The 228,703-nt window shown below is 41.4% G+C and overlaps 4 protein-coding genes and 1 pseudogene across 11 annotated transcripts; 2 read left to right on the plus strand and 3 right to left on the minus strand.

Annotated features, from left to right (window-relative positions):
• Nucleotides 1-35,575: 35,575 nt before the first annotated feature.
• AREL1 (apoptosis resistant E3 ubiquitin protein ligase 1) lies at nucleotides 35,576-79,534 on the minus strand. 5 transcript variants are annotated; one of them, XM_011219051.3, is made up of 20 exons: nucleotides 79,384-79,534; nucleotides 62,849-63,163; nucleotides 57,903-57,963; nucleotides 56,394-56,590; nucleotides 55,239-55,476; nucleotides 50,889-51,058; nucleotides 50,465-50,645; nucleotides 50,013-50,260; nucleotides 48,233-48,310; nucleotides 47,139-47,280; nucleotides 46,887-47,008; nucleotides 45,854-45,929; nucleotides 44,964-45,073; nucleotides 44,116-44,295; nucleotides 43,603-43,728; nucleotides 42,342-42,471; nucleotides 42,195-42,254; nucleotides 38,769-38,858; nucleotides 38,198-38,373; nucleotides 35,576-38,091 (listed from the first exon to the last, which is right to left on the minus strand). In XM_011219051.3, the coding sequence occupies exons 3-17, from the start codon at nucleotides 57,916-57,918 to the stop codon at nucleotides 42,196-42,198; spliced, it is 2,073 nt and encodes a 690-aa protein (XP_011217353.2). In that variant the 5' UTR covers nucleotides 57,919-57,963; nucleotides 62,849-63,163; nucleotides 79,384-79,534; the 3' UTR covers nucleotides 35,576-38,091; nucleotides 38,198-38,373; nucleotides 38,769-38,858; nucleotide 42,195. The 5 variants fall into 5 exon arrangements, with proteins under 5 accessions (XP_011217353.2, XP_011217352.2, XP_002914743.2 ...); XM_011219050.3 differs by having other exon boundaries at nucleotides 50,492-50,645; nucleotides 56,364-56,590; XM_002914697.4 differs by having other exon boundaries at nucleotides 56,364-56,590.
• FCF1 (FCF1 rRNA-processing protein) lies at nucleotides 79,515-94,677 on the plus strand. Its single transcript, XM_002914698.4, has 8 exons — nucleotides 79,515-79,639; nucleotides 79,952-80,019; nucleotides 81,984-82,055; nucleotides 82,658-82,806; nucleotides 88,024-88,096; nucleotides 92,358-92,445; nucleotides 93,592-93,686; nucleotides 94,401-94,677. The coding sequence occupies exons 1-8, from the start codon at nucleotides 79,637-79,639 to the stop codon at nucleotides 94,447-94,449; spliced, it is 597 nt and encodes a 198-aa protein (XP_002914744.1). The 5' UTR covers nucleotides 79,515-79,636; the 3' UTR covers nucleotides 94,450-94,677.
• A 19,407-nt stretch (nucleotides 94,678-114,084) lies between these two features.
• On the plus strand, nucleotides 114,085-188,727 carry YLPM1 (YLP motif containing 1). 3 transcript variants are annotated; one of them, XM_011219052.3, is made up of 21 exons: nucleotides 114,086-115,137; nucleotides 124,233-124,469; nucleotides 125,397-125,576; nucleotides 126,335-127,329; nucleotides 143,642-145,762; nucleotides 148,346-148,466; nucleotides 155,157-155,577; nucleotides 155,690-155,782; nucleotides 156,009-156,204; nucleotides 156,707-156,825; nucleotides 158,626-158,780; nucleotides 161,975-162,037; nucleotides 162,282-162,401; nucleotides 162,640-162,816; nucleotides 162,896-162,979; nucleotides 163,491-163,574; nucleotides 167,223-167,303; nucleotides 170,437-170,488; nucleotides 175,487-175,617; nucleotides 187,815-187,997; nucleotides 188,312-188,727. In XM_011219052.3, exons 1-20 carry the CDS (start codon nucleotides 114,265-114,267, stop codon nucleotides 187,959-187,961), a joined length of 6,450 nt encoding a protein of 2,149 aa, XP_011217354.2. In that variant the 5' UTR covers nucleotides 114,086-114,264; the 3' UTR covers nucleotides 187,962-187,997; nucleotides 188,312-188,727. The 3 variants fall into 3 exon arrangements, 2 of the variants coding, with proteins under 2 accessions (XP_011217354.2, XP_034499187.1); XM_034643296.1 differs by lacking the exon at nucleotides 143,642-145,762; XR_004620496.1 differs by lacking the exons at nucleotides 170,437-170,488; nucleotides 188,312-188,727 and having other exon boundaries at nucleotides 114,085-115,137; nucleotides 187,815-187,953.
• LOC105235583 lies at nucleotides 152,612-154,470 on the minus strand (annotated as a pseudogene).
• A 21,109-nt stretch (nucleotides 188,728-209,836) lies between the features above and the next one.
• Nucleotides 209,837-218,396, minus strand: PROX2 (prospero homeobox 2). Of its 2 annotated transcripts, XM_002914725.4 has the most exons (5): nucleotides 217,077-218,396; nucleotides 215,934-215,945; nucleotides 213,114-213,215; nucleotides 211,731-211,925; nucleotides 209,837-210,286 (listed from the first exon to the last, which is right to left on the minus strand). In XM_002914725.4, the coding sequence occupies exons 1-5, from the start codon at nucleotides 218,394-218,396 to the stop codon at nucleotides 210,101-210,103; spliced, it is 1,815 nt and encodes a 604-aa protein (XP_002914771.1). In that variant the 3' UTR covers nucleotides 209,837-210,100. The 2 variants fall into 2 exon arrangements, with proteins under 2 accessions (XP_002914771.1, XP_011217355.1); XM_011219053.3 differs by lacking the exons at nucleotides 213,114-213,215; nucleotides 215,934-215,945 and having other exon boundaries at nucleotides 217,641-218,396.
• Between the last annotated feature and the right edge of the window lie 10,307 nt (nucleotides 218,397-228,703).

Here is a 228,703-nt window from a genome sequence, read left to right on the forward strand (position 1 = left end):
AGAGGGGTGAAGACTCTTGCTCAAGGTCAGACAGCTAGGAGTCGAGCCAGAAGTCCACTAGAAAGTCTGGAACAGCTCCCAAGCCCATGCTGCTTCTGCTGCAACAGCCTACCCTTGCTCCAGGATGCCTTGCAATGATGTGAAGGTGCAGCTCTTCAAAACAGTAGGTTGTACTCCGTTTCTCTCCATTTCCAGTCTCTGATATATGAGTGGGCTGATTTGAAAGCTCTGTGCATTTAACTAAAGCTCAGACAATGTTTCCTACTTACCTGCATAAATTCCTCCAGGCTCTGGCTTAAGTGGACTCTTCTGGAACTCCTGGGGGGTGAAACTTAGCTTCTTTCTAAGCAGAGTCTCTGAAGACCTGAGCAGGAAAACAATGTGAGCAGCCTGGAAGGCCTCCTCCTTTTAGTTCCTTTTGGTAAGACCACAGGGGTTTGGAGTGCTCCACAGGGTGGGGGGTATTTGGATGGGGAGGAATCTCATACTGTATTACCCATTCAAAATCCTCAGGGAGACAGTCCTGTGGGCCAAAGGACTGTGCCAACCTATCCAGGATTCTGGAATGGCTGTGCTGGAATTTGAGGACAAGGCAAGTAGCAACATCTTCCCTTGGCTGTCATGGGGGTCTCCAGCCTGTCCCCACCTTTGGCTTCCTGCTGGGATGCAGTGGTCTCCCTCATACCCCAAAGGATAGGAGTTGAGGGAACAGAGAACAAAAGCTGCTGTAGGGTGTTTCCCAGAATAAGCTCTTCCCAGGGAGGCCCGTAAGCCGCCTTCTGTGCATTCTTCATCATCAAGACAAAGAAAGGGGGATAACCCCTTCTGCTATCATCTCTTGACCTCCACTGTCCCCTGGATCATATGCTGAGAATGGAGACACCCAATGAGGTTCTCCCTGGTGCTTCCAATACTCTCTCTAGGACCCCAAGCCCTTGGGGACAGGCTTGGACCCTCCAACTTTTCAAGACAGGGCACAGACACCAGGCTGGGGAGTGGGAGAGGAGGCGCAGCCAGATCCCAGTGGGCCCCAGCCTGCCTGCATGACTCATTCCTTGTTTCCGTCCACTCTGGTCTGAGTGCCTTGGCCCAGGGGCCTCCAGGAGGTTGTAACACAGGCTGGCCCCTCGCCCATCGGGGCTCAGCAGACAAAAATTAAAGATCTCACTGTTCAGGAACTCACACAGACAGCCGAGGCATGCTCTGTGTTCTGCCTCACCAGACCAGACTTCAGGCCGGAGGAGGCTGGTGGCCAAAGGAGGAAGGAAAGGCGTCTCCAGCTCCTCCCCCTCCTCTTTACCCCTCACATCCAGTCATGAAGCCCTGGCCACTGCCCACTCTCTTCTCACTCCTCAGTTCATCGCCTGAAGGTGGCGGTGCCACTGGCACTCCTCGGCTCCACTGCTCTCCTCCCCACCCCTGCCTGAAGATAACCATGCAGGAGAAGCAGACTTGTAAACAACTCCTCAGACATTTTCGGGCAGCAGAGTTCTAATCAGGCCTCTCACCTGCTCAGCAACCCTCAATGACTCCCCATGGCCTCACAAATCAAGCCCCAAACTTCTCACTAGGCCTGGCACACAAGCTTGTCTCATATACGTCCCCTCATGTATCTGGTATTCAGCACAGTCCTACTTGCTCAGAATCCCCCGTAGTTTCCTCTCGCATATCTCATCACCCAAATACTTTGGCTCACACCATTTCCTTCACCTGGAATATTTTTCCCGCCCCTGCTTGCCCGTCCTTTAGCTCCTATCTCAAAGGCCACTGCTTCTAAGAAGAAGACTTTCCAGAACCTGGTCTGGAAAGCTGGCTCCCTCTACTGAACCTCTGTAGCTCTCAGTGTACCCAACCCCACCCTGCATGACTAGGCCACAGCTGCCAGTCCTCAGCAGTGGGAAATACATGGGGCTTTGGAGTTCCACTCTGTACTGTCATTTACCAGCTTTGTGTTCTGGTTAAAGTGACTTAACCTCTTTGAGACATAGAAATTGTAATAGATGTCTTTCTAAGCATCGCTTCTAGGTAGGGCAAGTGTATTTACCAACCACACAACACTCCAGACACAATCGATTGGACCAGAGACAAGCGCCTGACCCAAGGGAGCCCTTTCATTGGTGGTCAGGGACCTAAGACTTCTGTGGGCTGACTTGACTGCAGACATCATTGGTTACTGGAAAAACAAGATTCTGTGTTAAACATTTGAACTAATAGACTTTTCTTTGAAAACCAAACCCTGGGATCAAAATAGAACAGGCGAGTCTCAGTTCTTGAGAGCTTGCAGTCCAAGGGGGTTCATATAACCCTAGACGTAAAGCCAGACAGGCGGTGTGACCTGTGCAGGGTCACACAACTAGTCAGAAACACAGAGAGGGCTAGGGCTCAGGGCTCTGGACCTGGGTTTGGTCCAGGGTGATTGGCCTCTGCTCCGGGGTCAAAGGGACGTGACCCTGAGCAGATTGCCTGAAGAAGAGCAAGGAGCCACCATGCCCCGAACCAACCTGTGCTGGCCCAGCTTTTGCACAAAGGGCTCCTTCCTTCAAGACAGCGGTTAAAAGACAAGGTCAGATCATGGCAGGGAGCGCAGACCCTGGTTCTAGTCCCCCATGTGTTCCCCGATCCCCCCACCCCGGGTCTGCCCCCTTCCTCTTCCAGATATCAATTTCCTCATCTCTAAAAAGAGAGGATTTTACTACATGAACTCAAATTCAATGTCAACACTAAGATTTTGATTTGAGGAGCAGACAGACAAGGGGTGGGTGTGGATCCAAGAAGTGTAGGATCCACAGAAGGTGAATGCTGGAGGGGACCTCTCTGAGAGATCAGCCAGCCCACTCCTTCAATTTATAGTTGAGGAAACTGAGGCCCAAAGGGGGGGAGAGGCTTGTTCGAGGTCACATGAGTGGTTATTGGCAGCCTCAGCTCTTGAACCACGGTCTCCTGACTCCCAGACCTCTCAACTCTTTCTCTTTCAAGTCCCTCAGGAAGCTGGGAGTCATCTGGCTGCCTCAGCCAGGAAAGCCCAGAGCGGCTGCGCGTGTCAGCAGCAGGGCCTCAGAGCCTGGGAACATCTCTGACAGGGTAGGTGCAAGTGCCAAAGCTGCTGGTGGGGAGGGATGGGGCTGGGGGCCAGGGAGGGCGTATTGGAGATAAGCTGTCAGCATCTCTCCTCTTCCAGTTGGCAAGAAGAAACAGAGAAGGGTCCATGATGATTGAAGGGAAACAGCCCCCCTTCTGATAGAGCCATTGCTCCATGGAGGGCTGGCATCTCCTTCTCTCTCTCCCTCTCTCCTCTCTCTCTCTCTTTCACACACACACACACACACACACACACACACACACACACACACACACTATCCTTTTGTGCCTAACTCCTGGAAACTGTCACTCCACATCCTTGGTCTCAAGATGTATATTGATATTCTCAGGGGCACTATTTGGTGGGACCTGGAGTTTCTTTCACTGCCAGAGATGTCTCCAAGAATCTGCCTACCTTTTAATGCTCAACCTGTCATGATGCCCTCACATTCTACAAACATTTTTGAGCATCAAATATGCAACCAGGTGCTGCGCTAGGCACTGGGGATGGGTAGGACATCCTCAATGCCAGTGTCATGATGAATGCTTCAATAGGGGAATTAACAGTCGCTTGGGTTCACTGAAGAACTACTTACCATGCAGGGTGGCGGTTGGCTAGGAAGAGTTTCTCAGAGTCTTGACTTTGACTTGAATCTTGAAGGCTAAAGGAGAGTTCGCCATGTAGGGGAGGGGAATGTGCCAAGGACAGGCCCTACACATGCAAAGGCAGGGGTGTAAGGTGAAGTCTGGGCTATTGGGGGGAATTTCAAGTAGCTCATGTGGCTGGAGTTTCAATGGGAACAGAAGTTACAGAAGGGGAGATGAGGCTGGAGGGGTAGGCTGGGATCAATTCATGGGGGGCTTAGGTCTAGTCCGCTCCTTTATTCCGAAACATGAACCTGCCCCACATGCAAGCCATCACCCTGGAGGGCACAGACTATTTATCTGGAATTCTGGAACTGCTGTCCTCTGGTCAATAGCAGGGAGCCATTGGTGTGGGGAGGAAGCAGTGTACTTGTAATCTCTGTCAACCCCCCAAAGCCACCCCAAGTAAACACCAATCAACATAAAGCCCATAAGCCTGCCATGAGGGCTTAAAACAATCCTCCAGCCCTGCTTCCAACCAGTCTATGCCCCCACATGCCTCCACTTTTATAGAAATTGTGGAACTGCCAATTCAGTAGGTTTGGCCTGGCCCCGGGCTCCTACTGCCATGGCCCACCAACCCTTTCCAAGCCTTTCCCCAAGTACTCCCCTGAATTCCCCACTCTCTCTGGACCCAGATTCTCCTGGAGACTCAGCCCCCTAGTTATTCTCCTGTCCCCAAGTCTCATTCTTGCTGGGCCTCAGATTCCTCTCCAGTCCCATAAATTCATGTTGTTGAAGTTATGTCATGCTGAAGTATCATAATTACATCTCCAAGCCCCACTCTGCAGCCTCCAGCTTAGCTTTGCCCCATGGATAGATAAGCCATATGTGCTTGACGTCAAACAGAGGGCTGGGGAGGGCCTGGTGTATTTCAGCCACCATTCATTAATCATCCCTTTGTCAGGCATCGGGGTTGCCAAGAAGAAGGCTTAGCCACTATCCTCAAGGAACGTCCAGTGTAGTGGGAAAGGCAGCACCACATAGCACGGTAAGTGCTATGATTGAGATGAGTTCAGGGTGCGATGTGAATATAAGGAAAGAGACCTCCAGGCTGGGAGTATGGAACAATCGGTCAGGGAAGGTCCTACCTACGATGCTGTCTGAGCAGAGTCTGGAAGGCAGGCCAGGTTTCAGCCTGGAGAAGAAGGAAAAGGATAGTGAGGCGTAGGCACAGCAATGAATACCAGAGCCAAGTTTGCAAAAAATTAAACCACACCGGAGTCTACCGCCTTTCCTTTTTCAACGGAGTTACTGATCAGAGAAATTTTTGCCAGAATTTTGAATGGTAGTCAAATGAAATTAAATGAGATTCAATGTGGATAGGCTAGGGCAATGAGGAGCCTATAGTAATGTGGCTAGATAGGTGTGTAGATGTTGGAATCATCATTCCCCACGTTGAGGGATAGGTGAAGATTGTGGAGATCTACAGTAGCCCATGAGCCAGGGCTGGCACCTTCACAAGACTTCTCACAATTTGGATGAAGTCAGAAAAAGCATTTTTATCAAATTTTCACATGACATAGGACTGGAGGAATAAATGATAAAAGCTGGATGACAGAAGCAAGATATAAACTGATCTAGATAAATTGAGATTTAATAGAGATAAGTGAAAACTCTTGCATCTTGGTCCAAAATAAGTAATAATTAAAGGATGAGGGATACTTGCTTTGATAGCAGTTCATGTGAAATGACTTTATTTGGGCAGAGTGTTGCGGGGAGGTACAGAGACTGTTGAAAAGGGAGATCCTGGTTAACTAACTACTGGTTTGAAATAAACTAACAATGCAAACTGCTAAAAGGCCTAGTGCCATCTTGGACGGAATCCAGGGCTTAGAACAGGAAGGGTAAGAGTGTACTCCCAGCTATGCAGATTGTTTAATGCTGCTGCCATGTTTTGGATGGCTTGTTACAACTTGGCAGCATGTCTAGGAGAAGGTGACCTGAAAGAGATAAATACAACCTGGGAGGAATACTTGAGATGCTGGAGAAAAGTCTGGCAATGTTCAACTGTTTGCAAGATTATTGGGTAACAGAGGGATACAGTTATTCTGTGTTTGCATTAGTCATAGCAGGTTAACTGCAGTAACAACCTCAAGACAGTAAGTAATTTTTCGTTCATGTCGAGCAGGACTCAAATTCACAAGGTCACGCAGGGCCCCAGGATCCTTCGATCATGGAGCTCTAGTATAGACATTCTTCCTCCTTCTCATTCAGCCAATAGATAGAAGAGGGGAAAACATGTGGAGTTTTGCACAGGGCTTTTCAGGGCGATGTCTGGAAGAGGGCAAGCACCATTCTGTCCACATTCCATTGATAAGAACTCAGTCACATGATCACACCTGACGACAAAGGAGGCTGGAAAATGTAATCTAATTGTATGTCCGGGAGAAAAAGGCTATGGGGATGTGCGCTTTAGAGTTGTGGACATGGAAGAGATTGCCTTAGGGTGACAAGAGTTCAGAGTTTAATGTATCCACACGAGGACTTGCACATAAAAAATGTAGACTTTGCAGCATTATTCATAAAAACCTAAGGTTAGCTAATGACTAAATGCCCATCAATGCCCAAATCTGGCATAGCTATATGATGAAATACTACTCGTCAGTAACAAGGAGCGGGCTACCGACACATGCTACTACACGGATGGACCTCAACAACATTACGCTCGGTGAAAGAAGCCAGTCACAGCACCGTATAGCATATGCTTCCCTTTATATGAAATAGTCAAAAAGGGCAAAACTACAGAGACAAAGAAGATCCCAGGGACATGGATGGGAGAAGGGGGAGGGAAGTTACCAGGAAGTGGGCACAAGAGATCTTATTGGGGTGATACAAACGTTCTAAAACTGAGTGATGGTGTTGGTTGTACAGCTTGGTAGATTTACTAAAAAATAATTGAATTCTTCATTTGAAAATGGTGAATTATATTATGTATTAATATGCCTCAATAATTTTTTTAAGAGTTAAGGGTTTAGTGCTTTGAGACTGAAGGAAGAAGAATAATCCTGCAAAGGAAACAAGAATATCCAAAGTGGGAAAAGGAAGTGGCACAGAATCCAAGAAAGGAGATTAATTTTTTTAAAGATATTATTTATTTGACACAGAGAGAGAATGAGAGCACAACCAGGGAAATCGGCAGAAGGAGAGGGAGAAGCAGACTCCCCACTGAACAGCGAGCCCGATGAGGGGTTCGATCCCAGGACCCTGGGATCATGACCTGAGCCGAAGGCAGATGCTTAATGGACGGAGCCACCCAGGCGCCCCAGGAAGGAGAAGATTTTAAAAAGGAATGCATGGCAACTCTAATCAAAGCTACTGAAATGTCACATAAAATGGAAAGTCAATAGTATTGTCTCTGTCACAGCAGAGTTCACAGTGTTGTTCCAGGTCCAGGATCAGGTACAAGAAAAAACACAGATTTCCACTGACAATAAGTGCAACTTTTGGAGTTGTCCAACAGCAAGGCAGACCCCACTGAGTAATGAAAGAGAGGCTGGATGTGCGTCGTAGAAAGGCTTTCTACGTGGGAGGAAGACCTCTAAGGGGGGGCTGAGTCTGTGAAGGGCCCAGGGTTTTTCAAAGATTTGATCACCTCCCTTTGCCCAAGTCTCCTCTCCACTCTTGGCCTTGGGGCTCTCATCTCAGGCACTGAGAGCTCCCTGTTGGGAAAGCAGAGTGGCTCTGCCTCCTGAAACCCTAGGCATCCTACAGCCACTGAGGGTTCCTTAGAGCCATGAGCTAGCTCAGGGGCCAATAGTCTGTACAATAGCAGGTTTCATCAATGTCAATGCAGAGAACTGAGTAATCCTGGGAGACCGGGGGAAAATAGTCTGAAGAGCCAGAGAGAGAAGACCCTAGAGGATTAGTGCTCATTTTAAAATCACACTTGTCCATCATCCCCCAGAGTTCAGACATGGGAGGGAGAGAATGTGAGATGAAGCTCATAGCAGCCATGTGGACGTTTCCTGAGATAAGAAGAGGAGGAGGAAACGAAACACAAATGTAAATGCACATCTTCTGAGGGGTAAAAGGGAGCTGGGGACCCACCATGTGAGTGGATTAGAAGAATTTAATGTAGCTTTCCTAATTGGAGCTTTGTTTGTTTGATGCCTTGTCTTCGTCACCTGCCCAAAATGGCCACCACGGCATAGAAATAAAAAACAACATCTAGAAGTTGGAAGAATCGTTTTTTCCCAAGGACTTGGAAAGCTGTGTGAAGCTTCTGGATGGCCCGAGTTGCCATAGTCGTGACTGAAGCTGCTGGCCTTGCTCCCGCCTGAACTCTGATTCCATGGGAAAGGGGAGAGAATCCTTCTTAGCTCCTAAGTGGACCTGAGAAGCTCTGGTACCACCTGGTCACCAAAACAGACACTCGACAGGCAACCCATTCATCCAGAAAACACTTGTTGGGCATCTTCAGTGTGTCAAGCCCCCTCACAGAGCTTGGAGTCTGTTCTCTCTGAGGTACAAGGAGGCCTGCCCCACAGTTCCGGGGAGTATGGCGCCACAGGTGGGTAATAGAGCTGGAGAAAAGCGAGCTAAGTGCGTGCTTCTGAGCCTGCCTCACGGAATCAAACCCAGAAGTCTTTCTCGTCTCTAGACAAGAACCACAGCTGAGAAGGAGGAGGAAGGAGGGGCCAGCACCAGGAGCACAGGTCAGCTGAGAGTGGTGGCTTTTAAATTTTGTAAGCACAGTTCGTGGTAAGAAGGACATCCTACAATATGGTTCACCACATAGGGGCAACCATCTACACCTGGAGCGACTTACCCTTGCTAACGTACAATGTGATTTCATTTTTTTCTCTTTTGGGATGCTGCTGTGACTCTCTACATTGATTTCACAACCCACAAATGTATTTCAGCGCTCACCTAGGCTAGAGGTACATATGGGCTCCACCATCGTGGTCCTGAAGAAGTCAGATAACTCGGCCAATCAAGAGGGAGAGTTGCTGAGCAGCGACTGGGATGGTCCATGGATTATGCCCCAGAAGAAAGGTCTTCAGCCCCTCAACCTGGAGAAAAAGGAGTCAAAGGAAGATTCTATCAGGCCTTCATATGTATTAAGATGTTTGTTTAATGTAGAGACGTGGTGAGGATTTATTCTTCGTGCTTGCTGAGGACAGTGTGAAGGGAAGCTCAGATGTCAGTTCAACACAGGATTTGTAGGTGAGTACATGTGGGGAGAAAGGGCAGCAAGAGATTTACACACTAAAAAAGGTTCATGTGACATTCCTCCTGTTAAAGGAAAGGGAAAGGCAGAGGTCCTTAAAGGCTGGTTAAATTCTTGTCAATCTGGAATGGCTTTAATGTTTTTTCCAGAAGAGGGGGAGGGGTTATGGCTTGAGGTGGTCTCTTCCAGCCCTTAGCTGTCATGACCCCTCAGTTCGTCCCAACCAAACCCATCTGTGGACTTTCATGCTGGCTCAGTGTTAGCTGAGGAAGGCTGGGCTAGATCTGTAGGACCCCCGGGCAGAAAAGCCTCCCTGTTTTCAGACCCTGGGAAGAGAGCCAGGCCAGGGCAAGTCAGAGAGAGAGGACCCGCGGGGGTGGGTGAGGGGAGAAGGGCTGCACGTTGCATGCCAAGCACTCTAGACCGGGTGAGAAGCCTGGGGCCCAGGGGCAGGGGCACGGGAAGGGGCCCCTAGCAGGCCGTGAGCTCAGCGGCGGGTGGGAGACAGGTCTGGCTCTTGTTGTACCTGCACTAATGAGCTGGAAGCAGGCGGAAACAGCCCAGCATGTGAAGGCCAGCAAAGGGAAGGCCCTCCCCATGCCAGCTGGACAGGAGAGGACTGAGCAGGGTGAGAACGAAACCCGTCCCCCTCTCTACACCCTGAATTCTCAAGCTGGAGGCTGGGACTTCCAGGAGAAGGGACTTGGGAGGTCAGGGCAAATCAGCTGAGGCAGGAATGAGGCCTCCTGGGGGAAAGGGGATTAGAAAGATGCCAAAGGTCGGTGGCATAGGGGGAGAGAGGGCCAAGGGGCTACAGAGGCACCCTGCCAACCCTGTGGAGGGTAAAGTCCTCAGGGGGTCGTCAGCTGTAGCCACAGACCCCAAGGAGAGAAACTGAATGGAGGCAAAGCCTGCAAGGTCGACTGGATTAATAAGGGCAGGCAGAATAGATGAGTCCGCCCAACCCGGCCGGGGTGGCAGAAATGGCCACAAGTATTCACAGACTGTAAACACCAAGAGGGACGGGGCTTGTCTGGGTCTGCAGGGACCTGGCTAGGCCTGGCAGGGGAGAGGCAGGGCTGAGGCGGAGGCCTGAGCCTGGCATTCTCTGCAGTGAACTGTCTAGAGGTCCTGGAGGAAGGATCACTCTGGAGCTCCACAGCCAGTTCACAAAGCCCCCCTCGAGCCAGGAGCGGGACATAGCCCCAGGTGGGTCACTCCTGCAGGGATCCAGGATCTACGAACTCAATCCTGGCGTCTCTGTTCGGACTCTAGGCATGGCGCTAGAGTGTGGGGGAGCCCACTCTGCCTCCTAGTATCAGGTGGGGCCAGGGTTGTTGGACAAATATTTATGTAGCATCCGCATGAACCTTTCCTATGATCCCTCCCAGTGGCTTCCTCACGCCTCCTCCATTCCTGGTATGGAAAAGTTCTACCAGAAGCAGAAGCCTGTGGTCCAGCCTGACCTGTGTGCTCCTTGCGCAGCACTGGCTGCACAGAACCGAGGCTGTGACCAGGGACAAGTCACCTCTTGTCTTGGGGCCCCAGTTTATCCACGTGTAACATGAGGAGACTGAGCGAGCTCTGTATGCAACAACTTTCATTGGTACAGTCTTTCCCACAGCCTGTGGCTCCAAACGAACAGCCCGCCCAAGTCAAAGGTGGACCGAGCACGCAGGAGGTCACCCATTAGCCTGTGACCAAGGCAGGCTTTGTTCATTTGTCTGCCAAGCAGCCCTCCTCTTGCTCATTCTGATAGCAGCATCTCTTTTTCTTTAGGGAATTGCCCTTCTATTTTCTAGATCATTCTAATGGGACAGTCAATTGCAATACCTGCCAGGGGGCACATGACTCCAACTGGCCACTCAGATTCTCTTTCATGATTTGTCCCTGAAGCAGAGACACACAGTTAGAACTGGCTCATCCAGTGGCAGCTTCCAAAAAAGACATACTCCAAGGGGTTCCTGGAGCTGAGCCCTGTCGCTGCCTAGATAGTTTCTAGATACCCACCCGTTTAATTCTTCTATTTTGTTTGCTCCTAAAATCTCTCTGGTAACTCCACTCTTTTTTTTTTTTTCTTATATACAAACTAGAGTCCTTGTTGTTGCTTGCAACCCAAGAACCCTAATTTATACACAAAGCAAGAGAGAGAGGCCCGGTGGATTAGATGCCGGGCCCCTCCTCCCTGCAGGCCTCCCTCATTTGTGACCCCAGGGCCATCAGCTCAGCTCTGCAATAGCACTGGGTTTGTGTAGGAGACATGGCGGGATAGCGTCTGTTTGCTCGACTGGACTCTGAACGTCAACAACCAAGGACATCTGTATTCCAGATACACCTCGTTCAGGGTCTTGCATGCTGCAGCTGCTCAGTATCATTGAATCAAGATCTAACAGCTCAAAGCAGGTAACTGCAGTGGGGACAAAACTCAACAAGTATCAGGGGATAATATGTGGAGGGCAGATCTAATCAGCTGCTGAACAGACCAGGGCCAGGACAAGGCAATTCCCAAGGCATGCACATGATTTGTGCTGGGAAGAAGTGTTCAGGGCTCATTTCAGGGTTTTGGGGAAGGCCCACACTGTCCCCCCCAAATATCTCTTCCACCTCTTCATGAATACTTCTCATTCCTGAAACAAGAGGCAAAGGCATTCAGTTAACACTTAAATATAGGGCCGGAAATACATCTGCCCTTGGGAGAGTGAAAATAATGTTTTCATTCCCTCTGAAGTGTAAATGATGGGTGTAGACCCTTCCTGGAGAGTAGACCCAGATGGGAGAAGAAGGGTTGGGAGCATAAAGGTTTTTAGGGTGTGGAAAGTGAGAACAAGTCTGCAGGTAGAGCCAGAGGACAGACAAAGCACTGGGAAAGAAGGGCCAGTACACTGTAGGGGATACACATCCGCTTTGGCGGCAAGTTCTGGAAGCTGACTCGGGCAGACTTAAGTGGGGAGAAAGAAAGCACCCTGTATCTTTTGCATAAAGGAGCCAGGCCTGGGAAGCCAGGGGCCAGTGCAGCTCTGGGAGTCTGGGGCACAGGAACCCACAGGATGGCTGGCTTGAGATGATTCTAAGCCAACTGTTTTCTGTGGTCAGTAGTGACTCCACCCCAGATTCAAGTTCCCCAGGAGAAAATTTGATGAGTGTACCTAGGGTCCTGTGCCCCACTTTGGGTGTAGAGAGGTGGGAGAGTCTCCATGGCTGACAACCCCATCAGGAATGGCTGGAATGGGCGCAGCGGAGTTCCCCAAAGGAAAATTGAGTTTCCTTTATCTGAGGAAGGGGAAGGAGTGGTGGGCATATGCACACAACAGATGTTCACTACACATGGCATGTCAATTTAGAGTGGAAGGAGATGAGTGGGGTGGGGTATGGGAATTGCCAGGACACTCCAGAATCTGCCATAGGAGCCAAAACTCTGACTCCAGCCCTGAATTCCATCTCCCTCTCCCCCTATAAAAGCAAGCTCAGGGAAAGAACACTGTTTCTGCTCTTGACAGCTCAATAGAATTGTCTCCTTAGCTTCCAGTCACGCTCGGCTCCTGCTAGAGTAATTACCACCCACCTGTTCTCCATGCAAGAATTCACAGCCAGTGGACACACATCTGGCCTGCAAAAGACATGCTTGGGAGTCTCCCAGGCTGCTTGGAACAGGCTGGGGACAGCACAGGGTCAGCCACCGATTCAAAGGCAAGGAAACAGCTGGCCTGAGAGCCTCGGTCACTGTGTCCCGAGAGGCTGCATACCCCTCCCCCTCCAGGCAGCTTGATGGATGTGGGTCACATGTGTCCTGGGACTAGCAAAACCCCTGGGATTCAATACTAGGCCCTGCCGTCTTCCTCCATCTTCCTCCATCGTGTGGCTGTCCTCCCCACCCCCACCCGCTTCTCCAGTGGTAAAGGAGGGGCTGTTACCTTGCTTTTCTTAGGATTCCTTTATTTTTCTTCCCATTCCTGACCACACTGCTCCCTTCTGAGCACCCCAAAAATTAGGGGAAGTCCAGGTAAGGTTTTAATGGGAGGGCCAGAAATATTTTGGTGGTGAAAGTAACTGCATCCACGTTTTAAATGTGTGAGTACAGAACTGAATGGGGCCCAATGGGGCCTCTAGGCCAGTGGTTTTCAAACTTAAAATAAAAAATTCGTAAAAGTCTTTGTGCAGTATTTCAGCATTCAACAAATATGTATTGGATACCTACTGTATGCCAGGAGCTGTGCAGGAGGTTACAGCCGTGGCAATATGGACACGATTCCTGCCCCAGCAAGCTCCCAGTCTAGCAGGGTGGGCAGACATTGAACAAATAATGAGGTCAATGGATTGATAATGAGTCACAATTGCAGCAGAGCAGTTTAAGAGTTGCATGAAGCTACGTGGCCTAATACAGACTTAGGGGCCGGTGTTGGGGAAGGCATCCCCAAAGAAGTGACATGTGAGCTGAGATCTGGCAGGTACATAGGAAAGAAGCAAAGAGATGGGGAGAAGAGGGGTCCAGGCAGGACATACTATGAGAAAAATTCCCGACGTAGGAAAGTACTCATGTTGGAGGAAATTGCTGAAGGTTGCCGTGGTGAAGCTGGGCAAGCCAGGTTGGGGGGCAAGAAGGCCAAGGGATGCAGGGACTGGAATGCCAAGGCTTCGTGGGCAGCTCAGAGACGAAAGCAAGGAACTGGGGGCTGCTGTAGCTGAGAAGGGGCCGACTTCTTTACTCCCTGCCAAACACATACACATATATCTGCTTGCCTTGTGGCCACTGAGGCTTCTCGGGGGAAACACACGGTTTATCAGAACACAGCTTGGAAACTACTAATCCGGCCCTAGTTGCCATTTTCAGATGAGAAGAGTGAGACTTGGCAGTCATCCACCCCCAGTGCCCTCTCTGTCAACTCTGGGCACCTCACCCAGCCTCCCTGGGGAGAGGCTGGCTGGATATGATCTGGGGACAAACACTGAGAACACTGCACAACTTAAGGTTGCAAGAAAGAGGGGGCAGTCTCAAGGGCCAGCCCAGGGTTTGGCATGGGGGACGGGGACCCAAGGATGAGATTTTGCCCCTTGCCTGCCCTGGGGCCCTGTTTCCCCCTATGCTGAGAGAGCCCCAGGCACCCAGGGCCCCTCCCCATTGCTCATCAAGAGGCACAGGAAGGCCGCCTGCCAGGATAGCAGATCCCACCCGAGCTCCCAGCTCCGAGCTCCGGCCTCAACATTCTTCTCCACCCGGGAGTCAAGGTCAAGTGTGGGGTATTTTCCCAAGCCCTGGGGAATGAAGGCGCCTCCTGACATCTACAGCAACTGCCCCCAGCTAAAAGGGCAGCTACTGAGAAGTCAGTCTATAGAGGAGAGCAGTCAGCCCACTCTCAAAGCAGAGCTACCAGGGACAGGGGGGCAGGGGAGGAAGGGACTGAAACATATCACTTTAGTCCGGGAAAGCAGAAATATGAAGCTGATGAGAGGAAAGGGGGGTGCATGGCAGGAGTCTGAGCCGAGGCTGGGATTCTCCTGACCCAACCCAGCTGGTCCTCATCTACTAAACCCCAGGGTCTGGCCTCTCTTGAGACCCTCACTGGCCCGTCTGCAGCTCCTGGGCAGAAGCCTGAAGACAGCAGCTGGACCAAGGCCCTCCTGCAAGGGCCAGGCAGGACAGGCATTACAGACCTCTTTGCAGCCCTGCAAGGGGACAAAGGCCAAGAAGGTCGGGCTGGTGGAAAGATTCTAACAACGAAGGAGGAGGCAGAGGCAGTCCCCTCTGGGCCAGATCAGGAGTAGCCCTGGAGAAAGACGTCTCTTGGGGTCCAGAAGGTGGTTTCCTCAGCCAAGGCTGGCCTGAGGCTAAATTGTGCCAAACAGCCTCCTTCCTTCCCGCCTGTCCCTCTGCCCCGTATCTGGACACACTGCTCTGTGAACATCGGCACCTGCCATGCTGTCCTCCTCCCCCAGAGGAAGACAAGCATAGAGGAACAAGGAAACAGATGTCAGAGGGCCTGAATTCAAGTCCTAGCTGCTTCCCATTGTTACCTGTGTGATCTTCAGCAGAGATGGCAACTTCTTTGAGACTCTACTCCCCTGTCTGTAAAAATGGGATGAATAAAACCTACAAGAGCACTGTAGAAATGACCGAATGAGAAAATGAAAGTAAAGATCTTTGTTAGCCCTTATTTAGTTAGCCACGGATACTCCTGACATGACAGGGAAAGAGGAGGGGAGGAGGGGGAAATGGGGAAGTACTGGGGGACGTGTGAATTTTCAAGATGGGGGTCCTCAATAAGTTGGGGAGCTTCCAAAAGTTTCACACCTCATTGCCAAGCTAGAGGCTGGTCTGGATCATGGGTGGGTAATCTCTGTTATAAAGAAAACGAAAAGAGGGAAGTCAGGTCTCACAACACGCGTCAGCCAAGAGCCTGGGCAGACAGCGTCTCCTGCAGAGGAAGGGCTGGTGTTCTCCGCTCCGTTGCCCTCTGGCAGCCACTTAGCTCCTGTTTTCCTCATTAAGGATGGCCGTAACCTGGTCCCCTTTACACTGCTGATACAAGGTCCAGAAAAAGTCAGAGTCCCCAGACAGACGGCATCAGCTACTTTCAACAGCGCCTCCTGGGTGGATCAACAAGGTGGGGCCAAAATTAGGGCAGCTTGCAAGGAGTCAGGACAGAGAGCAACAACTCCTGGGAGTGGAACCCAGGACCCAAAGACTTCGCCGTGTGCCCAGCAATGCTAAGCATCATGGACACCATAAAACATAAAAAACTACTATGTGTTGAGCACACACTATTGGCTCTGTGCTCAGCACTAAATCGTATTATCTCATTTAATCCCCATCATGACCCTATGAAATCGATACTATTATTATTTCTATTGCAGAGATAGAGAAACTGAGGCATAGAATAATTAAGTACCTCAACAAAGGGGCTTATATTCACTGGGGAGGCAAGACTATGGGTTAATACCCCCCCATGTGAGAAGGGGAAAAAATATGAACCGCTCCCCACCATCCCAGGTAGCCCACCTCTCAGGTTCTCTTCACCACCTACCTCAGTTTCCCCTGATTTCCGGCTGCCACTATGGTGGCTGGACTCACAGGGTAGCCGTCACTCCCTGTCTAGGGATGGTCATGCTTATTTTCCCAAGTTTAGCTAAGGCATGGTCAGATTTTTTTCAAAAGGAGCTTATCTAGAAAACTTAGAAGAAAATAGAACAAAATGAAAATATAAAAAGCCAAGGCTCTGGGAAGAGATGAATTTATAAAGTAGTTTCATGTCCTAAGATAAGGAAAGTAGTAAGAGCTGCTGGTTGTGCCAAGCATCAGACAGTGTATTATGCTCTTGACATATGTTATTTTGTTTAATCCTCAAGGGTATCCACTGAGATAAGTATTATACCTCATTTCACAAATAAGGAAGCAGATGCTCAGACAGGTTAAGCAATTATCCAGGTCACACAGTTCGTAAGGAATGGGGCGGGGGGTCAAATCCACCTTTGCTCTTAAGCACCTAAATAAAAGAGATGGGCGTGGTGGGAGCAACCGTCCCTGGGCCAGCCTGAGCCAGCCAGATCCTAAACTGAAGGGCTTCAGCTCTGCCCCACTGCTCCCGTGGATAAATATTCAGCTACAGCTCAGGAAAGAATTGGAATGCTTTTCCTCCTGGACAAAGCAGGAAAAACCTTGGCAAGTCTGTACCTTCCAGGTCTCTCTCTTCTCCCGCTTAGGCAGACCAAAACTAAACAAAACAATCAAAACAAACCAATAAATCAAAACCCTTGAATTTGGACTTGTCCTTCATTTCACATTACCCTATGACATAATTTCCACGATATTTCATTGGTTAATCATTGGCCAGAAGGTTCCTGAAGCAAGAGCTAATATGAATGAGCCCTTAACTGTGCCAAGGCCGGGCACATAACCAGTCCTTGGCATGTTGTTGTTGCAATGCCCACCAATGAGAGACCTCTTTCTGTGACCACATCAGCAAGTTAGCTGACTCCCTTGGCATAAAATAATATGAAATAATATGAAATTGATTACTAATTGCATAGTTGATACCAACAGTTATTGATAAGTAATATTTACTGAGCAGTTGCTACATGCCAGGTTTTAGACTGTGTAGCTTGCCTACATGGTCTCTTTTCATCTTCATAACAACACAGAAAGGTAGAAAGTATTTTTATTACTTCTCTTTTACAGACAATGAAACTGAGGACTGGAAATATTCTATAACTTGCCTGAGGTCACACATTTCCCAAATGGCACGTCTTGGGTTTGAACCTAGATAGCTAAGTCCAGAACATGCACGGCTAACCTCCATACTACACAGCCTCTGATGATGAGTCTGACAAGAAGATTACGGGGAGGGGGTCAAAGAACGAAAATGTTGTTTGTGCTGGGGCAGGGAGAGAAAGCATCCTAGAGCGGGTGGGCCCTACTTGAAGAAAGGACAAGATGGGTAAAGCAAAGGAGAGGTAAGTTTTAGGCTGGAAGATGATCCCTGAAGTCCCAGAGGACCCACAAGTGGAACATCAGGAGGTCCCCCATCCTTGGAACACGAGGAGTTGCTACCCCTCTAAAGCAGTGTCCTTTGGCTGTCCAACAAAGGACTCGGAGCTTGAACAGGAACCTACAGGGTCTCTGGCATCAGAATGGAGAGAGAGAATGGCCGTAGCTGTCCTGGGAGGCCCTGGGCATAGGTTGGCCAGAGTCAGATGGACCCCCTGTCATCTCCACATTGACCACAAGGTGTGCTTTGAGGAAGACGTTTTGCTTTGCTATGACTGTGGTAGGGTTGCCCCAGCGAGTATGGGCTCGGGCCCGCAAATCTGTAAGAGTTCACAGAAATCTCAGGGAGGAGCTTGAGTTTCACTTAAGCCATAAAAATGTTGGGGCTGGGGTAAGGGGGGGGGGATTTCACCCAATGGGTCGCATAAGTACTTCCTCTCCTAGGAGCTGGTCGGAAGGCTAGCCCCAGGGAGAGAAGAACCACTGCTGGCCAGGGGAGGTCTGGATGGGAACATGTGTGCAACCCCAGGCTCGGTCCTGGCTCTCACATGCACTGATGGAATTTCACTTAGCTCCAGCCTGGCCTGGCCCAGGAAGCCTGCAGCCAAAGGCAGCCTGGAAAGAAATGGCCAGCCCTTCTGAGAACCAGGCTGAGGCCAGAGGAGTGAAAATCCTGGAGGATTCTTCTCGGAGCAGGCACCTGTGTGAGAAGTCCCTGGCTTCTGTCACCTGTGTGTGTAGCCCTCACTGCATGCACAGTGCCCTTGCTGACTTCTGTTGTGGCCATGGGAGTGCCTGTTTTGTTCTCCTATTACACTTCAAGTCGCTGTCGCTCCAAGTGTGGCCCATAGACCAGTAGCAGCAGCATCACTTGAGAGCTCGTTAGAAATGTTGACTCTCATCACAGAATACTGGACCAGACGTTGGATACAGTAGTCCCCTCCTTATCTGCAAGGGAGACATCCCAAGACCCCCAGTGGGTACCTAAAACTGCAGGTAGCACTGAGCCCTATATATACAATTTTTCCCTATACATACATACCTATGATAAAGTGTAACTTACAAATTAGGCACAGTAAGGTTGAACAACAGTAACTAGTAATAAAATAGAACAACAGACTGTAATAGAAGTTATGTGAGTGTGGTCTCTCTCTCAAAATATCTTATTCTGTACTCACGCTTCTTCGTGTGATGAGGGGAGAGGATAAAATGTCTTGGAGATGAGATGAAGTGAGGGGAGTGACGCAGGCATTTTGACACAGCGTTAGTCTACTAGTAACCATCTGATGATATGGACAAAGGAGGCTCATCTGCTCCCGGACCTGATCGCGGTTGACCTTAGGTAATCGAAACCACAGAAAGCAAAACCGTGACTAAGGGGGCATTACAAGATCCCCAGTAATTTTGAATGCACATTACAGTTTGAAAAACACTACTACTTGGAAGCAAGCGTTGTCTGTGGCAAAGCTATCTTTGTACAAGTATACTTCCGTATCCCAGCTGCTTGGCAGTAAGTAGGTACTCAATAAATATGCTTTAACTTTTTATTTTGAAATAATTTTAGACTTACAGAAAGTCACAAAGAGTACTGGGGTCCCATATACCCTTCCCCCAGCTTCCTCTAATGTTAACAGCTCATAGCACCAAAATGCAATTACCAACTCAACATGGATAAAATGAACTAAACCAGAGTTCCTTTTCACATTTCATCATTTCTCCCCTAATGTCTTTTTCCTGTCCTGGGGCCCCTTGTGGCATTTAGTCGTGGAGTCTCCTTAGTCTCTTTTGATCCATGACAGTTCATTCTGTCCCTTTCTTGCTAATGAGTACTCTTCTAATGAGTACTCCTCAGTTATGTTTTAGTCTGTCAACCTGAGTATGTCTGAAGCTTTCTTGTGATTAGATTGAAGTTACACATTGTTGGCAAGAATACCACAGAAGTGATGCTGTACCATTAACTCCAGTGGACACGTCTTATTACTGGTGATGTTAACCTTGATCTCTTGGTTAAGCTCATGTTTGCTGGGTTTTGCCACTCTTTCTCTACTGTAAAATTACTACTATCCTTCCCTTTGTAATTAGTAAGTATCTGGGGCAGGGTGGGAGAGGGTTTTTTTTTTTGTGGTTTTTTTTTTTTTTTTGAGACTCTGCAAATATTCTGATTCTCCTCAGAGACTTCTTCCCAACTAATGTTAGCATCCATCACTGGTGAATCTTGCCTACAACAATTATTGCCGTTGTGCTGGCTTGATGGTGTATTCTGTATTTCCCTCATTCTATACTTATTCATTGGAATTCTTCTATAAAGAAGAGCTGTTGCTCCTTCTTCCCTATTTTTCTCAAAAAAAATTGTTTTTTACTCAGTAGGGACTCATGGTTGTTTATTTTATTCTATGGGTTATAATTCATTATTATTATCATTATTATCTTATTTTGTTTTTCAAATTGTTCCAACCACTGGGAGCTCCCACATGTTGGCACCTTGTCTTTTTGCCATGCCCCATCCTTTTCCAATCACTTCCTTATTTTCTGTCACCACAAGATATTCCAGACTCACTTGGTCCAGTACATTTTTTCGAATGACCAAATGGTAGAATGAAAAAGAAGGTGCATGTATAGAAACTCAGCCCCTCTCTGACTCCCCAACTAGGAGCTCTAACCAATTCAGTTTTCAGGTGGAAGGAAGAATGGGAGATGCTCCTATGACTCACAGAATCACTCACTTCCACTGCCCTATGAGGGTCAAGGAGAGCGGGAGAAACTTTTAACCTGAAGAAACAGTATCTGTGGAAATCGACAGCTGGGTAATTGGTCTGCCTGAAAGTCTAATGCATGGACTTAACATCTGTAAGCAGCGCAGGACGGTGCTTAAGAGCATACTTGCTGGAGCCAGATGCCTGGCTAGTGCTGCTACTTACTGTGAAAATACCCTGTGCCTCAATTTCCCCATCGGTAAAATACAGGTAATAAATAATAACAGCACTTGCCATGATGTTGTGTAATGACTGAATGAGTTTAAGTGTTTAAATTGCTTAGAACAGTCTGTGACACACGTAAACATTCAACAATCATTAGCTGGGGGGGGGGGGGTCTCACATTTGCAGCAGTTAACGCAGCCTGCTGAATTCATTCTGCAATTATTTATTGAACATTGTAGCATGCATTGTTGTGAGCGTGTTCCAAAAGTGAACAAAAGACAAAGTCACTGTTCTCCTGGAGCTTATGTTCTCCTAGAGTAAAGGGAGCCTAACTCTATAAGAAACTGCAATACTTTTTAAGACGTTAGTGGGGGGATGGGAACAGCTGTTTTCACCATCCACCAAAACCATTCCCCCTCCCCTGGTGAAAGTATTCATTTTCCTCTGGGGGAGCCACCCCGTGAAATGATGGGATTGACGTCTTAGCCAATCAAGACATTGTACTGCCCTAGCGACAGTGATTGGTTCAGGCAAAGACACACAGACCAATCAGAACCAGGGCGATTTTTGTGCTGGGGCTCCTATTGGTCAGAATCTCTGAACTAATAGCTGAGGCAGTTGGGGGAATGGCCTGAGAATAAGCCACCGCCACTCCGGGAGGAGCAGAGAGTGGAGGAAACTGAGTCCTAATGGCCACCTGAGTCAAGAATGGGCCTGAAGTTAGCCCTATTCTGCACTTTTCAGTTACACAACCCAATAAATTCCCTTTTACTATTACTGAAAGAGCCTGAGCTTACTTCAATCCCTCAGAAAGCTGACACCTCAGCAGGAAGCTGACCCTGTTCTGAGCCCCTTCTCTCCCTCTGAGCATTTAGTTTCCTGTCTTGACCCCAAGTGTAAACCATCACGCACTCACACCCACACGTCAGCGCTCCATCCCACTTCCTACCTCTGGCCCACTCCCCCCTGCTTCCGAGGGACAGTATCAGTCCACCCTCCCCCATTCTCCAGAGTTGGAGCCTTGCCCACCTGTTCAACCCCCACCTCCAACACACACACCTCTCAACCCTTATGCCCAAGCACCTCTTTCTGATGCAAGTCTGGCTGAATCCCCAGGCATCAGTCTTGCCTTTTGCGGCCCTGCCTCCTCCCCTCCAGCAGGACTGAGGGGCGCTGCCCAGTCCTTGATGGCCAGAGAGAGACCACCATGCAACCTCAGGAGACACACTGAAGCTCACAGCCTAGAAGACCCCCTTTTAATTACCTAATTTGTCTCCAGGGTCTTTCTTTTTCTTTTTTCTTTTTCTTTTTCTTTTTTTTTTTTTTAAAGATTTTATTTATTTATTTGACAGAGATAGAGACAGCCAGCGAGAGAGGGAACACAAGCAGGGGGAGTGGGAGAGGAAGAAGCAGGCTCATAGCTGAGGAGCCTGATGTGGGGCTCGATCCCATAACGCCGGGATCACGCCCTGAGCCGAAGGCAGACGCTTAACTGCTGTGCCACCCAGGCGCGCCTCCAGGGTCTTTCTTAAATCTAGGCCTGGGCAGCTGGCTCAAGGATGTTTGAGCTCTCCCACCTCCCTCTCTTGGTAGAAGCCATGTCCTAAGGGCAGACCAAAAGAACCCAAAGTGCTACTTCCTTTGAGAAGATTTCCATCTCCAAATTCTAGGGAATTCACTGTCTCCACCACTACACTAACATTTCTTGTACTGTCCTCTAACCCCTGGTGTGTTAGCTTTTACTCAGTATGATTTGCCTCTTTGACGGATTGCTGTCTTAGCTCAGGCTACCATAACAAAATGTCCTAGACTGGGTGGCTTAAACAACAGAAATTTACTTCTCACAGTCTAGAGGCTGGGAAGTTCAAGATCAAGGGGTCAGCAGATTCAATGTCTGGTGAGAGCCTTCCTGGTTTGCTGTGTTCTCACATGGCAGAGAGGGAGCAAGCTCTGGTCTCTTCCTCTTCTTATAAGGACACTAATCTCATCACAGGCCCCGACCTTCATTACCTTCTCTAAATCTAATTTGCTCTCAAACTCCACCTCTACGCACCATCACTCTGGGGATTAGGGCTTCAGCATGGCTTGATGGCTAAGGGCTTTGCTCTGGTGTATCCCTCCCCCAGATGGGGGCAGGACAAGCTGGTTGTATGGTCAGCACACCAGGTGCAGCATCTGGGGAAGGGCCTGGGAGGTCTGGTGGACTTGAGGTGCCTCCTGAGAGCCCTTTGGCGAGGACTCCAGTCCTCTCCAGGTCAGAGCCAAAGGACTGCTATCACTCCTCCAAAGGCTCCCCTTCTCTGCCTTCTGCCACCCACTCCCATCCCTGGTTCCACACTGGCATTGCCCGTGCCTGCGGGGCCCCACAGGACCCCGAAGAGTTGCAGATGTCTGTGCGGATTTGCAGCTATGCATGAAAAGCCAAGGTTTGTTTTGAATGGATTGTGGCTCTGGAGAGAAAGCCTGGGGATGCAAAACCGCCACGAGTGGGATGCAGATGGAAAGCAGATGTGGGATGTGGAAAGTCCCTGCTCTGGTGTCGAAGGCCCACTTTGGAGAACTCATCCTTTTCCCTGTGCTGGGACCAACCACGACAGTCCAGCTCCCAGCAGAGTCTACTCAGGTCTGGGCCCTGTCTCTCTCTGTTTGCATTTCTGTCTTGCATTCCTATAGGATATGCCTGTTTGCCTGCCTCTACTCTGTCTCCTTGAGCTTCTCTCCCTCTCCCTCTCTCTCCCAGTCTCTCTCTGTTTCTCTCACTCTGTCTCCGCCTTCATGTCACCACTGGTCTTACTCTCTCTTGCTCTCAGACGGTCTATGACTCCATATCTGTCCTCTGTCTCTGGCTCTCACTCCCTCCCTCTTCTTGGCTGCTTACCAAGGCCAGTGCCCCTACCCTCTATGCTTGGATAAATCTGCCAATCAGCTTGAGCCCCTGGGGTGAGGGACAGGAAGAACAGGCTAAGGGCAGACACCCCAGTTCCATGAAAGAAGGCGATTTTAAGCCAGAGAGGCCTGCACAGGCCAAGGCCAAGAATTTCTCACTTACCCGTAGGGCTGGATATTTAGTCTGAGTTGGGGAGGGCAGGTGGCAACCAGCCTGGAGCTCCGGAGCCTGCAAGAGCAGCTCTGCTGCAGCCCCTCTCCAGCGTGAAGTCCCCTTCAGTGTGCTGTCTCTGTCTGCCTCCTGGCCTGCACCCTGCCCTCTCCAGGCCCGGGGAGAGGCAGGACAGCTGAGCACCAGGGGCACTGTCTCCCCCAAGGACACAGGCCCAGGTGAAGAGCAGACAGGACCCAATGGACTGTGTTTTGTATCCCCCACGGCTCTCCGAAGAGCCGGGAGCCGCCCTTCCCTTTCAACCCCTGCGGGGCCTCAGACAGTCTCCAAAGGCAAATGTGCTTTCTCTTTGGCTTGGGTACAATCTAAATACTTCATCCAATTGATATCGGCTCCACATTCAGTTGTCTTATTTTCGCTTATGAATCTGTCCACGGCCCTCTGAGCTCTCAGGCAGGGCCTCAGGACCATTTGTGGCACATTCCCGAGGCCACGAGTGATCTCACACATTAAGTTTAAGTTCATGTACGGGCTATGAACACTAGACGACTTCTGGGGGGATCTTGAGGGACGCACAGAAAGCCATCCACAAGCAGGCTGCTGTCCTTCCCAGGAAACTGGAGTTGTTTAGAGGGCAGCTTCACAAATGCTTCTGCGGCTGTGAATGAGGATGCTGTCAGAATACAGCTGGGGCCTCTCTCCCTGGCACTCTCCAAGCCTCTGCTCAGGGCTGCCTTCTCCTCCCAGCAGGCATGTGTTCCAGCACCCAGGGGCACCCCATGGTCCCCAGCACTGGGGCAGCACTGAGTGGGCACCACCACAGCACTCCATCACAAGGTGCGGACTCCGGAGGCTTGCGGTGACTGAAGCCTCCATTGGAAACCTATGCATCAAGCACCTGTTACGTGCTGACGCTGGGCTAAGCAGTGCGTGCGAATGGTGAGCAAATCACGTGGGCTGACACCGCTCATGAAGGAAGCAGCTCCTTGTCCCACCTCCCCTACTTCCTGTAGAGCTACTCTGTGGTCAAGGTGGGTTCTTGCAAGTTCCTCAGGGATCAGCAACAGTAGGCACCTGTAGCTCTCAGCCCTCAACCCAAGAAACTGAGACACTGGTTTTGGGACTCTCTGTGTCTTCCCTCCACTACGCCTTCCCCCCCAAATACTACTGCTAGCAGTAGTACTCTTCCTATCACAGGCACTCCTTTCCCGACAGCTACTACTAACTTTACAGCTAGTACTCCTGTTCCTAATACCACTACGCCTTCCCCCCCAAATACTACCGCTAGCAGTAGTACTCTTCCTATCACAGGCATTCCTTTCCCGACAGCTACTACTAACTTTACAGGGACCCGCACAAGATGCCAAAAGATGGCATAAAATTCATATTTAATCATTATCGTCTTTCTCTATCTCTGGGAACCCCAAATGGTTATCCTGAAATTAATCCTTTATTGTTCCGCTTCCCACATCCCGTCAGAGGGGAGACGGCCGACCCACACAGGGCAGAGACACATAGCAGCCGACAGGGGCAGATCCAGATGCTGGTCTGGATTACTTTCCTAGACTTTGTGATGTTTGTGCTATTTGCTAGCTTAAAATTTTTTTGTGACTTTTTTCTTATTTCAAATAAATACCCTCCTTCATACCTAATTTTGTATTATTTTTCTTAACAAAGGATCCCAAAATTTTAGTAGCTTCAGATGACAGAAAACCTCAATATACTTTGATCACTTGATGAGTAAAAGAATTTTCACAGATTGGCTTCTGAATCAGTATATTGAAGCCCTCGTTTCTCCTCTCCTACCTGAGTACTTCTGGTCCTGGATGTCATAACCTTCAGGCCCTGCACCTGTCACTGCATCAGCGGAATCCCTGCAGTGGGCAATGGGAACATTCCAGAAAGCCACTTCTAATGACATCGACTAGTATTAATGACATAAATGTATTACAAATAACCCAACTGAATGTTTTCCCAACATAACTAAATGAATATCTGACAGTAAACCCAACTGAATGCATTCCCAACTCAAATTCCCTTAGTCATGCCCCCGAATGCCACAGTCACCTCCCCCTACTTGACACGAAGGATGTAACAGAGGAGAAATCATGGTGGAGACAGTAAAGAGTTTAAAAAGAGTTTTAAAAATCTTACGTTAGCAAATGTTATAAAATACATGATCTTGAAAAAAAAAATACGACCTTGGAAGGGGTTTGTGCAAGCCAAGTATACACCTTCCTAACTTCTCAGGACACCTGCCTCTGGGGGCTGGACCCACCGTGAGGCTCAGACACATCATATTTGAAGACCTGTAGGTTTTAGCCACATCCTGTGTGTGTGTGTGTGTGTGTGTGTGTGTGTGTGTGTGTGAGAGAGAGAGAGAGAGAGAGAGAGAGAGAGAGAAGGTGGCTCACTATTATTCTGGGCTCTCCTTTTCTTTGGTTCCCCTTAACCCCAACTCCACCAGGCAAAGCCAAGGAGGGACAGCAGGTGATGCTTGTGGTCATGGCTCAAAGTGAATTTGCTCCTCAAGCTTGGACTTCACAGCAGGAGACATCAGATTCATAAGCCCAACTGCTCTCCTTTTGTGTTTGCTTGGTTTAATTTACCCTTTAATTTTTATTTTTTATTTTATTTTATTTTATTTTATTTTAATTTCTTTATTTGACAGAGATAGAGACAGCCAGCGAGAGAGGGGACACAAGCAGGGGGAGTGGGAAAGGAAGAAGCAGGCTCATAGAGGAAGAGCCTGATGTGGGGCTCGATCCCATAACGCCGGGATCACGCCCTGAGCCGAAGGCAGACGCTTAACCGCTGTGCCACCCAGGCGCCCCTATTTTATTTTTTTTTTTAAATTTTATTTATTTGACAGGGAGAGAGAGGACAAGGAGGGGGAGCAGCAGAGGGAGAGGGAGAAGCAGTCCCTGCGGAGCAGGGAGCTCAATGAGGGGCTCGATCCTAGCATCCTGGGATCATGACCTGAGCAGAAGGCAGATGCTTAACTGACTGAGCCACCCAGGTGCCCTATGCCTTTAATTTTTAAACCAAAGTTTCTTCTGAAAAAAATTCCAGGCTTGTCTTTGCTGAATAAAGGGGCAAAGGGATTTAATGACAGCCAGGCCGGTGGCAGGGGTCAGATGCAGGCACAGTGGGGATAAGAGCTTCACCAATGCCAGAGCCCCATGTGAGTCAGAGGAAGTGGGAAAGGCAATGCCAACATTCATAGGAGGTTCTGTGATTTTACAAAACATCTTTTACAACCATTATTTTTGGGCTTCACACTCTGTGAGGTATGCTATGTAGGTGTTAGAATTAGTATTTTCTAGTTAAGAGACATTAAGCAATTTATCCAAGAGTATTCAACTAAGAAGGGGCAAGGTCAGAATTTGAACCCAGATCTTCCTAATTCAAATCTACAACAAAGCCAAAGATAGCTGTGCATATTGGTTTGCCGTTGTTAATAAGAATATGATACCCACTTTTCTTTTAGGCTTCATGTGTGTCAGACTGTGCAAGCACTTTTCATAAATTCTCTTATTTAATCCTCACCTGCTCTGACATGAGCTGGCTCTGAAGGGCAAGGCGGTTGGAGGGACCAAGACGGGCTGCAGTCCTCATAGAGTGCCCACTATAAGCAAAGGCTCAAAGGTGGGCATGACCAGGGCTTATTCATTTCATGCCTGCGACCCACTGTCCATGGGGCTCTGGCCCAGTCAGGCAAGGGCCCTGTGACCTCTCACCAGCTCTACTCTCCTGTGAAAAGAGGACATGAAGTGGGCTCTGGCGAAGCTCAGGTGGCAGCAGCCGGAAGCAGCCCTCAGCTTGTCGCTACCCATACAGAGGGTATGCAGACAGAGGCCTGCCAGGTTAAGGTATGTCACTGGGGCTCCCAACTTCCCAGCCAAGCGATGGGTTTGGTTCCCACCCCTCAGCTTTGAAGTTTAATGGTGCTCCTGGCAGCCCACAGGGCCTTGGCCAAGTCCTGCCCTGGAGAGGGGTGTGGAAAGTGTAAGCTCTGCCTTGGGAGGGCAGCAGAAGCCTCAAGAGGCCCAGAACAGTGGGACCGGATGGAGAAGTGCCTGCCAGACTGGCTCCCTGTGGCCCCAGGAGTCAGAGGACCACACAATCCGTCTTGGGGTTGGAAGATGAGCAGAACTAGCAACTCACTTCCCAGCATTCTCTGGATTTGACCCTCCTGCCCCCAAACTCCACCTCCTTCAACCTCGTGTGAAATAAAGTATCAGGACTAGCTTGATACCTGGACGCGTCACTGGACATGCAACCCTGGGGAAGTTACTTCTCTGTGCCTCAGTTTCTTCATCTGTAATATGGAAAGAGCAATTGTCTTTACCTTGTAGATTGACGTGAATATTAAATGAGTTAACACAGGCAGTTCCTTGAGCAGGGCATGGCACAGTATTAGATGCCGGCTATTACTATTCTAAGAGTTCTGAGATTATTCCCTAAGACTCCCCAGTATTTTCCCTGGGGGAATTTCTGTCACTTAAAATGGACTGGGGCACCTGGGTGGCACAGTCAGTTAAGCGTCTGATTCTTGGTTTGGGCTCAGGGTCTTGAGACTGGCCCCTGGTCAGGCTCTGCAGTCAGTGGGGAGTCTGCTTGGGATTCTCTCTCCCTCTGCCCCTCATCCATGCATGCTCTTTCTCTCCCTCTCTCTCTCTCTCTCTAATAAATAAATAAATCTTAGAAAAAAAATCAAATGGACTGACATTTCAGGGCAGGCGCTAGAGAACCTTTGCCTTGGTCGGGGTGAGATGTTCGAGGCCACTGTGACTGCTAGCTCTGGCTTGTTTCCTCTCCTGCCACCTCCAGTCCGGGGCCAGCCTCAGGGCTCTCCTTCAGCTGCCGAGCTGCAGAAGAATGCTTACTACCTCATTAGCACTTCCAGACTGCTCATTGTGGGCATTAATCACTTCGCTTTGCTCCCTCCCGAGTGACTCTGAGCTGCCTTTGAAAAGCAGGCCATGTGATGGCCCTAAGACGTCCCCAGCTGGTCCCAATTCCCTCCCTCCCTTGCTCCCTTTATCCAGAAAGCGAAACAACTTACTGGTTAGATTTTGGTGATATATACGCACATTAGAAAAAAAAAATAGGTCAGACCCTTCATCCTTCTGCAGCACCTGAAACAAAACCTTTAAAGGACTTTTCCCAGAGCCTTCCACCTCCTCTTCTTCCCCATCCCACACCTGCAGACCTGCCCCTCGCCCTCGCCCTCACCACCGTGGTTTGGTACAGGAATCAGGGAGAAGGCAAGGGCCCAAATCTGAAGCAGATGTTTGGGACGATGAGTGAGGTTGGGGTGGAGACAATAGGAAGGATGTGGACCTTGCTAGAACTGCTTGTTGCTCTGAGCTGCTGCCAAGGCTGAGAAAAATAGAGGGACTGTTCCTGGTTAAATACCCAGCTTTTACTCGTGCCAAACTTTCCTGGGCCTCAGTCCTCAGAGTCTCTGGCTCCGCTTCCAGAGTTCTCCATATCCTTGTGCCAACCACTATCTTGGCCCCTTTTTCCCACCACGCCAAGCCCCTGAGCCCAGCCTGCACCCCAAAAGCAGGACTGGAGTTGTGCTTTTTTTAAATCCCCGTATAGCTAATCCACAATGGCATTTTTGGAGCCAAAACTCCAGATACGGCCTGACAAAAGAGTTTTAAAGCGCTGCTTCCGGGTATGAGAGGCTGTCTGGAAGACATGGCTTGGATGCCAAAACAATACAATTTTCAAGGTGTATGGGGATCAAAAGTCAGAACTGTTGAAACCAGAACCACTGTGAAGTAGGCAGATGCACGCCCGGCTGCTGTTCCCACACCCACCTCCGGAGCCTGTCAGGATCCAACAACATGTCTACCTTGACTAGGATAGCAAGGGCCAGATCGAGAATACCCAAGTTTAATTCTGTTGCTTTGAGTATTTGAGGAGACACAGGCTGGCATCATCATAAACAAAGTAGCAGAGGAGAAATCACTCCAGGAAAAGAAGACTGAAGGTTTTCCTAAAGGCAATGGCCTGACCCAAGGGCCATCCAGCTGTGATCCCACTCAGAAGCTTGGGGGAATCAATGCTACAACTTGTCCAAACTCCAGAGAGGAATAGGCATCAGCTATAGCACACTGCAAAGAGATGAGGAAGGACTTCAATTTCCTGGGTGTGATTAACATCAAGGGAAATGGGAGTGAAGCTCAGTGTTTCCACCTATAATGGTCTCAGCCATTCATGAAAGTGATTTGCCTCTTCATGCCTCTGGACTCATTGGAAATGGAATTTCTTTCCTCTGCTACCTCTGTACGAACCCTTCTGATGGCTGCTAGTGTTGGAGATACCTCCCTCTCCCCAACCACTCATTTTAATTTCATTCACTGAGCTGCAGGCTATTGGCCAGTCTTCCCACTGCCAAAGTCAACACTTCAGGTCTGCTTTGTCTGGAAGAGGAGGTTAAGGGGAGAGTGGGTCCTGAGATCACAGTTCCCTTTCCCAGCCTTTCCTAGGACCTGCTCAGGTGATGGCCTAAATTTATGGGACAATGGGGGTCTCCTGGTTTGGAATCCATCTTTGCAAAGGTTCTTGCTTCTCTGAAAATCAACGGGGAACATAAATTCCCTCCCTTTCTATCTGTGCTAGGAGCTAGACAAATTTCACTTGCAGCTATTATTCCTGTGCTATGGAAAGTCTCCAAATGCATAAACAGAAATGCTCCCCCCACCCCCATTAAACAAGAATGAGAGAAACTGTGCGCATGGGTGGCGGTGGGTTTGGGTGCTCAAGCCTTGGGGCAGGAAATGAAGGAAACTGGATTTTTTACGTGTCTGTCTCCCCAGCAAGACTGTGAGCTGCTCAGAGGCAGGGATCACATTCCATCTTGTTTGTGCCTAGCTCGCAGCACAATGCCTGACTGACACACAGGAAAAGTCTGCTAACATGCGGACGTGCAAAGAACAAAAGGGAAAAGGCAGGCCACAAACCCAATGATGGAACAGAAACATCAGATTCTGGTGTCTGGTTTTTTTGGTGGTGGTTGTGGCAGGGGAGGTACATTTATAGGAAATGAAATGACAACTTGGAACAGGATTAGACCTAGAACTTATGAGATCTAGCACAAAATGATGACACGCACACAATCTTCCTCTTACACAATAACACAACATTTTGTTTTCAACAGAACATAAAAGCCATCAAAGCCTCTCTAGCTGGCTTGCAAATACTCTTGATATCCCTGACTCTGCTAATAGGCAAACAGAGGAATGTCCTGGCAATTCCTTCGAGTGGGAGTTCTGAGGAGAGAGGGAACATTGCTGGTCTGTAGGAGGATGGGAAGATTCTGAAAGATTCCTTCATGCGCAAAATCCATAATGCAGGTGAAGGGGGAGTTGGAGAAATGGTGACCTCGTCCCAGAGAGGTACAGGACCCCCACCCTGGGGAAGATGCTATGTTGATAGTTCCAACAGAATCAGTCTTGTGTGAGGCTAGGTCTCCCTTTAACTGGCATTCTTGAAAATGTCTGCTTCCTCAGTGAGATAACCACCAGGAATTTGGCCTTTACCAAATGGTGCTGTGTTTCATGTAAGGAAAGTTTAGAGACAAAAGATTTATTTAAATGAGCCTTTTTCTGCAGACTTAGTTACTAGAGATAAGCATCAGGGTATTGTGTGGCATGTCTGACTTCATTCTAATGATTTCATTTGCGTGTGACCTATGGTTTTTCTACCAAAGTAGGGATATTAAAATTTCAGGATTTTTTCCCCCCTCAGTTATATCCTCAAGAGTTTCTTGTATTCTTTATGCAGGTTCATTTAAACTTGGAAGTCACTTCACTCAAGCCATTAGTTGGTTGAACTGTGGAACTTTCTACATGCAAAAGATTTTAAAGCCGCTACCAAATAGTTACCTACCTTTCTTCCTTCCTTTCTTTTCTCTTTTCTCTCTCTCTCTTTTTTAAAGTGGGCAACCCCATGCTCTACCAATTGAGCCAACCAGGCACCCCCCAAGTTATATTTCTCAAAGTAGGGCCTTCTCCGTCCTCCTGTAAATCCCAGGTCCTCAAGTGACTGACAGGTATAAGACAGAGCTGTAAAACGTTCATCGGTCACACAGTTTCACCAAACAAATGCAAGGCAGAGTTGGCGAGCACTGGTGGCCCACTACCTGGGCCGTTCCTTGGTCTAGGCTAATCTGCCTGAGACAAACTAGCAATGTGAAAGAGTTTGGGTCTTGACGTGAAACAGACCCATGTTCAAATACAGCTCTGCCACTTACTAGCTAAGCAACCTCTGCAGTTACTTATCCTCTCTGAGTCTATTGTGTCTCGTGTGCAACGAAGAAAAAAAGACCTATATTGCAGGGTCATTGTCAGTATAAGACAATATTTATTAAAGCTCCTAGCATGAGGGAGGAATTAAAAAAAATAGCAGCTATTATCATGATTTGGTAATTAGATGAGCTAAGGGAAGTCAAGGGTATTAGGTTGCTTATCACTGGGTTGCCTACACCACAGGAAATTGGTTTGAAATACAGTCCCCTCAAAGATCTCCTTTGGCCTTTAGAGGGTCATATGAAGGAAGGAGAGGTCTCTTCTGACCTGGAGCCTTTTACACAGGAGTTTGGGCTAGATGTCTTGAATACCCATTCTCTCTGGCCTGCCTGACCATGGCAAGCAGGGACAAGCGCCACCATCCCATACCAGTCATCCACTCTATCATCTCCCACTGCCCCTAAATCCACATAGCCTCCTGCCACAGAAATTACCAGGGCCCTAAGCCATGGTCCATATGACAACACACATACTATATCTAGGAAAACCTTCCAAGAGCTCTAAGCTATTACTCAATTTTCTTATTTAGTTAATTACATCGTTTCACAGCTCAGGAAACTAATACTGAATGAAGATTGTCCTGACCAAAGTTGAACCATGGAGTTAAAAATAAAACAGAAACGTTCAGAATCATCAATTCACAGCTCTTTATCCTTTCAGGGCCCCGTTCTGTCCACTTGATGCAAACATATCTAAGAGCATCTTCTTTGAGAATAGGCCGAATGACAGACGCCTCTGCTGCAGGGGAGAGGCTACAGACCCAGGGGCTCTGGAGTCAGAGACACAGCAAACAAGTTTGGTTGGGCCATCTGGTCAAGCATGCAATGATGTTACCTTCTCACCTAGCTCATTCCTAGAGTACAAGACTTACTTCTTCCTAGAGTCATCGCTAAGAAGTGAAGTCCTAAGACATTGCTCACTCAGAAAGTTGCCTGATTTGCCAGCTGACCCTGGTCTAAAGGCATTCATGGTCATCAAAGATTATGAAGACCATGTTGGCCTAATTAGGTAGCAACCACACCCAAAGGCTTCATCCTGGATGCATTATCCATCTGCCATTTCCCTGAAGGAAGGCTACAAAGGGAACTAGAAGGGGAGCCCCATGATGTTCGTGTAAGGTGATGGCTATCACAGTTCTGTGATGTGTATGATCCCTGCTCCCAGACGTACTACTTTGTGTTGAAGAAGCGGCTGCGGCTGCCGGGCTCTACTGATAACCTGGACAACTTTGCTAAAGTTACTTCTGATGTTGTATCAAAAATCTAAGCTATCAGTCCTCTGCCATCTGGAAAAAGACTGTGTCCTCCACATCTTACCAGGAATCCATGGACCATCTTGTAAAGACCACACCTGAGCCAGGTCTCTGCTCTGGCTACCATAGCGTATTCTTGCAGGAGAATTAAAGTAACTGAATGCAGGGTAGGGGGCGGAGGGGAAGCATTCACAGCAAGGCACAGCTAGCTCTAGGCGGCACATCTCTATCGCACACAAACCCCAATCATCACAGTACCCCATGTGGATTTCTAAACCCACCCCCTGTACACTCCAAACCAAAACAACTAAGCTCTCGGGTAACTCTGGAATGGCATTCTGTTAGATGCTGTGCAGACTCAGCACTCTAAGTCAGAAATATTAGCCAATTTCACAACTTTTTGAGACAATTCAGTGTGGAGTCATTTTCAATACTACACTTACATGATACTTGAGAACCTGCCGCTGAGCACCAAAGAGAATCACAATCACGTTAGACCACCACCCAAAACCTGTTCAGGGTATAAAAGCAAAGGAGTATTCAATTTAGAAAATCTGAGGGAAAGTCCTTGCAGAGAGACCTTGTCGTCTTTGAATATGATTCATCAGATTCAGCATCAAGAATCTGACTAGATCCTCATGGCACAACAATGTGCTCAAAATTCTCTTTCAACTAATTGTGATGGGTAGTAATTACTATAGAGAAATTGTCCTTGGTTAGCATCTTATCAAGAGATCACACGGGTTCTTATTTTTCCCCTCCCCACTGTGACTTTTAGGACAGACTGTTTGAAAAGGGAATCGGTGCAAAAATGACCATAAAAGTCAGGGTAAGAGTTACCTCTGGCGGGGTGGGACCGGACTTGCTCTGCAGTGCTGTAATGTTTTACTTCTTGACTTGGATGGTGGTTCCATGTGTTTCCTTTATAATTATTAAATTGTGCATGCTTGTAGACCTTTTTTTTTTTTGATCTATGTTACATCTCAAAATAAAAGAAAGGAAATTCATTTTTAAGTAAAAGTATCACAGAGCACCTGGGGCTGTTCTATTACACTTGAGGGTCTATGTGAAGCACAAGCAGAGACAAGGAGCCTCTGGTTCAAGATACCTGCTAGAGAATCTCTGTTGTGCTCCTACGAGAGAAGTGTGGTTGGGCAGAGGTCTGACAGCTCTGTCTGCAGCGGGTCAGAGGTAACAACTCATGAGAGGCTAAAGCTAGTACTTACAATGTTAATTCAAGAACAATCCTACCACCATCTTCAGTCCTAAGAATAACTTTATGATAGGGGGCGCCTGGATGGCTCAGTTGGTTGAAGCGTCTGATTCTTGGTTCCAGCTCAGGTCATGATCTCAGGGTCCTGGGATTGAGCCCTGCATCGGTCTCCACGCTCAGCGTGGAGTTGGCTTGTCCCTCTCCCTCTGCTCCTCCCCCGGCTCTCTCTCTCAAATAAATAAAATCTTAAAAAAGAATAACTTTATGATAGGCTGAAATTAATCAATGATGTATGTTCACAGCCATTCAAAGCCATAAGAGGATCAAGTATAAAAGACGTAGGACTGTTAATCTAAAAATATGAAGTTAGAGGGACAGAATTTTGGTTTTTTAAGGACACATCACTGAGGAGCCTGAGGAGGTGGAAGTAGAGTGAACGCACTCTCAAAGAGTGGTGTTCAAACTAAGATTCCAATTCACTAGGTCTGGGAGGTGGGGCAAAATCAGCATTTTAAGAACAATTCCAGGGGCGCCTGGGTGGCACAGCGGTTAAGCGTCTGCCTTCAGCTCAGGGCGTGATCCTGGCATTATGGGATCGAGCCACATCAGGCTCCTCCGCTATGAGCCTGCTTCTTCCTCTCCCACTCCGCCTGCTTGTGTTCCCTCTCTCGCTGGCTGTCTCTATCTCTGTCGAATAAATAAATAAAATCTTAAAAAAAAAAAAAAAAAAGAACAATTCCAAAGGGTATTTTTTTTTATTTTCCAGATTGGGAATCAATGTGTAACAACACTGTGATTACTTTCCCAACAAAGCCAGGGTCCCTGCTACTTTTCCTTCTAGGCCCCAAAACAGAGGTCTGGTTTTCTCTCTCTGCCAAGCTTACCTTTGGTGGGAAAAGAATTGGTGCCGCCTGCCACCCACAAGGGTTTGAGAAGCAGTGTTCTTGTCTGCTACACCTAGCTCGCTTGGGAGGAGGTGTGGAAATAAATGTGACTGTAAGCAAACCAGAAGGCTATATACATCAGTTAACAGTGGTTACCTCTGAATGGCAGGTGAATTATTTCTCTTGGGCTCTTTTTATAGCCAAATTTTCTATGCTGAGTTTCTTACATCAAACAACAAATGAACATTTAAAAGACTCATGAAAACAGACATCCTCACCTCTTGCCAAACTGGTTTCTTCTTCAGAAGCTGAGCACAAGCCCGTGTCCTGCACCGTGGCCCTGCCTGGCATCAGGGACAGTGATGAGGAAAGGGTGAAAGAGCGAAAAGCCCGGGACAGGCCTGGGCTCTGCAGGTACATTCTACCCTGAGCTCATGGCTTTTGAAGGAATTACTTGGGAAAATGCAAACACGTTTCTAAATCTTTCTTTTCCTTCCCCGCCTCCAGTCCGAGCCCTGAATCACCACTTAAAGAAGCCACTTGCTCCTTAGTCCTTTTCAATATTGATTTATTTACTGTACAAAATATTTACACTATCGCTGCAATGGTCTGGCCCCTTTGCCTGGCCTGACAGATTTGCAGCAGCGCTTGGTCTCTAGAAATCATGCTGATGCTCTCCTTGGTGTTCACTCGATGCTTGCTTGGTCTCCTTCCAAGACACTACAAGGCCAGGTGTTTAGCCGGTCCTCCAAGTACCTGGGCCACAGGGGCATAAATAAAAGAACTGGCCAAAATAAGAACACGAAATTCACAATTGCCCAAGAAGTAACAGGTATTGTTCCTTCTCTCTGACATGTACCTTTCCCCCACACTGGCTAGTACCAAAGCAGGGTTAGAAAAAAAGGTAAAAGAAAAGGCCAAACAGAGCAAAGATACTTTGGAACAGACTTAGGAGACAGAGTACACTGGAAGAATAGAAAACCACAACAGTACCAAAGGGTTTTTGTTCAACAGAGACCCTGGGGCTGGAGGATCACCACAGGGCCGTGAGCTGCTGCAGCTGCCCTGCAGCGGCTCTGAGAAGTGCTCCGACTAGGGCTGAAAAGGACAGATCTCGCCAAGAAAAATCACATAGAGCTCCAGAATCGGTCTCTAGGGGGCCGCTGGAAGGGAGAATGCAGAATCCAGAACTGCCCGCATGAACCAGCCCCCGTGCCCCCGGCTGGCAACCCCTCTCTAGGCCCGAGGGGCAGCATCGTGTTTCCAGAGTGATCTTCGTCCCATGGGAAAACACTGGGGCAGCAGCACCTTGTCCTGGTCCCTGAGGACAGCAGTGACCGTGTGGCATGGAGGGCCCTGGCTGGGCTGTCGAGGCCCTGATGCTGGATCCTGGACCCCAAGAGTAAGTGAGGTCAGCACCCACGCCAAGAAGGACAAATGACAACTGCGAAGGAGTGAGGTCAGGCTGCAACAGGAGCAGCTCAGGAGGGCTGGTTCCTCATGATCCCTGGGAACAGGAGGGCTCAGACATGCTTCCAGGAGGCCGAGGCATGGCCACAAGTCCTGCCTCATCTCTGGACTCTGTGGACTTGCTGGTTTTGGCAGTAAAGATGGCTTGTAATATTCTGAGTTGAATGCCCCATTGAGAATGGTAGCTTGCAGCAAATCCTTCTTAGAAACAGAAATTTGGGAAGTTGATGAGATTTTGAGTCTTGAAAATGTCTGCATTCAAACTGTCATGAAAAAGGATGGTGTGACTTTCCAAGGGCCAGCTGCAGGTGTAACAGGGAACTTACTAGATCGTCCTCCCTCCGTAGGGGCTTTTGCTGGCAACTTAGAGAGGGAAGGAAGTCAGTGGGCAGCTGGGTGTTTTTGTTGTACAAAACTTCTCTATGCGTGTTCCCAGTCCCTGACCCTGCGGACCTGTGACGAGCACTTCAACCACTGGTCCCTTTTCCCTTGCCTCAGTGCTTCCAGAGAATGCCAAGCGAAGACAGAGTCAGGGACTGTTAGCATGCTATTCTTACTACCCCCAAACCCTTGCTACAGAATTTTCTTCCGTAGAAAGCTAAAGAATCCCCAGCTCTTAGCAGACTGCATAAGTTGGAGGTAAGCAGCCAGGCCCAGCCACACCTCAGTGTGCAGAACAGACTCAGGGACAAACATCAGTAGTCTTCAAGCCAGCCGTAGGCCTAGATATGCCCTAAAGGAAAATCATTTTCAGCACTGGAAGCTAAGGCCCAGCTATCTTTCACATTCTTGGGTCTGTTTTTCTCACTGGCTCAAATTCAAGGAAAAGCTTAGAGAGTTCTTTATGGATTAACGATCATTTCCAGAAATGCCTTCGGGGAAAATCTCTTTTTTTCCAGTTCTGACACCACAAGAAAAGATCCTTTTGTGCCATCAGTCCCCCTTAGAGGTAGTCCAGTGCCACAGCCTGAGCCTGCTATGGTGCAGAGGGACGAAAATGAAGACTGCTCATGTGCGCCACTTCCTCTCTGTGCTTCTCCCGGCTCCCGGTGAGAGGAGGCACTTGCCCCGTGCCCAGGAAGGACTAACGTCACCGCAGGGCAAGTAGTGAGGGCTGCAAAGGGACCTGTCAGGGGCATCGGCACAGGAGGCTGCGCAAGGCGGACCCCAGCCTTCTAAGGAAGCCGAGCCCTTTGCATACTCTCCCTCAGCTCCTGAAGCAGCTCCTGCTCCTGAGATCTTCTGAGAACCAAGTGAAGTTACAGCAGCATGGTCCTCTTCTCATGAGTGAGCAGCGCGGTTCCACGGCGTGCCCAAGTGGCCTGTGGGGGAGATGTGGAGGGGGCGGCAAGGGAGCGACCCAGCTCCAGACACTGGGGAGCATGCAGCAGCTTCTGGCCAACAGAGATGTGTTCGGGTCGGTGGCTATCACGGTGTTAGGGGCACCCAGGGGCTCCAGGACGCACGGGGGTCAGGGGGATGGCAGGAGGGTGGTCAGAGCATGCCGAAGCCCTCGCAGCCCTCACTGATGGCCAGCTGCAGCATCCTGTGCACCTCTTCATACGAGTCATACGTGGGGAGGCACAGCTGGTTAAAACTGGAAGGGCAAGGGGAGAGGCGATTAACTCACACCGCTGGAAACACTGGCCGGGGCTGGAAGACCCTCCCCGACCAGACTGTGCCCCAAGCACTCTGGGACCTACCACGTGTGTGCAGTCGGCAGCGTACTGTGGGTCGGAGCGGCAATAATCTGGAATGAGGGACAGAGGGCGGCAAAACCTCCGGGTGGCAGCTGAGAGGAGCCTGTGGTGAACTGTAGCAGCCGAGCCAGCTCCTCCTGGGTCAGACTGGACACCACGGTCCAGAACCACCTCATGACCTGGCAGGGAGAGCACAAGGTGGGGTCACACTCAGTGTGCAGCCCAGGACTGGACTCTGGGGAAAGAAGAGGATGCCCGGAGGGGGACACGGGTAGCAACAGTCAGAGTCGGCAACTTCTCCAGGAATTTACACGGTTAGACCGTCAGCAGGGCAGCGTCTGCCCAGCTGGTTCTATTCCTTTGCCTTTCTGACGTACTCCTCCTGTGGCAAATGGCACAACAGCCCTCAGGGACCAGGGCTCCCTTCTGCTTGGACAACCAGCTGTCTTACCCTTGTGTACCATCTCTTCCCTGGTTGACGTGTCTGCCTCTCTGACTCCTCGGCAATTTTCTTCCGAAAGTTTTTCCTTGCCACATGGCACAAATCCAGTGAAAAGAAGTCTGGCCCACTTACCTTTTCTCTGAAATGCCATGAGCCGCCAACAACCACTGCATGGGCTTTGAAGTCAGACACGCTAATGTCCCCAGTCCCACACATCAGCAGCTGGAGAAGACAGTCAGGTGTTACTAGGACAGGCAGAGGACAGACACCCAATATAAGCTCAAAATCGCCTATGCTAACGCGCTAAACATGGAATAAAGGAAACACCAGGAAAAAGACCATTAGGCGAGATCTGCTTTAGGAAAATTAATTAGAACAGGCCGACGGTTCCTAACCAGTGTGGTAAAAATCACACAGCTTTTAAAAACACATACAGATACCCATGGCCTTACCTTAGACCTACTGAATCAAAATCTCCAGGAATGGGCTAGGAACTCGTGTATTTTGAAAAAGTTTCCTGTTACTGAGGTGCACCGCTAATTAACAACTACTCCTGTGGTTGGGCGCCTGGGTGGCTCAGTTGGCTAAACGTCTGACTCTTGATTTTGGCTCAGGTCATGACCTCAGGGTCATGGGATCGAGCCCCGTGTCAGGCTCTGTGCTCAGCGGGAAGTCTGCTTCTCTCCCCACCTCTGTCTCCCTCCACTCACACAACTCTAAAATAAATAAATAAATCTTAAAACAAACAAACAAACACCAAAGAACTGTTGTAGATTATTGAACTGGAACAAAAGACAGGCTCCTCCCCTTTGATGAAAACCCCCAGCTCCATTTATGAATTTGTCAGATGACCTTTCCTGTTTCCCAGGATCCATCCTTCCTTTATGGATTTAACTTTTACCACCTTCCCTTCAGCCCTGCCTCTACTTGATCAGATAAATTTAAAAAGTATATCAAAAATGAGAAATTAATGACATTAGAGGCCTGAACCTCCTGCTGATGTCTGAATTTGGTTCCAGATCCAGCATGTGACTTAGCGGACTGTGAGTACTCATTCAACAGCTCTCAAGAATGATACGTCCTCGTCAAGAGACCAGAAAAGCCCAAATTAAGCCTGAGGAGCTTTGGCTCCTTCAAAAAGAACTTGCTAAGCTAATGAGTAAGAGTAAGGTGTGGAACAACTCTAAGAGACTGTGTCCTTCCTTCCTCCTCACTTTTACAAACTGTTACAAAGGTTATGCTTTATGATAAACCGATATACACCAATAGCTCTTCCTCGGCCCAAAAAAATAACAGCACTAGGTGACAGGTCTATTGGAAACTTGAGGCTGAGTGAGGGATGGGGCGGGGCATTCATTTTGTTTGAATTTCACGTCTGAAGGTACAAATGTGACGAAAATCGCACAAGACTTTGATTCTTGTTCTAGAGGCCAATTCAGTTAATAAGAATAAACACTGCACAAGACCACCTGAAACCACTTTTTTGTTTTCTCATCTTCGAAGACGAAATCTCCTCCTTATAGGAAATAGTTTGCAAAAACACGCTCCTCATAAAGGCTGTGGGAAGTTGGAACCAATAACTTGCTGTGTATGTATCATTTGTGAGCAAACAGATCAATGACCACCTGATTTCATTTTTTGCCCATGACGTCTATTTTGATAATTATAGAATGGTATTCACCATCTTAGGTCCATTTTTTGGTGGTTACAGGATCTGCGATAAGAATATATTAACTGTAGAGTATTGTAGCCCAAAACTTTGAAATATGTCACATTTGTTGGTTTGTCTCCTTCCCTGGAACATAGCTCCATGAGGGCAGGGACTCTGTCCTATTCATTGCTAGCTCCCCAGTGCTTCAAACATCCATGTCCTCAGGAGACACTTAATAAATAGTCCCTGAACAAATAAATTCTATTATTCCCTTAAATCAACTTTAAATGCCACAGGACTTACAAGGACTGTACACAATACCAATGTTCCTTACTATTCAACCAGTATCAATAATACTGGATCAATAAATGACTATTAATTACTACTCTTCAAAAATAATAGCTATTTGGTTCTAATGTTCACATTCTAATGTTTTGAAAGCTGGAGAAAGGGGCAATGCTTGGAAGAGTGACAAAAGTGAAACCAACTCTTGCATGAAGGACTTTCCCACCACATCTCACAACAGAAGGTGTAACCCGCTGGTTCCTGTGGGCACACTCACATACCCGGTCAAGAATCGGGGGGTGGATACACAAAAATAAACTCCAAATGGATGAAAGACCTCAATGTGAGACAGGAATCCATCAAAATTCTAGAGGAGAACATAGGCAACAACTTCTATGACATCGGCCAGAGCAACCTTTTTCACGACACATCTCCAAAGGCAAGAGAAATAAAAGATAAAATGAACTTATGGGACTTTATCAGGATAAAGAGCTTCTGCACAGCCAAGGAAACAGTCAAAAAAACTAAGAGACAGCCCACGGAATGGGAGAATATATTTGCAAAGGACACCACAGATAAAGGACTGGTATCCAAGATCTACAAAGAACTTCTCAAACTCAATACACGAGAAACAAATAAACAAATCATAAAATGGGCAGAAGATATGAACAGACACTTTTCCAATGAAGACATACAAATGGCTAACAGACACATGAAAAAATGTTCAAAATCATTAGCCATCAGGGAAATTCAAATCAAAACCACACTGAGATACCACCTTACGCCAGTTAGAATGGCAAAGATAGACAAGGCAAGAAACAACAATTGTTGGAGAGGATGTGGAGAAAGGGGATCCCTCCTACATTGTTGGTGGGAATGCAAGTTGGTACAGCCACTCTGGAAAACAGTGTGGAGGTCCCTTAAAAAGTTAAAAATTGAACTACCCTATGACCCAGCCATTGCACTACTGGGTGTTTACCCCAAAGATACAGACGTAGTAAAGAGAAGGGCCATATGCACCCCAATGTTCATAGCTGCATTGTCCACAATAGCCAAATCATGGAAGGAGCCGAGATGCCCTTCAACAGATGACTGGATTAAGAAGCTGTGGTCCATATATACAATGGAATATTACTCAGCTATCAGAAAGAACGAATTCTCAACATTTGCTGCAACATGGACGGCACTGGAGGAGATAATGCTAAGTGAAATAAGTCAAGCAGAGAAAGACAATTATCATATGATTTCTCTCATCTATGGAACATAAGAACTAGGAGGATCGGTAGGGGAAGAAAGGGATAAAGAAAAGGGGGGTAATCAGAAGGGGGAATGAAACATGAGAGACTATGGACTGTGAGAGGCAAACTGAGGACTTCAGAGGGGAGGGGGTGGGGGAATGGGATAGACTGGTGATGGGTAGTAAGGAGGGCACGTATTGCATGGTGCACTGGGTGTTATACGCAACTAATGAAGCATCAAACTTTACATCAGAATCAGGGGATGTACTGTATGGTGATTAACATAATATAATAAAATAAAATTAATAAAAAAAAAAAAAGACAAATTCAAAAAAAAAAAAAAAAAAGAATCGGGGGGTGGGGTCTGTAATTGTAAGCACTTACCTCAAAGCTCGTTTTCATCAAAAATAGCCAAAAGGTTCTCAGGGACCAATTCATTCAGGCCTGAAACAAAGTGGCCAAGTTAAAGCCAAACCCACACCATGGCTACAGGCGTTTTTATCTCAAGGCCAAGAGTAGACGGGCTCTCACCTTTTAGGAAGTGTTCCACCTCCTCTTTCACTTGACTGGCCAGTCGATATTGGGCCAATAAATTTAAATAGAAGATTTTATTTGCATTGGTGACTGGGGTTTGAGCTCCACCTGTCATGAGTTCTACAACCTGAAAGAAGACACAAAAAGACAGATGGGGGAGGCTGTGGATGGCAGCTGATCAGATGACACCTGCCTGGTACTTCCTGTAAACCCAGCTACAGTCATGAGTTTCTGCTACACATTCAACCTCTCAACACCTCTGGTGTTATATAGTTACTAAGCTTCAGTGGTCCTACCACTGGCTTCTAGGATATTGGAATGAGCCTTCTCTGACTAGGTCAAGCGGTGGTGATGCAACAGAAAGATGTCCTGGTTCTTTGTTAACAATATGCTGACATCTCTCTGATCCAAAATTAAACCCCTCATGACCTTTTCTTTCAAACCCCTGAGCCGACTTATCTGAGAATAAATAAGGCCACGTAAGTAGTGAAGACATCTTTTTAGATTTCAGAAATTCTAAGATGGGGACAACTGTTCCTTTACCTTAACAATGTGCTCACGAAGGCCATGTGATTATCAATACAATGGTATTAGTGGTCACAATTTTTTATTTGTAGCCATTTTACTTTCAATTGTATATTACTGCAACTTTACTGTCACAATTATCATCTGATATTATTTAACCCCACAACATAAACAGAACCAAATTTGCATCAGAAATGTTTTTGGCCAAAAAAAATTTTTTTTAATTAAAAAAAATTTTTAAATTAAACTAAATTAAAAAAGAACTGTTTTTGGCCAATAATTTTCTAGTAAAAAAGCCGAAAAATACACAGGCACAGTGTTAAAAGTGGAGTTATCTGTATCACGGCCACTGAAGTTGAGGAAGACACTGCTGTCCCTCCCAAAGCTGCTTGTGCAGTGACACTGGATTTTCACTCAGTTCTTTTCCTACTGCAAAGTAGGAATGGGTGGGATATACGGGTACATGTGTCTTTTGCTCCATCATATGGGCCAAGATCATCACGTGTGGGATGCAATGTCCTGATATGGTTGCCTCATGTGCTTATTTACATTTAATGAGAATAAAATAAAGTGAAAAATTCAGTTACTCGGTGAATAACCAGGCACATTTCGGGTGTTCAAACACAGCACAGACAGGCAACATTTCCATCATTGGAGAAAGCTCCATTAGGTAGTCCTGCTCTAGAGGAGACTGGGAATCATGGGACCCACAGGCTTTGGTTCTCTTTCTCACCTTATCCAGTTGACCTGATTTGTTATATTTCTCTTCTGCAAAGACCAGCTCCATCTCACTCATGTCATTGTTGAGGATGAAGCAAACTTTAGATTTGTAGAATTCTGGGTCATCTGTTTCAAAGTACTGAGAAGACAGAAGACAGAACACAACATGACTACTCTTACCCAGAAATGAAATTTGTTAACTGTTTGGAACCACTTACCCCTTCAACCTTAAAAACAATGGGCTCAGAGCGGAGGGATTCCAGAATTAATGGCCAGTGGCCTTGGTAAAGAATGTATACCTAGGGGCGCCTGGGTGGCACAGCGGTTAAGCGTCTGCCTTCGGCTCAGGGCGTGATCCCGGCGTTATGGGATCGAGCCCCACATCAGGCTCCTCCACTATGAGCCTGCTTCTTCCTCTCCCACTCCCCCTGCTTGTGTTCCCTCTCTCGCTGGCTATCTCTATCTCTGTCAAATAAATAAATCTTTAAAAAAAAAAAAAAAAAAGAATGTATACCTAAGACTTTACCTTGTAATGCATACGCAGTCCTATGATTTGGGCCAAGAAAGAGCGGGTGAAGCGCGCTCGGACCAACTGCTTGTAGGCTCCTCCTAGAGAGGACTCATAGAGACACTTGCCCACCAGCCGCCCTGCGAACTCATACATCTTCAAGCGCAGATGAGCAGGGCGATTAGGGTTGGGATGTACCTGTCAAAGAAAGGGATTAAAAGACTTTGGGTCATTTTTTTCAAGCTTAGTTCTGGAAGACCCTCCCTACCAACCCCATCCCAAGGGAACAAGAATTTCAATGTTAGAATCAAAGAGTCATCTAAATGGCATTAGTTGTTCGGTAGCTACCATGAATAATTTAGAGTGAATGGAAGATGGAGGGCAAAGAGGGACTTACAGTAAGTGGAAAAATATTACATTAAGTTTGTGGTCCCTGGCTGAGTATGGAAGTTAACCAGTGGATGATGTGATGCCTTTCCCCTAAACAAGAACTTCTTTCAAACAAAGTTTACTTCTCTACTCCTGATACCTCTGCCTAGTCAAAGATCTAGTATAGAATTCAATGGCTTTAGGTATGTTTTGAGAAAGTGGACTAATCATTATAACAATTAGTAGATAGCTATTGCACTATAATATATTTTAGTCAAATACTCATCTATCTGAATTTTCTCTTATTTTACAGACGAAATAATAAAGGCAAAGAGGAGGGAGGCAATCTAATTTGGGTTCATATTGTATCAAAATTAAGAACAAGACACAGGTTGTCAATTTCCCAGGACTGTTTCATGATCTCAAACCCTTCTTAGACCATCCATTATAACACAATTGACATTTTCCACCCACCCATGGGGAAGTCACAAACTCACTAATGCTTGGTTGTTGTCACTGAATCGAGTGAAGAGCTGATTGGTGGTATCAAATAATGCTTTGCAGATTAGCTCAAACCATTCTCGGCGAGGCCCTCCCCAGTCCAGAGCTGAAAAGTATAATAAAAATAAGTGGGGGCGCTTGGGTGGCTCAGTTGGTTAAGCATCCAAGTCTTGATTTCAGTTCAGATCATGATCTCAGGGTCATGAGACTGAGCCCTGGACTGGGCCCCGTGCTCAGCAGGGAGTCTGCTTGGGATTCTCTCCCTCTCTCTCCCTCCTCTCTCTGCCCTTCCCCCTGCTGGCACACATATGCTCTCTCTCTCTAAATAAATCAATCTTTAAAAAAAAAGAAAAGAAAAGAAAGCAACACCGACTTACCACCTCTTACTGCTGGTGTTCATCGATTCATCATTCGACACTCTCCACCTTCTTTCCATCCTACTCCACTAGTGTTTCCCCACTCCAACTCAACTAAACTGTGGCTTTTTTTTTTTTTTTTAATCCCACCCCTTTCTGTAGGATTACAGGACTCAAGTATTCTGCTCATTAGGTTAATACCCCCCAGTATGGAAACACAGGAGATCAGAGATCCCAGGAAATGGACATTTCTCTTCTTCTACAAAGGTTACTTTCCCTTCCGGTCCAGACTCTTAGAGCTTGCCCTCCCAGTCCCCGTGTCTGTGTTCTACAAACCCCACCAAGCCACCTGGTATGGAAACACCACCTTTTCTGTTTCAACTCATGACTTCTTTTCCCTTTGGAAAAATAAGCTTGAGCAGGGGCAGGGGGAGGGGGGATATTTTTGTTATTTGTGAAGGGACAGTAAGGAGGAAAGGAGGAGGGGGGAAGGGAGTTAAAGAAAATAAACATAAACTTTTAAAACTGACCTTCTTCATCTTGGAAAACCACTTCAAAGTTCTTGCTCCAATCTGAGATGGAGAAATTCCGAGTGGCTTTCAGAGACTGAAAAGCAGTGAAGGGAAGGAAACTGTCAGAAGACTGGTGGGCATCTCTTGTGTGTTGGAGACAAAAACACAAGAATACTGCCACTGTCCCTTTAACCATCAGTACTTGGAGGAGATGTAGTACTTATAAACTTGAATAATATCATTTCATATTTAAAATGCACATATCTCCAGAAGAAATTTAAGATTTTAAAAAACAATCTAATTCATCTTTATACCATTGCTTTGTTGGGAAGTTGAAGCTTTTTTTTTTTTTAATGCTCAATTTACTATGAGAAAACTCTTATGTAAAGAAATAAAAGGACTCAAATTAGGAAGCTGTCAGCAAGAGAAGCAAGGATTCCTGGTTTTCAGCAAAGTACAGCATCCACTGGAACTCTCTATCCACAAGGCTGTGTTCAGACAGGGAGCCATGCCACACAGAGAATGTGGCTGAGAAAAGGGGTTTCCAGACACACCTACCAGAGCCAAACATCACAAACACTTTCTGGACAGGGACCAAGCCTTCTCATTCTTGAGGAATGCAAGAACTATGCCAGTGTCTGTGCAGTGGAGACAGACACACATCAGGTGTTCCTTTTCCAGTAGACAACAGAAGGACAACAGAAATAATCTCCTTTTAACCCAACAAGAGCTCTTCTCTTCCAGGGATTCAAGACCAAGAATGCTCTTCTTTAACAACTACTTCTACCTTCCCCACATAGAAGTTCCATGACATAGTTCAGGAACTAGTTGAGTACAGATTATAAAGCCAATGTGTCAACTAGTCTCTCCCTTCAATAATACATCTTGAACAAATCTACCCCAAACTTTAATAGTCTTTAATAGATATGTTTAAAGAGAAGAGAAATTTGGGTTTCATAAAAAAGATGACCTGGAAGATATGACCAAACACCAAAGAGGTTTCTAGTTGCAAAACCCTGACAAATGACAATGGAAATGAAACTTTACGCACCGATTCCAACAAGGTGTGTCTGCTGACCTTTAGGGTGACTTTGGAATGTGGTCTTTTCATATGTACCTGCCGAAGCTCTCGCTGGAAAAAGTTCACCTTATCCTGAAAGGTCTCGGAGCCTCCTGCGGAGCAAAGGATCCATCACGATGACAGCCTCATTACAAGACATCTGTGTAGTCCAGCCCACACCTTCAGACACCCAGGGTGGTTGGAGTTGCTGCCTTTCCTGTCAGAAGCCCTGTCCAACCTTACCTATATTCTTATGGAGGGAGCGGATGAAAGTGGCTGCTAGAATGTTCCTCTCCTTACAGCTGAGCTCCACAGGTGGTTGAATGCCATCATCTACCACCAGTGTGAGGAGCTTATGAACAGGGTCGGGGCCAAGGTATGAAAACTAACAAAGAAAAAAAAAGAAGGCGTTAATCTATAAAATCCTGAAATCCAGCAAAAACTTTCCCTAACCTTCGGTACCAACCAATAAATAAATTAAGCCTATTTTCTCGAAGCCTATTATCTCCCAGGAGTATATCGCCTTGTTTTTCATCTCAGTGCTCTATAATCCAACTGTACTTTAAATCATTTGAGTCACAGAGACTAGATTTAGTGAGGATCATAGGCAACACTACGGCCCTCCTAACATAAAATATAAGGGTGAAGACAGTAAAGATATATAAGATACAGGGGCACCTGAGTCGGTTAAGCGTCTGCCTTGGCTCAGGTCATGATCCCAGGGACCTGGGATTGAGCCCCGGGTTGGGCTCCCTGAGCACTGGGGAGTCTGCTTCTCCCTCTGCCCCTCCCCCTGCTTGTGCTCTCTCTCTCTCTCATATGCTCTCTCTCTCTTTTTCAAATAAATAAATAAAATCCTAAAAAAAAAAAAAAAAGATCTACAAGAAACAAATGACTAGCTGACGAGGTTAGGCAGACTGGCTGGAGGAAAGCAATTCACCTTTAGATTCCAAAAGCTCAGAAAAGTTAAAACAAATGTTTTTAATATATGAGAATGCTCACTCTAAAAGAGTTAGCTTCAGCGCAATGGAAACCAAGCTTGGGCCAGAACTGCCAACACCCTCTCCATTAACTTAGTCTCAGGGGCAAAAGATAACTGTTGAAGAATTCTGACTTGCTACTAATTCCTGTGTCTGTAGGCTTGTGTCCTTCTAGAACTTCTATATTGTTCATGCCATGTTGTGAGGAGAAAACAACCCTTTCTTTCTGGCAATGACTCCTGTGTGCACAATAAGAATTTCCAGAAACACTGAAAGCCCTTCTAGGAAAAGAGAAAAGGCAGAAACATTCCAGGGTTCAGTCGACTCAGCATGAACCAGATGTAAGGTTCAACTTACTTTTGTTCCTGGGCACACTCGGAAGGTATAAAGGCGCCAGGGAATGATTTTCAGGTAGAACTCCTTCACTGAGAATTGCTGAAGGACCAAAATACAGAAAAGGAAGGGAATGATGAAGAGAAAAGGTTTATTTGGGTATTGTAATTATATTTTCTTTTCTTTAAATTATGTTATATATTGTAATTAAGAAATCAGAGTCCATACCTCCATTCCTCGTAAACTCTTCCCTCAAAAATTTCTTAGTCCTAACATCAAATCAGTAACATCCAATTCTATCTTAAAATAGGCAAATCGAAAATATTACTCTGACAATGCAATTTCACACAGAGACACTGCATAACCTTAACACTCAAGTCTCACTACCATTTCTACATATCTGAGATCACGTTTTCACTTTATGAGTAAACATTTCACCTAGAAATGGGCAAAATCTCCCTCTGTTCAGCTGGGTGCTGCTCAGACTTGGACAGGGGATACCAGTGGCCTACACGCACTGCTTTCTCTCTATTAGAATGGTACCAAGGATCTGCCACGGGAGGGCAAGTGGGGGGTGGGGGTGTGTGTGAAGGTGGTGGTGTGGTTTCAAACAAAAAAGTTCATAAGTTCATTCTTAACGTAAGAATAAAGAAGGGTCTCTTTATAGTGATATAAAAAAAGGAAAAAACAAAGCAATAACCTTTAATCTAAAAAAAAAACTGTTACCTAAATGTACAGATCAGACTTTTACTTGATTTAAAAACTCTTCATGAAGAAAATTTCAAACACATACTGAAGAAGAGAAAACGGTACAACGAACCCACCACCAGGCTTAACAGTTACCACTTCATAGTCAATCTTGTTTCATCTATACCTCACCCTGGCCCTCATTTCCATTCCCCTAGTCCAAAGTAGGGCTAGATTTTTAAATGATAAAAGACACGTAGTGAAGTCTGAAGTAGAACAAAATTAGAACTCTGTTTTGGTTATGAGATTAAAGGGATGTAATAAGATGTTTCAAGAGCTCTTTCTTCTGAGATCTGAATGACTAAGCAAAATACAAATATTAAAAAGAAAATTCCTAACACACAGTGCCTCTTAGCTCAGGGGCCTTGGGAAGCTCACCTCCTTGCCTCTGCCAAAATTTCTCTATTCCAATCTTGTTGCCTGATAGTGACATGCGTTTATTGTGGTTTCGCAAAGCACAGAATGAAAGACCAAATTGTTTCAAAACAGCGTAAGGGGCCAACGGTAACTTTTATACCAGCGAAAAACTTTTAATGGTCGAAAGTAGCTTTCTTTAAAATTCTAGGAGCCATGCCTTGAAAAATTTTCCCAGGAGCAAAGGGCAGAATGCCTCTGGTGCTCTAAAGCACCAAGATACATAGAATCTCGAGACAGAGTTTTCATCTAGTCCAATCCAAACAGGTGCAACAGAAGAGGGGGCACCATCTTCGGCTCAACCTTAAGTAGCCTCTCTTAGTAGCCCAGAAATCAGTACCCTGATTCTCACGCTAATACTTTGTGGTTTTATTACAATGGCCAATTATTTGCAGGTTCACACAGGGGGATTTTGAGACAAGAATGGGAGGTCCAGGGGTGCCTGGGTGGCTCAGTTGGTTAAGCAGCTGCCTTTGTCGGAGGTCATGATCCCGGGGTCCTGGAATTGAGCCCTGCATCGGGCTCTCTGCTCAGTGGGGAGCTTGCCTCTCCCTCTCCTTCCACCTGCCCCAACTCATGCCTTCTCTCTCAAATAAATAAATACACTCTTAAAAAAAAGAAAAAAAAGAATGGGAGGTCTGACCTTTGGTGACACATAGCAGTACACCTTCTTCGGTTTCTTCACCTTCTCAGGGGTCTGGCACTCAGAGGGTGAATCTTCATCTTCCTCCTCCAGAGCTGTGGAAGGCCGGCGCTGGGTGGAGCTCATGTGCATGGGTGGAAGGTGCCAGGGTGTGCTGGTACAGTTGGTAGCATTATAAAGATAAGCCTCAAAGTAAATGCTCACTCCTGAGGTGGACACATTGCGTTCAACAATGTTCTTCTCATTCTCTGAAGTATAACAAGGAATAAGGTTTTAAAGTAGGAGATGGGGGAGAAAAGAAATGACCTGTCACTAGACCTTTAGTCCATAGGACTCTAAGCCAAGTTTGGCTCAAATACCAAATGTGTGTGAGGCTGGGCAGAAGAATGCAGACACACAAAGAACACGTGGTCTGGGAACGGGACTAAATCACAGCTTTTCTTTCAACTCACCACTTAGGACAATAATGTCAAATTCACCATTATTGATTGGCTGATTTTGGTATGAAATGCAGGCATGGAAGCAGCCGCGAGAATGCAGGGTGAGTCGCAAGAACACCTGGCAGGTCTGCCTGTTGGATGTCACTGACTTCTCAAATGAGACACCAGTGCTCTCTTCTTCTTGAGGACCGAGCTATAGGAGGAAAACAGAGCATCACTGAACGCATAGAATTTTCCCTACTGCATGGCAATTTACTCTTTACAAAGAACTCTCCTATCTACAAGCTGATCTAAGTCTCCTAATTCCTCATAAGATAGGCACTGTCAGACGAAGGAAGGACAGCACAGAAGTCAGGGTGGAGACGAGAGGAAGTGAAGGAGAAAGGGTGAGAATGACAGAGAAGGAGCCCACAGAAGAGGAAGGGAAGCTGCTTACCTCATGAATGGACACACTGTAATTGTGCTCATCTCTCAAGGATGCGGAATTGTTGGTCGGATTGTCATACTCATCTCGGGGCACTATTTGAAGGGTGTGTGGCTGTCCACAGGTCAACACAAGAGTAGAAAAGTGGCACACTATTTTGGTCTTGGAAGGAACCACCATTCCTGGAACAGACAATGGAATCTAATCCTTACAGGAGGTCTTTTCAGAGCACAAAGATCTCTTCAATCAGTGAGCCCCAGAGAGCTGGGCCCCACCCAATTCCTAGGGATAAACACCACCATTAAGAGGATGAGAAAAAGAAAGAAAAAGAGATTCATTCAAATGAACTGGGGGACTCATTTTCATAAATTTCCAACCATTGCTGTGCTAAACAAAATAAGAAAAGGACCCAGGAAACAGAACTGAGAGTTCCATAGTGCCTACACAGCCCCACTGGGAACCTGCAAGTGAGGCAGGCCTCAGAAATAAGCTAAACAATTGCAAAACAAAGAAACAAAAAACCCCTGAAACACTTAGGAGCAAATCTAAGGACAAATGTACAAGGCTCCTATGCTGAAAACTACAAAATGCAAATGAAAGAAAGGAAAAGGTCTGTATAAAGTCAGAGGTTACCATGTTTATGAACTGGAAGATTCACCATAGTAAAGATGTCAATCTTCCCCAAGTAATATACAGATTTAACACCATTCTTATCAAAATCTCAGTGAGAGTGTTCGTAGATATAGAAAATATTGTTCTAAAATTTGTACGGAAAGACAAAAGGATCTAGAGTAGCAAAATACAATCCTGAAAAACAGTAAAGTAAGCAGAGTCAGTTTACCCAATTTCAGGATTTACTGTATAACCACAGTAATCCAGATTCTGTAGTAATGATGGAGGGACAGACCCAAATATCGATGGAACAGGACAGAGGACCCAGAAATATGTCTAACTGATCTTTAACAAAGGTACAAAAAAAGATCAACGTAACAGGAGAAAGATGGTCTTTTCAACAAATGGTACTGGAGCAACTAGACATCTATAAGCAAAAAAATAAAATAAAATAAAAAACCCAAAAACAACAACAACAAAAAACTTGACATAGTATACAAAAATTAACTAAAAATGGATCATAGCCTTAAATATAAAATGTAAAACTTTAAGGGAAAAAAACACAGGAGGAAATCTTCGGGATCTAGAACTTGTCAAAAAGTTCTCAGATAACTAAAGCATGATCCTTAAAAGAAAAAATTAATAAACTGAATTCATCAGAATTAAAAACTTTTGCTTTGTGAAAGACCGTGTTAAGGGGACAAAAAGAAAAGCTAAAGATTGATAGAACAGGTGTGCCTGGGTGGCTCAGTTGGCTAAGCATCTGCCTTCAGCTCAGGTCATGACCCTACAGTCCCCCCATGTCAGGCTCTGTGCTCAGTGGGGAGCCTGCTTCTTCCTCTCCCTTTGCCCCTCCCCACTCATGCTTTCTCTCTCTCACTCTCTCTCAAATAAATAAAATCTTAAAAAAAAAAAGATTGACAGAACATATTTGTAAACCACATATATAGCAGAGGACTAGTATGCAGAATATACAAAGAATTCTCAATAGTAAAAAACAAAAACATCCAATTAGAAAATAGGCAAAAGACATTTCACCAAAGAGGATACACAAATGGAAAACAAGCACATGAAAAGATGTACAGCATCATTAACCATTAGGGAAATGCAGATTAAAACTACCACACCCTTGGGGCACCTGGGTGGCTCAGTCAGTTAAGCATCTGCCTTTGGCTCAGGTCATGATCCCAGAGTCCTGGGACAGAGTCCCCCATCAGGCTCCTTGCTCAGCGGGGATCCTGCTTCTCCCTCTGCTTGCCGCTACCCCTGCTTGTGCTCTCTCTTTCTGACAAATAAATAAATAAAATCTTAAAAAACAAACAAACAAACAAAACCTATCACACCCTTAACAGAATGGCTAAAATAAAAAACAGTAACAATATCAAATATTGGCAAGGATGTGAAGAAGAAACTGGATCATTCATTCATACATTGCCAGTAGGAATGTAAAATGCTAAAGGCACTCTGGAAAAGAGTTTCGCAGTTTCTTAAAAATACTAAGTGTGGGGACGCCTGGGTGGCTCAATTGGTTAGGCATCTGCCTTCGGCTCAGGTCATGATCCCAGGGTCCTGGATAAAGTCCCCCAGCAGGCTCCTTGTTCAGTGGGGAGCCTGCTTCTCCCTCCACCTGACACTCCTCCTGCTTGTGCTCTCTCCCTGACAAATAAATAAATAAAATCCTTAAAAAAAATACTAAGTGTGTAACTACCATACGACCCAGAAATTATATTCCTGGGCATTTACACTAAAGAAATGGCAACGTATGTTCACATAAAAACCTGTGCATGAATTCTCATAGGCCAAACTGAAAACGACCCAGGTGTCCTTCAACTGGTAAATAGTTAAACTATGGTACATTCGCACTGTGGAATACTACTCAGAAATAAAAAGGAACCAACTACTGGTATACTCAACAACTTGGTTGAATCTTCAGGGAATCAGGCTGAGTGAAATATAATTTCATTTATTAAAGATTTTTTAAATTGTATTTATTTGAGAGAGAGAGAGCGCACACAAGTGGCGGGGAGGGGCAGAGGGAGAAGCAGACTCCCTGTGGAGCAGGGAGCCCACTGCAGGGCTCCATCCCTGAACCTTGGGATCACGACCTGAGCCAAAGGCAGATGCCTAACCAACTGAGCCACCCAGGCACCCAATATAATTCCATTTATATGACATTCTTGAAATGTCATTATAGAAAATAATAGAAATGGAGAAGAGATTAGTGGGCGGCCAGGGGTTAAGAAACAGGTGGGTGGGGAGGGAAAATGTGTGGCTATAAAAAGGCAACATAAGGATCCTCATTGTGATGGAAATGTTTTATACCCTGACTGTATCAATGTCAGTAACCTGGCAGTGATACTGTACTTTAGTTTTTTAAGATCTCACAACCCTTGGGGGAAACTGGGTCAAGGGTACACCAGATCCCTCTGTTATTATATTTTTAAACTGCTGGACATTCTACAATTATCTCAAAACGAAGAGTTTAATTTTAATTTAAAAATAAAAGACTGATACATATGGTAAGGCAAAACTGTTCACCACTGGTGGCAAGGAGGTGGGGTGATGATAATTCCCATGGAAAGGAGTCTGTGAGTGAGTCACTGAAGTAAAGGAGGAGATAGATGCGGAGCAACACGGCTGGGAGCCACCTTGTCCACAGCCTTCCACTATTATAAGAGAAAGAAAACTGAAGACCGGGCAGGCAAAGATGCACAAATCTTAAGGCTCCTCTTCTGATCGTTTGACTCCAAAACGTTCCCAAAATCCTCTCATTTCTGTGGATATCAACCTGCCCAGTACTTAATGACACCCTCCAAAGTAAGTCAAGGCAGGGCACACAGTGCAAACAGATCTTAACACACTAAACAGATTCGCTGCAGAATCAGAAGGCAGAGATTACACCTGTAGGCTTCAAAGACAGTGAGCATCTATTATCTGGCATAAAGGGTATGAGTGGGGTTAAAAAGTAAAGAGAGAGGCCTCAACTCTTAGATATTGGCAGCTGGGGCAGACATTCTGCCATAAGAAGGAAAACACATATGGGCAGTAAGGGTGGAATTAGGGCCAAGGGGCTTTTCCTTGAAAAGATTTAAAAAATCAGAAGAATGTATCTTTTGGCTATTCTGGCACCCTTACCCCTTAAGAACTTATTACGTTGATGACCAGCAATTCTATTCCTACAGAAATAAAACCATATGTCCACATAAGAACTTGGACACAAAGGCTCACAGCAGAATTATTCACAGCAGCCAAGGGTGAAAACAACCCAAATGTCCATCAGCTGACAAATGGGTAAATAAAAGGTGGTATAGCCATACAACAGAACGTCATTTAGAAATAAAAAGAAATGAAGTACTGATTCATGCTATAGCATGAATAAAACTTAAAAGCATTATGCTAAGTGAAAAAGGTCATATGTTTTATGACTACACTTACATAAAATGTCCGGAGTAGGCAAATCTACAGAGTAGATAAATGGTTACTTAGGGATAGGGAGGTTTGGGGGAAATGGAGAGTGACTGGTAACAGCTACTGGATTTCTTTCTGGGGTGATGAAAATGCTCTAAACTGACTGCAGTGCCAATTGCACAACTATGAATTTTTAAAACCATTTAACTGTATATTTTAACTGGATGGATGATGTGGCATGTGAATTAAATCTTAATAAAGGTGTATGTTTAAAAAGCAAGAAAGAAAAATACAGGAAGGAAGGGATGGAGAAAGGGAGGAAAAAAAGAAGAAAGAACATACCAGGCTGGAAAATCTTATAGTAGGGACTGTAGGCCACGTTTAATCCACCGAGCTTCACCGAGATCTCGTAACGCCCCGCCCTACGCACAGTGAAGGCCACCTTGACCACGTTGGAACTGGGTTCCTGGAGGACTTCCTGGGTCACTGGAATTTCCACTGCCAGCTCGACATGAGAGATGTGAACTCTCAGTCCCACAGGCCGATGTGCCGGGAAAGGCTGCCCGTTCTTGTAGAATAACTGTGGTGGGAGATGAGGGGTGCTCATTAGTAAGCAGAAGCAAAAACTGTTTCCCACCTAACTCGAGAGAGCTTGGGGAGGGAGGAGGGAGCTGGCAAATTCCAGTAACCATTGTCCCTACAGTCCTGCACGCAGAAACAGAGAGAAATACCACACCTCAGAGAAAACATTAAATCATGAACAAATTCTTAACTTGTTCAGAAGACAGGGATAAAATATACTGCTGAATCCATTTCAACTTGACATTTCTAAACTGCAAATGCTGTGCCCTCTGCATACCCGGCCCTTCTTATTATATTATTGCTGCTAACCCAAATGTGAAGGTAAGTCAGTGGGTACCACTGGCACTGAGTGAGCTAAGGCACCAGGGCTGGGGGAGGAGGGATGGGCAGGCAAACTTTTCTATAAAGGACCAGAGGATAGATATTTTGGCTTTGTGGGTCATATGCAGCTACTCGACTCAAGTGTGGTTAACTACTCAAGTGTAAAAGCAGCCACAGGCAACAGAGGAAGATGAATGGGTGTGGCTGTGTTCTAATAAAAGCTTATTTTACAGACACAAGAGGTGGGCCTGATTTGGCCCCTCAGGCCATAGTTTGCCAACCCCCAATCTATAACACCTATTCTTTCTGGTGATATTTTTCTTCTTTTGAAAAAGTAACATTAAGCTTTATCCATCTTCAAAGCTAAGCACCTACTAAACCAAAATGATAAGAGAAATTTGTGACCCTTCCAGATAGTAACAATTACTAAGTCCCTGGGAATGGCTGAAAAATAAGGAAACATGTTAACATTCCAGGCCAGCACTACCAACAGACTGAATGGGGCTCTGGAAACCAAGTGATTCAGAAAACCCAACGGGTATGGAGACAGAAACATTCCCTTACATGCACTCGGAAGGCCATGCTGTGGCCCACCTCATAGGGGTCCTTCCAATCCCAGGAGACTTTGCAAGACCGGGGATCCAGGTAATTTCCTCGCACGTAGTCATAAATAGTCCGGTCCCCTCTGCGCTCACGGTCCTCATTCTGGAGGAAGCTGACTACGCGTGCGGCAAGCTCAAAGAGGAACTTAATTGTGAAGAAGAATGCAACCACAGACACTGTGATTCCACCTATGTGAAAGAGAGAACACATATACCACCTGCCAGTTACACATTATAGCTTCTCATTGTGGAAAAGGCCAGTCATCTTTCAAAAATTAAAAGAAGTCAGGATGAGAGGCGCCTGGGTGACTTAGTCAGTTAAGCATCCACCTTCGGCTCAGGTCATGATCCCAGGGTCCTGGGATCGAGTCCCACATCAGGGAGAGGATGGAGCCTGCTTCTCCCTCTTCCTCTGCTTGTGCTTGCTTGCACGTGCACTCTCTCTCTCTCTCTCAAATAAATAAATAAAATCTTAAAATAAATAAATAAAGAAGTAAGGATGAGAGAACAAGACTTCCAAAGAAACACTGTATTGAGCCACTACGTTTGTGGGTGAAGAGAAGAACTTCTAAGATTTTATTTATTTATTTATTTAGAGAGCATACACAAGCAGCAGGAGGGGCAGGAGAGGGAGAGAGAATCTTAAGCAGACTCCGCACTGAGCACAGGGCCTGACACAGAGCTTGATCCCATGACCCTGAGATCATGACCTGAGCCGAAACCAGGTCGGATGCTTAACTGACTGAGCCACCCAGATGCCCCAAAGAGAGGAACTTCTATACCAGTGGTCGGAAACTACAGGCTAAATCCCATCCACTGACTATTTTTGTAAATCAAGTTCTATTAGAACACTGCCCCACCTATTCATTTACATATTGTCTAGGGCTGCTTTTGCCCTAAACCAGCAGAATTCAGTAGTTATGACACAGCCTGTATGGCCTGGGAAGCCGAAATATTTACTCTATGGACCTTTATGGAAAAAGTCCACCAACCCTGGTTCTATACTGCAGGCCACATAGAATGCCCACTCCCCAGCTCCCTGCATGTGCTAGGCCCTCACAAGAGTCCTAAAAAGAATGTGAATTCTATTCCCTCCATTTGAAAGTCTTCCCCTCTCTTGTCCACTTGGCAAAAGCCCTCCCCGATCCTCACCTGCATTAGGAGTTCCCTCTTCTGGGCTCCCTCAAACTTCTGCATATTCATCTATTATAGTCCTTCTCCCCCTTGACCATCTCCCCATTCATGTTATGAACTTCTTGAAGGCAGATTTTTGCCTTATTCGACTTTGACTCGGCAGGAAACAGTGTCTGGCACAGACCAGAATTACTCAATAAATACTTCCCAAATGAATGAATTCCACTGCCAACTCTGTGAAGGTACATTCTGGCACAAGTAGAAATATTTCTAAGTCTATTTTCAAGGGGAAAGGGATAGGCAGGGAGGCAAAAAGGATGTAGCAACCCTAACAAAAAGATAATAAAGAGTTCTTTCCATAACATACCAATAACGTAAAACATCAGGTCCCTTCAATGCCGACGGACAGCCGAGGATCACAGCTGCAGCTGCAAAAGAAAACCTATTTAGTTTTTTCTCCAACTCTTCCTTATAGCCATCTCAGGGAGAGACAAAGAACATATGGCTTGAGTTGACTGACTGGAGCCTTACTATCCCTGTCCTCTCTCTCCAGCCTGACAGGTGCCCTATGACAAATTTCAGCGAACAGTGACTGCATCACTCCTAAAGACTTCCAGTCTATGACCACCCTTGGAATACCACAAACAGCTACTTGCTTTAGTGCTAATTACAAAATGCAATAACATGGCTTTCATCTTCTTAGATCCAGGGCCGCAAGACAGTCTCCCTCCCCCCATGCAAAGTAGTGCTAATTAACATAAGCAAAGAGGATAATGGAATCACTTTCCCCTTCTATTTGCCTTCTGGAAGTAATTCATCTGAGTGGAAATAGTTGTATCAAATGTGGATTTTTTAAAAGCAAGTATTATTATCATCACGTTGGCATTATGTAATTAAAGTGAACCACGGGTCATCCCAATAATAAACAGTGGGCATGTAGGAGAGGTCATTTTTGCTGTTACCACTCAAGACAACAGGTCCTGTGGAAGAGGAGCTCAGCAGAAAGGCCAAGGACAGAAACAAAAGGAGGAAACTGTATTTCTCCTAAGTGATGCCTGTCAAGGTCAGAACAATTCAAACGGGCCAGAGTTTGAGGGGAAACTTCCACTGTTATTAACTTGCTTCCAGAATAAGACTTCAATCGTTGTTACTTGTTTGAACCACCCAAGGTATTACCAAGGAAAAATGCAATGTACATTGGCACTGGTATCTTATCACCGAGTTTTGACTTTAGTATAGGCTGTAAAAGCCCTCCATTCTACAGTGCAGTGAATTCATGCTTTTCAAGTCAATGCATATAAAGGTTATCAACATTAGCTCAAACCAGCAGCTTTTATCAGCACTAGAATATTACTTAGAGATAAGACAGCTGAAAATTTCTAGGTTCAAATGTGGGAGGGACCAAAACAAGTTTTGGGTTTTGTTTTGTTTTTTTAAATAGGATATGCTTTTATATCTAACTATACTGGAAAAATTTAAAAGGGAGACAGAAAATGGCCATTAGTTCCTCTGATAGCAACAATATACCCAATGGAATCCACAGACAGTAGGTAATTTGAGGAATGAGCATGTCACGTTTCACAGAAATCCCTATTTAGACTGGGGTCTAAGGTCCTACTAGAAAAGAAATCCACACAGGGAACATTAGCACAGTCAATAGCCATGGATTTGGCTCCTCCCAGTAGGGTCTATGATAAAGAGACAATATATAGACCCCAAATTTGGGATCACAATTACTGAGCCTCCTTCCCAAACAAGTATCTCATCTCCTGGGACCTTATGCTGAAAACTGCTTTCACCTCTCAAAAAAGCATCTGTCTGCACCTTACAGGATGCAGATGACTTCCCAGATGACTTGCTAGAACCCAGGCTGGCAGTTTAACTGTCTGAAGCACTCCCTCAGTTGGATTTCATCCAATCTGATCCTGGACATGAAAATCTGGTCTTTAGCAAAGTTCTAACACTCGGCAGAAAATAAAGTGTATATGGCTGACGTTACAGGACTTGTGGTCTCAAGTCTCTTACTCCTTGGAAGAACAAGAGCCATGCCTGATATGTGGCGCATATCATGAGGGCCGGGAAAAGTCCCATGCGCTCTCTCTGACAACTACAACCTTTTCTGGGAGAGGCAGTGGACAAGCAGTAAGTCGGAGGCCTGCAGACCAGTTCCAAGGCTGCAAGTGTGTGACCTATCCAGGCTTCAGAATTCTCCTTGCTATAAAAAGAGTTGGGGTTTAGTCATTTCTATGGTGCCGTCTCCTTTAGTGTGGTAGGACTTCAATCCAACTCCCCACAGCCATCAGGACTCGCAAATCAAATAGTATAGCAAAGAGGACTATACAGAGGATGAGGGCATGGACTCTCTGGGTTCAAACCCACTCTCTGCCACTCACAGTGTGACCATGGACAACTTATTTCATCTCTCTGGAGACAGCCGGTTTCCTTATCTGTCAAATGGGGTATATCTGCCTGTACCTCGGAGGGGTGTCTGTAAGGATGAAATGAGTTAACACATGTGAACAGCCTAGAATAGTGTCTGGCACACAGTGAATTGTCAGTCTGAATTATTATTACACTTATTACCAGTCGTGGTAGCAGTATCACTACCCCTTTGCGTCAGAGCCAGTAGGAAACTCTGGGAACCTCTCGACTGGCCCACACCTTCTTCAATGGGAAATGCATCAGAGTTACAAAGCACATGGCTTCTCTACTCTACTTCAGATCTCTGCCTACATGGGAGTTCTTCATACGATTCTAATTTTAAGACCACAGATTTTTATGAAGAAGAGTTCAAATTCATCCTAAAATAATTCATCCAACAAATAACTGGGTACCTACTTAATGTGCCAGGTGCTGGGGGAACCGTGGTGAACAGCCACAGTCTCGGTCCACACGAAGGGCCGTAACGAGCTCGACCCTGCTGAGTCCTTATCCATTTTTCCCCATTCACTTATTTCTCAAATTGTCACCACTGATCTAGAACACCCAGACTTTTTCCAGTAGGTCAAGTCTACATTTCTACCCCAATTCCCTTTATTATTTAAAACTCAGCATACCTACTACTACTTTTTTTTCCAAATGACTCTCCTCTCTTCTGGAGACCTCCTTGTGGCCAGGGAATGAGCTCTGTCAATTCACTACCCCTTGATCGGACCTTTACGAAGTATCCCACTTCTCTACAATGGCTCTCAAAAACCTCCCCAACAGTATCTACTCATCTCTCAACTGGTCACATTTTGAACTTGCCTTCCTTCTACATTTTCCGCCCATCTAGTTCCTCTTAAACGCTGTCACAAATCTTCCTATCTTTGTCACTCAGACCACTTTTATTCCAGATTTCACTTCCATTCTGTTAGCATTTTCTGTTCTCCTCCTGACCCCGGCAAGGCTCTCTCTGCTCTGTCTCCACTCCCATCCCCAGCCACAGTGTTCCCCTTGGCCCCATCTCCCACAGTACCTTGTTTTCATCCACTTGAGTCCTTTCCACCTTTAGATCTAAGCCCTGAAACGTCCCATCTCCATGCTTTGCAAAAGTCACTTCCTCTGCCTACACTACCCACTCCCCTCTCATGCCTCCATCCATGGGAAATCTCCTAACCCGAAGTCTAGGGAAAATCCTGTCTCCCCTCCCTGAAATCTTCCCTGAGCCTCAATTTAAAATTCCGTCCCTCCTCTGAATTCTCATATAACTTTATTATTTGTCTTACAGAAGTTATATTCTCTTTCATTTTAGTCCCATGTTTATTTTCCATTTCAGAGTAGTAAATAACATGAGGCAAAGACTAATCTTCAAAATTCTCCATGGCATCCAACATAACTGCATATAGTAAATGCAATAAATATGAATGAAATACCTGAACAGACAGGGTCCAGTGTCTGTTCTTTCCTTTGTCCAGAATGCCTAAGGATCAGGAATTTTCTAGATGGGACCTCCTTTCCGATAGTTTTTAAAGACTTCTCTAAGTGGCAGTATCTTCACGTGGGCCAGGGGTTATAAACTCTTCAGACCACAAGTTTACCAGTTTATTGCAGTTCTGCAAGTCTGTACCAAATACCCACAACCACAGTCATAGGTTCTCATGCCTGGCATGGTATCTGGTTTTATGGTTCTATCTTCCTTATCTTGAGCTTTTATTTTGCTATAATGGTTTCTATAGCACCCTCCACTTTCTGATGCTCATGCTTCTTCTTCATAAAATTATTTTGGAACTCTTCCCCAGTCTCCTTCAAGCACAAAGAAGCAGTACGTTAAGCCTCTGCCATACTAATCCATGCCATTCAGCTACACGAGTATTTTGTTTTCAAGTTCATCTCTTTAGTGTCTTGCTCTTACACAATTCAGCAAACTGTGATACTCTAAGCTAGCAGAATAACAGTAGTAGCAGCAAAGTAATATTCACTCCCTATCCTTATTGAGCCACTTATGATAGGTGAAGCACTAAGTGCTTATGTGTGTTAGCCTAAGTAATTGTCTCCCTAACAACTTGGTAAAATAAACACTATTATTCTCATTTTACAGATTAAAACACACACACACACACACACACACAAGCTGCGCTTGGAAAGTTAACTTGCTGAATACCTCCCAGCTGGTTAAGTGACAGAGCTGAGACTCCAGCCTATGCCTAACTCTGAAACCCAATGTTCTAAGCCTCATACAACACTAAATCATGACAAAGAATGGAGTCATAGTGATAGTGAGGTATTTGGGAACAGGAAAGATGAAAAAAAATAGGTAGAAGAAAGAATGAAAAACATTACTTAATCTTACTGTGAGGAGTCCCACCATGAGGTTAAAATTAGCAATATAAATGCTTATGGCCCTTTTTAAAATCTTTTGAAATAAAAATAAAGCATGACAAAGGAAAATGGAATGCAGTACCAATTATCTAATGCAGAAATATCACTTGCTTACTAAAAGATCCCGGGCAAGTTGCTTAATACTACAGCACTTTGGCTCACATTACCTACAAAAGGCGGGGGAGGGGGAATACTTGAAAGTGCCTGCCTCAAGGGAATGTTAGTTGACTAACATAACATAGTCTCAAACTCTGCTTTTTCAGGAGTCTAAAGATTCGTAATTACAATATTAAATAAATTTCCGCACTTACATTAAAGATTAGTCGTGAAAAAGTCATTTCCCAGAAACAGAGAATTGATTTCTTCATCCTCAGAGGTGTTCCAGGGGTGGGAAGGAGGAGGGGGGATCCATTCTAATCGCAACTGTGCACTTCAACAGCTATCCCTTGCTGAAAAGGCTTAGGAACTGGTCCCTGAGTCCATGTTCTGTATTCCAATAACAAGTGGTCTTACCTTTAAACGAGGGCCCATGTTCTGAGAACCAAGTGGAGCACTCCTATTCACCGAAGCAGGCGACTTTTGGCACCATTCACCTTGTCCTCCAACGTCCACAGGAAAGAAAACTGCTGCAAGGTCAACGGAAAGTGTCTGTCCATCAGACATTCATTGAGGATGTGTCACAGAGGCAGAGGGTCAATATTTCTGGAACGAACTGGAGGAATTCCAGGGTGGAGAAATAGAGCCCAAAAAGCTATTATCCTGGACTTCTCTCTAGTGCAGGGTGCAACTGATTGCCAAAGGGTGCGTGTATTCGCTTGTCCCGGGATCCTACCCAACAGAGAAAAAAAGGGTCATGGAAGAGGTTTTTATTTTCTCAAAGAGAATGCCCAGAGAACAACAAAGAGGAGAGAGATGGGATGGGCAGAGGAAACTCTGGGGCCCTAAAAATGAGCAAGGCCTGAGAAACCTGGGCCAAGCTTTCCCAATTAAAACTCCACAAAAAAAGGCAAGTGGCAATCACACTGCCTGAACTGTGTCACTCCCCAAAAGGAAGCTCCAGCACTTCAGTCGATTCTAATCCTTCAAGGGAAGCAACTAGGGCACAGATTTAAAGAGTGAGCCTTGGGGCGCCTGGGTGGCTCAGTTGGTTAAGCGTCTGCCTTGGGCTCAGGTCATGTTCCCAGGGTCCTGGCGTTGAGCCCTCCATTGGGCTCCCTGCTCACTGGGGCGTCTGCTTCTCCCTCTGCCTCTGCCCCTCCCCGTGCTTGTGCACGCTCTCTCTCCCTCTGTCTCTCTCAAATAAATAAATAAAATCTTTAAAAAAGAAAAAAATAAAGAGTGAGCCTCCTCACTACCACATGTCCAGTTCCAGTTTAATGGGGCTGGAGCACAGGGTCTGGAAATAGGGTGAAGAAAAATGAGACCACAGGATAGGCAGGGCCACATTACAGAGGGCCTTATTATGCCATAGAAGCAATCAAGGTAATACTCCATTGGAAAGGGAAAACCACCAAAAAGCTTTGAAACCTAACCTATCTTCCTAGGCAGTCTGCTCCCTTTGCACCCATGTCTGCATTTCCAAGACACAGTGAAACAACACTGATTTTATTTTTTTAAATAGCAAAATTTTCTTTTCTGAGTGGGGGAAAAAAGTCTGTGAACTTTCAAGATAAAGTCACTAAGTAAAGTCTAGTAAAGTCAGTGTGTAACTGAAAGACATTCATAAACTAAACATAGCAGAAAGGGGGGTTACGACAAAGGATACACGAACAGCCCCCATAAAACAAATGAGAAGAGACTACCCATCACTGAACAAAAAGAGATGCTCTTTCCACATGGTGAGAACTGTGCTCAGTGCTTCATATATGTTAACTCACAACTCCAGGACACAAGTAAAAGTATCCCTATTTTAAAACAGATGAGGAAATCGAGGTACTTTCTCAAGATCATGCCCCATAAGTAGTAGAGGTGAGTCAAACCCAGGCAACCGGAACCCAGAATCCATGCTTTTTAATGACTGCCCGACTGCCTCCCTACCCTGGGAAACGAAGAAAGAAAACCCACAATGCTAGTAAGAACAGCAGAATGGAAGGGGTGAAGGCCAGCAGATCAAACAAGTTGGCAAACTTTTATAATTAAAAATAACCAAGTATATGTATGTATTTTAAAATATGGTGATAGAATTGCCAAGCACATGAGCCAAAAGCTGGATCAACCAGCAACTGGAACCAGCTTCAAGGATCCACAAACAAGATAAGAGTTATATAAACTATAGGAGCTCCATTAGAATGCTATCTAAGTATTAAAAAATGACACCTTTTAAGGAATAACGAAAGAAATTTCTCACAAATAAAATGCTAAATAAAAGACAAGTACAAAATTATTTACATAGCATGCACCCAATTTTTAAAACATTAAATTACATAAACAAGGCTAGATGGAACAACATAAAAATATCAATAGTCGTCATCTCTTGGTGTTTGGAATTATAAATAATTTTTATTTTCTATCCGTAGCTGTCAGTGTTTTCTAACTTTTTAAAAAAAATTTTTATTATGTTATGTTAGTCACCATACAGTACATCATTAGTTTTTGATAGTGTTCCGTGATTCATTGTTTGCCTGTAACACCCAGTGCTCCATGCAATACAGGCCCTCCTTAATACCCATCACTGACCTAGCCCATCCCCCCACCCCCTCCCCTCTGAAACCCTCAGTTTGTTTCCCAGATTCTTACTGATGTAAGAACATACTAAAAGTTTCTATTTCTGGAGAACAAATAACTTTTGGGGAGAAAACAGGCAAGTTATCCTTTTTTCAAATAAGGAAAGAGTATAAAAAATTAGCTAAAAATAATAGAATGTACTGAAATTTTACTTCTATTCATTATGATCTTAGTGAGTCTCCAGTCCTGTAATCAGTTATTTGGTTATTAAATTAAATAACTCCTAGTTCTTTTTTTAAATAATGGTTTTTAAAGAAGGTTTATTTATTAGAGAGAGAGAGAGCAGGGGCAGAGGGAGAGGGAGAAGCAGACTCCCTGCTGAGCAGAGAGCCAATGCAGGGCTCAATCCCAGGATGCTGGGATCATGACCTGAACCAAAGGCAGATGCTTAACTGACCAGGAGCCCAAATGCTTAACTGACCAGGAGCCCAAATAACTCCAAGTTCTAACATCATTTTTACCGCACCCCACCGTGAACAACCATGCCTAGCCCTGGCTATGCTTTATTCAGTGTCTCTAGCAAGCCTGAAAATTCAACTCAAGCACCAACCCTCTTCCTGGTCCACTTCTCAGACCCCTCTGAGGATTGCCTCCATGCCACGCAGAACCAATCACTTGCTCCTATGTGATACTCCTGTGCTGAAAATACCTCTATTATAGCATTTATTAGTCCTTATCGTACTTATTTGTTTATACAGTAGTCTCTTCTAATGAATTCTGGCATCTCTGAGGACACTGACTGGGTCTTACTCATCTTTGTCTCCCAGTAGCTAGTATGTTGTTCAGTTTATCTCAGTCTGTACTTGGTAAGTGCCCCCAAGAGATTCCTACACACATTAAAATCTGAGAAGCTTGGTCTAGGCTCTAAGGCAGCCCCTTGAGAACTGCCCTGATAGTCTGTATTTCTAACAGGCTCACAGGGAGCGTTGATGCTGCTGGTCTGCAGATCATGCTTTCAGGAGCAAAGGTCTAGAGCAGGAGCTGGCAAACTACAGCCTGTAGGCCCAATCCAGACAGTCAGCTGCTTTTTTTAAAAAAAAGGATGAACACAGCCAAGTGCATTCGTTTACATATGGTCTGTGACTGCTTTTGCGCTACAAGAGCAAAGCCAAGTAGCTGCAGAGACTTAGGTCTACAAAGCTTTCCTATCTGACCCTTTACAAAAAAAGGTTTACCACTCTCTCGCATAGAGGTCTCAGTCTTAAAGCGATATAACTGCTTTGTATAAATGAACTCATTTTTATAAATGAAAAAAAAAAAGCATAAAATCGTTTTCTTCCAGTTCTCCTGTCCCCTCTTAGGAAAAGAGCTATAAAACTGGCAACATTATGCAAATATTTCTCCTGGCTAATTTCAACTGTTATTTAAAAGTTTTATGCCTCCCATACCCCAAAGTAGGAATTTTATACAGTCATTTCCCAAAGTACATGTTTCCTACAATTATGCTTGCATTTCATCAAGGCTATAATTTCCTAAAACCAGTACCTCAGGGACCAATCCCAGGTTTCTAAAATTATTACAATACATATTACTGACTCAGCGTCTCCTTTTAAAATGCTATTATAAAAAGCCGTGAAAAAAAGGATGTGAAAGTCCACTTCGGAATTCTGGTGAAAGAAAAGGAGCAGTGGCAGCGCACAGTCACCCAACCATCGCCCACGGAGTCCCATAAAGAAAGACAAGACAGAAGAAAGATGTTGGTTTTCAAAGATGGAGTCTTCGGGATTCTCTATACAGAAGCACGAGCCACAAGCCCAGGAAAATCAAATTTAAAAAACCAAATCATTCAATTAACAAAAGGTCCACAGTTTAGAGTGATCTAAGGAGGTTCCAAGAAATAAAGTGCACCATCAGATACTTCAGATTATTAGTTTACGTTTTCCTTTGCTAATTTCAGCCTTGGTTTTTTCTCCCCCAAATCCCACCATAAGAGACTGCCCTCCCCCCTCAAGTTTATTCTCTTGAGATATTTATACAATTGTGTATTCCTGCTATCTCGGTTCAGCCAAGTTATACGGTTTTCATTTATATTCTTTCCTCATCAGTCAGCCCCTCCAGTCTCTTAATCATTCCTGTGGGTCTTCTGTGAACTCTCTCCAGCTGGTCCCCGGCGATCTGGTAATGAGGTGCCTCCAAATGACTGCAGCCTTCCAGGAATAGCCTCGTTAGAACAAAGATGAGCTCACCCTCCTCGGTTCCATGACATAATACTCCTGCGTAGACAATCCCCCACATCACAGCAAGCTAGCATACTGCCATATTAGACTGCAACCCTGTTCCGTGCCTCCCGGATTTGGGCATTAGGGCAGGCCGATGTGCTGGAAGCCTGAGGATAAACGGCACAAGTTCCCGCAGCAACTATTCACTAGAGGATGAGGTGAGTGCGGAGAAGAAGGTATTTTTACCTTGAAACACTCATAGGTAATAAAACAGAATCCAAAATTGGCATGAATTTCTAAAGGTAAAATATGCGCATATTCAAAATATGCAGATACTTGATACCTGAGGCAGAGAGGGTGCTTGGGGCTCTGCTCCCAGGCCCCAAGGGGTTACATGCCCAGGATCCTCTACCTTGAGAGGTATTTGAACTGAAGTCTGAAAGGCACTACAATCCCCACTCAACATTCGGTTTATTACCCCACTACCACCCATCCCATATACTCACATTTCAAATAAAATTATTTTTTCTGCTATGTCCCCCCATCCCTGGATATCTGTATTTTCTCCTGGCCTAACATAATTTGTTAAAACACTGTGTTTTAGCAAATTCACTGTATTTCATCGGCTGTAATCCACCAACATCTTCAGGTTCTTCTGTAAGGTTCATTCATTCATCTCATATTTCTTGAGCATTTGCTGTCTGCCAGACTGTGTGCTAAAAGTTAAGGTAACAAGGATAAATGAGACCGGGTCTTTTCTTAACTTTGATGAACTCAGTCCGAAGTGGGAGATGGGCAAGACAACGTGGCAAGTACCACAAAAAAAGGGAATACACGATGTGTGGAGGGCAAAGGAAGGAGAAAGGTTAACTTTGCCTGAGAGTGGAGAAGTACTGACAGGAGAGACAACAGAGCTATTAACTTAAGACTGAGCAAGCATTCGCAAGGCAGAAATAAAAGGGCTAGGAACCTACGCAGGAAAAAAATAGCATCAGCCAAAGTTGAGTCAAGAATGGGAGCGATGAAAAAGGTCAGCATTATGAAAGCCAAGTGTTTAGAAAGACCACCTGGGGCCAAACTAGGGTGACTGATTCTCAGCACGGTATGGTGTAGTACCCAGGAGTATGAATCTTACTACTGAGAGATTTGGGACAAGCTACTTCTCTTCGATTGCCTCCGATATAAAAATGGAGGTGTACTCAGAAAAGGAAGGAACGCAGCTGCTCTTGAGAGCAAGATGTGGAGTGTCAAGAAATGACTGGGTGAGGCTGGAAACTGGCCCCAGATGACCTGGCAGGAGTGTCTCAGCAGATATGGCTTTATGTGCAAACCAGGCTGCTGGTTGCCGGCTTACGATGGTGGTTTGTGTCTAGGCCACGATGGCAGCCCAACCTGCAGGAAATTAGGAAGAGGGCACTGAGTGTACTTGAGGGACTAACGGGTTTTCCAGAGAAATCCTATTTGGAAACAACCACAGCAACAATCCAAAATACCAAGCCTTCTGGTTTTTTCTCAAGAACGATGACAACGCAAATTTACCTTTACTGAGAACTCACTATGTGCCCACACCATTTGAAGTGCTTCCCGTATTATCTCACTTAACTCGCAGCAACCACCTAAGTACCTATACTGTTATCCATGCTTTATGGATTAGGACACATGAAGCACAGAGGGCTAAAATAACTTGCCCATTGTCACCCAGCTGACAAATGAAGGAGCCAGGCAATGTGATTCCAGAGCCTACACTCTTAACCAGGAATACTAACGTGTCAAAAACCCAAGAAAGGAAAAAAAAGATTCTTGGAATAGGAAGAATGAGAGCTCAACAAATACTTAACCTGGAAATTTAAAAGGAATATGACTCCATTTTAGACTTTAAGCAACCACAACCAAAAAAACTCGAGATGTTTTTTAACTAAGGGAGAAAGAGATCACACATTTTAAAAGGAGAAAGACATCACAAATTTTAAAAGAGACTCTGAAGAGGATAACAGATCAATCAATGGCTGAGAGTCAAGATAAGAGGATGCTGGTGCAAGGGAGCAGAAAGGCAGTGGCCGCAATGTGGGGGGTGAGGGGCGGGGTAGGCTAGAGTATGCATCGTTTCCCAGTTAGAAGCAACAGGATTAGTGACCTGTGAGGTCAAAAAGATAAAAGAGACCAAGAAGCCAAGGACAAATGGGGATTTTCTACGCTTGGGAGCCTGGATGAATGGTGGTGGTGAATTCAAGAGGCAGAGCCAATGCGTAGGGAAAGATACAAGTACAGAACTAAGGTTGAAGTGTCTATGAGATATCCAGGTAAATATATTCACAGGGCAAATGGAAATAAACATCTGAAGCTATGGAGATACCACTATCCTGCAGGCAGTTAAAAGACAGGAAATGAAAAAGGACTGCCATGCAAAACAAGCAAATCAAGAAAATGACCAATTATAGAACCGTGAGGGGATCAACCTTAAATGTACCCCCACCCCCAAAAGGAGCTAGCAAAGAGTGAAAAGGAACAATCAGAGAAGAGGAAAAAACTGTATAAGTGGTTTACTGCAGGCAAAAGGAAGTGAGTATTTCTAGAAACTGTGAGTGGTCACAGTATTAGAATCAGTAAAGACTTAGGCCAGAGTGGGGAATTCAAAATCAGCCCCCAGAGTTTTTTCCTTGATTATTTGGAACTCTGATTCTCTGATCAAGTACCTTCAAATAAAATGTGTATCTTATTTCTACCTGTTCTCATTAATAATAAAAGTCTTAGCCTAAACTTGACCCAACTTGATAACTAGTAAGCTCTTTGCAACTCAGTTCAGGGATACTGATTATTTCACAATTATTTTAGTGCCTATAACAAATTTAGATCTGAATTAATCTGAATCTAGTCTCTAATCCTGCATAAATCACTAGCAAAAGAAAAAAAAAATCTTCCCCAAATCAGCTTTATTGAGGTATAGCTTATATACAGTAAAAGTCACCAATTTAAAATAAACAATTACAGCTTTGACAGTTGTATATGGCTATGATATAAAACACAATCAATACAGAACTTTCGTCACCCCAAAGTTTCCTCATGATCCCCTTGTGCGACCACTGATATACTTCCTATCACTACAGTTTTGCCTTTTACAGATGCCAAACAGCATCATATACAAAATGTAGTCTTTTGTGTGTAGCATTTCTTCCACTTAACATTTTAGATCCATACATGTCATTACATGTAGCAGTACTTCATTCTTCTTTACTGTTGTGTAGTAGTCCATTATCTTACAATTTCTTTACCCATTCACCAGTTGAAGGACATTTGGTTCTATCCAGTTTGGGGCTATTATGATAAAGTTGCTATAAACATTCAAGTGTAAGTCTTGTGTGGACACATGCTTTTATTTCTCTCGAGTAAAAAGCTAAGAGTGAGATTGCTGGGTCATATTATAAGTATATATTCAACTTATAAGAAACTGCTACACTGTTTTCCAGAGCACCTGTATCATCTTCCATTTTCACCAGCAATGTATGGGAGCTCCAGTTGTTCACACCTGCCAACACTAGGTATTGCTGATCTTTTAAATGTTATCATTCTAGAACAATCCAACCACATATAACAATTGTAAACATTTATGCATCCAACATGGGAGCACACAAATACTTAAAGTAGTTAATAACAAACATAAAGAAGTAATCAATAATAGTATAAGAGTAGGGATCAATCAATAAGGAAACAGTGGCTTTGAATGACACACTGGACCAGATGGGTTTAACAGATATATTCAGAACATTCCATCCTAAAACAGAATACACATTCTTTTCAAGTGCACATGGAACATTCTCTAGAACAGATCACATATTAGGCCACAAATAAAAGTCTCTCAACAAATTCAAAAAGATTGAAGTCATACCATGCATCTTTTCTGACTGCTATAAAACTAGAAATCAACCAAAAGAAAAAATCTGGGAAAATAATAAATACATGGAGGTTAAATAACACACTACTAAATTTTACCCATTCTAAAAGGTGTAAAGTGGGGGCACCTGGGTAGCTCAGTTGTTAAGCGTCTGCCTTTGGCTCAGGGCGTGATCCCAGAGTCCTAGGATCGAGTTCCGCATCAGGCTCCTCTGCAGGGAGCCTGCTTCTTCCTCTCCCACTGCCCCTGCTTGTGTTCCCTCTCTCGCTGGCTGTCTCTATCTCTGTCAAATAAATAAAATCATAAATAAATAAATAAAAGGTGTAAAGTGGTCTCTCACTGTGGCTTTATTAGCATTTCCCTAAAGACTAACAATATAGAGTATGTTTTCATGTGCTTATTGGCTATTTGTGACACTTCTTTGGTATCCAAATGTTTTACATTTTTTAAAATCAAGATGTTTGTCCTCTTACTACTTAGTTGTTAGAATTCTTTATCTATTCTGCAAACAAGTCCTTACTAGATATGTTTGACAAATATTATCTGTGCTTTAACATTTTCTTAACAGTGTTATTTAAAGAATAAAAGCTGGAGTGCCTGGGTGGCACAGTGGTTAAGCGTCTGCCTTCAGCTCAGGGCGTGATCCTGGCGTTGTGGGATCGCCCCACATCAGGCTCTTCTGCTATGAGCCTGCTTCTTCCTCTCCCATTCCCCCTGCTTGTGTTCCCTCTCTCGCTGGCTGTCTCTATCTCTGTCGAATAAATAAATAAAAAATCTTAAAAAAAAAAAAAAGAATAAAAGTTTTTCATTTGATGAAATCCAACTTAAAATTTTTCTTCTTTTATAAAAAGTTTGTGTTTTTTATAGCCTAACTCAAGGACACAAAGATTTTTCTTCCAGAAACTTTATCTAAAAGTTTCACAAAAGAAAATCCCGTTAAATTTTTTTAACAAGAAAACACATGAAAAGATGCTCAACATCACTCATCATCAGGGAAATGCAAATCAAAACCACAGTATCACCTCGTACTAGTCGAATGGCTAATATAAAAAAGATAACAAATAACAAATGTTGATCAGGATGCGGAGAAAAGAGAATCAATCCTTGTGCACTGTGGGTGGGAATGCAAACTGGTGCAGCCACTGCGGAAAACAGTACGGTGGTTCCTCAAAAAATGAAAAGTAGGGGTGCCTCAGTGGTGCAGTTGGTTAAGCATCTGACTCTTGATTTCAGCTAGGGTTCAGGTTGATGAGATCAAGTCCCGTGTCGGGCTCCGTGCTCAGTCTGCTTCAGATTCTCTCTTCCTCTCTGTCTGTCTCTCCCACTCCTTTCGTTCTCTCTCTCTCTCTCGAATAAATATCTTTCAAAAAATTAAAAATAGAACCATATGACCCAGTAATTCCACTTCTGGGTATTTACCTGACGAAAATGGAAATGAATTCAAAAAGATCTATGCACCCCTACGTTTACTGCAGCATTATTTACAATAGTCAAGACAAGGAAGAAACCCAAGCGTCCATCAGTACATGAATGGATAAAGAAGATATGGTGTATATGTATATATGTGCATATGAATGTATGTATATATGTATATGCATATGTACATATACATATATATACACACCCCATCAAGAAGACACGGTGTGTGTATATGTATGTATACGTATGTGTGTATATACACATTTGAAGAAATTCATAAATATGTATATAAGTATATATAACGAAATATCATTCAGCCATAAAAAAGAATGAAATCCTGCCATTCACGGCAACATGGATAGACCCCTAGAGGGTATTATGCTAAGTGAAATAAGGCAGACAGAAAAAGACAAATACCATATAATTTCACTTATATGTAGAACCTACAAAACAAACAGAAATAGACTCATAAATACAGAGAACAAGCTGATGGTTGCCAGAGGGGAGGGGTGTGGGGGATGAGGTAGACTTCCAGTTACAAAATAAATTGTCAAAGAGATGAAAAATATGCATAGGGAATATAGTCAATAATACTATAATAGGTTTGTGTGGTGACAGATACTAACTATACTTACAGGCATTTCATAATGTGCATACGATGTGTACCTAATACATATATAATATTGTATGTCAACTATACTTTAATAAAAAGAATTTTAACAAGAGTTTTTTAAGCTCTTGCATGCCCTTTATCTCATTAATTACTCAGTTTTATTATTGCTTTGTTTCTTTCAAATTCAACTCCCCACATTAGCAAGCAGAACTTCAGTTACAGTCTGTTTCAGAATTTGGGAAGATTTTTATCTTTTAACAGACTTCCCCCTACTCTTTAACCTAATAAACTGCATTTCTAAATGGAGTCAATGTTTCAGTTCCTCAGTTCTCCTCAAATTGACATAAACCTTCTGGATGGACCCCTGATGCTGGGTCTTAAAACAACAACAAAATTCCAAAACCCAGAGTGTGCACCTGCAGGTTAAGCCAAGGACAATGATCTACTTGCACTTCTGGTTTTGAAGAGCAGCTTTTATAAGATCACTCTCACCTGAGAGGAGGACAGAAACCATTACCTTATCATTCACTGGTTAAAGAAAAGTTAGGCTTATAAAGGTGAAGCTGTCAGAGACAAAAGTAATTCTACATTTCTTCATGCAATCTGGACTCTCTCTGTGGCACCATTCTCTTTAAAACAAACCAGACTTCATCAGACTTGAAACGAAGAGGACATATGAAAGCGCAGTTTAGATTCAACTGCCCCCTGGAACAGACTTTGCCATTCTCCGCATAGTTCACAGAAAGGAGAAGAAAGGGATTCAAAGCTAGTGCGAGCAAAACAGGGAAACAAGGGTCAACTTATCATTGCTCATTTCGTAATTTCCTGGGATGTTTGGGGAAAAACAAAATAGAAAAACTGGCTGATCTATGCCCTGTTGCAGTTTTTCATCTACATCAAGAAAACAGCAGCTTCAATTTACAACTCTCTCCTAACGTGTTTTTTTCTATTTACCGCACAGAATCCGCTGTGCCTGATCCACAGAATCAGGACAGGCCCCCGTGTTCCCAGGCCACACAGCTTTTACGCTTAGGTGACCCTGGGCCACTGAATCTTGGCTAAAACAGGAAAATTCTAAAACGAATTCCCTGAATCTGACAAGCCGTCTCCCTCAATAAGTCTAGGAAGGTGTTATTTCATTAACTGTGCATGAAGTGGCAGGCAAACAGCCAGATTTACAGCCCAGTGGGATGAAACTGGAATTGTCACACATGCACTTAAAAGCTAACAAAATTTCTACCTCTACAGCCATCTATCCTACCGTTATTTTAAAAGAAAATAATTTATTTACATCAGAAAAAAAGAGCCATCTTAAATGAGTATTTTATAGTTCAGATTCCAGGAAGAAAAACTCGACTAGCCACAGAAATGGCAAACTGAGATGGCTCAATGTGAAGGAGAAACTCAACACTTACATAGTATGTAAACAAAACTTTAGTTGACCTAATAATCAATGTTACCAAACAAGATCTATGAATTTCTTCAAATTTGTATTAAAAACCTTTTAGAAACTTATGTTGAACCCTGAGGTTCCAAAATGAGTAAGATGGCCCCTGACTCCTTAGAAACATACAGTTTCTAACAGAAGACAGATAAGTAAACCAATTGGTGATAGTTCTCTATAGTGAGTCTCAAGTGAGCACATGGTATTAGTGGAGCCCAGGAAGGGCCCCTCAATCAGGATTAGCTCTTAGCTTCTCAGGAAACTTCATACCACCCCCTGGGAGCAAAGCCAACTTTTCCACTGAGTTACCAGTGTTTGGGGAATTAAGGGGGTACAGAACACTACCTACACAGTACTGTCTATTCTCATGGCCAATGACTTCCTCTCTTCAGCAATGATCAGAGGGGATTACTGAGTCACATACATGGCAGAGAAGAAGCTCACTGGAAACCCCAACCTATTTATCAAAATTGCACATGGTCTAAATACAATGTGGTATCCTGGTTTGGATCTTAGAAAAGAAAAAGGCTGTTAGTGGAAAAACTTGTAAAATCCAAATAAAGTTGTAGTTCACCTAATGGTACGTATTGTACCAAAGTTAACTTCTTAGATGTGACAAACGTACCATGGTTATGTAAGATGTTAACATTAGGGGAAGAACTGGGTGAAAGACATACAGGATCTCTCTCTACTATCTTTGCAACTTTTCTATAAATCTAAAATTACTCCAAAATAAAATGTGATTTTTAAAAAATTACATCTGGTTCCCCACTTTACATTCTCATCCTCCCCTAGGATTCTGATCATGCCTTCCTAATCCCTACCCAATCCAGGTAATGCTTGGTTAAAAACTTTTTTCAAATCCTTTTCAATCTTTTTATTATAAACCATTTACACAGACCAGCTGGGTTTCCTTCTTCACCAAGACAGGAGAAACTAGATCATACTTGAGAGGTTTTAACTGTTTTTTCTTCTTTACCGCATACATCAGGGATATTCTTGGAGTGGAACCTTTCTGAGTGGACAAAAGACAGGTTAAAATAACCTGGGCTGGATCTCTGGATAAGAGCAAGGGGACCCTGCAGCAAATGTATGCTGTATATTATTAGACTACCTTTACCTGATCTCTGGCCAAAAAGGGTAACAAGTAGGAAATACAACGAACAGATGTTGACTACTAGCATCTCACCACCAACAGGCAAACTGCACTGAAATAATGCTGCAGCTAGAAGCTCTGAAAAATGTGGTGCAAGTTCTTCAACTATCCAAGGTAACAAAAATTCATATTAAAATCATATAGTGTGGTGCCTGGGTAGCTCAGGCAGTTAAGTGTTCAACTTTTGATTTCGGCTCAGGTCGTGATCTCAGGGTTGTGAGATCAAGTCCTGTGTCCACGCTAGGTGTGGAGCCTTCTTGAGATTCTCTCTCTCCCTCTCTCTCTCTGCCCTCCCCGAATTAAAAAAAAAACATATGGTACTGATCAGGCTAAATAACAAAACATATATTTACCAAGACTATTTGGTTTCTGATAACTAAATGAATACTCATCTCTATTAAACCATAACTTGTAGAACAGGCTTCAAGAATCCCACCAGGAAAACATCATGGTGATGTAACACCATATCAAGACGTCAAGCATGTGTGTTCGTGCCCCCCCAACACAGACGCATGTGCACATGTACAAACACACAAACTGCAACGAGACTAAACGACCTCAAAAGTTTGAAAACTACTAAATAAAAGAATATTAGTGAAGGCTAAACATTCACGAACCCTTCAAAGAAAAAGAAACCAAAGAAAGATAAACTGAAATTTAAACCTAAGCTCTTTAATGACTAAAGTCATTGAAAAAGTAAAATGATATACTAGAATCCATTAAGCTCATTAAGTCTGATTTGTTATATGGTATGTTGTAATATTAAATATATATTAACACAACAGTACTCCAACCTGGACCACTTCCATAAAGATGAACAGGTAAGTAATTCCTATGAAAGAGTTCAATTTGCATACCTCTGTTGAATGACCTTACCATAATTTATCTGTTCACAAGTCCCCTCCAATACAGGCCTGAGCTCTTGAAGAGTAACTAGCACACTGCCTAGGGCAGAATGGGCCCTTAATACATGCCGTCTGAATGAGTGAACATGCAGCAGTAATGTACCTTTAAGGTATCCTTACAAGCCATTTGGTATCAACACCTTAGGAGCAGAACATGCTGTATACCATGTTACACATTTAGGAGGCAGTCAGGTTAACTGAAAAATAATTAATAGTAATTAATGTTGGGGAAAAAAACTCATCACATGAGACATAAAAAGAAGTGTAAAAACTGTAACTTGAAAATGAAGAAAATATCTGTGAATTAGTTTTCTTCCCTGGATGGCCACAAAAGTCAATCTACCTTTAACTTTCTAACATTGAAATACAAGAGTTTTAAAAGAATCTTTCATTATCCATAATTTTATAAAGAAATTTGTTATTAACTTAAATTGGTAAGGAAGACCAATTAGTGAATGGAATGAAGTCCAAGCCCAATTATGTGTTCAAAACTGTGGGTTGAATGCCTTAAAAAATTCTTTCTCTTCAAGACAGCAGAAAAATACAAAACAACCCTCTTGACTGCTGAGAAGGACTAAAAGTATTTCTTTTTCTCACAAGTATGTAATCAAAAGCAATTACTTTCTGCTCCCACCCAACACAAAGCAATACCATCTCCCCCCTCCCATCACCATCAAAACATGCTACCCAGCATATCAGTACTTTAATCTTAGACTACAAGAAAGTCAGATTGCAATAAAATTACAATTCAACAAAAACATTTTTCTAAGTGTGTTCTCATTCCCTGTGGTGTTCCTACACTAATTTAGCTCCCTTTCAAGTATTAACAAACAACAAAACAAGAAAATTCTCAGAATAGGTATTACAAATTACTTGTTTTTTAAAAAATTTATTACTGTTCATGGATTCCAAAATTCATAGTACATATTAGCAGGAGAGTGCTTTTTTGTCAATGGCTGAATTTAAATGCAAATTACTATTTAATTATATGCTATTTTCCCTCTGACCCTACCTATAATACTGGTCAGCATTCAAATGTTTAAAATAAACAACTGGTCATGTTTACTTTAAAAGGTTATTGCCTAATCACCAAGAGGTTCTAATGCATCGAAAAAGTGGTAGCTCTCAGCTCTAGCCATGAATGCAGTTTGCAAACAAGCTGTCTCAAAGAGATTAGGAACTTCTAGTGACCACAAATGGGGAAAAGCAGAAGGCACATACGTTATCTGTAGATGGGTCAATAATAAAACTGTTCAACATCAAAAACTCAGAGCCTACAAAATCAGATATGTGAAGTACAAAGTTCTAAATGCCTGCAAGACAAAAAGAAAAAGGAGAAGAAGGAAGAAAAGTCTGTCTATACACAAGTCAACATGAGAAATCATCCTACGATTGAGCTTTTCAAGAACTGAAAACCTTACAAGGTTCTTGGAGATATCAACACATTCAAGTTGCAAAATAGAAAAACTATATTAAAATACAATTGGCATAAAATTCAAATGCCACCTCATGTTGAAAGACACACAATAATAATAGAAAACACTTTATTTAGTAAGGTTTATTTGTGGTCAGCACTGTTCTAGGGACTTCACATTCTTATTTAGTCCTGATAACACCCCTATAAGACAGGTACTATTAAGATTATCTCCACTTTACAGATGAAGGAACTGAAGTACAGACAGGTTAATCCACCCAACATCATAAAGCTAGTAAGAGGCAGAGCAGGTGTTTAATTCCATTAGACTCCAAAGTTCATGTTAACCAATGCACCATGTTTTATGAAATGGTCATCTTTTTTTTTTTTTAAACCTAATAACCTTTTTGGATTTCAAACACTAGTACAGTTTTGTGCAATGAGAAAAGTACAGGCTTTGGAATCAAATCAAACCCAAACAAACCCCTGAATAAAGTCAAGCCCCAGCTTCTCCACATGTAAAAGGAACGTACTTAAGTTATTGTGAAGGTCAAAGAAGATAATATAATTAAAGTGCCTAGTATAGTATACAAGATAGGGGTTCTTAACCTTAAGTTCACAGATATCGAGTATCCATGGATGGGCTTCAGAGTCTCTGAGTCTCATCATTTGTATGACAAATGTTGTATGTGCCCTTTTTTTTTTTTTTTTTTTTTTTAAANTTTTTTTTTTAAGAATCGTCTCCAGCTGTCCACAAACATTCAAGGGGTACCTGATCTCTGAAAGGGTAAGAACCACCGAAGTACACAGCAGCTACTCAAACAAAACAAAACAAACCAGAAGTTCTCTTTCCCTTCTTATTCTCAAAAACGGTCTCTTTTCCGTTAAAGATAACACACCACGGCTTCCCAATAAATGTCAATTATTCCCCCACCATTTCCCTGGCTTGGTAACTAGTAACACATGCAAGCTTATGCCCCAGTCTTCTAGAGATGGTCTAATGAAGGCTCTCAAACGATGATTCATCCCTCTCTGCACCGAGACGAATACACGGTATTTACTCGAGAGAATCGTGAGAATCATCCACCTAGCTGCACGAAGCACCATGTCAGCTAAGAGAACCAAGTAGGTAATAGAACTTCCCAATTGCACCGTAGAGACCGGACACCCCAGCGCCGAGGGATGAGGAGAATGTATTTCCCTAAACTACTGGAAAACCCAGAATTCCGTTCCCCCTACCCCTGTCCTGCCTCTCTGGAACTCTAGTGCAGGGACGTCCTCGGGGCACTGACCCAAGATAGAGTGGTGGAGAACAGAAACGTTACCCGACTAGCGCGGCGGAGTCCCAGCTCTGCTGCCGGGGGCGGCGGCGGCAGCACCCGGCGCAAGACTGACCCCAAATCCTCCCCCAGAGACCCCAATACAGATCTCGGCTCCGGCTGGGAACCGGCTCCAAGGTTTTCCGTTTCCCAAAGCGGCTTCCGCTTCCGGGCTAGCCTTTGCCGGAAGGAGTATTTGGATGACGCAAAAGTGTCGCGCCGTTGGTGATTCCGGAAGACACAGGAGTACGGCGTGAACATGGTGAGAGGAGGTTTTGAGAAGTGACTTTGTCAGACCACATTTTGGGAGGAGATTGAGCCAGTCAGCCGTTAGCCAAATTTCCTCTGTATTACTCTTAATTATTTTTCATTCTGACTGTAGTTCTTGAACTGCTCCTAGCGGTGCTTGCTATGCTCTAGCGAGTGGGGAGAGGAGGACCAGGTTGGGGCACAGAGGATAAGAAGTGCTGGGTATTTGAGGGAAGAAGGGAAGGGAATGGACAAAACAAGAGAAAGAACTCAAGAAGATACGATGTATTTGCAGCTCTTTTAACTCTAAAATTTCTGCTTCAAGGGGAAGCAAAAGAAAGCAAGAAAATATGCGACCATGAAGCGAATGCTTAGTCTCCGAGATCAGAGGCTGTGAGTACCTGGAATCAATCTGTACCCAAAGATAAAGTTATGAGGGCGTAAATAGTAAAAAAATTTTGTTGTTATTTTGTGTTTACGTTTAAAATTATTGTGTCTTGGATTTATACAGCATAGGATAGTAGGCAAGTGTGTAACAGCTACTTAGATGCTGAGCGATTACACTGGGGAAGGGGATGGGAATTAAACATTTCTGAAGTGTTCTATCTCTTCCTCCGTTTTTATATATTTTATCTACCATATCACATTTCTGCCTCCTAGGAGTCTGGTAGGTAGGAATATCTTTATGTTTTTGCCATTACACTTCTTATATTCCCCCAGGGGAAAAAATTCTGTTAAAATTGTTGAAAGGCCGGGAGGTCAGAGAGCATGTTTGTCTTGTGTCCCCAGCACCTGCATGTAAATAGTTTTAAAAGAAAGAATGGGAAAACACCTAGATGTCTCCATTTTATAAATCTTAAAAGAGGGGCGTCTGGGTGGCAGAGCGGTTAAGCGTCTGCCTTTGGCTCAGGGCGTGATCCCGGTGTTATGGGATCGAGCCCCACATCAGGCTCCTCTGCTATGAGCCTGCTTCTTCCTCTCCCACTCCCCCTGCTTGTGTTCCCTCTCTCGCTGGCTGTCTATCTCTGTCAAATAAATAAATAAATAAATAATCTTAAAAATAAATAAATCTTAAAAGAATCCAAACTACTGTGGGAGAGTGAAATGATACACCCTGTTGTAAGCTTCCCTGCTTCAGTGAAGAATAAACAAAGTTATGAAATAAGGACTAGTCTTGGGGCACCTGGCTGTCTCAGTCAGGAGAGCTGTTGATCTCAGGGTGGTGAGTGCAAGCCCCACGTTGGGCCTAGAGCTTACTTTAGAAGGAAGGAAGGAAAGGAAAGAGAGAAAAGAAAGACTGGTCTTCATTGTGTTTAATAACCTTAGAACAAAGGAGTGGTCCTCAGAGTTAATAAATTGTATTCTCAGCCTTTAGTATGTATGTATTATGTAATTTTTAATGAACTTGCCTCATTGATAATATTTTATTCCCAGTTAAGGGTTAAATTTCCTTTATGTTTTTTTTTTTACATTTTAGTCTTTTATAAGAGGTGTATGGGGAACCTTTCTCCTCCCTACTGTTGGAGCATTTAAATCTTCAGAAGATAAATGTCAGCCTGTGTCCACCGAATTGAAGTGGATTTTGATCCTTGATATGAAGAGCTCCTGACAAAGAAATGATAGTATAACTAACATTTATTTGGCCATTAACAATTTTTTTTTTTTAGATTTTATTTATTTATTTGTCAGAGAGAGACAGAAGGAGCACAAGCAAGGGAGCAGCAGGCAGAAGAAGAAGCAGTCTCCCTGTAGGACACAATCCCAAGACCCTGGAATCATGACGTGAGATGAAGACAGATGCTCAACCGACTGAGCCGCCCTGGCGTCCCCCCATTAACAGTTTTTATAGATTATTGGCTAGAGATTTTTAAATTCCATTATGTTTAACTGATTAGTTATGTTACTTTCAGCCTACTTCCAACAGTTACTTGTGCTTAAAAAGTGTATATTGATATTAACATGAAGAAATCACAAAATAGGATTTCCTCTCTAAGCAAAAAAAAAAAAAAAAGAAGAAGAAGAAGAAAGCAACTTTAAATATTGAATGAGATTATAACAGTGATTTTGGGACACCTGGGTGGCTCAGTCATTGGGCGTCTGCCTTTGGCTTAGGGCGTGATCCCAGGGGTCTGGGATTGAACCCCACATCAGACGCCTTGGCTGGGAGCCTGCTTCTTCCTCTCCCACTCCCCCTGCTTGTGTTCCCTCTCTTGCTGGCTGTCTCTCTCTCTCTCTGTCAAATAAATTAAATAAATAAATAAATAAATAAATAAATAAAATCTTTTAAAAAAAAGTAAAAACTAACAGAGTGATTTTTTCCTTCTTTCTTGCATTTACTTTACTTTCTTTTTTCCTAGTAAAGAAAAGGATAGATTAAAACCTAAAAAGAAAGAAAAGAAAGATCCCAGTGCACTCAAGGAAAGAGAAGTGTGAGTAATCAAAATTTCAAGTTTTCCTTTAAACCTAGAAGAAACACTTTAGAACCATAGAATTCTTAGCAATCTAGGCTTTCCCTGTGCTGTTTTGTAAGCCATTTGCAAGTCTGGCACAACTCTGCAAATGAAAGTGATATCAGTGAACATGTATCCATTCCAGTAGTTTGAAGGTTTTGGGGCTTCATGGAGCAGTGAAATTTCCCATAAAATCTTGGGGATTAGACCTGGAATTACTAATTTTTTTTCTTTGCCAAGATCTTTCGAAAGAAACAGTTGTCATTGTTTAACACACTACCATTTGATGAAAGACTGTATCACCAAAAATAGTAATGACAGAATTTCAGGATAAAGGTCATTCCTTTTAAATAAATACACTTCATTTTATGAAACCTCATCATATTTTCTTTATTATCTCATTTTTCCCTAGATTGGTAATGGATATTTCATCACAGGATTTATTAGGATTTATTTCCAATGAATAAGGAAAAAGGAGCTTAATCTGTAGCACACAGTTTGAAGCAGAGACTTCATTTGCGTTGTTGATGTCAAAGTATCAATGTAGACATTATTTTGTGTTTTATGTCTTCTTCCTTCAGCCCCCAACATCCTTCCTGCTTATTCTTCCAATATAACACACAGCTGGGCCCACCTTACCACATCCTGGTTGATACCAACTTTATCAACTTTTCCATTAAAGCCAAACTTGACTTAGTACAGTCAATGATGGACTGTCTATATGCCAAGTGTAAGTATCATACTTTTGCATTTCATGTCATTTGTACAGAATAATTATAATTATCCAAATATATGAAAAGGGGGGAGTGGGGTCCTAGTTAGTTGGATTTCTGATCATTTAATTTGCTCACTGTAGCAATGACCATTTTCAGTGAATTGAAGTATAATGCAGACTTGACTACGAATAATTAAGCCTCATGATTCAGAACACACTTAGCCTGCTTTGACCATTGTTTGTAGACATCAATTTTGAAGATGGGATGGGAATTTTTTGTTTTAGAATTCTGGATTTTAAAATTCTGGGTAAATTATCATATGGTTTCACTCATTTATGGAACATAAGAAGTAGGAAGATCGGTAGGAGAAGAAAGGGAAGAAGAAAGGGGGTAAACAGGAGGAATGAACCACGAGAAACTGTGGACTCTGGGAAATAAACTGAGGGCTGCGGGGGGGAGGGAATGGGATAGGCTGGTGATGGGTATTAAGGAGGGCACGTATTGCATGTTGCACTGAGTGTTATATGCAAGTAATGAATCATGTAACTTTACATCAAAAAATAGGGATGTACTGTATGGTGACTAACATAATATTATAAAAAAATTTAAAAATTCTGGGTAAATGAAAATTTATTACATTTTTCAGAATTCCTTTACATTAAGGAGGAAACATTCTCCATTCCACTCCATTATGGGAAAGCTAAATAAGATATTTTGCCATTTATGGTCACAGAACTAGAAGTGATGCTGGTTAACGACCCTAAGTTTGTTCAGTTTGGTATTTATTTGCACCACAAAGGACCAGAAGCAGTTTATTTACACTTAGATGTGCAGTTTACCATTAGTAGCTTTCCCATATGTTTGGGTCCTTCAAGTGATTCTCCTTCACTACCATGAGTAAGAAGAAGAAAATGTAGGCCATGCACAAGGAAATCACTTCCTGATAGTGAGATCTGTTGCATTTTGTGATGGATTTACATTTATATTTTTTCCAGTTATCTAGTTAAAGGTACAAATGAAAACTAGACTTTTATTTTGCCATAAAGAATAAATCGAAGGAAAAAATTTGCACATCCTTTAATTTTTAAAGGATGCTATATAATGAACATTTAGGAATGATAGTAATGTAAATGTTGTTTATTGATTTATTAAAACTAACAAGTTGGGAAGATAGGGTAAGAAATGTGATGAGTAAGAGACCTAAATTCTTTAAATGCCATAAAATTAATAAATATTATGTGCATAAGTTTATTATATCAAGATATGAAGGTAACCACCAAATGAAAAAAACAGCTTATGAAGTAAAATAGTGGTCTGTAAGGATCAGAATTGGTGGGGTGGGAAAGGATCAAGGAACAGTAATTTTTTCATACAGACTTTTCTGTATTTCTTTTTAAGCTATGTACATATAATACTTTAATTTTTTTAAGCTTGTAGAAATAATAAAGAATAACCTGAAATGGGCCGTACCTGCCTGTGAGAGTGGACTAGGGTGGCCTTGGATGAGGAATGTTGTGACCTACTTATAAATGAAGTGGGTGGAGGGTTCAGGCATGGCCCTTTGAAGATGAATTGTTTCCTTGACTCTGTAGCTCCCTCACTGTTATCTAAATGGTGACTGTTTAGGAAAGCTTTTCATCCTAGAGGAGTGCTTTCTCTAGATATGGATACCTTGGGGTACAGCTAAAATGTGTACAGCTAAATGCTCTCACTGTGCCTTTTTTAAAATCAAACTTATTTGGGGCACCTCGGTGGCTCAGTCAGTTAAGTGTCCAACTCTTGATTTTGGCTCAGATCATGGTCTCTCCGTTGTGAGATCGAGCCCGGTATTGGGCTCCATGCTGGGCCTGGAAACCTGCTTAAGATTCTCTCTCTCCCTCTCTTAAAAAAGAAAATAATAGTGATAATAAAATAAAAACTTACTAAGGAAAATACCACTTTCTACAGTCTTCTGTGTAACATAATACTTCAAAGGAAGGATTGAAGAAACATTCAGGTACAGTACAAATTCAGTTACCTAGGAGATTCCTTAACTGTTTTTAAGCTCTAGCTATTTAATTTTTCCTCACTTGCCTTTATACCTGAAGGAAGACCTTTATCTTCCTTTTCCCTTGAAGATGCCCTGTGACCTTTTCATAGCTCCTGGTCCCATTTCTGCCTGATGTTCCAACAAGAGGATAGTTAGCTTTCCATCAGCTTTCTTTTCTGCCCATGAGTGCTCTTCCCTGTTACCTTCCTTTTCCTGATAGTCCTCTTCCTGGGCCCACTTTCCTGTTCCAGATGCAAGCCCTTGCTTGCTTTACTGCTATATGGCTCTGAAATTGATCCTCTTAAGGTGAGTATTGCCCTCTGATTCCATCACTGATCTTACTGATTTCCCTCCATTTCACAACTGCTTTTTCTTCTGGACGTTGTACTTTAGTTTAAAATTAGTTGTCCACATTCAAAAGTATTTCTGTACTTGTAAAAAGAAAATCTAGCATAAAAACATTAAAGCTCCCTATAATGCCTTTCCTCAGAGAGGGACAGTTTTTATTTTTATTTAATTTATTTTTTATGTTTTTTTTTAATAGACTCCACACCCAGCATGGAACCCAATGGGGGACTTGAACTCACGGCCCTGAGATCAAGGCCTGAGCTGAAATCTAGGGTCAGACGCTTAACCGACTGAGCCACCCACATGACCCTTTAAAATTTCATATACCATCTCTGTGAATTATAGGTTATTTTTGTTTATTTTATTTTTTTATAATAATATTTTTTTATTATATTATGTTAGTCACCATACAGTACATCCCTGGTTTTTGATGTAAAGCTCCGTGATTCATTAGTCGCGTATAACACCCAGTGCACTCTGCAATATGTGCCCTCCTTACTACCCATCACCAGCCTATCCCATTCCCCCACCCTCTCCCCTCAGTGAAAATGGATCATCGATTATTTACTATTTGTCTTTGTGCCTTTTTTAACAGCTTAGAGATATGATTCACGTACCATTTAAAGTGTGTGATTCAATGATTTTAACGTATTCAAAGTCAATTTTAGAATATTTTGTTACCCGAAAAGAAACTCTGAACCCCTTAACCATCATCCCTAGCCTCTCCCATTTCCCTCCCCTAGGCAACCACTAATTTGCAGTCTGTCTCCGTACATTTGCCTATTTTGGACATTTCATTAAAAGGAGATCATATAATATTTTGTTCTCTTCCATTTAGCATGTTTGCAAAGCTCGTCTATGTTAAAGCATGTATCAGTACATCATTTCTTTTCATTACCAAATAATATTCCGTTGTATGACTAAATTGCTCATCCAATTTTTCTTTTTACATTGAACAAATAACATCTTTTTTTTTTTTTTTTAAAGATTTTTTTATTATTTATTTGACAGAGATAGAGACAGCCAGCGAGAGAGGGAACACAAGCAGGGGGAATGGGAGAGGAAGAAGCAGGCTCACAGCAGAGGAGCCTGATGTGGGGCTCGATCCCACAACGCCGGGATCACGCCCTGAGCCGAAGGCAGATGCTTAACCGCTGTGCCACCCAGGCGCCCCAATAACATCTTTTTTTAAACAGTTTATTTATTTGAAAGAGAGTGCGCGTGCGCACGTTAGAGCGGCGGGGGCGGGATGGCGGTTGGGGGCAGAGGGAGAAGTAGATTCCTGCTGAGCAGGGAGCCCAACATGGGGCTCAACCTGAGCTAAAGGCAGATACTTAGACAACTGAGCCACCCAGGTGCCCCTTGAACAAATATACCTTGAACGTTTTGCTGTGTCAGTATATATAGTGGACCTCATTCTTACAAGTTTACATAGTATTTATATAATTTTTAAAAGTCAATATCCTATTAGATATTTGGATTACTTGCAGTTTTTACCTTATTATAAATAGGGCTGTAGTGAATATCTATGTGAATATGTCTCTGTTAGGGTGGAATGATTCTTTAGGATACATTTCTAGAAGCTGTATTAAAATATCGAGGGCTATGTATATACCCCTAATGTATATTTTCTTATTTTAACATGTATTGCAAAATGACCCTAAAATATTAATACACATTTTTTTTAAAGATTTTATTTGTTTGACAAAGAGACAGCCAGCGAGAGAGGGAACACAAGTGGGGGGTGGGAGAGGAAGAAGCAGGCTCCCAGCAGAGGAGCCTGATGTGGGGCTCGATCCCACAACACCGGGATCACGCCCTGAGCCGAAGGCAGACGCTTAACGACTGAACCACCCAGGCGCCCCCTAATACACATTTTTACACTTACTTAGTGTGAGAATACCTGTTTCCTCAATATTGGGTATTTTCCTTGTTTAATCTTTGCCACTCTAATAGGTAGAAAATGGAATCTTGTTTCAATTTATAGTTCTTTAATTAGGAGTGAGGTTGAGCACCCTTATGCTCATTGACCATTGTATGTCTTCCTCTATGACCTGAGGTGTATGAACTGAACTGTAGCATGTTGGTTAAGAATCCAGTCTATAGCCTGACAGTCTCTGTTCAAATCTCGGCTTCACCATTTGCTTCTACTTACTTCTTTGTGCCTTAGGTTCCTGATCTATAAAATGGGGATGATAATAACAATACTACCTGATAGGAATTATTCTGAATATGAAGTGAGATATCCTTATAAAGTGCTTGGCCCAGTGTCTGGCAAATAGCATATAACTTAAGCTATCATTATAAGCTCTTTGTGTGTTAAAGAAATTCGCCCTTTGACAAATGTGTAGAAATACTTTTCCTAGTTTATTTTTATTTTAATATGACTTTGATAGCTATCAAACAGAAGTTTTCTATTTTTATGTGATCAAATTTACATTTTCTTTTTTTTTTTAATTTTATTTTATTATATTATGTTAATCACCATACAGTACATCCCCAGACATTTTCTGATTAATTCCCTGGTTTCTTTTGGTTCATATTTAAATTTTTTTCCATCTAGAATTTATTTTAATATAGAGAGAATGACAGGGATCCAGCTTAATTTTCCCCCCAGACACATTTATGACACTTTATGAATCTGTAGTGTGGGGTTGGGACAGCTCAGTTCTCTAGTTTCAATAGGGATTTTATTCAACTCTAGTTCTTATTGTTCATTTCAGTTTGTTACTCTGCTGTCATTTCAGAAGCCTCATGGGTCTTTTAAAGACTCTCAGTGGGTTATAATTCAGAGAGAGTAAAACCACTTTCTTTACAAGTTCTGTTTTTAATATGTATTTTTTTTTCCTGGCAGGTATCCCTTGTATAACTGACTGTGTAATGGCTGAAATTGAGAAACTGGGGCAAAAGTATCGAGTGGCTCTAAGGTAGGAGAGAGCTGGTCTAGATTGGTATACTGAAGATTCTTTTGATCCTCCTTCATCTATTTGCTGTCTGAAGATTTCTTGGATAATTAGTTTAAATAAAAACCATACAAAACTAGTTAACTATTTATGATCAAGAAAGGGAACATTTGAAGGTTAAAGAATTTTAAGCTGAAATTTTTTTTAAAGATTTTATTTATTTGAGAGAGAGAGCATTGTGGGGAGGGGGTGTGGGCAGAGGAAGAGGGAGAAGCAGGCACCCCGCTGGGCAGGAAGCGGGGCTGGGCTGCAGGGCTCTATCCCAGGAGCCCAAGATCATGACCTGAGCCGAAGTCAGACACTTAACCAACTGAGCCACCGAGGCAACTCTAAGCCGAAGTTTTCTGAATGAAGTGAATTAGTCATATTGGTCGTGTAGGCCTCCTTTTAAGTTCCTCTAGATTTTCAATTAGAAAGTGTCTTTTTATTAGTTATCTAGATACCTCTTTTAGAATCTCACACTTAAAGGATTCACATTCTGAGTTTCGAGCTTACTCTACAAAGTACACTTGAATTAAAAGTAGAGGTTCCCAAAGCATGGTCCATGGACCCCCTAGGAGTCCCAGAGACTTTGTAGGGAGCTTCACAAAACTATTTTCATAATAATATCAAGACGTCATCTTTGTCACTATGCTGACATTTATACTCATGGCAGAAATGCTGGTGCCTCACTGGGTGTTATACGCAACTAATGAATCATTGAACTTTACATCGGAAACTGGGGATGTACTGTATGGTGACTGACATAATATAATAAAAAATCATTAAAAAAAAAAATGCTTGTGCCTTAGTACCAGTCAAGACAGTGGACCCAAATAATGCTAGTAGACTTTGTATTCTTCATTGCCACTCACTGGCAGTTAAAAACAAAAACAAACAACCCAGGGGTGCCTGGCTGGCTCAGTCAGTAGAGCATGCAACTTTTGATCTCGGGATTATAAATTTAAGCCCTCAATCGGGTGTTGTAGAGATTACTTAAAAAAATAAAATCTTAAAAAAAAAACAAAAACAAAAGAAAGTGAAGAGTCACTTTAGAATATCCTTGACGAAGTAGTAAAATTTGTTGACTTTGTTAAATCTTGACCCTAGAGTACACATCGCCATTCCTTGTGATGAAGTGTGAAGTACACCTAAAACACTTCTCCTTACCCAAGAGTCAAGCTTGCCTCGGTGGAAAGCATTCGTGTGCTTGTTTGAGTTGTGAGCCAAACCAGCTGCTTGCTCATGGAATGTCATTTTTACGTGAAGAATAACTGACAAACACTGATTTTTTCAGACTTTATATATAGCAGATAGTTTGTCAAAAATTAATGCAGTGAATCTATTACTTCAAGGAAAACAACTGTATTAGTTGCCAGTGATAAAACTCAAGCTTTCAAGTGAAAATTAAGAGTTTTGAAAAGTCATGAGCTTATCACATTCCCAATACTAAAGACCTTTCTGTTGAGACCAGTGAAGATACTGAGTTGATTTTTTTGGTATTGTATAATGAAATGTGTTAATATTTGGAAGATTTGTGTAATTCAGTGAGTTGGTATATTCCAAATGATCAATGAATAATATTACAAAATCATGCATGGGTAAAAGATTCAATCAAAGTCCAAGACGTACCAGTGAATTTGTGCGTCTGTATATGTGTCACCTTTTAGAGGTGTAAATTACATACTATAAAATTCACCAAGTTTAATTGTATAATTTGATGGGTTTGGCAAATGTGTACAGCTATGGAACCATCGTCATAGTCGTGAAGTAGAACATTTCCATCACTCCAGAAGTGTATGAAATTCCAGAAAAGGCAAAACTATACTAATGGAATATAGTGGTTACCTGGAGCTGAGGATGAGAAAAGTGGATTAACTGCAAAGGGCCACAGGGAACTTTTTGTAGTGACAGAAATGTTCTGTGTCTCAATTGTGGAAACAGTGACATGGATATATAAATTTGTCAAAACTTGTCAAGTTTTACACATATTATCAGTGAATTTTATTATGTTTCATTTATACCTTATAAAGCTAACTTTTTTAAAGGCAAAGAAAAATGGGAACCCAATGAATAAGAGTGGTAGCATTGTTTAGCTGAATGGGAAAGCAATAAACTATTAAAATACTGATTATCACTGTGGAAAGAAACAAAATTGGATTCTTTCCTCTTTCACAAAAATCAGTTCCAGGTAGATTAAGTATCTAGACTTTTATAGAAAATATAGAGAATATCTTAGTGATTTTGGAGTAGACGGGACTTTCTGAAGAAGTGCAAACCATAATGGAAAACTAATCAGCCTGACTATATTGAAATTGAATACTGGGGCACCTGGGTGGCTCAGTTGGTTAAGCATCTGCCTTGGGCTCAGGTCACGATCTCAGGGTCCTGGGATCGAGCCTTGCACCAGGCTCCCTGCTTAGCAGGGAGTCTCCTTCTCCCTCTGCCGCTCCCCCTGCTTGTGCTCTCTTGCTCTCTCTCTGTCAAATAAATAAGTAAAATCTTAAAAAATAGAAATTGAATACTACTTTATAACAAAAGACAGAATAAACAAGGCAAAAACAATAAATCACAAAGTGGAAGATACTAGTAATGCATATAATGCACAAAGGGCTTATTTTCAAAATATATAAAAAACTACAAATCCATAGGAAAAAGACAAAATCCTTAAGTTCACAAGGAGATACCATTTCATACCCAGCAGATTGGCAAGAATTGAAAAGTCTGCTTAACAATGCCACGAATAGTGGAGACTGGGGACCAGTGGGAATTCTCACGTTCAACCGATAAAGATGTAAAGTGGACAGTCACTTTGGAGAGCCATTTGGCAATATCACTGCACAAAGTTCTGTCTTCCCAGCCCTGTTTCACTCTCCTCTGCACAAACACTCTCTACCCACCAGAAACATATGCATGCTCTTCCCTGAACACCACTGAACCATGTTATAGATGGTTGGTGCCCTGTTTGGAACATGCCTGCCATCACTTTGCTTGGAATATTCTTTCGTCTTCATATTATTTAATCTCCATATAATTTTTTTTTCTAAGTATACCAAATTCACAGTGACTTAGCTCTGAACTACTGCAATATGGAGTATTTTTCTTGCACTTGGCACCTATGTGCTGCCTTGTAGTTTTATTCAGTTTGTGACTCATTATGTAATAGGAAGAACATGGTTCTGGGAATCACAGACTTGGGGTTTTTCTTTTTTCAAATTTGTATGAAAATAACACATTTGATTTATTTATGGCAAACAATATAAACATGTACATACAATAAAAAGTAAAAGTCCCCCTGCATATTCACACTTTGTCCATTCTTCCACCCTAATGGTGACAACTGAGAAGGTTAGTGTATAGTTAATGTATGTTTTTCCAGACCTTTTTCCTAAGCAAAAGCAAATGTAGAGAAAGACAATGGAAGAGATTTATATTTTCTTATTTGAATCATGTATGTATATTGTTCAATGACTTTTTATTTATTCAACAGTTTGAATTTTTTTAGTTTGTTTATTCAACAAGCCTTCCATGTTGGTACAGACAGCTCTACCTCATTTTTTTAAAACAGGGTGGGGCATCAAAATATATTTAACTTTTTTTTTTAAAGATTTTATTTATTCGACAGAGATAGAGACAGCCAGCGAGAGAGGGAACACGAGCAGGGGGAGTGGGAGAGGAAGAAGCAGGCTCATAGCAGAAGAGCCTGATGTGGGGCTCGATCCCACGACGCCGGGATCACGCCCTGAGCCGAAGGCAGACGCCTAACCGCTGTGCCACCCAGGCGCCCCGAAATATATTTAACTTTTACCTTGCTGATGGATATTCAGATTATCTGCAGTTTTTCACTGTTATAAAGTGTTCTGTAGTGGCCATCCTTGTGCCTATATTCTTGCACATTTGTGTAAGACAGCTTCTAGAAGTGAAATGGTTAGGTTAAAATTGTTTGGTTTTAAATCCTGGCTTTTCCCACCTATGTACTTCGAACAAATTAATTAATGTCTCTGAAATCTGCTTCCTTATTTGTAAAATGGAAACATAATAATTCAGAGTCCTGTGAAGATTACATGACCTAAGGCACACCAGCTTCTCTCTCAGTTGTCTTTCCAATTAGGAGATCAGGTGCAGGAGACGACTGGTGCCTTAAAATCTCCACATAGATCAAGTCACTCTTATTTCACAGATCAAGAGTCAGAAAGTTATCCAATTGCCTGAATGTTGCTGTTAATTCAGTTTTGTGACCCTTTAGGATTGCCAAGGATCCAAGATTTGAACGATTACCATGCACACACAAAGGAACCTATGCAGATGACTGCTTAGTACAGAGAGTAACTCAGGTATCATCACTTTTTAAATGTTCTTTGTGCTTCACGGGAAGCATAGGTGCCCTCATTTACTTGAGGAAGTGGATTGTAAACATATACTGTAACTGTAAAGGGAAAATCACAGGCTTGGAGAGGAGACATGGGTTTCAAATCTCAACACCTGCATTTATTGGGTATGTGATTTGGGGCACTTACTAATTCTTTATTCCACAAATCGTGTCTATAAAATGCTTTGAGTGAGTGAGTGTACATATAATATCAGGTTTCACCTCCCTATGAATCAGAAATCATTCATTGCCATTATTCCCCATGTAGGAATTTTGTTCCTCTCCACCATGCCAAAGCAAGAGTGTTTCTCAATTACATCTGAGTCTCCCAGGATGCTGTCTTACAAGTACCCTGGAGTAACTAGGTTTTTGATTCTTCTCTTCTGGCCTCCTTGTCGAGCCACAAGAACTTCTGCTATTGATTTCCCTTACTGGAGCCTCTCTCTGCTGGGGATAATCATCTCCATCTGGTAACCACACTGCCATCCCTTTAGCCACTCCATCCCATGGGTGGAGACAGCATTTGCCTTAATTTCCCACAGCACAACTCTTTTCAAAATGATGGAAGTAAAATATAATACAACTGGCAGCTAAGTGGTACTGCTTTCAGAACTGCTAGGCTCAGACTTCTCCTGAAGATCCATTCTGGCTTCATGGCTGAGGAAGTAGCCTACCTCCACCACTAGGAAGTCTCAGGGCAGGCCCAAGCACAGAGATTCCAGGAAAGGCAAAAGCTGTGCCCTCCAATCTAAGGCATTTACTCTGCCTTTGCATTGAGTCTTTTGGGGTGTTTACCCAAACCAAGAAATCGCCTGCCCTAGATGTGAAAGTCCCTTCCACTTATGAGACAAAAAACAGTTCGCAGCTTTTAAATAGTTTTTCTATCTTCTCCCCCTCAAGATTCTTAGAGCTACATCCGCCCTAGGCAATTTGTTATATGTTTTATAAATATGAGCTCCTAGATCATAGTAGATATTCAACGTATTGTTACAACCTTTCCTTTGCTATTTACTATGAAAATGAGTAATTCTCTAGGTTAGCCAGTATACCATTATTCAGTATCACTAAGTAGATTCAATGCGCGAACACTTTTCAATGACGTCTCTTACAGCACAAGTGTTACATTGTGGCCACAGTTGACCGGGACCTTAAACGAAGGATCCGGAAGATCCCTGGAGTTCCCATCATGTACATTTCTAACCATAGGTGAGAACTGTCTCTTGGGGTAATCGATTAAAAGTATATAGTTGATATCAATTAAAAATGAGGTCAGGTTATAGGAAGATTTGAAAGCAGTTGTTCTATCAAATGCTCACATAGTTATATTTGAAGAAATGAGGCAGAGTAACAAGAACAAAGGCAAAAGATAGGATTTGGGAATGAGGCAGACATTCCCATTGCTACAGCAAGATTACTAGAAAGAGACGTGTAGCTTTAACTACAAAGCAGTAATTTAAATTAAGCTAATCTTTTTGGCTAGAAATACCCTTTTTTTTGAAAGCCTAGTGTATGTGATCAGCACCTCATCTGGGAAACTAAAAGCTTATTAAAAAAAACAAAAACTGGTCTTTATCCTGCTTGGATGTTCCCATGTCAGTGCTCAGTCTATTACTGCCTCACTTTTCAACCTGGGAAGAACACAATATGGTGGGAAGAATACGGGCTGGGAGGAATTGGGCTTACCTGGACTTAGTGCCTGGCTCCCTCACTTGCTAACTTTCTGCCTTTAAAGAATAAAGGTATTATAGTAAAGTCAGCATTTTGCTACAAGTCATTCATTATGATATCCCTTTAAAATGTTCCCACTGACAAAAAGGATTCATAGTGGGGAGGTGAAAGTATTGCAGTAAGTAAAGGATGGGTTTTTAGGTGGGTTCTGGACCCACCTTTCTTACCAGTGTTAATTTTTTGTCTGATCAGGTACAACATCGAGCGGATGCCAGATGATTATGGAGCCCCTCGGTTCTAATTCTTAAAAGATAGAGTTCCTCTGCCTTCCTTTACCAACTTTTTCTGTTGCCAGTTCATATTAGCAGTACGCTATAGCATGAATTATTCTTCTTGCCCATTTGCTCTGTTATGAGCTGACTATGCTAAATACAGTCATTTTTGAATTTTGATAATTTTTGAAATTGATATTTTGTATCATTTTAAATATTGTTGCATCTTTTTATAAATCAGGTGATTGCTCATATAATTTGATGGTGATTGTTTTATATTGATTTACTCAACAAATATTTATTAAGGTTACACTAGGTATTTAATAAGGTATGGTCCTGCCCTGAAGACATTCATATTATTACAGGAAGAAAAGAGAAACATGTATATGAGTAAGTACAGTAATATAATGATGCCAGGTTAAAAGTATGAGGGAATAGACCTGTTAATGAGAAGAGAATGATTTCTTTCTACTTGGTTGTAATGGGGAGGGAGGAAAGGCTAGAGGTAGTAACATTTGAGTTAATCTTTAAAAATCAATAGGTGCTTGCCCAATATATGAAGTAAAGAAAATGAGGCGTAGGAAGCATATGAACAAAAGCACAGAGACATGGATGTTACATGGAATGATTACTTGGCCTGCTCAGACAACTACCAGAAGGTTTTTCTAACTAGAACATAGGGGAAAGAGATCTGTACCCACATCTGAGGCCCCAGAGGGAGGAGGTGGCTGGGAGGGGGCCTTATGTGATATGCTAAAGGGTTTGGACTTGATTGTAAGGTCAATAGGAGCTTATTAAAATTTTAATGAAGGTAAATAACAAGATCAGATTAGATATTTTCAATGATCACGAGGTAGTGTACGAATAAACATAGATCATTGAAATAGAATAGAAAGTCCATAAACAGACAGATATATTTATGGCAAGTTGGTATATTGTCAATGTAGTATTTCAAATCTGTGGGAAAAAGAAATTTAACGGAAGGCCAAATAGTGTGGAGTAATTCTTAATGGGGTTGGAATCCTGATTCCATCAGTTACTATTTGTATGAGTTGGGCACAGTACCTAACCATTTGGTGCCTTCCTTGCTCCTTCTTTAAAATGTGTTGTCTAATCCTCAAAACAAACCTGATAAGATGGGATGAAATCAAATAGTACATGACACAATTTAAGTATTATTCAGTAAATGTCAGTGATTATTATATTATAATGGCGAGTTGACTGTCCATTTGGAAAAAGTTTTAGTATTCCTACTTCATATCCTTCACGAGAATACATTTCAAGTGGATCAAAGATCTAAACTTTTTTTTTTTAAGCTATGGAAGTCTCAGAAAAAAACACAAAAAAATGCCTATAATCTTTGGATAGAATTCTTAAATAAGATGGAGAATATAAAAGCCATAAAAGAAAAGATTGGTAAGTGTGACTATATTAAAACTGTGACTTCTGTGCAAGACAGCCCCCGCAAAGTAAGACAAGTGGCTGACCGAAAGATCTTCCAATATATGTAACAAGGTGTGAAGAAATGAGTAGTCGAGCAATGCTGAGAAGAGCGCAGATGGATATAACCTTTTTAGACAGCAGTTTGGCAGGAGCCATTAAAATAAAAATTACAGATATCCAAGGAGCCCATTCTATTTTTTGGTTATTTATAGGTATTATACAGGTGATTTTCTCTGATACACATGGTTAGTGTAATATAAGCACATAAGTACAATATAAATGTGTAAAGAAACATTTACACATGGTACAAGGAAGCATCTAGAAGCGTCTTATTGCACCACTACTTATAATAGAGAAAAATTGAGAAGAATGTAAGTTTCCATCAAAAGAATCTTAACTATGTTACATCTATACAGCTGACCCTTGAACAACGCAAGGGTTAGGGGGGCTGATGTCCCACACAGTTGGAAATCTGAGTATAACTTTTGACTCCCCCAAAACTTAACTACTAATAGCCTACTCGTGACTGGAAGCCTTAGTGGTAGCATAAACAATTAATGCGTATTTTGTATATTATATGTATTATACACTGTATTCTTACAATAACATAAGCTAGAGAAAAGTTTAAGAAAGTTATAAGGAAGAGCAAATATGTTTCTAATACTGTATTGAAAAAAAAATCCATGTATAAGTGGACCCATGCAGTTCAAACCGATATTGTTCAAGGGTCGACTATACTGTGGAATGTCATGAGCCTTTGAAAAGAATGAAGTAGATTTAAAAATGGGCAAGACTTGAATAGACTTCTCTGAAGAAGATCTATAGATGGCCAACATGCACATAAAAAGATGCTTAATATCGCTCATCATATTATTAGGGAAGTCCAAATCAAAATCACAATGAGATACCACTGCATACTATTCAGATGGCTACTATTAAGAATAAATAAATAACAAGTATTGACAAGGATGTGGAGAAATTGGAATTGTGGTGTACTGTTGAAAATGTAAAAAGGTATAGTCACTAGAGAAAACAGTATGGCAGTTCCTGGAAGAATTAAAAATAGAATTACCGTATGATCCGGCAATTCCACTCCAGAGTATACACAAAAGAATCGACTCAGGACCTTAAAGAGATATTTGCACATCTATGTTCACAGCAACACTATTCACAATAGCCAAGAGGTGGAAGCAATCCAAGTGTCCATCAACAGATGAATGAATAACCAAAATGTGGTATATACATACAATAGAATGTTATGCAACCTTAAGAAGGAAGAAAATGCTCCACATGCTCCAACCTGGATGACCCTTGAGGATGTTATGCTAAGTGAAATAAGACACTCACCAAAAGATAAATACTGTGATTCCACTTATAGGAAGTACCTACAATAACAGAATCCATAGACGGGTGGTTCCTAGGGACTGGAGGAAGTGGGGAATGAGGAATTTAATGGGGATGGAGCTTCAGTTTTCCAAGACAATAAGAATTGTGGAGATTGGTTGCAGAACACTGTAAATGTACTTAATGATATTAAACTATATACACTTAAAAATGGCTAAAATGGTAAATTTTATGTATATTTTACCACAATTAATAAGAGCTATATTACTTACCTGACCTAATGTTAAGAAAAAGAGTCAACTTGCAGAACAAATAGGTATGGTGTGATCCCTGTTTTACTTTTTTTTAAACTACAAAATTGTATAACTGTTTGTATGATAATATACATATATGAATAGAAAAAGGTCTGAAAATAATTCTTTTCCTACCCTCCCCTCTCTACTAACAGTATCTCTCTTAGAGAAAACCGTTGTTAATAGGACGGAATTGTGGCTCACTCCTACCCCAGCACATAATATGGGTGTTTCATCTTCCTGGTTGGACCAATCAGAATATTCTTATTCCCTTTGCCATTGTGATTATTTTAAACCTGGAAGATCAAACTGAAGCCAAATAGTCTTAACCAGAGCTTTTACTGGAGAGTTGCTCTCTTTTTCTGTGGGAGAGCTGTTAGGTAATGTAAGTTTTGAAACTGAGTGGTCATATCTGCCAATACATTGGAAAAGCCAACCTGGATTTTACTTTGAATAGTCAAATTTAATCCTAATTCATGTAGGATGTAGTCTCCTCAACCAACGGAGAGAGGAAATGGAAAGGGGAACTCAGTCATTTTTTTAAAAACTAAAAAAAAGAAACAGGTTTTGTCAAAACCCATTGAACTGCATCACTGGAGATTTGCATATTTTGCTATCTGTAAATCCAAAAAGGAAAAAGAAAAAAATGCAGAAGAGGGAAGGGAAGAAGAAATAATGGTAAATAAAAAACATAAAGTAAGATGGTAGGGAAAGCTCCAAATGCACAGTAGTCATGATGAATGTGACTACGTAAGTTGTCTTATTGAAAGACAAGTGCACGGGGTGCCTGGGTGGCTTAGTCGGTTAAGTGTCTGCCTTCAGTTCATGTCACGATCCCAGGAGTCCTGGGATCGAGTCCCACATCTGGGTCCCTGCTCGGTGGGAAGTCTGCTTCTCCCTCTCCCTCTGCCTCTGCCCCTCCCCCTGCTCGTGTGTGTGCGTGCTCTCTCTCTCTCTCCCTCGCTCAAATAATTAAATAAAATCTTTTTTTAAAATACAAGTGCACACTGGGTGTTATACGCAACTAATGAAGCATCAAACTTTACATCGGAATCCGGGGATGTACTGTATGGTGATTAACATAATATAATAAAAAAAATAAAAAAATAAAATAAAATACAAGTGCACAGGTTGGATATTTTTTAAATCTTACAACTGTGTGATATTATAAAACATGCCTAAAACAGAATGACACAGAACAGTTGGAAGTGATAGGAAAATACACTTACTGCACAACCCAGTAATTCTACTCCTAGGAAATCCACTCAAGAAAAATGAAAACAATATTCACACAAAGACTTGTACACCAGTGTTTATATTATCTTTAATCATAAGAGATAAAAACTGGAAACAACCCAAGTATCTGTGGACAAGTAGATGGATAAATTATGGTGCATTCACACAATGGAAAACTATTTAGCAATAAAAGGAATGAACTGATAACAGCAACATAGATGAATCTTAAAATCATCAAGTTGAGCAAAAGAGGCCGGACACAGAAGAATATATACTATATGATTCCATTTATATGAGACTCTAGTCAAGACTGATCTGTAGTGATGGTAAATCGTTAATTACCTGAGGTGGGGATGGCAAGCTGGCTGTGTGCAGATACAAAGGAATTTGGGGGGGTTATGGAAATTTTTATTGTGATGGTTACTTGGGTATATTGATTTGTCAAAATGAGTTGACATGTACACAAAATGAGTACATTTTGTGCGTAGATAAGTATATACTTAAGTAAATTAAAAGATGGGAAAAGACATGCAAAAGTATGTTTGAATATGCAATATGGAAAATATAGAGGTTTTTTTGGTTTCATAATGCCAACTTCATGAACATTCCATGTACACTTGGAAAGGAGGTACAGTCTCTATTATAAGGTTAAAATTTCGATATTTATCCATATGATCTACTTGATTGTTTAGGTCTTTTGTATCTTGACTCTGATCTGGTTCAAGTTGAGAGGAATACATTAGAATTTCCTAATATTAGTATGTTTTGTTTATTTCTCCTTGTACTTCTTAAAGTTTCCACTTGATCAAAGTTGCTACTGTGTTGTTTTGTGCATGGGTTCCCGTAACTGATATATTTCTTGCGAATTGTAGCCTTTAGCATTATAATGTATCCATTTTGTCTCATTTCATGCATTTGGGCCTGAATTCTATTTTTTCTGTTATTAAGAACAGGATCTCTGCTTTGTCTTTCTTTTTTCTTTTTTGTAATGCATTTGCCTTATATACCTTAGGCTATCCTTTTATTTTTAGCTTTTTTTGTGAATTCCTTATCCCAAAACTGAGGTGACCTTGTATGGCTTATCTTGTAGACAGAATTGCTAGAAACCAGTCACTTCTATGTGCTCTTTTTTTCTTTCTTTTTCTAAACGAGAATGTTCACTGTGGTTGTCCTGTTCTGTTCTGACAATTGTGTATTTGGTATATGAGGGCAGATAATGTGCCCTCTTGGTGCATAGGTCTTTAGATCAAAAAAAAGCCACAGGTCCTGATAATGATACTACTACATATAGTACATAATAATATACTACATATACATATACGTATGCTTTACTGGACAAGATTTTGAGGATGTCTCTGTTGGGGAGGGGGTTGGCCTCTGGTAAGGAAAGTGAGGAAGTGAGCTCAACATTTCGTAACTAAAAGAATGGAGTGTAGCAATTGATTTGTACTGTTCAGCAAATATTTCCAACTCTCTGTTTTATGGACCCAGGGTAGGACTGCTCTTCCCCACTACCTTTGAAGTTAAGTGTGGCAATGTGAGTGAAGATGACATATTCATTTCTAGGCAGGAGCTTTAAAAGTCATTGTGTGATTAGCTTTGCCCACTTTGTTTTTTCTTGACAGTCATGAAAACAAAGACGGAACCTTACTTTGCTTGGATCCCAGCCTAATGATGGGAATATTAGAGTGAATGATAAATAAGCATTTGTTATTTTAAGCTATGAGATTTGGGTTGGCTTTTTGTTTGTTTTTATTACTGTAGCATAGCTTAGCCTGTTTCAACTGATAAAGCACATGTTTAAAAGTCTGTATTAGAAAAATTAGACAAGAAAAAAATAAAAGGCATCCAAATAGGAAATGAAGAAATAAAATTATCTCTGTTCCCAGATGATGTGATCTTATATGTAGAAAACCCTAAAGAAACCATTTTTTATTTTTTAAGTTTTTATTTTTTATTTTAATTCTAGTTAACATACAGTGTAATACTAGTTTAAGGTGTACCAAAGAAACCGACTCTGGGAAACAAACTGAGGGCTTCAGAGGGGAGAGGGGTGGGGGATTGGGATAGGCCAGTGATGGGTATTAAGGAGGGCCATATTACATGGAGTACTGGGTGTTATATGCAAATAATGAATCATGGAACACTATTCAAAAAATAAAATTAAATAAATAAAACTGTTAGAACTAATTAATGCTTTTAGCAAAGTTTCCGGACCCAAAATCAACATGGAAAAATTAGTTGCATCTCAGTATACTAACAATGATCAATTCAAAAGAAGAAATTAAGAAAACAATCTAGTTACTATAGTATCAAAAAGGATAGGGGCGCCTGGGTGGCACAGCGGTTAAGCGTCTGCCTTCGGCTCAGGGCGTGATCCCGGCGTTATGGGATCGAGCCCCACATCAGGCTCCTCTGCTATGAGCCTGCTTCTTCCTCTCCCACTCCCCTGCTTGTGTTCCCTCTCTCGCTGGCTGTCTCTATCTCTGTCGAATAAATAAATAAAATCTTAAAAAAAAAAAGGGTAAAATACTTAGGAGTAAACCTAACTAAGGAGGTGAAAGACTTGTACACTGAAAATTACAAAATGTTACTGAAAGAATCGGAGAAGATACAAAGAAATGGAAAGACATCCTGTGTTCTTGGATTGGAAGACTCAATATCATTAAAATGTTCATATTACCCAAAGCGATCTACAGATTCAGTGCAATTTTTATCAAAATCCGAATGACATTTGTTTGCAGAAATAAAAAAAAAATGCTAAAATTCATATGGAATCCCAAGGGATCCCAAATAGCCAAACAATCTTGAAAAAGAAGAACAAAGTTGGAGACCGCAAAATTCCTGATTTCAAAACACACTACAAAGCAGTAGTAATCAGGACAGTGTTGTACTGACGTAAAGACAGAGATATGGGCCAGTGGAACAGAATAGAAGGCCCAGAAATAAATACTTGCATATATTGCCAAGTGAGTTGTGACAAGGGTGCTAAGACTACACAATGGGGAAAGGATAGTCTCTTCAACAGATGGTACTGGGGAAAACTGGATATCCACATACAACAGAAAGAAAAATGACTCCTACATCGTAAAAATTAAAGTGGATAAAAGACCAAAACATAAGACCCAAAACTAAGAGAATATAGGGGGAAACCTTGAGGACATTGGACTTGGCAATGATTTCTTGGATATGACACCAGAAGCAAAAATAGACAAAAGGAACCACATCAGGTTTAAACGATTCCTTCTTTCAAAGGAAACAACGGAGTGAAAAGGCAAACTTTGGAACGGGAGAAAATATCTAGAAATCATACATCTGACAAAGGATTAAAATCTGGAATTATAAGGAACTTCTACAACTTGACAACAAAAAAATAATCCAATTTAAAAACGGGCAAAAGACGAATACACAGTTACCTGAAGAAGATACACGGATAACCAATAAGCACATGAAAAGATGCTCAACATCACTAATCATAAGCGAGGTGCAAATTAAAACCATGGTGAGATACCACCTCACATCCATTAGGATGGCCACTATCCAAAGAACAGAAGGTAAGTGCTGGCAAGGATGCAATCAATATCTGATTAATTGGAACACTTGTCACTGTTGGTGGGAATATAAAATGGTACAGCCACTATGGAAAACAGTATAGTGGTTTCTCAAAAAAATCAAAAATAGAACTACCGTGTGATCTGGCAATCCCACTTCTGTGTATAGTATATATCCAATAGAATTCAAAGCAGGATCTCGAAGAGATACTTGGCATACCCATGTTCATTACAGCATTATTCACAATAAGCAAGAGGTGGAAGCAACCCAAATATCCACTGATGGATGAATGGATAAAGAAAATGTGGTATATTCACACAATGGACTATTAGGCAGATTTTAAAAAGAAGGAAATCCTGTTACATTCTACAACATGGATAAACGTCAAACATCATTCTAAGCAAAAGAAGCCAGTAACAAAAGGACAAATACTGTATAATTCCACTCATGAAGTGTCTAAATTAAGCTAAAGTTAGAGACAGAGAGTAGAAACATGGTTGCCAGGTGCAGAAGAGAGGGGGGTAGGGGACATTAGTGTTTAGTGGATATAAAGTTGGTTGTGCAAGATGAAAAGTTGTGTTGCACAGCAATATAAATAAACTTAACACTTACGAGCTGTATACCTAAAAATGATAAAGATGGTAAATTTAATGCGATGTGGTTTTTAGTACAATTAAAAATAGAAGATCAAAGCAATACACAGTGAGAAATGAAAGTTTATCAAAGGAAGTCCCCTTCCCATTAAGAACTGCTGCTTTGTTTGCTATAGGCCTGTGAACATAAGCCCTGTCGGCTTTCAGAGTTAGGTGTTTTGGGGACCCATCCCTGGTGTTGGGGCACTAGATGTGTATCCAAACCCTTCACTCCTCAGGAAGAAGCTGGGAGTTGGGGGTTCCCTCCCAATTATTTGGTGCTATGTTGAGGATGACCTTCATGATGACAATATGTCTCAACCCTTCCTACCCTTTTTGAGGTGAGTATTTCTCATTTGCCTGATGTACAGTAGTCACTCAGCTAGTTTCTGAATTTCTCTCCGAGGCAATTGCTTCATGTGTACATTCTGTGCGTCCACGGGAGGAGGGAAGCTCAGGAGCCTTCCATATCAGCATCTTGGTCTTTCTCCATAATAAGGAAATTTGCAATTATAGAAAAATGCAAAAAAGTGTTCAAAACCTGATGGGGACTTGTGAAAAGAAATAGGAACCAGCTTGACAAGGCTCATGCTGGTCGAATTTGAGACAGTTTAATCATCAAAATTAATAATGACAGTAATGGATTGTCACATTGATTTTTAAACTATATTTGACATATAATATGTAAATTTAAGGTGTACAACATGTTAATACATACTAATTTATTTATTTTTAAAGATTTTATTTATTTGTCAGAGGGAGCACAAGCAGGGGGAGCAGCAGGCAGAGGGAGAAGCAGGCTCCCTGCTGAGCAAGGAGCCCAATGTGGGACTTGATCCCAGGACCCTGGGATCATGACCTGAGCCGAAGGCAGATGCTCAACCGACTGAGCCACTTAGGCATCCCCATACTGATTTTGAACAAAGAATCCATGAGTCCAGAAGATGCTAAGAATAAACAAATAAAATGGGATAGGAGAGCTTTCATATATAGGAATATGACCACTATTAAGTGTAAAAGGAATGATAGGAATATAAAAATCATTGTTTTATAATCACCACTGTAATACTGTTTCAGGCAAGAATCTTTAGTGGATGCTAGAACCATTGGTGGAAAACTGTGGGGAACAAGGTATTTCCAGAGCCTGAAAGTATCACCCCACAGATTAGTTATATATACCTTTGCAATAGAGAAATTTGGCAGTCACTGCCTTTACCAAATGACCAAACTTGATATTACTATTCAGAGGATGAACTGGCATGATGTACATCATGATTGTGATGTATAGAAGGATACAATACCCATGTAATATTTTTTGTCCCCCAAATTAAAATTTTTTTCAACTGAATCTAATTATGAAGAAACTATCTGTCAAACCCCAAATTGAGGGACATTCTGCAAAAATTGTTTTAGATTCTTTTTTTTAAGATTTGTTTATTTATTTTAGAGAGAGAAAGAGAATCCTGAAGCAGACTCCCCACTGAGTACAGAGCCCAGTGGAGGGCCTGATCCCAGGACCCTGAGATCATGACCTGAACTGGCTTGGATTCTTTAAAAATGTCAGTATCATGCGGTGAGGGGGAAGGGTGGCGAACTATTTTACATTGAAGGAGACTAACAAGGCGTGACAACTAAATGCAATGTGTTATCCTTGACTGGACCCTGAATTAAAAAAAAAAACAACACAAAGAGGGGCACCTGGGTGGCTCATCAGTTTAGCATCGGACTCTTGATTTCAGCTCAGGTCTTGATCTCAGGGTCATGAGTTCAAGCCCTGTATTGGGCTCCAAGCTGGGCATGGAGCCTACTTAAAAAACAAAACAGGGGTGTTTAGGTGGCTCAGTCGTTTGAGTGACCAAGTCTTGATTTTGGCTCAGGTCGTGATCTCGGTCATGGGATCAAGCCCCACATCAGGCTCTGTGCTCAGTGGGGAGTCTGCTTCTCCCTCTCCCTCTTCTCCTCCCCCCAACTCACTCCCTCTCTCTCTCTCTCTCAAATAAATAAATAGGTAAAATCTTTAAACAACAAACAAACAAACAAACAAACCAAGAAGCCATAAAGAATATTGTTGGGACACTTAGGGGAATTTAAATATGGACTGATTGCTAGATAATATAATTGTATTTGTTAAATATCCTTAGCATGAATATTATATTGTAGCTGCATGTAAGGGTACCCTTGTTTTAGGAAATACATGCTGAATGTTTATGTATGAAGGGTCACAGTGTCTTCAAGTAACTAATGATTTGGGGAAAGATGGATAGGTAGATAGATAGATAGATAGATAGATAGATAGATAGATAGACAGACATAGATAATAGATAAGAGAGAAAGGAGGAGGAAGAGGGAGAATGTGAGAAAACGTTAACAAATGGTGTGCCTAGATGAAAGGTAGAGGGGTGTTTGTTTACTCTTTTCACTTTTCTCTAGGTTTGACGTTTTTCAAAATAAAGAGTGGTTTAAAAATATGTGAAACACACAGTAGAGAGAAAAGATGACTGACAGAGTAGTGTCAGGGGATGGAATCTAGAACACGAAGACCAGCATTAACTTGGGACAGGAGAAGAGCCACTTGAAACTGGAGGATAGGAGGCTGGGGTGGCTGCCAGTAAAGATTAGTATGTAGAAGTGTGAGCAGAAGTTGAAGGAGTTTGTGCCTATTGGTGTCTCTCTGTAAAGTTGAAAGCAAGGCCATTTATTGAGGGACAAGGCTTGAGGTAGTGGTGAAGGATTGAAATAGCTACTTTACTACTAACATAATATAATAAAAAACATTAAAATAATAAAAAAAAGAAATAGCTACTGTACTGAGTGGGAGAGGTCGATGACATAAAATGATGGCAAAGTAATGATGAGAACCTAGAGGGAACTGCAGAACCTGAATCAGTAGTGGGACTAATTGCATGCTGTGTAGTTTCTCCATAACCATTCAGCAAAAGAAAGTTCAGTAAGCTATAAGGGGAATTAACAGGGCAAGTACCACAGTAGAACAAAGAGTTGAGTATGCATGCAAGAGAGATTGAATTGATATAACGTAAGTTCAACAATTGATAGGAAAAGAAATAAAACCATTGAGAGGAGCAGTGAACTGGGGGTTAAGGATTGGGGCTCAAGAAGGTTGACTAACAGATATATAAAAAATTAGGAATTGAGAGGGCTATAGAAATAAAAGATTGAGATATGTAATTAAGGTATCAGAGGTTCCAGCAAAGATAACAGCTGATGGTGTATTACAGGTACCAGTTGTGGGTAAAGATGTTGAGATTGATATGATAAAAAAAACTTTGAGCCTAAGTTGTTCATTGATTAATACATGTATGTGCTGAACAGAAGTGTAGCATGAATAGCACACACATAGGTCAATTCTAAGAGCTCCTTCAGTAGAAATTGCCAAATTGGTCCTTCACGATCACAAACTTGATTCTGTTAATTGAGTCAAAGTTACGGGCAAATTGCCCACAATTATCCAATGTACAGACTGGCCAAGAGATCATGAGGTGGGCTGTTAGGAAAGTTCTGTCCTAAGGAAGTAGATCCGCTCTTTGGGAAATTTAGATCCAAAGACGTGAAGAGTTGAATAGTTACAGACAGAATAGAAGCCATACATAAAAGCAGCAGTGCATCTAACACCAGAGTACCACAGTGTCAGAGTCCCAGGGTAGGAATTGATCAAGAGCCTCCTAATCCTGAGGGAGTAACAGCTACATCTACTTTGGGTCCTAAGCACCACTGAGATCCCTGAAAAACATTCCAATCTCTGCAAGGTCCACATGCAGCCCTCCTTGTAGTGCCTAGTAGAGTTTCTGGTTTCCAAGGGGCCCAACTGTGTGTATGAGATTCCTGTTTCCATATGTATCCTTAGAATATATATCTAGCTTTCAGTCATGGTGCTTTCGGTGTAAAAAATAAGGAAATGCATCTTGAATAACAAAGGTAGTGTAGCTCTACGCACAGTACAATCAGCTGAAGCTCTACATCCCTCAATTTTGAACTTTGTCATCCAAGCTCCCAGTTGGCTGTAAACAGCGGAGCAACAAACTCCTTGTTCACATCCATTAGAAAGAAAGAGGGCTTCTTTCCCAATCATGTAATAAAAAACCCTTGTGTTCAGTGTGATTGTACCAACTTTGGGCAGATGCCAACCCTTGGGTGGCCAAAGAAAGGTCACGTGCTGATTAGGTTACTTCAGAATCTCCCAATAAATGGCAAGAGGGAATATATAATCATGATTGACTTAAACTAATTGGGACCTACTCTTGGAGCTGGAGATGGTCAGCTTTTTCTGAGTGACATGGTGACATGGGATATATATGGGGAAATGTGAACACCTGAGCAAAATTGGAATTTTATTAAGAAAGAAGGAAGGAAATGGATGTTCTGTAGGCAAACAAAAGTATTCACTGCATCTCATTCTCAAACACTTGAGTGTTTGAGGGAGAATTATACAAGTTGAAACTGTTTTAGAGTATAGAACAAGTGTCAACAGTTTTTTTCTAATTTTTCCTCAACCCACTTTATTTTTTTAAAGATTTTATTTATTTATTTGAGAGAGAGGGAGAGGGAGAAGCAGACTGCCTGCTAAGTAGAGAGCCCAATGTGGGACTTGATCTCAGGACCCCGAGATCATGACCCAAGCCAAAGGCAGACGCTTAATCAACTGAGCCACCCATGTGTCCCCTCAACCTGCTTTAATATTTCTCCATTCTCCTTTAATTTTCCCACATTAAAGTATGTAATACTTTATGCATTTAAAGGTATCAATTTATGTTATGTATTTAAATATGCTTTTGAATTATGAAATTTTGTGTGATATAAATATTGTATATATAGAGTATATTTCAGGTATAAAGAATATTACTAGGGGCGCCTGGCTGGCTCAGTTGGTTAAGCATCTGCCTTCAGCCCAGGTCATGATCCCAGGGTCCTGGGATTGAGCCCTGGGGTCAGGCTCCCTGCTCAGCAGCGAGTCTGCTTATACCTCTCTCTCTGCCCCTCACCACCACACCTGTGTGTGCACGCTCTCTCTCTCTCAAATAGATAAAATCTTAAAAAAAAGAATATTACTAAAATGAACACCCTTGTACCCTCTCCCAATTTAAGAAAAAGAATATTACCCATAACTTTGAAATTTTCTATGTAATCCTCCTTGATTACATTCCCTTCCCTCAACTCCACCCCACCTCTGAGGTAAACACAGTCCTGGATTTTGTATTTTCGTCCTCTTGATTTTCATTATAGTTTTACCCATCATTTGAATACCTTGACTATATGTTTGTAAGGTGTATGTTTTTGAGCTGCCTATAACAAAATCATATGTACTATTTCTTAATGTGGTAACATAAAATTTACATTTTAACCATTTTTAAGTGTACAGTATGGTTGCATGAAGTGCATTCACATTGTTGTGCAACCATCCAACTCCAGAATTTTTTTTCATTTTCCCAAACTAAAACTCTGTCCCCATTAAACAACCACTCCCCATTCTGCTCTTCCGCCAGCCGCTATCAATAATGATTCAGTTTTTTGTCTCCATGAATTTTAGTACTATAGGTACCTTATTTAAGTAGAACTATACAGTATATGTCCTTTTCTGACTGGCTTATTTCACTTAGCATAATGTTCAAGATTCATCTATGTTGTAATATGTCAGAATTTCCTTCTTTTAAGACTGAGTAATATTCCACTGTATGTATAAACCACGTTTGTTTATCCATTCATCTGTCAATGGACACTTGGGTAGTTTCCACCTTTTGGCTGTTGTGAATAATGCTGCTATGAACATGGGTCTACAAATATCTCTTCAAGTCTCTGCTTTCAGTTCTTTTGGGCATATATACGGTCTTTTTGTTGTTATGTTTCTGAGATTCATCCATGGTAATATGTGGAGCTGTCGTTCATTCACCTTAATTGCTACATGATATTTCATTGTGTGAATATTAAACATTTTGTTTATCCATTCTCCTCTAGATGGTCATTTGAGTTTCCAGTTTTTGCTCTTACCAACAGGCTACATTCTTTTACATACCTCCTTGTACAAATGTATAAAAGTATCTCTAGTCCCAGATACATACCTAGAAGTGAAATTGTGTCATAAGGCATTGTATATCTTCAGTGATAATAGATATTGTCAAATTACTCTTTACGTAAACATTTGTACTCCCACCAACAGCATATGAGACTTTCCATTGCTCCACAGCCTCATTAGAACTTGGTGTTGTCAAATTCAATACTTGAATACAGATACTGTCAGTTGTCCCCAGTGTTCTCTCTTTAATCTTCCTCTAATAATATATCTCATGAGTTTTATCTGTGTTGCCCAGGTGGAAATTATTTCCAAGCCTTCCTGAGGCTAGGAAAGGCCACCCAACTAAGTTGTAGCCAACAGGATGTAACTGAAAGTGGTATGTATCTCTTCTGGGTCCTTACATTAAAAGGCGTCCTCCTTAAAAGGTATTCTTCCCTAATCCATCTACTTGGCTACAAAATGGAAGCTTTATGTTGAAGATGAAAGCTTTTGCTGCTTACCTCTGAACTGTTCTATGAGTGAAGAATGAACTTTTGATTAAGCCACTATACTTTAGTGTCTCGTTGTTAGAGCAGCTTAGACTGCATCCTAATTAATACATTAGTTATTCAGTTTTAAGGTCATTCACAATTTTACCCTTGCTCAGAAGGCTTGTGTTTGTTCTCTCTCAAGATCTTTCTGGTGATGTTCTTTCTGCATTTGATCTCTACTGCTAAACTTCTTTTTATGCTCCTGTCCTTAACATATTTGCCTGACAACAGTGGCACAGGGTAGTGGATGTTTGCTGTTGCTTATCCACATCCACTCCTCCTTCCTAACAGCACCCAGACTTTTTTGTTTTGGTTTGATTTTGGAATGTTAAATTTTCCCCAATTGTATGCAATTTCCCGCAGTATTACATTTTCTCCAATTGTATGTAGGATTTAGATCAGAATACCCAGCCCTTTCGCTATAGAAGATGAGGGGAACACTGGAGGCTCTTTCTTCTAGATCCTTCCTCTTACCAGACCATATATCTGAAAAGGCACTGAGTGGCTAAAGGTATTAAAAAAAAAAAAGTTGAACTTCGTTTCTTATAGCATCCAGACCTTTGATGATAGAATAACTCCTGTCTTGGCTTTTTCCTACTCCTAGATCTAGTTAAATGACCTTCTTGTCTATTTCGTGACTCCCACAGTATCTTTTCAATACATTTTTAAAGTCTCAGCTGTTGCTATGGATAACATACAAAGAACTGTAATGGATACGACCACCCTCAAGTTCCAGGCTCTCCTAAACTGTGATCCATTGAGAATGGTTGGAAGGCCTTGCTACATGTTAATTGAGATTACATATGAACACCTATGGGTTTCTTTAGGATAAAATGAGAACATGATTCTGTAATAGGGGAAGAAGCACTAACATTGACAAGGTTATGTGTGACCAAGCTACGCTTAAGTCTAGACATTATCCATCCAAAATCCTAGTGAAAACCTGCATCCTAAAGATGCATGGGTCCAATAGGAGGCAATCTGCCTCGAGATCCTGTTGTTTAGAGCAATACAAGCTGTAAGAGCCAGCAGAGATTTTTTATTCCTCAAAATGGCACGTAAGCCATCAGCCAATCAGAATATGGCCTCAAACCACTAACCAATCAAATGTCACCTCCTCCTCTCAGCCCTCACCCAAGTCCCCCTAGCAACAGCAAGAATGAAACATAACAAGAAAGAAGTACTGCTGGGTTATAAACCTAGAGCAGAGAAGACTCATGCAAGTTGACTTTGACAGCACTGACAATTAAGAGCTAACCCTCTCTGGAGTCTCCCACACAAAACCTTCTGTGTGATTTGTGCTTTAATTCATCCCTTCGTTCATTTTGAATAGGAGCACTTTATATTTTTGTTGCTACTTTTTTCATCTGAGATTAGTAAAATTCATCTCTAAAAACTTGGCCCGGGATTGATCATATAATGTGAAATCAGTGTCACTAAAATGTCTTGAGGAGAGCTTCTTTTCAAGAATTTTCTGGTATGGATAGGGGTTCTGTATCATAAAGATGGCTGTGATTTTTTGAAAATTGTGCAAGCTAGAAGGTTAGAGTGGCCAACTATATGTTAGTTCCCTGAGAGTAAGAATCTAGGGGAGAGGATTTCCTATAGCATCTAAAACAATTCCCAATTAGATCTTTATCTTGAAACAATGAGGGGAACGTGGAAGGGCCTGTTTAAACAAAGGTGCTGTCTCCCAAGTAGGTGCTGAAAGACCCGTGGTTGTTGAGGGATGCAATAGAAGACAGGACAGCTAGAATCTACCAATGCCAGGTGGGAAAGGAAAAGGCAAAGAGAAATCTTTTACTTCCCTCCATCTGATCTCATCTTTCTCTGTCTTCCACTACTATCACTTTTCTCCTTCCCACTTTTTTTTAACTTTTAAAAAAATTGTGAAGTACACCATACAAAGATGAAAGCGCAAAGGATAAACATACAGTTCAATAACTTTGAACGAAGCAGATATTTGTGGAATTACTATTTGGTTCAAGAAATACAACATTGTTACCATTTCAGAAACCTTACTTGTACCCCCTTCCAGCCACTACCCTTTCCCTCTCCCCAAAGGCAGCCACTAGTCTCACTTTTAACATTATCATTTCATTTTGTCTATTTTTGAACTACATGTAACCCAATTGTACAGTAAATACTCTTTTGAACTTCTATCTTTCAAAAGTTTCTTGGAGATACACTTATTTAATTATACAAACAGAAAAGTGCATAAATCATAAGTGGTAGAGCTGGATGAACTTTTCACAAACAAAACATAACTATGTAACCAGCACCCAGATCAAGACACAGAACATTACCAGCAGCTGCCTTTTATCCCCCCTTTCAATCACTATCTCTTCACCCCAAGGGTAACTACTAACCTGAATTCTAAATGGTTGCATATCAATTATGTCTATTTTTGAAGTTATATATGTGAAAACATACAGTACATATTCTTTTTTGCCTAGCTTCTTTTGTTCAACATTATGTTTGTGAGATTCACCTGTGTTGTTCCATATGGTTATAGTTTGTTCATTTTCATTGTTCTGTATTCCTTTGTATGAATGTACCACAATTTCATTATACGTTCTACTGTAGGTAGACATTTGGGTTGCTTTCCAGTTTTTAGCCATTACAAGTAGTGCTGCTATGAACATTCTTGTACATATCTTCTGTATAACATATACATGTGTTTCTCTTCATTATGTGCCTAGTGGTGGGATTCCTGGGTCATAGACTATGGGTTTGTTTAGCTTTAGTAGATACTGCCAAATAGTAATTCAGAATGGTCACCCTAATTTACACTTCCACCATCAGTGTAGGAGAATTCTATTTGTTCCACTCTTTAGCTTGCAGCTACCTAACTCCAATCTCGGCTTACAGCATCACATGGGCATTCTGTCTTTGTATCTGTGTCTTCATGTGGCCATCATTTTATAAGGACACCAGTAGCATTGGATTGACCCTACTACAATATGATCTAAACTAATTACATCTGCAACAAACTTATTTCCAGAGAAAGTCACATTCTGAGGTATTGGAGATTATTTAGTGGGAGAAGGGTGAGACACAATTCAATCCATAACAGATGTGGTAATAGTGAACATCTGTTGTTGATCCCAGAGGGAAAACTTTCAACTTTTCACAATTAAGTGTGATATTTGCTGTAGTTTTTAAAAATAAATATAAGATTAGGATGTTCCCTTTTATTTCTGATTTGCTAAGATTTTTAAAAATTGTGAATGGATGTTGAAATTTATTATATTCTTTTTCTTCATTTAATGATCATCTCATATTCTCCTTTAGGCTATTACTATGGTAAATTACATGTATTTTTAATATTTTTCAAAAGAATTTCAATAGAAAATATTAACATTACAAGTAAGTGGGATCTATGAGTTGGACAATGTTCTGTTTCTTTTTTTCTTTTCTTTTCCTTTTCTTTTTTTGGGAAAAGAAGGGGCATAAGGGCAGGCAGGCAGGCATCTATCTGACCTGGCCCTAATGTTCTGTTTCTTGATCAGGGTACTAGTTACACTGTGTGATTGGTTTGTGAAAATTCACTAACCTGTACACTTATGGTGTTTAATTTGATGTATATATGTTACACTTCAACAAAAAATTAAGAGAAATGCAGCTAAATTCCTATTTGAGAATGAAAACTCTTCTGAGAGATATTTAGATGCCCCACTTTCCACTCACATCTACCTCCTAAGAGAGGTAAAGATCTGGGTTGCCAAGATGGAAGGAAGGTCAAATCTTTAAGTGGTGCACAACTGACACACTGACACAGTTAATATTCTCAGACTTAGGTAGTTTTTTTTTTTTCTTTCCAGAATTCAGTGTGTATCAGCCTTGTTTTTCAGTGATTCACTCAAGCCAAAGTTGAGTATTATGTTGACAGATTGGATTATTTTCTAGGTCACCCTCTCCAGACAATCTTTGAATCTGGTTTTTGCTATCTTTGCTTTAGCTGAGATTCTCCAACATGAATTTTTGTGCGTTGAGTTATTCTAAAGAATTCCATTTCCAACCTTTTATAATAACTGCAGATGTTACCTTTCATGTACCTGCAGGAATTGGTGTAGTCTTACATTCTGTCTTCAAAATGTTTCTATTCTTCACAGATTTGTTCTCAATTGGATTTTTTGTTAGAATCGAATTAAATTTATTCATTTAATTTGAGAAGAACTGACATCTCTACAATTTCTCCCTTTTCATTCAGGATCATGGTAAGCCTCTCCATTATTTCAAGTCTAATTTATTCCCCTCGGATATGGTTCTGTAGTTTTCCTCATATAAGTTCTACATATTTCTTATTAGAGTTATTCCTACTTGTTTCATGGCTTTTTTGTTGTTGTTGAGATTGTTGCTATTGTGAATGGAACCTTTTTTTTTTTTTCATTCAAAAATGAACCCGTGGAGCGATAGGATCTCTACCACCCCTTTCAGCTGTGAGACTCTATGGTTCCTCGGTTCTATGAGAACATTCTACTCGCACGTCCATTATCCGAACCTGAAGGAAGATGGCAACCGAGAGTCACCAAGCAAAGGGTCACTCTATCTCGCCTTTGTTCTCCTCTCGGTGGCTACTGCGCAGGCGTAGTCTTTCCAGTGCCGTCCCCGCCTTCCCGGTCGCGGGCCCAGCTCGATAGCGCCGGCGCACTGGCGCGCTTCGTTTACACGCTCCGGGGCCTGTAGGCGCCGCGAGTTCCGGCTGTCGCCGTCGCCGCCGCAGCTCCTGGAGGTCGGTTGCGACGAGTAACGGCGCCGGGACGAGCCCTGCGCTGCCTTCTCCGATATGTACCCGAATTGGGGCCGGTATGGCGGGAGCAGCCACTATCCGCCGCCGCCGGTCCCGCCGCCGCCACCGCCGGTGGCGCTTCCTGAGGCCTCGCCGGGGCCCGGGTACTCGAGCTCGACGACTCCCGCGGCCCCCTCCTCCTCGGGCTTCATGAGCTTCCGCGAGCAGCACCTGGCGCAGCTCCAGCAGCTGCAGCAGATGCACCAGAAGCAAATGCAGTGCGTGCTCCAGCCCCATCACCTTCCTCCGCCCCCCCTGCCGCCCCCGCCGGTGATGCCGGGGGGCGGCTACGGGGACTGGCAGCCACCGCCGCCACCGATGCCCCCGCCACCTGGGCCGGCCCTCAGCTATCAGAAGCAGCAGCAGTACAAACACCAGATGCTCCACCACCAACGAGATGGGTCTCCTGGTTTGGTTCCCATGGAGCTGGATTCCCCCCCTGAATCTCCCCCTGTACCGCCGGGGTCCTATATGCCCCCGTCTCAGTCTTACATGCCCCCACCTCAGCCGCCACCCTCGTACTACCCCCCGGCCTCGTCTCAGCCCTACCTGCCTCCCGCTCAGCCGTCCCCTTCTCAGTCCCCACCTTCCCAATCCTACCTGGCGCCCACCCCTTCTTACTCTTCCTCTTCCTCCTCCTCGCAATCCTATTTGAGCCATTCCCAGTCCTACTTGCCCCCTTCTCAGGCGTCTCCTTCCCGCCCCTCCCAGGGCCATTCTAAATCCCAACTACTAGCTCCACCACCACCGTCCACCCCTTCTGGGAATAAGACAACTGTCCAGCAAGAGCCTTTGGAGAGTGGGGCCAAGAACAAGAGTGCTGAACAGCAAGCTGCCCCAGAGCCAGATCCCTCAACAATGACTCCACAGGTAAGAAAGCATCTGCCTGAGCCTCATCTTTCACCTAGAGGGCCCTAAGTGAGCAGGCCTCAGGGCTTTAACCGTGCTTAGGCTAATTTCAACACAATGAGTAGCTAATTTACACTCCAAAGGATTCCTTGAGAGTCAGAAGTCTGACATCGCAGCTAAATGTGGATTATTAAAAGAACAGTGTTTGAAGATGTTTCTGAACACCACAGAGTAGCGGGGTGGCTGAAGAGTTACTTCTCAGATATATTCTTTGGTTCCCTTTGACCGACCTCCTAGATTTTGTTGCTTTTGCAAAGCGCTTTGTTTTAAAATTGTATTTTAAACTCAAATTTCCATTTGAGAGGCAGCATAAAGAAGTTGTTTCCCAAAGGGCTGGTACTTGAAATGTGTACAAACCTTTTGACCAGTTAGCTTCTTTAAAAAGTTATTTAGGGACCCCTGGTAGCTGTCAGCTTTGTGAATTCCAAAGTGTTAGCAAATGAAGAAGGGAAATCTTGTTCTTATCAGGAGCATCCTAATTATGTGTATAGATACATAATGTAATACATAGGAGGTCTCTTCACCTTTGACCCTCTTGGGAGTCTCTTGGTTATTTTAAGGAATGGACCCATAAATCCTTTTCTTACATCACTTAAAGCAAGTTTTAAGACATAACCAATTTGCTGCATTGCACTGTTACCATTCACTCCAGAGTAACTGCCTTGGAATTCGGCCAAGATGAAAAAAAGTTAGTGATATCTTTTCCTTCATAAGATAGTCATTACTCTAAACTTCTGTTTTAAGTGATCCTTCCTACAGAGCAGTCAAAGATGAATAGGATAGCAGTAACAAATGAATTCCTCCCTTAAGAAAGAAGATAGAACTAAAATGGAATAAATAACTTGTTATGATTTCTTAAAATAGGCACTTTTGGCAATTACTAATCTACCTTAGATTCCCTAATGAAAAGAGAGTCTTTTAGTCTACAAGCTCAGATTTACATATAAGAGATTTCCAAAAGATAGGGATGTGGTACTCTAATGGTTTGCCATTAGAAATTAAGGACACAAGCAAGTTGTTTGAAGTAAGCAAGATGTTGTGCTTGGCACATCATCAGGAGAAAACACTTGTGATGCTGGAGTAAAATAGGAGAATAAGGGATTCTGTTGGCTTACACCAAATTAGTACCATCCCACCAGGTTATTTCCCCCAGATTCCTCTTGTTATAGAGACAAAATTTCTGCCTCCATTCCCGACCCATTCTGAAATTCCCAGTGCTTTTGTTGTCAAACACTGTCGGAGTTAGTCCAAGCCAAAGTACAATATCCATATCCTTCTCTCTACTAGACTTTCTCTGGCCTTTTGAGAGACAAATGAATTGTTTTTGGAGGGAGGGGAGGAGGAATCAGACCCGTCTTTAATACAGATACATGAACACTGGTTTGCTGGTTTTGCTTTTCTGCCTTTGCACCCTTGTCTGTATTGAACTTCTTTCAGTGCTTTGAGTATTCATTGCCTCCAATTCTTTGGTGAGAGCCAGAAAAAAAGAGTGGAAGATGAGGCTTGAGAAGTGTGGGGGAGAGACCAAGAAGGGCCTTTCTTGTAAGCTTATTTAGGCTTTCTTACCTCTGTCTAGAATTCATCCCAACTTTCTCAACCCTCTCTCCCTGCCTTATAGTTGTATTGTTTTCAAGGTACATGTTAACTATCAGGGTCTCTGTGAAGCCATCCCTGAGCTTCCCCATCTGGTTGGTTCTGTTTTTCAGATTTTTTTTTTTTAAGATTTTATTTATTTATTTGACAGAGATAGAGACAGCCAGCGAGAGAGGGGACACAAGCAGGGGGAGTGGGAGACGAAGAAGCAGGCTCACAGCAGAGGAGCCTGATGTGGGGCTCGATCCCATAACGCCAGGATCACGCCCTGAGCCGAAGGCAAACGCTCAACCGCTGTGCCACCCAGGCGCCCCTGTTTTTCAGATTTTAAGTCCCTTGCAGACAGGGACCATCTCACTCATCTTTTTATCCTCTGTAGCACCTAGGACAGTGCCTTGCAAATTGTAGGCTCTCCACAGAGATTTGTTGAATAAGCTACAAGAGTTGTCACGTTCTAGACTTAGGATACTTCGGCTTATTAGATTACATGGGTTTTCTTCATGCCAGTGTTGATCTCTGACAATGAACCCTTCTGCAAATTTATTATTCTTTGGTTCATATTTTATTTTTGGAATATGTCATTAAAAATTTTAATGGCGAAAGATTATAAACACAAAGGTAGAGAAAATGGTATGGTTTCTTCTCTAAACCCATCATTTAGATTCAACAACTGTCAAGATTTTATCATGTTTACTTCACCTATGCCTTTTTTTTTATTGCTGCTGACATATTTTAAAGCAAATCTTAGCTCTCATGTCATTTCATTTCTACATTCTTAGTCATATTTTTTTGAAAAATGGACCTTTTCTGTAAATACATTATAACGTAGGTAAATACATTATAACACCTACAAAAACTAACAACAGTTTCTTTGTATCATCTAATACCTGACCCATTCGGACTTCCCCTATTGTCTCATCATCCTAATTGGAATTAAAAATAATTCCTTGAGGGGTGCCTGGGTGGCACAGCAGTTAAGCGTCTGCCTTCAGCTCAGGGCGTGATCCCGGCATTGTGGGATCAAGCCCCACATCAGGCTCCTCTGCTGTGAGCCTGCTTCTTCGTCTCCCACTCCCCCCTGCTTGTGTTCCCTCTCTCGCTGGCTGTCTCTATCTCTGTCAAATAAATAAATAAAATCTTTTAAAAAAAAATAAAAAATAATTCCTTGATATCATCCACGTTAAACTTCCCCAGTGGACTCAGTCATGTTTTAATGGTTTATTCAGATCAGGATCCAATATAGACGTTGTGAAGCAGTATCATTCTTCATTGTGGAAGGAAGTCCTGTGCATTGCAGGATGGTTTAGCAGCATCTCTGGCCTGTAACTACTGAATGTTGATAGCAGCCTCCGATGGGAAACCAAAATGTTTCCAGACATTGCCAAATATCCCTTGGGGGTTAAAATCACCCTCAGTTGAGAACTTCTCATCTAGATTCGTCTCTTCTATTCCCTTTTTCTACCCCATGCCATTGAACTTGATGAGAAATCTATCTCAGTTCTGTAGAATGTCCCACATTCTGGATTTGTCTGCTGTCTCTTGGTTTCTTATCGTTTGACTTGTTCCACTCTCTTTCATGTTTCTGGTAAACTCTGAAAGCTTAGATTTAAGTTCACCTTTCTTCTGGCAAGTGTACTTCATAACCGGGTGGTGCTATGTACTTCATTTGCATGCCATCAGGAGACACACAATGCTTGGTTGTCCCACTATTAGTGGAGCCAAGATTGATCAGGGGTTAACAGTCTGGTCCCTCCATTGTAAAGCTTCCCATCAGTTTTGCCTCTAATGTTTCATCTGTGATTCATCCACTGATAGTCTTTGCCTCAGTAAATTAGTTCTTCATTGAAGGTTATTACGTGGTGATTTTTTTCTGCCATTTCTTCTACGTTTGCTATGTGAAATTCTGTAAAGAAAAGCTTTCATGAACTAGGACTATTTAATTGGAAATACAGTTGGTATAGGAAAGATAGGATAAGTGCTTAATATTCTTTGATTTAGTTTCTAGTTTTCAGAGTAAAGCATTGGTGATTTAATGGAATGTGTGTTTTGAAGAGTTAACTTTTCTATGTGTTTAAAGGACTGGCTAGATAAGGTGCTTACTAGCCTTTTTTTCATAAATTGTGACTTTATTTATCCTTTTATTCTCAAAATACTTAGGTAAGTTGACTTGGATCAGAATTTTTAGTCATTTATTTAATATTCAAGTATTTGAGTATTTGAGTAGCAAGTGTGTGCCAGGTGCCATGCTTAGTTTAGTACTGGAGATGAAATGGTGAAGAAAATAAGACATGGCACCTGCCCTCATTGACTTGTCCCAGTGGGAAGAACAAGACATTTAATAAGTAATTAAGAGAAGTACAAGGTGCTGTGGGATTATAAAATACACAATATCACTAGACTGTTCCGTGAGGAATGGGAAAAGGTGAGGGGTTTTCTTTTTGTTTGTTTTCTGGTTTTAAGCTCACCATTGTATTTACAGTGCCTTGCTTAGGGTCTAGCAGGTAGTAGGTGAAGAACAAATATTTTTTAAGTGATTGGATATAGCTGAGAGCTGTAACCTAATTGAAGCGGCCTCCCTTTGTAAGTGATATTTAAGTGAAACCTGAAGAATGAGTAGGAACTAACCAGATAGCATTCAGTGTAAGGCTTACTGAAAGCTCAGGGTGAGAATGGTAGACACAAATCATATCAGGGAGGGCCTTTGAGGACTTTCAGGCAGTAGGAAGCCATCGAAGGATTTTATATAGTCGAACGTGACACACTGGCATTTTTGAAAACTCATTGTGTTTGCTGTCTGGAGAGTGGAATTGAGAAGGGCAAGGGTGATTTAGAAAGAATACTGAATAGAATAACCCAGGCAAGAGATAATAGTGGCTTGGACTTGGATGGTGATAGTGGAGGTGGAGGAAGTGGAAAGACTGGAGAAATATTTGTGCTCTAGAATCTAATTGGAGATTGAGTAGCAGTGGAGAGGGAGGTGTCAAGGATGATTCCTGAGTTTCTGGAGTAGACTGCCAGGTAGATGGTGGTCCCATTTACTAATAAAATAGGAAAACCTGGAAGAAGAGGAAGAACAGGTCTGGGAACGATGTGAAAGGACGAGTTTAGTTTTAGACCTACTGAGTTTGAGGTCCTTGAGCCACATGATTCCAAATGGAGATGTTCAATTGGAAGTTAGATATAGGTCTGGAGTCTAGAAGTGAGAACTTGGAGACATGACAGACTTGTGAGTCATCAGCATAAAAATGGTATTTGGGGCACAAAAATAGATGAGGTCTCCTGAGGAGTGTGTGTAGAGTAAGGATAGAGTTTAAAGGACATTGAGCCTAGCCCCAAAGAATCTCAGTATCTAGGGGAGCCAACAGAAGAAAGACTAAATGGGTAGATGGAAAGTCAGGACAGTGCTGTCCCACAGAAGTGCAAAGAAGACTGTTTCTAGGAGGAGGGAGTGGTCATCTGTGTCACTACCATTGAGAGGTCGAGCAAGATAAAGACTGTGAGTTATCTTTTGCATTTACTGACATGTAGATTATTGTTGACCTTGGCAGGAGCAGTTTCATAGTGACTGAAGCCATATTGCATTGATTTGAGGAGTGATGGAAGGTGAGGAAATGGGGATGGTGAGTATAGACAACTCTTTCAAGAAGTATGACTGAAGGAGAGAGAGAGAGAATGAGGGCAGGAGCTGGAGGAAGAGGTGAAGTAAAGGAGCTTTATTTTTTAATTTTAATTTTTTTTAGATGAGACTAAGATTATCTGGTGACCTTAATTCCTGGAGTGGAATGTGAACCTCAAAAATATTGAAAATAAATGTTTTAAATAAGTCTAAAAAATGGAAGACCATTATTTTGCCAGATTTCTCCCCACCACTTGCTTTAGGAAGTAGGACATACCACATTTAGTGTTACAGGCATTTATGATAACCTGGATAGGAAAGGCAACCTTCCAAAATTAATCTCTAAAACATCTCTCTCTCTCTCTTTCTCTCTCCCTCTCTATCTCTCTCCCTTCCCGCCCCACCTCACACATTCTCTGCTTGGAAAATCATTTAGTACCTAGTTCATTACTGTACTGGTAGCAAGTGGTCAGTAAATGCTTGCCGAATAAATTAGCATCTTTTTGATAATGATATTTGTGACAAATAGTTCTTACATCCTTTTGAACTCTCTTCATTCAATTTCTTTTTGAATGTGACATATGCAGTGATTTTCCTCTACCTGTGGACTAACATCCCTTGTGAGATGGAGTTGTCTGATATGATGGCACAATCAGAAAAACTGGCTACTAGTTTGGCTTTGGCTTCATTAGGAAGTCCAGGCAGGTTTTATTCCTTTCTAAAATAGAACTAAATCACTTTTCTCTTGGGGTCACTGAGGACATGTCTGAATGATGGTCATTTGTAGAGCTTTAAAAATGGGCCGAAGCCTAGTCCTAGGACTGAACTAGATCTTGTTTCTGCTTATTGGGTTCATATGAAATAGAAATTGACCTACAGTGAATATTGTCAGCAAATCAACAAGTACTCGAGCTCCTAATAAGGTTCTTAACCTTAAGACTAGGTCTAAGACAAAGATGGGAAACATTGACAATAAGGTGGGTACATACAAATTGATCAAGAATCTAGATATGTACAGTTTTCATGTCTCTTGCCATTGGCTTCTAGTTTATGAAAGATGGTTTGCATCTTTGTATCTTTTAGTGATGCTTTCAAAGAAACTAAAAACAAGGGAAACTTTTAACTTCTACTTGAAAGAGACTGAGTTTATTAATTTTTTAAAGCTGAAAGATAAGCCTGTTGCTATTTTCATAAAATAGTGGAAGAAAATTGAAGATGTTTTAATAGTACATTATTGTCAACTATCTTGGTCAGTGTGCTGGGTTTTTTATGTTCAGTAGGAAAAGTAATTATATCTCTGGAGCTGATGTTTATGTACATGGTAATTAAAAACAGAATAGCCCAGTCATGACCCAGACTTCAAGATATAGGTAGTTAGATGGAATTTATTCCTCCCAATAATTTGGAGCAAGTTTCAGGTCGTAGAAATGAGTGGCCTGGAAGGGAAATCTTTAGTCGATCAATAACCATTAATTGATATTCTCCTGTGCTCTCGCACTATGCTTAAGCACCAGGTAGGATATAAAAAAAGCATGAGACAGCTCTCTCCCGAGAAAATTATATTCTGTGAGTAATAAAACAGATAATGAAACATTATATTTAGTGAGAAAAGAGTATATATTGTATATATTTTATGCATTTTGTTTGCATGTGGGAAACTGGAGAGGATGTACAATAAAATGTTAACAATATAGGAAATCCTGGTTATCCCAAAAAATAATGAATCCCAGCGAATCTAAGCAAAACGAATCCATTTAACACAGGTACCAAAAGTTTATTGTAAAAAGTAAAGGATTTGATTTGGGACACAATCTTAAAAAACAAAGCTCAAAATCATAAGGAATAGCTGAGTCTTAGAATGAACAAAGGATAGTGTTGATTTGGTTTCTGTACTATAATTTTTGTTATAATACCAACAAAATTATATGGCAGTATTATATATCATCTTTTATTTTGGTTTTGGATATATTGAAAAAGAAAGTGAGATTTATCAGTTTTCCTAGGGGCTATTTTCAACCTTTGATACTCACATCATTCTCTTTTGCAGTTCCTATTATAAAAAATATTTTGGTTGTTAACTGGCAGGACTTCTGCTGGATCCTCAGCTATCAGTAAGGGGTTCCAAAATTCTCTGCCATCACTTTCATAAAATCCTACGTCCTTATAATTGTAGTAGAAATACATGCTGTTGTTAATTATGGAAGTATAAAGGGTAGTACATGAGTGAGTATTTTAGTGTTATGACAACTTTTTTCCTCATGTACCCTTGTAACCGTAGGGAGTTATATAACGAATACTGGGAAAATGAAGGTCCTGTAGTTATGTCTGAGTGGTGAGATTTTTTATTGATTTTAATTAATTAGTTATTGCTTATTTGTACAGTCTATTCTCTTTATTTGAGGTATTTGTGTTCCATAAAGTTGGCAAGAACATTGAATTAGTGAATACTAAACCATTGCTCCCAGGGGAAATGCAGGGTTAGGTTCCTGTGAGCCTTTGGTTTGGTCTCATTTTCATCAGCCAGTTAATACACCTTGTTTTGTATGTGTTCCTGTTTAATAACACCTTATTTTATATACTTCGTTGATTCATTAACATTGAACTCACAGCCAACAGAGTAACAAATGTCTGAATGAAATTTATCTGACACACAGATTTTCTGTGTGAAACACATCACAGCTTTCTGCACTTAGGAACACTAGACAGCACACCACACCATGCTTGCAGCCATTTTAAACAGCAAAGGCACCAACAAAAAGCACAGAAATCTGAAAAATGTGGTCCTAAATAGACCATGAAAAGGACCCTTATTTACAGTATGAGAGCTAAACAAAAAGGCAGAGCATGGCCTTGTTCTACCACAGCAGGAAGTGTGCAAGTCAGGCAACTCAGATTTTTCAGTGCTCTATTACGCATGTCCGCAAATGACAGCCAAAGTTTCCTGAGTATTGATTTTGGAGTTAGAAATAAACTTTAGCAAGTAGGCATATTTGCAAATATAGAATCCATGAATAATGAGGATCAGCTGTATTTTCTAATTATTTCTGCATTAGACTTGTTATTGTTGTAACTTTTTTCAAGTGGAAGCACAAAACAAGCTTCAGAAAGTTAAATTACAGTATAATTTGGAGGACAAAGCCAAGACTTTTAAAATAAATAGTATTCTGAAACACAGTATATTCTCATTTATGTGTATGTAGCTGGCATACAACAGGTGTTTAAAAGAGGGAAGAACACTAGAGGAGAGAGAAGGCAGAGAAGAGACAGAACTGTTTGGTCATATTCATTAATTACAAGACCCCTTGGATAAACCCACACCAGCAGCTGAGAAAACTGAAGGGATTTCCTCTGAGCATTTATCAAAAAGACTGCTCTCGCTTTCAAAAGTATGTGTGTTAAAAGAGTAGAGAAGTATGTTGAATTAATATATATGGTTTAACTTAAATATATAAACTTGGGGAAGGAATTGAAAGATCTTGTTTACTTATTTGCCTTTCTCAGTCCAGCTTTACCTTTTCTTACATATAGACATGTGAACAGAAATACAAATGCAGGTCTCTGTCAACACCAAGTTGCAGATTTATAGGATTTTCAATTAAAGTCTTTTTTTTTTTTTTTTAGATTTTATTTATTTATTTGACAAAGAGAGAGAGAGAGACAGCCAGTGAAAGAGGGAACACAGGCAGGGGGAGTGGGAGAGTAAGAAGCAGGCTCATAGCGGAGGAGCCTGATGTGGGCTCGATCCCAGGACTCTGGGATCACGCCCTGAGCCGAAGGCAGACGCTTAACGACTGAGCCACCCCGGCGCCCCTTCAATTAAAATTCTTAAAAATGCCTTTTGTTGTAGGAACAGCAGCAGTATTGGTATCGGCAGCACCTGCTTAGTTTGCAGCAGAGGACAAAAGTGCATTTGCCAGGACACAAAAAAGGTCCTATCATAGCAAAGGATGCACCTGAGCCGGTAAAAGAAGAAGTTACTGTCCCCGCTACCAGTCAAGTACCAGAACCCTCTTCATCTGAGGAGCCCCCTCTACCACCACCTAATGAGGAGGTACCACCTCCTCTCCCACCTGAGGAACCCCAGGTAACCATAAAATTAATTACTTGGTGTTTAATGAATTATCTAGCTTTGTTTCTGATTCTTTTATGTATACCTTTGTCAAAATGGATATATGTTTTTATGTGGTTTTTTTTAAGTACATGTAAAATTCCAGTACGGTAAAATTAGACGAATGCCTGATCGAGTTTAGAAAAGACATTTTTCTGATGGTTGAAGTGAGTGAAGAATTAGACACTCTTCCGAATTGAGGCTCTGTAAGCACTAACAGGATGCCAGCGTGTTTTCACGTTGGCAGCACAGCGCAGTAGTTATGAGCTTCAGCTTCTGTTGTCAAACTGTGTTCAAGCGGTAGTCGAGGCACTGCCACTTGCTGGGGGCGGTGACTCTGTGCAAGTTAGTTAACCATTCTGTGCTGCAGTGTCCTCATCTGTAAAATGGGTATATTCAAAGAGTGGCTCTCTTAGAGCTGTCGAAGCATTCAGTGTGATAATCCTTGTCACTGAACATACTAACTGATAACGGGAAGTTCCCACTTTGGTCCAAAGGTATTTGTTCTCCCAAGAGCCTATGTGGAAACTTTATTGAGCCATAATGATGACATTGTAGTCTATTGGTTAAAAGTGGCTACTGTGAAAAAGAAAAAGATTTCTCCTAGAGTGCAAAGGACATAGCTGTAAACTGACTTTTTTGGGGAAATGGTTGCCCTGTTTAGGATGATTATTCCAATGAAGACTATGGAATTTATAAACTCCTTTGTGTTAGTATTCATGACCCACAGTGTAAGTAGAGCCAGGTGTTTTCTCTAAACATAAAAGAACTTTTCTTAGTCAGCCAGAGTTGTAGAGATTCTGGACTTTGTAATACAATACTTAATGAAATGTTCAGGTTTTTTGTTAACTTGGTTGCTGTTTTATTACTTACATACAAGCGTATTCTCTCTTCTGTCTTTAGTCCGAAGACCCGGAAGAGGACGCTAGGTTAAAGCAGCTGCAGGCTGCAGCCGCGCACTGGCAGCAGCACCAGCAACACCGGGTTGGCTTCCAGTATCAGGGAATAATGCAGAAGCACACGCAGTTACAGCAGATCCTGCAGCAGTACCAGCAGCTCATACAGCAGCCGCCACATATGCAGGCAAGTGCTTCCTCAGCCGGCACGTGGGAAGTTGCCCCAGGTCACTTAAAGGACTTGTCATTCCTGAAAGAGGTTTAAATGTGCAGAAGGAGAGAAATTAAATTAGACGTTTCCAAGGGGGTTCCAAATAGTTCTCTGGCACCTCACCAGGGACTTGGGAAGTACAGCTTTATGAAAATGCTCTTGGGGTGGGGCAGGTAGAGTGGAGTCTTCTGGTCATGTCAGTCCAGGCAGGTGCTAGAGGACCATTGCTAAGGTTTTAAGAACCAGAGATTCTTACCATGTGGGTTCAAGTTACCTACAAATCACTTCAGTGACTGACAAGCAAAAATCCACCGAAAAAGTCACAGCAACCACTACAGAAACCTAAGGAAATGCACCACAAAAGAAACTTGTTCTTCTTGTATCTTGAAGACACAAACTTGTGTCTGTATGTCTGTAGGAATAGATCATTTTTCAAATCCTTAAAGTGATCCATGGTAATATGAAAAACTTGAAAAATAATTATTGCTGAGATAGGTATCTGCTTGTGTTCAGTTGGTTTCTCCAACTCTGTGATAACTTACAGAAATGAGTCAAAGGAAGAAAGAATTATCATCCTTAAGGAGATGTAACAAGTTTATCCTTACTAGCCTCCCAAAATCTTTAGTGTTTTCATTCCCTAAGACTACAAATGCTCTTGATTCATTAATATTTTAACTTGTGATTAGTTCTCTTATATGAATGTCTTGAAATAATTGTCACCCCTTTGTTTGTAGACCATGTCTGTAGACGTGCAGCTGCGGCATTATGAGATGCAGCAGCAACAGTTTCAACATCTCTACCAAGAATGGGAGCGGGAGTTTCAGCTGTGGGAGGAGCAGCTCCATTCTTATCCTCATAAAGATCAGCTTCAGGAGTATGAGAAGCAGTGGAAAACATGGCAGGGACATATGAAAGCGACTCAGACCTATCTCCAGGAGAAAGTCAATTCATTTCAGAACATGAAGAACCAGTATATGGGGAACATGTCAATGCCACCTCCTTTTGTTCCGTATTCTCAGATGCCTCCACCTCTACCAACAATGCCCCCTCCGGTATTGCCTCCATCATTGCCACCACCCGTGATGCCCCCTGCCCTGCCTGCTTCAGTGCCACCGCCTGGCATGCCCCCACCTGTGATGCCACCTTCTTTACCAACCTCTGTGCCCCCGCCTGTGATGCCTCCATCTCTCTCTTCTGCAGGGCCACCCCCGGTTCTTCCCCCACCTTCCCTCTCTTCTGCAGGGCCACCCCCGGTTCTTCCCCCACCATCTCTCTCCTCAGCGGCGCCTCCACCTGTCCTGCCCCTCCCACCATTGTCTTTAGCCACACCTCCTCCAGGATTACCTCCCCCTGGGGTTCCACAAGGGATACCTCCTCAGTTAGCAACAGCTCCAGTCCCACCAGGCTCCAGTTCTCAGAGTTCACAGGTTCCAGAGAAACCTAGACCAGCACTGCTTCCCACTCCTGTGTCTTTTGGTTCAGCCCCACCCTCAACCTACCATCCTCCATTGCAATCAGCTGTTAGCCCATCAGAACAAGTGAATTCTAAAGCCCCTCTGAGCAAGTCTACTCTGCCATATAGTTCATTCTCATCTGAGCAAGGACTTGGGGAGTCTTCAGCTGCTCCATCTCAGCCAATCACTGGAGTCAAGGACATGCCAGTGAGGTCAGGTGGACTGCTTCCAGATCCTCCTAGAAGCAGTTACTTGGAAGGCCCAAGAGGCCCAAGGTAGGTCTGCCTTTGTTTGGTTGGTTGGTTTGGTTTGGCTTTTTTGTTGATGTAGGCTGAGTAGGCCTCGATGGTATAAAAAGCTTTATTTACATGATTTTTATGTTCTCTTTGTACTTTTATATACATTCCTGGTTTACAGTTAATAATGTTAGTGTTGTTCACTTTTTTTTAAATTTTTTTAAATTTTTTTTTTAAAGATTTTATTTATTTGACAGAGATAGAGACAGCCAGCGAGAGAGGGAACACAAGCAGGGGGAGTGGGAGAGGAAGAAGCAGGCTCACAGCGGAGGAGCCCGATGTGGGGCTCGATCCCTTAACGCTGGGATCACGCCCTGAGCCGAAGGCAGACGCCTAACCGCTGTGCCACCCAGGCGCCCCAGTGTTGTTCACTTATTAGACACGACATAATAAAATCCAGAAGTAGTAACATGCCCCCATTTCTTTGATGTCACTGCTTTTATCCTTTATGTAGAGATTATAGTCCAGGATGAATGTCCTGTTTTAGAGAAATGCTTATCAATTTCTTACTGACTTTTTAGCTTCAAAAGTAATATTTATTAAATTTTATCTTTTTTGTTTTTTTTCTCTTAATTTGACAAATAACTGAATTGGTAAGTTCTTTTTGTTAGATAATATGCCAGCTGTTCGAGATAAAGATGAATAAGCCAGTATTCTAGTGAGATAGGCAACAAAATTTAGTATAAGGGTAAATAGGACTTTTATCCATTTGTTCAGCAAATATTTATTCCTGCTCTGTGCTTATAGCGGTGAATATAACAGAGCAGACAAAATCCCTACCCCATGGAGCTTATTTCCTGTATATTTCCCTCAATTTGGGAGCTCTTTTCCTTTTGTCTGAGCCACATTTTTATTTCGAAAAGCATACAGAAAAATTTACTAGTAGTCTAAGTTGTTGTTGTTTCTTTTTTTTTGCTTTGCTTTTTAAAAAGTGTTAAATTCATTTTTCCAAGTTTGTAAAAGTATATTCCCCCCCCCACCCCGGTTGACCTAAATGTTGATTTTCCTACAGAGAAACCTTATCAATCACATTTTTTTCCCGTTGGAAATTGTGATAGAAATACATACTCCTTATATTAAATTTAGATTGTACAGAAAAATATTTTAAAAAGTGAAAGTCACCTAATTCCACAACCTAGAGATAATAATTTAAAAAATACATGTCGTAAAAAATGAGATCATACTCAGCATATTATCTTGTAAACTTGCTTTTTCCACTCGTCAGTACATTGGTTAGTTTTCCATCTCAGTGTCAATGTATCTATAGTATCATTTTTAATTTAACCTTAATTTTGACTTTTGGAAACAAAATATACTTTTTACTTGTTCCCCAAATTTATAACTCTGAAAACAGCATGGCACGAAACTCCACCATCTTATAAGGTGTTGACAGTTCTCTAGAAAGTTTATTTCTTGCATTGAACCAAATGTGTTGCTATAACTTCTACCTGTTGATTCTAGAGATGCCTCTGTGGCAACACATAATTAACATGAATTCCTCTGGGTGCCAGAAGCCTTGCCAGAGGCTTTACATATGTTATCTCATAGAGTCCTTTCAGCAACCTGTGAACTAGGCTAGTTCATACCCTGCATTTACCCTTTACAGACTGGGGCTGAGAGGTTTGAGTAACTTGCTCAGCATCTTACAACTGGGAGAGTAGAGCCTGTCCATACCCAGTGGGAGCAGAGTCCCGGGGGTCCCCAGAGCAAAAGCATTAGTTAAGCACTGTGTTTAATGCCTTGATTCAGCGATACTCATACTGTCAGTGATTACAAGTGCATTTTGTAGTCTTAATTTATTTGGCATGTGTAACTTATTAGAATTCCTACTTATCTTTTGGATTAAGCATTGCCTTTTAGATCTGGTGACTAATTTGCTATCAGAAAAGTACATGTTTAACACCTTGTGAAACATAGATTTCCTGCTCCCTTTTTTTCTGTCATTTTAATGTGTTCTGTCTTTTGCCTACCAAATCTTGTTGTAAATTTAGGACCTATTTTAAGTTTTTTCTTACCTTAGGGTGCAGTTAATAATTTCACTGCTAGGAGGATCTTAGCAATTATCTAGTGCAATATCCCCTCTATTGCAACTCATATTTGTGTTGCATTTTAGTTTGTCATCCTGGGTCTTGCACATATTACCTTATTATTTCTCCATGATCTCATGAAGTAAACATATAAGGGAAGCTGAGATTTGGAGAGGTTCTAAATAGATACCCCAGATGACATTGCTAGTAAATGATTGAGATGGAATTAGAATCCAAGGCCTTCTGATCCACTTTTTTCTTTTAAAGATTTATCTATTTATTTTGAGAGAGCGAGCGAGAATGAGCATGTGTGAGTGGTGGGGGTGGGGTGGAGGCGTAGAGGGAGAGGGAGGGAGAGTCCCAAGCCAACTCTGGCTGAGCATGGAGCCCAATGTGGGGCTCTGCCTCACGACCCTGAGATCACAACCTGAGCCAAAACCAAGAGTCACACACTCAACTGACTGTACCACCCAGATGCCCTAATCCACCTTTGAGTTCATTTTACTTCATGTGACAGGTCTTTGATGGCCTCTGGTTGAACACTGGCACTGTGATAAGGAATACCACCGTATAAGGTGTTGGCAGTTTTCTGGAAAGTTTATTTGTGTTGAACCTAAATGTGTTGCTATCACTTCTGCCTGTTGATTCTAGATCTGCCTCTGTGGTGTAACACATAATGAATTATCCTGTCCCCCTTCGATAGCATATCCCTACAGTTCTTTAAACACTGCCCTCTTGTCTCCTCCATCTTGCCTTACCTGCTTTTCTCTGCCATCACAGAAACCCAGATTCTTCTTTTCTTTTCACACTAACATTGGTTTTAGCCTCCTCCTGCTACATTGCTCATTGTCTTGCAAAGGGCCTTGGATTTGTCAGTCTCCTTCAGAATGAACACTTACTTCAGATGTAGGGAACCATAGAACCTGTTACCAGCTTTGTTATAAATAATGTACATGTGTAGCTGAACAAATTGCTTTTTTTGGTCAGCGCTCTCACAGTGTTGACTCATGTTGAGCTTAACATCAATTTGGCTTCCCTGGTCTTTTTCCTATTAGATGTTACTAAGCCGCCAAGTCTCTCTCATCCTGAACTTACGTAGTTGTTTTTTATTTTGTTTTGTTTTTCTCTTTTTCTAGTTAGGTTTGGACCAATGTTTTAGTCTGCTGAAATCTTAATAAATGTTGATTATATTGCTTTTAGATATAGGTTGTTCCTCTCCAGCTTTTTCACCTGCAACTTTGATAAGGATGGCTTTTTTTGCTTTTGAATTGGATCCTGCTCACGTTATCTACCCTGTTTTTAAAACCTTTCCCCAATCTAGCTTATGTCATTTCCACTTCTCTTACCCTTCTACTTCTTTTGCTCACTTAGCTCATATTGAGTATAGTTTGTGACTGTTGCCCAGGCATGGTTCTTTTTCCTCCTGTGTAACTAGGCAAAAAAAAAAAAAAAAAAAAACCAGCAGGAAGCTGGTAAGTGAGTGAAAGAGACTGAGGTAGGAATAATCCACAACTGTCAAGGAAACTTGTGAATTTTTCTCACTAGTTGAATTCAGAGTTTTCTATAAATGTAACTGATACAGTAAGCTACTCTGTTTTGTTTTTTAAACAAAGCTGGTTAGAAAAACAAGAATGGAGAATACAGATAACTGACTTACCAATAACACACTATTAAAATAAAGTAATGTAAATTACTTTGAGTTTCTGCAAAATCAGATTTAGGCCGCTTTCTAAAAACTGTTGAGTTTTCCAAAAAGTCAAGTGATAGAACTGCATCGTGTGTAAATACCACACTATGGAGCATCTGGAGTAACTGTTTCGAAATTGTGTGTATATATGTGTATCATTTGATTCATCAGGTCTTCTAGAAGACTACCACTGCTCTAATAAACTATTAGGTCAGTGGATGTTGGTTTCCCAGAACCTTTTATTTTTCAGTCATAAAATTTATTTATTAAAGGGTAATATGCAGAGACGTGCACAATCCTGAGTGTATAGCTTAGTGATTTTTCACAAAGTAAACACACTCATGTTATCACTACTGAGGTCAAGACATAAAGATTAGTAGTGTCTGAGAAGTCCTCATGCCCCTTCCCATTTTCCCTCACCCCAGCTATAACTCCAAGATAACCACTATACTGACTTTTTATACCATAGATTAGTTTTGCCTGTTTTTGAAGTTTATATAAATGGAATCCTACTGTATGTACTCTTTTGAGTCTGGCGTCTTTCCCTTGACATTATGTTATTGTGAGATTCGTCCCTGGTGTGCGTAGCTGCAGTTTGTTCATTCCCGTTTCTTTGCAGTATTCTATTGTGTGAATATATCACAATCTGCCTATCTATTCTAATATTGATGGCCATTTAAGTTTTTTGGTTATTATGAAGAACACTGCTTTGTGTCTTTTTGGCGCTGTAGTGTCCCTTTAGAGGTGTGTGTGTTTGTGTGTGTGTATTTAATTTTGTTTAGAGATATACCAACAATTGGAACTGCTTGATTGGGGGGTATGTATGGTTCTACTTTGATAGATGTTGTCAAACAGTTTTCCGAAGTGATTGTGTCCATTTACATTTGCACCAGCAGTTTTTTTGTATCCTCATCAACAGTTGGTATTATTAAATTTTTAAATTTTAGCAATCTTGGTGGATGTCTAGTGGTATTGTAGCATGGCTTTAATTTGTATTTCCCTGATGACAAATGAGGTTAACTTCTCTTTCCATATGATTATTGTTAAGTTGAATTTCCTCTTTTATGAAGTGCTGATTGAAGTCTTTTCTCAGTTTTTCTATTGGGTTATGTATTTTTCTTACTGATTTGTAGGAGTTCCTTATGAATACTAGATATCATCCTGTGTCTAGATTGTCTCAACTATCTCTCACTCTGCAGCCCTTTGTCTTTCTTATCCTCAGTATACCAAAAAAGTATCATATAGATCCAGTGGACCCTTTTTACTTTTTACATTTTATTTTATTTATTTATTTATTTTTTTTAAAGATTTTTATTTTATTTATTCAACAGAGATAGAGACAGCCAGCGAGAGAGGGAACACAAGCAGGGGGAGTGGGAGAGGAAGAAGCAGGCTCATAGTGGAGGAGCCTGATGTGGGGCTCGATCCCATAACGCCGGGATCACGCCCTGAGCCGAAGGCAGACGCTTAACCGCTGTGCCACCCAGGCGCCCCTACTTTTTACATTTTAAAGTAATTTTACAAATAATTTACAGATAATAATTAACAATAAAGGGATAGTGAAAAACAACTTATTAGAAATTTTTATAAAAATTTTACAAGAGCAAAACTCTGCATTGAGTGAATTTTGGCACATAAACGTAAACATAAAAGATAAAATAATCCTGTCACATGTTCTTCTGGCAAAGCAGAATGGTCCAGGTTCTTGGCACAAAATATTATGTGATGACACCCTTCCAGTTTAATAACTACGTGGATGATAGTACATTTCCTTTCTGTCCTTAGAAATATATTGTTCACTCATTGAATCTTGAGTTTGAGAATATTAATCTAGGGTACTGTCATCTGAAGACTTACAGTTGGAGATTTTACTGATATGATCGGATTCATACCTTTCTTAGATCCTAGAGTGTTTCTGTCTCTGTGTCTATTTTTTGATATTGACACAGCTTTCCCTCTCACTTTTCTTTGCCATTCTAGTCAGGAAATGAAAATTTCTAAATTCCCGAAGTGTTCAATGAAGCCTAAAAGTAGGCTGTAATATTTTGGGCAATAAAAAGTGGGGTGAGGTGACAGCTGTTTCCACCTTTGCTTCATCCTTTAAGCGAATCCATCATTCCTTCATTATCTTTGTATTTTAATCTCCTTTGGCATAGTTAGGGATAATTGATAAGTAATGATGAGTAAGTAATGAATTCTAGGATAAGGAAATTGCAGAATGTTTTAAGATACAGAAAGAAAATCACTTAGGATCCCATAATGTATCTTAAATTTATGAAAGGATCTAATGGACCATATAGTAATTGCACGAAAATGTAAGTTTTATTCTCTTTTTTAAGAGGTAAATTTTCTCTTTGTTCTTGGGAAAGCCTATAAGAAAAAAGTCAGGAAATAGCAGTCGTCATAACAGAACTGTTTATTTTTATTTTTTTAAGTGTTTATTTAAATTCCAGTTAATTAACATACAGTGTAATATTAGTTTCAGGTCTTACAATAACGGTGATTCAACACTTCCATACAACACCCAGTACTTATCACAGCAAGTGCACTTCCTAATCCCTATCACCTGTTTAACCCATCTCCCCCCATCCACCTCCCCTCTGGTAACCATCAGTTTGTTCTCTATAATTTAGAATCTGTTTTGGGGGCGGGGGGCACCTGACTGGCTCAGCTGGTAGAGCATGGGACTCTTGATCTCGAGGTTAAGAGTTCAAGCTCCATGTTGGGCATAGAGCCTACTTAAAAAAAAAAAAAAGAGTCTGTCTTGGCTTGTCTATTTTTTCCCCTTTCTCATTTGTTTTGTTTCTTAAATTCCACATATGAGTGAAATCATATGGTATTTGTCTTTCTGACATTTCGCTTAGCATAATACTCTCTACCTCCATCCACATTGTTGCAAATGGCAAGATTTCATTCCTTTTTATGGCTGAGTAATATTCCATTATACACACACACACGTATATGTATATATACAAACACACACCCCACACACCCATCTTCTTTATCCATTCCTCAGTTGATAGGCACTTGGGCTGTTTCCATAATTTGGCTATTGTAGACAATGCTGCTATAAACACTAGGGTGCATATCTCCTTTTGAATTAGTACTTTTGTATTCTTTGGGTAAATACCTAATAGTGCAGTTGATGGATCAAAGGGTAGTTGTCTTTTTAACTTTTTGAGGAACCTCCATACTGTCATCCTTAGTGGCTATACCAGTTTGTGTTCCAACACCAACGGTGCAAGAGGGTTCCCCTTTCTCCACATCCTCACCAACAGCTGTTGTTTCTTGTGTTTTTGATTTTAGCTATTGTCACAGATGTGAGTGTAATAGACTGTCTAAAACAAAAAACAAAGCAAAACAGTTCTAAAATTAAGATCCAGTGAACCCAGAGGAACCTCAAAGGTTAACGGTGTCTTTTGATTAATAGAAATTACTGATTTTTTAAAAAGATTTTACTTATTTATTTGACAGAGAGAGAGACAGCCAGCGAGAGACGGAACACAAGCTGGGGGAGTGGGAGAGGGAGAAGCAGGCTCCCAGCGGAGCAGGGAGCCTGTTGCCAGGGTTGATTCCAGGACCCTGGCATCACGCCCTGAGCCAAAGGCAGACGCTTAACAACTGAGCCACCCAGGCGCCCCTAGAAATTATTGATCTTAATTTAGTAGTCTAATTTATTGATCTTTTCCTTCATGGTTAGTGCTTTTTTGTGTCCTGTTTAAGAAATCTTTGTTTACCCCAAGGCCATAAATATATTATCCTATTTTATCTTCTTTTATTGTTTTACCTTTTATTTTTAAGTCAACAATCTATATAGATTTGATTGTTAATGTATGGTATGAGGTAGGGGTCATGGTTTATTATTTTTCATATGGCTGTCTAGTTGACCCCAGCGCCATTTATTGAAAAAGTCATCTTGTCCTTACTACTTTGGTAGTATCTCCTTCATCATGAGTCAAATGACTATACGTGTGAATTTGTTTCTGGGCTGTCTTTGTCTATCCCTGCACCAGTGTCCTGTTTTAATTACTGTAGCTTTGGTAATAAATTTTGATATCTCATAGTGTAAGTCCTCCAATTCTTTGTTTCTAGATCAGAGGTTGGCAATCTTTCTCTGTGAAGGACCAGATGGTAAATATTTTTAGGCTTTGTAGGCCGTGTTTGGTTTCTGTCAAATATTTTTCTTTCTTCCTTTTTTTTTTCACCTTTAAAAATGTAAAAAATCACTCTTAACTGGATTTGGCCCATGGGCCGTAGTTGACTGACCCCGGATCTAGATCGACTTGACTATTCTTGGTTCTCTCTGTTTCCCATGTAATGCTTAGAATCAGCTTGTCAGTTTTCAGAAGCCTGCTGGAATTTTGATGAGTGTTGCATAGAATCTATTGATCATTTTGCGGAAGAATTGACATCTTTGTATTATCTCGGCTTCTGATCTGTCACATGTACTTTTTGATTGGTTTTGGGATTGAAATTGTGGACCTCTTCCACTCTGTACCTGTCTTAGTAGAATTAGCAAGGGATTATAAACACTTCATAATTTTACTCTCTGCTTTCATTTGTCATGGTTGTTCCTGTTTATAGAGATTACTCTCGGGAATTTTGATTTTAGAATCTTGGTTATACATATTAGAAAATAATTAGAAGAATTATCTTACATGAAAACTAACTTATCTCACATGAAAACTAAAAGGGTGGGAATTTGATTTCAGAATTTAATATTTTGTAATTCCCATGGCAGCTGATTTGAGTATGTTTATGTAACTGTTGTAACAATAAGATGTTATCTCGTTTAAGGGTATTTGTATTTCTGCATACCTCTTAAGTTTTTATACCCAATTTGGAGTCTTTTTATGTCAAATCTTAAAAGTTTTATACATACCTCTAATGGTTTCATACCTAGTTTTAGGGTTTTTACTTTTTAGAAGCTTATGAAATGCCTAACTGTACAAATTTTTCTAAATATTTAAACACCAAATATTTGTTTTTCTTTTCATCTAATCAATGGGCAATGCATGTGTTTTTGTGATTGTATTTAGTGAATATATGCTATGTTTGTACTTTATTTCAAATGTTTCTAAATGTTAAAAAGGTCATAGCATTTCATTGTATTGATGTAAACATGACTTATTTTTGTGCATACTTTTAAATTGAGTATCTCTTAATATATTTCTTCCAAAGGCTTAAACATTCTTTACTTTTATAAATACAAAAGGTTTTCATAGTCTAACATTGTTATATCCTTGAACTTTGAAAATTTGAAGGTGCAGTGTTGATAAATAATTGCCATTTACATGTAGTGTTGAAAGTATATTTCAATTGCTTTAACATTTTCTCCCCCCACAAATAAAAATAAAATGATGACCCTTGGCTGTTGATCAGCAATTTAATCTGAAAGCACAGCGCCCTACCCTTTCATGGAAACCACATCTTGTATGTGCAGGCACGAGGCTTGTGGTAATGAGTTCATTAACTTTTACAGCCTTGCCACTGTGTCCTGTTCTTGCTTATCTGTGCATCTTCTAGTGCCTCTTGCTTCCTTCATCCTTTCCTCTGGCCTTGGCACATGCGCTTCTCTTTGTCTGGAATCCCTTTCCTATCAGTTTTTGCTTTACCAATTCCTATTTTTCCTGCCCTAGGGGGCAGGGAGCGCTTCAGTAATTATGTGTTGAGATCCCTCAGTGAGTCAAACAGTGGGGATACCTCCGTGAACAAGGCCAACATGTCCCATTTTATCGAATTGTGTTCTAATTGTTGATTTACTTGCCTCACTCTTCCCCTGGATTGTGAACTCCTTAAGTATCCATTTATTTCCAGCACTAACATAGTACCTGACAGATATTCAGTCACTGTTGTTTATGCCAGGATGTCTCAGTTATAAAATTCTGAAGGCATTCACAGTTTGGTTAGCGAGGCAATTCGTCTGTATTCAGATTTGTTTATAATACTAGGTGACAAGCGGACAAGCATTCTTACTGATTCTCATACCTTGTGGCGGATCGTCTTCTCTTACCACTTACACGAACTAATGATTGCTGAATCAAATACAAAGCTGATGGCTTTACACAATTTTAGTGATCTAAGGTGTTCTTCAAGGCACTTTGAATTAATAAATGTAACTTCACCTAAACCCTCACAAGCCCTGAAACAGTATCATAAGTAGGTAAATAAGTAAATAAGTGGCCTCCATCCTGAGCATTGCAGTGTATCCTTTGACAAGTCTCCGGTCAGCTCCTTGCCCTTTGCCCAACAATGCCTGTGCCAAGCCTTCACCACTTTGCAGGGACCAGCTGCACTAGTGCTGCTTTCTTTGTCTCCGCAAACGTTTTTATTTTGCTTTGTATCTTTATTTCAGCTTCCTGCCTCCCAGAGAAAATCAAGGCTTTCTGGCCCAGTGAAATTCACTTCTTGCCCGTCTGTTTCCCTTACCTTACTATCATCTTTCTTCTTCTAGCCACAGAAGAAGCCCTTCTTTCTCCTGGTTGGGGCTAATCTCTCTGTGCCCCTTAAAGAAATTCATTTTACATTTTTATCAAAGTGGTACATCCAGATAGTTTTTAAATCAGGAAAGACAGCCAGCCTAGATGTGTTTTCTAATGACATCTTTTAATTCTTTAACTGTTTCTTTTGGTAGTTAACTTTCCTATTACTAAATAATATGTTCCTGCTTTCTTGACTTAGACATTTTAGATGCTATATATTTACTTACAGGTCTGATAAAGACTTGTTTCTTACATTATTCTAACCCCATCTGTCTAATATATTTATATCACTGTTTTTAGATAAGTAAACCATGTTTGCTGTAGAGATAGGCAGTGTGTTATAATTATATTTTCTTTTATATTGTCTTCTTGAAAAATGTTTAAAATAATCCTCCAATCCCAGTCTCAAAAACACCAGCTCTTTTTCCCCTGAGGAGATCTCTCTCCCAAATTTATGTATCTTCTTGCTTTTCACCTGGGCAGGTTGGGTGGTTGGTTCCTCAAAAGATCTGCCATATGGCTGTTACTCCAGTATTTCCCTTGACTATCAGCCTGGATTGGATTCACTGTTTACTGAACCTCCTGGCTTCCTGTTTGTGGTTTAGTGCCTCTTTTTCCCAGAGTGCATGCTCAAGTAACTTACTAAGAAATCACGGGTTGGAGGTAGGTACATTTTCTGAGTCCTGTGTGTCTGAAAATGTTTTTATTCTAACTTCACACTTGATTAATAATTTGGATATAGAATTTGAAGTTGAGCATTAAAAATTTTTTAATTTATTTAAACTAAAAACAAAATTAGTTCACCCATTTCTCCCATATCCCACCCCTGCCTCTGGCAGCCACTAGCCTGTTCTCTGTATCTATGAGCTTGGTTTTTTTCTATCTATCTATCTATCTATCTATCTATCTATCTATCTATCTATCTATCATCTATTTATTTATTTTTACATTACAAATATAAGAGAGATAATACACTATTTGCCTGACTTATTTCACTTAGCACAATGCCCTTGAGCTTTATTCATGTGTCACAAGTGGCAAGATTTCATTCTTTTTTATGGCTGAATAATATTCAGTTCAATATTCAATTTCTTTATCCATTCTTGCATCGATGGACACTGAGGTTGTTTCCATATTTTGGCTATTGTGAATAATGCTGCCGTGAACATGGGATTGCATATATCTTTTCAAGTTAGTTTTTTTGTTTTCTTCAGATACAAATACCCAGAAGTGGAATTGATGTGTCATATGGTAGTTCTACTTTTAATTTTTTGAGTAGCCTTCATACCGTTTTCCCTGTGGCCCCACCAACTTACATTCCCACCAACTGTGTATAAGAGTTATCTTTTTTCCGCATCCTTGCCAACACTTGTTATTTCTAATCTTTTTGAGCCTAGCCATTCTAACAGGTGTGGAGTACTATCTCATCGTGGTTTTGATTTGCATTTCCTTAATGATTAATGATGTAGAACGTCTTTTCATGTACTTACTGGCCGTCTGTATGTCTTTGGAAGAATATCAGTTCAGATCTTCTGCCCATTTTTATCAGGTTGTCTGTATTTTTGCTAGAGTTGTATGAGTTCTTTATTTTGGATGTTAGCCCCTTATCCGATATAATATTTGCAGTATTTTCTCCCAATCAGTAAGTTGCCTTTTTGTTTTATTGATGGTTTTCCTTGCTGTATAGAAGCCTGGTAGTTTAATGTGTTCCTGCTTATTTTTGATTTTTGCTTTTAATATCAGATTCAAAAAATCATTGCCAAGACCTACGTCAAGGAGCTTACCACTTATGTTTTTTTCTAAAAGTTTTATGGTTTGGGGTCTTACTTCCAAGTCTTTAATCCATTTTGAGGTAGTTTTTGTCTGTACTGTGAGATAGCATTGTAGTTGCATTCTTCTGTATATGCCGTTTGATTTTCCCAGGGTTATTTATTGAAGAGACTGTCCTTTCTCCATTGTATATTCTTGGCTCCTTTGTCATAAAGTAATTGACCATATATGTTCAGGTTTATTTGGGGGCTCTCTGTTCTGTTCCATTGATCTGTGTGTCTGTTTTTATGCCAGTACCAAACTGTTTAATACCATTTATGTACTACATACTGAAGTTGAACATAATTCTTCCTCAAGGTTTTAGGGTCATCATTCTGTTTTCTTCTGTCACTTACGATAGGTGCTATACTATTCTGATTCTTTTCCTTTTTAGGTGAATTCTCCCTATTGTCAGAAACTATTGCCCCCCCTGGTATTCTAAAGGTTCATAGTCAGTTTTGTTTTGTTTTGTTTTTACTAATTATACTCTGTACTTAGTGAGCTAGGCCCTTTCTGTCTGGAGATTAGAGTCTCTTAACTCTTAAATCTTTATGCCATTTCTTCATTAATTTTTTTTCTTGTTTTCTGTTTTTCTCTTACTGGAACGCCTCATTAATAGGTTTTTGGACCTGCTAGATTGATTATATTCGTCTCTTTTCTCTTTCATTTGGTTATACTTTCTAAGATACTAATCCTTTTATTGCATCTTATTTGGAGAATTTTTTAAAAATTTGTGTAATTCTTTTGGTTCTGATCCTTTTTTATATGTAGCAAATTGATTAATAGCTATAGTATCTTTAAGAATCTCTGAGAATATTATTTGGTGTTTTTTTTTTAAGTGCTCTTCTGTTTTGCATTATCTCTGTGTTCTCCAGATTTGTGACCTTACTTACCTTTGGTCTCTTCCTTTCGTTTTGGAGACATTCTGCAAAATCTAGACATTAGAATAAATTAAGTATCCATTTATATTTAAGAGTGGGGGACACAGACAAACTAATTGGAAACTCTGTGCATATGGGGGGCTTATCAGCTATTGTTGCTCCCACTCAGAAATTCAGGCTTTGTTTTTGGTGATAGGGCAAAGAACTGTCTGCTAATGTTAGAGGACCCTCAGATTCAAGAATTTAGGGATATTCAGCCTAAAGAAAGTCTGGTGATGGTTCTGAATATAGATTTTAATTTACATATTTGTAGCCCCCAAATCTTATTCCTGTCTTTCATGGTATCTGAGAATTTTGACTCTCTGGGTTTCTGTGGGCAAACCAGCCCCATTTTTATTGTGTCCCCTTCTACTACCAGCATTCTAAACTGCAGCTTCTTCTTGCTCCATGTGTTACCACTCATGTTTGCTCTTTGTCTTCCAGATTTTAAAACAAAATTCCCATCGCTGGTGGTCCCCTTTCTGGTTATAATGCGTTTATGTATATTGAAATTCCTTGTGATGACTGTGTGGTGTCAGTTTGGCTAGGCTGCAGTACCTTTCCCAGAGCTCCCTTATATGTTTCTGATTAGGGTGGGTCACAAGGGAGATTTTTGCATCTGACATGAAATATTTACCCCTGGACAACTGAAAAAAGATTCTTACCTATCCCCCCAAAAAGGATATAAAGTCCCTTTTTGTCTTGAGAGAAATCTTCATTCTTCTGGCTGGTTCACAGTCTCTCTTTGATACTCCGTATTTAAACTCTGAGATATAAAATTAACTATTATTGATACATCTTATGTTAGATGATAAAGAAGAAAAATCAACCAAAGATATTTGACTAATACATACGTATATATTTAAACATACCAAATTAAGGTCATAAAGTGTTACAGTCCTTTCTGCAACTGCTCATGTAACCATAGTTAGTATTTATAATTACTTTCCTTCTTCCACCACCCATTTTATAGTCCCTTTGTTCTCAGCATGCACCTCAGGTGGTCCTGGTTTTTTGCCTGGTGGAGTGACCCAAACCTTCATTCTTAAAGGGTCTGGGCTGTTGACGGTCCTGTCTGAATTGAGTTATTGTAATTTTTTACTGTCTTTAATCACAGGACATGGAAGTGCTAAGAGGTGTTCTAGAGGGTCTCCATTCCAGGCATAGTCCTCCTTACCCTCACTGTGCAGTAGTAACCCAATTTCCCCGTGCAGCTCAGGACCGATCACCCCCAGCTGGTACAGTAACTCCCTTCTTCGCCTGTTGATTCAGAACCCAAAGTAGCCAGGTGGCAGTCTCAACTTGAGTGTAATGGAGTTACTCTTGTGTCCCCTGATGAGAGCATTCCTCCCTTTGAAACTAAGACTTCTAGGCCAGCAAAACTTGACGTCAACAGGGATAGGAAAGAAATGTTTTATCAGAAAATGAATTTATTATTCTTCATTGATTTCCTAAGCAAATAAGAGAAAAACTCTTCTCTTTCTCATTAAAAACATGAAAGGTATCACCATCCATTTAGGCCTAAGCCAGAAAACTTGGAATCATCCTAAATTCTTCCCTTTTGTTATCATTTTAATCTCAGCTATTAGAAAGTCCTATCCATTTTACCTTCCTTCACATCTCTTACTTTTATCTCCTCTACATCCTCATGTCAATCACTGCCTTAGAACAGGCTTCACTTTCATTTACCCAAATTGTAGAAACAATCAACAGTAAACTTTTCCCACCTATCCATCTGCTACTTTTCTGCTAGAGCAAGCTTTTAAAAATCAGACCATCTGTATTGGCTCTAAGTCTCATTAAGTAATTCCCAACTTCTTACCCAGCTGAATTAATTCATCTGTGGTAACAAATCCAAAGTCACATGCTTTAATAAATTAGAGGTTTATTCTTTCTCAGCACTTACGTGATGGCTGTACAATGTCAAGAATCTAGGTTCCTTCTAATTTGTTACTTTTCATCCCCTAGTATATTGCCCTTATCTACATCATCCAAGATGCTTCACCACCATTGTCAGAGCCAGTATGAAAAAGGAAATGGTGAAGAGGAAGATGTGCCCTTCCCTCTAAGGGTATAACCCAGAAGGATGTGCTGGTCATTTTCACTCTCAGCCCATTGGCCAGAGCATGGCTACAAGTTCTAGCTGCAGGAGAATTTGGGAAAGAGAGTCAGTCTTTAGTTTGGCTAGCTTTGTGTCCAGCTAAAAATGAAGAGGCTCAGTTACTGTAGGAAAAGGGGGAATGGCTATTGGAGGAGCATCAGTAGTCTCTGCAGCCCAAGGCATACAAGGTCTCCTGGAGATTGATTCTTGCCTGCTCTTTACCTTGTCTCTTAGTTCCCTCCCTTTCCACTCCTTTCCTGGCTCTCCCTACTCTCTCTCCTCTTTGCTGCAGGCGTGCTGAACTGTTTGCACTTCCAGACATGCTGTGCTGGTGTGTGTTTCTCTGCCTTTCCTCACAGTGCTTCCTTAACCGTAGATGTCCTTGCCACCCATTTCCCTTATCTCCAATACACTCCATTGGCCTGGCCACAGAGAATTTGTCTTTCAGGACTTAATTTAAGCATCATCTATTGTATAATACCATTACTGGGCAGCAACCCCCCCTTACCCTGGTAGAATTGACCATCCCCTCCTCTGTTGCCTGTGTTACATGCAGATAGACTTCTGTCATTGCACCTTTGGGGACTTATTTACACTTAGATTCTCTTTCTCCTCAATTGTAAACCCTTTGAGGGCAACAGATGACAGTTTGTTTGTATATCCCTTGGAGACACTACATACTAAAAATTTGCAGAATGAGCAAGTAGGTCCATAACAAATTTTCAGGGCACTGTCCAGACTTTAAAATGTCAGGGTGCACTTTTAAGATATAGCTGGCTACTGTCTTTTTGAATTTTTGTCAGTCCAGATGATAATGTTAGTTCCAACAATATTTGTAATCATCCTATAGTATCTTACTAATTGTTTCCTATTTAGTTTTTAGTTATATTTTAATTCTGAAAGTACTCTCAGAATTAGTTGTGGCATTTTTTCCCCATTAAAAATGAGTGGACTTTTCTGTCTACTAAGTCACAATGTTTATAATTGCTTTTTAACAATTTAGTATATCAGTGACTTGCTGCAGGAGATGTTTTGAAGTGAATTATAATAATACTGACATGATTTCCAAAGCCTGTCCTGAGACCTTCTGAGCACTGCCACTTTAGTGTACTGAATCTAAGATAGATGCCTCAGGATTTATATGATGACTGAAAGAGTCATTTTTGTAAACAGATTCTAAGGCACGATTGCCTTAAATATTCTTACATGGAGAATATTTTTTTCTGCTTTACTGTCTTGAGTAATATCTTTTGTTTTACTTGTAGATTTGATGGTCCTCGAAGATTTGAGGATTTAGGGTCAAGGTGTGAAGGACCGAGACCCAAAGGGCCTCGTTTTGAAGGAAATCGCCCCGATGGGCCAAGACCCAGATATGAAGGTCACCCAACAGAGGGCACTAAAAGCAAATGGGGAATGATTCCCCGGGGGCCAGCATCTCAGTTTTATATTACCCCCAATACATCCCTCAGTCCTCGACAGAGTGGACCACAGTGGAAAGGCCCCAAGCCAGCTTTTGGACAGCAACATCAGCAGCAACCTAAGTCACAAGCAGAACCTCTTTCAGGAAACAAGGAACAATTAGCAGACACCAATAGTAACCAGCAGAAGAATTTTAAAATGCAGTCAGCTACATTTTCCATTGCTGCAGATATAAAGGATGCCAAGGCGGCTCAGTCAAATGAGAATCTAAGCGACTCTCAACAAGAGCCACCTAAAAGCGAAGTCTCGGAAGGGCCCATAGAGGCTTCTAATTGGGACCAGAATTCTCAAAGTATGGAGACTCAAATGGACAAAGCCCAAGCTGTTACTCAGCCCGTATCCCTTGCAAATAAACCTCTACCTTCTCAATCTGCTTTTCCCTCAAAACCAGGGGGGATGGAGGGAGGAGCAGCAGTGACAACGTCATCATCATTAACTGCAGATAATGATTTTAAACCTTTGGGTATTGGTCTGCCCCATTCAGAAAACAGCCAAGAGAAAGGGCTGCCTCGGCCAGATAACAGAGATAATAGGTTAGAAGGCAATCGAGGCAGCAGCTCATCTTACAGAGGTCCTGGGCAAAGCAGAATGGAAGACACACGGGATAAAGGACTAGTAAATAGAGGCCGAGGCCAGGCACTCGGCCGTGGCCCAGGGTTGGTCAAGCAAGAAGACTTTCGTGATAAGATGATGGGTAGAAGAGAAGACAGTCGAGAGAAGATGAATAGAGGAGAAGGAAGCCGAGATAGAGGGTTGATGAGGCCAGGAGGCAGTCGGGAGAAAGTGCCAGGTGGTCTGCAAGGCAGCCAGGACAGGGGTAGAGCTGGCAGCCGAGAAAGGGGACTACCTCGGAGGGCTGGCAGTCAGGAGAGAGGACCTCCTCGAAGGGCTGGGAGTAGAGAGAGAGTACCACCACGAAGAGCCGGGAGTAGGGAGAGGGGACCACCTCGAGGGCCTGGCAGTAGGGAAAGGGGACTGGGAAGACCAGATTTTGGTCGTGACAGAGGTCCATTTAGACCAGAACCAGGAGATGGTGGGGAAAAAATGTATCCATATCACCGAGATGAGCCTCCTAGGGCTCCATGGAACCATGGAGAAGAGAGAGGGCATGAAGAATTCCCATTAGATGGTAGAAATGCTCCAATGGAACGAGAAAGACTCGATGATTGGGATAGAGAAAGATACTGGAGAGAATGTGAACGTGACTATCAAGAAGATACACTAGATCCATATAACAGAGAGGACAGGTTCTCAGCACCACCATCTCGATCTCATGATGGAGATAGACGAGGCCCTTGGTGGGATGATTGGGAGAGAGATCAGGATATGGATGAGGACTACAACAGGGAAATGGACAGGGACTTGGACAGGGATGTGGATCGGATTGGAAGACCCATGGATATGTATGATAGAAATTTGGATAATGAGTGGGACAGAGATTATGGGAGACCACTGGATGAACAAGAATCACAGTTTCGTGAACGGGATATTCCATCTCTTCCACCTTTACCACCCCTTCCACCTCTTCCACCTTTGGATAGATATCGGGATGATAGATGGAGAGAAGAAAGAAATCGAGACCATGGGTATGATCGAGATTTTCGCGATAGGGGTGAGTTGAGGATCCGAGAGTATCCAGAAAGAGGAGATACATGGCGGGAAAAGCGAGATTATATCCCTGACAGAATGGACTGGGAAAGAGAACGGTTGTCAGACAGATGGTACCCATCTGATGTGGATAGACATTCCCCCATGGCGGAACATATGCCCTCCTCGCATCATTCTTCTGAAATTATGGGGTCGGATACAAACTTAGACTCTGACCAAGGCCTTGGAGGGGTAATGGTTCTCAGTCAGAGGCAGCACGAAATCATTTTGAAAGCTGCACAAGAACTGAAAATGCTTCGGTAAGTTGACTACTTAAGATCATTTCTTTTAGTCAAAACCACGTTCAGACTGCTCTTTTAAAGTGATGTGATTATTTGAATGGAATCATTTTGCTTCAAGTTCTTATCTTGTAATTTTAATTTGTAACCTGGCCATTCAGTGCTGTTTTAGGGTTAGGATATGTATTTAGGAACTATGTTAATTGTAAGCTTATGTCCTGAAATGTGAAAATTTGATAGCCACTCTTGGCTTTTATAGATGTGTTGCTGACATACCATATACTTGTGCATGTTTCAAGTGTCAAACTTCAACTCTCCAGTGCTCTGGACTTCACAGAGCTCATATGTAACATTTTTTTTTCCAGGAGGCATTTTGTTCTTTGGTATTAGATCTGATAGACTTCATATTCACTAATCTTTGATAAAACTCTGGAAAGTGCTGTAAGGTTTTTCTCTGTTGAAGCTAAGAATGGTTTACCTGAAAGCGTCCTCAGATTTGTCTAACCATTGATACTTTCTCTCTGGGGTGTTTTATCTTTCCTTATAACTAGAAGCAGATATCTCCACTTGAGGATGTTACTTGTTTCTGCATAATCAAATATTTTCTTTGTGAAATGGAGACTAGAACTTGAATTTCTTGATTTACAATCACCTAACTATGTACAAATACTTACATAATGCTTCCCAGGTAGTAGCAATTAAAAAAAAAAAAAAAAGCTAACATTGCATGCTTACTGTGTGCCAGGAACTGTACTGAATTCTTTGTATATATTCATTTAATCCTTAAACCAACTGTATCCTAAGATAAGAATTTAGGAGTCATTCTTAGATTGTAAGCTTTTTGAGTAATTTCTTAGGAATTAACAGTGTTTTGAGAAAATAAATTAATGGTTAGATTTTGATATATTCCAGTGTATTATGTTTCCTTCATTTTTCAATTCTGGTCTACATTTGTGGATTATACCAATTGAAATTATAACTGAAGCTTTATGACTCTGAAAGTATAATGAGGAAAAATACCTGTAGGTCAAGGTGAGAGATCTGGTACCTCAGGCAGCACAGCAGATTTCTGTCTATAGAAGATATGCTCTGAGAGATTGGACTCTTCCAGATTACTCATGAAGAAGATGTAAAAGCATGCTAGAGAACATTTAGTTACTATACTGTTCACTTTTAAGTTATAGACACCTTTAATTTGTGTGCTGGGCACTGTGCTAATAATTTAGTGTGTACTATCTCAGTCCTCCTGTCTCAAATCCTTTTATCTCAAAGGCCTGCAAACATAAGTAGATGTATCCTCCTCGTATCCTTGCTTCACAGATGACACTAAAGCTCAGAGAGGTTAAGTCCACTTGGCTAATCAGTGGCAAACCCAGAATTTGAGTGCAGTCTGTCCCACTCTAAAATCTGTTTTGTTTATGGAGAACACCAAGCTGATTGGTGTTGCTAAGCTGCCCAGGTTTCTTATCCTTTTCTTTTTAAAATTTCCTTTTCATCCATTATTGCTTTATATGGTAATGCTGAATAAAAGGTGCTGCTTCTTCACTGTCCTTTTTTATAAAGCTCTTTCTAGGCAACATTAAACATAATTAAAATATATGAAATGGTGGGTAAGAATTGTCATAGTTGAATACCAGTAAGCTATGTTGTGTTGGTATAAAGTCATAATATGATTTCTATGAGGCAGAAAATAAACTTTTTATATATTTGACCCTCATTTTGTGTCTATTTGAGTTTCTACACCCAATGGGGGGAAAAATTGTAAAAGGTCTGAAGAGGTTATACTATAACCTCTTACACCTGTTTAAGGTGGGCATTGTAAGGAAAAGTTAAAAAAAGGGGGGTGAGGGGGGATTTGACCAGAGATTTGAAGAAAAGCATGAAGAGTTATAGAATTACTCTTTAGGAGTATGAAATGTCATTTTTAAGGGTATAGACTGACATTTGTTCTCACTGTATACAGCAGGGCCATAAACTAAAATATGCACAAGAACCAGACAGGTAACTAAAATGGGTGAAAGTGGGCCAGTATAACTCTACTTACTGAGCGTGGTGAGGATTGTGCCAAACTGATTGATCTAAAGTGGACAGCCACTACTCCAGTCAGTTCATTGTTGACATGTGGGGACGTAGGCCCATTGTTACCAAACCCCTTTAAAGTCTGAATTTATATGTGAAATATTTTGCTTTGTAATAATGGCAGCTAATTCAGATTTTAAAAACTGATGTGAAAGCCCAAAAAAAAACTTTCTAGGCCATATTTGGCCATCATTTTGCAACCTCTGGTCTAGAGCCTTGAAGAGAAAACATAGCAAGAGAACTTTTTCAATGAAAGAAAAACATGACAAGTAGATGATCTTTTAGAATAGGCTCACGAGGCAGATTGTAGACTCTGCCCTTGAAGATCCTTAATAACGTGTAGTCATGTATAGGTTGTAGATGACTGGTCAGTTAGCTGTATGAAGGCAAGAGAGTGTTACCCTGCCCGTGCTCCGTGGCCCTGTAGAGGGTTTTAGAGCAAGGCTTTTAGGGCTCTTTTTTGTTCTCTGATACCAATTGTAGTCACATGCCTTAATGTACCATGGCAATTTTATTTGTTCACAGGGAACAGAAAGAACAGCTTCAGAAGATGAAAGACTTTGGGTCGGAGCCACAGATGCCTGACCATCTGCCGCCCCCGGACGCCAGGTTGCAGAACGCATCTTCAAGGCCTGGAATGTACCCGGTATGGGAAAATGTGTGCTCAGGAAATGAAATGATTCCTACTTTGTATGTTTGGATGTTGTTTGATTTTTTTTTTTCTATTGTAGTAAGTGTAAATTTCCTCTATAAAAAATGTAAATTTGGGGAAAGTAAAAAGCTAATGGTAATTGACCTTTGAAAATCTTTTAAATGTGGTCAGAAGTGTGACAGATGCATTTTTCCCCTAGGTTTTGATAAGTACACCAAGCACACCCGAGTCACATGGCTTCATGTTCACAAAACATTAGACTTTTCCTAATAATCTCTTGTTCAAATAGTCCTATTTTTCATCTGGGCAGTGCAGGGGCTCCCCATGAACCTTGTTCCTGTAAGCCTCCTAGTCTCCCCACCTCCTCGGGCTACTGGTTCCTCAGCCACAGAAGTGATCAAACGTATGCCCCAGTTCAGGCAGTAAAGTTCTGTTAAAGACTTGTTTGATCAAGTTCTCTCTTTGTTTTGCATTTATTTTTGTTGTTATTTGTTGTTTTACCTTTTTTTTTTTTTAAAGATTTTATTTATTTATTTGACAGAGATAGAGACAGCCAGCGAGAGAGGGAACACAAGCAGGGGGAGTGGGAGAGGAAGAAGCAGGCTCCCAGTGGAAGAGCCTGACGTGGGGCTCGATCCCAGAACTCTGGGATCACGCCCTGAGCCGAAGGCAGACGCTTAACGACTGAGCCACCCAGGCGCCCCTATTGTTTTACCTTTAAGCCAGTGATGGGCTTTAAAAATGTTGTCATACAAATAACTTTATAACAACACAGTGAGAGAAAAAGGCTCAAACCATTTCATGAAGTTAACTCTTCATTTTTCAATGTTCCTTTTCATCCTGGTCTAACACATAACACTCATACATAATTGTTAACACCAACGGCCACCATGATGTCACCTCTCCATGTCTCATCTCCCCACTTGTGTGTGCATCCATCTGCATCTGGGTGTCTCCTGTCACTCAGCATATTCAAAGTGGAGCTCATTATCATTCTCCATTAAACTTGTTCTTTCTCCTCATCATCACCTAGTCACCCAAGCTGCAGACCTGAAACTCAGCCTTAACTCTTTCCTTTGTCCTGCCCTTCCATATCCAGTCATTCTGTTGATTGATTTTACTACCTTTTTAATATTGTTCAAATACACTGTCCTGCGCTTCCCCACAACCTCAGTTCTAGCCTTCATCAGCTCTTGCCTGGATTATTTCAGAAACGTCCTTGTTCATCTCCATCTCACTCCCCTCTGACCCATTCTCTATTTTGCTGCTAGAGTGATTATTTTACTGTATTTCAAATTTTGAGGTGTAATTTACATATCATAACTCATTTTAAGCCTATATAGGTTTGAGTTTTGACAAAGATGAAGAAGAACAAAATTTCCATCACCCCAAAAAGTTCTCTAGTGCCATTCTGTACCCCTATGCTTCACTGATGGGACTTCTGGCCAAAATGGACATGCAAAAACATAAATCTCACTATGTTGCATGTGCCCTGGCTTTAGAATGCTGCCCTATTCCCCCATGGCTTTCAGGATAAAATCTAGAGCTCTTCGCATGACCTGAATTGGCCAGACCTCTGCTTACCATTTCTTACCATTACCATCACTCTCCTACACTCTACTTTCCTTCCACATGGAGCTTCTTACAACTCTGAGGTGTGCCAGGCTCTTACCTCTCCATCCCTTTACACATGCATGTTGTTCTCTAAAGCCAGAGTTTCTTTTCTTTCTCTTCTTACCCCCTTCTCCAACTAGTTCATTCTTGATCATTTTTTAGAACTCAGCTCCGTATCTTCTCTTCCACTTGTGTAAGACGGTTGCCTTCACATGTACCCCTGTAACACCTTGTACAAGCCTCTGTCATAGCCATTATCCTTTCGTATTTTGTCTGTTACCTTATCTGTCTTTCCTTCTGGACAGCTCATGGGGCACCTGGGTGGCTGAGTCGGTTGAGCGTCTGCCTTTGGCTCAGGTTGTGATCTCAGGGTCCTGGGATCGAGCCCCATATTGGGGCTCCCTGCTCAGCAGGGAGTCTGCTTCTCCCTCTGTCCCTCCCCCTGCTTGTGCATGCGTGCTTTCTCGCTCTCTCTCTCTCAAATAAATAAATAATTAAAATCTTTAAAAAAAAAATCTAAAATTCCCAAAGTGGGATACTTCAGTTATAGAATAAGGGACATTTTTAATGATTCCTGGAAGACAGCCAGTGGCTCTCAAAAATAGTTGTAGAACATGCATACTAGCCTTGCAAGTGTCAGCTATTTAATATTTTTGGTAGATTTAATAGTTTTAATAAAATGTTTTAATATGCATTTTTGATAATTAGTGAACATGAGTTTTTTTCCATATTAATTGTATTTCTTCTTGTAAAAATTTTATTTTGTTCTTTACCCATTTATCTCTTTGACTCTTGAGGTTTTTCTTACCAATTTATATTATTATTAATGTAGATAGTAATCCTTTCTCATATAAATACTGTAGGGATGTTTTGTTTAATGTATCTATTGCTTTCACTGTGTAGTGTGAAAAAAAGACTTCTTTTATTTATAAACACAGCCCTAAGAGTTCTTAAGATATTTGAAACAGGCCTGGATAGCTCCAGACACAATAGTTTTTGTCTTATGTTGGCATTTTCTTGAAGTTTAAAATGCCATAATCGAATGTGTACCCTTAGGTAGTAACCCTTTGTCTTTAACTGCAGCTTGTAGTGATCGCTAGTTAAACAGCGTTCCTTATGTGTTGGCCAAATCCATTTTGTTACTCAAAAAGTTTGTTTTTAAAGTACAGCCCATACATAAGTAGATACGTAAGTAATATATATTGTTGGCTGGTCTATATAAGGTCTAAAATAGTTGTCAGTGAAGAATAAACAAACCAGAAACAACAAACTAAGAGAAAAGTGTAGTGAGCATTTGAATCAAGCTTACAAAGATTAAAATACAATTTGACAGTTGTTCCATGATTCATTGTTTGCATATATCATGGAGCACTACATCAAAAGCTAATGATGTACTGTATGGTGACTAACATATCATAATAATAAAAAAATTTTTTCACAGTTGGGTTTCAGTATTGAATAGATAGAACCTATCTGTCAAGAGGTTCTATCTCTTTAATACACATTTCTGTTGACATTTGGTGATTGCTTTGGGAAAACAAATGTAAACATTGCATGCTACAGTGGCACTTCCTCTTGGAGAGGTTACTAGATGTCCTATTCAGTTTCTTTGTTTTGTTGTTTCCTGGTGTTGATGTTGTATGTTGGTACCAATCTTGCCACAAACTACTCCAGTCAACCAGACAACTGAATAGAAATGAGGAGGCTAGCTAGAGTTTCTTTCACTGTAAATTCACTCTTCTTGTAGAGATAGGTCACCAGAGTGAGAAAAATATAGTAGAGATTCTTAACCAAGTGGTCAACATCAGAATTATTTGTGGAGGTTTTGTTTTTAACTAATGCTAGGATCTCCCCCCTACAAAAATTCAGTAGGTGTGGGGTGGATCTGGGACATTTATATCTAAGTGGCTAACTCCCTAATTTTTTAGGAAGGAGAAAAAAGAGAGGGTGGTACATTGCGGGGGAGGGGATGATAGTGTTGAGGACAAGTTTTTTTAAGTGGGAATTTTATTTGTACTTAAACCTATAAACCAACCAACTGGTACTATTATCATAATACATTAAAATATAAAACATCCTTCTGCAAATACTAGAATAATGAACAAATTAGGAGTTATAGTAAAACAACACAAGGGGCAGAGGAAATTCATGAAGCACGTTATAACTTAACCCTTCACCATAACAATTGAGGTTATTAAAGCCTCACAATATCAGAAAATACAAATAATCCTTCATCACACCCCTTTGTATTTTTACTTCCTATTCTTGAGGTTAGAATCTAGAGCCTAAAGACATCAAATTAGTATTGTATCTAGTTATCTATAGCCAGAAACATGCTGTGTTGTCCCTAGCAGCCAATGCTACTGAAACCTCTTTGATGAGACTCTATTCGTACCCCCTCAATTGACATGATAAGCATAGTGAGAAACAGAATATCAAGGCAGAGATACAGGACCCTAGAAGACAAATCCTGGGAGAGGTAATACAGCCACTCCCCAAACTGAGATCGAATAATAATATACTTGTCACACATCTTCAGGCTGTATGTTCACAGAGTCATTTGGGAATAAATCCATTATTTACTGGGTGCTAAGATACTTAGCAGTTTGCTGTATTACACTATGGCTTTCCCCAGCAGTTTCTAAGATAGACTCCACATTGCTGACCGATGTTGGCTGGAACTGGATCTGGGGCTACAGGGATTCCTCTCCACAGCTGTGGAGCTGATTGTTCCAGGTCTGGTTGTTCCAGGCTTGGGGACACGAGGTCTGACTGTTGCAGGAATGGTTGCTCCATATCGAAAGGTTCCAGGAGTGTTCATCAGTTATCCCTGGTGATTACAAGAGAAGCCTGGGTGTTCTGTTGTTGCTGAGCTGTTCTGAGTCACACTGTTGCTATTTGGCCAGTTCTCTTTCTGCCATCTCTCACATTTCATTCTCTGGTTCTGGAACCAGGTCTTAACTTGCTTATAGCTAACGTTCAGAATGTTGGGAGTTCCTTGGATCTGCTGGAGACTGAGGTATTTCTGTCTCTGAAATCTGTCATTGGGTACAAATAGTTGGGTCTGAGAGAACAGGGTTCTGTTCTTCTGTTTCTTGCCCAGGGCCATGTCTTCCTTCTTCACTCTTCTTTCCTCTATAGAAGCGAGTAGTAGTTTTACTCTGGGACTGGTGGAAGAATCAGGCTGTCCTGAATAAGCAGATCCATGGAGGGAGGAAGAGGAGAGACAGTCTCCATGTGGGGTGTCTCAGCAGATGACATTTGCAAGGATGCATAATTTTCTTCAGGCCCATAAATGTCAGGCATTGGAGAAGAGTCCCTAGAATTGGGTGCTTCAGGGCAAGGTGGACATTGGGGCTGAGCTGGATCTGCACTCCTGTTGCTGAGTTGAAGGTAGAGGGAAGAAAAAACAAAGAGTGAGATTGGTTTGTTTAAGATTTTATTTGTTTATTATTTGAGAGAGAAAGAGAGAGAGAGAGCAGGCAGAGGGACAAAGGGAGAGGGAGAGAATCTCAGTCTCTACTTAGTGTGGAGCTTGACACGGGCTTGATGCCACAACCCTGAGATCATGATCTGAGCCAAAATCAAGAGGGGGCGCCCAACTGATTGAGCCATCTAGGTGCCCAAAGAGCAAGATTGTAAGAAAAGCCCTAGGCTTATGTATCTAGGTGGGAGAGCTTAGAGAATTATTATCTCCAGATGTAAGAATATCAGATGGGATGAAGTGGGTCACCACCGCAGTAGCAAGAGCCAACCAGCCCAATCTAGCAAAAGGTCGAAGACAATTTTTTTTCCTTTTTCTAAATAACCAAATTGAGGTATAATTTACATTGCATAGAATTTGCCCATTTTAAGTGTGTGATTCAGTGATTTTTAATAAATTTTACCAAGTTGTGCAGTTGTCACCATAACCCAGTTGTAGAACATGTTTATTATCCCAGTAAGATCCCTTTTGCCAGTTTGCAGTTAGTCCTCATTCCTACCCCAGGTTCCAGGCAACAATTAATCTACTTTTTGACTCTGTAGATTTGCCTGTCTGGGCATGTCATTTAAATGGAATTCATACAAAATGTGGTCTTTCATGTCTTATAGATAGCCAAATGTTTTCAAAGTTCATCCATGTTGTAACATGAATCAGCACTTCATTTCTTTTTATTACCAAGTAATATTCTATTGTGTGGAGATACCATGTTTTGTTTATCCATTCACCAATTGATAGACATTTGGGTTATTGAATAATGCTGCTGTGAATACTTGTGCAAGGCCTTGGGTGGATACGTTTTTCTTGGATAGATACCTAGGAATGGAATTACAGAGTGTATGGTAAATTTATGTTTAACCTTTTGAGCAACTGTTAAGCTATTTACCAAAGTGGCTGTACCATTTTACATTCCTGTTAGCAATCTAAGAGGGTTCTTGTTTCTCTATATTCTTTTTTTTTTTTTTTAAGATTTTATTTATTTGACAGAGAGAGACACAGCGAGAGAGGGAACACAAGAAGAGGGAGTGGGAGAGGGAGAAGCAGGCTTCCCACTGAGCAGGGAGCCTGAAGCAGGGCTCGATCCCAGGACCCTGGGATCATGACCTGAGCTGAAGGCAGACGCTTAACGACTGAGCCACCCAGGCGCCCCTGTCTCTCTATATTCTTGCCATCATTTGTTACTGTTTTATTAACTATAGCCATTCTACTGGGTATGAGATGGTATCTCATTATGGTTTTAATTTGTATTTCCCTAATGACTAATGATGTTAAACATCTTTTCAAGTACTTATTCTGGTATCTTCTTTGGAGAAATGTTCAAATTTTTTGCCCATATCTTTTTTCTATTGTTTGTCTGATCATTAAGTTCTAAAAATTTTTCATATTCTAAATACAGGTCCTTTATCAGATACATGGATTTGCATATTTCTCTCTGATGTTGTATTTTAAAACACAAAAACTTTTTTTTGAATGACTCCAGTTTATCAACTTTTTCTTTTATGGACGGAGAATAGGATTTTAATTTCTACTGATGTGTGTGAAAACATGATGGTATGCTTATCCACTAAAGCATTTACTCTGTTCTCCAGCCTCCAGGGGCCTATAGGCCACCCCCTCCTATGGGTAAACCACCAGGTTCAATTGTAAGGCCTTCTGTTCCACCAGCAAGATCATCTGTTCCTGTGACCAGGCCGCCTATCCCAATACCACCGCCGCCGCCTCCGCCACCTCCACCTCCACCTCCTCCTCCGGTAATAAAGCCACAAACGTCAGCTGTGGAACAGGAGCGCTGGGACGAAGATTCTTTCTATGGTCTCTGGGATACAAATGATGAACAAGGACTGAATTCAGAATTTAAACCAGAAACTGGAACAATTCCATCTGCTCCAGTGTTACCACCCCCACATGTTCACCCTTCCATTCCCCCTCCTGGCCCCATGCCTATGGGTATGCCACCAATGTCCAAACCACCGCCAGTGCAGCAGACTGTTGATTATGGCCATGGCCGAGGTGAGTGACGGTGACAGGTTTGTATTTGGGATTCTCAAGAAATTGTTAGCTGCCGCTTTGTTGTCTGTAAGCTTCAGTCTTACAGTGTTTTTTCCCTGATTTGGTTCACTAGATATGTCCACTAATAAAGTTGAACAGATACCCTATGGAGAAAGAATAACTTTGCGCCCAGATCCACTACCTGAAAGATCAACTTTTGAGACAGGTGAGAATCCCAGAGAGATCAGTATTTTTTAACCTTTTAGGACCTAATTATCATGTGATTTTCCTTTTGATAAGATTATCTGGGCCTCCCTTTAATATAGTTAAAAGATTCATAAGTTGAATGTAGAACCATAATCTATACTAGTTCTAAAGTTAGATTTGCACCTTTCCGCTTTTATTTCAGCAAAGAGGACGTAACTCTTACCTTGTACTCTTTGTTTTCATAGAGCACACAGGCCAACGTGACCGATATGATAGAGACAGAGACCGTGAGCCTTATTTTGATCGTCAGAGTAATGTCATGGCAGATCATCGAGATTTCAAAAGGGATCGGGAGACACACAGAGACCGAGACCGGGATCGGGGTGTGATTGACTATGACCGGGATCGATTTGATAGAGAACGCCGACCTCGAGATGATAGGTATGTTGTAAACAATATCTTTTGCCAGGTGTACAAACTACCATAGGCTTAAGTTCAGGAAAAGTCATTGTATCTAGAGGAAATTCAGTAAATGATGAATTCTTCTTATACATGTGTATGTATAATTTGAAGACAGAAGAACAGTTCGAGACCAATTTTCAGAAAACTAGATGCTTGAGCTTTGTGAGCTTTAATTCCAGAGAATTAAATGGGAGGTGGAGATAGCCAGTAAGGAAAAGAAATAGTATTGTCAATAAAGGTGCAGTCATTACTTAAGTAGTAGGCAAACAGTGTATTTTTGCAATTCATGAGCTCTTTAGATGTGTGTATGCAAGGCAGATCTAAATGGAAAAGCAGAAAAAAATAAATAAAAATATTGATTATATGTAGCAACTAACTACACATGGAGAAAATTGGGCGGATAGTAATATTGCATTGTAAGACAGAGACCTCCAAATTTTTTTTTTTTATTTTCTAAAGCACTTCCTGTTACATCTTCTAGGACTCAGTCATATCGAGATAAAAAAGACCATTCCTCATCCAGAAGAGGGGGATTTGATAGGCCATCCTATGACCGGAAGTCTGACCGACCAGCCTACGAAGGACCATCCATGTTTGGAGGTATAGCAGCGCCTTATTAACTATGAGGATGTTGAGAATGCAAACCACTGGAGATGTTTGCCACTGTAGCTATGGACTTAAACGTTCAGAATAAAATGTACTCACAGATTTTTCAGAGACGGCAGCATTATTATCAAAAATAGCAGTGTAGGGGCGCCCAGGTGAGTCAGTTGCTTAAGCATCCAACTCTTGATTTCAGCTCAGGTCTTGATCTCAGGGTTGTGAGTTCAAGCCCAGAATTGGGCTCCATGCTGGGTGTAGCGCCTACTTAAATTTTTTTAATTTAAAAATTTAAAAAAAAACAGCAATGTAATTAATGAAAGAAAACATAAATTGGTCTTTTGTATTATTAAAGAAATTTGGAGGGGTGCCTGGGTGGCTCAGTCGTTAAGCATCTGCCTTCGGCTCAGGGCGTGATCCCAGCATTATGGGATTGAGCCCAGCATCGGGCTCCTCCGCTGGGAGCCTGCTTCTTCCTCTCCCATTCCCCCTGCTTGAGTTCCCTCTCTCACTGGCTGTCTCTCTCTCTGTCAAATAAATAAGTAAAATCTTTAAAAAAAAAAATTTTGAAAAACAGAAACAAAATCAGTTAATATCCGACCACCTACCTATAGCACAACTATTATAAATTTGTATATTTCTTCTCATTCTCTTTTCATGTACATATCAATGAAGTTGTAATCAAAGTGTAAGTATAATTTTTTATAATTTTTTAATATGTTAGTCACTATAGAGTACATCCCTAGTTTTTTGTTTTGTTTTTTTTTTTAAAGATTTTATTTATTTATTTGACAGAGACAGAGACAGCCAGCGAGAGAGGGAACACAAACAGGGGGAGTGGGAGAGGAAAGCAGGCCCACAGCAGAGGAGCCTGACGTGGGGCTCGATCCCATAACGCCAGGATCACGCCCTGAGCCGAAGGCAGACGCTTAACCGCTGTGCCACCCAGACACCCCCATCCCTAGTTTTTGATGTAAAGTTCCATGATTCATTACTTGCGTATAACACCCAGTGCACCATGCAATACGTGCCCTCCTTAATACCCATCACCAGCCAATCTCATTCCCCCACCCGCCTCCCCTCTGAAGCCCTCAGTTTGTTTCCCAGAGTCCACAGTCTCTCATGGTTCATTCCCCCTTCTGTTTAACCCCCCCTTTCTTCTTCCCTTTCTTCTCCTACTGATCTTCCTACTTCTTATGTTCCAGAAATGAAAGTGTAAATATAATTTATCATACTTATTCCCAGTGATATTGTACCATATACATTTTTCTATATGTAAACCTATTTTAGTAATGGCTCTATCATATTCCATTGAGTGGATAAAATATAAAACCTTTATTGTTGGACATATAGGTTGCTTTTAGTTTTTCACCAGTATACACTTAAACTAGAAACACATACCTGTTTGTAAAAACAAGCTTTCCTAAGCTGGTGACTCTTATTCATAAAACTGTAAAGCTGAAGTTATAGACAGACTATAAAAAAATCACACTTGGGACTATCCAGCAAAGTGTGTATTATTATTCTTCCATGTCCTTTTGCTTAACTTTTTCCTAAATTTAATACAAACAAAGATGATTTCAGTTTTCTTCAGAACATTCTGTTTGCCTGAAATCATACCTAAATCTTTTTATTTTTTTGATTTTAATAGATTTATATTACTTTAAACTTTCTCTCATTAAGGTTAAAAGTGGCCCCTAAATCATCATGAATTATATTGCCTTAGCATGAATGAAGACAGTTAAAATTTAAAATAATTACCATATAAATAGTAATTTTGTTCAACTGCTTGCATCCTAGGAGAACGAAGAACTTACCCAGAGGAGCGAATGCCCCTGCCAGCTCCTTCACTAAGCCACCAGCCACCTCCAGCTCCACGGGTTGAGAAGAAACCCGAATCTAAGAATGTGGATGATATTTTGAAACCACCTGGCCGAGAGAGCAGACCTGAGAGAGTGAGTCCTATGTAGTTGACTAGCTTTCTTGCAAATCAGAGGCTGATAGGAGATCTTTTTAATATCCTGAGCAGAATTTCTCCACTTTTCTGTGACTTTTCTGTAATATCAGATTCAAGGCGTCTTACCATCTCCAAATCATCATATTTAAGAAATTAAGAAGTTAGAATTCAAGAAATTAGGGATTACTTGCTTGGCAAAAAAAAGATGTTGAAGACTTTAGAAAACAGTTCATAAGAGGTCCGTTAATTGCTCCGTTATTTTGAAGTAGGGGAAAGTAGATTTGGTTTTATGCCATGTGAAACAAAAAGAGGGAGAATTAGGAGACTTGATTTGCTTGGGTTTATTTTCCTAGTGACCTCCAAACATGTATGTTCTTTTTTTTTTTTTTTAAGTTTTTGTTTTCATTCCAGTTAGTTAACACAGTGCTACATTAGTTTCAGGTGTACAATATAGTGATTCAACACTTCCATACAACACCCAGTGCTCATCAGAACAAGTACACTCCTTAATCCCCATCACCTGTTTAACCCATCAGTTTGTTCTCTATACTTAAGTCTATATATTGATTTGTTTCTCTCTCTCTCTCTTTTTTTACCTTTGCTCATGTTTCTTAAATTCTGCGTATGAGTGAAATCATATGGTATTTGTCTTTCTCTGACTTGTTTCACTTAACATTGTGCTCTTTCCATTCATGTCATTGTAAATGGCAAGATTTCTTCTTTTTATGGCTAAATAATATTCTATTATATATATGTGCCACATCTTCTTTTTACACTCATCTATTGATGGATATTTGGGCTGCTTCTATATTTTGGCTATTGTAAATAATGCTGCTATAAACACAGGGGTGCATGTATCCCTTTTTATTAGGTTTTTTTTATTCTTTGGGTGAACATCCAGTAGTGCGAGTGCTGGATCACAGGGTAGTTGTAATTTTAACTTTTGAGGATCCTCTGTACTGTTTTCCACGGTGGCTGCACCAGTTTGCATCCCCACCAACAGTGCACACGGGTTCCTTTTCCTCCACATCCTCACCAACACCTGTTGTTTCTTGTGTTGTTGATTTTAGCCAGTCTGACAGGTGTCAGATGTATACATTCTTAAGTTTATATTGCAAAATAGTTAGATTCTGTTTCAGTAAACTGATACTAGAGATTTCCATCAGGTATTTTGACTACATCTGACTGCACAAATCACTGTTGTAAAGTTTATTTCATCTATTTTTAGTACAGTTATTCCAGCTTTCCTGTGGTTGCTCGTGTGCATGATTTATCTTTTTCATCCTTTTATTTTCAGTCTGTTTGTCTTTGAATCTAAAGTATGTCTCCTTTAGGCAGCACAGCATATAGTTGGATCATGTTTTTTAATGCAGTCTGACAACTTCTGCCTTTAAATTGGGTTGTTTAATCTACTCACATTTTAATATTGTTATTGATACAGTTAGCTTAATTCCATTTTGGGGTTGTTCCGTTGCATAGAAATACAACTGACTTTTGTATATTGACCTTATATCCTCCAACATTGCTAAACTCATTTATCTTAATTAATTTTTAGTGGATTCCCTAGGATTTTCTATATACAAGATCATGTCATCTGCAGATAGGGAAGGTTTTACTTCTTCCTTTCCGATCTGAATGCCTTTTATTTCTTTTTTTTTTTTTTTTGCCTAGTTGCCCTGGCTAGAACCTCCAGTACAGTGTTGAATAGATGTGGTGAGAGTAGGCATCCTTGTTTATTCTTGATCTTAGAAAACTTTCAGTATTTCACCATTAAGTGTGATGTTAGCTTTGGGTTTTCAGTAGATGCCCTTTATTAGGTTGAAAAGGTTCCCTTCCATTCCTAATTTGTGGAATGTTTTTATGATGAAATGATGTTGGATTTTGTTGAATGCTTTTCCTGCATCAATTGAGATTTTTGTGATTTTTGTTTTTTCATGTGTGTGATTTTATTCTTTTGCATGTGATTTTTGTTTTTTTATTCTATTGATAATGATATATTGATTATAGTACTTGGTTCTTAGATGTTAATTTGCATCCCTGGGATAAATCCCATTTAGTCATGGTGTATAATTCTTTTTACATGTCGCTGGATTCCCTTTGCCAGTATTTTGTTGGGGATTTTTGCATCCATATTCATAAGAGATAATCTGTAGTTTTCTTGTGATGTTTTTGACAGGTTTTGGTGTTTTGGTTTTAGGGCATCTGCTTGATTTGAAATGCTGGACTCACAAAATGAGTAGGGAGTTGTTCCTTCCTGTTCTGTTTTTTGGAAGAGCTTGTAAAGAGTTCTTTAAATGTTTGTTGGAATTTAGTGATAAGACTATGTGGGACTCTGAGCTTTGCAGATATTTTTTAATTACTAATTTAATCTCTTCATTTGTCATGGGTATATTCAGATTGTCTATTTTTTCTTGAGTCATTTTCAGTTGTCTGTGTCTTTAAAGGGATTCGCCCATTTCACCTAAGGTGTCTAATTTGTTGGTATATAGCTATTCATAGTATTCCTTTATAACAATTTTTTATTTCTGTAAAGTTGGCAATTGTGTTCCATCCTTCATTTCTGATTCTAGTAATTTGAGTCTTGTCTCTTTTTTCTTAATCTAGCTAAAGGTTTGTCAATTTTGTTGATCTTTTCAAAGAATTAGCTTTTGGTTCTATTGATTTTTCTTTATTGTCTTTCAGTTGTCTATTTTATTGACTTCTGTTCTAATATTGTTTCCTTCTTTCTGCTTTCTTCAGGTTTAGTTTGTTCTTCTTCCAGTGTCTGAAGGTGGAAGGTTAGGTTATTGATCTGAGATCTTTCCTATTAATATAGGCACTTATAGCTGTAAACTTCCTTATAAGCACTGCTTTAGCTGCATCCCATAAGTTTTGGTATTTTTATTTATCTCGAAGTATTTTCTGATGTTTAAATTTCTTCTTTGACCCATTGGTTATTTAGGAGTATGGTGTTTAATTTCCACATACTTGTGAATTTCTCAAGTTTTTCTTACTATTAATTTCTAATTTTATTCCACTGTGGTCAGAGACATACTTTGTATTATTTCTGTCCTTTCAAATTAATTAAGGTTTGTTTCATGACCTGTCATGTGGTGTATCCTGGAGAATGATAGGTCACTTAACTATAAGACCTCATTGTAAAAAAAAAAAAATCTTCCCTAGTGATTTTTTTGGTTTTTCATTGTGTTTCAGATTGTTGTTATAATGAGAGGATTGCCTGGCAGTGGAAAGACACATGTTGCAAAACTTATTCGAGTGAGTATGGGAGAGCCAAAAAATCATTTGCTTTTGTTAGCCACTTGCCTTCTTAGCAAGGCCCATGTGGGAGATGCTGTCCCATAAAAATTTTGTTCTGCTTAGACAAATATTTTTGCCTCTGCTTGATTCAAAACCACCAGAAGATTGCGTATTATTTGGCCATGAGAAGGAACTTTGGTGTGAGCATTCATTAATTTATTCTATAGATTCTCTTTAACTCTCTCGACTGTATGATTCATAGGATAAAGAGGTAGAATTTGGAGGACCTGCACCCAGAGTTCTAAGCTTAGATGATTACTTCATCACTGAAGTGGAAAAAGAAGAAAAAGACCCAGATTCTGGAAAGAAAGTGAAAAAGAAGGTATGGCATATTCCTCTCAGGTTGTAATCTGATTCATTAATAATATTGAAAGGAAATCATGTTCAGAGAGCAATGTGGCTTTTTTGAAGACAAAGATTTCTCTTTTTTGAACACAAACTTTAGTACTTAGGTGTGAAGGAAAGACTACAAAGTCATCTCTATCTAGAGGCTAACCAGGGAAGAGGTTTAGGATGGTTCTTTGTTTTTGCTAACTCCATCTCTCTTTGCGGTATCTTAGGTCATGGAATATGAATACGAAGCTGAGATGGAGGAGACCTACCGCACCAGCATGTTCAAAACTTTCAAAAAGACTCTGGATGATGGCTTTTTCCCCTTTATCATCCTGGATGCCATCAATGACAGAGTTAGACATTTTGACCAGTTTTGGAGTGCAGCAAAAACCAAGGGTTTTGAGGTAAAAGAACTTTAGAGTACTTTGTGTTATCATGTAAGTGTTACAGTTGTTTGCTTAATCACTATTCATTCTTTCTTAGGTATATTTGGCTGAAATGAGTGCAGATAACCAGACTTGTGGCAAGAGAAATATTCATGGAAGAAAACTTAAAGAAATAAATAAGGTGATTTTTGGAAACGTAGAAAGTGGTGTATTCTAAACTTCATTTTGTCCGTATGATCACCTTTGTCGGGAAGTTCTTGTTTATCCCCTTTACTTTCAGAAAATCTTTTCTGGGGGCGCCTGGGTGGCACAGCGGTTAAGCGTCTGCCTTCGGCTCAGGGCGTGATCCCAGTGTTATGGGATCGAGCCCCACATCAGGCTCCTCCGCTATGAGCCTGCTTCTTCCTCTCCCACTCCCCCTGCTTGTGTTCCCTCTCTCGCTGGCTGTCTCTATCTCTGTCAAATAAATAAATAAAATCTTTAAAAAAAAAAAAAAAGAAAAGAAAATCTTTTCTGCCTTCTTTAGCAAATGTTTCTTATCCTTTATATCTAAGTGAATGAGGTGTGGCCTATCTCTTCCAGGAACTGACCTGTTAGACCTCACAGTATTAGTTAAAATTGTCTCAAATACTCGCTTGGTCTTTCTTTGAGTAGTTTCCCAAGATAACTTGACCTCCTAAATCTTTCAATAGATGGCTGACCACTGGGAAACTGCACCTCGTCATATGATGCGTCTGGACATTCGTTCTCTGCTGCAAGATGCTGCTATTGAAGAGGTGAGTGTCCTTTGCCTTGAAAGCAGTACAAAAGGGACCTTTCTTTCACCTTTTTTACTTGGAAAAATTTTTAACTACAGAAAACTTGCATGAATCATGTAAGAGCACCTATACAACTTTCATTGAGATTTTCTGATTATTAATATTTTGCCACATTTTTCTCTATATAGATATATGTGTCTTCTTTTTTTCATTTAAATTCAATTAATTAACATATAGTGTATTATTAGTTTCAGAGGTAGAGGTCAATGATTAATCAGTCTCATATAACACCCAGTGCTCATTACATCAAGTGCTCTCCTTAATGCCCATCACTGAGGTACCCCGTCCCCCCACCCCCTCCCCTTCAGCAACCCTCAGTTTGTTTCCTGTGATGAAGAGTCTTTTATGGTTTGTCTCTCTCTCTCTCTCTGATTTCATCTTGTTTTATTTTTCTCTCCCTTCCCCTATGCTCTTCTGTTTGTTTCTTAAGTTCCACATATGAATGAATCATATGATAATTGTCTTTCTCTGATAGACTTATTTTGCTTAGCGTAATACCTTCTAGTTCCATCCACGTAGTTGCAAAAGGCAAGATTTCTTTTTTATGGCTGAGTAATATTCCAGTGTGTGTGTGTGTGTGTGTGTGTGTGTGTGTGTGTGTGTCTTCTTTATCCATTCATCTGCATTCATCTGTCGATGGACATCTGGGCTCTTTCCATAGTTTGGCTATTGTGGACATTACTGCTATAAACATTAGAGTGCAGGTGCCCGTTCAGATCACTACATTTGTGTCTTTGGGGTAAATATCTAGTAGTGCAACGGCTGGATCATAAGGTAGCTCTATTTTCAACTTTTTGAGGAACCTCCATACTGTTTTCCAGAGTGGCTGCTCCAGTTTGGGAAGTTTGCATTCCCACCAGCAGTGTAAGAGGGTTCCCCTTTCTCTGCATCCTTGCCAACCTCTGTTGTTTCCATGGCGTGAGGTGATATCTCATTGTGGTTTTGATTTGTATTTCCCTGATGCTGAGTGATGTTGAGCATTTTTTCATGTGTCTTTTGGCCATTTGTATGTCTTCTTTGGAGAAATGCCTGTTCATGTCTTCTGCCCATTTCTTGACTGGATTATTTGTTTTTTGGGTATTGAGTTTGATAAGTTGTTTATAGATTTTAGATATGGCCCTTTATCTGATAAGACATTTGCAAATATCTTCTCCCATTCTCTGTTGGTTGTCTTTTGGTTTTGTTAACTGTTTCCTTTGCTGTGCAAAAGTTTTTAATCTTGATGAAATCCCAATAGTTCATTTTTGGCTTTGTTTCCCTTGCCTTTGGAGATGTGTCTAGCAAGAAGTTGCTGTGGCCGAGGTCAAAGAGTTTGCTGCCTGTGTTCTCCTTAGGATTTTGATGGATGTGACATAGATATATATGTCTTCTTATTACTACTATTGTTATCACTGTAATGGTAGACCCGTTTGAGAGTTAAGTTGTAAACCTCATAACCCTTAACCCTTCACCCCTAATACAGTATTTCAGTATTTATCTCCCAAGAATAAGGGCATTCTCTTACAAAACTAGAAGTCCCATTATCAAATTCAGGAAATGTAACATTGATAGAGTACTACATTAAGTAGTACAAATTTCCTGAATTAAATTTCCTGAATTATTTCATATATTGTCCATATTCACATTTCACCAAACGTTCGCATAATGTGCTTTACAGCAATTTTTTAAAATCCAGGATACAGTCCTTTAATATAAAAAATTACTTTCTTGGGGCGCCTGGGTGGCTCAGTTGGTTAAGTGTCTGCCTTTGGCTCGGGTCATGATCTCAGGGTCCTGGGACCAAACCCAGCATTGGACTACTTGCTCAGTGGGGAGCCTGCTTCTCCCTCTCCCTCTTGATGCTCTCCCTGCTTGTGTGCGTTCTCTCTCTCTCTGTGTCAAATAAGTAAATAAATCTTAAAAAAAAAAAAAACCTTTCATAGCCATGTCATTGTCCAGAAAGACAAAGAATTTTTGAAGAGTATAGGCCAGTTGTTCTAAAGAATACCCCTCAATTTGGGTTTGTCTGGTTGTTTTCACATGATTTGTTTTAGGTTAAACATTACCAGGAATGCTACATAAGTGATGTTGTTTCCTTACTGCATCCATATCAGAAACCATATGATGTCAATTTATTTCATTCCTGGTGATTTAAATGTTGATCACTTGGTTCAGGTGCTATCCATCAGATTTTTCTACCTTTATCCTTTGTACTAATCTGTAGAGAGATACTTTGTTAATATCCTATTCCTCAACAAATTTCACTCATTGATAATTTTTGCCTAAATCAGTTATTTATTTGGTGGAAGTAAATGTTTATAATGGAAAAGGAGAGATTTTTCTCTTTTAATCAGCTGTGTACTTCTGTTTGGTTTGAGCTCCTGTGAATGAAAGTTTTCTATACTTAATGTTGTCATTGTGTTTTTATGTGTTTTTACCTCCCAATGCCATTCCTCTACCTATTTCCTCTGGTTTCTGTCCCAGCCATTCTCCAGATACTTTCTCAGCAAAGATTTCCATGACAGTAGATAATTCTCACTTCTGTTGCTTAATTTTGCAGCTACATATGACTTTGTCGACCATGTCCACCTTCTTGACAACATTTTTCTTTTGGCTACTGCGAGTCCACCTTCTCTTGGTTCTCCTCTTGCCTCTCTGCCACCCCTTTCCATCTCCTTTGCTGGATTTTCTTGCTACTCAGTCCTAAAATACTGGAGTTCTTTAGGGCTCTGTATATCTTAGGATCTTATCATTCTGACATTTGATATACATAATCTTTCTGGTAGCTTGGATTGTCACATATTTGCCCTTAATATTAAATTGTGAAGAATCAAATTAATTTTATCAGTATCTTAACACTAATTATGTCTTAGTGGAGGGATTATGGGTGATTTTTATAATTCTGCCATTATTTTCCAAATTCTCTACCAAAAAACATGTTACTTTAGTACATCTCAAATTCAACCTATCCACTATGTAATTCATACAAACCTTTTCCTCTTTTGGTATTCTCTAGCTTAATAATTAGATCCACCAGTCCTTGGTTGCTGAAACCTTGACTCCGCTCTCTGTTATCCTTTGCTCTTTATTCTGTGTTATACAAACTTTCAACACCTTATCCCTCCAGCATGTAGTCAGTCTACAAGTTTTGTCAATTTTACCTTATAAATACTTCTCTAATCCATCTACTCTCTATTTGCATTGCTACCATCCTGGGCCAAGCTACTGTCATCTTACTTTTCACTATACCCTTTCTTACATTTTGAAATTTGAATCATACACATTTTTATTTGATTGGAAAAGTACTTGCTAAAGGTTTTAAAAAGAAATCCTAGTAACATAGGCATTCAGAACAGGTAATCATCAACTTAGCATAGATTATTATACTCAACTTCATAGGAAATTATAAAGATGGATATCCCAGGTAAATGAAAGGCAGTACTATCATTCTGTCTTTTTATAAGTTCTATTTCAAAGTTTAGGGTTTAAAAATTACTTAGGATGTAACAGTGATTCTGTGCTGTCCTGCTCTGGGCACCTGTGCTCGTTTCGGATCTCAGTGAGGGAGTCAACATTTTCCTAAATGTTAACTCATCTTTTTTTTTTTTTTTAATTGGGGTGGTGTAGGTAGAGATGGAAGATTTTGATGCAAATATCGAAGAACAGAAGGAAGAAAAGAAAGATGCAGAGGAAGAGGAAAGCGAACTGGTAGGAGACAGACCAACCACTTTGAACAAAGTGTCTCTATTAAAATTTTTAAGGGTTTAATCTCAGATCTGTGGTCAGATTACTGCTGTTGATTTGCACCTTAATGATAAAAGTTTCATAATCGTCTTCAAGGAGACTTTTGGATACTTTATCTTTTTCCCCTGACCAAAAGAACCCTCTACTGTGTTGCTACACAAAAATTTTAAGAATGCTAAGAAATTTACCCTGTACTCACTCATCTACTTGTGGGTGGCTTTAGGGGAGAATACTTTTTAAGAACTCAATTACATATGAAAGGGCATTCTTACATTCCAGCAGATATGTGGTACAGCCTACCCAACATATGCATAATTGTCTCTTCTTTGCTACAAGATTTCAGAATTGAGTTTCTGTCAACTGAGGCAGAGGAACCTCTAGAATAAGGCGGCAGAGGGTTGCCACTGACTGCTGGATTTATTCTTCTGCATTTTATCCTATTAAGTGATGGGGAAAATGATTTGAGTGTGTAGGCAACGCATTTTGTTTAGGCTGATTAGAGGCTTCCGTAGTGTGAGTTCAAAGTTCCCGTGTACCTACTGTAAATGCTTTTGATCACACCTCTGTAGAGATGTTTGCCTTACCCTGTCATTGAAAAATATGCGACCTGTAGAATTATGTTACTTTTCAGTGTTTGCTAATGAGGCACAGAGATTAGCAATGCCTTGAAACAGTGTTGCTTTTTTAATTCAAAATATTATTTGGTTTATTTAATACGTCAGCCCTTGCTAAAGCTGCTTCTCATATTCTTCTGGAAATGTACAAAGTGAGAACCCTGATCCCTACCCCTAGAGAATACAGACTCTCTAAGGAGTGGTCCCATCAAACCCATGTGTGATATAGAGGACTCTGAAAAGAAACTGTGTGTACATAGAGATGGTGTCAACCTCTACATTCCTAGATTTCATATGCGGATTAAAAAATAAGCTTTAAAGTTAATTGCATTTGAGTCTCAGTATGTTTTTTCTTTAAACAAAATATTTTTCTTAATTAGGTTGTTTTTTGACATATATGATCTAAAACGTAGGCAGGAAGTTCACTTAAAGGCCCACGCTGTTCTGGAATATGGCTAATGACTTCTTTAGCTACTTGCAGCGTGTGTACTAGAAAGTGATCATGCGAGAAGTCTATAGTGTTAGCTTTCTGAAATTCCGTCTTCCTTTTGTGGAGATTTTAGTTCAGGATAATGGTTCATAACATCTAACTTTTTAGGGGTAGGTCAAAGCTCAGAACTTTTAACTGAATGTACTAATTTTGAAAAGTGAAACATGCTGTAATACTCTAATATTACATCAAAAAACATGGCAAGGAAGCCTTAGAACTCTACCCTGCCGGACTATCTCTTTTATTTCCAAGTGGCCTAACATTTCAACCAATGAGAAGATGATACAGTTTCAAGGAAGAACAGGGTGGTTCCAGCAGGAGGAAATTAATATACTCATTTTGCTTATCTTTATGTTGTAAAACTTCTCTTAACCCATTCAAAAATGCAGAATCCAGATCTTCTACTATTGGGTTCTATTCCAAGAGTAAAAGATTCTTGGAGAATTTTAACCAAAGGGTTAAGAAGAAGTCTCATGTCATTCAGACCATTTTAATGGAATTCTCAATAAACTTTGCATTTTCTGCTTTGTACTGATCACTGCAACTGGGCGAAATCCAAACTTTTCTTGGTTAAGAGAATCCTTTTGGGGGATCATTGGTATGATATTTTTCCTTCTTTAGTGCTTCAGTGAACCTAGTGGATATGATTCAGAATTTATAAATATGTAATTCTAGTGACGCTTAAGGTTTTCAGGTGATTTCTGAGATATGACTTGTACAGATCTCATCAGTACTTTTAGCGCCATCACTTCAGCATAGCTTTGGCTTGGTTTGTTCTAGAAATGTATTTGGGAAAGATGGTATGATTTATAACCTGAAGTACTACCTAATAAGTTGAAAGTGAATTATTAGCCTGGCTTAAAGACTAGAAATGTACAACACCTATAGGTTTCCTGGAAGAACTACGATGCTCCAGTATTCTCACACAGCAGCTATTGCCGTGAAGCGTTCAGCATCCTTTCCAACCTACCTTTGTATCAGTCTGTTCCATGCACTTGAATATTCCCAATGGTAGAGATATTAATTCTTAAAAGACACCTTGGATTAATCTGTTCTATATAATAAGTCCTAGTATTAAAGTTCTGTACGTTAGGGTCTAATAGAGAACAGAGTCCAAGAAAAGGAAAAGAGGAATCATAACTGTACACCTGCTAGGTGAATAAGCGGAAAGGATCACTACATAGTTAAATAGGTATATTGGGAAATTTGAAAATCTTACAGGACTTTGTTTGAAATAAACCACCCAGGTTTCTTTTGTTTAATTAAATAAAAATAAATTGCCTGTGGAGATTTCTGGTTTTTCATATATTAGGAAAATGTCATTTTAAAAGACATTGAAAATAATGATCTAGGTTCCAACTGATGAAAAAGAAATGCTCTCACATTGATTCAGTAAAATCCAGCCTTTGTAAGATCTAACCGGTAAATGGGTTGAGTCATTTTTAAAAGAAGTTGGAACTTCATAGTTGTGTTCAGTGATACCATGTTTTCTTCTTTCGAGGACTGAAAATTACACCTCAATATAAAGTAGCTGTCTTGAAGAACACTCTCTGTACCTCATGGCTACTATCGCTTGAGAATCGCACTTGTATTTAGAAAATAAGCTAGCTAGTTATTATAAATCCTCTGCTACTCTGATGATATTAATACTAGCACAGTAACGACCGTACGTCCTCACCATAATTTGCTATCCAGCTGTTGTTCGGTCTACAGTTGTGTGTCCCCAACTGTAGCTGCCTCAAAGCGCCTTCATGATACTATTTTGAAGTGACTACTCTGAAATCTGGGCAGTGAAGTTGGGTGAATTGGGTAATTCAGTTTCTTCAGAGATAATGAAACTGTGTTTTCCCTAAGGATATGTATATAGAGATATATATAACTAGTGAGTGGAAACTGAATCCGTTCCCAGTTTTAATGCTTTTCCAGTTCAACAGTGATATGCATGTATGTGTCTCTTTCTAACCCTTCGAGCTTCTCTCTGTGTGCGATTTAGGGTTACATTCCGAAAAGCAAATGGGAGATGGACACATCTGAGGCCAAGCTAGGTGGGTATCTCCTTTTTCCTGTTTTTATATGTGATACCTGATGGTAATGGTCATAGATCTTTCTGCTGTAAGAAGAACAAATTCCCCAAATTTCTGCTTTAAACCAAGATTTTTGGCCTACCTTACATCCTCAGTCTATTTCACTAGCTTTCGGTTTAACTAGTTATATCTTGTGACAGAGTGAAAGAAGAGTATTTAGAAGAATTGCCCTTACTATCACTTCAAGGAGTAAGCAGAAGTATGATGACTTTAGCAATAAAATACTGTCACTTCTAAAATCCATTCTGTTATATTAATCAGAAATGTTAGTGCTGATGAGATTTCTGCTTTTTAAAAAGTATATTTAACTGCAGTCCAAAGTTGAACCTGATTATGAATACTTTGGGAAATAATAGTAGTAATAATAATATTGAAATTTAAACATCCATTAAAAAGCAGTTATTTTCCTTGTATAATAAATTAGAGTTTCTAGGTGGGAGGAGGTAGATATGTAATTCAGGTTTTTGAGGAGCCTGCTTTATAAGATTCTTTCCTTCAACTTGTTTTTAGTGGCAGATTACAAGGTAAACTGGTTAAAATTACTGTCTAACTCAAAAGTTGGAGTTGCTTAATGTGAGGTTGTCTGTCAAGCAGAAAATCAAACATACCCAGTGGACTTTCCTCCAATATTTCATGGTAATAATTGCAAAACGTTTTTTCTTTTCTTTTCTTTTTTTATCTCACTTAAAGAGAATCAGTTATCACATTGATTAAGATATATTAATAAATAATCTAAGAAAATGAGATAAGGACTTTCTGGAAGATTGACCTTACTAATGTGTGAAGTATAACTTTCGGTCTCTGCGTTTCTCTTCTTGGTATCATACTGTTACTCCAAAACGGAAGTAACCATCTAAATATCTTAAGTTCGTAGAACAAGTCTGAGTCATTTAGCTGCTTCACTGTTTGGGATACATTGTGTTTCTGACGTAAGAGGAGTGCATTTTACACGAGTTGCATAAGTTTCTGCCTTTTATTTTGCCCAGCTGATCATGTTAGCAACTGATGTTCACTAGGTCCTATGTAAAAGATAGTTCCATAAACTTCGGTATTACTCTGTTATTGGGATAAGTGCTTTGATATAAAGTCTAGGATTTTTTTCTGGTGTGTGACAGGTGAAAATTATACATACTTACTGACATATTCTTAAACTAGTCTTCCCTCTTTGGGAAATCTTAGTCAATGATCTCTTCCTCTAAACTTTTAAAACATTTATAAATGTTTACATGCAATTAAATATGTAGGAAAATAATAATCACAAATTACTTTTTAAATAATAATGCTTTAGATCTGCTTATTTTGATATTAGATTAAGTCCGTTTGAAGTTCTGTACTGTGTAAGATCATTTCCTTCTTCTGGTTCTCTAAATAGCAATTATCTTTTGGGGCAAAAATCATAAATAAAGAGACAAGAGGATTGTAAAAGTGATCAATATTTTAGCTAAGCATATAATGTTCAGAGGCATCATGTAATATATGATCTATGATAATGCTTTTTTAAACTCGAGCCAGTCCATTTTCTATTTTTCTTTCTAATTTCTAAAGAGAAAGGAAAACAGAATTTAGCTGTGATGAATATTCAAGAAAATATGATATTAAACTTGGTATTGATTTCTGGAAAAAATTCTGGCCTGTCTGCCATTTGCTTCTCAGAAAATACATTTTACACAAATTCAGTCCATCTTAAAGAAAGAGTGTTAGGCAATTAATTCCAGAAGTGGATTTGTTAAATAAGCCATTTCAGTTAAAGGCACTGAAGGTCTAGTAATGAATCTAGAATATAAACCCCACCATGTTTGCTGCTGCTCCTGCGTCTGCTGTTTTAGTAAGAGTGACAGTGATGTTTCATACAATGACTGACGTCTTACACCACTCTGCTATCTTGAGAGCTAATCTACCTGTGGAGGAAGGCAAATTGAGTGTGAGCATTCTTGAAAGTGCTTCCTTCTTTGAGATTGGTCCATGTAGCCAAATGACACGATTCTTCTCTAAAACATAAGGCTCTTCATCTGATAATTAATCTGTTTATGGTGCCTTCCTTATCACAACAAATTCAATAGATTTGATTACCAGGTACAATTAATTTTTCTGAGTACTTTACCAGCATTCTTCAATTACTTTTGGTAACATGATTATGCGAGATGGAAACATATTAAGCTTCATCAGTGTCCCACATTGAGCCAGAGAGCTAAATCTGTACCTGGGTAGTTTTGATTCACAAATGAGTCTGCCAATGAGAAAACACTCGTTTACCTTTCATGCAGCTGGTTAAATCTCATTGCAGATTCTTGATCTGTGTTCATTAAGTACAGTATGCAGTTTAGCTGATGTTTAAGTGTTAAATCAGAGGTGGTCTAATTTTAGAAAGATTGAGAACTGGCCCGAAATACATCCGGCGTGAGTGTTGTGGAGTTGTTAAAGACTGCCTGTGGCCCACTTCAGTTGCCCCTGACTGGCTCCTTCTCAGCTGGGACACAGGCACCCTAATACAAGGGTGGGTGGTACATGCCACATCAGATGCTTGGATTTGGCATTGAAGCTACTTAAATTCCAACGATACAATTTTGGTTTCTCAAATTGTGAGAAACCAAAAGAAAGTTTGAGAATGTTATCCTAATTTAGGTTTCTCCATACCAAGTACTTTTGCTTTTCTCATCTGTCATTTGTCTCTGCTTATCAGTTATTGTGTATTAGCCTTCTACATGTCAGGCAACTTCATCTCTTCCCAGTTGGAATGCAGTTATTGATATAGGCACACAACCCTTGTATGTTTATCATGAACAAATTTTCAGAAACACCATTTATAAATGTTTAGAAAATGCATAGATGTATCTACAAAAATTTTCTGTTGTGTTATATAATATTAACTGTTCTGAAGATGTGGGAAAATTCTGTGACCTGCCAACTTGGATGTTTAAACCTTCATCTTCATCTTAAAACTTCATCTTTTGAAATTCAAACCTCTGAAAATCATTAGTATGGGTATATGGGATACCAGCCGTCTTCTGTAATTAACACCCCAGATTCCTCTTCCCTCACCTTATGCCATACATCTGTGTGTTTGGGTTTCCAGGATGCCATGTGGAAGAGGTATGAACCTTTCTTCAGCCCCAAGAAGGAAGCTTTAAACATGCTGTGCACAATGAAATTTCACATTAAACATTACAAACAAGGGTGTTCAGACTAGAAGTACATGCTCTTCTGATCTTCCATGTTGGAAATATGGGACACCTGGTCTGTAACTCCTGTCACATACCCAGTGTCTGAGGAAATGTTCTTGCAGTTTTCACACTTGCCCTTCTGCATTGCTGCCTTGGCCATGCTTTATTCTTGGAATTCAGATATGAATTTTTTCCTTTGAAGTATGTTAATGTCGAAGTTGATCTTAAGTTTGGAAATCCTCTGAGGTTTATTTGCTAAGTGTGTTAGAGCTTCCTGCTCTTCTAGTAATACTGTATACTGTTGAACTAGAACAGTTTTATTGTTTGTGGGACTTCATAGGTTTTCTAACACCATAATCTCTGTCCCTGTGCAATCAAGGGATCACTTCTTTAAGAATTTGTATAATACGTCCTGTCATACACATGAAGATAGAGCCATTTGATACAGCATGTGATTTACAGAAGAGATTAGGAAACTGTTTCTGTTGAACTCATCCATGTTAAAAGTTTTTCCAAAGTGATATGATAAAAATTTATCGAATTTTGTAAAGTACTGTCATTTGCTTGCAGATATTTCGGTAATATTGCTTTTATGGGGGAGGGTTTTAGGAAATAAAAGCTTTGCCAAGTATGCGAAATCTTACTGGTTTTTAAGCCTGTATGGTATGGTACAGTTAGTTGTGTGTGAATCTTTTACATTTGAAGCATAAACTCACCCTCTCTCCTGCCACTGCTTCCATTGTACTTTCCTTTTCATATCAAGTTCTCTCCAACTGGTGCCTAACAGATTTTTATCATAATACACTCTGCACCCTTTATGGAGTTGAATGAAGTATGGTTATTGTGTATTTCTGACGTTTTTAGGTTTTCTTTTATTGACTTGCTTAATAATTGTGTATATAATCACAGATGATTCAAAAGTTTAGTGCTTCAGTGTAGCTAAATATATATATAACTCATTTCACATAGAGAGTTCAAAATCAGTATTAACAACCAATAAAAATAACTACACATTTTTGTCGCGTGTTCTTGAAGACACCTAAACTCATGTCTTATAATTTCTGAATCTGCAATCTCTCTTCATTTAATTGGTTACAGTTTGGGGCCCTTGGGAAGCCTAGCCCTCTTAGATTGAGGATTCAGAAAGAAATTTAGATCTGGTCGCTTTGGCTGACTAGCTCTTAGCCTCAGAATGGCCAGTAGCACTTCATAGTATAATCAAAGAATGTGGTGAGCTGTACAGTCAACTTAGAAACATTAACACATGGCGAATCCTCGCACACTGGTCAAAATCCCAAGGAACTATAGATCTAAAACCTTTTTAAACATTAGCTTGGCTCATTAGGTGGTTGGTACTACCTACTTTTAATATGACATGGTATCACACGTGATTGCAGATCAAATGGGTGGGGTTAATATTGTGTTAAAGAAAAAAAGAGTGGAAGAAATAGCATTTAGAACAACCCGTCTTCGCGTTTTCCTTCACAACTTGAGAGCTGAAGTGTGATTTGGTGGGGTGGGAGGCCAGGAGACAAGTGACTTTTCTTGCTCTGCCCGTATTTGTTACTTAAACCAACATTGTAATGTAATGCCTGCCAGTATGAACACCAAATAAACAACGGAAATTGTACAGAGCTATTATCTCAGCCAAGAAGATAGTTTGGATCTGCAAGTGATGCTGCTCTCAAAAATGTGGATCTGCCCTCCGACAGTGTTCCAGACTTCTTTTCCTTTGTTTGTGTGTTGTGTGCAAACTCACACTCTTCCTTAATGCTGCGGCTCTGTGTTTGTCCCTCAGACAAGTTGGATGGCTTGAGAACTGGTACTAAAAGGAAACGTGACTGGGAGGCAATTGCCAGCAGAATGGAGGATTATCTTCAGCTCCCTGATGATTATGACACTCGTGCTTCTGAACCTGGGAAGAAGAGGGTAAGAGACTTTGTCAGTAATTGCCTTTAGATGAAGGGCTCCTTTAGGCCTCTGGGTTTAGAAAGTTACAGGCAGATAAGAACATGAATGCTATTTTTGAGAGCAATTTAGTTTATACTGTATCATATTACAGATCAAAAAAAAAAAGAGTGATACGTTACAAACTATCAGATTAAAATATACAGGTAACTTTAAAAATGGAGAACAGAATCTCATGGCCAGCACGTTGTCAACCTTAACGGAGTTTGAAGTGGCCACTTGTGCTGTTTTGTCAGGGGGCAGAATAGCCAGGTGCAGAGTGTAGAGTATTGAAGAGAATCTGTGGAGTTCTTTTTTTTTTTTTCCCTTAAGATTTATTTATTTATGTGAGAGAGAGTGAGCACAGGGCAGGGGAGGGGCAGAGGGAGAGAGAGAACCTCAAGCAGACTCCCCACTGAGCACAGAGCCCGGCGACACAGGGCTTGATCCCACAACCCTGAGGTCATAACCTTAGCCAAAATCAGGAGTGGGACACTTAACCGAGTAAGACACCCAGGTGCCCCAAGAATCTGCGGGATTTCTTAATGAATTAGATGTAGAGGGTCCAGGAGTGGATGGAACCAAAGGTGAATCTTGGGGGTTCTGGCCATAAGCACTCCATGTGTGTGGTGCCATTTACTGAGTCAGAGAAAATGGGGGGAGTCCAGTGTGAGACTAAAAAGTGAGGTCAGTGAGGGACCATTTAAGTTAGAAATGATAATAAGATGCAGGACTCCAAAATTTAGAAATTTAGGTAGAGGTAAGTGTTTCAAGAAGTAAAGAGCAGTCAATTGTTAAATGATACAGAGAAGGCAAGTAAACTGGGAGCAGAGAAATGGCTATTAGTTTTGGCAACATGGAGATCATTAATGATTGATCAGTAATCAGTCAGGTTTTCTTAGAGAGTTGAAGGGTACAGGCCAGCTTGGAGCAGACTAAAAAAGTAATAGGAAATGAAATATAGAACAAAAAATGGGGACACCTTTTTTGATGAAGTTTTACTGTGAAAAGGACCAGAGAAATGTAACCAAAACGTTGTATAGGCCTTCCACATAGACATCAGATTCAGGAAAAGTGACCTTTGTGTATATCCTTTAAAACAAAATAATGAAATAAAAAAAGATCATATTATATATCACCTGGATAAGCCTTTTCTAGCTAATTTGTCTTGCTCTTTCTATATATGTATATACAGACCTACCATTCTTTTTAAATAGCTGCCTCATATGCCATTGTTTGGTTGTACAGTTATTTATTCAGTCCCTTATTGGTGGATACTTATGCTGTTTTCACTGTATCGTTAATGTAAGTACTGTAGTGAAAGTCATGGTGCATATGTTCTTGGCATCGTTTTGAAAGTATATCCCCAGGGTAGATAGTTAGCACTAAAGCTGCAATCTTACAGAGTATGGTATATCATTTTGACAAACACTGTGAGCTTTTTTTCCAAAAAGGTTGTACCTGTTTATACACCCACATGTAAGTAAATGCCTGTTTTCCACACTTGCACCAAAGGTCCTATTTATCAAACTTTTAAACTTTTGACAATTTGGTAGGTAAAACAAAGTATCTGTTTGCATTTCCTTAATTAAAATGAGGTTGTGTATCATTTCTTATCTTTACACATCATTTCTTTTTTATGAATTTCTTCAGTACTTTTAATTTTGAAAGAGTATTTCTTGTAAGAGAATAAGAATGCCAGTAACACTTCATTACATTGGATAGCATTAGAAAGAACTCCAGTTTTCAAAGCTCTTTTAAATACTTCAGACAGTCCCTAGGTCCACTTTTGTCCATGTGACTTGAAAGGAGGGCAAAGGGAGATTAGGGGCCTTCTGTGTGTGCCTAGCTCCACCCAGGAGCTACCTGTGATGATTCCTCCTATTCCAGTTTTAAGGTTGGGGCAATAGAAATAGAAATAGCTCCTCCTTGGAAATAGTAATTTGGTGTAGTTCAGTAACAATGAATAATCTCAAATGAGAAATATTTTTCTCTAGTTTATTTTTAGTCAAATAACTATTACTCTACAGAGAATGTGATCCCATGTAATTTACTTTGTAAGCTGGGTGAACAAAGAGAATTAAGCTGTACACATCCTAGTTCTTTCTTTTTTTCAAGTTTTATTTTCATTGCAATTAGTTAACATACAGTGTTATATCAGTTTTAGGTGTACAATGTAGTAATTCAACACTTCCATACAAGAGCTGGTGCTCTTCGTGACAGGTGCACTCCTTAATCCCCAGTTGGCTATTTCACCCATCCCCCCCACCGTGGTAATCATCAGTTTGTCCTTTATACTTAAGTCTGTTTCTTTTCTTTTTTTTTAAAGATTTTATTTATTAAATTATTTGAGAGAGAGAGAGTGCGCGCGTAAGCTGGGGTGGTGGGTGCAGAGGAAGAGGGAGAGAATCTCAAACAGACTTTCCACTGCACGTAGAGCCTGATGCAGGGCTCAATATCAGGACCCATGAGATCATGACCTGAACCAAAACCAAAAGTCGTGTATCCAATGGACTGAGCCACCCAGGTGCTCCAAGAGTCTGTTTCTTGATTTGTCTCTCTTTATTTTTTCCCCTTTGATCATTTGTTTTGTTTCTTAAATTCCACATGAGTTAAAATCATATGACATTTGTCTTTCTCTGGTTGACTTATTTCACTTAGCATTATATATATGTGTGTATACACACACACACACATACATACACACACACTCCCCCCACATGTTTATCCACTCATTAATCAGTGGACACTTAGGCTGCTTCCATAATTTGGCTATTGTAAATATGCTGCAATAAACATAGGGGTCCATGTAGCCCTTCGAATTAGTGTTTTTGTATTCTTTGGGTAAATACCCAGTAGTGTGATTGCTAGTTGTATTTTTAACTTTTGAGGAACCTCCATACTGTTTTTCACAGTGGCTGTACCGGCTGGCATTCCCACCAATAGTGTGTATGAGTGTTCCTTTTTCTCCACATCCTTGCCAACACCTCTTGTTTCTTATGCTATTGATTTTAGCCATTCTGACGGATACGAGGTGATATCTCATTGAGTTTTGATTTGCATTTCCCTGATGACAAGTGACGATGAGCATCTTTTCACGTGTCTGTTGGACATCTGTATGTCTTTGGAGAAATGTCTGTTCATATCTTCTGCCCATGTGTTAATTGGGTGGTTTTTTGGGTGTTGAGTTTTATAAGTGCTTTATATATTTTGGATACTAACCCTTTATTGGATATGTCAGTTGCAGATATCTTCTCCCGCTCCATAGGTTGCCTTTTAGTTTTGCTGATTGTTTCCTTTATTGTGCAGAAGCTTTTGGTTTTAATGTAGTCCCAATAGTTTATTTTTGCTTTTGTTTCCCTTGCCTCGGAAGATATAGGAAGAGGTTGCTACAGCCCATTTCATAGAAGTTACTGCCTGTGTTCTCTTTTAGGATTTTTAGGGTTTTGGGTCTCACATTTAGATCTTTAATTCATTTTGAATTTATTTTTGTGTATGAAAAGTGGTCCAGTTTCTTTCTTTTACATGTTGCCGTCCAGTTTTCCCAACAGCATTTGTTGAAGAGACTGTCTTTTTCCCACTGGATATTCTTTCCTGCTTTGTTGAAGATTAATTGACCATATAGTTGTAGGTTCATTTCTGGGTTTTCTATTCTGTCCCATTGATCTGTATGTCTCTTTTTGTGCCAGTACCATACTGTTTTGATATCTGCAGCTTTATTGTAACTCGAAGTCCAGAATTATGATAGCCTCCAGCTTTGCTTTGCTTTTTCAAGGTTGCTTTGGCTATTTGGGATCTTTTGTGGTTCCATACAAATTTTAGAGTTGTTGTTCTAGTTCTGTAAAAAATGGTATTGGTATTTTGATAGGGATTGCATTAAATGTGTAGATTTCTTTGGGTGGGATAGACATTTTAACAAGATTTGTTCTTCCAACCCATGAGAATGGAATGTCTTCCCGTTTCTTTGTGTCATCTTCAATTTCTTTCATCAGTGTTTTATAGTTTTCAAAGTACAGGTCTTTCCTTCTTTGGTTAGGTTTTATTCCTAGGAATCTTATTTTTGGTGCAGGTGTAAATGGGATTGTTTTCTTAATTTCTTTTTCTGCAGCTTCATTATTGGTGTATAGAAATGTAACAGATTTCTGCACATTGATTTTGTATCCTGTGACTTTACTAAATTCGTTTAGCAGTTTTTTGGTGGAGTCTTTGAGATTTTCTTCATGTAGTATCATGTCGTCTGCAAATAGTGAAAGTTTTACTGCTTACTTACTGATTTGGATGCCTTTTATTTCTTTTTGTTGTCTGATTGCTGTGGTAGGACTTCCAGTACTACATTGGATAAAAGTGGTGAGAGTGAATATCCTAGTCTTATTTCTGACCTTAGGGAAAAAGCTCTCCATTTTTTCTCATTAAGGGTGATATTGGCTGTGGGTTTTTCATATATGGCCTTTATTATGTTGAGGTATGTTTCCTCTAAACCTACTTTGTTGAGGGTTTTTATCATAAATGGATTTGTACTTTGTCAGATGCTTTTTCTGCATCTATTGAAGTGATCTGTTGAATGGATAAAGGATAAATCCTTTCTCTTACTGATGTGACGTTGATTGGTTTGCAAATATGAACCACCCTGGCAACCCAGGAATAAATCCCACTTGATTGTGGTGAATGATTTTTTTAATGTGTTGTTGGATTCGGTTTGCTAGTATTTTGTTGAGAATTTTACATCTATGTTCATCAGGGATATTGGCCTGTAGTTCTCTTCTTTAGTGGTGTCTTTCTCTGGTTTTGTTATGAGGATAATGCTGCCTCATAGAATGAATTAGGAAGTTTTCCTTTTCTGTTTTTTGGAATAGTTAGAAAAAGAATAGCTATTAACTCTTTTTTAAGTGTTTGGTAGAACACTTCATAGGTTTCGCCTATGAAACCATCTGGTCCTGGACTTTTGTTCTTTGGGAGCTTTTTGATTACTGATTCCATTTCTTTGCTGGTTATCAGTCTGTTCAATTTTTCTATTTCTTCCTATTTTAGTTTTGGTGGTTTATATGTTCATGTGTTTCTAGGATTTTATCCATTTCTTCTAGGTTGTCCAATTTGTTGGCATACAGTTTTTACATGATTCACTATCCATATTCATTTATAATTGTTTGTATTTCTGTGGTGTTGGTTGTTATTTCTCCTCTCTCATTTGTGATTTTATTTGAATCCTTTCTCTTTTTCACTTGGTAAGTCTGGCTAGAGGTTTATCAATTTGATTGATATTGAACCAGCTCCTGGTTTCATTGATCTGCTCTATTGGGGTTTTTGTTGTTGTTGTTTTGTTTTGTTTTTAGTTTCTGTATCATTTATTTCTGCTCCCTTATTTCCTTTCTTCTTCTGGTTTTAGGTTTTGTTTGTTCTTTTTTTCCTAGCTCCTTTAGTCGGATTAGGTTGTTTGAGATTTTTCTTGCTTTGAGCTCTGCCTGTAATGCTCTGTACTTCTGTCTTAGAACCACTTTTGCTGCATCCCAGAGGTTTTGGACTGTAGTATTTTCATTTTTGTTTGTTTCCATGTACTTTTTAAAAATTTCTTCTTCTATTTTTTATTTGACCCATTCATTGTTTAGTAGCATGTTATTTAACCTCCACATATTTGAGCTCTTTCCAGATTTATTCTTGCGGTTGACTTTAGTTTCATAGCGTTGTGGTCAGAAAAGATGTATGGTATAACTTTGACCTTGAATTTGTTGAGGCTTGTTTTATGGGCTAAATGCGTGATCTATTCTGGAGAATGTTCCATATACACTTGAAAAGAATGTGTATTCTACTGTTTTAGGATGGAATGTTCTGAATATATCTGTTAAATCCATCTGTTCCAGTGTCATTCAAAGCCATTGTTTCCTTGTTCATTTTCTGTTTAGATGATCTATTGATGTAAGTGGGGTGTTAAAGTCCCCTACTATTACTGTATTATTGATTAGTTCCTTTATGTTTGTTATTAACTGTTTTATGTATTTAGGTGCTCCCTTGTTGGGTGCATAAATATTTCTAGTTGTTAATATCTTGTTGGATTGTCCCTTTTGTTATTATATTGTGTCCTTCTTTGTCTCTTGTTACAGTCTTTGTTTTAAAGTCTATTTTGTCCAGTGTAAGTATTGCTACTCTGCCTTTCTTTTGATATCCATTTCACGATAGATTTTTCTCTGTCCCCTCACTTTCAATCTGTAGGTGTCCTTAGGTCTAAAATGAGTGTCTGGGGATGCCTGGGTGGCTCAGTCGGTTAAGTGTCTGCCTTCGGCTCAGGTCATGATCCCAGGGTCCTGGGATCGAGTCCCACATGGGCCTCCTTGCTCAATGGGGAGCCTGTTTCTCTCTATGCCTGCTGCCCTCCCTGCTTGTGTTTTCTCTCTCTCCCTCTGACAAAAAAATAAATAAAATCTTGAAAAAAACAAAACAAGTTTAAAATAAATAAATAAATAAAAATAAAATGAGTGTCTGGTAGGCAGCATATATATAGATGGGTCTCTTTTTTTAATCCATTCCATCACCATATGTCTTTGGAGCATTTAGTCCATTTACCTTCAGAGTAATTATTGATAAATATGTATTTATTGTCATTTTATTATTTGTTTTGTGGTTGTTTCTGGAGATATTCTCTGATCCTTTCTTGTCTTTCGTGGTTTGCTGATTTTCTTTAATGATATATTTGATTTCTTTCTCTTCATTCTTTGCATATTTATTAGTGGTTTTTGATACATGGTTACCATTAGTTTTGTTTATAACCTCTTCGGCATATAGCAATCTATATTAAGTTAATGGTCGTTTAAGTTTGAACCCATTCTTTTTGCCTCTCCTCCCTACATTTTAAGTATATGTTGTTATAGTTTACATCCTTTTATTTTATGAGTTCCTTGACTGATTTTTTACAGAAATATTCATTTTTACTGTTTTTTTGTTTCCTACCTTTATACTGTCACTTTTGGCATCTCCTTTCTACTTAGAGTCCCCTTTAATATTTCTTGCAGAGCTGGTTTAGTGATCATGAACTCCCTTGTTTTTGTTTGTCTGGGAAACTCTTTGTCCGTCCTTCTTTTCTGAATGATAGCCTGGCTGGATAGTGTATTCTTGGCTGCCGATTTTTCCCATTTAGCACTTTGAATATATCATGCCACTCCCTTCTGGTTTGGAAAGTTTCTGCTGAAAAGTCTCCTGCTACCCTTATGAGTTTTCCCTTGTAAGTTACTGCCTTCTTTTGTCTTGCTCCTTTTAAGACTTCTTCTTTATTATTATATTTTGCCAGTTTAATTACAATATGTCTTGGTGTGGATCTGCTTTTGTTGATTTTGATGGGAGTTCTTTGTGCTTGCTGAATCTGGTTATGTTTCCTTCCCCAGATTAGGGACATTTTCAGCTGTTATTTCTTCAAATAAACTTTCTGTCCCCTTTTCTCTATCTTCTTCTTCTGGACTCCTATAATAAGAATGTTTTTACATTTGAAAGAGTCACTGAGTTCCCTAAGACTATTCTTATGTTCCATAATTCTTTTTTCTCTCCTTTGTTCAGCCTGATTACTTTCCAGTACTCTGTCTCCTTAGACCACTAATTCGTCTGCTTCTTCCATCCTGCTCTTCATTCCCTCAGGCATGTTTCTCATTTCATTTCTTGTACTCTTTATCTCTGCTATGTTGTTCCTTCTCTCTCTGGTAAGGGTCTCACTGATGCCCTCCACTCTTTTCTGTAGTCCAGTGAGTATCCATAAGATCATTACTTTAAATTCTTTATCAGGCATGTTACTTATATCTGTTTTGCTTAGATTTTTGTCCGTGTCCTTGTTCTTTCATTTGGGATAAATTTCTGTCTTCTCATTTTGTCTGAGTCTCTGTGCCTCTTTCTGTGTGTTAGGAAAGTCAGCTACATCTCTCATTCTTGAGGGTAATGGCCTTATGAAGAAGAGGTCCTCTAGTGCCCTGCCGTGTGATGTCTCCTGTTCCCCAGGGCCTGGTCCTTCCAGGAGTGTATGCCGCATACTCTCTGCTCTTTTGTCTTGGCCATTTTATCCTTCAGGCTAGTTATCTGCAGAGGCTTTTTACCAGTTGTGGGCAATGTTTGGTTCCTGGCCTCAATGTGGTATGTTTTAACTAGGTGTGCTCTGGTCTGTTTGTGAAATGAGACCTGTCGCCACCACTGCCAGAACTAAAGCTCTGCAAGACTCCCGCATCGGGAGATGGCAGTAGGAACGAGGGTTTGGTTCAGTCTTCTGGGAGAGGGTTTCCACTCACTGTGACTGAGGCTAGTGTGAGTGGGAGAGGCAGTTCCACTAGAGTGCGGGGCAGGGGGGGACTCACTTTGGCAAGTTAGGTAGTGAGTGTCAGTGCTGCACCAGTTACCACAGGTAGTCCTGTACTTATGCTAAGGGTCCAGGGAGGGAAATGGTGCTGGCCAGTTCCTTTGTTCCCAGAGGGGTCTCTCTCTGTGAATGCTGTCTCTCCGGGATTTGATTAAAATCTATGTTAAATCTATGTATGTAGTTAAATCTATGTATGTATGTAGTTAAAATCTATGTATGATTGAGCAAGATGAGCAAATGTTACCTTCCCACTGTATGCCACAGGCACTCTTGAGATTGCTGTTGCCATGCTGTATGTTTGCCTGCCTTCTCTCCAAGAGCAGGGCAGTGCCCTCAAGGCTCTCTCCCAGCAAAGCCTACGGACCTTTAAAACTCCACGCTGGTTGCCAGAAGTCGTGAAATTCAGCCCCTCTTACTTTCCAAGGCAATTACTATGAGGATTCATTTTCCCCCTACACTCCCCTGTCTGTTAGTATGTCTCTTGCCCTTCTCCCTGACCACTGTTCCCTCCCCACCCACAGCAGCCACCATCCATTTCTCTCCCAAACCGCCTCTCCATACTTTCTACCTTCTTCAATGTGACCTCTTCTCTACCTTTAGTTGTGCAGTTTGTTTTGCCAGTCTTCAAATCAATTTCTGGGGTATTTAGGATGATCCGACAGGTATCTAGTTGTTTTTGTGGGCCAAGGCGAGCCTGGGGTCCTCCTGCTTTGCTGCCATCTTCTTACCCACCCCCCTCCACATCCTAGTTCTTTGAAGTGGCTTATATTTGACTCTCCTCCCCTGCCTCACATCCTCATTTCCAATAGTTTTTAACTCTAAAACCACTTACCAAATCAACACCAGACTACAAGGAGATCCTGTGGGTAGCGCTGAATGCAGAATTCATAACTTATTCCTTTCCTGGGGTCTCTTGCTTTCTCTGTAATTTTTTACAAATACCAAGCAGTTTCCTAGGATTAATGTCCACTATAACAAAAAGGTAGTTCTGTAGAGTTAATCATACTAGAATTTTACCAAAATGGCTTGGTTTTTTAAATATAATTTATTTTTTAAAAATTTCAGTTGCTTAGTTGGGCATAAAATGGTAGCTCAAGTGAACTTTGTGTTTCTTTGATGACTGGAAGGTGAATCATTCGCTTGTTTGCAGGATTCACACATTTTAGAAATGTTTTTAGTGACAATGGCTAAAACATGTGCCTCAAACCTTTGAGTGTTAGTCAAGACTTTTCTGTATTATACATTTTTTTAATGGTTAAGATAAATGGGGAAAAAAAAGATGGTAAATCTCAGTAAAAGTACCTCTAGGAAGATTAGGAGAGTCACTAACATTAGAATCCAGTTCAAGGGGCTCCTGGGTGACACAGTCGTTGAGCGTCTGCCTTCGGCTCAGGGCGTGATCCTGGCATTCCAGGATCGAGCCCCACATCAGGCTTCGCTGCTGGGAGCCTGCTTCTTCCTCTCCCACTCCCCCTGCCTGTGTTCCCTCTGTCGCTGGCTCTCTGTCAAATAAATAAATAAATCTTTAAAAAAAAATCCATTTCAAGTTGAAAGTCACTATTCTGCACCAACCGGTTATATTTCCTGTTTTGGTAATCATTCATTCATTCTACAATGTTGAGTGTGTGTCAGGTTTTTATCTGAATTTTAAAGACTTAATTTAAGCTGTCGGCTTAAAAGTTAGCTCTTAGTTTATTCAGGGTGAGATTGACCAGTGTGTTTAACTCTGTGCCAGAGAGGTACTGTGGACTGGTTACCATTTCTTTCTTCAGTGACCACAATCTGTCCACCTGTCCTTCCTTCATCCTCCTTAACCATAATCATCTTTTGCTAAAATGTGTCCCCTTGATCCCAAGGGCAACTGAGAGAGTGTATGAATCTGTCAAAATAAATACAATCAGCATAAATACAAGCAGAAAGCCCAGAGATCTCTGTATACAAAAGCCCACATTATTTAGGCTTCTTTTTTTTTTTTTCTCTAAAGTCCATGAAGGAAATTTAGGTTTTCTACACACTAAAAATCTATTTTAAAAAGAGTTGGGTATTGGGGCACCTGCGTGGCTCAGTTGGTTAAGAGCCTGCCTTTGGCTCAGGTCATGATCTCAGGGTCCTGGGATCAAGCCCCACATCAGGCTCCCTGCTCAGTGGGGAGCCTGCTTCTCCCTCTGCCCCTCCCCCTGCTTGTGTTCTCTGTCTGTCTGTCAGATAAATAAATAAAGTATTAAAAGAATTTTTTTTAAAAAAAAGGAGTTGGGTGTTATCAATTTTTCCCACTGCTATTACTATGTATCTTCTCAAGTGGTTGCTGGGTGGAGAAGCCTAGTCATTTTATTACCAGTCCTGTAAATGGTAATAGGGAAGGTCAGTGTACCTGTAAGAGCATTGTAATGCATTTCTATGTCCAGTGTGAAGAGCATGGAGTATTCATGCTCTGGTTTTCTTTCCTTGTCACAGATAATAAATCACAAGCTATATTTAAAATACATCTGGGTGGTGCAGTCAGTTAAGCGTCCAACTCTTGGTTTCAACTCAGGTTGTGATCTCAGGGTTGTGAGATCAAGCCCCATGTCAGACTCCACGCTCAGTGCAGAGTCTGCTTGAAATTCTCTCTCCCTCTCCTTGCCCCTCCCACTTGTACACTTGCTCGCTCTCTTTCTCTCTCAAATAAATAAATCTTTGAAAAAATACAATCTCTGCAGACTTTGGTGCTATGTCCACAGTTTCATAGTTTCTCCTTGAGTATTTCCACTTTTGCAGAATATGATATATCTGCTTATCTTTTTAATTGTGAATATAAGAATCTATATTTTATAATTTACTAAAATTCAAAATGTATCTGCTTACATCTTTAAAATATCAGAATACCACCCAATGGGAAATATTCCTGATCTATGTATTTATAGTTAAAATCTATGTATTTCCATAAATGCCAGCAGTTGAGTCCATCTCTTTATCTCATGAATGAAAATAGTAATACCAGCTCCCTATTTTCTAAGATTAGTTTTCAAGAAATATTTATTGTGTAGAGATAAATAAAAGTTCACTGATCTAGGGTATTTATAGTCTGTTAGGGAAGGCAGGTCTATAAATAGATCATTGCAATATAGTGTGAAAGTTCAGAAGTAAACATGTCAAGATCCAGAAGTAGCTCTAAGGAAGCAATGATTGATTAATTATTTGACTGGCAAAGAAAACAAGAAAGATAAAGCAGGGGTTGATGACTAGGGGTTGATGACTACGGCAGGTGGACAGGGTTAGGGAAAAACATTTCAGGAAGGAGACTAGTATATGCAAGATTACAGAGATGGGAAATAGCCCAATGTGCTCTGAGAGGTAGAAGGCCAAGGTACTGCTTATATAAAGGGCTGTAGGCACTGCCTAGAAATGCCATTGGAGAGTAGACAGGGCCAGATCCAGAGGGACCTGTGTGCTTGGATTTTATTCTTTAGGCAGGGGAAAGATTTAAAGCTGTGAGAGTCACAGCCGTGTGTATTTGGGCATCACTCTGGCAGAATGGGTTGGAAGAGGTGAGCATGTAAGGTAGGAAGACTAGGCAGAGGGAAAAATAAGATCAGCAAACCAGAAAGGAGGGACAGAGGAAATGGAGGAGTCAGGACTGAGCTGAGAGCTGAACTGTTCAGGAGCTGGAAGGGTTAGGACTTGGTGACTGACTAGAGAGTTTTCTTTCTGTAACTTAAGATATATGGCCTTTTCCACTTCTCCCCAGTTAATTCCTAATGTTTTTATCTCTTAGTTTCAAATCAGTTATCCTACCCCTTAGACTATCCAGAGAGTGAAGCAGCTCTTTGCATATTTATTTTTCCTAAAGCCCGGCCTAACGCTGTGTTCTTTTTAGGTGAGATGGGCAGACCTGGAAGAAAAGAAGGACGCAGATAGGAAAAGGGCCATAGGTTTTGTGGTCGGACAGACTGATTGGGAGAAGATCACAGATGAAAGTGGTCACCTGGCTGAAAAAGCCCTCAATCGAACCAAATATATATGACACTTAGTTTCTGAGCGGAGTCCTTGTTCCTCTAAGGTGAGATTGCACAGCATGTAAACAGCCTACTGTGTGTGGTTCTGAGGGCTTGAGATAAAGGAGACAGCGTGCTTTGCTAAAATGCTTCTCGTAGTATTTTCCGGTTCTGAAAAGAGTAAGTATGTGCGACTTGCCAACATGTACAATGCAGGGTGTTGGAAAAGGGAGCAATTTTCTGCAGCCTGACTTACTTAATATAAGACTTGAGAAGAGCTTGGATTCTATAGATTTGAGGAGGAGTGGAGTGATGAGATACTGGAGTCTACTGTCTGCCTGCTGTTCCATGGTGTGACAGCCTTTTCCTTTCTTTCCAGGTGGTTCGCTTTGAGGTGATCTGCAGCCACGGCCTCATGGAGCTTCGTTGTGTGTCACCTTGCCTTCCACGTTTCAGTTTTTGTTTTGTTTCTACCACTTTAGTTTTTTAAAGTTCTCCAGTGTCCCCAAGAGGTATTAGAATCTTGCTGTACCCAAGCAAGACATTAATTTTCCTTTTTAACTATTTTGGGGAGGGAGGGAGTGATAGCTTAACTGCTGAAGCCAGGTGGGGGTCTGCTGGAGGATTCCAACAGAAAATATTTCCTCTGCTGTACAATGTCACAGACTATCTCTATCATCATTGCTTTGTGGCTGTTTTTGTTTTTTACTGTATGTAACTGGTAGCTGACTGTACTAGGATTAAAAACAATAAACTTTCACGATAAAGCCGATGAGATTCATGGGCTATACAGCACGGGCCCCTTTCTCTTGTTTTCTTAATTTTATTTTTTATTGCTCTTTTAATATGGTGTGTTCTAATTACGTGCTTTTCGAACATCCCCAAACCTCTTTCCTATTCAATATTAAATAGCTTAGTGATTCCATAGCACATGTTGTAAACACAAAGAGGGCTCAGTGATCTCTGTTTGATAGCTGATTTCGTTCTCTATCTTTGCGTCTTGAAGACTAGTAGAGACAATTGCAAATATTCATCAGTTCCCTGGAGTACATCAGTTCTATAGCATGATGTTTTATTGTCTTATTTTTTTGATCCTCTTGTTGTTCCTCCCTCTCTTCACTCTCTCCCTTCATGCTGTGTTATGTTTTGATTTTTCCCTCATCTGGCTTTGATTCCTGGTGGGCAGAACTGATGTACTCCATAGAACTCTGGAGCTTGTTGCCTTGTTGCTAAACTTGAATCGTTGATGTTTTCATCAAGATTACAGAGTAATTTTCATCAAGAGTACAGAGATGTGCAGCCCTCTGGCAGGCAGCCTCTAACCCTGTCAGGTTTTCAGGTTCTTGCCAGATTGCTCATTATTGGAAAGCATGGACTTCACAGAATTTCCTCTTTTGTGGATAGTACCAGGTGGAATCCAAACATGCACAGAGCTAAAAGTATCATTCCAATTTGAAAGCAAAAAAACCTCTTTTCCCTTTTCCATTCTGCAAACAAAAAAACATCATTTTCTAGCATGAGAGAAGACAGAGAGGAGCTTTCTTCTTCAAACACCATTTCCACTTTGTAATCCAACTCAGCAAGTTGTAAATTTGCTCACAAAAGGCTTGAATATTTTGAAATACTCACTTTTGGGCTACGGACAAAAACCTTTTAATTTTATGACCTACATTAAATACTGTGTGACCAGAAATGATATTTATTAGCATTCAAATAGTATCGCTTTGCGCTCAAGAATGTGAAATTATAGTACTGAAGACTAATTTAATGGGAATCCTGACAACTTTCTGTTCTTCTGTCTTCTCTGAAGTTCTGAACGTTTACATGTAAGAGGCTTTGAGATCATTAACAAGTGAATATTGAATGTATAATTTGCTACATTAGATAACTTCCACTGTCTATAGTATTTAACAAGCTACTCTGGTTACTTATTGGCCAACAGTACACTTCCACGTACCCATCTTTCTCGGCCGCCTTTATGATGTTGAGTGAAGGTACATCACGAGATAGCCAATAGAATTATTGTGTGTACAGAGACCCACTTGAACCTACTAAATGTCTGTTCCTAATCAAAAACAGTATTTCTAGAATGCATCCTCTAGTTCAGAAGACAATGGAAGCATATATGTTCTTATAAAGGATGTTTCACTTTATTTTTCTTAACCTTTTTATGTTCTAACAGTGTTCAGAATGCCAAGGAAATAAGAAGTGGTAATCACCCATGAATCACTTGAAATCTGCCATATTTTTGCCTTGCAGCCATGGCTTTGTGTCTGCAGTCTTGTACCAAAGGGGATAGGGGAGAGGGAACAGAGTCAGAAATGGCCTCTGCTGGTTTTTGGAAGATACAGATTAACATGACTTTAGGGGATGAACATAGAATGTTAGCTGCTTTAGAAAGTTGGTCTAACAAATAACCTCAATGAAAGAAGATTAATGAGAAAAAGATGAGGCCCTAAAAAGAAAGTAATAGAGACTGTCAGTTGATATTTGACTTTGCTAATCTAATGGGACTGTTAAAAAATTCTTGAATTTGCATTATCACTAGATGGAGAGTAGAATAGAAAGCCCAAGAATAACTTAGAGAAATTTGGTGTGGGTAGAAAATGCCTTGATAACACAAATATTTTAATTTTTTTAAGAGATTTCCTTGGAATACAGAGGACTAAACTTGGGTTTCATTTATTTGCTAGCATTTTACTGTTGTTTTATTAACATTGTTCTCCTTATCTCAGAAAACTGCGTGGTGTTTTAAATTTTTTATTTTAATCATATTAAGTTGATTTAAAATCCTGTGTTGTGTCTTATTACAAAATAATCTGGTGTTGGGGGAAGTTCCTGGTATCTTTAATGTTTCACATCTTTTAAACTAAATGTGAGAAATCTCACTCTTGTGATTCAGCTCTGTTTGATGAGATGCGGAAAATTTTTCTATTTAGAAATCATTTATTTAGGGTTAAGTCGGCATACTCAAAATACATTGTGACTGATTACAGAATCAAAAGCCATAAATTATACACAGTAATCTGTTCGTTGATATTTACTTGATTCACATGATTTTTGAGAAGTTATATTTGATTTAGATATCAGTGATTAATTCAGAAGTTTATTGACAGAAACAAAAATCTTAAATTTTCTAGTTGAATTTCTTTCCTTTATGAAAGAGTTCTGGTGGTTGTTTGGGCAAACCAAGTATTAAATTCTGAATTGGATTGACTAAAAATTTCAACCTAGGTTTTCTTACTTCGGAGGTGCCTCAGCTTTTATGATAACCATTTTATCCTGCTGACTGTGCAAATTGCAGGTATTTTGGTAATATTGGTGTCTAGCGCCTGGCTTACTGGTAGGACTGTAAAAGTAATAAGTCGTCAGCTACCAAGAGACTGTATGGCTGTTTCAGAGACAGTTTAGAGCTACCAAAACTGCGATGAATTTTACTAAGCCACAGAAGAATGATTCCTCACTGTTAGTATTGACAGACTCTGGTACAGGTTCAAGTTCCTCTCTCAGAAGTTATGTGACCTTAAGCAAATCATTTAAACTATCTGAGCTTCCATTTCCTCATCTATAAAGTGAACATAACAAAACTTACCTAGCAAAGGTTGCTGTGAGGAGTAAATTGGGATGACATTTATAAGCCGCTTGGTCTAGGACCAAGCACAGAGTAAAAGGTAAAAAACTGGTAGCTGTCATCATCGTCGTCATTACTTTTTGACTTGTTCCTTTTTTTGCTTTTGAAATCTCAAATTCACTTGGCTTGAAGATAATCATCATCTTTTATGGTCAGCTACTATAGACCAAGCTATGGCAAATGAAATAGTGCGGGGGGTGTGTGTGTGTGTGTGTGTGTGTGTGTGTGTGTGTGTGTTGGAAGAGTAATAATTCAGATGCATTTTCAGGTAAGCAGTGAAACTTCAGAACCAGTATGGCGTCTTAAGAGGCTTGGGTACAAAGGCTAACTACTAAGTACTCAGAGGAGATAATAACAGAAAGCAGTGGCCAGACCACAGGTGTATACAAAGGTACACTGATTGCCTTTGATTTTCATATATTGAAAAAAATGGTAATTTTATGAATAAGTAATACAATCCTGTGGTATAAAATTTAGAAGGTTCAAGGGCATATGTATTAAAATCTCCCATCTCAAGCCTGAGCCTTCCACATCCCATCAATAGAGGTAACCAGTGTTGCCTGTTTCTTTTGTTTCCTTTCAGAAAAATTTCTGTGGATAAGCATTAAATATTAACATTATTGTTTTTGTTTATTCAAATGGTAGAGTGCTATGCAAACCACCTTATTTTTGTTTTTTCTTTTCAACAGTGTGTCCTAGAGGTCATTCAGATTTAGTATATAGAACATTCCCATTCTCATTCCCCCTTCTCTTCCTCTCTCTTGTCCTGCTTCTATCTTCTCTTTCCTCCTCCTCTCTCTCTCCTTCCCTCCCTCCTTAATTTCCCAAAGGTACCTTCGTATTGTAAGGAACTTTACTGAAAAATCTTAAGCAATTGCTTCATTTATATTTCTGTTCTTTTCATGGCATGGAATATATATTGTGTAGGTGCATCTCTGTACGGTTTTATCACATGTTGGTTTGTGTATCCACCCCCATCTTCCTCATACCCCCCCCACCTCTAGCGGCAACCATTAATCTGTTCTCCGTTCCCATAATTCTATCATTTGAAGAATGTTATATAAATGAAATCATTGAAGATGTAACCTTTTGGGATTGGATTTTTGGCCTTTTTTCATGTGGCATAATCCTCTTGGCATTCATTCAAGTTGTGTGTATCAGTACTTTGTTCCTTTGTATTGCTCAGTAGTTTTCCATCCCTTTTTCCTCTTGCAGCTGCAGAATACTGTATGTCTTTAACATATGATCTAACATACCAGATTTCTGTTGATGGATAGCCATGCTGTATTTTGCTCTTATAAAGTTTGAATTTCATATATCATCATCCCTCTGTGACTTCCTATGCTTGCCTTATTTCTAGCAATGAAGGAATAGTATCAATGGCATCCTTTACGTCGACATCCTCAGAAGGTGATGGGCGCTTAACAGCCAGCACAGCACAGGGGTGAACTATCAAGAGAGATGCCATAATGAAATGACAAAGACAGATCTTATTTCCTGGATAATCCTGATCGGATTCTGACAAAGCAAAGAATCATGATGCATCTTAGAGGGCCTGGTCCACACATGACTGAAAGTTAAATCCTTAGGCCACCGTCCTCTGTACCTGGATATTTATGCCCCTCAGTGACTAATCTGATTCCATTCTCAGGCTCCATTGCTTTCACATTAAACCATAGTCAACGAGCATCCCCTTGAGTGGGGCTGAGCTTCTCCAGTTCTCCAGCCCTCTGCCTGCCAACAGGACCTTGCAGCTGTGATCCTCTGAAGAGCTTGTAGATTTAATGGTTTATTATATAGGGAAAGGTTTGACTTTGAATCTTCTACTTAAGAAGCTTGCACTTTCTACCAAATATGCACATTCTTGTTTTTGACATTATTGATCTAGATTGCAGATCCTTTTCCTGTATTTCAAGAATTGAAGTAATCTCTTCCACCATAACTTGAAATCCCTCTCACACCTATTATTTCTGATGGTTCTAATTCTTAGGTATGTCTAATGTTTATTTCTTTTACAGCATCTAGCTAGCTCGGTGCATGGCTCATTTATCTCTTGAGTGAATAGAGGAGATGTCTTCCATGAGCATGGCAGTAGTCACATACTTATTCAGTTGGACAGGTACCAAAGGAGTGAGTCAGAGGGTGGAGACTGACAAACTGGAGAACAAGGTAGGTCTGGTTAAAGGGGAGGCAGTGCCTGATCAGCCACAGCAGATTGTGGCCATGTAGGGATGTGGGTCCTTATTGCCAGATTGTCTGGGGTTTTAAGAAAAGTGAAAAATCTGGGTTTTTATGTGAAATCAGTATTTAGGCACTAAGAACTTACTTTGGTTTTGGTTTGGTTGGTTGGGGTTTTTTGCAAATGCTTTGGCCTGAGCAGTTTGCCTGCCATTTCAGACTTAAAGGCTGCCAGTTTGAAACTCTTGATATTTAGAGAAGAGGTTGGAAAGACCTTAGGATTCATTCCTGTCAAATCCCTGCATTTCAGAGATAATGTTTCTGAGGCTGAAAGAAGACAAATTACTTGCTCAAAGTCCACAGTTACTTGATGGCAAAACCAGGCTAGAACTTGGGTTTCCAGGTCCCTGACTTGGCACTTTCTTTTTCCTTGACTATGAGAACTTCTTTCTGAGGGCCTTCATAAGTTCTAGGATGGTGAATGCTCCGGTAGTGTACGTGTTGTGTGTATGTGCTTATGTGCGTGTTTTCTAACTTCCGTGGACCTGGAAGTACATTCTGATGTAGATATATCTATCAGGAGCAAGATGATTCAGTTGGTTACCTCTAAAACCATCTTCCTTGCACTCCCATAAGTGAAACTGTACATTTGGGTCTCATTTCTTACTTGTTAGATTGTTTGATACCTCTTTTTAATCCCAGAAGTTTAGAAATTTGATGAGTATTTGAATTGTGTAAGAACAGAGGAGAGGAAATCATGTTTTGCAGTTTGTCTTCTGTAATTTGTAATTTCTTATGTAATATAACTAGTCTATTTGCTCTAGCTCTAATGACAAGCATCTTAACCTCCTTCACTTATAAGTTCCCTATTACCCATCTTATTAAAGACAACTCATTAGCTTGGCAGTGAAGTCTCTCAGTAACATCCCAACAACTTTGCCAACTTCCTCTTTGTCTCTTCTTACCCATGTACGCTACACCAGGCACACTCTATGACTTACTGTACCCTCAGCTTTCCTTCAAATTTCCCGTTTCCTTTAGAAATTGTGTCTTAAAGCCCAGCTCACATGCTCCTTTCTCCCTGAAGCTGTGGTCTTCCTGTTTTGTTCCCTCTGTCCAGCTCTCACACGGTTTTGCTTGATTTGTTCTATGATCTCTTTTTTGTTTGTTTGTTTTTTGAATGTGGCTTTCATGTATTTAATTTTTTTTAAATAGAATTAATATACACAGTTTCAGGTGTGTAATATAATGATGCAACTGTTCTGTACATTACTCAGTGCTCACCACAGTGAGTGTGGTCACCATCTGTTACCAAACAACTTTATTACCATCTTATTATTGATGAGAATGCAAATTGGTGCAGCCACTATAGAAAGAGTATGGCAGTTCCTCAAAAAATTAAAAATATCAATATTAAATGACCCAGTGATTTTAGTACTGGGTATTTACCCCCCCCCCAAAAAAGGGAAAGATGTACGCACCCCTGTGTTTATTGTAGCATTATTTACATTAGCCAAGATATGGAAGCAACACAAGTGTCCATCCATATATCTATGATTGCCTCTTAATTTATCTTTCTAGTAGAGTAATTTATTTGCCTGTCTTGTCTCTCTTCCCCATCCCTTCCCATTCCCAAATGCAAACTCCTAGAGAGTAAGAACTACATTTTTGCTCTCTTCCAACCTTATAACACCGATATGCAGTACTTGTTATGTATAGCCAGTGCTCAACAAGCATATTTAGAATTGATGCAATGAATTTAAATGTAAAGTTAATTCATATAGGTCAATAATGTGTAATTCACAGATCTCCAATTCTTGTGTTTGCTTTTTCACTGCCTCTGTATCTTCCAGCTGGTGGCATTTCCATAAGTATTACATAAATCATGCATCACAAGTTCAAATGCCTGCTATGGACAAGAAGACATAAGTGAGAGAACTGGCCAATAGTTTCATAATGGCATGTTCTATTCTTTCATCGGGAACATACTTTGTTTGCAAACTAGACATGTAGGAATATTCTTCATTCTCATGGGAAAATGTCCTCTTTCCAATTTTTCTCAAAACATTCTACACCATGTATCTTTAGTTTTCCCACATTTGGTAGAGATAAAAGTACAAGTGTTCATTTTCTTCTTAACTCTACTGTGAGAAAATCAGTAGTGGAAGCAGAATGATAATGGCAACTGGCTCTCAGCCTGGGGAGGCAGTAGGGCATGGTGGGGACTGAGAAGATGCACAGTGCTTGTCCTACCTCAATGAGATCATTCTTCTCTAGTCAGTGGTTGCCATGAAGCAAGGTAGACCAGATGTAACCAGATGAAGATAAAGTGGAAAGTTGGATTTTTAGGAGATGCAGTCTTTTCAAACTACTGTGGGAACAGTAGAGTAGTGGCAAAACAAGCCAGCTGGAGGCCACATACTACCTACAGGCCATCATTTTGGGACTTCTGGTGTATATCATAGAAGATGTCTGAAAGACGATTACTGTAAAGGAGATGTCCATAGGAGAGGAAGCATCGGGTTATAGTACATAAGTTGCATGTAAATACTTTGACCAGTACCTTGTAACTGATATTTTGGAGTAAATAATTCTGTTTTCACTGAGCCAGATAGCAATACATACATAATACACTGATGTTGAATTTGCAATAGGTTATTTTTTGTTCGTTGCTTTCTGTCACATGGATGCATGTATATTGCCTCCTCCTTGGGTGACATCCTTTCCATGCCTCCATTCATCAAGATGGCAGGTAAGCAGCTGTGTGTGCACAATTAAGTAGTGTGCACACACTTATCCTAGAAAAAGAAGACAGGAAGAATTCCCTTTGGTTAAGCAGAGCGGCTGAGCAGCCATACCCAGATGTGAATTTGACCAGAATGTCCTCCTCCTAACTCTCCATTGCCTTCTACTATTTCTGCTGGGGAAAGAGGATGGATGTCATTAAAGCTCCTTTGTTGGTACCTGTCAATGTCAAGGTGGGTATACTTTTGCTATGTTCAATTTCTTAAAGTATGTTTGGGGGCATTATCTTTTTCAAATTTATTTCAGCCATAAAATACTAACTCATTCATTCTCATTATTTAAAGGAATTAATAAAACACTGCAGATACTAAAACCCCCATTAAGCAACAAACATTTTAAAATCTTGGAGGTAATTACTGTTATCATTTTGGGGTGTGGCTTTCCAAATCTTTTTCTGTGCATTTATATACATATATATGTACCTACAAGAATATAGTTTGTTTTTTTACATGAGTGATATTCTTTCCATGTTGTCTGCAGACCCGTTTTGTCTGTGCATATACATACACAGACACATACGTATATAAATATATAAATATTTACGTATTTAAATACATATATTAAAAATACGTATATAAATATAAATACACGTGTGTGTGTATATTCCAGGATACCTATATAACATAGATTATTTCTCTTATTTGTGACAGTTTTTCACTATCATGATAGTGTTAACATTGAGCATTCTTGTAAATGCCGTTTTGGGGCATAGTTTCAAATTTTCCAGGGAAAATACAGAAGAATGCAATTATTGGGCCGTAGGCAAACAGTTCCTCCTTTTATGTCCTCCTAATAATTATCTGTATATGTGATTTAGAAAGAATACTAACTTAATGGCTGGGATATCATAAGATATTCTTTTCTTGGTACTTTAAAATCTAGTTCTTTATGCTGCTCTCATTTGAATTCAGTCTTTTGAATAAATTTGGAATTGATAAGGATAAACAATGAATCAAGGAACTTTACATCAAAAACTAGGGATGTACTGTATGGTGACTAACATAATATAATAAAAATATGTTATTTAAAAAATAAACATAATCCTTTCAAAGGAAAAAAAAGGATAAACAAAATAGGTTCAAGGTAGTAACCATACATAGATCAAAACTATTAAGCTTTTGGGACTAGGTGCTGTGTTTCCATGGTGGGGAAATTAAATTTTCAATTGAGAAAATTATCTCCCTTAATCATGAAGTTCTTTTTTCCAACTCTTTCTCTTCTCCCTTTAGAATTATGACAACTGGATCCACAGGTGCTATGAAAGTATTTTCTCACATCACACATCTTGTTTAATACTTGTTTGAATAATCCTGGAAAATACAGGTTTTGATATGGTACCCTTGCTTAAAAAAAAAAAGTTTTACTTTGGTCAAATCTGGAATACTCACTTTACATGAGAGGATCTAGTTCATTTTTTTTAGGTATTAAAAATTTTGTTAAAAGAACATTCTTGGGGTGCCTGGGTGGCTCAGTCGGAGGAGCATGCCACTCTTGATCTCAGGGTTATGAGTTCGAGCCCCATATTGGGTGTAGAGATTACTTAAATAATTTTTTTTAAAAAAGAGAATGTTCTTTACACAAATAACTAGTATCAGAAATGAAAGAGGGGACATCACTAAAGAGCCCATAGACATTGAAAGGATAGCAAAGGAATACTGTGAACAACTCTGCCCACAGATTTGATAACCTAGATGAAATAGAACAGTTACTTGAAAGACACAATCTGCCAAAACTCATAGAAGAAAAAATAGACAATTTGAATAGGTCTGTATCTTTTAAGGCAATCGAATCAATACTTAACCAGCCTTCAAAAACAAAAAGCACCAGGCCTAGATGGGTTTACTAGGATTTCTATCAAACATTTTAGGACGAAATTTTACCAATTTCCTATGATCTCTTTTAGAAGATAGAACCAGAGGGAATATTCCGTAACTCATACTATGAGGCCAGCATTATCCTGATATCAAAACCAAAGACATTACAAGAAAAGAAAACTGCAGACTATGGATTTCTCATGAACATATATGCAAAAATCCCTAGCAAAATATTAGCAAATTGAATCCAACAATATATAAAAGGAATTATGCACCACGGCGGAGTGGGATGGTGTGCAAGATACAGGTCAACATTCAAAAATTAGTTAATGTTGTCCATCACAATAGGCTAAAGAAGAAAAATCACATCATATGAACAAATATAAAAAAAACACTAGACAAAATCTAACACCCATTCATGATAAAAACCCTCAGTAAAGTAGGAATAGAGGGGGATTTCCTTAACTTGATAAAGAGTAACTATAAAAAACCTACAGCTAACATATTTCATCATATTTAATGGTGCGAAACTTGAAGCTTTACTACTAAGATCAGGAACAAGGCAAAGATGTCCCTTCTCTCCATTGCTTTTCAGAATTGTATTAGAAGTCCTGGATAATGCAATAGGACAAGTAAAGGAAAGAAAAGATACACAGATTGGAACAGAAGAAATAAAACTGTCTTTGCTACAGAAGACACTATCATTTATGTAAAAAAAAATCCAGAAGAATCAACAAACTCCTGGAACTAATACTTACAGCAAGGTTACAGGATACAAGGTTAATATGTAAAAGTCAATAGCTTTCCTATGTACCAGCAATAAACAAGTGAAACTCGAAATTTAAAACAATACCTTTTATATTAGCACCCCCAGCAACAAAATACTTACTTATAAATCTAACAAAATGTGTACAAGATCCATATGAGGAAAATTACAAAACTCTGATGAAAGAAATCAAAGAACTAAATAAATACTCATGGATAGGAAGACTCAATATTGTCAAGATGTCGATTCTTCCCAAATTGATCTATAGATTGAATGCAATCCCAGTCAAAATCCCAGCAAGTTTTTTTTGTGGATATTGACAAACTGATTCTAAAGTTTATATGGAGAGGCAAGAGATCCAGGATAGCCGGCACAATATTGAAGAGGAACAAAATTGAAGAACTGATATTACCTGACTTCATGACTTGCTATAGAGCTACAGTCAAGACAAAAACAGGCAAAATAGACAATAGGCAGAACTAAAGGGAACAGAAACGAGATCCCAGTGTAGACCCACACAAATATAATCAACTGATCTCTGACAATGGAGCAAAGGCAATACAATGGAGCAAAGATAGTATTTTTCTTAAAGATTTATTTATTTGCGAGAGAGAGCACAAGAAGGGGGAGGAGCAGAGGGAGAGAGAGAAGCAGAACCTGCTGAGCAAGGAGCCCAATGCGGGGCTTGATCCCAGGACCCCAGGATCATGATCTGAGCCGAAGGTAGACACTTAACCAACTGAGCCACCCAGGCACCCACAAAGATAGTATTTTCAACAAATGGTGCACCCTTTACACCCTTTACAAAAATTAACTCAAAATGGATCACAGAACTAAATGTAAAACATAAAACTATAAAGCTCTTGGAAGATAACAGAGGAGTAAACCTAAATGACTTTGAGTTTGGTGATGACTTTTTAGATCACCAAAGACAACCCATGAAAGAAAGAATTGGTAGGTTGGACTTGATTCAAATTAAAATTTCTGCTCTATGACAGACACTGTCAAGAGAATTAAAAGGCCACAGATTGGGAGAAAATATGTGGAAAATACAAATCTGATAAAGGACTACTATCCAAAATATACAAGGAACTCTTAAGAATAGGAAAACAAACAACCCAACTTAAAATTGGGCCAAAGAACTTAACAGATCATCAAAAAGATGTAAGTTGGCAAATAAGCATATGAGAAGATGCTTCATATCGTATGTCTCCAGGGAAATGCAAATGAAAACAACGAGGTATCAACACATACCATTAGAATGGCCAAAATCTAGATCACCAATGACACCAAACGCTGGTGAATACGTGCAGTGACAGGAACTCTTACTCATTGCTGATGAGAATGCAGCATGGATACTGCCACTCTGAAAGACAGTTTGGCAGTTTCTTAGAAAAATAAACATATTCTTACCATATTATCTGGGAGTCACACTCCTTGGTATTTATCCAAGGGAATTGAAAACTATGGCCACACAATAACCTGAACATAGATGTTTATAGCAACTCTATTCATAATTGCCAACATTTGGAAGTAACCAAGATGTCCTTCAGTAGGTGAAAGGATAAGTAAACTGTGGTACATCCAAACAATGGAATATTACTCAACACTAGAAGGAAATGAGCTGTCAAGCCATCAAAAGACATGGAGGAAACTTAAATGCATATTAATAAATGAAAGAAGAATCATACACTACACGTTATATAATCCTAACTACAGACATTGTGGAAAATGTCAAAATTCTGGAAAAGGCAACACTTTGAGGATAGTAGAGATTAGTGGTTGTTAGGGGTTAGTAAGAAGGGAAGGGTTTTTAGGGCAGTGAAACTATTCTGTATGATACTATAGTGGATACATGTCATTTACACTTGTTCAAACTCAGAATGTACAGCACCAAGAGTGAACCCTAATGAAGACTATGGACTTGGAGTGATGCTGATGTATCAGTGTAGTATCATCAGTTGTGACAAATAAACCACTCTGGTGGGGATGTTAATAATGAGGGAGCCTGTGCTTACATGGAGGCAGGTAACCTATGGGAAACCTATGTATCTTCTGCTTGATTTTGCTGTGAACCCAACATGACTCAGTCTTTTTTTTTTTTTAAAGGATATACTTTGAGGATGTTCTGTTTTTGATAAGAGCCTTCTGCTTTCACTAGATGTGAATCAGAGTGTGTCGATAGGGACTCTACAAGATCTGGAAGGCATTCCTAAAGTTTATTGTCAGGGAAGCGTGTTGACAATGGCAGCCTTCAACCAAGAATTGTTAAGGTTCTAGTTGAATAATTGGTTAGATTCCACAAGCACTTGAACATAGGAGTACTCTCTGTGCGTGTTTGGAAGAACAGCAAAATATAAACAGTGCTCCATATGAAAAGCTGCATGGTAGAACAGTTCATTATAATACCTTACATCTAAGAATTACCTGGGGAATCTATTAAAACTCCCAAGGCTCAAGCTACATATACCTCATAACAATTAAGAGTCTAGAGGTGGGACTCGGGCATCAGTAATTTTAAAAAATGTTTTTTTAAGTTTTTTAAAAAGATTTTATTATTAGAGTGAGAGAGAGAGCACAAGTGGGGGGAGCTACAGGCAGAGGGAGACGCAGACTCCCCACTGAGCAGGGAGCCTGATGCAGGGCTTGATCCTAGGACTCTGGGATCATGACGTGAGCCAAAGACAGATGCTTAACTGACTGAGCCACCCAGGCGCCCCCTAAAGTTGTTTTTTTTTTAAGATCTTATTTATTTATTTATTTAAAGATTTTATTTATTTATTAGAGAGGGCACAGGCAGGTGGAGCAGCAGGCTCCCTGCTGAGCGGAGAACCTGATGCAGGGCTTGATCTCAGGACTCTGGGGTCATGACTGAGCCAAAGGCAGACACTTAACTGACTAAGCCACCCAGGCCCCCCCCACATTGGTAATTTTTAAAGCCTACCGGGTAGTTCCTGTGTGCAGCTCAGTTTGAGAACAGGAGGGCTAAAGGAGATGTTTAATTTTATTCCATCTCCATCTAAAAATAAGTTCAGTAATATAATTTCCAAAGGCCCTGGTCTGTTAGTACTTTGCAGGTGTGGAAGATATTGGAGTAGTTGAAAGGATACTTGTTAATAACAGTAACAATTAATGAAACTCTAAAGTGCAAAATAAAATCCATATAACCTGAAAGTTAATGCTGTTCCCAAAGGTGCTTGATAGACAACAAACAGTCTAGGCACATGGAGAATCTGGCTTCCTGGGAGCAAATAAAGCCAAGATTTAAAATGTCTTTTAATGTGAAACACACATGTGCCTCTGGGCCTAAAAACAAGTCACAACCTTTCCAGTTGTTGTGAAGGCTCCTAACAATAGAAATGAGTTGTGGTACAATGTTATTTAAACTGGAAAGTTTAGAGAAGTTTGATTTGTAGAGGGAGTCATGCACGGGAGAAGACAAGTGCATTGGGTAGGCAGGACAGGCTATTTTTCTATGACTCTTCTGATTCCGAGGACAGCAGAATTAGCTGATAGTTCTGATTATCTGTGTGCGCAGAACAAAACCAAATAAACCCTAACAAAATGAAAATTGATATTTAATCAAGAAACTAGAATGTACCTTATTAAATTAACCTGTTTTGGTATTTAAGATAATTAGTTATTGGTGGTTTTAAATGTCCTTATAAAAGCACTCATTTATGGTGGTGTGGACTGTTATTTGCTTCTTAGTTAGGAAACATCAGTCCTTCAGTAGAACTGTGTCAAAGATTCTGCTTCTACATAGGGTGTGTGTGTGTGTGTTTTAACTTTGTATTCTGAAATAATTATAGATTCATAGGAAGTTGCAGAAAATGTACAGGGAAGTCCTCATGCATCCTTCACCAAGTCCGCTGCTATGGTAACATATATAAATCAGAGATGTCTAAACTAAAAAATGGACACTGGAATACTCCATAGCACTTATTCAGATTTTTACAGTTTTAAAAGCACGTGTGTATGTGTGTGTGTGTGTGTGTGTGTGTGTGTGTTTTAGCTTTGTATTCTGAAATAATTATACATTCATAGGAAGTTGCCAGAAAATGTACAGGGAAGTCCTCATGCATCCTTCACCAAGTCCGCTGCTATGGTAACATATATAAATCAGAGATGTCTCAAAACTAAAAAATTGACACTGGAATACTCCATAGAGCTTATTCAGATTTTTACAGTTTTGAAAGCACTCGTGTGTGTGTGTGTGTGTGTGTGTGTGTGTGTGTGTGTGTGTCCGTGCGCTGTTATCATGCATAGCTCCATGTAACATACTGTGTTGAAGATACTGTGCTCCACGTGGGGTTCGAAGAACTGTTAAGGAGCATGGAATGAGTCACTTTGCTTGCACTCCCATCACCATCTTGAGTTCAGTACTTCGTATTTTGGGGGACTGCTGCTTTGTGGAGGTAGGTGGCTTAGCTTTTGCAACAGGAAGTGACTTTACTTTTTTTATGTGATCATTATTAAAGGTATTTATCAAGGACTGTGTTTTAAGGAGGTAAATCATAGTCACTTTATGTGAAGGGAGTGAAATGAAAAATTTATACCCCCAAACGTAAAAATCTGTTATTGGTCTTTATTTTGGGGGCAAATCCACCAGTTCTGGCACAACAGCAGTGGACTGAATGCTAGAAAGTTCCTTCTCTGCCAAGCTTTAGAACATTTGAGACTTGCGCAATAAATGGTGCATCTTTGTAGTTCCTGAAGCAGAAGACTGCCTGCCCCCCAGAGAAAAGCCCTGATGTGTTTAGAGTGAAAAGGTATGATTCTGTAATAAAGAAATGGAAACAGTCAATATACTGCCAATATATTAAACTCCACCTCGCTTATGTTTTGTCGGTAACTGCTGTCTCCAGAGCTTCAGATAATCCTATCTACCATTTACATGGCATGAGGATCTTAATTGTCTTTGCACCTAGTATATCAAAACTAAGGTGTTTAGGAATATAAATTCTGTGTCATTAAACTTTTGTTCCCAGGATCTGCTGATAAATCTACAGTCTAGCAAAACTGCTTATATGTGCGTTTTATTCTAATACCTGCACCCCAGGCTTTCTTGTAAACTCTTATCTCTGACACCATTTTTAGCAAGAGTTCTATAGGAGAGAAGAGTTCTGGAGTTGGTTGGTTGGAAAATCCTGGTTGGTCCAGTAAGCTCAGCTCTGATGAAGTAATGGGGTACGTGATGAGAAATGAAGTGTCTAAACACCAAGACGGTAATCTCGGGCAAAGCAGCTTGAGGGTATTTATAAAGAATACATGCCACCAGGCATAACTGTGGGGTTTTTGTTAGGGATTTAATATAGTAAGAATTCAGCAAAGCTTATCAAATTGGTAATCTCTAGGTCTCATAACACTGGGTTTGAAAAAGTCAATTTATTTAGGAACAGAGTAGCCAAAAAAACATTAAAGAGTCTTCAATATTCTGAAAAAGATAATCACCAGCCCACATTCATGAAAAAGCAGAGGAGCAAGATCATCAACGTTAATGACTATAAAATGGGGGGGAAAAACGAAAGGGGGCCAGATTATTTGCAATAGAGAAGCAAGCTTATCTTTATGGAAATGTGATCCTGAACATAGATTTTAAATGTTAGGAGCGGGGAAGCATGGATGTGTCAGTATATGCTCCCCCTACGTACCCATCCAACCTTTAAAGGAGTAGAACAACTGCAAAGATGTTGTGAACAACTAACTTACAGGAGTTAATCACGAAAATATTCAAGCCAAACAGCCTATTCAATGGACATTGATACAGCCCCCCAAAACAGTTGTTAAAGATGGCAAGTTGAATAATTTTAGAAGTACTGCATTAGTTACTAAGCTTATAGCTAAGAGGGTGTCAGACTGCAATGTATCAGCCTGTAAAAGACAAGCCTTTAGTAACCAACCAGCGAATAGCGGTAGTAGTTATGTTATGTGCCAAGCAGACACGTCAACATAGGATTGTTATAAAGAGTAAATGAGGGAATGCATACCGACTTTCTAGCACACGGCTCTTCTAGCTGGATTTTCTTTCCCTCTCAGAAAACATTGACATCTCAGTGTAAAGCTGTTTTATGTTGTCACCACAGGTGTTTGTGCATTTTACTGCATGGTTATAATAAAAACAAAATTCAGACTATGTCTTATATCCATAATGTCACACTTCAGTGCCGTTCTTAAGCTAAGAATTCTTTTTCCACTGTAAAGCAGTGCAAATTCCTGATTTTGCTAACAGTTCAGGACTGCAAAGGAATAATATAGCTAGCATCATACTGTGCACTAGGAATGAGCTGAGACTTTCACATGTATTATTTTACCTAAGCCTTTTAACAGCACTGTGAGGTAGGTTCTATTTTATTATCTCTATTTTACAGATGGGAAAGCTGAGGCCCAGAGAGTAACTTGCAGAGATCCATAGCTGGTAGGTGCTGGAGCCTGGATGAAATCAGGCTCCAGGGCTCATGCACTTAACCTCAGTACTCTTCTTTAAATATTTTTTTTTTTTAGATTTTTATTTATTTATTCATTCGACAGAGATAGAGACAGCCAGCGAGAGAGGGAACACAAGCAGGGGGAGTGGGAGAGGAAGAAGCAGGCTCATAGCAGAGGAGCCTGATGTGGGGCTCGATCCCATAACGCCGGGATCACGCCCTGAGCCGAAGGCAGACGCCTAACCGCTGTGCCACCCAGGCGCCCCAACCTCAGTACTCTTCTTAAAACAGGTATTGGTGGAGAGGAAAGTGCAGGGGTAGGGGAAGAGGGGGAGGCGGCAGATCGGATCCCTGTGGATAAGGTGGGGAAAAGGTTAGGGTAGAGACAGCATTCTTGCCCAAAACTAAATTTCCAGGCCAGAAGTGGTTATCAAGGAATAAGGAGTCTGAGCCACAGAAATCAGTAAATGGAGGGTGGGGTTCAAAGGGAAGACTAGGACTTGATGTGCATTTGAGGGGCGACTGGAGAATTTTGGAAGTAGAAAACAAGTCTGTGAGCATGAAGGGGTGAGATTGTGAGAAACCAAACAACCCGCAAGACTCTTGGTGAAAGAAGGGGCAAATTTGTCAGAGAGCGGGCAGATGTGTGAAATGCTAAAGCTTGGGGTAAATGGTACTCTTACTGTTTTCATTGTGTCTATCTGCCCTCAGCGGTTCCTCAGATATTCCCTTCTTCTGGAGGCTAACATCTGGGGTTTGGGGGTTGCTGTGTGTGTGTGTGTGCTTATATGACTGAGCATTCAGCTCCTGCATACTTAGATTTGTATAGTCTGAAAGAGTTTCTTCTTGGTTGATAGGACTTGTGTACCCCTGAAAAATACTTCTCATGAATTATCTTTTTCCACAGGCAAACAGTTAATACATATTTTTTAAATTGTAAGTACTATGATCTACCTCAGAGATACAGCATATATTCTTAATACTCTGAAATAGGTAATCGGAGCTCCTTCTTTACAGTGTGTGTTATATATACTTAAATCTGAGCAAGAATATTTTTATACTTTCATAAGAAGTATTATATTTGCTCTATTTTCACAAGCTTATGTTCTCCCCCAAAGGATCAGGCCCAGAAGCATTGTTAAGAATTGTAGAGCACTCCTCAAATGTAAATGTGCATAATTTAATCATCGGCCTGCTAGAGCTGTAACTTATTTTAGCCAACCTGTTCTTTATCTCTGTCCTACCCATCACTCATTCATTATTGTTTTTTATATTCTCAGTCCTGAGAAAATGATCTTGCATTATGTGAAGTCTATGCAAATGCCTAATAGAGTTTGTATAAAAAACACCAAAGGGTTTTTTTAAATTTCTATTTTGTTTTGAATGCATGTATCATGAAATTTTTGATCTACTTTACAGAGCAGAGTCAAAACTATAAAGAAAAGAGCTAGAATTAAAGATTATGAAAATCTAGAATATATAGGACTTCATCCAGGAAAAACTCATTATCATAATTTTAGCTAATTTTATAAGGATTTTTAAAAGAAATATTTTCTAAAGGTAAATGTAAAGTTATGCTCTAGAAGTCTTGTTTTAAATTATCTTTTCTGATGATTCTGTATTTTGTTACTAAAAACAAAGGCAAGGTTTTTTTTAGAGTGGACCTGCAGACCTCCATAAAGTGGTGGGGCTGAGGTGCAGAACCTTATTAAAGAGGGCTTTGTTCCCTCTGCCCTTTATGCTTTGCCCTTCCTTGGCTGGAAAGGAAACAGTTCAGGCGCCATCCATATGCCCAGGAGGTGCCTTTGTCCTCACTGCGCAAATCTGGTTTGGAGCTGTGTATACTATATGAAGCCGTGTTTGAAATAGGGTTCCTAGTGAACCTTTTCCTGCATGCAAAGCCAACTAATTACCTGCTTTTAGTCAGTAATTGGGCATTAACTCCCTAATAGTGCCATTGTCATAAACCACAGTCCAGGTCCTACTGTCTCCCATTGAAGGATTAGACAATTATGCAGTGTTTGACCAGACTTTGAAAATGTCTCATTTGGTAGAGAATAGTGCCTATATATACCTTAATGGAGAGAATGGCCAGGTCTTTGGCAATGTTATGACAGCTAAAAGAACTTAATAACCAGCTCAGAATGTGTTCCCAACAGAGAAAGAGATATATAAAAATATAAAAAATTAGAATTTTTCTGTTGGCAGAGCATGTGTATTTATGCATTCTTCTGTGTTTAGGTCAGTGGTTAGAGAACACTTCCTGGAAGGACTGCAGTACACAAATGTTTTCAATTTGAGCTTGTACGTTGCATCTAATTGGTCCCTGGGACAAGGTTCACTGCCCTGGAGGTGGCTCCACTTAAGCTTTCAAACACACGCTAATGAATTTCAGGTGTGGGACAGAAATGGCTGTTCCACATCAGACAATCATATGATCTTGGAATTGTTTCCCATGAATATCTTCAAGAGCTACATAATACCGCTCTGGGTAGTGGGTTCTTCTGCCGTCTCCAACCATAGATAACTGCCCTTGCTCAGGATACTCAGTGCTCACCTATTTTAAATCTTAGATTTGAAGATTGCTTCGTTTTTGAAGGGAACATTGTGGGAGAAAATATGACAAAGATCATCTGAGTGCAACCGGATATATCAAAGGACATTTACAAATAACCTTAAAGCAACCTGAAAAGATTGGTTTGGGCTGAATCCATCTGTTTTGGTTTTCCTCTCAGCTGTTTGAAGTGAGAGGAAATTCAAAAGAAAGTCATTTTTCATACCTTTTTATATGGATACATCTAGCAATAGTTTAGGGATTTTATCTCCTCAGATCCAGCCCACCCAGAAAGTCAAGGAAGTGGGGGTAGTTGAATATAGAAACTTGTTATACGTGGATGGGGAAAATGTAAGCTGCTTTTTTTTTTTAATAAAGATTTTACCTATTTATTTGACAGAGAGAGCACAAGCAGGCAGAGCAGTAGGTAGAGGGAGAGGGAGAAACAGGTTCCCTGCTCAGCAGGGAGCTCGATGCGGGACTCAATCCCAGGACCCTGGGCTCATGACCTGAGCCAGAGGCAGACACCTAACGACAGAGCCACCCAGGCACCCCAGCTTCTTAAGTCACAGACCTCCCTTAATCAGAATGACAGGCCCTGAGCTCTGTGTGACCCCCCCCCCCCAGCCTGCACACCTTTGCAGTGCTTACAAGACTTGGCCCTGACTAGCATAGAAGACAGATGCGGTTACTCAGCTTTGCACAGGTCTTGCCTATATGCTCAGAGTAAGTCACAGTTTGTGTTGGGCCAGTAGGAAAAACAAAAAAAAGGTTGATTTCATGAATTCCTTAATCTGAAAGATTGACCATGGCCTGTGATGTCCTTATGGAGTGGGAGAATTTCTGTTATTGTGTGTGATGCCTTCCACCCAGTTATGTCATTTATTGTCTGGAGGCTCTGCACGGGCTGTGCAAGTGTCCTGTCTGGACCTCAGTTCCCTTCTTCCTAACTTAAACAGGGTGGGCCAGATGATCTCCTAAGGCCCCTTCCAACTTCCAAGTCTGAAGTTCAATTTCTTTTGCACATAAGAGGTTGGGGCATCAATTGCATTGGTCTTCTAGAGCCTAGTTGGGTTGTCCCGCTGATAAACTTCCAGCAGATGAATGAATAAACAGCAACACTCAAGTCCAGCAGAAAGCTTGCTTTGGGCATGCTGGCATGATCAGCGGAAATCCTGGGTGATGAAACATTCTTGAGTGCTAGGCAGAGGGGGTCAGATGGCAGTGCCCCATCAGTGCTGGATGCTTCCTGGGGATGGTGGCCTCTTTGAGATCACGAAAGGCAGCACGAGGTGGTCCTGCATTTCGTCTGGCATCAGAAGGCCTTGGGTTCCTCCATACTCCTGACCATCCCCGCCAACCCAAATGCCCTAGCCTTATGCTTTGGCAAGTTACCTCGTAGGTCCCAAACTTGGGTTTGGTTGTTTTTCAAATGAAGATAGTATCTACTTTTCAGAGTGAAAAGCCTGAAAATAATGTATTTGAAAGTGTCTAGCAAATAGGTGGAGCTCAATAAATAGGTAACGAAAACCAGCAATTTGTAAAAACAAAACAAAACAAAAAAACACACACACAAAAGATGACTATCTGAATGCCCAGGGGGGAGAAAACTAACATTTGTGTAGTGAGTAACATTTCACAGTGTACTTTAGAACAGAATATCTTTTATCCTCACAACCTGGCTTTACAAATGCAGAGATGCTGGCAAATTCCCAGGGTCACAACCCCGGGAAACAGGGGAGTGGAGATTTAAGTTCTGATTCCAAACTGTGATGTCCCTTTTGCAATATGCTGCCAACACACCATTATGTTTGGTTGATATATTTTATAGTTAGGATTAAGACTCTGACGATTCTGAAAAAGGAAATAAATGAATAGGACCTATGTGGGGGGTTTCTCCTTATGCCTTTTTCATTTGACTACAGCTACACTGACTGCCGTTTAAGACAAACCTAGGAAACCCTGGCCAGTTGCTCCTCACTTGGTGGGATCTTAATTCCGAAACAGCTCCTGGGGATAGCTGGAAGATTTGAATATCTCTGGGATATCACTGTCTAGTTTCGAAATAATTTTATAAATGGGTTTCTTCCAGGAAGGATCTGAGTCTTTCCCCGCGGAGACAGCCCTGAAGAACTCCTGTAACGTCAAGCTGGCAATTTCCAAGAAGCAGTCTGGGACCTGCATTCCCAAAGAGACGCACAAGAAAGAAAAGACATGAGGCCGAGGAGCACTGGTGCTGTGCAGACCTCAGTGCTACCTGTTCTGGGGTAGTGGGCTGATAAGAGCATCTCTACTCCTGGCTCTTGATTTCTACAGCCCTAAGAATCCCCTGCTCTCTCATCAAATACAAACCTTAAAATGATGGTACCCGTGAGACAACCCTGGCAAAAAAGCATATTAGGGACACTCCCTTTGTAGGAGAAGTGAATTCTACTAACTGTGATGCTTTTAGTAAGTGGGAAACTCTGACTCCGATTGAAATTAAATTTGTGGTTCAAAGGAGGTTTTTAGTATTCTCTTCCTTAGTGCCTAATGTGGAAAGGCATGCCCCAAGTTCACAACTGTTGTACCTCATCCCACCATGTTTTGGGGTTGGATCCAAAAGACTTGGAATCATTCCTGCTTCCAAAGCCAAGCACGAGGTGGAGGGGAACTCAAGCCTATGTTCCAGGACCTCACACAGATGGGCACCATAAAGGATGGGGAGTCCCACAGGTCCTCCAAATCCAGCCTGGCCCAGGGCTTGCCTCCCCTGCATGCCATATGACCACCCCATGTGGAAAGATGTGGCAGCCCTGCCCCATCCACATGCCCTGATGCCACAAGCCTCAGAAAGAAGGCTTAGGTTTCCAGACATATTCTGACAGAACATCTGATAGACGCCAACGGTTCTTCCCTCTCTTGGGTACATCCGAGTCAAGTGAGAAAGGCAAGGAGAGGGAAGTGTAGTCAGTGGCCTGCAGAACAGGACGCCAGCCCAGCAGAGCTGTCGGCCGCACACAAGGAAATGCATGTCTGGATTAGAAGTGCTCACCCATGATATCTAGGCCACTTGCTCACCCTTTCCTGATGCTGTACGTAAGGTGCCACCAGTGTGCCTTCATAGAGATCCCCAAAGGACCGAGAAGCTTGAGTGGTGTGTATTCAGTATTTCCAGAAAGAAAGACTCTGAGGTGACTTGCCATGAAAGGCCCACAAATAAAACTGTTCAAGTGAGAATAAAGAACCAAATGATGAACAGAAATCCTAAAGAAAACGGGGCCAAGTCTAGGTGCTGCCACAGCCCAGCATTGAGTTGTGTGCCTCCTGGCGCTAAGGCGAAAAGGTCAACAAGTTATGGAACTTTTCATTGCAGAGTATTCGATCTAAAATGGCACAACATCTGGTCAACTTCTGTTTTAGTTTCAGAATGAAGACTGGGTGTATATTCATCTCGTGATATCCACCTGTTGCCTCAGAGAAGATGTTGAGTCTCCTTTTTGTGGGTGATACAGACATTGGCCCCAGGCTGCCCTGGTTCTCAGTGACTTAAGGACAGACACAGAAGGGGAACTTTTCTAAAACTCAATCACAAAGGGGAGGTGCTCATCAGACCTCATGGGACCCAAGTACATGGTCTTACCTCAAAATCATTCCCCTTGTTATAGTGCACATTGAGAGCTCGAAAAAGTTCCGAGTCGCGGAGTACCACCAGCATTTTGGGATTTGTGACACCATCTGAAATTGCTTGCCGGGCAAATTTCTCCATTTGGATGTAATAAAACTCACGAAAGTTGCTGAACCACTTGATCATCTGGGAGGTTATGCAGCGGTTGAACTGTACAAACAACAGGGTCCATCAGGTCAGATGTTTGCCATGAGGTGCTCAGAGTCCCAACTGTCAGCTTCCAGTTCAACATAGGGCTTGATAAGGATGGTTTCAACCACCATTAAAAAGGGCTTTCTTTTTTTAAGGGGGGGTGGGGCAGAGGGAGAGAGAGTCTTAAGCAGGCTCCACGCCCAGTGTGGACCTGATCCAGGGCTCAGTCTCACAACCCTGAGATCATGACCTGAGCTGAAATAAAGAGTCGGATGCTTAACTGACTGAGCCACCCAGGCACCCCAGTTTTCCTAGCCTATTCACTTTTACACAGGAAAATCTCAATTAGCTATAATGGCTATTAGAAAATACTGTTTTTGATATACTGAATTTACGACTTTTTTTTTTTTTTACCCATGAAAAGCTTTCCATGGTGTCTCGTGTGACTTTGGAGAGTCTGGGGTCAAGGCCAGATGCCTCTGCTGCACCTGGGCAGATTACATGGCAGTCCCAGAGCCTTCTGCAGGGTCAAGGGCAAAAGGAAGGGATAAGGGTGTAGAGCAGAGAGCAGGTCATTGCCACCCTGGAGTTACAGAATGAATTGAAATCAGAGTGTGGGGCAGGGGTCAACTGAGCAACTGAATATGAGGGAAAGATCTGGAAAACACAAAGGATGTAGTTACAAAGTATTAGCCGCCCTATCCCAACATCCAGGGTAGAGAAGGCCCTCAGAACCTTTATGGGAACAGGCAAGCTCCAGTTCCAACAATCAGAGCTTGATCTCCCTTACTGTCATGCTTGATCTCTATACACCTTCAGTTAGTTTTGAAATACAGCACTTTGAATATAAACATGACAGTGTCCGACTCTTTATATATTCTTTCTTTATCGTGCTCTCCCCCAGAAGAGACAAGACACCAGGCCAAAGAGGCTGTTTACTAATGTTTCTCCCTCCCAGCCACCATCCCTCCCCATGTGTTTCTGGGTTATCTACAGCTCAAAATCTTAAAATTCAGATACCCAACCTTTGTGGCCCAAAGCTATTCATGCAAAGTCTCAGCCCAGAATTGGAAATTGTATATTTCCATCAGCAACATGAAGGGGACCTGACGTGCACATATGACCTAGGACTTGCCTCCCACTGGCCAAAACCCACTGCCTCTTGGGAGTTTTGCAGAGGCTTTCAGAGGTGAAGAATGACTTTACCTGGACATCAGGGAAGTAAGCCTTCAGGAGGTTGGAACTGGGATAACGTGTGAAGAAAAACATCAGTTTGGCCTTCTTCAAGTGACCAGGATTTAGGCCCTCCTGGATTTATCTCAGCGTCAAGGAAAATTAACACCAGTTAATCAAATAATTTTATTAATTTATCCAAATAATGAATTGTCCTGTTCCTTATGGTTTCTATTTTACTTTTTTCTACTTGAATGGTGGATTAGTTCCATTTTTCTGTCTCTAGCAAGTCTGATCAGATAAGCTTTTTCTTAAGGTGCCTGGCTGTCTCAGTCAGTAGACATGTGACTCTTGATCTTGGGGTCGAGTTCAAGACCCATGTTGGGCTTAGAGCTTACAGAAAAAAACTAAAAAAAAAAAAAAAAAAACTTTTTCCAGATGCTGAATACCATATATGTACAGTAAATTTTCAGAATTTAAAAAACATTTGATGTACAAAAGTTCTATGGCATCTATGACATCAAATACAGTTTGTCGTACTTTGTGCGTGTGCACTGTCAGAATAGAATGGGAAGAGATGGCAGGTCTGTCCCAGATTTCAAAACCCCGTGTAGAGATTTCCTTCCCCTTCCTTGCCTCAGTTTCCCCATCTGTAAAATGAGATGAGCCGACTTGACGGTCCCCATTCTACTCTCATAGCTCTCTTGGCAGTTTTTAAGCCAGCAAGCTCCTAACCAGCCTGAGTAGCAGATCACAGTTTGCTCCGGCTCAGGAAGCTTGAACTTCTCAGCTGTGCCTGCTCCCTGAGTGCCTGGCAGAGCTCTCCTTCACCCCTCCCAGCTCAGCTTGGACACCCCTCCTCTGTGAAATATTTCCTTGCTGAATTAGGCCTTCCTTCCCCTGGGCTATCAAGGCTCTTTGTACAAACCTCTGTTGTAGCAATGACCTTACTGGAAATTTTACTGCATGTTTGTCTCCCCATTTAGACTGTGAGCTCCTTGAGGGCAAGGACCTTATCTTTTTGTTTTTGTATTCCACATGCCTAGCCCGGTGCTAGGAACATAATAGGTGCTCAATAAATGATTGTTGGCTGAAAGAATGAATGAGTGATTAGATGATCAACCTGAATCCATTATATTCTAACCCATACCTCACTGAGAGCAGACTGCCTCTCCTCTAACAAGAGCAGGGAGCTGTGGTGTGAGTGCCTAGCACCAGCATGGGAGGGAAATAAAGATTCTTACAGAAGAACACATAGCATTCCCAGGGACCGTCCTGGGGCTGGGTGGGAAGCGTTACACAGAGTAACCTCAGAGTTCAGGTCAGAGAGTTGTACCTTTAGGACAATTAAGATGTCTTAGTAGGACGTATCAGTTTACCCAAAGGAGACCAAACCAACTAATCATGGTTACAGATGGCCTGGGCACCCAGGACACTGCCCAGAGGACCCCTGCCCTTGCCTCGTTGGACCTACTTCTTACTCTTCTTAAAGGTTCACAAATGCTGTGGAAAGAAGGCTGGATTTAGTAGCCCAAGGACCCAGTTTCAGACACTGATTTTGCCACCTCATTAGGGGCAAGCCCTGGGCCTCATTTCTAAAATGTAAGTGTAGTAGTTAAAGCTTGTGCTTGGCAGTCCGACCCTGGGTTTGAACCCTGGCTCCACGTGTGTCTGTCTTGTGACTTTAGGCAAATTAGTTTGCTTCTCTGTCCCTGCCTCAGATACCTGATCTAGAGTGGAGGCTTGAAGATGGTGAGGTCACACACGCCCACAACCCCTACTTCAAAACGCTGGGCCAAATGGGCTTCGGATTTCAGAATTTATTATTTTATAATGGCCACATGGAGCATATGCCATATGCTCGTTACGGGCCAGAGCAGGGGCTGTGGCAGCAGTCCGTCATCCAATACATTCATATTTCCACAGCAAAGTAGATGGTTATTTACAGTAAGTGGGATAGTCGATAAATGGCCTCCAATCAGTGCAGGTCAGGTTTTGCCCCCAAAAATGTTTCCATCAGCCTTAGGGGGAAGAAATCACAGGGACTTCCAGAGCTCCTGAGTCTCAGAACTGTGGCTAAGAGGTGGTGGACAGATCCATGTGAACTGCGGCTTTCCTGCCGGCCGCAGGGAAGGGGCGCGGCGCAGCAGGTGCTGCCCCCTACTGTCTGGTCACCGCGCCTGCTCGGCCTGTTGCGCCGGATGTCTTATGGATGTGAACGTTCTTCGGCGCTTCAAAGTAGCTTGCTCTTAGCGGCTTTCGTGGCCCACAGGAACACATCTCTAATTCTGGGGTGAAGGCAACAGGAATGAGGGACCAGCTGGGGAACCAGGATGCTGCCTGGGGGCCCCAAATCATTCCGTGCAGCCGGACCTCCCAAAGCTGTCTGAGTCTAGTTCTCATTTTACGGAGCAGGGCTAGGCACACAGTAGGTGCCCGAGAAACATCAGCACGCCCCTGCCAAGGGAAGTATAGCAGAGAACCTTTAGGGACTGAGTCCCTTAGGTTCTTCCCCCATTGCCCGACTTTAACCAGTGGCTTCTTACCAAAGGCCCAGAAATAACCTAGCCTTTGTCTCACAGGGTGATTTCCTGTCGATCTGTCTCTGCACCTCCAAGGTTTCCTACTGCTTGAGAGGCAGTAGTGGCCCGTGAGCGTTCTTGGCGTTGCCTGCCTGCCTGGACCGCACAGCGGTGCCCAAGCTTTAGGCGCGCTTCCAACACCTGTGACCAGAAGAGGGCGCTCGTGGCCTTTAGGACACAAGAGCCCACCGCGGTGTGGCAGTGAGCGGGTCCCACCCCGTCCTGCCGCCCTTCGTACAGCTTCCCAGGCAGAGGACACGACTGTTCACACCTGGATATGCAGCTCCACAGACCCACTGACCTCTGGAGACTCAATTATAGGCTGCCCATGAGAAGGAGCAGTGTGAGCTCAGCTCGCTATAAAACGAACATCCAAACTAATGTTGTCGGGAACTTTAGTCCTACAAGGATGCTCCTTGGAAGAGGATCTTTGGTCATGTGAGTTTGAGGCTGCAGACCTTCTCCTCCTAGAGCTTCCCGTGGACATCAGCATGTTAAAGGCTCTGAGAAGTCCCACAAACTACCCAATAGTAGAAATAGCCAGTATTTAATAACCCCTAGAAATAATATAGTATTTACCCAAGCTGCTTCTTTCCTAATTTAATAACCATTAATATCCTGAGGGAGGGTTACTCTGGGCAACACTATTTGAGAGAGTGGGGTCTGCCTAAGGATTGCAGTAAGATCCAGATCCCCACAGACGTGCCCAGCCCCTCAGCCCCTCAGCCTTCTGCATAGGGAAGCCGTCGCCATTGCCTCTAGACACCCAGCCCCCAAGCTCTAGTCCTCTCAGCTGCAGCTTAGAAGCTGTTCCTTAAACTAAAGCCTTCCCACCCCTCCCAGCTGCCTCTTGGGTCTAACCCCTCAGGAACGCGTCCCCTTTTCCATCTGCCTCAGACGTTTCTGGTCCCTCATAGCTTCCCTGTGAACTACCTGGACAATGTAGGCTTTTTTGCCTGCAGAGTCAAGAGATTGGGAGAGCCATACTTCAGATGAGGTCATTCCTTTGACCCTCTCTGCCTAGGTGTACAGGCCTCTGACAACTAAATTATGGGGTTTTTCCTTTCATCAGGTATTTATCATATTTTGGAAGCCCCTTGAGTTTACAAACAAAACTCTTTCAGACCCAAAGGAAAGAGTTAGTAGTGGTGGAATCCAGCGTGTCACAGAAGAAGGTTAGTGAACCTTCTCAGCATCCTTAAATCCCAGAATGTGGCCACCACCCTGTCAAGACCTAATAACTATGAGCCACAGGGAAGGAGGGCCTGGAAGCAACATTAAGAAGGCCATCGGGAAAGCAAAGCTACTTAATACTATGGAGTTATTTGTCCCTGCCTCCCCTCACCTTCCAGACTTCCCGTTTCTCTGGGCCATGGCGGTGAGAAGTTCAGTTACCAGTAAAGGATATGTGGACTGAAGGAAAAGGCAGCACGTCGGGGGCGGCCTGCAGACCGCCCGGTTCCATCTTCACTGAGGGAAGAAGGGGCAGTCTCTCCAAACGGGGGGAAGTGAAGGGCAAGGCGTACTGCTGCTGGCTCAGAACTGATGGTCGCAGTTTGACCGCTCCCCACGGTTGCAGGGCCGGCTCTGAGGAGGGAAGGCTTTGGGAAGATGAGTCATGGGAAAGACTGCTGCTCCAGTGACCACTGGGTCTGTGACCCAGTAGCTGGCCAAGGATCTGATTTCCCTGGATGTGGGAAGGCGCCGTCAAAGGACAGTTTGCTGGAGGACCCTGATAGGGTCTGGGGATCATCCTCAGAGAGACAGGGTACCGAGGAGGATCCAGAGACTTGGCCAGTGATAGGTTTCGCAATGGGACCCCAGTCTGTGGCTGGGGCCTCCTGGGCAAGGTGGCCAAAGGAAACAGATCTTTACAGGCTCCTCTCTCAGGAGGTGAGGGCTCACTTCTCCCCTCTGGCACAAGCCCCTGGAAGCTGCTGCCCAGCTGAGTCAGGTGGCCTGATGGATCCAATAGTACCTTCTGTAATGCTGAGTCCACAGCTTGGGCCACAGCCCCGGTCAGTTCTTTCCTCAGAATCTCCAACAAAGCCCGTGCTCCACAGGGAAGGAATCTGGGCTCGCCAGACTGGCATTCCACCTCAGATGCCCTGTGTTTTTCCTCCCCAGAGAGGTCCGCACGGGAACCCTGGTAGTGGTCACTGTCCATAGCCCAGGGCCTAGATCCACAGCCCTTCCTCTGCTTTACTCTCAGAGGGCCCTTGTCCGTCTCGGAGCCTCCTGGGTCCTGGGCTGCGTCCCTGGGCTCAGCAGCCTGCAGGATGTGCTTTTGTAAATGTCTTAGCTGTTGCTTCAGCTGATGGAGCTGTTCTCTTACCCGAGGGCCCCCTTTCCTGCTGCCATGGTCCCTGACAGGGCCTGGCTTCAGAGGGCCCTGCTGCATGGGAAGGCTCTGCTTCCTCTTCCGCTCCCGGGCCTTCTCTGCACAATATGCGCCGTCCCTGGCTCCGGCATTGCCTGGCCCCAGAGCCAGAGCGTGAGGAGAGAGGCACATGCCTTGGACGATGGTCTCCACCCTGGCCCGCTTTGCTTGGATGTTCTCATCCCAAAACCAGTCAGGGTCGGCAAAGCTGGAGCTGGGGCCTGGGCTCCAGGCAAAGGGGGAGTCTCTGCCCTTCTCTCGGGGGACTGGGCTTCTCTCACCTTCCATACAGGGTTCTGCCAGATGGGAGCAAGCCCGGGACAGAGGAGGAAGCAAGCCAGAGTTTGGGTCCATCTCCTACTTGCTCAGAGGGTTAGCTGCAGCTCCGTGAAGGAATCCCTTCTCCAAACGTCCTCAGCTGGAGGGGTACCCAGAGTGAGCTGGGGGCTCCCTCTCTGCACTCAGAAGGATGAGACGCAGCTGTCGAGGATTCAAACTCTGTGATGCTAGGGCTTAGAAACCTGAGCAGACTCTGGAGTTAGAGACAGGAAGAAAACAATGGCATATGTGATTTTGAGCAGTGTTTTTCAAACCTGAACGTGCAAACCAATAACCTAGAGCTCATCTTACGGTGCAAGGTCACGTTCAGCAGGTCTCGGGTGGGTCAGACTTTCTGTACCTCTAACCAGCTCCCAGGTGATGCCGTGCTGCTGGTGGGGATCCTACTTTAAGAGATTCCTAAGCGTGATCCTTCAGGGAGAAATTCTCTTGCTAGGGCATAACAATAGAATAATAATAATAAATATAACAGCAGCCAACTGCACAACTGGCCTCATGCTAAGAACTTCACACCCATGACCTAATTTAGTTCTCGTAACAGCTCCCTGAGAATGTTGTCATTCTCACTGAAGAGATAAGGAAAGGGGCTCCTAGAAGTCAAGTTACCTCCCTAAGGTCATGTACAACTAGTTAAGTGGCAGGCTGGAGTCAAAACAAGGTTTCTCTGATTCAGAGTAACCTTCTTAGTGTCTACTGCCACAAACCCCCGGGCGCCCAGGCACTTGTTAAAAATAGCAAATCCAGGAGCCCCCACCAGTCGCACACAATCAGAATCCCTTCGTACTGGGCCACAGAACCTGCATTTAAAACCAGCAAACCAGCATTTGAGAACCAGCTGTGTGATGGCTCCCCCGTCCTGCTCCTGGAAGAATCAGAGGGTATGTTCATTGCTCACGTTTAACAACTATTCCTTACGCGCCTCCGAGGCCTCGGGCCTTGATCTGAGCCCTTGGAGAGACAGTGCTGAAGCAGAGCGGCAGAACCCTGCTCTCGTGGAGCCGGCTGGCTCCCAGGAGAAGAGGGAATGAACACGTCTATTTCCAGGTCGTGATCCGTGCTATGAAGGAAAAGTGCGATAAGGGGTTGGAAGCTGGGATGAGGGTGTGGGAAGAAACGGGGAGCTATTTTAGGAAAGCCTGCCTAAAGCTATTCCCCCACCCCCACAAAGTATCAAAATACAGTGCACTTGAACCAGGAGGCTTCAGACAGCAAGTTTAAGGCACTGGCAGTTTACAAACGTTTGTACATGCCACCTCATTGCACTGGTGCCAACCCTGAGAATCAGTTAATTCTCCCATTTTACAGAGGAAGAAACTGAGGCTCAGTGAGGCTGAGAGTGGCTCGCAGTTGCTAAGATTCCAAATCCTTTGACACAACCACACTTTAGTTGCCTCCACAGAGATGGAAAGACCTGTGTAAGAGACTGAGTTCGGGGTGCCTGGGTGGTACAGTCGGTTAATTGTCTGACTCTCGGTTTTGGCTCAAGTCCTGATCTCAGGGTCGTGAGATCAAGCCCTGCGTTGGGCTCCACAGTCAGTGTGGAGTCTGCTTAAGACTCTCTCTCCCTCTGCCCCCACTCCATACTCTCTCTCTCTCATATCAATAAATCTTTAAAAAAAGAAAAAGAGGCCGACTTCTTTGTCAAGTGGATGCCTCCTTTCCTACAAGAGGTAAATGAATTTCTTTCCTCTAGAAATTTCCACTCTCCTTTGCTTCGCTTACACAAATGCTGGCAGGAGAGAGTCTGCTTGTTTTCTTCCCACTCTCCGTCTAAAGCTTACTTGGAGTTCTCTACCTCGGGCAAACCTTGGCTTTTCAGGAGCCTCTGCATTCTTGTGTAGACGTGGCCACAGCGTCCACCTGATGCTGCCGGGCGACCAGCAGAGTCACCCGACAAGCTTCCCGTGACCAATGCTGCTCCCAGTGCCAGGGTGGAGGGTGGGAGGTGGTAGCAGCTGCCTGGCCATCACGAGGAAAATGCCACTGAAAGCAAGGTTCGTGGGTCAGAATAACTAGAAGGTTTTTGCTTTGAGTAAGACATTTGTAAACGACTAAAATGAAATAGATGATTTGCCAAATTAATGTACATTTAAAAACTTATTGCTACATTCATTCCAACAGTTTGGATGGTTTAACACCTCTTGAGGAGACACATGTTTCTTAACTTCCTGTGATCATTTGACAATGAATATATATTATTTGTATAATATGGAAAAGTGACTTTTCCATCAACTCCTACCACCTGCTAGGCATATCTGGGTCATTCATTAAGCACACATTGGCTGCTTTCTAACTAATAATGATCACTGAACTGGCAGAATTGATTTTTTTAAGATTTTATTTATTTATTTGACAGAGAGACAGCCAGCCAGATAGGGAACACAAGCAGGGGGAGTGGGAGAGGAAGAAGCAGGCTCATAGCAGAGGAGCCTGATGTGGGGCTTGATCCCATAATGCCAGGATCACACCCTGAGCCAAAGGCAGACGCCCAACAACTGTACTACCCAGGCGCCCCCAGAATTGATATTTTAATCACAAGAGACTGACAGCCGTATAAACTATCTATATTTGCAGTTAAGTACCTTCCAAAAAGAAGAGGGGATTGGTTTTAGTTATTCTAACTGCTGAGTGAACATCTCCTGTTTATATTCAACATGTTCAAGCCCAAACTCTAGAACTGCCCCTCTGCCTCACCTCTCATACTACCGATCTTATTTAAGCTGGAAGCAGGGGGCCTTGGACTCCTCCCCAGGTCCTCGTCCTCAACAGTGAATTGGTTACCATGCCTGGTCATTTATGGCAAAAAAATTGCTCTGGACTGCATTCCACTGTGCCTTTTCCATCACAGTTTCTTGATTCAGGGTCTCAACTTTTTACCTAGACAATTCCAGTACCTCATGACTGGTCCCCCACCCTCTAGCCTCTCCTCACTCTGGTCCTTCTACATTGATTCATTCATTCAACAAATGTGGATCAAGTGCTGACAACAGACAAAGTCCTCTGCCCAAGTGGAGCCAACATTCATGCAAAAGGAGCCAGATGACATAACACACTAAGTATGGAAGGTCATTGTAATAGGGCCGTGTTGGCCACTGTGAAGACGTTGGTCTTTACTCTGACATAAATGAGGACCCGCTGCAAGTTTATAAGTAATGTGACCTGACTCAGTTCTGAAAGGACCATTCTTTACTGGATGGAGAATAGACCGGGGGACAGTCTAGGACACTCGAGGCCTCTAGGCATCTGGGCAGTGACCTAGAGTGTAATAATGGAGGTGAGGTGTCTCAGACCAGGACGGCAGCAATGCAAGTGGGAAGTTACATCAGATCCTGGGTATATGTTGAATGTGGAGCCCACAGAATTTGCTAACAGACTGGATGTGGAGCACAAAGGGAAATAAAGTATGACCGATGATGACGCCAAAGCATTTGGCCTCAGTGACTCAAAGGACAAAATTCCACGAGCTGAGTCAGAAAGACTCCAGAGGAGTGGGTTTGGGGAGGAATATCAGGAGTTCCATTTTGCACATGTTGAATTTGAAATAACCATGAGACATCCAAATGAAGATGTTGAGAAAGCAGTTGGATAAATAAGCCTGGGACTCAGTGAAGAGATCTGGGCTAAAAATATAAAGTTGATGGTTGTCAATATGCAGATGGGTGAGATCACCAAGGAATGAATGTACACAGAGGAAGAGGGCGCCAAGGTCCAAGTCCTGGGACATAGGAACGTGAAGAGGCTGGGGTAAGAGGGGTAACAGTCAAGGGTGAGAAGGAGTGCTCAGTGAGGTAGGAAGAAATCTAGGGGTGTGGGAGTTCCTGAGAGCCCAGTGAAGAAGGTGTTTCTAGGAGCAGGGAGAGGTCAAGTCACATAAGGATGGTTAGTAACATAGAGGTGTTCAGGACCTTGATCAGAGAAGTTTTGGTGGGGTATAGGGAGAAAAAGCCTGTTGGGAGTGGATTTAAGGCAAAGGACAAGAGGAGGAATTGGTGACATTAACTACGACAACTCTTTCCAGGAGTTTTGCAGAGGAGAGAAATGGGACAGCGGCTGGAAGGAGAAATGCGGTCAAGATAGAAGAAATAACAGCGTATTTGAAGGCTAATGGTGATGCCGTAGAAAGGCAGTTTGTTAATGTAGGCCAGGGGGGAGAATTTCTGGAGCCCATCCTCGGGTAGGAAGGTGGGGGTGAGATGTCATGCATGGGGAGAGTCCTCCATGGCAGTGGGGGAAGGCAGAGTACGTGGACAGGAGCTGCCAAGCGGATCGCTGAGGTGATGGCAGCTGGTGGAAATTCCCTTTAGATTGTCTCCGTTTTGTCAGTGACATTGGCATCAGCATTAATTTCCTAAAACATGGGCCTGCTTATGCCCCTGCATGGAATCAGTCTTTGCTAGCTGCCTGTTGAATATAAGGTACGGATGTCTCAGCTCCTCTGGACCCATTGTCCTCAAAACTTGCCCCATTGGGAGCATTGCCACTGAGCTGTCCTGGGCTCCGTGTTTCCGGAGCATGCCAAACTCCTTCACGACTCCAGGTCTTGGCACTTTACTATTCCATCTGCCTGGAAGGCCCTGCTCTCACTTTACTACCTGACAAACCCCTACTCCCTCTCCAAAATCCAACTGAAATGCCACCTCCTCTCTGAAGTAATCAATGTCTCTTCTCCTTTCTTTTTTTCTTTTTCTTTCTTTTTTTTTTTTTTTTAGAAATTTTATTTATTTGAGAATGAGAGAGCATAGAGGGAGAGTGGGAGGGAGAAGCAGACTCCCTGCTGATGCGATGCGGGGCTCAATCCCGGGACCCCGAGATCACAACCAGAGCCTAAGGCAGACAGCCAACCAACTAAGCCACCCAGGTGCCTTGTCTCTTCTCCTTTAGGCTGTGAGATCCCTCTTTGTGTCCCCAAGCAGTGCCTGACTTCCAGTGGTCACCAAACAGGTGTTTGCTGCCTCTGCTGCGTAAATTGTTCCGTGTGCACTTTCTGTAGACTGATTCTCACCTCTTCATTACAGGTACACTATTTCAGATCTTTCTAGCATCTACAGGGAACAAAACCAATACAGAGACAGATAGGGCATAGAACCACCAACTTTGCCAAATCTCCCTTGTGGGTTATCTAAGGTTTTGTTTTTTGAGGTTCCCTGTAGTCTGCGTGCTCCAAAAGGCAGATCCACTGGGGTCGGCGACGGAGCTCAGTGCGCTTAACAAAGCAACCATCCGCGGGAATGTCTTAGGGCCAGAAACTAGAAATCCAGCCAGACTCTGCTGTGGTTGGGTGCTCAGGGATGGTAGGACAGTCATGGAAACTCTGCATCCAGGCTGCTGAGACACAGGAAGCCTGGGCGCTGGGTCAGCGTGCCCCCCGGAGCCCTTTACCTGGGTGTGGCATGAAGCCGCACTGCTTTCTGTTTAAAAATTAACCAGCAGCGCACTCACAGTTACTGACGGAATAGCAGTCGCCGCAACCCTTTAAAAATAGCTTTACTGCGTTTCTTAGATGATGAAAGCAATTAAGGGTCATTCGACTCCTCAAATATAGAGATGTACTGAGAGGAAAAGAAAGACACCTAGAATGCTACCTCCTAGGAAAAAAAAATCACAGTTAACATTTTGGTGTTTGCCTTTTTTTTTCCTATACTTTTTTCTCTGTTTACAAATAAACTTACATGATTTCTCCGAATTATACAAATTTTTAAAAATGGAATTATTAGCCATGGAACTATGCCTTCCTTTTTTGGGGGGGGGGGTTTATGTCAATGAATATCTATCTACAACATTGTGAAAGCTGGTGATATTCCATGTGTGTATATATCATAATTTATTTAATAAATTTCCTTTTGATCAGTCAGATTTTTTTCTTATGTTGTCACTAGTATAGCAATACAGACAATAGAGTATGGACTACGGAGTCAGACTGGTTCGATTTAAATCCCTAGAGCCGCTTACTAGCTGTGACCTCTCTGTACCTCAGCTTTCTCATTAGTAACATGGAAATAACCATAACACCTACTGTGACAATAGGGTTGTTGTCAGGATCCAGTTTTTAGACCAGTTCCTGGCACATAGTAAGTTACTGGTAAGTGTTAGCTATTGTTCTTATGAATAATTTTGGGATGAACAGTCTTGTCTATATCTCTGGGAACTTACACTGTTTTTTGCTTAGAATATGTGGAAGAATTTGTAGAACATTATTTTATAATAAGTAGGGAGAGAGAAAATCACTTATTAAAAATGCAAAGGAGGAGAGATGAGAAAGAAATGCATTAAAATGTTATCAATGTTGTTTACAGGTGATGAAACCGTGGATAGTTCTTCTTACCTATTTCTTCTTTTTACTTTTCTGTATTTTGCATATTTTCAACGGACACATTTTCACATTGTAATTTTTAAAAATCAAACTTTGCCCTTGATATTTAAAAACTTGCATTTATGGGGAAGGTTATGCATGTGTGGGGACAGAGGATGTATGGAAAATCTCTGTACCTTCTGCTGAGTTTGGCTGTGAACCTAACACGGCTCTAAAAATGAAAGTCTACAAAACAAACAAACAAACAAACAAAGCTTGGATTTTCTCATTGACTCTTTCCTGGATATACATTCCTGGGCACCAGACGTAAAAAGCTCCACTAGAGAAGCAAATTTAGCTACAAACATGAGCACAGAACACCGGGCTCATGAGATAAGTGCAAAGCTACATAGGATTTTACAGCCAGAAAGTGTAAAATGAGAGTAAGGTGGAATTTCAAGTAAATAATAGACCTAAGAAAGAAGCCGTGCACCTGACATGTTAGAGGCCATGGGCACTGGCTGAAAAGACACCCAGGGTCCGTGGAATTTTCAACTGCACAGATCACCTCCTAGCAGGGGAGCCCTTCTCCCTACGAGTCTACGCCCTTCCAAGAAATCCTCCTTGATATCTGCCCACGGGGGCAAAGGGAAAGGGTAGCTCACAGGGCCGGTTGTAGTGAGACCAGCAGCTCACAGGCTGTGTCTCCCCTTCTGTGCTGTGCCCAGATTTAGGAACAACAAACACCTCTGATACCCTCCAGCAGGACCACCAGAGAACCAATCAGTGAAGCAAGGTGGGCTATGGGGCATCATGCAAAGCCCAAGAGTTACAATTCATTCTCATCACTGCCATCGATGCTCGATCCAGATTGATGCAAGACGGTTGGATTCCAATGGGACCAGTCTCGTGCCCACCCAATACGGCTGGAGAAATATGGAGGAAAATGCCTTCGCCCGAAACAGCCTCTCCCATGCAGATGTCACAGGATCTAAGGGTCCGCCACAGGCCGTCATGTTAGTGATCACACGTCCTGTAGGAATACAGAGCTCCTGTGGAGTCTCTCATCCAGGTGCTCACCAGGCTTAACAGACCCTAGCTGCTAATGTGAACTTGTTCGGGTGGCACATCTCAAGGTCATACAGCATGTTTAGACTTTTCTAAGGTGATTTCAGATGCAACCTCATCTGTGTTTCATTCTCTGGAGACCCTGCATCATCCCCACATGGCCATGGGCTGGGGATGACCCCAGCCCTCTCTGGTCCAGCCCTGGGCAGCTCTCCCTGCATTGGCTGGTGGTGGAAATGGGTAAAGGAGGTCAGTTAGACAGCTCAGCGCAAACAGCCCTCTCCACAGACAGACACAAATACAAGTTAGAAGCCCTGCTGGTCTGCGTCGTGGGTGTCTGTGAACGTGACCCACTAGGTGCTGCACCTGGCTCAGACTCACTACTAACTCCTGTGTGATCTTACATAGGTTAACTTTGCCTCTCTCCCGTCTCAGTTTCCTCATCTGTGAAAGGGGATTGGATGGATAACAGTGCTGTTTCCTAGAGTTCTGGGGGCTGCTCTCTCTAGCACAACCATAGGCACTCCTTAATTTGCAATTTCCTTTTCCTCTAGGGTGGGCCTGGGAGGCCTCATGGCCCTGGAACTTTATGTAGCCCTGGAGGGGACTTGGGGATCATCTGGTATATTGCCTGGTTTCCAGACTTCTAGATGTCAACCATTAATGAAATGAAAATCAAAAAAAAAAATTGGACCAGCCTGAGAGGTCTTGACATTTTATTTGCAGGTAAGAGCCCCCCAAAAAATAGGTATGCAAAAGACTACAATCCACTATCATTTTTATTTCATAAAAGAAAAGCATCTTCACTACCCTGGTTTTGAAAAGAAAAGAGAAGAGAAGAGAAGAGAAGAGAAGAGGAGAGGAGAGGAGAGGAGAGGAGGAGAGGAGAAAGAGAAGAGAAGAAGGGCATAATGTCCACATTAATTTAGATTCGTAAAAACCTCTACATTGTCTTTTCTGAAAACCAGTGAAAACATCACAGACCTGTGTTAGGGAACCTCAGATCTTCATGCACTGTTCTTGCTTTATCAATGAGGCAACCAAAGCCTGGTGAAGCGACATGCCCAAGGTCACAAAGTGGCTGCAATATCTCATCGCTATCTAGCAAAACACTTGTGGATGTGAGATCCTTAACTGTGGCAGAGATGGGTGCCCTGGGCCGGGAGTTAGGAGGTCTGGGCTCTGCTACAGCCATTTGCCCTCAAGCCACACTTTCTGCTTTTTCTGCTTTTCTAAAATGGGAATGAAATCGTCCCCTCACTCAAGACTGGTGTGAGAACCTTATGAAAGAAGAGTTTAAAAAGTGCTCTGGAGATGCGTATCAGGGTATTACAGAGTGAGGCATTTGGAGCAAAAAGTGCTGCTGTCTGTGATTTGCTCGAAAATATTTCCGCCAACAAACACAGATGAAGCAAATAGGGTACCATATGAACTTGATTACATCTAGGTGCTGGGTCTTGCAATGCTAGCCTCTCCATTTCTCTGCATTCTTGAAAATTTTTATACTAAACAGTCCATCATTAAAAAAGAAAGTGCTCTGGCAAGGTCAATGGAAGGGATGGAGTTACTCACAGAGAAGATGCCCTCAGGGAGATCCAAGTCCTGGGCTCTGCAGCCAGAAGATGGAGCAGCCCACTCTTCACCAGCCTTGGGCACAAAGAACCATGGTCAGGAAGTGATTTTGGCTTCCTCCCCAGGCAGGCCTGGTGCCTGTGGCTGAGTGAGGGAAGGCTTGGCCTGCCCCTTCTCAGTGCAAGGCACCTTCTGATAGACACAGCCCTGCCGCAGCAGTGGGGACAGTGGGGGCTGCCCAGCACAGCCAACCGGTGTGGGGGGCTTATGAATATGCAGATAGAGGCCAGAGCTGGTTGGCTGCCACCCCCCACCATCTCCCACCCCCCCGCCCCAACTCAGATGCCCAGAAAAGCCAGCTGAGAGAAGACCTTCCTGATATGCCAGCTCTTCTTGCCTAAGGACCCATGGAGTCCCTTAAAAATGTGGGGACTGAATGACCGGGCTCCTCCCATTGTACTGGCCTCGGGGGAGCTCCTGACCTCTGCTTCCAAATTCCCCAGCGAGGCTGCTCCAAAGTGATCATCTTTCTCCTTGTGCCTCAAGCGTCCTGAGGATACGAAAACCAATTCAGCACCAAAATATGGCATCTCGGCTGTGCACAAAGGAGTGGCTGCGTGGGTTTTCCTTCGAGCAGAGGTTTAAATACTAGTGGGGAGGCTGTTTGCTGGGCCCAGAGCCCTCACGCCTGGCAGAGCTGGGGAGAACTCACTGGCTAAATCCACCGGGACCCCCAAACATCACGTGAATTTTGCCATTTTCTCCTCCTTCAGTTTGGGAAGGGGGGTGTATGTTGTGATACACATCAATGAAAATCAATGAACCACAGCTCAGCTCAACGTGGGTAAATCCTCAAAACATAATGCTGAGTGAAGGAAGTTAAATCACAGAATGATACAGGCACTGTGATCCCATTTATATTACATTTAAAAATGGGCCCAGCAACGTCTAGGTTTTCACTGAGTATATTCATCCATTCATTATCTTTAATTACAGCTGAAGGGACAGATGGACAGATAGATGGAATCTAGGCATACACGAGTAATACAAAACGAACATAGGATATAGTCTCTATTTTAAGGAGTCCAGAGATGGAAGCATAGGCTATTGCCCAGTTATCCACCATTTGGTCAATAATATTCAAAAATATATAAACAAGTATATGAGCATAGAGTTCAGATCGCACATATGAATATTGGGGGACTTCAGGTAAAAGAATGCTGTGTGTATTATCTAAGGTGAGCTGCCCACTCTGTTGTGTTTTTCATTAACTGAGCCATTTACCCTTTCTAGAAACAAATTTTTTCTTACATAATTTGAACGTAAATGCATCTTTTCCTCAACTTAAAAAATAGGTAAAACAGGGGCACCTGGGTGGCTCAGTCGTTAAACG

This window comes from Ailuropoda melanoleuca, chromosome 14 (genome assembly GCF_002007445.2).
Source record: "Ailuropoda melanoleuca isolate Jingjing chromosome 14, ASM200744v2, whole genome shotgun sequence".
Lineage (NCBI taxonomy): Eukaryota > Metazoa > Chordata > Mammalia > Carnivora > Ursidae > Ailuropoda > Ailuropoda melanoleuca.

What these genes read in the sequence shown, in the direction of transcription:
- FCF1 (XM_002914698.4), top strand. An exon ending in AGTCTCCGAGATCAGAGGCT is followed by an intron (nt 80,020 to 81,983) that starts GTGAGTACCTGG and finishes CTTTTTTCCTAG; the next exon opens with TAAAGAAAAGGATAGATTAA. An exon ending in GGACTGTCTATATGCCAAGT is followed by an intron (nt 82,807 to 88,023) that starts GTAAGTATCATA and finishes TTTTCCTGGCAG; the next exon opens with GTATCCCTTGTATAACTGAC.
- AREL1 (XM_002914697.4), bottom strand. An exon ending in CTCCCTCCATAAGAATATAG is followed by an intron (nt 47,009 to 47,138) that starts GTAAGGTTGGAC and finishes TTTGCTCCGCAG; the next exon opens with GAGGCTCCGAGACCTTTCAG. An exon ending in GGTTTTCCAAGATGAAGAAG is followed by an intron (nt 45,074 to 45,853) that starts GTCAGTTTTAAA and finishes TATACTTTTCAG; the next exon opens with CTCTGGACTGGGGAGGGCCT.
- PROX2 (XM_002914725.4), bottom strand. Translation starts at nt 218,396, where the DNA reads ATGGACCCAAACTCTGGCTTGCTTCCTCCTCTGTCCCGGGCTTGCTCC. An exon ending in CTTACTTCCCTGATGTCCAG is followed by an intron (nt 211,926 to 213,113) that starts GTAAAGTCATTC and finishes TTGTTTGTACAG; the next exon opens with TTCAACCGCTGCATAACCTC. An exon ending in ACAAGGGGAATGATTTTGAG is followed by an intron (nt 210,287 to 211,730) that starts GTAAGACCATGT and finishes TTGGGAATGCAG; the next exon opens with GTCCCAGACTGCTTCTTGGA.
- YLPM1 (XM_011219052.3), top strand. Translation starts at nt 114,265, where the DNA reads ATGTACCCGAATTGGGGCCGGTATGGCGGGAGCAGCCACTATCCGCCG. An exon ending in AAGATCAACTTTTGAGACAG is followed by an intron (nt 155,783 to 156,008) that starts GTGAGAATCCCA and finishes TTGTTTTCATAG; the next exon opens with AGCACACAGGCCAACGTGAC. An exon ending in CAAAAACCAAGGGTTTTGAG is followed by an intron (nt 162,817 to 162,895) that starts GTAAAAGAACTT and finishes ATTCTTTCTTAG; the next exon opens with GTATATTTGGCTGAAATGAG.